Genomic DNA, 288,358 nt, shown 5'->3' with positions numbered 1-288,358 from the left:
GCAACAATATGGAAAAGGATTCTTGATCATGCAATAGATGGGATACAATGCAAAGGACCTATAGGCAAACGTCAAGAAGGCATTACAGAACCATTGGACCCTCCTTCACAGTTTTATAGGGACAAAACATGATTGGGATATGGACACAACCTACCCCCAAGGCAAAAGAAGAACAAATATCAAAAACCTCAGTGGAAAGCAAAGAAGAAATGCAATGAGGACTCATGGCAGGAGGCACTACACGAAGCAGCAGAAACAATAAGGAAAGAGCGAGAACACCAGGAAAAAGAGAAACAACAAGAGGAGTTGGTCATTCAGAGAGAAGCAACAGCTTATGAGGAAGTACACCATGTTCAAGAACCCATTCAAAGCAAGGTAGAATAACCTTCTGAAGAAATTACTACTCCCCAAGGAGAAACAGTATATGAACAAATGCAAAGAGTACAAGCAGGTTTTGATACAGAATCAGAGAAAACTATCAGACTGGTATCAATTATCAGGGATCTCTTTTCACCTTACAACATACTTGTCAGCAGCACTGAAAGACTCTGGGACAACACTTCGAAGACTGATTCTAATGACTACGAATGGGGCAGTTGTTCAAATGTTACTGAAGATATACCTGAAGGTGATATTTATACACCCCTTTCTCATGAAGGACATGACACAAAGTCTAGACTACTTGAATTTAGTCCTCAACATATCTACGAAGCTACGAAAAATGAACAACGACATTACAAGGAAATTTACACGGAAGATGTTACCATCGAAGACCTCGACAATATCATTAACATATCTACTATCCCAACCAACCTTAACAATACCTCTATCATGACACTTACTGCGACTGACCTTGATGCACCCAATGACTCTTTACCATTCATATTTCTTGATCTCATAGACTGGGATGAACCTGAAAACCATGACATACCTATTTTCCTAGATGACGAATCCATTATCCATTACCTATGTACTGTCAACCTGAAAACAGACTCTACCAGCAAACAAAGTAACGATATCTGCAATCAGGAGGGTGCCAAGTCTTTCATTCGCAAAAATGAAAGAAATAAAGGGTCTAATACTGAAAACCAGTCAATGGCAGCACTAGATCACAAAAAAGTCAAAATAAAGGACGCATTTGAGGGTGAAAACCTTTTTAAGGAACCTAAGGATGGGAGACTTGACACTCTTCCTAAACACTATCAGGAGTGATCAACCATATTGATTGAGCCCACTCAATCAATCAACATTGGTATAGAAGTAGCTAAAAACCAGAGTTTATCAAATTCTTCAAAGAAAAGCAAATCAATTTTTCTTGGTCTTATGTAGATATGCTTGGGATTGATCCAAACTTAACATGCATCATTTATCTATTGCTCCAGGAGCTAAGCCAGTCAAGCAAAAAATGAGAAAGATGAATCTGCATGTAGCATTAATGGTCAAAGCTGAACTAAAGAAGTTATTAGACGTCAAATTTATTCGACCTATAGACTATGTTGAATGGATTTCAAACATTGTGCCAGTTTCAAAACCAGATGGAAACATTAGGATATGCATAGATTTTAGGGATGTTAACAAAGCTTGTCCAAAAGATGACTTTCCTTTGCCCAACATCGACATAATTGTAGACCTCACAATAGGCCATGCAATGCTATCATTAATGGACAATTTTTCTGGCTATAATCAAATTAAGATAGCTCCAGAGGATCAAGATAAAACAACGTTCACCTATCCTTGGGGAACATATTGTTGGAATGTCATGCCTTTTGGCTTAAAGAATGTTGGGGCAACTTATCAAAGACAAATGATGACAATCTTTCATGATATGATGCATACCTTTATGGAGGACTATGTAGATGATTTCCTGGCTAAGTAATTTTCTCGGGCAGAACATCTACGCATATTAAAGAAAATATTTCAAAGATTGGAGAAATTCCAAGTCAGGCTCAACCCTAAGAAGTGTGTCTTTGGGGTAACATCAGACAAATTATTAGGCTACATTGTGTCAACAAAGGGCATTGAAGTCCAACAAAGGTACATGCATCATGGAGATGCCACCTCCCAAGAAGATTGGCCAAATAAGATCTATACAAGGATGGCTACAGTCTATCAGGCGATTCATAGCCCAATTAGCACCTAACACAAAGGCATAAAAAGAGTCTATAAGAGGATAAAAATCAATTCATAAGTATTCAATTACATTTTCATTTGTAATGTCATTTTGAGTCAATATGAATCAATATGCAAGGCTAAAAGAGCCCATTGTAATGAGTTGTCCAAGTTGTCCTAATAAGGTCTTTAATTAGTCATTTGGTAAAATTTGTATAAAATATCATTGGAGGGATAAAATGGTGACAAAAATACATTATTATTCCATCCTAATATGTTTTGAAGGTTATTTTGAAGGTTTAAAGTCATTTGAGTCAAAAGTTGTAAAAGTTGTAAAATGCAACTTTTCAAAAGTTGTAAAAAGATCAAAATAGGAAGTTGTATGGTCATAAGAGGAAGTTGGGTAGTTGTAACTTCCATGTGAAGATTAAAAGGCTATAAAACCTCTATAATGGTCGTTCATAAGTGAATGTAAAAATTGGGGAAGGAATTGGAAAGCATTGGAAACATTTTGGTATCATATTTCATTGTTTTCAATCTCTTGTTTTGTGATCTTGGAATTTTTCTCTTGTTTCCAGGCCTGGTATAGCCATGTACAGCCTGGAAACAAGTGTATTTCCATAATGATAGTGTATTATATTGAATAATGTTTCCATTACTTTTGGTTTGAGTTTATTTCATTCAGCTTTGAGAAAGTTATGAATGTTTTGGTGAAAACCGTTTGGAACTACCCAAAACCCTGATTCATGGCGACCATGTTTGGAACAATCATCATAACTTTGGATTTAACCATTGGATATTTCTATAATTTGGAGGAAATTTTTATAACTACCATTTATAGAATCTGACTGGAGAGATTGTCTGGGTGATTTATATTTTAAGAGTTATTAATGACTGTTCATGACTGTAATTTCATGACCAGAATAGAGTAAATTTCACAGTTTGGACAAATTCTTGGTTTTCATTTGCAAGAAATGAATAGCTGAAGGGTTTAAATCATTCAAGTTTAATGCATGATATATGGAGAAGATTTGATAATGGTTATTTGGTTGATGTTTTCATGATGCTCTGCATCAAAAGGGCATTGAAGTCCAACAAAGGTACATGCATCATGGAGATGCCACCTCCCAAGAAGATTGGCCAAATAAGATCTATACAAGGATGGCTACAGTCTATCAGGAATTTCATAGCCCAATTAGCAGATGGAAATCTACCATTCAATCATTTTCTATATAAAAACATACCATTCAGATGGGAAGCTAAGTGTGCAGAATCATTCTGTCAAATCAAGCAATATCTAATGAACCCATTAGTTCTAGTACCACCCATAGAAGGAAAGCTGCTCATCCTCTACATATCAACAACGAACATATCATCAAGGGCACTATTAGAACAAGAAGATCAAGAAGGCAAGGAACGAGCTATCTATTACATCAGTAGAACATTAAATGGATATGAGCTGAATTACACATTTATTGAGAAGGCTTGTTTAGTTGTGGTATTCACCTCTCAAAAGTTCCAACATTACATGCTAGCTCACACAATCAAGCTAGTAGCAAAAATTGATCCTCTCAAGTATTTACTCAGCAAAGAATCTCTTACATGAAGATTGGCTAAATGGGTCATGATTCTTAGTGAATTTGATATCCACTACATAGAGCGTCGGGCTATCAAGGGACAAGTAATTTCTGATCAATTAGCTGAAGCACCACTACCCGATAAGCAACCAATGGAGGTCGAATTTCTAGAAGAGGATGTTGTTACTATTACCACCAAGAAATGGACCCTGTATTTTGATGGTTCCTACACTCAACATGGCTCAGGTGCCGACATCTTGTTCGTCACTCTTGAAGAACACACCATACCCCGATCATATTGACTCATGTTTCCATGCACAAATAAAATTGTTGAGTATGAGGCATTGGTCATAGGAATCAAAATGGCCATGGAATGGAGAATCATAGAATTGAAGGTCTATGGAGATTCCCAACTGGTCATAAAGCAAATCAACAATGAATATCAGACAAAGGATGACAAGCTGCTGCCATACAAAAGAATGGTGGATGACTTCAAACCGTATTTTGTACACATCACCTTTGAGAAAATACCAAGGTTAGACAACAAAGAATCCAATTCAATGGCTACTATTGCTTCACTGCTACAAATTCCAGAGCAACAAAGTCGTTATGAGTTTCTGGTAGAGCAATTGTTTTCCCTAGCCTATGAAAATTTCGCATCCCATGTTATCTATGCCTTAACCGGTTCAGACTCTCCTCTATACAGAACAATATATGAGTATCTTAAAACCAATACCCTACCCATTGAACTATCTTGGAATAAAAAACACAACTTTATTCGGCAAGCTGCCCGTTATACCCTAACAGCTGATACTCTTTACCGTCGAGGTCTAGATGGTACTCTTCTTCATTGTCTTGATCATAATGAATCTGACTCTACTTTACATGAACTTCACGAAGGTATATGTGACACACATTCAAGTGGTCTTACTCTCGCCAAAAAACTTCTGAGAATGGGATATTACTGGCTGACAATGGAGAAAGACTCTTATCAATATGCAAAGAAATGTCCTAAGTGCTAAATCCATGGCAATCTTATCCATGCACCAACACAAGAATTGCAACCATTTACAACATCTTGGCCTTTCTGTCAGTGGGGACTTGATTATTAGGGAAAATCCATCCTTCATCTTTAAATGGACACAAGTTCATAATCACTGCGACAGAGTATTTCACAAAATGGATTGAAGCAGTCCCAATGATCACAGTAACTGGAAATTTTTTTTCCTCTTTTATTCTCAATTATCTGATCTACAAATACGACATTCCTAGTTCCATCATAACAGATAATGGGCGTCCCTTCAAAAACCAGGATGTACGAGAACTATGTGAACAATTCAAAATCCAACATCGTTTCTCTACACCTTACTACCCACAGGGGAATGGTCAAGTAGAGGCATCGAATAAAACGATATTGAAAATCCTAAAGAAAACAGTAAATGATGCAGGAAAGGATTGGCATGTGCAACTCAATCTGACACTTTGGGCCTACAGGACCAGCATCAGGACACCTACAAGAGCTACAACATATTCTTTGATGTATGGATTAGAAGCAATTTTACCTCTTGAGGTAGAAATTCCATCACTCAGAGTCTCTTTGAAAGGCCTCATTCCAGATGAGGAGTATCGGGTCAACAGATTGCAAGAATTAGAGCTTTTGGATGAAAAACACCAACAGGCATATAATCACCTCAAATCATATCAGCAGCGCATGTGCAGAAGCTACAACCACAAATTCATCCCTAGGATTTTTAAAGTCGGTGATCTCGTACTCAAAGAAAATCTTAGAAATCAACAAGATTGAGAAAAGAAGGGGAAGTTTGAACCTAACTGGTTGGGTCCCTATGTCATAATATCAGCCTATGGATGAGGTGCCTATTAGCTAACAACTTCAGAAGGCAATGTGCTTGATGAACCAAACAACAACATCCATCTAAAGAAATTCTATACTTGAGTGGTTTAATGCACGAAAAAAGTGAAAAATACCAAAAAAATCAAAGAATCAGAAAAATAACAAAAAATAAAATAAAATAAATCAAAAACAACAAAAAGGTGCAATAAAAACAAATGGTGAAAACCTGGCAACAGGTGCTACTTGTGAGGGAACAACTCCTCTATCTATCATTACTCATATCTTTTGTATCCAAAGTCAAAACCACTGGCCATCGCCCAACACTTTATCAACAACAATATCTTGGACATACTTAGTGTAGTCATTGTCCTTGCTTATCTGCATATCAGTTCATTATATCCTTCCATGGCTTGGTAATTACTGTACATATCCACATCGATCGGTATCTATAACTAGGGGCAACATTCGTCTCACTTCAAACAAACAAAAATCACAGCACGCTGAGAAAATCTTGTCAACAACAACTCATCAGCCAAGAAAACAAAACACTAATCCGATTAACAACTCCAACACACATGATGGATAATTTTTTGAATTATAATTTGTTTACATCTTGCATGAAGTTTTGACTATTTTGTGCTTAAAATTTTTAAATTATTGGATCTCTTAAATTTTCTCAACGATGTGTCGAGCTAGAGAAAGTGATTGGAGACTATGATATTTTTTAGTTTTTTGTCTGTGAGGCGATCACTTGTACTGTTCAAATTTTGTCTTGAGACGTGATTTGAAACATATCATTGAAGACATTGTTCAACTTTGCACATACAAAAGGGTTTACTCTTGTTTTTTTATATGCAAGCATCACTCAGGGTGTGTTGGTTCAATTATACCTCGATGCTTGTGCCATCTTGCAATATCAAATCCATGTAAATTTTTCTCAGGTCATTATGGTTCAATTATACCATTATGCTTGTATAAATTTTCAACACATCCAACAACTCAATGATGATAAACATTAAGAAAGTAAAAAACAAAACAAAACATGTGACTATACAGGAATGACAAATGACAGAATGGGGATGATCAATTAGTTGCATATCATTTTTTACAATTAGTTGCATATCATTTTTACAATTAGTTGCATATCATTATCATACATCTCATTTTCAAGATACATCTCACAACATATCATTATCATACATCTCATTTTCAAGATACATCTCACAAATCATATCACGACATCGTCATCATCAATCATATCAAGAAAATAGCAAATCAAGAGCATTTATCTAAGCATTGCATCATCATCCATAAAACACATCACATGTGGATCGGAAAATCGGTGTCGTATATATCTCAAAAATGGTCAAAATGTACATGGGATGTCATTTCTATCAAAATACAACACAAATGATCAAAATACAATAGAGACAAGTCTCTCAGGTATGACTATCTCCTGAGGCTGATGGTCTCGCAGCAGATGTTCCAACACCTGGATCTCTGGGTGGATCATGTCGAGAAGGCTCGGTAACACCTCTGCTCTCTATCCTCGAATGAGTCTGCATGGATCGACTGGATGCCATTGTAGCATAGCTAGGAGCTTTGTGATCTCTAGGGACCACCTCATATAAATGCCTGTAGTACTCAGCCTCCTTAACTGCGTACTACATCTCTCTCAGTGTGTCTCTTATAGAACCAGTAGTCGCCGCTCTCTCCAAGCTATCCACCCGAGCCTCTGCTCGACCTAGACACTCTTTCACCGTATCTCACTCTGCGGTAATCTACGTAATCTAGCGCTGCTGAGCCAGTACCTATGCCTGAAGCTACTGTACTGTCATCTGTAGGGACCTAATCTGTACGTCCTCTTGATGGGTGGGTACCTAAACCTGAATGGGTACCTGTGTCATGGTACCACCCATCCTTGTCCCTGTCCTCGACGTTGGTGGAGGTAATACATCTGATCTCCTCCTCTGAGTCGGTCGCCTAAACTCATCCATCCCACCCACAACTACTATCACCTCGCCTTCTTGACCAACTCCACTAGCTCCAACCACCAAACCTCCCCTCCCTCCCTCCCCAACTGCTCGCCTGACTAATCCACCTCCTCTCCTCCCTCTATCTCCTCCATCCCCTCCTCTATCTCCTCGTCTCCCTCTACCACCTCCCCTCCCATCTCCCTTGTCATCTCCTCCACCATCCTCATATCCCTCCTCCAGCTCCTCTCCCTCATCTCTCCGTCTCCCTAGCCTCTTGAATTGCTCATCCTCATGATCATCAAAAGCGGGAATCATCTCCATTGGATCTAATATCCGTGCTATGACATGGGCCATGAAGAGCGCTCCAAACTCCTCTGTCATCCCAACATCTACTACTCCAAACCCATAGTCCCATATCTATCTGGCCGAATGCATATACTCCTCCACAACCGTTGCACTATCAATAGTCAGACCCCACTCTGGCACATCCTGCCTCCGACGAGCGTATAAACATGCTCCCTGCGGTACACCTTGCTATTGACCATACTGCCGCAGTACTCGGCTATGCAAGAACCTCTCAATGATAAAAGGCGTTCGCCCTATCAAGTATCGTGACATGTACACATAGGGCATCTCTAGCCTGTCCTCCGCTCACACCTCACAATCCATATACGATCCCCATATGATCGTATCAATGTCATCCAACACCCTCCTCCAATGCTCTAGCTTGCCCAGCTTACGTTGGACAACTATCCCTGTATACCCGTATACATAAGCCCGACCAACTGGCCTATCCTTGTCTGCAAGTGGCCTCATTGCGGGTATGTGCTCCCAAGCCCACACCTATAATAATGTGACCCCGACTGATAAACTGTTGTATCCTAAATACACCACTTGATGTAGATCTTTGTACAAATGGGCCAACATATAGGACCCCCATGCAAACCTGCGACCCTATGTCACTATATCCTCTAGCACCAATCCTCATCCCACTGCCAGTCCCTTCGACCTATGGTTGGGACACAAGAAGCCACCTACGAAACCTGCCAGTACAGAAGGTAGTGGAGCATAATCAAAATCTATAAACTCCTACCAAGGGATCTCATATCCACAAATATGCTCATCATGGAATATCCGATGAACAACATCTGTCCCATCCTCTTTTGTCTCCTCATATGGAAATAGTGCTCCAATCACGGGATTTTGTGGAATCTGATAACAGTCCTCTGGAGTGATTGTAATCTCACCAGTAGCCAAGTGAAAGGTGTTCATGTCACTGTGCCACCTCTCTGCCAAAGCTGTCAACAAACCTTGGTTAACGATATACCAAGACATGTCCAACAAAGAAGATAACCCACACCTCTCAATGATATCCTGATCTACCTGTGTCAACCGAGGAATCAGAGACCATGGTGTAGGAAATCGCTCTCGCGACTGAAGTACGCCAAGCCACTCCTGTAACAACAAAACATGTCCACATATTAGTTCCCACATCTATCCGATATATCCAATCATTAAAATCAACTTGAAACAATGACATATCAAATCAAGTTTCATATCGAACATCACATCCCATATCGAAATTAGATCATCAAAATCAACTTGAAACAATGACATATCAAATCAAGTTTCATATCGAACATCAAATCCCATATCAAAATGAGAACATCAAAATCAACTTGAAACAATGACATATCAAATCAAGTTTCATATCGAACATCAAATCCCATATTGAAATCAGAACATCAAAATCAACTTGAAACAACAAAATATCAAATCAAGTTCCATATCACACATCAAGACCCATAACACAAGCACCATATCAAGAATTCATATCAAAAGATCCATACCAAAAATCAAGACCCAAATCATGAAAGCACATAAAAGACCCATAACGCCAACAACTCAAAAATCCATATCAGGAACCATATCGGAAATCATAAATTGGAACTCATATCGGACATCACATTTAATGGCAAGGCAAAAAAATCAAAGATCCAAATCGAAAGAAAATCAAGATCATCATTCAATCAATCAGCTTGATACTTCAACAACAAGCACAATTTCACAATCTATCAAGAATCGCACATCATCACAGCAGGCACAAAATTGGCTAAACACCCATCCCAAAGCACCTGGCAAACACCTACCCACCCCCAAATCATTTTCCTTCATCTATTTTTCCCCCGCACCACCATCTTCCCACTCCTTTCTAGCTATTTTTCTGCTCATGCACTAAGAAAACCCTCGCATGCGCTACACTACCACCTATGCGCTAGCTAAACTCGGCTACGTGCTTAAACCTTTACGCTATGCGCTAGGTTAACCCTACACACTACTAAAATCACCCTCCGCGCTACACTGCGACCCCTATGCGCTATTCTATCCTATGCACTACCCTGTTATCCCTATGCGCTATTCTATCCTATGCACTACTCTAAACCTAATATGCTCTACCCAACAACTCCTAGACACTACCCTAGTTGACAAACCCTATGCGCTAATTGTTTTATCGTATGCACTAAGCGATGGACCTGACGCGTGAAACCGTGAAAATTTGACACAAAAATTTAAAAACGTGACCAAACTCGACAAAACAAAAAGCAAAAAGGACAAAATAAGGATGACTTATAGGTGGACCATACCTGGCGAGCCTCCGGTATCGACGAACACACTTGAATCGGTGCGATACATAGGGAACTGACATCTTGTCACTCTCCAAATGTCACTCTCACCAAAAGTCAAACGGTGCAAATGATCCAAATAAAATCACTTTTTACCTTTTTATAGGGTAAAAGTAAATTAGGGTTAGTAGGTGGGGCATGTCTTTTGCTCGTTCTCTCGCTTTTAACCCTAGCAAACATCATTATCGGGAGATGAATCAATTAGCATGCATTAAACACAGACAAAATTTAAAAATGCGATCAAATCTAAAACGATTATCAACTCAACAAAATTTTTGAACTTTTTTTGATTCATCTCCCGAGGGGCATTATCAATATCATTTATCAAATCTGGGGCACGACATCAACATCTCGACACACGACATCACACCGATCAAATTTTGGCAACACATCAGATTTTTTTTTGAATTAACATGTGCACACACATCACTTCAAATAGGGGCAAAATGTAGACGTATAAAAACGACCACTTTCCTAAGTGAATATTTAATATTCATTTTAATCTCATTCCTCTATTTAATTAAATTTAAGCATTCACATTCATCTATTTGATTAAATAAGTTATTCAATTTATTTAATTAAATTCACTTAGGCCTTTCATATCATTTAATTAAATAAATCACTTTATTTAATTAAATCCCCTTTCTACTTTTTTTAATTAAATTGTTCACTTCAAATAAATAAATCTAATTTATTTAAAACCCTCACTTGCATCTATTTTTGTTAAAATAAAACAATTTATTTTAATTAAAATTCCCCCCCATCCACTTGCATTCTCCTACATATCCCACTTGTCTCTCTAACCCCCCTCCTAGATTCTTCTAATCACTTCTAAATTAGCCTAACCCATCTCCTAAATATTGTCACATCCCTAAACAAAGGGAAGTCACTTCTCAAACCCTCAAAGTCCTCAATAACCATTAAAGGCTTTATGTCTTCAACAAGTTAACCTTGAAATTGTTCAAAACCATTAATGGTTAACTCAACCCTCTTGCATGATTAGAGACTTTTTCTCTAACTCAACCCTCATCTAACCCAAGGGTCTCATCAAGCATTGATGGCTTTAACCTTGGTTATTTCTTTAACCCTTACACAAGAGTTTACCTCTTGGGTAAAAGCTTTATCCATTGGATAACCCTAACTTGACCTTAACCCTTACCTCCTAAGGTAACCATGATGTCTTCTCAAGCATTTAATGCTTCTTACATCTCCTCTCAAGCAGTCTTATGTTGACAATTGTCACCATTTCATTGGTGAGAATTGTAAACATGGATTGATAACTTTCAATCCTAACCCTAGATAGGATTATCCAATCTCTACCCTTCATTGTCATATTTTCCCTATAAATAAAGCCCTCATTTCTTCATTTTCAGATCCAAGTCTTTAGTATCAAAATTATAGACATTTTACTCATCATCCAAGTTTCATGCATCTAATCTATAGTCATTTTTATAAAGCATTTAGTCCCTCTTTGAATAGAAATAATCTAATTGTTAATTCAAAGAAAATGATGTGTCGCTAAAATTTGATTATGATCAGTGTTGTTTTTAGATTTTCACGCGTGCCCCCAGATTTGATGTGTGATGCCCCAGATTTGATAAACGATGTTTGATAATGCCCCCTTGAGAGATGAATCAAAATTTGGAAAATTTGATTTGATTTGATAATTGGGTTTGCATTGTAAAATTTTGGCTATGTGAAATGCTAAAATTGATTCATCTCTCCATATTGATGTGTGCAAGGGTACGAGGAAGACCACGAGCGAATTACATGCTCAATCCCCTAACCCTTATTTCATTTTACCCTATAAAAGGGGAAAAGTGCATTGTTTTGTCTCATTTGTGCTTGTTGACCTTGGAGAGAGACTTTTGGAGAGAAGACAAAATGTCTATTCCATTTTCTACCCATCGATTCGAGCGCGTTTGAAGGTATCAGAGGCTTGCTGCGTATTGATCATCGGTAAGTCAACCTTTTTGACCCCTTTTTGATTTTTGATTTTCTCGTTTTTGGTCATCTTTTGAATTTTGGCATGCGGTTTTTTCGTTTTAGCGCATAGGGGTCGTCGGTTAGTGCATACGAAAATTTTTGTAGCGCATAGGGTTTTAGATTTTGGGTAGTGTCTGAAAAACTTAGGGCAACACATAGATTTGCTAGGTTAGCGCATAGCTATAGATTAGCACATTAGGGACACAAGGTAACGTAGAGGGTTAAACGGGTAGCGCATCGGGTAAACCTAGCACATTAGGTGCACAGGGGGTCGCATGGGTAGGGGTAAGTAGCGCGTAGGTCTGACCTAGTGCATAGGGTTAGATAGGTAGCATAGACATGGGATAGGTTAGCGCATGGGATAGGTTTAGCGCTTAGGATAGATTAGATGGCCCATTGGAAGAAACAGTTAACACATAGAGTCAATCTAGCATGTGGGGTAGATAGGATAGCACGTGGAGAAAATAGGTTAGCGCATGAGTAGGATTTCAGCGCGTAGCCAAATTTAGTTAGCACATGTGGTAGGTTTTGCGAGATAGGATGATTTGTGAATGAGGAAAATTTATAGGATAAAGTCAGTTTTGCTAGGATAGGTGTAAATTGTTCGTTTTTGTGTGTGCTGTCATGGTTTTGATAGTTTGTCCAATATGAGTGCTGATATAACTTGGTTTGATTTGCAATTTTTCAAGTTATTTATAGATATGAATGTGAAATGGATATGAACTTGATTTGATTTGCATTGTTTCAAGTTGATATATGTGGAGCTTGAATTGTGTTACAAGTTGATATGATTATGGAACTTGAGTTGTTTGACAAGTTGATATGGGTTGGAAACTTGAGTTGTGTTACAATTTGATGTGATGTGGAAACTTGAGTTGTGTTACAAGTTTGATATAATTTTTGAAAACTTGAGTTGTGTTACAAGTTGATATGGATGGATATGATGTAGAACTTGATTAGATTTTCAAAGTTTTCAAGTTTTTGATGTGATTTTGATTTTGATATCTATGTTTTGATGAGGAAACTGATATTGTACTTGTTTTGCTTTTCGACAGGAGTGATTGGGAGTGGTTCAGTCACGTGAGCGGTTCCCTAGACCATGGGCATTGATACCACGGTTGTCACAGGCTGATCTAGAGATTATTGATAGATGCGACCTGTCTTCCCTACTAGATATGCCTCGGTTTACTGTGAACCGGGGTTTACTTACAGCGCTGGCAGAGAGATGGCATAGTGACATGAATACCTTCCACTTTGCCATAGGTGAGATTACGGTGACCCCAAAGGATTGTTACCAGATCCTGCGTATACCTGTAGTAGGTGCACTATTACCTTATGAGCACTCGGAGGAGGGCGAGATAGAGGCACTTCGTCGGATAGTTCATGATGACACAGTTTGCGTATATGAGATCCCTTGGTAGGAGTTTTTGGATTTGGACTATGCACCTCTTCCATTGGTACTAGCAGGCTTTATAAGTGGTTTCCTATGTCCCGACCGTAGGTCGAAGGGAATATCTATAGGATGGGGATTGGTGCTGGAGGAGATGGTGACATAGGGTCGCAGGTTTGCATGGGGATCGACTATGCTAGCCCACTTGTATAGGGACTTGCATGAGGTAGTATACCTGGGTTACGACAGTTTGTCAGCTGGCGTGACACTTCTACAGATATGGTGTTGGGAGCACATTCTTGCAGCTAGGCCACTGGCGGATAGAGATAGGTCTGTTGGGTGTGCATACGCATATGGATACAAGGGGTTAGTTGTCTAGCAGAAGCTAGGCAAACTTGAGCATTGGAGGAGGGTATTGGATGACATTGATATGGTCGTCTGGTGACTTTATATAGATTGTGAGGTATGGGCTGAGGATGGACTGGAGATGCCATATGTCTTCATGACCCGATTTTTGATAGGGCGGACCCAGCTTGTGATCGAGAGATTTTTGGTTACTAGAGTTTTGCGACAGTATGGTCATCAGCAGGGGATACCACAAGGGACCTGCTTGTATGCGCACCAGAGGTAGGAAATACCAGATTGGGGTCCGACTATTGACAGTGTGGCAGCCATAGAGGAGTTTCTGCAGTTAGCGGGCCAGATATAGGACTACAGCCCTGAGATACTAGATGCTGGTATGACGGATGAGTTTGCCTGATTGTTTGCAGCTCGTGCCGTGGTGAGGATATCAGATCCAGCGGAGATGCGACCCGCTTTCGATGATGATGAGGATGAGGGAGGTGGAGATGGGGATGAGGGAGATGATGGAGGAGGTGGAGGAGGACGACAAGGGAGGAGAGGAGATAGAGGTAGAGATGGTGGTGATAGAGGGGTGCAAGTGGAGAGAGAAGTTCGATGAGCTGTGATGGATAGAGGGAGAGGAGGTTTGGCGATTGGAGCAGGGGGTGAGGGGAGAGTAGGAGAGGTGATAGTAGCCGTGGGAGGGACTGATGAGTTTAGACGACCAACTCAGAGGAGGAGGACTGATATGTTACCTCCACCAGCACTGAGGACAGGGGGAAGGACATGGAGTGCGTCTTCCTATTTACCCCTTCAGATCCAGGTTCTGACGCATCGAGAGGATGCTCAGATTAGGACCCTATAGTTGACAGTGTAGTAGCTGTAGGCACAATTATTGGTGCAACAACATCGGATTACACAGCTGACCACAGAGTAGGATACTGTTTTAGAGCAGTTAGGTCGAGCTGAGGAGCTGGCAGGGAGTTTGTAGAGAGTGGCTGCAGGTGGCCCGATGAGAGACACCTTGAGAGAGCTGGCCTTGAGAGCCAAGAAGGCGGAGTATTATAGGAGACATTATGAGGATGCGGTGCCCAGGGAGCACCGAGTGCAGAGTTTCACAACGTCTAGATCTAGTCGATCCAGAGAGACTGGGTCGAGGACAGAGAGCAGAGGCGTGACAGGGCCTATTCGTTAGGATCCACTTGGGGATCCTGGTGCTGGTACATCTACGGTGAGACCATCACCCTTGGGAGATAGTCATACTTGAGAGACGTTGTCTCTATTGTATTTTTAGCATTTGTGGTGGGCACAGACATGAAATATTTTGTACATTTTGATCATTATATATATATATATATATATATATATATATATATATATATATATATATATATATATATATATACGACACCATTTGCTTTGATCCTCATGTGATGTGTTATGGATAATGCTTTCTATTGTTGGCATTATGTGAACCAGTATGAGGACATAATGATATTGTATGTTGTCATTGATGTCAATATGTGATATGAAGTGAACCAACATATGTGAGAAGAGAGAACCGACATATGTGTGAACCGGTATATGCCAAAGTGAAGTGGTATATTTGTTCATGGTGAACTGGCATGTTGTTATGAGAATTGATACATGGAACCCTTGTGTGACTACCGGTTGGTAGTGTCAGGGTTTCCGGTTGAAGCGCCTCAAGCTTGTGTGACTCTATCGGTGATCTTTGTGTGATGAGTTAGCATGGTAACGAAGAACAGATCATGTTGCCACATAAGCCCTGTGTGCGTGAAGGATCTTGCATGAAGAAGACTATCCCTATCTACCTCGGAAATGTGCAAAGTTTGTAAACGATGATAATGCGTGATGGGTTATCAGCTGCCATGAAATCGGTGGAAAATGGACGATGGAGGAAGTCTTGAGATTGGATCAAGAAATGTTGCATTTAATGCAATATGCTCAATGGTCAGGATTGAACCGTTTGAATTTCTTAACCTAACAGGTTTAGGGTTTAGGGTTTATGCTTCCGACCTGTCTGTTTCCTATAAGGTCGATGTTGTGTTTCTTTCTAAAGTTGTTGGCAAAAGTTATGTCTGTGTATCCAAGAGAAAGGATATGTGATTCTTGCCAGACTTAAGGAGAGAAGTGATACCTACAGAGTGTAAGTGCAGAAGGTGAAGAGGAGCTTAAGCGGATCTGCATTGGCATTAAGTGCTATCATCAGATCATTGTTATACCTGTTGATCTTTAACCACTTCAACAGTTGTGAAATCCCTTAACAGGGTAGCTTTAACCGGCTTACTGTAAATCCTTTAACAGGGTAACTCGAAGCTATTGAGTCAGTGAAATCCTTTAGCTATTGAGTTCTTGAAATCCTCTAACAAGGTAACTTTTAACAAGGTTTAACCCTTAACTGGGTATTCTAGCCATCCCTTAACCGAGTGATCCCTAACAGGATCGGTTCCTAGCAGAACCTTTTGTAATGTCTTTAATAGGACAAGGCTCCTAACAAAGTGGACTTCTAAAGAGTTAAAAAACCAGCTTGTGGGTATTCATCCCCACCATGGTTTTTCCTAGTTGGGTTTCCATGTGAAAAATATGTGTGTCATGTGTGATGCTTTTATCTTGTGATGCCTTGTTATTGTTTGTCAAGCATGTGACGGTTCTATGTTTTATGCTTGTCAATAAAACATGTTGAACTAGTTGTTATTATGTTTTGATGATAGATTACCCGTTCATGCATAAGGGTGAAATGGTAGTGCTGTTTTGAGTTGAGTGGAAAGCTAAGTGATCAACTGGTTAATGCTTGTCTTAGTCACTCTTAGCTTTACTGGTTTCTCTCTGTTTCAAACCGATATCACTGTTTACCAGCTATTTGAGTATCTGTTGTCAAATCGGTTTAAGACTGTGTTTTTGTCTATACTGATTCACCCCCCCTCTTAGTACTAGTTTGGTACTATTCATTCATCATTGAGTTATCAATTGGTATCAGAGCATCCTCCAGGTCCTCTGTGTTGTAAGCTTAACCGCTTGAGGGAAAGATTCTATTGTAATGATGAAGAGGGAAGGTCCAAAGTTTAACAAGGAAAATTTTAGTATATGGAAAGACAGAATGAAGATATACATCAGAAGTATGGGTGCTTAACACTAGAGCTATGTTGAGAATCCCTATGTTGCCCCTACTGGTACTCTCACCAATGACCAAAAGAGAGAGATACAGGAGAATGGGCAAGTCATGGAAGCCCTAATCAATAGTTTATCTGACATTGAGTTCATTGATGTCCAAGATAAGGTAAATACCAAAGAGGTATGGGATGCTCTCGAAAATATCTATGGAGGTGACGAGCATGTAAAACAAGCTAAGGAAGAAAGCCTTAGAGGGAAGTTTGAAGACATGCGAATGGTTGAAGGTGAAACCATTCAACAGTATGGTATTAGAATCAAAACTATTGTCGGAGATATCAAGAGTGTAGGTGGTAAAATGGAAGATTCCACTGTGGTAAGCAAAGTCTTGAGATCCCTATTGCTGGTCTATGCAATAAGGGTTGCTACTATTCAGGAGCTGAGATAAATAGACAAGACTAAGGTATCCCTGGACTCCATTATTGCAAAGTTGACAGCCTATGAGCTAAATAGTTTTGATGGTAGTGTTCAAAAGACTAAATCAGCTTTTAGAGCTTCTGCAGTACCATCCAGGAAAGGAAAAGAAGCAAGCACTAGTGGTGAACCAAGACAGTGCAGAGTGATGGATGATGAGGAGTTTCTGATGGAATTTGAAGCTCTTCTTTCCAGGAAACTTCCAAAAGGAACTGGTAAATACAGAGGTAAGCTCCCTCAAAAATGTTTTTCTTGTAACCAGATATGACATATTGCTATGAACTGTCCTAATAGTGACAACAAGGATAAACCGGAAAGGTTCAAGAAATTCAAAGGAGGAAACCAGAGAAACTGTTTTGTTGTAGTTGATGAAGGTGTCACAAATGAGGAATCAGAAGATGAAGAGAATGAAGACATTGTGTTTGTTGCTGTAAAGGAAGATGTGTCAGACAAGAAGGTTCTTGTCTCCCGCTTTGATAATTCCAATGAGTGGATCATTGATAGCGGTCGTTCTCACCATATAACTGGTGATCGGAGCAAGTTTCTATCCTTGGAAGAGTATGATGGTGGTGTGGTTCATTTTGGTAATGATGCACCATGTATGGTTAAAGGAAAAGGGTCCATCTCTCTGAACGGAAAGAGTAGTGCTGACAATGTGTATTGGGTTGATGGTCTTAGACACAACCTTTTGAGTGTTACCCAGCTGAATGACAATGGTCTCACTCTGGAATTCAAGAATGGAGTGTGCAGAATCAAAGGAAAGAATGGTGAATTAGTGGCCACCGACATGCAGACCAAAGGTAACCTATTTCAGTTGAATGCAAATATAAGTACATGTCTTATGGCTAAATTTGATGATAGCTGGATATGGCATAGGAGACTCTGCCAGGTAAACTTTGATAACATTCTGAAGGCTAGTAAGATCAAGGCAGTTAGAGGGTTGCCGGTGCTAAGCAAACCGGATAATACCTTGTGCAGAGAGTGTCAATTGGGGAAAATGTCTTCCTCAACCTTTAAAGGTAAATCTTTCACTGCTGACAACTTGCTTGATCTTGTGCATACTGATTTGTGTGGTCCTATGAAAACTAGAAGTGTGCAGGGTGATAGGTACTTCATGATTCTCATTGATGACTGCTCAAGAATGATGTGGGTCACATTCTTGAAAGACAAGTCTGAAGCTTTTGTAATGTTCAAAGCTTTTAGAGCATTAGTGGAGAAGGAAAGCGGTAAAAGGATCAAGTGCTTGAGAACTGATCAAGGAGGGGAATTCACCTCTGATGAATTCAACAAATATTGTGAAGAATTTGGCATCAAGAGGCAACTATCTGCCCCCCGGACTCCACAACAGAATGGCCTAGTAGAGAGGAATAACTAGACCATGGTTGAAGTAGCTAGAACCATGTTGATTCAAGGAAAGGTAGCTCACACCTTTTGGAGAGAAGCAGTGAGCACTATAGTCTACACAATGAACCGGGTACTCATCAAGAAAGGTAAGGATAAAACTCCTTATGAGTATTGGACCAGTAAGACACCTGTGTTAGCTACTTTAGGGTATTTGGTAGCAAATGTTACATCAAGAGGAGTGAACATCAGGGCAAGTTTGAAGCTAAATGTGATGAGGGAATATTCCTAGGATATTCCACCAAGAGCAAAGCTCTCAAGTGTTTCAACAATAGGACTCAGAGAATCATGGAAAGCATCAATGTGAGAGTTGATGAAACCTCTGAGAAACCGGAGGAAACTGGTAGTGAGCAAGCTGTAAATGAACTGGTTGCAACCTTTTGGGAACCGCTTGCCAGTCAACCGAGTACCAGTAACAGTGTTCCTGAACCGGTGAATGCTGATGCTGATGAAGATGAGGATGAAGAGGAAAAGCAAGAAGAACTAGTTAAGACCATTCCTTGGTATGTCAAACTGAATCATGATCCTAAGCAGATCATAGGAGGTAAGGATGCAGGAATCCTTACAAGAAGGAAGATCAGAGAGAACTCATGTATGATCTCAGAACTCGAGCCTAAATCATTCAAAGAGGCTCATAAAGATGAGAACTGGATCAAGGCAATGGAAGAGGAACTTGACCAGATAGAGAAAAATGGTACATGGTCCTTGGTACCCAGACCGGAGCATAAAAATGTCATTGGCACCAAATGGGTTTTCAGAAACAAGCTGAATGAGGATGGCACAGTGATTAGAAACAAAGTTGGATTGGTGTGCAAAGGATATGCCCAAGAAGAAGGAGAAGACTATGGAGAAACCTTTGCTCCTATAGCTAGATTGGAAGGAGTTCGTATGCTTCTTGCATATGCAACTTTTAAAGGATTCAAAGTATATCAAATAGATGTAAAATCTACATTCCTAAATGGTGTACTTGAAGAGGAGGTGTACATAGAACAACCAGATGGGTTTGCCCTATCTGAAGACAACGACATGGTATGTAGGCTACATAAAGCCTTATATGGTCTAAAGCAGGCACCTAGAGCATGGTATGAACGTTTGCATTCCCATCTTGTGAAGATTGGATTTGATAGAACAATTGAAGATAGCAATATCTACTTGAAGTCTGAAGGAGATCAGATCCTGATCTGTGAGGTTTTTGTTGATGACATTATCTTTGGTGGAGATGACAAGATGAGTCATGAGTTTGCTGATGAGATGAAGAAAGAATTTGAGATGTCACTCATAGGGGAGATTAAGTTCTTCATTGGACTACAGATCCTGCAGATGAAAGATGAAATCTTTATCACTCAGTCCAAATATGTCAAAGAGGTGTTGAAGACATTTGGCATGGAAGATAGCAAACTGGTTAGTACACCGATGGTGACCAGTTGCAAATTATCAAAAGAGGATGATTCTGCACTGGTTGATGAGAAGGAATACCGATCAATGATTGGTAAGTTGCATTAGGTAGTGTATAGTAGACCGGATATTGTACATGCAGTTGGAATTATTGCAAGGTTCCATAAAAGTCCAAGAGAATCTCACTTGGTTGCAGTCAAGCAGATTCTTAGGTATTTGAAAGGAACATTTGACTGAGGATTGTGGTACCCATACATCAATGATTTCAACCTAGAAGTATTTAGAGATGCTGATTGGGCAGGTAATGTGGATGACCGAAAAAGCACAACCAGTGGTGCATTCTTTCTCGGTGGTAGACTGGTCTCATGGATGAGTAAGAAGCAGAGTTGTATCTCTCAGTCTACAGCGGAAGCAGAGTACGTTGCAGCTTTCATGAACTGCACTCAGACAATCTGGATGAAGCATGTATTAGATGGCTTCAAAATTCCTGTATCTGAACCGGTAAGTATATTCTGTGATAACACAAGTGCTATCAATATTTCAAAGAATCCGGTATTACATTCTAGAACTAAGCATTTTGAGCTTAAGTATCATTTCTTGAGGGAAAAGGTTCAGAATAAAGAGCTTGCACTGGAACATGTTTCCAGTAAGGAGCAGTTAGCAGACATATTCACCAAGCCTCTCCCAAAGGCTACATTTGTGTATTTAAGAGGTGAATTGGGGGTACTGCCCCTTCAAGAGGTGAACTAAAAGTATTTGTTCCACATCAGTCAGGTATTGCATAGTCAAATTTTTTGTTGATTGATGTGTTGAAGGATGCTACTCCTTAGGGGGAGCAACATAATGGAATAGGGATGCTTGTGCCTCCACTTTGGCATTGTTGTCAAAGGGGGAGAAGAAGTGAAACAAAGAAGATATCTGCAGAAATTGGGGGAGAAGATGTGAAGCAGAGAGATATCTTTGTATATTGCCATCAATGCCAAAGGGGGAGATTGTTGGCATTATGTGAACCAGTATGAGGACATAATGATATTGTATGTTGTCATTGATGTCAATATGTGATATGAAGTGAACCAACATATGTGAGAAGAGAGAACCAACATCTATGTGAACCGATATATATGCCAAAGTGAAGTGGTATATTTGTTCATGGTGAACCGACATGTTGTTATGAGAACTGGTACATTGAATCCTTGTGTGACTACCGGTTGGTAGTGTCAGGGTTTCCGGTTGAAGCGCCTCAAGCCCGTGTGACTCTATCGGTGATCTTTGTGTGATGAGTTAGCATTGTAACAGAGAAAAGATCATGTTGCCACGTAAGCCCTGTGTGCGTGAAGGATCTTGCATGAAGAAGACTATCCCTATCTACCTCGAGAATGTGCAAAGTTTGTAAACGATGATAACGCGTGATGGGTTATCAACCACCATGAAATCGGTGGAAAATGGACGATGGAGGAAGTCTAGAGATTGGATCAAGAACTATTGCATTTAATGCAATATGCTCAATGATCAGGATTGAACCGTTTGAATTGCTTAACCTAACAGGTTTAGGGTTTAGGGTTTATGCTTCCGACCTGTCTATTTCCTATAAGGTCGATGTTGTGTTTCTTTCTAAAGTTGTTGGAAAAAGTTGTGTGTGTGTATCCAAGAGAAAGGATACGTGATTCTTGCCAGACCAGAGGAGAGAAGTGATACCTGCAGAGTGTAAGTGCAAAAGGTGAAGAGGAGCTTAAGCGGATCTGCATTGGAATTGAGTGCTATCATCAGATCATTGTTATACCTGTTGATCTTTAACCACTTCAACAGTTGTGAAATCCCTTAACAGGGTAGCTTTAACCGACTTGCTCTAATCTTTTAACAGGGTAACTCGAAGCTATTGAGTCAGTGAAATCCTTTAGCTATTTAGTTCTTGAAATCCTCTAACAAGGTAACCTTTAACAAGGTTTAACCCTTAACTGGGTATTCTAGCCATCCCTTAACCGGGTGATCCCTAACAAGATCGGTTCCCAGTAGAACCTTTTGTAATGTCTTTAACAGGACAAGGCTCCTAACAGAGCGGACTTCTAAAGAGTTCAAAAACAAGCTTGTGGGTATTCATCCCCACTGTGGTTTTTCCCAGTTGGGTTTCCATGTGAAAAATATATGTGTCATGTGTGATGCTTTTATCTTGTGATGCCTTGTTATTGTCTATCAAGCATGTGATGGTTATGTGTTTTATGCCTGTCAATAAAACATGTTGAACTAGTTGTTATTATGTTTTGATGATAGATTACCTGTTCATGCATAAGGGTGAAATGGTAGTGTTGTTTTGAGTTGAGTGGAAAGCTAAGTGATCAACCGATTAATTCTTGTCTCGGTCACTCTTAGCTTTATCGGTTTCTCTCTGTTTCAAACCAGTATCACTGTTTACCAGCTATTTGAGTATTTGTTGTCAAACCGGTTTAAGACTGTGTTTTTGTCTGTACTGATTCACCCCCCCTCTCAGTACCGGTTTGGTACTATTCATTCATCATTGAGTATCTGTTGTCAAACCAGTTTAAGACTGTGTTTTTGTCTATACTGATTCACCCCCCCTCTCAGTACATGACATATTTTGTACATTTTGATCATTTTTGATATATATATATATATATATATATATATATATATATATATATATACGACACCATTTGCTTTGATCCTCATGTGATGTGTTATGGATAATGCTTTGTATATGATGTTAATGCTTCTATTGATGATGATGTAATGCTTAGATATATTGATTCAGATGTGATGAACATGATTTATGATGTTTGATTTATGAGATGAATCTTGAAAATGAGATGTATGATATGATAATGATGTGCAACTAATTGGAAAATGATATGAAACTAATTGTAAATGATATGCAACTAATTGTAAAATGATATGCAGCTAATTTTGAGCATCCTTATTCTGCATTGGTCATCACGATATAGTCACATGTTTTTGCTTTCTTTTGTAGGTATCATCATTGAGAATTGGTTTGTTGGGATATGTTGAAAATTTATACAAGCATAATGGTATAATTGAACCATAATGACCTAAAAAAAATTTACATGATTTTTGATTTTGCAAGATAGCATAAGTGTCAAGGTATAATTGAACTAGGACGACCTGAATGGTACTTGTGGATTAACAGACAAGAGTAAACCATTTGTATGTGCAAAGTGGAATCATGTCTTCAGTGATATTCATTGAATCACGTCTCGAGTCAAGTCTTCGTACAGTACAAGTGATCACCTCATAGACAAAAGACTAAAAAGATATTGGAGTTCCTGCTACTTTCTCTAGCTTGATGCATCATTGAGAAAATGTAGAGGATCCAATAGTTCAAAAAGATTTCAAGTGCAAAAATAGTCAAGACCTTATGCAATATGCAAACATTTGTTACTTCAGAAAATCATCCATCATGTGTTTTGAATCCGTTAAATATATCCGTGTTTGGTTCGCTTTGTGTGTTGTTGAATGTTGGTGTTGACATGATTTTCTTGGTGTATTGCAATGCTTGACATGTTGATAGGATAGGTTGTAGATGAATGTTGCCTCTAGCTAAATATACTGTCCGACATGGATATGTATAGTAATTACCAAGCCATGGTGCGATATGATGAAATGGAGTTGTGGTAAGAACAGTGACTACACTAAGTATGTCCTAGATAAAGTGTTGGTCGATGGCCATTAGTACTTGGATTTCTAAATATATTAGAGGTTTGAGGATAAAGATAGATAGAGGAGCCGTCCTTTCACAAGTAGCATCTGTTTACCAAGTTTTCACCAGTTTTTTTTTTATTGTATTTTTTTCTGATTTTGATTTTTTTGTATTTTTCACTTTTCCGTGCATTAGACTGCTCAAGTGTAGTATTTCTTCAAATGGATGCTATTGGTAGGTTCATCGAGCATGTCTCCTTCTGAGGTTGTTAGCTGATAAGTGCCTGATCCATAGGCTGATATGATGACATAGGGACCCAACCAGTTAGGTTCAAATTTCCCTTTCTTTTCTCGATCCTGCTAATTTCTTGGATTTTCTTTGAGGACTAGATCACCTATTTTGAAGATTCTAGGTATGACCTTGTGATTGTAGCTTTGGCACATGCATTGCTGATATGCTTTGAGATGAGTGTATGCACGTTGGTGTCTTTCATCCAAAAGTTTGAGTTCTTGCAGTCGGTTAACTCGATACTCTTCATCTGGGATTAAGCCTTTCAAAGAGACTCTGAGAGATGGAATTTCTACCTCTAGGGGTAAAATTGCTTTTGATCCATATACCAATGAATATGGTGTAGCTCCTGTAGGTGTGCGGATGCTAGTTCTATATGCCCAAAGTGCTGGATTGAGTTGTACATGCCAATCTTTACCTGCATCATTCACTGTTTTCTTCAAGATTTTCAGTATTGTTTTGTTGGATGCTTCTGTCTGACCATTCCCCCGTGGGTAGTAAGGTGTAGAGAAACGATGTTGGATTTTGAATTTTTCACATAGTTCTCATACATCTTGGTTTTTGAAAGGTCATCCATTATCTATGATGATGGAACTTAGGATGCCATATCTGTAGATCAGATAGTTAAGGATAAAAGAGGCAATTTGTTTCCCAGTTACTGTGGTCATGGGGACTGCTTCGATCCATTTGGTAAAGTATTCTATTGCAGTGATAATGAACTTGTGTCCATTTGATGAGGAAGGATGAATTTTGCCAACTAAGTCCAAACCCCACTGACAAAAGGGCCAGGATGTTGTAAATGGCTGCAGTTCCTGTGCTGGTGCATGTATCAGATTGCCATGGATTTGGCATTTAGGACACTTCTTGGTGAAGTGGTAAGAATCTTTTTCCACTGTCGGCTAGTAATATCCCATTCTCAAAAGATTTTTAGCAAGAGTAGTACCACTTGAATGTGTGCCACAGATACCTTCGTGAAGCTCGTGTAAAGTAGAGTCAGATTCCTTACGATCAAGGCAACGAAGAAGAGTACCATCTAGACCTCGACGGTACAAAGTATCAGCAGTAAGGGTATAACGGGCAACTTGTCAGATAAAGTTATGTTTTTGGTTTCGAGATTGGTCAATGGGTAGGATATTATTCTTTAGATAGTCATATATCGGTCCATACAATGGAGAGTCAGAACCAGTCAAGGTATAGATAACATGGGATTTAGAATGATCATAAGTGGGGGAGAACAATTGCTCTACCAGAAACTCGTAATGACTTTGTTGGTCTAGAATTTGCAGTAGTGAAGCAATAGTAGCCATTGCATCGGTTGCTTTGTTGTCCAACCTTGGTATTTGCTCGAAGGTGATGTGTACAAAATATTGCTTGAAGTCATCCACCATTTGCTTGTAGGGTAGCAGTTTATCATCTTTCATCTGATAGTCATCATTGATCTGGTTGATGACTAATTGTGAATCTCCATAGACTTTGAGTTTTGTGATTTTCCATTCTACCACCATCTTGATACCTATAACCAATGCCTCATATTCAACAACATTATTGGTGCATGGAAACATAATCCTATATGATCTTGGTATGGTGTTCCCTTCAGGAGTGATGAACAAAATGCCCGCACCTGAACCATGTAGAGTGAATGATCCGTCAAAGTATAAGGTCCATTGTGTTGTAGAGATAGCAAGAATGTCTCTGTCTAGAAATTTGATCTCCATGGGTTGCTTACCAGGTAGTGGTGCTTCTGCCAGTTGATCTACTATTACCCGTCCCTTGATAGCTCGTCATTTCGTGTAGTGGATATCAAATTCACTGAGAATCATGACCCATTTAGCCAATCGACCTATAAGAGCTGCTTTGCTGAGTAAATATTTGAGAGGATCAATTTTTGTGACTAGCTTGATTGTGTGAGCTAGCATGTAATGTCGAAACTTTTGGGAGGCGAAGACTACAACCAAGCAGGCTTTCTCAATAAATGTGTAATTGAGCTCATAGCCATTTAATGTCTTGCTAATGTAATAGATAGCTCGTTCCTTGCTTTGTTGATCTTCTTGTGCCAATAGTGCCCCTAGTGATATATCTGTTGTGGAAATGTAGAGAACGAGTGGCTTCCCGATTATTGGTGGTACTAGAACTGGTGGGTTCATCAGATACTGTTTGATTTGATAGAAAGATTCTGCACATTTGGCTTCCCATCTGAATGGTACATTTTTATGTAACAAATGATTGAGTGGAAGACTTTTATCTGCTAGTTGAGCGATGAATCGCCTGATTGGTTAGAGCCGTCCTTGTAGAGATCTGAGTTGGCTGATATTTTTAGGTGGTGGCATTTCCATGATGGCCTGTACCTTTGCTGGATCTACTTCAATTCCCTTAGCTGAAACTATGTAGCCTAGTAACTTGCCTAATGTTACCCTGAAGACACACTTCTTAGGGTTGAGCCTGACTTGGAATTTCTCCAATCTATCAAAGATCTTTTCTAAGATGCTTAGATGTTCTGCTCTGGTGAAGGATTTAGCTAGTAAATCATCCACATAGTCTTCCATGAAGGTATGCATCATGTCATGGAATATTGTTGTCATGGCTCTTTGATAAGTTGCCCCAGCATTCTTTAAGCCAAAAGGCATGACGTTCCAACAATACGTTCCCCAAGGACAGGTGAACACTGTTTTATCTTGATCCTCTGGAGCAATCTTGATTTGGTTATAGCCTGAGAAACCATCCATTAGTGATAGCATTGCATGGCCTGCTGTGATGTCTACAATTATGTCAATACTTGGCAAAGGAAAGTCATCCTTTGGACAGGCGTTGTTGACGTCTCTAAAATCCGTGCATATCCTGATACTGCCATCTAGTTTTGAAACTGGCACAATGTTTGAAATCCACTCAGCATAGTCTATAGGTCGAATGAATCCGACATCCAATAGTTTCTTCAGCTCAATCTTAACCATGAGTGCTACATGGGGATTCATTTTTCTCAGTTTTTGCTTAACTGGCTTAGCTCCTCGAGCCATAGATAAGTGATGCATGATCAATTATGGATCGATCCCGGGCATATCTGTGTATGACCAAGCAAAGTTGATTTGCTTTTCTTTAAAAAACTTGATAAATTTTGATCTTTCTTCCTCTGTGAGAGATTTTGCTAAGTGTATGTTTTGGACTGCTTCTGTAGTACCAATGTTGATTGATTGAGTGGGCTCAATCAATATAGGTGATCGCTCATGGTAATGCTCCGGAAGAGTGTCAAGTCTCCCATCTTTAGGTGCCTTAAAAAGGTTTTCACCCTCAGATGCATCCTTTATTTTTATTGTTTTGGGATTTATTGCTGCCATTGATTGGTTTTCAATAATAGATCCGTTTTTGATTTATTTTTGCGACTGAGAGACTTGGCACTCCCTGGGGTGCAGACGTCGTTATTCTGTTCACTGGTAGAGTCTATTTTTGGGTTAATGGTACACAAATAATGGATAATGGATTCGTCATTTGGGAAAATGGGTATATCATATATTTCAGGCTTGTTCCAGTCTATAAGGTCAGAAAAATGAGTGGTAAGGAATCGTCTGGTGGATCAAGTTCTGCTGCTGTAAGTGTTAGGATGGAGGTTTCATCATGATTGGACTAAGTTTTAAATAGTTCAAGAATTTCGTCGAGGTCTTCGATGGTATCATTTTTCGTATAGACTTGTTCATAATGACGCAACTCGTTTTCCCTGGCGTTATAGATATTTTGTGGACCAAATTCAAGCGGTCTGTACTCTGTGCTGCATGCTTCTTTAGAAATGGGTGTATGACTGCTATTTTCCGCAATATCATCAGGAATATTAGAATAGCTACCCCATTCATAGTCATTTGAATCAGTCTCAGAGGTATCATCCCAGATTTTATTAGTGCTGTGAACTGGTATGTTGTATGGTGAGAATAGGTCCTTAATGATTGATACCGGTTTGATAGTTTTCTCTGATTCTGTGTCGGATCCTGCTTCTACCTTTTGTATTTGCTCATATACTGTTCCTCCTTGGGGTGGAATAATGGTATCAGGAGATGATTCTATTTTTTTAGATAGTGGTGCTTGAATATGAACTACTGCTGTAGATGTTGCCTTCTTGTGAATGATGAGCTTCCCCTGATGTTGCTTCTTTTCTTGATGCTCACATTCCTTACGGATTGTCTCGGTTGATTCAAATAGTGCTTCTTGTCAGGATTCTTCTTTGTATTTCTTCTTTGCTTTCCACTGAGGTTTTGGATTCTTGCATGGTGTCTTTCTTGGTAGGAGAGTGAGTTCATAGCCCAATCTTGTTTTGTCCCTACTGAGCTGTGAAGGAAGATCTAATGGTTTTGTGACGCTCTCTTGACATTTACCAATAGGTCCTTTGCCATTGTATCCCATTTGCTGCATGATTAAGTAGCCTTTTCCATACAAGTGTGTTGGTATAGCTACTTCTATAGTAGCTGCTCTGTCTTCTTCTTCATCTTTGTATAACCAACTAAGGATGTCCTTTTCCTCTAATTCATGTGCTAGAGTGCCAAGTTGGATGAATGTACCATCAAACTTTGTGATGGGCTGATTTTCTTGATGTGTTGATGCTGTAGGCAATCCATGAGATTTAGGTGATGTTGGTAAGTTAGCCAAACACATGGGTTCCAAAGAGTATTCCCCCATGCCTTGCTCTTTGATTGTCAGTGTTTTCTTGAAATCTCTAGAATGTTCCTGTTGATGATCTGATGCTAAGGAATTTTGTTTCTCTCTATTATGCGGAACCAGGCTGTCTTGGGCTGCCCTCATTGCATTGCAATGTTGAAATGGATTGTGATCAGTTGATATAGAAATTTCTTGCCTGTTGTAGGGAAACTTTACACACTGGTGATAGGTAGAAGGCACTGCTTGTACTTCATGTATCCAGGGTCGACCCAATAAAATATTGTATGTGAGGTCTATGTCTAATACTTGGCACATAGTATCCTTTTTTATTGGTCCAACTTGAATTGGTAACATCACGGTTCCTTTAGATGACCTTTCTTCATCATCATATGCCTTTATGGTAATCTTTTTGTGTGGATCAATAGACTCCTCAGAGAAGCCTAATGCACGGATAAGTTTTAAGGTACATATATTAAGTCCAACTCCTCCATCTATCAAGACTCGTTTTACTCGGTGTTTATAGACTATGACTTCAATATGGAGAGGAGTGTTATGTGGATGGCTTAATGAGATATTATCATGCTCCAAAAAAGTGAGATTATGATGCCCTATCATATGAGCGACCATGGCTTGGATTTTGTCAGTATTCAAATCTTGAGGCACATTGGTTTCTAATAAGGCTTGTTCCAATATGTCTTTGTGTTTTGGCGAAAGTTTTAGCAACTCCAGAATAGATATTTGAGCAGGAGTTTTGTGCAGTTGGCTGACTAGATCATATTGACCCTTGGGTACTTTATTTGCCATTGACATATGTCCCTTCAAGACATATTTTTGAGCTCTGGTTGTTACGTTGACGGATTTGTGTTCTTGCTGGTCCCGGATACTGATAATGTTTACTTGATTGTCTGCAGCTGATATGTGATTGATATTGTTATTGTAGATGTGATTGATACGAGCTCCACGTGTATCATTTGAGGTCGAAGCTCCATCCTTGTTGTAGTTTGGAAGAGGATTTTTAAAAGCTCCATGGTCACCATTTGTCTTGAGACCATCCACTGTTAGATCACCTCTATCAATCATGTCTTGAACAATGTTTTTCAGTCATGCAATCATTTGTTTGATGACCTTTGTTATGATGAAAATCACAAAAGTGTGAGTCATTCCACCAGGGTGGTTTGATTTGGGGTTCGTAGTTGCTGATTGCTGGTAATGAGATAACTTTTTTTGCCAGGAGTTCTCTGAATGCCGACTCTAGTGATTGCCCCAATGGTGTGTAGACATGCTTTTGAAAATTGTTGGTGTTACCTTGTGAATTGTTATTAGGTCCTCGATTTGTGTTATTATTTTGAGCATTGTTGGTGTGGGGTTGACCTTGATTGGCATTTCGTCGGAAAAGCGGGTCGATGGAACTTAAAATGTGAAAAAGATGAGCTCAAAGAGGCTTGCTCACACACCCACATGACTTCTTGGTGCAAGTTATGGAGTCATGAAGGATGACTCAACTTTCCAAGGTTGGTTCCATGGTTCTCTATCTCACAAGGTCCCTCAAACCAATGTCTTTTCTCTCATATCCCTGAGCAAAGTGGCTTAGGGATGACTAATGCAAGAACGAGAGATGTTTTGATTGATTTTATTATGAAATGCATCCTAAGCTATGCATGATCTTACAAATGCAATAAACTAGATTATAAGATGACAAGATTAGTAGCAAGACTATCCTAGCATGATATACTAGTCTATGATTAAGCTAAATGATAACATGCATATTTAGATTAATTCCTATTTAAAAGAGAGGCTAAACGATGAGCATAAATGAGATATTAAAGCTTGCATGGATTTGAGTATAAGTATGATGCTAAAGACTTGGATCCTTAAAATGGAGGATGGAGAGCTCTATTTATAGTAAAAATAGGGCAATGGATGGCCAAGATTGAAAGATTTAATCAAGGGTCAAGTTTGAAAGTTGGGAATCCATGTTTGCAATTCTCACCAATGAATGGGTGACAATTGTTAACATAAGATTGGTTGAGAGAAGGGGTTGGAGACATTAAATGCCTGAGAAGACCTCATGGTTACCTTAGAGGGTAAGGGTTAAGTTTAGGTTAAGATTATCCATTGGATAAAGCTTTTACCAAAAGGATAAACTCTTTAGCAAGGTTTAAGGGATAACCATGGTCAAAGCAATGAATGCTTGATGAGACCCTTGGGTTAGATTAAGGGTTGAGTTTAGAAAAAGTCTCTAATCATGCAAGAGGGTTGAGTTAACCATTAATGGTTTGGAAGAGAAAGTTGTTGGAGACTTGAAGCCTTTAATGGTTATCAAAGACTTCGAGGGTTTGAGAAGTGACTTCCTCTTTCTTAGGGATGTGACAATATTTAGGAGATGGGTTAGGACCTTTGGGATTTTTGGTAGTTTGGGGATTCCCTGATAATGTGAGCACTAGCTGTTTAGATTTTGGATCATGTGATTCATTGCCTCCTTTGTTTCCATTGTTTTTGTTTCGAGTCCAGAATCTAGATTTATCTAAGTTGTTGTTGTTTTGATTATTGTAATTTGATGAACTCGTTCCTTCTTTGAAGAATTTTATTGTTCCTTTCTTGACACGTGCTTCTTCTACTTGAATGCCATTTTCAATCAATTTAGTGAAAGATGGTATGCATTGGAGTTTGATCCTGTAACTCATCTCACCATTCAAGTTGTCAATGAAAATTTCCATTTTCTCCTTTTCAGTAATATCACGGGGATATCTTGAAACCATACGTCGCCAACGTTGAAGGAATATCATGAATGTTTCATTGTTTTTCTGTTTGGTGTTATAGACATCTGTCATGGTGATAGCATGTTGAATGTTATAGGAATATTGTGTTATGAATTTGTTGATGAGTTCATCAAATGATATGATAGGAGGTGTGATTTTGGATAACCATTCCATTGTTTGTCCCCCCAAGCTTCTTGGGAATAACCTCATCAAATAGGTGTCATCATGAGCAAATTCAAGACTCATGGTACATAATTCTCTAACATGATCATGGGGATCGCTCTTTCCATCGTATTTATCAAATTTAGGAACGTCTAAGTTTGGAGGAAAAGGGACCATGTGCAATCTTCTGTCAAATGGATAAGGACAAATTTCATTGAGTGAATACCGTACTGTTGTCCCTTGTTGCATGTCTTGCATTTGTCTTTGTAGCATTTGCATTTGTTGAGTAAGAGCAATCAAAGGTGCATTATTTTGCCGAGGAAAGAGTTCTTCCCTGGCATTAAGCCTGGGTTGAAATGGTGTGTGGAATGGTATGTTTTGCTCGGGAATGGTATGTTTTGCTCTGGGATGTTTTGTTCTGGGATATTTTTCTCTGGAATATTTTTCTCTGGGATATTTTGTTCATGGTCACGTGCTTCTTCTTCTCTTTGTCGTTCTTGATATTCATAATGTTGAGAGCTAGTTCTAAAAATGTCAGTGTCTAAGTCCTCTGAAAGTTTAACTCCTTTGCTTGTGAGCATGAGCAAATATTTTTCTTTGTCATTTTCCATGAGTCTTTCCACAAGTGTTTGAAACAAAGCACTTTCTTGGCACTCCTGAAGAAGTTCTTTAGAAATTTCAGCATCCTCTAGGTGTGGACCTTCAAAGGGATTAGATAATCTTTGATTCATGCTTGATTCTGGTGGTGCTTCGCTTTGTTTGTTTTGTTGAGAGCGAGTGACAATAGACATTTAATAGAAACTTTCTGTGACAAAGGGGACAAAATCCTCTTCGATATGTTGCTCAGGGGTTGGTGGTGGTAACCTTGGGAAGTTATAAGTGATGCACTCATCAGGAAAGAATGCAGGATTGATCTTTCCTCCTTGATTGATTTGTTGACTGAATGCGGACTTTTGGCAGAATGCTCTAGTCTTCAAAGGTTCCTTGTCAAACTCGTTTGATTTGTTCTGAATATAGAGTCATACATGACGAAGGAATGTTCGATGAGATTTGAAGAGTTGACGATTGATGTATAAAAATTTATTTCTTTTGACAAATTTGGAAAAACTTGGTTGTTGTTTCTTCAACTTAGTGTTACGATAAATATTCTTTCTTCTCAGAATATGAGGATTAGTCATGCATAAATGATTAATGGTTTCCTTTTGAATTGTTTTGGATTTATTTTATCTTGTTTTGGAAACTCAAGTTTTACTTTATCAAAGTGAAGGTTTAGATGCCCCCTCACGACAAAGTGTGTCAAATGATATGGAATACAAGCTTTCCTGATATGGAAACTCAATTTGACAACTCAGAGTTTTAAAACAAGGGTGTTTTGAGATAGAAATATGTGAGATAATAAAGGACCTATTCGTCACTTGCGATGATGTTTCCTGATTTTGATAGGATAGATATGTTTATCATGCAACCAGCTTTGGATTTTGGACAACCTTGTTTGATACGAAATTTTCTCTAGAAATAGTTTTTAATGTTATGTTTTTTATACTCTGTTTTGACGAAAATGAAGCTGATGAAAGGAGGTTACTAAAAATGTTCTCAAATTTTTCTAATTTGACCTTTGTTTTGCCCCTTGTTTTTCTGGTTTCTGTCACGCGCTAAAACAGAGACGAGATGCGCTAGAGAAAGTTTTTCAATGCGTTAAGGAAAAGACCACACACGCTAGGCTGCCCCCAGCTATGCGCAAACTGGTTTAGACTGTTTATTTTTGCTTTCTGCTTTACTCAAAAAGTCATGCGCTAGTATGGGCCTGCTAAGCGCTAACTGATCAACTCTATGTGCTAGTGTTTGACTCCTACGTGCTAAGCTGATGCTTCCACGCGCTAGACTGTTCTTAAAATTGCGCTAAGTTACGACTGTGGGTTTTGGATTCTTGGTAAAGTGTTACTGTTAAGCCTTGACGCGCTAAAGTTCAGTTTTAATGCGCTAAAAGATAGTTCATATGCACTAAGAGGTTGTTCTTACGCGCTAGACTGCCCTGATGTATTGATTTGGTTGTTTTCTGTGATTTTTGGATCTTTGTTTTGAATTTTTCAGTGTTGACAGATGATTTTCTGAAGTAACAAATGAAAGCACGACAACAAAGAGACAACCATTTTGCTTAATCTAACAATAAGTGTATGTTCTGCGAGGATGAGTTCAAATCCCCAACGTTTTAATATGTTTGGATACAAATAATACACTTCAAGAAGACTCTTTATTTAAAGGTCATAAGTAATATCATAGCCCACTAGTCTCGATACTCTGTCAGCTCAAATAGCCCTGTCACCTCCTAGGGGGCGCCCTTTTTTTTGCCTTTTTCCAGAAATTAACTCAAAGTGAATTGCTTCACAATTGAGTAGTTATCTTGGGAGATATATGGTGAGTGATCTTGGGGGTGGATTCTTCCCCACCCTTGCACTATTATATTACAAATGTCTGGTTACTGACTCGGATCAAAGTTTCTATGCTAAGGTTTGTAATCAAGCTTCCCGTTCTATCTTCAGTGATAAACTCCCTCGGGAGGCTTCCCAACTTTTAGAACAAAGGTTTTATGTATCTCAAGGATATTGGGGGAAGGCTAATCGTTGAGAAAAACCGTTGAAGGGACTTTTGTCAACCTCCACTTTTGATTATAGTGGGTTGGAACTCTTGGCAAAAAAGTCGTTCCTTTCACACCGGCCATAAATGGCTTTAAGAGTTGTTTTCAACCCCCCAGGAAGGCAGGCCTGCTAAAGGTTTTAAAATGCTTGAAATGACTGAAAGCGTAAGAGTGGTTTGGCTTTTTGGTCACCCAGTTAAGGGGAGAGCATATACCTTCCACTTTTGAGACAAGGCAATCAAGTTGTTCTTTTTAGCCTTCAAGTCAATGATTTTGTAAGATCTATATGGAGATGTTGCTCCACAAAAAACATGGTGTTATTTTTATTTCTTCAAAGCAGTGATTATCTAATCTAGAAAAGAACTTGGTCAACAAAGCAAAAATTCGATTGGGTCAACAAAAGAAAATCGGAAAAAGGGGAAGAACTTCCTTCTTTGATTGTAAACAAAACTTTTTAAGTGTGGTTCTTTTTCCTTGCAAAAATTTAAAATGGATCCTTTTATGCACCAAAGGATGGTGAGGTTCTTTTTAAAGCTATTTTTGCGAAAAAAAAGAAAGGTTGTTTTGTTCTTTTTAGAGTCCAAAAAAGAAAGTTTTTCTCCTATGAAAGCAAGAAAGATTTTTGATTGTGGTTTTTTTTATAGCCCAAAATAAGGTGAGTTCAATTTTATCCAACCAGAAGTAAAAGAATTCCAAATTTTAACTAACTTAACTAAGTTAGTAAAAAAAATAAAATTCTTTGTAATTCTGTAAATAGAACTAAGCTCCCTCTGCAAGAAAATGTCAAAACCCTGCAAAATGTCAATCAAACCATTAGAAAATTTTTGGATCTTGTGGACTTCTACAAGTCTAAATTTAAGTTTGGTTACAATTTTTGGTTTTTGTATCTATTTGTGATGCGCTACAGAACAAACTGCACGCACTACAATATGATAGTGATGCGCTACAAGATGACAATGATGCGCTAGGCTGTCTTCCAGATGCACTAAGCTGGTTTCCGAATGCGCTGCTCTATTTTTCTCCCACGCTGAGACCTACAGGAAAATGTTAGTGGGGTAATGTGCTATAGTAAAGACTGTACGCGCCACGAGATGGACCCAATGCGCTGAATAGTAAGCGGGATGCGCTAGACTGTTAACCAGATGCGCTAGGGAATGTTTCCCACGCGCTGTTTCCTGTTTCTCGTGTAGCTGCAAAAGGGGTTAAATTCAAAAACCGATTTGATATATGGGTTTGAGCCCCACGATGGGTGCCAGAAATGTGTGCAGGAAAAGCGGGTCGATGGAACTTAAAATGTGAAAAAAATGAGCTCAAAGAGGCTTGCTCACACACCCACATGACTTCTTGGTGCAAGTTATGGAGTCATGAAGGATGACTCAACTTTCCAAGGTTGGTTCCATGGTTCTCTATCTCACAAGGTCCCTCAAACCAATGTCTTTTCTCTCATATCCCTGAGCAAAGTGGCTTAGGGATGACTAATGCAAGAACGAGAGATGTTTTGATTGATTTTATTATGAAATGCATCCTAAGCTATGCATGATTATCCATTGGATAAAGCTTTTACCAAAAGGATAAACTCTTGTGCAAGGTTTAAGGGATAACCATAGTCAAAGAAATGAATGCTTGATGAGACCCTTGGGTTAGATTGAGGGTTGAGTTTAGAAAAAGTCTCTAATCATGCAAGAGGGTTGAGTTAACCATTAATGGTTTGGAAGAGAAAGTTGTTGGAGACTTGAAGCCTTTAATGGTTATCAAAGACTTTGAGGGTTTGAGAAGTAACTTCCTCTTGCTTAGGGATGTGACAATATTTAGGAGATGGGTTAGGCTAATTTAGAAGTGATTAGAAGAATCTAGAAGAGGGTTTAGGATGCAAGTGGGAGATGTAGGAAAATGCAAGTGGGTGAGGGATAATAGGTTTAATTAAATTAAATTGTTTTATTTTAATTTGGTTGCAAGTGGAGGATTTTAAATAAATTAGATTTATTTAATTGGGATTCCCTATTTAATTAAATGTAAATTTAATTAAAAGGTTTAGAAGAATAGATTTAATTAAATAAAATGATTTATTCAATTAAATGATCTAAAAGGGGTTAATTGAATTTAATTAAATAAATTGAGTAATTTACTTAATTAAATAGAGGAATGTGGATAATTTAATTAAATTAGATTTAATTAAATAGAGAAATGAACATAAAATATTCATTTAGGAAAATATTCATTTAGGAATATAATCATTTTTATACGTCTACACTAATAAATAGTTTAGAAGTATTTCTATTATCATAATAATCATATTTAGCTAGTGTATCATGTTAGGATAGTTCTTTTACTAATCCTTTCATCTTATCATCATATGCATGCTAGTTTAATTTATGTTTGCTAATATCATGTACATTTAGGATTGCATTTATGGTAGATTGATCAAACATCCCTCATTCTCATGATTGTCATCCCTAAGTCACTTTTCTTAGTGATCTGAGAGAAAAGGCATTGTCTTGAGGGGTCTTGTGAGATAGAGAACAATGGAACATCCTTTGGGAAGTTGAGCTATTCCATATAGCTCCATAACTTGCACCAAGAGTCCCATTGGTGTGTGGACTAGTCCCGAATTCGTATTTTTTGTTTCATCACACCACTTTTCCCGCACACACATATAAATTGAGGGAACAAAATAAAATTGGACACAAACTAGCAAATAAGCAAAATACTAACAATAAAAAAAAGAAATAAAAAGAATAATGTAAAAATGCTAAAATATTTTTTAGTAAAAACTATAAATGTATAAAAATAACCCAACCCACACACACACACACACACACACACACACACACAACTAAAATACAATACAAATAATAAGAGAGAAAGAAGAGTAAATTGAAATGGCTCATATCCAAGCAAAGCAAAATATTCATTTCGCAAAGTAGAATGAATTTGTAAACCCTAGCAGGATAGAATCAGATGGGCAAAACACCAAAGATATGGTTCTAGAGATCAAAGAGTATCAAACAATCAATGTAGAAGAGGAAACCACAAAGGATGTCTAATTCCTAAAAGACTTAACTATTATATGCAGACTCATTGGGCCGCAAATAAGAAGAGAACAAATTAGATCATGGATTGACAACACTTGGAATACAGATAAAATAGTTAAATTCCTCCCGAAACGGTTTTTTGTTGTAATATTCAGAAGCGAAGAGGAGAAAAACAAGATCTTGCAAGGAGGGCTTTGGACACTTAATGATTCCCCCCTTTTCATTCAAAAATGACATCCTCTCTTTAATATGTTAAAGGTTAACCCCTATGATAGGTCGGTATGGGTAAGATTGTACAACTTACCAATATGATTTTGGTAGGAGGAATGTTTAGAAAATATCGAGAGATTATTGAGAACTTTAATGGAAATTGATGGTGGAATTGTAGAGAGTGACTCATATATATATATATGCTCGACTTAGGCTTGTCGCGATCAGAACAATTCCATAAAAGATTAGATTGGAGGTTAGAGACCTAAACGGGATTCAAAATGTCAAAATTGAAGAAGACAAATTCTTGTCTAAGATGCAAACAAAAAGACCATAATGAAATAAATTGTAAAAAAACCCCCAAAACAATTGAAAAATGGTTACCAAAGGAGAGACAAGGCATACATTGTCCTTCCTCCATTGAAACACAAAAGCGGAGGAAAGATCTCCCTTGGAGGAAAATGAGGATTCTTACTTGGTCGGCCCTGACAAACAACACTTAATTAAGCATCAACTGGAAAAGATCAAAGGGGATGCTACTATCTTGCAAGAACTAAAATTAAGGCAGAAGAAGGTCAAAAAATTTCAAAATATCTGCACAGATGGGATGGTTGTTTCATTGATGCGGATGGTTCCTTTGAGGATCTAGGGCTCCTTTGGAATCCAGTAACAGTCAAGGCATAAATGTTAGGATATGGTAAAGGTTGGGCCAAATACATAATAGAAGGCATAAAAACAATTTATCCTTCTACTTGATAAATGTTTATGGGCCTATCAGAATTGAAGAGAAGGCTCTTCTATGGAATGAACTATGAATATAGACGAGAGATTTAAGGGGAGAGAAATATATAATCGGTGGGGATTGTAATGCAATATTGGATTTGAGAGAAAAAAGAGGAGGATTAAATAAGGTAAACAAGGGGATGATGGACTTCAGAAATTTCATTAGCGATATCAGAGTAATTGACTGCATTCCAAAGAACAAGAAGTTCACATGGAGGAGGATGTAACCTTTACTTCTTCAATTCTTTTGATATCTATTTCTGATCACTTCTTGATACAATTGGAATTTGGTCATCCTTCTAAACAAAACAATGAATACTTCAAGTTCAAAAACATGTGGTAGAGAGACAAAAAATTAATATCCCTCTTGGAAGATTGGTGGTCTGTAGATATGAATATTAGAGGAACCAATAGTTATTGTTTGGTGAAGTAAATGGAGTATATAAAAAATAAAACTGAAAGTCTGGAACAATAAGGAATTTAAAAACATTTTTAAAGAAAAACTAGAAGTTGAAACAGAAATGGAGAAATTGAATGATAAGGTTAAACTAAACAAAATGTTTAAGGAGGATTATGATAAAGAGAATGAATTAAAAGAGCATCTATCTGAATTACTAGCCAGGGAAGAGATATTTTGGAGGGATAAAGCAAGAGAGAGATGTATAAAGGAAGGGGATGCCAATACCAAATTCTTTCACGTATCTATAAAGGCAAGAAGGGCTATAAATAGAATTGAACAAATCTGGAACTGTGAAGGAATAATCTGCAATGATAACATGAAGATTGGTGATATTGCAGTCAAACATTTCCAAGAAATATTGGGGAAACAAGATCACAATGACAATAATGAGGAAGAAATACTGTGTGATATCCCCAAGATTGTAACGATTGAAGACAATAACATGTTGTTAGAACCTTTCTCTGAAGAAGAAGAAGTAAAGAAACTTATATTCCAATTAAGTCTTGATAAATCCCCCAGGCCAGATGGAATTACTGCTAGGTTTTACCAAGAGTGTTGGAAGTTCATAGGCAAAGATATTCATAGAATTGTTGAGGATGTCAGAAAGAATCAAAGGCTTGTAATGGAAATTAATAACACTATGCTGACACTAATCCTGAAGAAGAATGAATGCAAGGTGATGAATGATTACCATCCAATCACATTATGTAACACCATTTACAAAATTATTTCCAAAGCAATGGGAAATTGGTTGAAGAAAATTAATGGGAAACTTATTTCCAATGAATAGAATGGTTTCATACTAGGAAGAGAAATCTCTTACAACATAATCTTTGTGGCTGAAACATTACATTCAATCTACTCTCAGAATATCCAAAGTATGGCAATCAAACTTGACATCTGCAAGGTGTATGACAAGGTATGTTGGAACTTCTTACTCTCAGTTTTAGATAAGTTTTGCTTTGATAAGAAATGGATCAAAATCATGTATTGTTGCATTTCCTCTGTAAGCTTTTCAATGCTTTTGAATGGTTCATTATTTGGCTTTTTGAAAGCAACAAATGGACTTAGACAAGGGGATCCCATCTCCCCATTCTTGTTTGTCCTCATGGCTGAGGCTTTAGGGAGATATTCAAAAATTGAGATCAGAAAAAATATGAAGAGGAATACAGATTGATGACAGAATAGAGCCAATCACCCATTCACAATATGCAAATGATACAATATTATTTGGTGTCGGGGATACAAAAGAGGAGGATGAATTATTAAAGATTCTTTAGAGACATACTCTAAGGCATCTGGACAAAAAGTGACCAGGGAAAAATCTAAGATGTATTTCTTCAAAACCAAAAGGGTGCAATAGAAGAAAATTGCAAATACTCTTGGTTTTAAGATTTTACTTGCCTCCCAGGGAAATATCTGGGGGTGCCTTTATTTGCAGGACAATTGAAATCAAATTATTTGGAGGAGACCATCAACAAATGTAATAGAAAATCAGCAACATGGATAAACAAGTGGCTATCAAAAGCAGACAAAATCACCATGATAAAATTGGTACTAGCTGCCTTACCAATATATGCAATATCTTGTTTAAAGTTGCCTAAAAGAGTTATAATCTCCCTCAAGAGTTTTATGAAAAAAAAATTGTTGGAAGGAGCTAATGAAGCCAAACAGATTCCACTAATCAGCTAGGAGATGACATGTCTAGCTAAAAGTGAGGGTGGTGCTGGGCTCAGATGCATGGAAACACAAAATATGGCCCTTGGAGCAAAACTTGTGTGGAAGATATATAAGGAGCCAGACAAATTATGGTGTAGATTAATGAAATGCAAATATCTAGACAATAATGATCTAGAAAGGATTTTGGCAATAGAAAATTCAAAAGGAGATTCAGCCATATGGAAATTTAATTGGGAATCAAGACAATTAATCACTAATCATATATCCTAGAAAATAGGGAAGGGGAACAAGGTCAAATTCTGAAGGGATTCATGGAATGGAGATGAAGTGATTGAGGATGCTTTTGAAAACAAGGAATGGATTGAGGAGTCAGAGAGGTGTAAAGGAATATTCATGCAAGACTACATTAGCAAGGAAGGAAAGTGAATATCATTAGAAGGGATAAATATTCCAAGTTAAGCAAAGAGTATAGTGGACGACATACTAAAAAGTAAACAAATTATTATTTCAAAAGATGATAAAGTGGTCTGGTGTGTAGCAAAATTTGGAAACTATTCGATCAAATTAGGATATGAGGTACAAAGGAAAAGGAAAGATGAGACAAAGTGGCTTGCAAGGCTATGTTGGAACAAAGCAATATTACCTAGGGTGGGTGCATTCCTCCTATGGGCGGAAATGCATGGACGAGCTCTTATGGGTGAGAGATTAAGGACGTACAAGGTGATTGGGCCTTCAATCCGTACGCTATGTGTAGACATATAAAAATGACCATATTCCAAAATGAATATTTTATGTTCATTTCTCTATTTAATTAAATCCAATTTAATTGAATCACTCACATTCCTCTATTTAAGTTAAGTAAATTACTCAATTCATTTAAATTAAATTCACTAGGCCTCTTTTTCCATTTAATGAATAAATCATTTTATTCAATTAAATCCCTTCTATCTACTTTTAATTAAATTCAAATTTAATTAAATAGTTATCCTAAATTGAATAAATCTAATTTATTTAATTTCCCCAAATTGCAACCAAATTGAATTAAATTAACTTTATTTTAATTAAATCCTATTATCTCTCCATCCACTTGCAAAATCCTACATCTCCCACTTGCTTCCTAAACCATATTCCTAACCCCTTCTAGACTCTTCTAATCACTTCTAAATTAAATTAACCCATCTCCTAAAAATTGTCACATCCCTAAGCAAGGGGAAGTCACTTCTCAAACCCTCAAAGTCTTTGAAAACCCTTAAAGGCTTCAACCACTTAAGTTTGAAAGTCTCCCAAACCATTAATGGTTAACTCAACCCTCTAGCATGATTAAAGAATTTCCCTAAACTCAACCTCCATGTAACCCAAGGGTCTCCTCAAGCAATCATTGCTTTGACCATGGTTATCCCTTAATCCTTTGCACAAGAGTTTATCCTTTGGATAAAAGCTTTATCCAATGGGTAATCTTAACTTAACCTTAACCCTTACCCCCTAAGGTAACCATGAGGTCTTCTCAGACATTTAATGTCTCCAACCCCTTCTCTCAACCAACATTATGTTGACAATTGTCACCATTTCATTGGTGCAAATTGCAAACATGGATTCCCAACTTTCAAACTTAACCCTTGATTAAATCTTTCAATCCTGGCCATCCATTGCCCTATTTTTGCTATAAATAGAGCTCTCATTCCTCCATTTAGGGAGAGCCAAGTCTTTAGCATCATACTTATACTCAAATCCATGCAAGCTTAAAAATCTCATTTATGCTCATCATTTAGCCTCTCTTTTGAATAGAAATTAATCTAAATATGCATGTTTAAAGTATTTTCCTTATCATTTAGCTTAATCATAGACTAGTATACCATGCTAGGATAGTCTTGCTACTAATCTTGTCATCTTATAATCTTGTTTATTGCATTTGTAAGATCATGCATAGCTTAGGATTCATTTCATATTAAAATCTATCAAAGCATCCCTCGTTCTTACATTTGTCATCCCTAAACCACTTTGCTCAGTGATCTGAGAGCAGAGAAATTGGTTTAAGGGACTTTGTGAGATAGAGAACCATGGAACCAACCTTGGGAAGCTGAGTCATCCTTCATGACTCCATAGCTTGCACCAAGAAGTCCCGTGGGTGTGTGGACAAGTCTCCCTAGAGCTTCATTTTTCACATTTTCAGTTCTATTGACCCGCTTTTCCCGCATACATTTTTGGCACCCACCGTGGGGCCCGACCCCATATATCAAATCATTTTTTGAATTTAACTACTTTTGCAGGTCCATGGGAAACAAGAATCAACGTGTGAGAAACATTCCCTGGCGCATCCAGTTAACAGTCTAGCACATCCCATTTACTGTTTAGCGCGTGGGGTCTATTCTATAGCGCGTGAAGTCTTTACCTTAGCGCATCATCCCACTAATATTTTCCTGTAGGTCTCAGCGTGGGAGAAAAATAGAGCAGCGCATCCGAAAACCATTCTAGCGCATCCTGAAAACAGTATAGCGCATCTCTACCATCTTTTAGCGCATCACTGTTATATTGTAGTGCGTATAGTTTGTTTTGTAGTGCATCATAGACAGACAAAGACAAGAAAAATAAAATCTGCAACCAAGGATAAAATTTAGACTTGTAGAAGTCCACAAGATCCAAAAAAATTTCTAACAGTTTGATTGACATTTTGCAGGATTTCTGACAATTTCTTGCAGGTTTGGGAGCTCATCTTTTTTGTTTAGGAGATAAGGATTTAAAAATAGTTTGAATTTTTTTTACTAACTTAGCTAAGTTAGTTAAAAGGTTTAAATTTTTTTTAATATTCTTGTTTAAAAGGCTAAAATTGAACTCACATCTTGTTTTGGGCAACTAAAAAGAACCACAATAAAAAAATTTCTTTCTTTTCTAGGAGAAAATTTCTCAATTTGGGCTCTAAAAAGAACAACACAAATTTTCACTTTTGCAAAATCAAAGGGCTTAAAAAGAATTTCACCATCCTTTGGTGCCTAAAAGGATCCATTTTTAAAAATTTGGGCAAATTAAAGAATCACACTAAGTCACAAAAGTCAGTTACAACCAAAAGAGGGAAGATCTTCCCCTTTTGATCGCTTTATTTTGTTGACCAAATCAAAATTTTGCTTTGTTGACCAGGTTATTTTCCTAAATTAGATAATCACTGATTTGAGGAAATAAAATAAACACCATGTTTTTGTGGAGCAACATCTCCATATAGATCTTAGAAAATCACTGAATTCAAAGGATAAAAAGAACTTGATTGCCTTATCTCGAAAGTAGAAGGTATATGCTCTCCCCTTGACTGGGTGATCAAAAAGATAGACTACTCTTACGCTTTCAGTCATTTCAAGCATTTTAAAACCTTTAGCAGGCCTGCCTTCCTGAGGGGTTGAAAACAACTCTTAAAGCCATTTATGGCCAGTGTGAGGGGAACGACCTAAGTGGGAAATGACTTTGACGCCAAGTATTCCAACCCACTATAATCAAAAGTGGAAAGTGACGAAAGTCTTTTTCAACAGTTGCGCGCAACGATTAGCCTTCCCCTAGTATCCTCGAGATATGTAAAGCCTTTGTTCTAAAGGTTGGGAAGCCTCTTGAGGGATTTTATCATTGACAGCCAAACAGGAAGCCTGATTACGAACCTTAGAAATAGAAACCTTGAGCCGAGTCAGTAACCAGACATTTGTAATATCATAGTGCAAGGGTGGGGAAGAATCCGCCCCCAAGATTACTCACCATATATCTCCCAAGATAACTACTCAATTGTGAAGCAATTCACTTTGAGTTAATTTCTAGCAAAAGGCAAAAAAATGGGCGCCCTCTAGGGGGTGACACGATTGTTTGAGCTGACGGAGTATCGAGACTAGTGGGCTATGGTATTACTTATGACCCTTGAATAAAGAGTCTTTCTGAAGTGTATTATTTGTATCCAAACCTGTTAAAACATTGAGGATTTGAACACATCCTCGCATAACATACACTTATTGTTAGATTAGGCAAAATGGTTGTCTCTTTGATGCTGTGTTTGCATTTGTTACTTCAAAAAATCATCTATCAGTACTGAAAAACTCAAAAAAAAAATTCCAAAAAAAAAATTGTAAAAACCAACCAAAGGCAAATTTCAGGACAGTCTAGCGCGTGAGAACAATTTCTTAGTGCGTGCGGTTCATCTTTTAGCGCATCAAAACTTCACTTTAGCACGTCCAGTTTTAATAGTAGCGCTTTGTCAAAATTTAGAAACAACATTAAATAGTTAGCGCGTCCGAAAAATATCTTAGCGCGTTGAAGCATCAACTTAGCGCGTAGAAATCATCAACTAATGCATAGGGTTTATAAGTTAGCGTGTAGAAGGCCCATACTAGCGCATGGCCTTTTGAGCAAAGCGGAAAACAAAAATAAATAGTCCAAACCAGTTAGCGCGTAACCGGGGGTAGCTTAGCATGTGGAGTCTTTTCCTTAGGGCATTGAAAACTTTTTGTAGCGCATCACGTCTTTGTTTTAGCGCGTGACAAAAACCAGAAAAACAGGGGGCAAAATAGAGGCCAAATTAGAAAATTTTGAGAACATTTTTAGAAACCTCCTTTCATCAGCCTGAACTTTGTCAAAGCAGAATACCAAAAATAGAGTATAAAAAGTTATTTCCAAAGCATAGTTTCCGTCAAACAAAGTTGTCCAGAATCTGAAACTAGTCACAGGTTAAATATATCTCTCCTATCAAAATCGGGAAACATCATCACAAATATCAAACAAGTCCTTAAATCAAACAGATTTCTATCTCAAAACATCCTTGTTTTAAAACTCTGAGTTGTCAAATTGAGTTTCCATATCGGGACAGCTCATATTCCATATCATTTGACGCACTTTGTCATGAGGAGGCATATAAACCTTCACTTTGATAAAGTAAAACTTAAGTTTCCAAAACAAGATAAGCAAAAATCCAAAACAAAATCAAAGGAAACCATTGATCATTTGTGCATGACTAATCCTCATATTCTGAGAAGAAAGAATATTTATCGTAACACCACGTTGAAGAAACAACAACCAAGTTTTTCCAAATTTGTCAAAAGAAATAAATTTTTATACATCAATCATTAACTCTTCAAATCTCATAGAACATTCCTCCGTCACGTACGATTCTATATCCAGAACAAATCCAACGAATTTGACAAGGAGTCTTTGAAGACTAGAGCATTCTGCCAAAAGTCCGCATTCAGTCAACAAATCAATCGAGGAGGAAAGATCAATCCTGCATTCTTTCCCGACGAGTGCATCACTTATAACATACTGTGATTTGAACCACCAACCCCTGAGCAACGTATCGAAGAGGATTTTATCCCCTTTGTCATAGAAAGTTTCTATTAAAATGCCTGTTACTCGCTCTCAACAAGGTAAACAAAGCGAGACGCAAGCAGAAACCAATATGAATAAGAGGTTATCAAATCCTTTTGAAGGTCCACAACTAGAAGATACTGAAATTTCTGAAGAACTTCTTCAGGAATGCTAAGAAAGTGCTTCATTCCAAAAACTTATAGAAAGACTCATGGAAAATGACAAAGAGAAATACCCACTCATGCTCACAAGTAAAGGAGTTAAAATTCTTGAGGACCTTGACCCAGATATTTTTTGAACAAGATCTCAAAATTATGAGTATCAAGAAAGACAAAGAGAAGAGAACACACGTGACCCTGAAAAGGATATTCCTGAACAAAACATTCCCGAGCAAACCATACCATTCCATACACCATTTCAACCTAGGATTAATGCAAGGGAATAACTCTTCCCTTGGCAAAACAATGTGTCTTTGGTTGCCCTTACTCAACAAATGCAAATGTTACAAAGACAAATGCAAGACATGCAACAGGGGACAACAGTACGGTACTCATTAAACGAAATTTGTCCTTATCCCTTTGACAGAAGATTGCACATGGTCCCTTTTCCTCCAAACTCAAATGTTCCTAAATTTGACAAGTACGATGGAAAAAGCGATCCGCGTGACCATGTTAGAGAATTCTGTACCATGAGTCTTGAATTTGCTCATGATGACACCTATCTGATGAGGTTATTCCCACGAAGTTTGGGAGGACAAACAATGGAATGGTTATCCAAAATCACACCTCCTGTCAGATCATTTGATGAACTTGTCAACAAATTCATAACACAATATTCCTATAACATTCAACATGCTATCACCATGCTAGACGTCTGTAACACAAAACATAAAAACAATGAAACATTCATGGTATTCCTTCAACATTGGCGACGTATGGTTTCACGATATCCTCGAGATATTCCTGAAAAGGAGAAAATGGAAATTTTCATTGATAACTTAAATGGTGAGATGAGTTACAGGCTCAAACTCCAATGCATACCATCTTTCGCTAAACTAATTGAAAATGACATTCAAGTAGAGGAAGCATGTGTCAAGAAAGGAACACTCAAATTCTTCAAAGAAGGAACAGGTTCATCAAACTACAATAACCAAAATAACAACAGCTTAGACAAATCTAGATTCTGGACAAGAAATAAGAACAATGGAAACGAAGGAGGCAATGAATCACATGATCCAAAATCTAAACAACCAGTGCTCGCTTTATGAGGAAATCCTCAAGCTACCAAAAATCCCAAAGGTACTGACATAGACACTAATACTTGCACACCGAATACCAATCAAGGTCAACCCCACACGAACAATGCTCAAAACACTAACACAAATCGAGAACCTAATAACAATTCGTGAGGTAACACCACAAATTTTCAAAAGCGTGTCTACACACCATTGGGACAATCACTAGAGTCGGCATTCAGAGAACTCCTGGTGAACAAAGTTATCTCATTACCAACAATCAGCAATTATGAACCACAAATCAAACCACCTTGGTGGAATGACTCACACTTTTGTGATTTCCATCGCAACAAAGGTCATCAAACAAATGATTGCATGAGATTGAAAAACATTGTTCAAGACATGATTGATAGAGGTGATCTAACAGTGGATGGTCTCAAGACAAACGGTGACCATGGAACTTTTAAAAATCCTCTTCCCAACTACAACAAGGATGGAGCTTCGACCTCAAACGATACCCGTGGAGCTTGTATTAACCACATCTACAATAACACTATCAATCACATATTAGGTGCAGACAATCAAGTAAATGTTATCACTATCCGGGACCATCATGAACACAAATCCGTCAACGTGAGAACCAGAGCTCAAAAATATGTCTTGAAAGGACATATGTCAATAGCAAACACAGTACCCAAGGTTCAATATGATCTAGTTAGCCAACTACACAAAACTCCTGCTCAAATTTCTATTCTGGAGTTGCTAAAACTTTCACCTAAACACAAAGACATATTGGAACAAGCCCTATTAGAAACAAATGTGCCTCAAGATTTGGATGCTGACAAATTCCAAGCCATGATCGCTCATATGACAGGGCCTACTAATCTCACTTTTTTGGAGCATGATAATATCTCATTAAGCCATCCACATAACACTCCTCTCCATATTGAAGTCATAGTCTATAAACACCGAGTAAAACGAGTCTTGATAGATGGAGGAGCTGGACTTAATATATGTACCTTAAAACCTATCCGTGCATTAGGCTTCTCTGAGGAGTCTATTGATCCACATAAAAAGATTACCATAAAAGCATATGATGATGAAGAAAGGTCATCTAAAGGAACTGTGATGTTACCCATTCAAGTTGGACCAATACAAAAGGATACTATGTGCCAGGTATTAGACATAGACCTCACCTACAATATTTTATTGGGTCGACCCTGGATACATGAAATACAAGCAGTGCCTTCTACATATCACCAGTGTGTAAAATTTCCTTACAACGGACAAGAAATTTCTATATCAGCTGATCACAATCCATTCCAAAATTGCAACGCAATGGGGGCAGCCCAGGACAATTTGGCTCCCCATAATAGAGAGAAACATAAATCCTCAACATCAGATCTTAAACAAACAAAGTGTGGATCATTACCTGGAGATTTCAAGCAAAAACTGGCAATCAAAGAGCAAGGCATGAGAGAATACTCTTTGGAACCCATGTGTTTGGCTAACTTACCAACATCACCCAGATCTCATGGATTGCCTACAACATCAACACATCAAGCAAATCAGCCCATCACAAAGTTTGATGGCACATTCATCCAACTTGGCACTCTAGCACATGAGTCAGAGGAAAAAGACATCCTTAGCTGGTTGTACAAAGATGAAGAAGAAGATAGTAGAGCAGCTGCTCTGGAAATAGTTCTACCAACACACCTATATGGAAAAGGCTACTTGATCATGCAACAAATGGGATACAATGGCAAAGGACCTATTGGTAAACGTAAAGAAGGAGTCACTGAACCAATAGATCTTCCTTCACAGCTCAGTAGGGACAAAACATGATTAGGCTGTGAACTCACTCTCCTACCAAGAAATATACCACACAAGAATCCAAAACCTCAGTGGAAAGCAAAGAAGAAGTACAAAGAAGAATCCTGGCAAGAAGCATTATTTGAATCCGCAGAGGCAATCCGTCAGGAACGTGAGAATCAAGAAAAGAAGCAACATTAGGGGAAGCTCATCATTCATGAGAAGGCAACATCTACAGTAGTAGCTCATATTCAAGCACCAATATCTAAACAAATAGAATCATCTCCTGATACCATTATTCCACCCTAAGGAGGAACAATATATGAGCAAATACATAAGGTAGAAGCAGGATCTGACACAGAATCAAAGAAAACTATCAAACTGGTATCAATCATTAAGGACCTATTCTCACCATACAACATACTAGTTCACAACACTGATAGAATCTGGGATGATACCTCAGAGACCGATTCAAATGAATATGAATAGGGCAGCTATTCTAATATTCCTGATGATATTGCAGAAAATAGCAGTCATACACCCATTTCTAAAGAAGCATGCAGCACAGAGTATCAGCCACTTGAATTTGGTCCACAAAATATCTATGATGCCATGCCAAACAAGCAGCGACATTATGAGCAATTCTATACGGAAAATGATACCATTTAAGACCTCGACAAAATCCTTGACTTGTTTGAAACCAAAACCAATCACGATGAAATCTCCATCTTAACACTTACAATAGTAGAACTTGATCCACCAAATGATTCCTTACCACTTGTCTTTCCTGACCTCATCGACTGGGACGAACCCGAAATACATGATATACCAATTTTCCCAAATGATGAATCTATTATCCACTACCTATGTACTGTTAACCCAGAAACATGCTCTACTAGTGAATAAAGTAATGATGTCTGCAACCCAGGGAGTGCCAAGTCTCTCGGTCACAAAAATGAATCAAAAAAAGGATTTATGGCTGAAAACCAGTCAATGGCAGCTATAGATCACAAAAAAGTAAAAATAAAGGATGCATCTGAGGGTGAAAACCTTTTTAAGGCACCTAAAGATGGGAGACTTGACACTCTTCTTGAACATTTTCATGAGCGATCACCCATATTGATTGAGCCCACTCAATCAATCAACATCAGTACCACAGATGCAGCCAAAAACATACACTTGGCAGAATCTCTGACAGAGGAAGAAAGATCAGCATTTATCACCTTTTTTAAAGAAAAGCAAATCAAATTTGCTTGGTCATACACAGATATGCCTAGAATTGATCCACACTTAATCATGCATCACTGGTCCATTTCTCTAGGAGTTAAGCCAATCAAGCAAAAACTAAGAAAGATGAATCCACAGGTGGCACTCATGGTCAAAGCTGAACTAAAGAAACTATTAGATGTCGGATTCATTCGACCCATTGACTATGCAGAATGGATTTCCAACATAGTACCAGTATCAAAACCAGATGGCAGTATCAGGATATGCAGGGATTTTAGAGACGTCAACAAAGCCTGTCCAAAGGATGACTTTCCTTTGCCTAGTATCGACATAATTGTAGACCTCACAACGGGCCATGCAATGCTATCACTAATGGATAGTTTCTCAGGCTATAATCAAATAAAAATAGCCCCCAAAGATTAAGATAGAACAACGTTTACATGTCCTTGGGGAACGTACTGTTGGAATGTTATGCCTTTTGGCTTAAAGAATGCAGGAGCTACTTATCAACGAGCGATGACAACAATATTCCATGACATGATGCATACATTCATGGAAGACTATGTGGATGATTTACTAGGTAAATCCTTCACCAGAGCAGAACACCTAAGCATCTTAGCAAAGATCTTTGATCGATTGGAGAAATTCCAAGTCAGGCTCAACCCTAAGAGGTGTGTCTTTGAGGTTACATTAGGCAAGTTACTAGGCTACATAGTCTCAACTAAAGGTATTGAAGTGGATCCAACAAAAGTACAAGTCATTATGGAGATGCCACCACCCAAGAACATCAGCCAACTCAGATCTCTACAAGGAGGACTCCAATCAATCAGGCGATTCATTGCTCAACTAGCCGATAAAAGTTTACCATTCAATCACTTGCTACATAAAAATGTACCGTTCAAATGGAAAGCCAAATGTGCGAAATCTTTTTATTAAATCAAACAGTATCTGATAAACCCACCAGTTTTGGTAGCACCAATAGCAGGAAAGCCACTCATTCTATACATTTCAACAACATATATATCACTAGGGGCACTATTGGCACAAGAAGATCAACAAGGAAAGGAGCGAGCTATATACTACATCAGTAGGACATTGAATGGATATGAACTCAACTATAGATTCATTGAGAAGGCTTGTCTAACAGTAGTCTTCGCTTCTCAAAACTTCTAACATTATATGCTAGCACACACAATTAAGTTAGTGGCAAAAATTGATCCTCTTAAATATCTACTAGCAAAGCAGCTCTTACAGGCAGATTGGCTAAATGGGTCATGATTTTCAGTGAATTTGATATCCATTACACAGAACGAAGAGCTATCAAAGGACAAGCAATTGCAGATCAACTAGCCAAAGCACCACTACTAGGAAAACAAACTATGGAGATTGAATTTCCGGACAGGGACGTTTTTGCTATTTCTACCAAACAATGGACCCTATATTTTGACGGATCCTACACACAACATGGTTCAGGTGCTGGCATTCTATTCATCACTCCTGAAGGACACACTATACCAAGATCATATAGGCTTATGTTTCCATGCACAAATAATGTGGCTGAATATGAGGCATTGGTTATAGGCATCAAAATGGCCGTAGAATGGAAAATCACAGAATTAAAGGTCTACAGAGATTCACAACTAGTCGTTAATCAAGTCAACAATGACTATCAGACAAAAGATAATAAACTGCTACCCTACAAGCGAATGGTGGATGACTTCAAATAGTATTTTGTGCACATCACCTTTGAGAAAATACCAAGGTTGAACAACAAAACAGCCGATGCAATGGCTACTATCACTTCATTACTACAAATTCTAGAACAATAGAGTCGTTACGAGTTTCTGGTAGAGCAACTGTTCTCGCCAGCCTATGACCACTCTGAATCCCATGTTATCTATGCCTTGACTGGTTCAGACTCCCCCTTGTATGGACCGATATATGATTATCTAAAGAACAATATCCTACCCATTGACCAAACCCGCAACCAAAAATGTAATTTTATCTGACAAGCCGCCCGTTATACCCTTACTGTCGATACTCTGTACCATCGAGGTCTAGATGGTACTCTTCTTCGTTGCCTTGATCGTAATGAATCTGACCTCACTTTACACGAGCTTCACGAAGGTATCTGTGGCACACATTCAAGTGGTACAACTCTTGCTAAAAAGCTTTTATGAATGGGATATTACTGGCCAACAATGGAAAAAGATTCTTACCACTTTGCCAAGAAGTGTCCTAAATGTCAGATCCATGGAAATCTGATACATGCACCAGCACAAGAATTGCAGCCATTTACAACATCTTGGCCCTTTTGTCAGTGGGGACTGGAATTAGTCGGCAAAATTCATCCTTCATCATCAAATGGACACAAGTTCATTATCATTGCAACATAATACTTTACCAAGTGGATAGAAGCAGTCACCATGACCACAGTAATTGGAAAAAAAATTGCTTCTTTTATCCTTAACTATCTGATCTGCAGATATGGTATTCCAAGTTCCATCATCACAGATAATGGACGACCTTTCAAAAACCAAGACGTACGAGAACTATGTGAAAAATTCAAAATCCAACATCGTTTCTCTACACCTTACTACCCACAGGGGAATGGTCAGGCAGAAGCATCTAACAAAACAATCTTTAAAATCCTAAAGAAAACAGTAAATGATGCAGGCAAAGATTGGCATGTGCAACTCAATCCAGCACTTTGGGCATACAGAACTAGCATCCGCACACCTACAGGAGCAACACCATACTCATTGGTATATGGATCAGAAGCTATTTTACCCCTGGAGGTAGAAATTCCATCTTTTAGAGTCTCTCTAAAAGGCTTAATCCCAGATGAAGAGTATCGAGTCAACCGACTACAAGAACTCAAACTATTAGATGAAAGACGTCAACGTGCCTACACTCATCTCAAAGCATATCAACAATGCATGTGCAGAAGCTACAACCACAAAGTAATTCCCAGGAATTTTAAAGTTGGTGACTTAATACTCAAGGAAAATCCTAGAAATCAGCAAGATCAAGAAAAGAAAGGGAAATTTGAACCTAACTGGTTAGGTCCCTATATTATCATATTAGTCTATGGATCAGGTGCTTATCAGATAACAACTTTAGAAGGAGACGTACTCGAGGAACCAACTAACAACATTCATTTGAAGAAATACTACACTTGAGTAGTCTAATGCACAGAAAAAGTAAAAAACAATAAAAAAAATAAAAAAAAATCAAGAAAAAGCAAATAAAAAGGTACAATAAAAGCAATTGGTGAAAACCTGGTAATAGGCACTATTGTGAGAGGACAACTCCTCTATCCATATCCATATCCTTATCTCCGCAGTAAATCACTATTGGCCATCGCCCGACACTTAGCAAAAATACATTCAGGACATACTTAGCATAGTCAATATCCTGATTTATCCATCTAGCCTTTCGCCACATCTCACCATGGCTTGGTAATTACTATACATACCCAAAATAGAGAGGTACACTTAGCTAGGGGCAACATTCCTCTGCAACCTGTCCTATCAACATGTCAAGCATTGCAAAACACCAAGAAAATCATTTCAAAACACCAACATTCAACAACACACAAAGCAAGCCAAACACGGATACATTTAACGGATTCAAAACACATGATGGATGATTTTCTGAAGTAACAAATGTTTGCATACTACATAAAGTCTTGACTATTTTTGCACTTGAAATCTTTTGGGATTATTGGATTCTCTATATTTTCTCAACGATGCATCAAGCTAGAGAAAGTAACAGGAACTCCAATATTTTTCTTAGTCTTCTGTCTGTGAGGTGATCATTTGTACTGTGTAGATACTTGTCTCGAGACGTGATTCAACGGATATCACTAAAGACATGATTCCACTTTACGCATACAACTGGTTTACTCTTGTTTGTTTATACGCAATATGCACTCAGGTCGTCCTAGTTCAATCATACCTTGCCGCTTGTGCTATCTTGCAAAATCAAACATCATGTAAATTTTTCTCAGGTCATCATGGTTCAATTATACCATTATGCTTGTATAAATTTTCAACATATACGAAGATCAATAAATGCTCAATGATGATACATATATCGAAAGCAAATCACATGTGGCTATATCGGGATGACAAATGAAGAATGAGGATGCTCAATTACAATTAGTTGCATATCATTTTACAATTAGTTGCATATCATTTTACAATTTGTTGCATGTCATTTTACAATTAGTTGCAAATAATATCATACATCTCATTTTCAAGATACATCTCACAACATATCATATCATACATCTCATTTTCAAAATACATCTCACAGCATAACATATCATACATCTCATAAATCAAACATCCTAAATCATGTTTATACATCTATCTAAGCATTGCATCATCATAAAATAAACACAAGCATATAGAAAGAATTATCCATAACACATCACATGATCAAAGAAAATGGTGTCATATATATATCAAAAATGATCACACTATACAAATATCTGTCATGTCTGTACCCAGTACAACAAAAACAATGATAAAAAATACAATGGAGACAACGTCTCTCAAGTATGACTATCTCTTGAAGGAGACGGTCTCACCGCAGATGTCCCAGCCCCTGGATCTCCAGGAGGATCATGTCTCAATGGCCCTATCATGCCTCTGCTCTCTGATCGTGACCTTGTCTCTCGAGATCGACTGGATCTCGACTGCGTGAAGCTCTGCACTCGGTGCTCCCTGGGCACAGCGTCCTCGTAGTGTCTCTAGTAGTACTCTACCTCCTTGGCCCTTAGGGCCAACTCCCTCAAGGTGTCCCTCATTGGACCACCTGTAGCCGCTCTCTCCACCACTGCTACTCGAACCTCGGCTCGACCCAACCTCTCCAAGGTAGTATCCCGCTCTGTGGTTAGCTATGTAATTTGACACTGATGCGCCAACAACTGTGCCTGCAACTGCTGCACTGATAACTACAATGATCTTATCTGTGCATCCTCCACATGTGTAGGGATCCGCATTTGTAGAGGTACCTATGAAGGGGTACCCCCTGTCCCTCTCCCTATCCTCGGTGCTGGCGGAGGTAGTACATTTGACCTCCTCCTCTACGTCGGTCTCCACACATCCTTATATCCTCCCACTGCTGCTATCACCTCCTCCACCCGCTTCTCCTCTCCAACTCTGATAGCTAAACTCCCTTTCCCTCTATCCAAGGCCACCCACAGGACAACTCTCTCTGCCCGTATCCCCCTAACACCGCTATCTCCAATCCTATCTCTATCTCCTCTCCTCCTCTCCTCCGTAACTCCAATCTCCCTCTACTGGCACGCCGACCTCTCCCACCTCCTCTATCATCACCTCCATCTCCTCCTCCTACATCCCCTCCATCATCTATCTCCTCCTCATCATCAAAAGCTAGAACCATCTCCGTAGGATCAGATATCCTAGCTACTGCCCATGCTACGAAGAGTCCTGCATCCACGATCTTAGGGGCATAATCCCAAACTTGGCCAGCTAACTGAAAGAACTCATCAACGGCCACCGTGCTATATCTTGTAGGACCCTAATCTGGGATATCCTATCTCCGTCGAGCATATAGGCATGCTCCCTGTGGAATGCCCTGCTGCCGCCCATACTGTCACAGCACCCGACCATGCAAAAACCTCTCTATGACAAAGGGCGCCCTCCCTATCAGATACCTCGAGCTGAAGACATGTGGCATCTCCATCCCATCCTCCACCCAAACCTCACAACCTATATATGGTCGCCAGACGACCGTATCAATATCATCTAACACCCTCCTCCAATGCTCTAGTTTGCCCAACTTATGCTAGACAACTAAACCTATGTACCCATATGCGTATGGACAACCAATAGGCCTATCTCTGTCTACCAATGGCCTAGCTGCAACAATGTGCTCCCATGCCCATACCTAGAGGAGTGTCACACTAGCTGACAGACTACCATATCCAAGGTACACCACCTCATGTAGATCTTTGTATAAATGGGCCAACATCGGTGATCCCCATGCAAAACAATGACCCTGTGTCACCATGTCCTCTAACACTAACCCCCATCCAACAGACAGTCCCTTCAACCTACGGTCGGGACATAGAAAACCACCAATGAAACCTGCTAGAACTAACGGCGGAGGAGCATAATCCAGATCCAAAAACTCCTGCCATGGGATCTCATACCCGTAGATGGTATCATCCTGAAATATCCGGTGCAGTGCCTCAGTCCCACCTTCCTCTATTTGCTCATATGGTAGTAGTGCACCTACTATAGGAATCCGCAATATCCTGTAGCAGTCCTCAAGTGTCACTGTCATCTCACCTGTGGCTAAGTGAAAGGTGTTCATGTCGCTATGCCACCTCTCTACCAACGCTATCAACAAACCCCGGTTTACAATGAACCGATGCATCTCTAGTAAGGAGGTCACACCACACCTATCAATGATATCCCTGTCACCCTGTGTCAATCGTGGTATCAATGACCATGGTCTCGGAAATCACTCACGCGACTGCACCACACCAAGACACTCCTGTCCAAAACAATGCAAGTCCAATATCAGTTCCCTCATCAACACATGGATATCAAAATCAAAATCATTTCAAAAACTTGTAACACAACTCAAGTTTCATCATTTCAAAAACTTGTAACACAACTCAAGTTTCACAAATCATATCAACTTGTAACACAACTCAAGTTTCATAAATCACATCAAACTTGTAAAATAACTCAAGTTCCATATCAACTTGTAACACAACTCAAGTTCCATATTAGCTTGTAACACAACTCAGGCTCCACAAACTCATATCAATCATTCATATCCAAAACTAGAAAAACTTTGAACACATTTAAATCAAGTTCCACAGAATATCCAAAATCAAATCAAAATCACTATCAACTTGCAACATTGCAAAACAAATCAAGTTGTATCAGAACTCATATTGGACACATCAAAGACATCAGACACAGCAAATAGCAAAATTTCACTTATCCCAACAACACTGATGTCAGCCTAGAAAAAAAATTTTATTCACAAAAATCAAAATTTTCTCCATGCGCTAACCTACCCCATCCACGCGCTAAACTGCATCTCATGCGCTACACTGTTTTGTTGACGCGCTACCTGACCTACCCTATGCGCTATCCTTTTAGCCACATGTGCCATCTAATCTACCTTAAGCGCTAAACCTATCCCATGCGCTAACCTATCTTCCGACTACGCTACCTATCTAACCCTATGCGCTAGGTCAGATCGACGTGCTACCTTCCCCTACCCATGCGAACTTCTACAAACCCTATGCGCTAGGTTTTTCCTACGCGCTACCCGTTTTACCCTTTGCACTATCCTACACCCCCGGTGCGCTAACTTAAGTCAATGCGCTAACCTAGTCTACCCTATGTGCTACCCTAATTCTTTCGGACGCTACCTAAATTCCAACACTCGATGCGCTACGAAATTTTTCGTATGTGCTAAACTTTCCACCCGACGCGCTAAAACGTGAAATCTGCGTGACAAATTGCAAAAACTAACTAAAAATGACAAAATAAAAAATAAAAAAGGGTCAAAAATGTTCACTTACCGGTGGTCCATACACAACAGGCCTCTGATACCTCCGAATGTGCTCGAATCGATGCGTAGAATACGAGATAGGCATTTTGTATTCTCTCCAAAAGTCTCTCTCTCCAAGGTCAAGAAGCACAAATGCGACAAAACAATGCACTTTTCCCATTTTATAGGGTAAAATAAAATTAGGGTTAGGGGATTGAGCATATAATTTGCTCGTGGTCTTCCTTGTACCCTCGCACACATCAATTATCAGGAGATGAATCAATTTAAGCATTCCACATAGCCAAAATTTTACAATGCAAACACAATTATCAAATCAAATCAAATTTTCCAAAATTTTGATTCATCTCCCGAGGGGGCATTATCAACATCGATTATCAAAACTGGGGCAGGACATATCTCAAAACAACATAAAAAATTTATTTGATCATAAATCACGGCGACACATCATTTCCTTTGAATTAACATGTGCACACATGTCACTTCAAAGAGGGGCAAAATGTAGACGTATAAAAATGACCATATTCCAAAATGAATATTTTATGTTCATTTCTCTATTTAATTAAATCCAATTTAATTGAATCACTCACATTCCTCTATTTAAGTTAAGTAAATTACTCAATTTATTTAAATTAAATTCACTAGGCCTCTTTTTCCATTTAATGAATAAATCATTTTATTCAATTAAATCCCTTCTATCCACTTTTAATTAAATTCGAATTTAATTAAATAGTTATCCTAAATTGAATAAATCTAATTTATTTAATTTCCCCAAATTGCAACCAAATTGAATTAAATTAACTTTATTTCAATTAAATCCTATTATCTCTCCATCCACTTGCAAAATCCTACATCTCCCACTTGCTTCCTAAACCATATTCCTAACCCCTTCTAGACTCTTCTAATCACTTCTAAATTAACCTAACCCATCTCCTAAATATTGTCACATCCCTAAGCAAGGGGAAGTCACTTCTCAAACCCCCAAAGTCTTTGAAAACCCTTAAAGGCTTCAACCACTTAAGTTTGAAAGTCTCCCAAACCATTAATGGTTAACTCAACCCTCTAGCATGATTAAAGAATTTCCCTAAACTCAACCTCCATGTAACCCAAGGGTCTCCTCAAGCAATCATTGCTTTGACCATGGTTATCCCTTAATCCTTTGCACAAGAGTTTATCCTTTGGATAAAAGCTTTATACAATGGGTAATCTTAACTTAACCTTAACCCTTACCCCTAAGGTAACCATGAGGTCTTCTCAAACATTTAATGTCTCCAACCCCTTCTCTGAACTAACCTTATGTTGACAATTGTCACCATTTTGTTGTCCTCATTTTTGTTTCCAAAAATGAAGGACCACTACAGTGAAATTTTTATGAAAAAATTGAAATTTTTACTCTTTGGCACGCTTCCTGAGGCATAATTTCGACTAATCCTTGGACTGGCTTGATCCTCAGTCCATTCTCGAACTACGTTTCGAATTTCGTCCAATTCTGGGTTTGTTTGCTATGCCTTTCCTTCAATTTCGGGTTTTAAAACCCAGACTGTAGGTGGAGAATTTTCTTCAAACTACAAGTTTTAATGATATTCATTGTTATGGTCTTTGTAGGGGAATTTTTGATCAATTACATGTGCACTTTTGTTCTAAATATGTCACTTGTAATTTATTTTAAGTTTCCCCTTTAATGTTTTCATCTTTTTATTGTTTTTTGGTCATTTTTAGTTAAAATAGGAGTTTTTTTGGCTCAACTGCAAGTAAACTTGCAGTTTGTTCAAAAAACCCCTACTTTAATGGTTTTCACATGTAATAGGGATTTTAAATCCCCATTACATGTGTGCAAGTGTTTAATACTTGTTGTAGGGATTTTATTTCCCCCTTACAAGTATTTTTAAACTTGCAGTTTGTCTTTTAAAACCCGATTTTAACATAAAAGTTCATTTTTGACAATTTTAAACTTGTCATTTGTCCAAAAAAACCCGATTTTGGCTTAATGAGTGAAAAAGTGAGATTTTAAACTTGTCATTTGTCTTTTAAAACCCGATTTTAAGCATGAAAGAGGGAAAAAGTGAAAATCGAACTTGTTGTTTTATATCCAAAACCCGATTTGCTTCCTTTTGAAGAAAACGAACTTGCCTTTGGCTCTTCAAAACCCGAAATGCAAGAGAAAAACGATTTTAGACCTTTTCAAGGCGAAATTTGTGGAGGAATCGTTGGATGAAGGAGGTGTTTTGGGTTTGCATCCTATCTTCATGCATTGTTGGACATCTCTCATGCCATTTGAAGGATACATTCGCTGGTTTTTACCCTAAATCAGCAACCACGCTATTTATTAATGCCACGTTTTTAGGAGTTAAATCTATAACAATTTGCACACTCCTAAATCGTTTTGCTCTTTTCTACTAAGCGTGGATTATGGGATTGGTTTCAAGACATTTAATAATCCATTGAATGTGTATTGAATACCATGTTTTTTGCAAAAACGTGATTCTCTTTGGCTGCGTTTTAAACCTTTGGCATTGTTACCTCTTCAAATACCTTTGGTGTTATTGCTTCAGCAAATACCTTGATCATTTTGCTTCAACAAACTTGAAATGAACACTTTCATTGGCATTTTGCTCCTCCAAGTTTAAGATTGCTGCCATTTTTGGGGGCATTTTCACAAAAACGTGATAAGGGTTTAATAGTCCAGTTTTGCTTCTTCATCTCAAGAAGTATTGCATTGTTGGAGAAGCATTTTGATTTTCTAATCAAGGTATGTTCTTCCTTTCTTCTCTTCTTTTTATTATTTTCATGTTTTCTTCATTTTTCGTTATTTGTTACATTCTTCGCATGTGTTGTTCTTCCCTTAAAATTGGTTTTCATGAAAGAAATCTTCCCTTTGAAATGCAATTGTTAAATTGCATTATTCTTCTCAAAATTCCATCTTAGCTTGTATTCGGGATTTTTAATCTCGATTACAAGTTCGCTGAAAATTCTTGTTCTTCCCCTACGGTTAAGGAATTTAATCATTTTTGGTTAAATTTCCAAGCTTGAAAAGTGTGAAATACCCCTCTCTTGCAAATTCGGGTTTTGAAAACCGGATTACATGTTGAAAAGATCTTCCCATTTTCATGAAAATGACTATCCCGGATATTCCCATTTCTATCCATTCACGTTCCCCATATCCGTACTTTCCATTTCCATCATTTCCCGCAAGTCAAAATCCCGTTTTTCATCCGTTTCTCCATTTTCGAATTTACAAGTATACTTGTATTCGGGTTTTAAAATCTCGATTGCATGTATGTACTTTCCAACTTGTATACTTGCAAAAATTCCCCCAAGATCCGAAATTGGTCAAAGTCAAGATTTTCCCATTTCTACATGTCTTCCCTCTTCTTCTCACAAAACCGTGAAATTCAGAGATCAAAGTTTTACCCATTTGAAAAAGAAAGAATGATATTTGCAGCTGATTATGATGTGGCCTTAACCCTTTTAAGTCTTCATCACAGCATTCCAAGTTCGCAATCAATGTCAGATTTGCCGGCATCGCCAACTCCAAAGAAAATGAAATACAAATATGACAAATACCAGAATGAGGTTGCACCTTCCCAGGTATCTTCTCCATTGGATCGCATCAGGGACACAGAAATAGGGCACGTTGATATGGCAGAATTCATTCATAGGGTAGAAGATCCATAGGATAACAACTTGCAGCGGCTGTTGGACAGCCATATCCATCATGCGTCTTCTTTCCCAGTGGCTGTCCTAGAACCTGAATTTGTTCTTGCATGCGCCCATCATTTTGACAAAGAGTCAAGAGTCATAAAAAATGATGATGGTGAAGCCATAATTCGTTTTGATGCAGATACAATCGAGAAGGTCTTCAAAATACCTCCTGCACCTGTTTATATGGAAATCACCAAAGAAAGTGCAGCAGAGTATTATGTGAAAAGAGAAAAAGATTGCAAGCACCACATCAATAGGTGGATTCATGAGCCACGTCCTTCCTTCTCAAGATGGGCAAAGTTGTACCGTTGTGATTTCAAGTGGGAGATAGGAGACACCATCACTCTTCTCAGCAGAATGTTAGGCCTTGAGCACTCTAATGTCTTTGAGCCATGGATGTATCAATTCATCATGTTCATACGGCAGTCGCATCACATTTCATGGGGTGAAATCATCAGCGATGCTTTGTGCGAACAACTTGCAGCGGTTCCTACCACTATGACCTTCTTTATGAATTCTTATTTGGTATATTTAGCAGCATCACTTAGACACTTTCCAGGTCTTTCTACCAAGGGTGATCGCTCGCTCATACCAGTTTGGGAATATTATGACCAGCTGCCTTTGAAACCTAGCAGACTACATTTCAGAAGAATCCAAGACGCATTCTTTGGATATTTTATGTGTCAGTTTGACATGGATCTCAGAAATAAACGAGTATCAGATGAGGCATGGGTCAAGGTATCTGAGTATGGGTGTTTATTCCTGCAATTTCCCACCTTCACCTACATGAGGATTGGGTGCTATGATGGACAACCATACATGCTTCCAAGATACCCGACCGATAGGATAATTCTTATGGAGTTGGGAAGACAGATTATGGCTGTTCATACTCTTCAGTCTGCTAGACACAAGGTTGGAATGGGGATCTCCAGCACAAATCCATTGAAAATTGGTCGATACTCCCGTGTCACATCTGTGAAGGCTAAGGCCATGGAGGTTGAATTGCAGGAAATCAAGCTTAAGAGGTTCAAACCTAGAGCTGATTTTGATTATAGAGGTATGAAGGAAAAGATCAAGAAATCCTTTGTGCATGTTCATCACATTGAAGACATCTGGGCAGATCTCCGCACAGAAGCCGAAGTTCTGAAGATGGATTACTGCAGGCTCACTGTTGAGCAAATTGTTGACTTGAACTTGGCAGATATCCCACAAGGAATGATCGATGACGGGCATATACTTGATCCTGAATACACTTCATGGAGGGTTGAGGAAGCTCCACTTCCTTTGATCCAATGGTCACACAAAGAGTGCGTCTCCATTCTTGACAGATTTCAGCCTATCTTGGCCAACACTAATGCATGGCTGAAAAGTAATGCTGTTAGACTTATCAAAATCAAGGTTGGTAAAGAAGATGATTCTACAGGGCCTCTTGGACGGAAGTCTGAGATTCAGATTGATAATAAGGAGGGTGCTTCATCTTCAGGCACAAGGATCAAGTTACGAGTTAGTCGTGCAGTAGTGCTTCCTCCTGAGGAGACAACTACTCGTGGGAAGGAGAAATCACGGTTCCATGTTCGGGTGATCGATCTGGATAATCCAGAAGAGGGGCAGCAATCTGATGATGCGCCTAAGTCTCCAGTTTTAGACATGCCTCACGAGGTCATTCCTCCAGTTTCCATTGAGACGCCTCTTTCTCCTCCTGATTTGCTTATTGATGAGTCTCCTCAGAATGCAGTTCCCATTTCGGCATACGAGCCTTCTCCTGATCAACAGCGAGAAAGTGTGTTGAAAGTTCCTGAAGATATTCCCATTTGCATTCAGTTATCAGAAATTGACACTTCCACTTCTGGTTTTGAAGAATTCATGAGGCAATCTTCATGTCCGTTGGTAACTGAGCAAAACATAGTCGCTATTCAAACAGATATTCCTCCCAGGGTGACCACGGTGATTCAAACAGAAACTGCTTCTCCTTTGCCTACAGCTACTACAAGAAGTGAGTTGATGACTTTGCCTCCATGGCTTAGTTCTTTCACCCTGAAAAGAAAGAAGAAAGAGATCTCACCTGATGCCTTTGACTACCAGCAACTCAAACAGTCTAGATCCAAAGTTGCTAAGAAGGTGAAGACTATTTCCAGGGTAACTGTTGATAGCAACAAGATGAAAGTAGCTGAAATTGTGGAACCTATTGCAGATAAACCACTTGATGAAATGTCAGCTGCTGATTATAAGGTTACAAAGGTAGAATTGGGCAAGCAAACACATGAGGTTATTAAACATGATGCTCAGTTTTCTGTTGCTTCACTAGTGCAAAGATGTGACGATCTTCTTGCAAAGAAAAACAAGCTAGAAGAAGAAAATCGACAGCTCATGGCAGCCATCCATAAAATCACAAAACCTGCTACCGAAGGGAGTAACTCTATAGGTTCTTCTGGTTCCCAAGAATTGATTCGTGGAGTGGAAAGAGCTGCTCAAAAAGTACAAGCACTGGATTCCTGGGTTGATCAGCTTCATGATCAATGCGTGCAAGTGATAAAAGACATTTTTCAAATAATGTCTAAGCTGGAAACCATTGAGGAGAAATTGGATCAGACTTCTAACACTTTCAAAAAGAATCTAGAAAGTGTTGAGAAAAGTCTGGCAATCTGGCGTACCATGCCCCAACAACAGCTCAATATCCTGCAGGATCACGCCATCATTTCTTCCAGGGTCATGTACTTGGAATTCGAGGAACTCATGGAAAACAAAACTCTTGTTCTTAAATCCCTCATCGAAGAGATCAGTGATGCAAGGAGATTCCGGGATGAAGTTTATCAAGGTATTGTCTCACATTGTGAAAGGGCCTCTTGCAATATAGTAAGTCAGGATGGAGAGCTAATTCCAGAAGAAGAGGTTCTTGTGGATTTACAGATGAGGATTCACGGTGAATGGAGGAGTGAACAATTCTCAGTAGTTTCAATTCAAACATTGATGAAACACCAAGCCTTTGTGCATGAGATTCAGTCCATCTTGGATAAAGACAATTCCGCGCTTCTCCGTTGCCACGACACTATTGTGAAGACTATGGTAGTTGCTAAGAACACTCATGAACCGAATCCCGAGGAACTACAAGCGAGCATCCGGAAGTTTCAAGGATTCATGTCTTCACAAAATTCAACTTAAGTGTTTCTCAGCACTTAGTTGAATTTTCTCTCTTTTTGTAATTTCTTAGTTGTAATTTTGTTTTAACAAGATACATGTAAAAGTAGTTTATGTAAAATGCAAGTTACACATTACTTGTACTTTTGTAATTACATGTAAGGTAACTACAAGTTGTGTCCGATTAGGACTGTAGTCTGAATAAGTCTTAGTTAGTTAGAATAACTCTTAGTTAATTAATGAAGTATCAATTATTTATTAAAAGAGTCTTGGTGGTTGAGAGAATCTCTCAAATTAGTTGGGATCCTTCCACCTTTTTCTCAAGCCTCCTATTCTATAAATACTTGAGAGGTCCATTGTAATTGATATCTTTTTGAAAGCAAGCAAAAACTTTGCCAAATTTACAGCAAGAAGTCTTTGAGCTTATGAATGTGAATTGAAGGTTTTGGAAGAATAATAAAGAAGGATTTCTCAAGTTTTGAGTCTTTGAGCTACATGTTTGAGTTTGAATCTTTTTACTTCTTCTATGCAAAGTATTTCTAAAAGAGCTTAGTCCAATCTGATTTGAAGTCTTTGAGCTGCAAGTAGAGAAGATTAATTAAAATAGGAAACTCTCTTGAAGGAGCAGCAAGTCTTTGAGCTTGCGTCCATTCTTGAGAAAAATTATTGTTTGATAAGAAATAGCAGCAAGTCTTTGAGCTTGCATTAGTTCTTGTCTTTGTGTTAAAAGAATAGATTATTTCAGTCTTTGAGCTGTTATCTTTTATTCGTTGTAAAATTTAGTATAACAAAGGGTAGATAGGACTTCCAATAGTCAAGTCTTTGAGCTTGATATTGCTATCCCGTCCCGAAGGAAGTGACAGAAGTCTTTGCGCTTTCAGGAAACTTCATTTCCTTTCTCTCATTTCACTTGAAAGTAGTTACTGCTGTTCGTTTTCAATCGCTATCCTTTTCTGTGAAGAGAAAAGGATATTGTCTTTCTTGAAGAAAGAAGAAAGATTGCTGTTCCATCCCATTTTATTTCAGTTTTAGTTAGATAGGGGGAGCCTTCCCTTAATTAGGAGAGTTTTTACTCGTGTGCTGTGGTTGAAACCACAATTTTGTATATTTCCCCCAAGTGTACAAAATTTTCAACCAACACATTTCATTGGTGCAAATTGCAAACATGGATTCCCAACTTTCAAACTTAACCCTTGATTAAATCTTTTAATCTTGGCCATCCATTGCCCTATTTTTGCTATAAATAGAGCATTCCTCCATTTAGGGAGAGCCAAGTCTTTAGCATCATACTTATACTCAAATCCATGCAAGCTTAAAAATCTCATTTATGCTCATCATTTAGCCTCTCTTTTAAATATGAATTAATCTAAATATGCATGTTTAGAGTATTTTCCTTGTCATTTAGCTTAATCATAGACTAGTATATCATGCTAGGATAGTCTTGCTACTAATCTTGTCATCATATAATCTAGTTTATTGCATTTGTAAGATCATGCATAGCTTAGGATTCATTTCATATTAAAATCTATCAAAGCATCCCTCGTTCTTACATTTGTCATCCCTAAACCACTTTGCTCAGTGATCTGAGAGCAGAGAAATTGGTTTGAGGGACCTTGTGAGATAGAGAACCATGGAACCAACCTTGGGAAGCTGAGTCGTCTTTCATGACTCCATAGCTTGCACCAAGAAGTCCCGTGGGTGTGTGGACAAGTCTCCCTAGAGCTTCATTTTTCATATTTCCAGTTCTATTGACCCGCTTTTCCCGCATACACTATGCCTAAATGATGAAGAGACTCGTGATCATTTATTTCTTTGGTGTCCCTATGCCTCTAAGTGTTGGGAATGGATATTTTCCAAATGGGGTTGGTGTAATGTCAGAAACTGGAAATTGATAAATTTTATAAAGGAATGGCCAGTAATAAACAAAACTTCCCTATGGGGAGATCTCTGGTTGGTCACTCCATCAATGATTTTGGAAAGAAAGAAATAGGCGCATATTCGCAGACAAAGCACTAGATATAGATCAGTTCACCAAGGTGGAAGAAAGTATTCGTGAAGTAATTAATGAGAGGGTAAAGACAAAAAGATCAGTTTTATAACCAAATGGGATGAGGAGATACATAAACAATGGAAAGCATTAAGACTCCCTAGTGGAAATCCCATCAAATCACAAATAGACAAGAGAAATGTGAGATGGGTCAAACTGGAAAAAGGAAGGTTCGAGATGAATTTTGATGGTGCCGCAAAAGGTAACCTGGGAAAGGCAGGATCAGGATACATTATAAGGGATAGTAGTGGAAATTGTAAGGCGATTGCTCTACGTACTATCAAATCAGCTACCAATAATGAGGTAGAATTGGAGGCACTCGAGAGTGGATTAGATCTAAGCGACAGGTTTGGCTTACACCCTTTAGATTTAGAGGGAGACTCCCAATCTGTCATAAATGAGGTAAATAAAGGTAAGGCTACAAGCTGGAAATTCAATAAATGAATTAAAATAATTCGAGAGAAACTAGACAGGATGGGAGACTACAAGATGAGACACATATAAAAAGAAACAAATGCAGTAGCTGATTTTATTGCAAATATTGGTACCTTGTCCAAACATGAAGAAAACATGAAGAAATCACAAGTAATATTGATAAATGGACAAAATTAATAAAGGTAATAGATAAGGACAAAGATGTGTCCTAGGTCTCAGAGCCAATAGGAATTGGCTAAGTGTCCAACCCTTCAATTTCATGGAGCGGGAATCTGACAACCGAATCCCGAGGGTCTTGAGTGAACAAAAAGATGTGATTGTTGGACTCCCAAAACAACAAGGTGACAATCATTATCTAAACAAACTGAAACAAAGAGATTCAAAATCTGGTGTTAATCTTCAATATAAGGAGATAAATGGTGGGTACGTCTCGTAGACCAAGAAATGGAAATGTTCAAGCTACTCCGACACAGATAAAATTAAACAACATGGATAGAGGAAGATCCCAAGAGAGATTTAAAATTTACAGAAATAGGAAAAACAAGATTTTGTCCAGTTATCAGATCTAAATAGGTTACATGTGATTGTAAAGGCAATATCTGTAAGGAATGTATACCTTCACAAACTATAAATCCTAGTTTGTGTCCTCCGGAAACCACATAGATCGGTATGACTGAGGAAAATTCAAATAGCGGAGGTTTTTGGAGTGAAGTGCATCTGCACAGAAGCAGAGGGGATCTCTAAATCTCCAGAAGAGCAGATTGATAGGATGTTTAATAAGGGAGAAGAGGAGGAAAAGCTAACAGTCATATAGCTTTTGGATCCAGATTTTTGGAATGATGGTCATGTACATGACGCCATTGTATTTGAATCCATGTTCGGTCCCATTATTCAGATTATGGGTGACGCCCTTAAGACATACAAGATAGTCAATAGGATGGGTGTTGAAGAAACTATGATTGGGGTTAAGGCAACCCTGAAGAGATTAGAAGTGATTCCTGAATCCAACATCATGATGGGGCATTTTGATCTAAACTTGAAAGGTAAAAAAACAAAGATGAACAAAGCCTGGAGGGTGTACAAAAAAGGGGTGGAAAAAGACTACAATCTGGATGAATTTGTTGCCTACATGGAGGAAAATCAAGACCTACTGCCCAAAGAGATTGTGGAGAGTCTGATTGAGATAGGAAATGGGTTAGGGTATCTCTATCACTGATCCCTGATACTTCTATGTAACCACTACTATGTAAGCTCTTTTTATGATATGAATGGAGGGTACTGCCTCCATAAGGCAGAACTTAATTAAAATAAAGATAAAACAAAAATAAGAGAGAACGAAATCAAAAGAAGACAAGCAAAGAAAAAGAATAAAATATAAGATGAAGAAAAACAAAGCATAAAAATATGTAAATAAGAACAAATGCATAAATCAAACAATAGAAAAATAAAGAAAAACTAAATAATAAGTAATACATCGAAAATAAGAGAATTAAAATAAAAAGTCATGAACAAGATAAAAAGTTGTTATACCGATTCACCCCCTTAGTAAAACCATGTGCTCATCACTTAGATTGCCCATTGCAAAATTGTGCCTTGTCAAGCTCTTCATCGTATCATAGACTGTATTTACTCATTCTACTATCTATTTTGTTAACTCAAAGGAAGGATAATCTTTCTATCCATTGGATGGATAGATAATTGAATTGGGGTTGGTATACTTATGAATCATGAGATTCCTGTAAGAAGGATACCATTGCAAGTACTGATGCTAGAATTCATTCTAATGCGCCAATTGATAGTTTTGTCAATAACAAGAACATTGTATGCGTCTCTAAACCCACTGTGGATTCTTATTTATGGCTGTTGCTATAGTTGGAAAAGATTTATATGCAAAAAATGATTTATATTTTTCTATAATAATTGGGTGGGTTATTACAACATCACTATCACATAGCACACAATCACACATTTAGGATGAACTTCACTTGCTCTCCCTTATATCATCGTTGTACTGCAGTCCTGTTGATGTGTTTTTTATGCACATAACATTTCAAAATAAAATACCAAGGTAATTTACCCTCTCTTGAACAAAATCACCTCAGATGCTAAGAATGATATCAACTAAAATGATTCCAAGGTTTCTACATGTCAGGTCTTGACGAGTGGGTAACTCAATGGTCGATGTGAATTGTTGTGTTCACTTGGGGACTTATGCAAATGTTTGGATTATCATGAATGATGCGGAATAGGTGTGTTGGCAACTTAAGATTTATCAATATGGCTCTAGATTTTAATTCTTACTAAAAAAGGGGCAAAAGGAATAGGGTTCAAAAAATCTATTCTAAGCCTAGGAATGTAGGAAATGATGAATGGATCTAGTGGAATCAAACTAGGCAAGGTCTCACAAATAGGTATTGACACAAGCTTAGTGCAATTGTCTAAGGTATACTTAAATAATTTCAAGCTATCACCATCAAGCGTTGACACCATCCAAGTTGATTTTTGTCAAGGGTCGCGTAATAGTTGAATTTAAGCTTACTCAAATTTTCAGTTGACCACACAAGGCGCACTTACCAGCGGCAAGAGGCTAGTGGTATGGATTAAGGATTCCACATAAATATACTCAACAAATATTCCACTCAATCTAACATACAAGAAAATAAATTATAATCTAACTTGGAGGAATTGAGAACCATGAATGCAAATACAACACTTGAAGAGCAAAATCACCAACAATTGAACAATGATTATGATTCAAATAGTTGCAGCATATACCAACAATTTTACAAAAACTCTCTTACAAATGAGAGACAAGGAGGAAAATATAGAGTCTCTTACAAAATGGGTGGCCAAGATTGATCCAAGATCAACGATCGAGATCATGCCAACAAAACACTAGAATTGCCCTATATAGGGTTTACATAAAAAATGGCGCCACCAACATATGGCCCAATGAAAAGATACCTAGTCATCAAACAGGGAATCTTCTCTCTCTCTCTCTCTCCTCTCTCTCTCTCTCTCCTAGCATACTCCAAGAATCTAGCCAATACTGAATCTAACTCCTCCATCGAAATGCTAGGCAAGGTATCCTATTATAAATCAATCACATCCAGTGAATCCGAGAAAGCATCCAAAGTGTTCTCTCATTCTAGCATGAGCTTCTGCGAACTATGAACATGAATCAACAAAGAGACCAAATCGTCTATCTGAATCTTCTTCAAAGAGTCCAACTAGCAAAAATACATAAATTTCATCTTGTCTCTTAATTTGGCTAAGTGTAAACCACTTGCAACACTAACATCAACACCCAATAGTTCCTCAATCAAGGCAAGGATCTTCATCTGAATGTCCTGAATCAATCCCTCCATCTCCATACAACTTGACTGGGCATTCTCATAAGTTGATTTCTTCACGGCCAATGAACAATACCAGCCATGGAAATTGTATTTGTCTCCATTGTGCACAATGCTCTCGCTGACCAAGGTGGAATTAGGAATCTTCTTCAAAGCTTGGAGGCATAGAATAGTCTTCTCTTGAATAGGCCAGAATTCTTCCCAAACTCCCTCCAAATACTGGATTCTGAATGTGAGCCCTGTTGTCCTATCATATGCATGGACAAACTGAGTAAGAAAATCATCTGCATGCTTTCTTGTATTGTCAATCCACTTTTCCACATCCAGGAGTGTGGAAAAGTAAGGAAATCCATTTGTCCTATCATATGCATGGACAAACAGAGTAAGGAAATCATCTACCTACTTTCTTGTATTCTCAATCCACTTTTCCACCTTCGAGAGTGTACCTCTCGCTGCCTCATAGTGTGAATGCATTCCATGGTCAACTGCAATAGGAGAAATAAGGGTGGGATCTTCACGCCTTATCCCTGCAATATACTCTCTAAGTCTAATATTCTCTTCTCTGTACCTTTCTTTGTCTACAATCTCTCTCTCTAACCTTGCATCAATTGCCTTGAGGTTTTCACCAACCTCCTGAAATTCTTGCTTTTTGGATGTACAACTAAGGGAAACTGAAGTGATCTGGAAATCCACAGGAGTAGCAATGTCCACTGTCACGGCTGCAATAGGAACAACAAGCTGCGCAATCCACATTCTTGTCTCATCTCTAGCTATGTGCGACAAATTCTCCACTCTCATGGGCTCTTTCTCCTTAGCACTCCTAGCTAGGTAGTCATCAATGTTGTCGATAGGCTGTACCTCATAGTGTGAATGCATTCCATGGTCAACTGCAATAGGAGAAATAAGGGTGGGATCTTCACGCCTTATCCCTGCAATATACTCTCTAAGTCTAATATTCTCTTCTCTGTACCTTTCTTTGTCTACAATCTCTCTCTCTAACCTTGCATCAATTGCCTTGAGGTTTTCACCAACCTCCTGAAATTCTTGCTTTTTGGATGTACAACTAAGGGAAACTGAAGTGATCTGGAAATCCACAGGAGTAGCAATGTCCACTGTCATGGCTGCAATAGGAACAACAAGCTGCGCAATCCACATTCTTGTCTCATCTCTAGCTATGTGCGACAAAATCTCCACTCTCATGGGCTCTTTCTCCTTAGCACTCCTAGCTAGGTAGTCATCAATGTTGTCGATAGGCTGTACCTCTATCATTTGTTTACTTTTCTCTATACTTCTCATCAACCATTCAGAAATAGCGACCATCTCCATACCATCATCGAGACATATTTCTCGATCAAGTCCTCTCAATATTGAGATAACATCATCATCATCATCATCATCAGGATTATTCCTGGTCCAGTCATATATCTCATTTCCCAAACTAACTTCTAAAAGGACAGTAGGGGACCCTGATTGATCATCATTCTCATTCGAAGGTGCAGATGTTGTTGTGGCATGTAACTCCTGAATATTCTCTGGTAGTATCATTGTGTTGGAACATTATTGAGTCTCCTTGTTCTTCTCTGTTACTTCAATCACTGCGATTGATGAGACACTGAGAGGGGGTGAAAGAATGATAGGTGGAGGAATGATAGTCTTTTATTTCTTCTTCACCTCCTCAATCTTCTTCCCTCTAGCCTTGACTTCTCCTGGCGTGTTCTTCCTTCTCTTGGGAGCTTGACTCTCTTCATTTGCATGAATCCTGACATCACTGATAGTCCTCTGATCATCCTCAGAAGTAGAGTCTTTCGGCTTCATCCTTTCATAAGTGAAGGGAACACCCATATCAACTAACTTATTCATCTCTATATCTATCCATAGTTTGTCAAATTTGTCATGATCTCCCCTTCTCTAATGGGCTTTGTCCCAATATAGCACTAGGTTAAAAATCCTAAAGGCTTTTACCCGTGCTTGCCTATCAAACCATCTCTTAACTACGCCTCGATGTTTGGCAAAATTCTCTAATGCTTTATCTATTTTTTCTTCTAAGTTCATCAACCGTGTCAGTTTCATTTGCACTCTGTCTTCGCCCTCCATATAATCTTGTATTAATCTCAATGTAGGAATTATTAGTTGTACAGGGAAGACAGGCTCTTGGCCATATACGAGAAAATATGGGGATGTCCCCAATGAATTATTCACTCTAGTTCTATCTGCCCAAAGGGTGAATCTCAATTGTGTGTGCCAATCTTTCAGATTTTTCTCTAACAATTTCTTAATCACACTCAACAAATTGTTATTTGTTGATTCAGCTAACCCGTTACCCTAAGGATAATAATTCGCTGAAAACTTAAGGGTTATATCATATTCAAAGCCCAATTTGAAAATTTTAATTATGTAAAGGCAAAACCATTATCACAAACAATAGCATGTGGACAACCAAACCTGGTAATGATGTTCTCCTCTAAAAATTTAATCACAGTGTCAGTTGTACATAACTTCAAAGCTTGAGCTTCTGACCACCGAGTATAGTAATCAGTTGTGGTTAGAATGTACCTATGTTGCGCAAAAGAAGGTGGATTGATCATACTAATGAAGTTGATACCCCACATAGCGAAAGGTCTGGACTCGATCACAGGCTGCAGTGACATGGCTGGATTCTTCTCTCGAATGGAAACAACCTGAAATGTGTGACAGGTCTTCACATGTTCATGAGTATCTCAGAACAAGGTAGGCTAGTAATATCTTGCTCTCAAAATTTGGTGCGCAATAACCAAGCTTGCACCATGACCTGTCCCAAATTTGTTGTGAAAATGTTCCAGAATCTGTTTAGCTTCATTCTTTCCAACACATCTCAAATATATTCTTTCTAGCTCTATCATTCCCTTAGGAAAGAAGTTTGTCTTCAAATCTAGGATACCATTCGAATCATATTCTGCTTCTTCGGCTTCCTCTTCATCAATAACTTGACTCAAGAAAAAATCTGTATTTGTCAGAAAATCCAATATATGCTTATCATCTTCAAAAACTTGGAAATTGGTGACATTATCTGGTATGGATGGAACTGATGCGAGTTCCATTATAAACTTCTTTAATCCTTCCATGGCGATGGGTTCCAAGGAGCTAGCAGCCTGTGCAAGCACATTCGCCACTTGGTTTTGTGATCTGTATATTGACTTGATATTGAAAGCATCAAAGCTCTCGATGAGATCCCATATCCTGTTGTGGTATTTTGTCAATCTTTTTGCGTGGCAGACATACTACTTCCACACTTGTCTTACTACAATATCTGAATCTACAAACACATGTAAAATCTTCACTTTCTTCTAAATGGCTAACAACAATCCATGAACTAAGGATTCATACTCAGCAAAATTGTTCGTACATGGAAACTGTAATCTATGGGAGGCCAAATAAGTTTCCCCTGAGGGACTAATTAATTCAAATCCAGCTCCTGATCCTTTCTTTGACTTTGAACCATCAAATATCAATGTCCAAACTTGATCTTCGTCATGCATTTCTTCTTTGGCTTTATCTATAATTTCTTCATCTGGCCTAGGAGAGGCCTCTTTAATTTATTTAAGTGTCAGAATTTTAGGAATTCTCTTGTGTATTTGATTCAAAGCTACCTTGCACATTGCGCAAGAGAATTCAGAATGAGCAGTATCATGGATTCGACACCAATTAGGCAACAATAAATTTTGAATGCGAGCACGGTTGCCTAAATCCACTCCCTGCTGGATATTCTTGAATACAAATCCTCTGAAACTTTCAAACATATTAACTTCCTCATCTGTATCATGATCACTTTCTACTACAACTTCCGTGGAATTCACAATCTCATAATTTTCTTCTATCTTTTCAACTAGGTTTTGAAGCATCAAAACCTCTGCAACTTTTGGTTTGTAATTTCCTAGATCCATTTCTAGAAAAATAATTTCATTGTTTTCCCCATATTCTATTATCATCAATTTTAATCTTGGGGTACTATCTATCTTGATCTGGTTTGGTACACCTCTCCATGACAGCCACATGTGAGAGAAATTGGTCAAAAATTAACCATTCAGTCTCCTTGACCAATCTCGACTCAGGAACATGCCATATCCATTCAGAATGTCTACAACTAATATATTTATGAATTGCTGGACTCTTGGATCCGCAACCAACTACATATGAATATTGTTTAACTCTCCAATCATAGGTACCTCTGTCTTATCTAATTGTGTAACTCTTTTACTAGTTTGTATGGGAATGAGACCCAATTTATCGCATATAGCCTTTGGCATTACATTACTTGAAGCTCCAGAATCCACCAGACAATTATGCAAGAGCTTGCCGAATATCCTTACTGAAAGCAAGAACGAGGTTGGCTCATCTTGATAATTCACTAGTGGTTTATCCCTATGGACTTGCAAGCTTTCTTCTTTTTTCACACTTTCTTTGGAAACTTCATCTTTTTTAATCGTGCTTTCGACGGAAGCAATCTCACTCTTAGGAAGGATTTCGCCCTTAGTAGGATTTTCAGTCATAACTGGTGAATCCTTAACTCTCTTTACATTATCTCTTGTGAGAAAATCTTTGCCTTCCAGCATATCTTCTTTCTTTGGCACATTTGTCGTCTTTACTAACTTTTCTTTGTTGGACATATTAGATGAATCTTGAACCACACATGCCTCTTCTGATGATTGTTGAATATTTGATTCATCTTGAACCACATTTATGCTTTCTTGAGGAACATTTGCACCTCTTTGAATGTTGGAACTGGTTTGAGTTGTTGCTCTCCCGACAATATTCTCATTTAGTCCATTCATTAATGTATCTCTTATATCAGGTACCTTCATTAGTTCGAACAATGGTAGGCTTACCTTGACTTTCTTGAATTATTCTAACACACACAGACTCAGCCACTTCAACTCCTCTCTTGGAGGGGGAATGTTCTTCTGTCTATATTCAGGTGAATCTTGTGGATAGCTTGGTATATTGCTAGTGCATGGATTTGGTGGCGTACCAAAATTGTTCAGAGGAGTGGAAGTAGTTAAAGGTTCTTGATTCCTCTGATTCCTCCAACAAACTCTTGGTCCAGTGTTTCTTGATGACTAATGAAACACTCCTTTAATTCCTTCAACTAAAACATTGTTATTCAATGGTGGGAAATAGTAGTCTGGATCTTCAATAGGTCCATTGGTTGAAGCAGGTGGGAACTGAGAATTAGGCGGAACCATAGGTCCATTCGCCGACTTTGGAGGAAATCTCCCACCTTGTTCGCATATTAAAATTTCTTCATAAACTGGAGGAAACTTGAAATCCTCAATGATTAATGCTTGGTCATATCTTGTAGTTGGAACAATTTCATATCCCATTGTTGGAGTGCTTTCTGATGCTTCATTATTTTGCACTTCCTATTGGAAAATATCAGCAACAACCTTGAATTCGAGACAATGCAATTCTGAATGCTAACTAGTGTTGTGTAATTTGCACCAATTTGATAAGGCAGCCTCCACGAGGAAGACTCTGTCAGCCAGTCGACTTTCCGAAGCAAGCGGATTGTCCAGGGGTGACAACACATTTCCATTGTTGGGCACAGTATTCCACGTTCTCTTCTGATAGTTCTGATTATTGCCACGATGGTTATTCTAACTGTTGTTTTGTTAATTCTGATTGTTACTTTGGTAACCTTGATTGTTGTTTTGATTACCACCTTGATAATTTCTATGCATACTGTAGAGCTGATTGTTTTGGTTCCTCGGATGAGTAACCTCTGTAGATAATTTATTTACTTGATCTATTAACTCTTTCATTTCTTCTTTCTCCTCTTGTGTCCTCGTGGATATCACGACATTCTGCAGGTATATTGGATGCGTCTGTGCTGAATGCGAGCCCTGTTGTCCTATCATATGCATGGACAAACTGAGTAAGGAAATCATCTGTCTGCTTTCTTGTATTCTCAATCCACTTTTCCACTTCCGAGAGTGTACCTCTTGCTGCCTAATAGTGTGAATGCATTCCATGGTCAACTACAATAGGAGAAATAACGGTGGGATCTTCACGCCTTATCCCTACAATATACTCTCTAAGTCTAATATTCTCTTCTTTGTACCTTTCTTTCTCTGCAATCTCTCTGTCTAACCTTGCATTGATTGCCTTGAGGTTTTCACCAACCTCCTAAAATTCTTTCTTTTTGGATGTACGACCAAGGGCAATTGAAGCGATTTGGAAATCCACAGGAGTAGCAATGTTCATTGTCATGATTGCAATAGGAACAACAATCTGCGCAATTCGCATTCCTGTCTCATCTCTAGCTATGTGCGACAAAATCTCCACTCTCTTGGGCTCTTTCTCCTTAGCACTCCTAGCTAGGTAGTCATCAATGTCATCAATAGGTTGTACCTCTATCATATGTTTACTTTTCTCCATACTTTTCATCAGCTATTCAAGAATAGTGGTCATCTCCATACCATCATCGAGACATATTTCTCTATCAAGTCCTCTCAATGCCGAGATAACATCATCATCATCATCATCATCATCATTATTCTTGGTCCAATCATATATCTCATTTCTCAAACTAACTTCCAAAAGGACAATAGAGGATCCCGACTGATCATCATTCTCATTCGGAGGTGCAGATATCGATGTGGCATGTAACTCCTGAATATTCTCTGGTATTATCACTATGTTGGAACATTGTTGAGTCTCCTTGTTCTGATATGTTACTTCAATCACTTTGATTGATGAGACACTAAGAGGGGGTGAAGGAATGATAGGTGGAGGAATGATAGTCTTTTGTTCCTTCTTCACCTCCTCAATCTTCTTCCCTATGGCCTTGACTTCTCCTAGCGTGTTCTTCCTTCTCTTGGGAGCTTGACTCTCTTCGTCTACAGGAATCTTGACATCACTAATAGTCCTCTGATCATCCTCGAAAGTAGACTCTTTCGGCTTCATCCTTTCATAAGTGAAGGGAACATCCATATCAAATAACTTATTCATCTATGTATATACCCATGCATGAAAGAAACTCAACACCTCTTTCATCAGTACATTTAGGTCAATCTCTTCTGACTCTGATCAAATAGGCAATAAGATTGCCTTCTTCATTTCACTCTCATATTGTGGATGCATATGATCTTTGTTATCTAACACTTGATCAGGAATGAGGAAAATTCCACACTTCCTTATGAAATCTATTGACATTGTGGACCACATTCTTCTCTTCACTGCTTGCTCGTCCATCAGGTTAGCCCAATAATCTTCTATGTCAACTTTGTGAATGAACTTCTCTCCCTCGATCCTTCCAACTTTCTTGTCTAGATCAAATCTTTCTCTTTTCTTGTATGTAGAAAATCGATAGAATGCAAGCTCCTCACTTGCAATGCTGGTGGTTATGGCAGATTGGCAAACCTCTGACATCTTCCCAACTGAAATAGGGAATGTCATGCCTATCCTATGCTTCTCTCTTTGAATGACATCGAACTCTAGAAGCTGTCTCACCACTTCCAATAAGATCATTCTATCAGTTGGATACCTAGGAAGTTTGTAGGGTTCAGATTGAAACCCATGAATCCTAAGGTATGTGAAAGTGGGAGACTAGATATACCACAATCCATATTTCTCTATTAACTTTGTTGCCTCCTTGGATAATCTTTTGTGGATTCTGCCTTGCAGCATCCCTGTGATGTACATAGTGAATGCATCATTCACTCTCTTATAGTCTTCAATTCTATACATGCTCAGCTGAGGGTAGCATTCATGACTGCTGAATTGTCCTTGCCCATTCCCGACTTCACCTTTGCATATCAATCCTCTGTATAAAACAAATCATGCAAGCATGTATACCAGGTAAGAAGTCATGGCGAATGACTTGGACCGCTCTACATTCCTCAACTGAAAGTCCAGATTGTCACTTATAATCTTAGACCAATTTACTAACGTTCCTCTAAGACAATCCTGGATGAAGTAGAACATCCATCCATCGAATATTGCTCCCTGCGGCATCCCCATCACTCTGTTGAGTAGGAATATTAAGTCGATATACTCCTCCTTGAAGTCTATGCACATGAGTGTCTTGGGAGCCTTGGAATGATGAGACCTGGGCTCAATCATCCACTCTTTGTTTATCAAATTCTTGCATACACCCATCTTCTTCGTGTACCTTTCTTCATATTCATCCTTGGTCACATCCTTCATGTCTATTCTGCATGGAATTCCGAACACCTCAGCAATAGCATCCTCAGCAAGGTAGGCAATGACAACACCCTTAGGAGTCTTGATCATTCGCGTAAGCAGATCATAACACCGTGCACACTCCAGGATAAGCTCACTGCATTGTATGGACTGTGGAAATCCAGCAGCATGAAAAATACCACTCTTCATAATGTTTGCATATGCTGGGGAAGGAACTTGATCTCCAACTCTGAACATTCGTTGTTGTATCTGGTCGAAGTCTAGGAAATGCATGTTTGTATCTGTGATCTCCTTCCATCTAGATGAAATTCTAAGCTCTAGATATAATCCAATCTCCAACATCTTCAGTAGTTCTTTCCTTTCCTTATATCCGAACTTTGACATCATACTTGTACGAAGATTGAAGTTAGACTTAGGAAAATAAATAATGCTCTTAATAAAATTCCTGACTTTCTAAAGATTTTAGCTAATTAGAGCATGAAGTCAGGAAAATAATCCATACTCTTTGTAGATTTTAACAATTAGATTCAAAGTATGACAATGCTAGGGCATGAAAACCCTCTATAAAATTCATTAATACCTCCTTATGCTTAGAAAATATGCAAGCTAAAATGCAAAGGAGTATACCAGATCAACAATGACTAAGGAAAGGTGTGAAAGGTTGCGTTTTCACACAAAGTATGTTTGAAGACACCTTCTGCAGTCAACAATGAAGGTCAACAAATCTTAAGACAACCTAAAAAATCAAACTTTTAAAACATGTTGTAAATCTTCAAAAATGTGCATAACTTCATAATAATCAGTTTTGATGATGGAATCAATCATATTCAGGAATGTAAGTGTGGCTGGTAAAAAATAAATTTCTGAGGACAAGTCTAACAATTAATTACTTCAGACTTACCAACACCTTGCAAAGTAGTTAAAAATCCCTGAAAATGATAAAAAATAGCTAAGGAATCAGCTCCAAGCAAAGTCGCCAAAGTGGGAAGGTGACTGGAAACAAAAAATTCTGAATACAATTGCCTATAATGGATTTTTCAGAGCTGCAACAATGCTAAAATGGTTTGAAAATGCACTAAAAACTCCATAAAACACCTCCAAATGCAAATCGCCTAAGTTGGAATTGGCTGGACAATGAAAATTGAAGTCTGAAAATTAATGTGTAGCTAACAATGGAGGTCAAATCTGAAGCAAACCTCAGATCTAAAACAAATCAGCGAGTTGGGAATGATGGCAGCCACCAAGCATGAAGAAAATCACCCCAAACAATGGCACAAAGCACTCTCAAATAAAAATCAAAATTTTCCCAGCTACGGCGCCATTCTTAAAATTCTGAAAATGTCTTCAATGGCAGCTCGGATCTGCAACAATGGAGGTTGGAACATCAAGCAAAAAATGAAGCAAAATATCGCCAAATTCTCCAACAACAAAAATCGCCACCTTCACCAAAAATCGCCAAATTTGGAAAAATCACCAAACTTGGAAAAATTGCTAAATCTGGAAATGGTCTTCAATGGAAGCAAGGGAATGGATAGCTAAGTTGGAAAAAATGGAGGAGGAAAGAATTCTCAACCCAACACTTCACTTCAACACTTTGCCAAAATTCGCCAATAAGGGAGAAAAATCGCCTTTCGTAGAGACACCTAGCAGATTTAATAATAAAATATTGTTGGAAACTTCTCTCTTATACTTGCTTTTACCTCTCACTTTCACCATACAAGCAATGTGGGATAAAACACTTGCATATATACTTGTTTGGTAAAAACTAACTTGCTTCTAGAAGGTTTAAAATATTAAATGTTTATTGCAAGTTATTTAATTTTGCTTTTAAAATTTTAAATAATCATTAATCATCATTTAAAAACAATTAAAAATGAGGCTCACTTATTAAATATTTTGATTTAAGTCCAAATTGAGTCTCCAAGGGAAAATTGACTTAAGTTGGGATTAAAAAATCCCTTTAAAAATCATTAAAATGTCAAAAATTTCCCCACAAGGGAAAATTGACCTTAGCTTGGATAAAAATCCATGCTCAAATTTCATCAAAATGCACATAAAATACTCCAGGGGAAAATCAATGGTAGTCTTGACACAAAATCCACACTCCAAATTCACTTTTCTTGCAAAAAATACTCCCTAGTGGAAAATCGACCTCAGTCTGGATGAAAATTTGGACTTAAAACTCATGAAAATGCTCTCAGTGGAAAATCGACTTGGGTCTAGACTGAGAATCTGCACAAAAATCCACACTAACTTGTCACAAAATAGCTTGGTAGAAAATTGACCCAGGTATGGAATCATCCTTAATGTCGTCCGCACTATAGTCCGCACTTCTAGTGGACAATCGATGGCAGTCTAGATAAATCCTGACACTTAGCCAAATTTTAGCAATTCCAGGGGAAAATCATAGCCAGTATGGACTTAAGGGGAAACGTATGTGTAGTGTGGATTTTGAGTGGGGGAAAATGGTGGGTGGTCTGGAATATGAGGGGAAAAACACCTCTAGCATGGAATTTGACCTTCTAACCTTTGGGATATGGACTTCCCTTAGGAATTTGGCATTTTAACCACTCAAAATCGCTTAGAAACTTCAGAATTAGACTAGACTTAGGCAAATTTTCCAAAAAAATGAGCGAAATGCTAGGAAATTATTGGGATAAAGTGAGAAATCAATTTCAATAATACCTTAGGAGTGAGGAAACAACTCCAAAAGGTCTGGGAATACCTTGGCACTTCAAAATCACTGATGCGCTTGTTTAAAAACACGTTAACACTCGAAAAGTCAATACTTAGACAAAATTTTGGATCATTAAAATATCAACGTTTGCAACTTGATCCTATAACCTCAAAAGCCCTAGACTACACTAGGCATGATCAAAACTCTGAGACTCGGGCATGAGAAACACAAAATTGCCCACTAAGCAGCCAAAACCCTAACTTAACAACGCAGAAAGCCGAAAAAGAGGGGGTCCCCGTTAGCAATGGGGCGATGTGTGAAAAGGTCACAACAAGTCTCTTGTAAGATCAACAGATGATGCTCCATCCCCAAACCTGATTTATTTGTTATAAAAAGTAAAGATCTCAACATTATTGACAATATTTTGGTTGCGTTTATGACCTTTTCTCTTTATGGAACACCTTTATTGATAATGAGCACCTTCAAATGACATTCTTTTTTGAAGTCTGTTCAAATTTTTGAGATAATTTGATTATTGTATCAAGGTCTAAATCTACACCTCACATGATTATGCACAGATCTTTTGTGGTTACAAGGGGGAGTATGAAGAGGTGTAGAGAAAGCCTATTAACCATTACAAATGGGGGAAATTCTTTTACAAATATAACATTAATTTGTAATAATGCATACACAATTTATTAATTACCAAATCCCATCATGGCACATCATTATGATAACTGCCACCTTTGAGTGATGTGCTTTATTTAGTGTCCGTTCAAAATTTTGAGATAGTTTAATTCTTCTACGCCTATGAGGCTCTTGTTGTTAACCTCACAAACTTATACATATATATTCCATAGTTGCAAGGGAGAGTGCGAAGAGGGTTAAAAATAGCCTATGCACTATAACAAATGAACAAGAAAGTTCTATAACAAATTTAAGGTTGACTTTTCATAATACAAAAATGATTTATTTAGAACTAATCCCATTGCACAACTACCTCAATTTGATTAATGAATCCCATTGCACAACTACAATGCTTACTTAGCTAACCCCATCACTTGTAATGATCAATAATTTCAAATTATGACATTCTTGAATAGATCATATTCTCACACATTACAATCTATTTTCATGCAGATTAAAAGTTGATTTGTACTACTAATAATACATACACAATTTATTAATTACCTAATTTATCATTCCATCATGGCACATCATTACAAAAAATTGTCACCTTTGGGTAATATGCCTTGTTTAATGTGCGTTAAAGTTTATGAGACAATTTGATTGTTCTACTCCCATGAGGCTCTAAGTCTTCACCTCACAGAATTATACATATATCTTCCATGATTGTAGGGGAGAGCCCTGTTGTGACCTAATTCACACAGCGCCCCATAACAGATGGGGACCCCCTTGTTTTCGCTTTTTTCAGTTTTTGTCCTAGTTTTGCATTTTCATAAATCTTCATTTTGAGAGAGTTTAGAGTTAAAGTTTTGAGGTCATCCGGGCCAGATTGAGAATTTATGCTCAGAATTGAATTTGAACGCTGCCAAAGTGTTCAAAAGGTCTGAAGGACGAAAATCACAATTGCTTTGAGTCATTTCTGACAACCTGTTATTTTTAAAAAAAATTGTTTTTTCTGCTTTTTTCTGCTTTTTTGAAACTAGCATCTGGGTTTTGTTCTTTGAGCTATTTTATTACTGCCCATTTTGTCGGAATTTGAAAATCTCGCCTCTAGATATAAAAAGTAGGGCTTCAAAAATTTTGTTTTTTTTCTGAGATTAGGGTTTTGTTCTTTAGGTCATTCTGATCCTACCCATGTCTTCAGATTCAAATTTTTTTGCTTCTAAGTGTAAAAAGCAAGGGTTTGAAAATTTTGTTTTTTTTCTGAGATTAGGGTTTTGTTCTTTATGTCATTCTGATCCTACCCATGTCTTCAGATTCAAAATTTTTTGCTTCTAAGTGTAAAAAGCAAGGGTTTGAATTTTTTTTTCTTTTCTGAGATTAGGGTTTTGATCCCTATGCCGAATTATTCCTACCCATGTTCTCATATTTCAAAAATGAGGTCTCCAAGTGCAAAAAACAAAATGGAAAATCCAGATTAGGGTTTTTGTCCAAATGAACCAGCAAGGTATAAACATGGCATGAACATTGCTGACCAAGTCAAAAGAAGGCAAGTGGAATGGCACATCGAAAATTTCGTCCAGGCTGAAGAAATAAAAATGATAGACGATCAATTGAAGTGTGGAAGAAGTTTGAGCAGGATCAATTTAAAAATTGTCCAAGAAAAATTGTCCAACAAGTGTTAAACTCCTACCAAGAGTTAACTAACTCATGGCAAAGGTTACTTAACCCCTGCCTAGGGTTAAGCTTATTCATGCACCAAAAATGTCTGACAATTTTCAAAGTAGACCTATTGTACAAGGAAGAAATTATTTCCAAGTCAACTTTAAAAACATGAAACAAGCAAGAAATTCTTTCCAAGTCCAGTTTCAAAACATGGCATAAGGAAGATGTGCAAAATTCACCAAAGCTTGAGAAAGAATGTAGGGCCCACTTAGGCAAAATTGAAGATGGCATAGAATAAAAATGATATAAATTTCGTAGTTGGCAATAAAAGATGACTTGGCGATAAAAGATGACATGGCATTCCAAGAGAATTAAAGAAGGCAAGTATGATGACTTGGCATTTAAGCAATTAAAAAATTAAAAAATAAGGAAAATAAAGAAATAAAATTTTAAAAAAGAAATTATTTATTTGGGCATGCCTTCCTCAAATTCGAATTTCTAGAAGAAGATTTAAAACAAATAAAACTTTCTAAAATCACAAATCCCTTCTAGAAGGAAGAATAAAGCATTAAAACTTTATAAATTTACTTCCTTGTGTGACAAGCAAAAAGTTTAGATAAAGCTTCTAGAAGTCTCCAAGACAACTATAAGACAAGGTTTTATTTCATTAAAGACTTCATTATTTGCCTAGCAAAAGAAAAATTCAAGCTTCTAGAAGCCATCAAAGAAGCTATAAAAGGAAGTTTCATCTCATTAATTCTTCTTTCTTCAAAACAAAGATTGAATTCTTCCTAAAATTTGCCAAAGGGAGCAACTCCAAAGATTGATTAAGTTATCAAATTTGCAGCAGGGTTAGCAAGATTCAACTTTGGATAACAGTTTGAAGGTATAGATTCAAGGGTTTGAAGGAAATAAGTTTGATATCCTCTTCAAATTTGCCATTTACAACAGACTGAGGGTTTGCTGATTAAATTATGAGTTCATCATTAATCATCCTTGAATCTACCTTGGGAAAAGAATTCAAATCTGCACATAGACTCCTTAGAAATCTTTCAAATCTGCCCAAAGAAAAAAAAAAATTCATTCAAGATAGTCCAAGACAGCAAATTGAAAGTGGACTTCCGCAAGGAAGAATAAAATCTTGCCATGTCAAAAAGAATGTAATTTAAATTCACATCGTCCAGGTACTGCTATCATGATCAACCAAGAAGTTTTAATCATCTCCAAACCCTCCTTGGAAGAGAAAGATTGTTCGAATCTGATATACATGTGATAATCTTCCAAGTTTGAAATAAAGCATGAATTGAAATCTGTCCAAAGATGTGAAAAGTCTACCTTTCCATATCCAAGGAAGAAGCCCTTCCAAAATTTGCTAAGGAATGAAACATATCCAAAGATTTTGTCCAAAGAAACCAAGCACAAAATTTATCCAATAAATTGAAGAGGAAGACATACAAGCGTGAAAGCTTTTCCATAAAAAATTGACACCATCCAAGTTTGCCAAGGATTGGACAAATAAAGCATCACATAAAGAAGGAATAAACTTTGTCAAAAGGATGTGACAAAAAGACAAATTGTTTGCTTCATCCTGAAATTTACCATGGACACTAAACACAACAACTCCCAAAATTCACTAAGTATAAGGAAAATAGTCCAAGACAAAAGACATGTGACTATCCAAACTTTCCACCAACATGAAACATTGTCCATGATCAAAGGAATGCTTAAAATTCTTCCAAGAGAACAAGATCAAAAGACAAGAAGACATGTAATTATCCGAACTTTTCAAACCCTAAGACATAAAGAAATTGTCAAACACAAGTTCAAATCCATTCCAATTATCCAGGCATTAATAGAATATGTGAAGATACCTAGCCAGAGACCTGAAATTTGAGGAAAAACTTGCCATGCCAAGAGGATAAGATTCTGATCACAATTCACATGAAATCAGACCAGCAAGTTGGAAGATAATTTTATCTTTGAAAAATTTTAAAATTATTATTTTTAACACTTAGAAAAAATTTAAAATTTTGAAATTTCTAGAAATATCTAGAAGATTTGAGAGAGGAAATAAAACTTTCCATTTTGGAAAGATTAAAGAGAAAAAAAAAAAAACAATAGAAAAAAAAAATTAAAATAAAACTTCTAAGTTTAGGAATCCAAAATTCTATAAATTATCAACCTATTCACTCCATAATTCATTATTTAGGTTGAGAATTTTGGAGAGCTCTTCTCTCAAATTTCATGAATTCTGAAGAAGTGGAAATTTCTAAGTATTAGAGGTCAAGAAATCAAGAACTTTCTCTCAAATTTTAAGACAAATTTTCAGAATCAAAGGTAAATTTCAGTCATAAAGAGGATTTAAAACCTCAATTTGACTGAATTTTCACACCCTCTTGTCTTAATTTTATCGGTTTCTTGGCCAAACACTTCACTTTCAATCAACTTTTCAAAATTTTAATCCTTTTTTTCAGGCTGAAAGTGAAATTTTACGAAAGAAAATTAAAAATCAGAATTAAGTTATGGAAATAATGTTAAGTTTCATGTGTTTTGCAGATAGCAATGAAGTTCGCCAGCAAGGGAGTGCAGCAAGAATCTAAAATCAAGTCAAAATGGAAGAATATCACCGACATAGATCTCGGGCATGTTGATATGGAAGAGTTCAAAAAAAAGGATGTACGGATATGATGGACACATTCCTACACCGATTGCTTGCAAGATAATGCAGAATGGAATTGTCCAAGCAGCCGGATTTCCACCAACCAAGGAATGTACTGAATTGATTGTCGAATGTGCTTTGCATTATAAATCACAGTCAAGAGAAATTATTACACCAGATGGAAGAGTTTTGGCTACTCTTTCAGAACTGTTCATCCAAGAGACCTTTGGCATACCAAAGCATAGTAAAACCAACTACAAGACTAAGGAGAAAGCCCAACAGGTTTATGATAGTCAATCCGAACTCTGTGCTACGAATGTGAATAAGTTTTGGCTGGAAAAGAAGAGACCTCAAGGAAAAGTACCAAAATATTTGTTGCGTTCATTCTTCAAAGAAGAATATGGAGATCTCATCCTACTGCTGAATCGAATAATGGGTAGCTCTAAAGGTCAATTGTTCCAAACATGGATGTATTATTTCATGGACAAGATCACTGTAGGAAACAAGTTGTTCAACTAGTCACGTATAATCAGTGACAATCTTCATGAGCAATTGATCAGCTTGGAAAGAACAAAGACATTCCACATGAATTCCTACATAATTTATTTGTTGGCAGCCACCTACGGATATTCAGGATTGATTTGTAAGGGCATAGTAGGGAGTGGGGAGAATGAGTTCAAGTCATATGATTGTTATCCTCAACTGCAACTTAAGGATAAAAGTTTTCGAACCCATGATGCATTCTTGATGTACATCACCAGAACACTGCAAGGAGGTACTCACAACAGACTTTCTCATAAATCAAAAAGTTTAATCAACAAGTACGGATCCTGGTTTATCCATTTTCCAAAGTTCACCTATATCAGAATCCAAGGTTTCACTGGTCGTCCTTACGGATTGCCAATTTACCCAACCAACAGGATGGTCTTGCTAGAAGTTGTCAGACAATTGGAGACATATCAGAGCTTCAGAAAAACAAGACAGAAGGCAGTTGTATCATTTCCATTCTTTATTGGAAATATGGAAGAATCTTGTTCGGCACAGGCAGCTGAAAGTGCCAGGCTAGAGATGCAGTGGTGCCCTTTTACCTTCTACCAATCCAAAGCTAATTTTGACCCTCATCATAACATCAGATCAACGAAGGAAGAAAAATTCAGACATGTAGTGGATATAAAAGACTATTGGGAAAATGCGAAAGATGAATTTGATATTAGAAAAAGAATGTGTTCTAGATTGTCAGTGAATTTCATCAGGGTGACCGGACCTCTTCTTGTGCTCGATTAGCTGGAAGATGACGGAAAACATACTCAGCCCGACTTTAATAAGCATGAACCCCTTCCTCATATCAAATGGTCAGAGCCAGATCATGCAGACTTAACCATCCTAATGAAACCAGTCATGAAATATACCAAGTGGTGGGTTGGTTAGCAGTGTCAAAGGTTGAATAAGAAAAATGTAACTTTGACTTATAATCTGATGGGAGTAACAGAAGGATATTCTTCAAATGAAGAAGCAGCACGGAGTGCTAGGCCAAGGAAGAATGCTAAAAGGAAAGGGAAGGCAATTGAAATTGAAGAACCTATTCAGAAAAGGCAGAGAATAAAACCATCTCATTCCGCCACATCAAGGAATGAGAAATACATATTAAATATTGATGAATCATTGGTTGAAATAGAAATTCCTTCTCCAGTCCATAAAGAAAATGCACAACTAGTTCATCAAGAAGATGAACAACCACCATCACCTACTGGCACATAAATCCTAGAATCTGAGCATGATATAGATATTGAAGCAGAAGGAGAGTTTCAAGAAGGAATGATTTCCGCTCTCCGAGTAATTTCATATGACCCAGAAACAAAAGAGGACCAAGAAGTGGAAGGCGTTGAACAACCTACTATTCCTGCATGGTTGAGGGAAAGATTAAAAATAAACACACAAGTAGTGGAAAAGCTAGAAGAGGATGACATGGCTGATTTCTTAGCAAGGTTAGAGCAAACTGCTGTGAAGAAGCCGGCTAAGAGATATTCTACCATCCAGAGAGATGAAGCAGGCAATCTCACAGTGCAAATACCAATGCCTAAAGTAGATAAGGCAAGAGGGGACATTGGTCCACATGAGTTTGAGATCACCACTTTTGACTTGGGACCAACTACAAAGGCCCAAGCAAAGGAAGATCTAGACAATTCAGTCGCATCCATGAAGGCGCACCTGGATGTAGAAACAAAAAAGAAGCAACAATACAAGAAAGAAGTGGAACATCTAAGAGATTATATTCGACACTTGACTACCAAGCCACTTGATCAAGCAAATCCAGAGACACTCCTACTTCTAGATTCACAACAAGTGATAAAAGGTTCCGAGGAAGATGCAGTAATAGTCAGAGAAACTAAAGATTGGATAGAAAGCGTAAAAGAAGAGACAGCCAAATTCATAGAAGGGATCACATCAGCATATGATCAAACTTCTTCTTTGCTTTCCAAGATTGAGACTTTGGCAAAAATATGGGCTGATTTTCAAGATGTCTAAGATAGAATCATTCCATCCCTTAGAGAGATGAGAGGAATCTCATCTCAAGAGTTGGTCAATCAAAGGATAATTGAAGCAGGGGCTGCTTATGATTTCCACAGTTGGCTATGGACACTGATTGCACAAAATGAGGTCTTGGAAAAAGTGAAAGTTGATACTTAAAATAGAGAAGCAAATAAGAGCCATTCGGGATAAGACTTGTCTTATAGTTGCAGAAGTACTTGAGAAAGAAACAATGCGAGAGAGGAATATGCAGTTAGAGAATTTGAAGATCAAAATACAGGACATCTACTTTGCCATCTCAGGACCGGTCTTGAAAAACCACCTGGCTAAAATATCAAATCTTCTTTCCATCAAAGATTCCTTTCAGAAGCAACAAGTAGATTGAGAAATCACCTTTGCTTGGTGCACCGATGACTTGGAAGGCTTAGAATTCAAAGTCAACCTATTGTCACAAGTCTCCATGGATGAGATTGACCAGATTGTGTCCAGATTCATCGAATATCAAAAGAAAGGGGTGCAATCCTAAAAAATAGCATCTCGTGCCACTTGTCTCCTTTGTAATTGATCTTTGATATTATTTTGGGAAACTCTAATTAGGGTTGTGTTGTTTAAATCTTGACCATTGATCTTAAATCGATCTCGGCCATTTATTTCTCTTTCAAAACTCTATGTAAAGCCCTCTCATTCTCTCATTTTGGGTGTGGAGAGTTTTATGATATTGTTGCACAAAGCTATTTGAGTAATAAAATATTCATTATTAGTATTGTTTTGAAATCTCTTTTATTGCTAAATGGTTGCATGGTTACATACTCTCTTCAACAAATAAATTAGATTTGCTTAAGTAATTTGTTTCAAGTTGTTAGATGAATGATAGATTTGATAGTTTAGATAGGTGAAATCTCGCTCATACTTTTGTTGAATGAATGATTTTTTAACATGCAAAGTTAGTCTAAGCTTTTAAGTGGATGTTTAACTTCTGCTTAGAATAATATTGTTCAATTGTTGGTATTATTCGAAAGTGTGAAAATTATAAGCACAACCTTAGAAGATTGCACCCGCTTTGCGTAGTTGTCCAAGCGTGGCGAAACAGAGTGTCGTTACTAGGTTTCACCTAATCTATACCGTCTCTTGAGTTCATAGGAATTACTTAGAAGTAGTATACAATCCCTTAACCTTCATCTCCTTTTTTATTTTATTTTTTGAAGTCTTAAATCAAAAATCAAAAAAAAAAAACATAGAGCATAAATTGTTAAATTTGCCTAAGTTCAGCTTGTGAAAAAAATATTGGTCAACAAACATAAGTCCCCCTTGAGATTTTCAGCACACACTACCCAAGCAGCTATCCCACTAAAGTTGCTCGTTCGCACATATAGACCTTGGAGTCACCTTGTGGTCTTCTTGCAATCTTGGCACAAGTAGTGATTTTTTTCAGGAGAGGATAGAGTATCCTTGTGGTATTTTATTCTTAGTGTTTGGTATATGATAAAACGTACACCACCAAGTCCAAAGAGTAGAAAAAACCTATTAGCTGTTACAAATGAATGAGAAAGCTCTCTTACTGATTTAAGGTTGATTTGTAATAATAAATACCTTTTAATTAATTAATCCTATTACACTACATCAACATTTTGATTAATGAATCCTATTATACAACCACAATGCTTGGTTAGCTAATCCCATCACTTTCAACAATAACTAATTTCAAATTTCAAATTGTTATATAAATCATATTCTCATGCATAGCAATTTTATTTATAATTGAGCATAACTAAGGAACTTAAACTCCAATTTATTTAGACTAAAACAAATTAGAATTATAATGTACCATCCCTGATGTGGTGAGTGAAACTTATGCACAAAACATTTGAAAATTCTGTTAATCAATTACTTGCTCTCTTATTGTTGGGATTAGAATCTCCAAGGCTAAAAAGAAGAGAATGTCCGTCCATTCAATTACTTGAGATAGCCATGTCTTTGATGATTGCACTCTTTCTTTACCTACAAATCTTGCTTATATGGATTTAGCAGCGATTAATTTCTTAAGTATAGATACACCACCCAAGACAATGAGCAAGCCTAAAACTACGATTATGCTGTAGACGAATATATCTTCCTTGTGTTTCTTAGTCCTGATTTTGCTGTAGGGAGTGTCTGTCCACAAAAGTTGGTGTGCGGTCCTGTAAACAACACAATCAATATTAGATCATGTGAACAATGACTTGCTGTATAAATATAAAAAGACAAATTGTAGCTTTTTATATGAATTCCCAATACAAATGTGCCATAGTTGAGCAATGCCACTGATGCAAGGGTTCAATGGCCATTAATGATCATAAAATAGTTCTAATATCTCTTGAAGAGCTCTTCTTGCTTCTGATATCCAAAGTTCATAAGCATTTAACATCTTTTGATTTCCACTCACAGCTCCCTTTGTTGGGGTGTTAGAAATCTAGCATTTCTGTGGTTGAACCCCAGTCAAAATTTTAATACTATTTATTAAATGGGAATATGGATATTGCATTGCTGTTACATTTATTGATTTCATTATAAGTTAATTTTCTCTGGGGCATTCTATTGCCCATAACCTGCAATGAAATGAAAATTTACATATGGCATCAATGTACATAACAAGAACATATAAGCGAATAAGCATTAAGACAAGATGGTTACTAAGAATTGCAAGTTGTTACTTTCCATTGTCTCTGACATTTACCTTCTCCCACGAAGCATGTCAATCAATCAGAAACTGTTTACATAGAGGGTTCACAACATCATGAAATAAGACTGAAACAGTACCCACAGATTCTAATTCCAAAATATCATGAGATTCTGAACCAGGATTTGTTAAATGATGAAAAAGGCTAGTTGAAGCTATGGATTATTCCTCTCTTTCTCATTATCTGAATTGTTACTTGCATAGATTATAAAATCATAAAAGTACAGGTTCATGAGAAATGAATTCCACAAAACTGTATTAACAAAAGAAAAAATTAACTTACGGTCCAAATATTTTAGGAAACCACTTATGAAGCGCACGCAACAAAACAGATTGAATGATTCCCAGTTTATTCCGTGGAAAAAGCAAGAAATTTGAATTCATCTCCACAATGGCATGAGCATCTAGAATTCGTCTCTTTGTAAATTCTGCAGTTGCTAAATGATAAGGGATTTTTTGTCTTCCATCTGCAAAGGGATATTTATCGGCTCATTACCAATATCAGGTCAAATTAGCAAAGCTTCAAGTACTGGGCTCCACTCCCCTGGAATTCACTAACTATTACTGTACTATGTTTAAATAGATACAAATTGAAGTGAAACAGGCAATCAATGAGAAATAACAGTTTATAGAACAAAGCAATCATACAATATCTATAATCTTTTGGCTACAAGATAGATCAAAGGAAACATGATAATAAAAGAAGTAAAATAAGCCTTGAAGTTAGATTTTCTATTGAATAACCATCAATAAATAAATTATAAATATCTTTACAAAATCTATATACACTCAAGTCTCATGCACCCTTATCTTTAATTCACAATACTGATGTATTAATCAATCATCCATAAGAATGATTCGTTATCCTCACAAACCCCATAAATAAACATCCTGGAGAAGACTGGTTGCTATATTGTAGACACCATCTCTAGTTAGGTCCCAATATCACCCAATCAATATCAGAACCTTGTACTCAAGAAAACCTGCCATATTTCCTAACAGTCCATATAAGCCTGACACATATATCGATAGTCCATCTGGATGCATCCTTATGCAGCCATGTTCTGCTACACAGGAAAAATGTCACTACCCTTAAGCTGAATCCTTTTGACTTAGATTGGTGAAGTAGCACCTAGTAATTTCTTTAATGCTTTCTTCTTAACATCTTCAGTAGAAAAATTGATCAGAAATGTCACCAAATTATTCAACACATAGGACTTTCTATTTTCTTAGTTTCAATTGGCATGTGTGGTTTTGCACACTATGTAATGTCCCCATTTTAAGGAAAAATGATTTATGAGCAATTAGTCTCATTTCTGAGTTTTCCCATAAGCTCCTTGGTGAGAACTCCAAACTTTTTGGAATGCTCAGGATGTGTCTTGTAGAGATGTTGTTGGTAGTGAGTTCAATTGGCTTTGGTGACCTAATGATGCTTTCAGAATTAGTTTCCGACCTTTTGGGAGCTCTCCAAACTTCTTAGAGGAGCAAGCTATTTTAATAAGTCACCCAATTGCTTCGGTTCATCATCCTATGACTCCAGCATCGTTGTGGTATGATCAAAATTGCATAATTATGTCATTTGGATACTTTCCGCAACATGGATAAGCTATTGAGTTATTATTTAATTAATTCACTAAGTTGTCTAATGTTGGAAATATTAAAATGACAGCATAGTGTAATACCTCCTTGGAAGGGTATTAAGATGCGTTTTAAATTGGATGCCTAGGCTTGGAGGACTTTGCATATGAAAAATAATAGTAATTCTCCTGAAAGGACTTTGAGAAGGAAAAAATAAATTATTATATTTTAAAATTAGCTATTTTGCCTTAGAAAAATTATAAAAGGAGGTTGAGGGCTTGTTTGCGAGATTAGACTTGTGAATTCTATTATTATATTACTCGAATGAACCTGCATTCTTCCAAAGCTTCTTGAGGATGAAAAACCCCCCTAGCGAGCTAAGTGATTTCATACAAAGATCACCACTGTGCTTCAAATTGGAGTTTCAGTTTGAGTTGCTAATATGAAGATCTTTGTAGTGTTTTGAGTGCATATTTTGGTGTAATTTCTTTCAGTTTTTAGTGTTGCTAGAGTTTGATGAGATAGGTGGGCGATTGGAGTTCTATTGCTGCTGGGGTCGTACTATCTCCATTCCAGGCCGTACCCCTTTGCTGGTTACATGTGGTAAATTCTCCCAAGTTTTGTTCTTTTATCTAATATTAGAAATTACTTTTCCTCATCCAAGCCCTTCAATGTTGAATAGAATTGCTGTTCAATAAGCTGGTGGTACCATTGACTTTTTTAGGCCATACATCTTGTGGAGGGCATGGTAAATTCTGATTAAAGTGCCTAGTTTCTTAGGTGTTTTTTACTTGGTGTGGAGTCGGGCCATCCTGATTACCAATTTCTATTTATTAAGTGGAGAAAGGGCTATATGAGAAGTTTGAAGCATTTAATTGCTACTATAACTTCCGTACCAGCAATATGAATATTTTTTTGCAGACTCGTGTATGTCCAATTTCTATAAAAGACTGATGTATCTATCCTTTATTCATGTTTGGGAATGTTTTTGGGGTGAGTTTGAAGTGTTTCAAGTCAAGTTGCAGCTTGGGTGTGTGTTTTATGTGTGTTGGTAAGAATTCTGGGAACCTTTGGCATTTATTATTATAGCCACCAAAGAACTTAGTAGGGAAACTTGCTATTTTTTTCAATATAGGAATTAATATATACAAGGTGAATTGTCATTATTAAGGGTTGAAATATTAGCTGGAAGCCCTTTCTGTTCTATTACTTTAGTGTCTATTTTCCGATCTGAGTTATATTGATTGAGAAACATTATTATTGTAGCTTATATGAGTATTTTCTTTGTAAGCAAGTGAAGTTTGGGCTTTCAATGTACATCCCTGTAGTAGCATTTTTAGCAGCAATCTATGCATGCTATATGGTGGTTGCTTCAACTTGCTCCTCTAATATAGATTTGTATATTTTCATTTTCTTAGATGATTGCATTGATTTTGCATTCAAGTAGTGATTGGATTGACTGTTGCATGAATACTTTTAAATGTTTGCAGAGAATTTTTGGCAGACAATTATTTGCATTTGAGATGCAAAAGTCATTTTTTTCTCATCTCTTTTCTCTCTTTCCCTTAATCTTTTGATCTTTTTTTAACATCTTAGTTAGTAGGCTAGAATATTTTTTAGATTATATCATATTATATTTCATTTTATGTTTTCTTGTCCTTCAAACATTGGCTAGCAAGAAATTATTGAAAGTCATTTTAATTTGTTTAACTGATTTATATTATTTTCAGGGTGAGCTTATCAACAGGCCTCTTTGTAAAACAACTTTACCACTTTTGTGTGAAATGCAGGTGGCCTAGACCAAGTAATTGAAGCCTCGGCAAGATTTATCTCCTTTCAAGAGGGGTGTCATCCACAACTCTTTAAGTTGATGGTTTGCATCAAAACATCCATCAATAGGTTGGCAGGATGGAAGAGACTCCTGAAAATGATGAGCGACTTGGTCCTGGGTATGAGGAATCTGTTATTAGAAATGACCATTTTCCTAACCTTGTTGTTGAGACTTTCTCTTTGGATGCTAGTGACTCATTCTTGATTATTGTGGAGAAGAGTCTGACATTGTTAACTTGTCTATTTGATATGTCTTTATGTAATGATATGGTTTGATACTTCAAATTTTGATTCTTATATCGTTTTCTGTTGGTGCTATTTGTTAGTTGCTGTTTGAGCTACGATGTGAACTTTGTTTCGGTAATTTGTAAGGGTCGAAATATTAGTTGAAAGCCCTCTGTATAGTTTTCTGTTCTATTACTTTAGTGTCTATTTTCTGATCTGAGTTATATTGATTGAGAAACATTGTTATTGTAGCTAATATGAGTATTTTCTTTGTAAGCAAGTGAAGTTTGGGCTTCCAATGTACATCCCTGTATTAGCTTTTTTAGCTGCAATCTATGCATGTTATATGGTGGTTTCTTCAACTTGCTCCTCCTCTGATATAAATTTGTATATATTCATTTTCTTAGATAATTGCATTGATTTTCCATTCAAGTTGTACTTGGATTGACTGTTGCATGAATAATTTTAAATGTTTGCAAAGAATGTTTGGCAAACAATTATTTGCATTTCAGATGTAAAAGTCATTTTTCTCATCCCTTTTCTCTCTTTCCCTTAATTTTTTGATCTTATTTTTACATCTTAGTTAGCAGGCTAGAATATATTTTAGATTATATCATATTATATTTTATTTTCTGTTTTCTTATCCTTCAAACCTTGGCTAGCAAGAAATTGTTGAAGCTCATTTTAATTTGTATAACTGATTTATATTATTTTCCAGGTGAGCTTATCAACAGGCCTATTCTTAAAAGTTAAAACAACTTTACCACTTTTGTGTGAAATGCGAGTAGCCTACACCAAGTAATTGAAGCTTCAGCAAGATTTATCTCCTTTCAAGAGGGGTGTCATCCACAACTTTTTAAGTTGGTAGTGTGCATCAAAACATCCATCAATAGGTTGGCAGGAAGGAAGAGACTCCTGAAAATGATGTGGGACTTGGTCCTGGGTATGAGGGATCTGTTATTAGAAATGACCATTGTCCTAACCTTGTTGTTGAGACTCTCTTTGGATGCTAGTGACTCATTTTTTATTACTGTGGAGAAAGAGTCTGACATTGTTAACTTGTCTATTTGATATGTCTTTATGTAATGATATGATTTGATACTTCAAATTTTGATTCTTATATCGTTTTTTGTTGGTGCTATTTGTTAGTTGCTGTTTGAGCTATGATGTAAACTTTGTTTTGGTAATTTGTAAGCTCGCTAGAGCCATTTGTTTGTTTTCTAAACTATTTTTTTCAATCTCAAAGAAAAATAAAACTTCATATTGTTAGTTGCACTGCACTCCAGAAGATTGGTTATCTGTTAGGAATATATATAAGTATGAATATATTCTCAATGCCTGCAATAGATAATATTTTATGCATCCTGTTGTGTACCAGAAAGTCTTATATTTTAGATTCTATCTTATAGACTACATATTACTTCATTGAAAATATTGTATACTAATGGTAACATTACATCCTATAAAATGGAAACACATTACCCAACCATCCACTCCAAGTGTAATAAAGGGACTCCACTGACAAAATTAAGTTAAACCAAATGAAATCAATACCTATAAATATTGTCATACAAATACCATCTATGGATACATCAAAAGATATATGATAGATTATTAGTACCAGATGGTGTCAATTCCTCCAAAATGTTATCCATTATCAAACAATCTTCCAAGGCTGCATTACAACCAGTACCATAGGTTGGAAACTGCAACAAATTAAAAAAAAATTGTGAGAAAAGTAATATCATGGACTAATGGAACGAGCTTAAGTGCCAGAAAATTACAAGCACATTGTTGGCTTTAACGAACACAAATGTGTAAAGCTTTGATAACTCATAGCATGAATTTATTATATAATTGCCAATAACATATCTTTTGGATGACAGAGATAGCCCTTAAATAATGTGCACCCTGTTCAACAATCTAAGTCATTTTTTTTCTAATTTAATTATGGCAACTATCTACCGCTTTTTCCCATGGATGAGGTGATAGGTGGACTGGCCAGTAGTCTCTTTTGTAAGTTGCAGATATTGGGTTGTAATAACCTCTTTAGGCCATTAGCTCTAATTTGCATAATTTTTTGTTCTTGCAATCACTCAAATTCTAACTTTTTATCACCAAGATCTCAAGGTGGGCAAGATGTTACTATACGGAGATCACAATGAAGAGACAAAAATTACAAGAAAAATATTGGTGGCTAGCTGACCAATTTACGATCACTTTGTAGATGCAAGAGCCATTGACAGACTACAATCAGTATCCACCATATATAAGAATAGTGTTGGCATGGTTTGTAGGGATTAATGCCTCAAAATTTCTAATATTTATACATTAAAAAATATTGAATCAACTCAAACCAAATCTGGGACTAATAACTAGAAGCAAACACTGAAAATCCCACACCACACCAACAACCAGATAATCTGGGAATCATCAAACTCACATCCAAACTTGTTACCGAGAACTTGCCAAATGCAGCACACTGTCAATCCCTAGGGGACTATATTGATAATTAGGAGGGTTTTCATCCTTAAGAAAGAAGAACATTGTAATGTCCCCATTTTGAAATAGGATTTAACAATAAATGCTAATAATAAAATTAAAATATAACAGAATAAAAATAACATTAAAATTAAAATATAAAAGAATAAAATTAAAATAATTAAATTTAGTTTAATGAATGGTCAAAATGCATGAAATGAAAAGTTGTGACTCCCTCGAACATGAGATATAAAAGGGAGAAAAAAAATTCATTTGAAGGGGGAGATATGGAAAAAGGAAGAAAGAATGGAGCATGTAAATCAAGGAAGGATTAAGGGAAGAAGGAAGGAATGGGAAGTAAATAGGGATGTGACTCTTTCAAAAGGGTAGAAATTATGAAGGGTGTTACTCTTTCAAAGGGTGCTAATTGTGAAAGGTTGTGACTCTTGCCAAAAGGCAGATATGGTGAAGAGGTGTGACCTCTCCCTCACAATGGAAGATACAATGGGAAAGAAGGGTCAAATGAAATGGAGGGGAATAAAGTGGAATTAGAGGAGATCTAGAGCAGAAGTATATAGAGGGAGCTGAAATAAAAAAGAGAAGGGAAGAAGAAAACAGGATATGCAGATCTAGAAGAAGAAGAAGAAGAAGAAGAAGATATGCAGATCTTAAATGGGATATATATGGAGATTTGAAAGCAGTAAAGACAGATTTGAGAAGTGAGAGATAGGTGAAGATCAAATAAGAAGTGAAAGGGCAGCAGTTGTTCCCATACAGATGTATCTTTCCATAACCAAAGGATGTGACCCTTTTTCTCCATTAAGGGTAAAAAGTGAAGGAGACATCATTTGAAGGAGGCAACCAAGAAGAATATCAATCGATCCATTCAAGGGAGCATCAAATTTCATAATTGATTTGAGAATAATAAGGAGAGGAAGCCAGCAGACTTGATAATAGTAAGGGCAAGATTTAGGGCAATCCCAAAAGGGGACATTACAAATATATGTTCGTTTTTAAGAAAATGAAATTGTTTCAAAAGCATGTAGGGTCTTTTCTGAAAACACCCCTCATATTTAAAACTTTATTTTGAGGAAATAAAATAATTTTTATTTCTTTTTGGGTTAATTTTCCTTGTAGTTATAAAATAATAATTTAAGTGTCATTTTCATCCAGTGATATCCTAGGCATAAGTATAGTATATATATGAGGTATACGTTAGTTATTATCATGATGTTGAGTATTTAGTTCTTATTAAAGATTATTGGAGGTATCCCCCTTCAAGTAGCATATTATTATTAAGTATTTGCAGCATATTTCCTATCATATATTCTATTGAGCAAATGGTTTCATAACAAGCGGTATCAGAGCATGATCTTGGCCAAGTTTTTTTTTAAATTTTGGAGGTTATTTTGTGAAGCAGATATTTCTCAAATTTTGGAGAATTTTTCCTGATTTTTGGAGAGTTTTTCATGAACATATTGAGGCATCTACAGTAAAGTTTGCAAAGAAAATGGAGCCGATTTGAGATTTATTACAAAATTAAGGTTTCTACAAAATTTACTTGGAAAGCCCATATCTTTCATCTATAGTCCAAATTTCAAAGAAATTGAAGCAATATTAAGTGACTTATTGCTGAATTAGGGTTTATGCCCCTATGTTTTTTTTGAAAATATTATCAACTGAACATGAGACACAATAAGCTTCCTTTCCACTTTCTGATCACCGAAATCCCAAAAAGGGCAAGATGAGAGCATAGGTGTCAAGATTAAAATTTAACTGAAATGCAAAAACTGAAAAGAGATGACCACCCATCCAATGCCACTTATTCAGTAGAGTGCAAATGCAATACTGATAGAAGTAAAAATCCACTTATTCATTGGGAATGCTTATACAATACTGAAATAATATCAAGCTTCTTCCACTTATCTAGTGTTAAGCAAGCTTAATACAATTAAACCACTTGTTTAGTGGGGTAAGTACATCAGCAATAACAAATTTAAACCCACTGGCAATACTACCATTCAGTGCTTACAAAATAAAGTGCATAGAAATGATAGCTTTTGGTGGTATAACCATCCAAAACATAAAAAAGTTAGCACATATGCATTGTCTACATCAAAATAAGAAGATCAGTTGCTAATGACAAGTGCTGATGTAAATAAAAATTGTTGTAACACCCCAAATAGTGAATAAACCCACCTAGCTTGAAACAACAGCATACCTTGATACTTTGCTGTTACAGGTTTGTATAATACTGGAAAAGGTACTGTGACTAATCTGAGCGATAAAATATTCACTTAGAAATCACAAACAACTCACACCCAATGTAATGTCCCCTCAAAAGTAATACTTCTTTTGGGGTATTCGAATAAAAAATAAACTTTCATTATTTTATATTAGTCTTTACTTTACTAATATATTATAATTAAAGTTTAGTTCTTTTTATTTTTCAATAAAGGCTAATATTTAAATATTAGTGTAAACTATTATTTAAATCATTAATTCCGGTGTGTTAGTGGCATTTGGTTGAAATTGGTTTTCCTACGGGAATTCTTCCCGATGGCTTGGCTTTAAATAAGTCATTGCTCGCAGAGACAGGGGTGGAAGATATCATTTTGATTTGATAGTTGGAAGTAAAGTTTTATTCAACTCTGTAGTTTTCGATAAGGAAATCAGAGTATTCCTTTCGTCAATTATAAATTGGCCTATTGGAATTTTATTGCAATGTTATTCATGGTGGGATCGAACTGAGGAAGTGTTGGCACAGATATGTTCCGATTGATATAAACTTTCATTCTTCAGATGTGGTGTTATGAGTATCGGCGTATTCGATGAATCTGAAGCTTTTCGTATTATGCCTGACTATCGGAAGACAGTTTGAACACTAAGGATTGTGAATGCGAACCTATTCTATCATCACCGGGTGGCTAAGGTATGGCGGAATATAATATTCAATTGCCGTGAATGAACAAAGACCGCTTGGAGCGGAGTTGGAATTTGCTCGCCAATCCATTACAAACCCGATATCAGGTCCTATTTCATAAATTGTGGTGGTCTTGCTCTGTGTTGTGAAATCGCAGTGGTCTTGCTCTGTATTCGTGGATACGAGAATAAGCATGGATCCCGCCAATAAGTCTGTTCCGGCTTGTCACATTCTTAAGATATATGCGTGGATTCCTCCAGAAGTCTGATTCGGCTTGTTTTTGAGGTATTTACGAAATAATACTGCAAGTATTAATATTTTAGAACAACAACGATTCTGTTTAATGGTGTCTGAAACACAGTATTTGAATCATGCAATCAACTGTGAAAATTACAATATGAACAGAAGCCAGGATTGATTTGAAGAATTAATGCATTTGTTCAGAATAAATATAATCTATTTAATACCAGAACAGTAAACTTTCTGTTGTTTATAGAATTGTAATGAATTTGAAAGGTTAATTGAAATTCAAAAACCAGTTGAATGGCAATTTAACAGTGCTCAAGAACACAGTAGTGAATTAGTTCTGGAATTAATTCCTTTACTGTTCCCTTTTTCTGAAAACACGTTGGAAGATATTATATATTTGAAACAGAAACTTTGCAGTTAGTCACATATCTACATAGAATTTTTACACCCAACTTGCCTATAATGGACATAGGCTGTAAACATCAATTCCAAACATAATAAAATTCACTCAAACACCCAGAAGGAAATCATTCTGGGAACTACATTCAGTCATATGCAGGTTTGTTTTGGCATTGAATCCGCAGTTGCAGTAGGTACAATAGGCTATATGACCTCCAATATGTGCATAGAAATGTCAAAGTACAACCGCAAACCTTGGTTAATGTCCTCCAAGCATCGAAGCACTTTATATCAGCAACGGTAAATCGCAAAAGGGACAATGCTTAGGCAAAGAAACCTTACACCAATCTCATAGTATTGGTATGTCCCACTCCAAACAATAAATCTACATTCATTAACTTGTACAAACCTGCAAATGAAGAGACAAGCGACCCCAAAACAACATAAAAAGTATGAAAGATCAAAGATATATCACATGAATGGCCAACAACAGATAGTAAGACCTATACTAGAAATATGTAATGCCCATTTTTTGGCCTTTCTAGAATTTCCAAGGAACTCCAACTTTCTTGGAGAGTGCATCCTTATTGGCTTGGAGCTAAGTTATCGACATTGATTTCTGGGGATCATGTTGAGTTTGCTTATGCTTTCTGGGAGCAATTTTGTCGTTTCTGGTACACTCCAAACTTCTTGGAGGAAAATTCTATTCTTGGAAAGTATCTATTTTTAGAAAGTTGGGATTTTGGTGCCTTGAGATTTCACTTCTGGACATTTCTTCAGATCTTTAGCTAGGTGTGCAGAATATAATTCAATGATTAAATAATTAATTGGTATATCGTCAAAAAATCATAAATTAAAGCACAACTTAAATTAAGTATTTATAAGGTGAATTTAAAGGTGACTATAGTGCCAAAAAAGAAAATGATTAAATAAAGTCACTTTTTTAGAGCAAAAAGGTTTATTTATTTAAAAGTGATTTTACAATTGATTTTTCAAAAAGTTCCTTAGAAAAGTTATAAAAGAGTGTGAAGAGGATTATTTTGATTTATTCTAGATTATTCATCTTTTATGAAACCCTTTGTGGGAATTTGAGTTGTTTCTCAGCTTTACTAGCCCTGGGATGAAAAACCCTACAACGAAGATTGGTTTTGGGAGTGAAAGATTTTCCCTAGCCAGTATAATGTGATTCATTAGAGTCACCATGTGAACGGAAATGGAGAAATAGAAGATTCAAATCAAAATGTTATATCTTCAGATACATAGATTTGTAGTTGTCGCCCTCTATTTCATAGGGAAAAATTTATTGACATTTGTAGGAAATAATAAATTTGAAAGTTAGTGCAGTATGTGCAAGCGAAGGCAAAATCAGTAATTGTGTTGTGTGTGAAATGGTGGATAAAAAATATTCATTTTTTTATTGCTGAGTATTTCTACCCAGTCATATTGCTCTTTCTCTTGGTCTGTCGTACCATTTTTATATTCTAAGGTACCATACCAACTTGGGAGAAAATTTAAGGGGGTCAATTCATATTAAGAAGTCTTGGTGACTTCCCACGTCCAATGTGGCACTTAAAAAACCTCTAGTGCAGCTTTCAAGGTGGTCAAAGAGCAACACAAGGCAGTTGAAGCTTGTTGAAGGCTTGAAAAACTAGGGAGAAACTTCGACACAGCTTTTGGTGGGTCCAAATCACTAGCCACAACAATCAAAAGGAGGGTCATGCAAGGGCTGAAGAAGGACATGGATGTAATTATTTAGTGCCCAGTGTAAAGGAGTCAAGCCTATATTTTAATAAAATCCATCACCTTTCCTTTGTATAAGCATGCTAGTAGGAAATCATAACTAACCAAGGAAGAGGGGAGTGCATGATACAAGGATCTACAGGTCGAATGATGTTGGCAAGGTAATCACGTGGGGAAACACAATTTAATGACAGTTGCTAGCATTGGTGGGAGTCATTGCAAAGACCCCCGATTAATAAATATATCCCGGTACTTAAATTTGTCAAAGACACATTGATCATTGCCAATTAAAATAGTAAATCATAAATTGTTATTTGTAAATAATAATAAATCATAAATAAATATTATTATTATAGATCAAGTAAATAATAAATAATAAATCATTATTTGCAATGAACAATAAATCATGATTTTCTTAAATAAAGAGTAACTAATAATAACAAGAAATAATAAAATAGTAAAAATTAAATATTAAAATATAAATTAAGTTAAATAGTTAAATAATAAAAGTAGTGAATAATAAATAAAAGACATTAATAAATAAACAATCATAATAAATTGAATTATTAAAAAATGAATAGAGGAGTATAAACAAATAGCAAAGGATATGCATAAAAGATTAATTAAACTGAACATATCAATTAAAACCAAAATCGTGACATCCAAAGGTCACGACCACGAGTCAGGGCTGCAGAGGAAGCATCCCACGGTGCATATGAATAACGCATCTAGAAAACACGGAGAAGGGAGAGAGGAGCGGAAGGGTGTGGGAGGTGCATATACTGCAAGAGGTCGTCCACACTTCCAGCAAGCAGTCACGTAACAAGAGCTCAGGTTTGTATGCCCCGTGTAGCCCTAGCATACAGGCGGATACGTACGAAGAGAGCTGCCACTTCTACGCCTTGCCACTGCCAGTAAACCAAAGAGAAAGAACCCCCAGTGCGGACGCCCCAGAGCATAGTGACAAGGGAAGGAACAGAGGGTATACGCAATCTCCAGAATCCGCAAAGAAGTCAACAAGACCAACAGGTAATTTACGTATTAATGTGAAGAGCATGGTTACAGTAGCTATGTTGAAAACTTCATAGGTATGCAGAGCTAGAATTAATAATACAATCAGGATACTATTATTTATGTAATAATTAGCGCTTGCCCAGAATCATTGTTACTCACAAGTTTATAATTATAGTTTACATATAGTATGAAGCAAATATAATCATTCTAAGAGTAATAGAGGGTGATTTCAGGGGCAGTATAGAGTAGCTAGAGGAATTATTACAGAGATAGTATACCATAGAATACCGAGAGACCAAGGAGGATCTCGACAGAGGAATACAACGGGAATATCGAGTTTCTCTTAAGAGAACTCAAAGAGACTAGAGGGCATTCCTGGAATGTTAGGGTTCCAATTCAGGGATCCAGAGGGAGATTCGTAATGAATCTCTTAGAGGCAATATATATATTGTAGAGGTTAACCATATGCATATGTCAGAGATAGGGAAGCTTGGACAGGGGTGGGATCTCTGCCAAGTTTTGAGAGCATTAATGAGTTCACTCATTAATAGAGATCCCATAGAGACCTTAGGCGGATATTACCTAGGTTGTCCTAACTGAGAAAGAGTTCTCAATAGAGGGTTGGGTCAATCAAGGTAAAATCAACCTAAGGAATGTTTCCATTTTGTATAGTTAGCAATCAATCAATGAGCATTTAATTGTTGAATATGTAGAATAACATGTCTTTACTACTTGTATAAATAGCATACTTAAATACACATGTTTACTTATCTTTCATATTTTTGGAGTACTAACATTTGTTTGCAGGTATTTAGCTTCAAATAGACAACTCCCCACTAGGGACATTACAGTCATCCAACACAGAGTTGAAAGAAATATTAATGTTGATAAGCTAGTGTTGACGTGTATTTTGTACACAATCAAACACAGAATAAAATACCCAAGGGTACCTTATCCTCTCTTGAATAAAGCCTCTGATTGCTGAAGATGTCACGAAAAAGGATCAATCAAGATGACTCCAAGGTTCTTCGATGTAGGGTCTCTACGTGTGGATAAGCTCTTTGTGGTATGATGTGATTTGCTGGAATCACAAGGGGACTTACACTTGATGATTGAACGTCTGATCTGCTTTGAATATTGCTAGAACATAGGATTTCACTAGCTTTGACTTGAAAAAAGGAAAAAAGATGAGGGCGAGGAAAGGATCTAATCCTAACACTAAGAGTGTAAGAGCAATGAATGATCTTTGATGGAATTCTAACTAAGTCTTGTTTTGACATCCCAGGACCATCTCCACAAGGCTAGTGCGATCTTCGAAGGAAAGCTTTATGATGTTCAAATCATCACTATAGGCATAGACACCATCACGCCGATGCATATCAATGAAGAAGTGATAATTGAAGTTAGGCTTAAGCTGAACGATTCCAGTTGACTACGCAAGGCAAGTCTGCAATCAACAAACTGCTAGTAGTATGGATATACGAATTTCACCATCAATCAAGCACATCTCTTCCACTCATCTAATAACATGAAATCAAATATGAGAAGTATAAAGACCATGCAAATTGTTGAATCGACCCATAAATTTCACCATTTCTTCAATGAAGTTACAAGATTTTTACAACAACATCTTGGCAACAATCTTTGCCTTCTCTCTCTACTCTACTCTACTAACTGCTTCCAACTATTTCTATTCTATTTCTAACTATCCCCCCTTTACAAAATGAAATGCCAGGGCTTATATAGTGCCCTCAATACAATTCGATGGCTTACATCAATTCGAGATCAATGGCCAAGATTCAACAATGAAAACCCTAATTAGGGTTTGTTACAACCATTACATAACATTTAATGCTTGACCAATGATAAAATTGTATTGCTTGGACACATGTCCTCTCTAGAAAATTCCACCAATGGATAGCTGGGGTAGGTACATCGAAGTTTGTGCCACCTTCTAGGAGTTAGGTACATTGAATCTGGAAATGCTGAGGTGGACCACACTGATTGGAGAAGTGATGACTAGGATGCCACCTCATCTGACACTTGTAACTTGGTAGATATTCAACTTGATGTTGTTGAGAAGCTATCTTTAATTAACTCTTCTGAAATTATCTGCTTCTTCAATGAACCCTTGTTCTAACTCCTTTTGTCCTTGATTTGCAGGATGATTGATGTACCTCGCCTTGGAATGCTGGATTGGAAGAGGTCGCCTTTATCCTAATAATGCTGGATCGAAGAAGGTCGTCCTTGTCGATGTTAGGCTGGAGGAGGTCGCCCTTCTCCTTGCTAGGTTGGATCGAAGAAGGTCATCCTTGTCCTTGCTTGATCGTCCTTGATGAGAACCTGCCGACTTGTAGATCCTCCGGGCTTTGGAGTCGCCATCTTGATACCTACACAACATTTCAAAATTAGTAATATATTTTGCAACGTGGAAATATAGACTAGAAAGAGGATTTAAGTTTTAAATTAGGAAACCTCATGATAAATCTTTGAATTATCATTTCCTAAATTTAACCAAGCCACTTGAAATTGAAAATTGAAAATTCAAAATTGAGACTAGGAGAATCTCGCCATACCTCCACTTGAGAACTAAATCTAAGAAAAGATGCAAAATTAAGCAAGTTTGCTAGGCAAAATGTGGATCGAAGTCTTCAAAATGTGCTTCTTCTATCAACTTCACCACCTCTAGCCTTCAACGCCTTGAGGAAAATTCGCTCCACCTCTGGCCTTCAAAAAAAATCGCTCCTTCCTAGACCAAATTTCGCACCTTGTTGCTCTTCTCCAAATCGCACTTGAGTGAATGATGGATTAACATCGCTCAAGATACCCCCACTATATAGGCGCTTACCATTGCAATTTCACATAGGCCGACTTGGAAAATAGGCCAAAAATAAATAAAAATGTAATAAAAGAAGAGGCCGACTTTATAAAAACATTAAATAATACCCCAAGCGCCCCAATTTTATTTTTAAATTAATAATAATTAATTTTAAATGCCTTTATAATTAAAATTTTGATTTTTTAAAGGCATAAATTAATTATTAAATGTTTTGCGCACTTATTAAATGTCAATTTAATTTCAAAAATATTTCAAGGTTTTATCAAAATTGGCATTTAATGTGTCATAGATGATATTGGCGCCTAGGCATGGCAAGATAATGGACATCAACAAGATCGCTCTGGTCCCTGGGAGAGGGACAGGAGCGCCCTTACACTTTAGCCTTGCCATTCTTGTTTTTCACGTTCAACACTTCATCCTGGACGTCCAAAATGGCATTTTACTTGAAATCTTGAGTTTGATCTATTCAATTTTTGGAACGAATGCTCCTTAGAACCATTTTCGCCCTGGTCTCTTGGTGAGGGACAGGAGCGCCCTAGCCATTTTTCATCAACTTGATGGCCTTTGTTACTTCATTCCTCTGTGAAAACCTTTTAAACATCATTTTGACCTTGCGTCTTGACTTGGATTCGTCCGAATTTGGAGAGGAAGGTTAGCTAATGTGTTTTTCGCCCTGGTCCCTGGGAGAGGGACAGGAGCGATTTTGCATTTATAAGCTCACTTGTGTTTTGCTAGCTTCGAAAATTATCTTCACCGGATCGATTGCGTCTTCCTTCACCCACCTCAAACGCGAAACTTGCCTTCCTTTTGCCAAAAACTTGTCTTGAGGGAAAATCGCTCTGGTCCCTTGGAGAGGGACAGGAGCGCCCTGGCCTTTATGAGCTCATTTATGCCTTGTTAACTTTCAAAACTATCTTCAATGGGTTGATTACGTCCTCCTTCATGCCTTTGATGTCTCAATTTGTCCAAACAAGGTCAGGAATGACTCCACTAAGCTTTTTTGCTCTGGACCCTTGGTGAGGGACATGAGCGATTCGCCTTGGACCCTTGGAGAGGGACAGGAGCGCTTTTCGCTCTGGATCCTCAGTGAAGGACAGGAGCGAGATTTGACTTTTTGAACTCTCTATCAGGATAATTTTTATGGAATATAACATTTAAGTATAGTTCTTATACTTTAAGTTATATTCCATATATACTTTCAGGATGTTTGAGAGTGGTTTCAGACCTCCAGGAGTTATATTGCAAAATCTAGTTTTTGGAGGTTTTTCAGTTTCCAGACTTAGTCAAATTTCAGGATCAGGACATTCCAGACTTAGCCAAATTTCAGGATCAGGACTTTCAGACTTAGCCAAATTTCAGGATCAGGACTTTCAGACTTAGCCAAATTTTCAGGATCAAGACTTCACTCCAGCAGGACCTGCTATCCTATTGATCTCCCCGACAGCACTCAAAAATGCAAAAGCTAACTAACAAAACCCTAAAAGACCTAAAAAAAACAAACCCTAAAAAGCAAAAAACATGGGTCCCCATTTGCAATGGGGCGATGTGTGAAAACGTCACAACAGCTAGTCAATAGACATGAAAAGTATATGGAGGCTATATTCTTTGGCAGGTCCCTTTGACAGGAAGAACTTCACTGTCACTGCAGGCTTAACAAATAAGGTAAGGACTATTTATACAATTTGTAGTAACTTTGAATTGCAATTTTAAGTTAATTATTGTTTCCCCCTTTATTAAAATGTTGATGAAAGTAGAAATCTATTAATAAGAAGGGTGTTCAATATACACAAGGTGAATGTAAAAAACACAGAAGAAATAACACTGATTGTCTCAAGCATTTTATTAAATAGTTAACCACAAGAAAATAAAAAAAAATTCTTAGCTAGCCCATTATAGTAGTATCAGAGAAAAGTATCCTAAGATCCTATTTGGATTGTGTATCATGGTATCATTGAGTAAAGATGAGATGTGCAAAAGATTTTTTAGTGAAATAGGTAAACTTGAACACTCATCTCAGTCAAAAGATGTTCTTCTCAGCATTTTGGAGGAAGTAGAGGATTTCTTTCACATGGTGGATCAATCAGATTCTCAGGAAATGCAAACAGTTATGATTCCTGCAGTGACTTCCTTAGGTAAGAAAAAGTTGTTCAGACACAAAGATAATGACGTAAGACTTATCATTACTTCTTGTTTAAGCAAATTTATGAGAATTGCAGCTCCTAAAACTCCATACAATGATGGCATAATGAAAGAGATATTTAATCTATTGGTGGGTAGTTTCCAAGGTTTGGGTGATGTCGCAAGTCCTTAGTTTACTAAGAGGGTAACCATACTTGAAACATTTACAAAAATCAAGTTTGGTAATATCATGTTAGAAATAGGTTTGGATGATCTAATTTTCAAAATATTTCACCATTCCTTTGCTACCATCAAAAAATATCATTTAAATAATGTTAAAACAGCCATGCCACCCATTATGATGTTGATTGTTAATGAAAGTGATGATATGCCTGTCACTTTTATCTATCTTATCAGCTAACATGTGGAAGGATGATAAAAAATACTTACCAATTGAATAGGTCTTAGCTGAAATGGTGATTGCATAGTGTGAAGAGAAATTGAGACCTTATCTGACAAATGAGGAGCATGAAGAAGAAGAGGAGTTCATAGCAGAAATTTGTGATGGAGAAAATGCCTTATCTCAACAGGAATGTATGAAATAGCTCCAGAATGACTTCATAGAAGTGCATTCATCTATCGATGTTGGGAATGTGTTTGATGGAGATGTCAAAACAGAAACCTTGGTTGCAAATACATACCAAAACAATGAAGCTTTTGAGACTGTTAACTTCCTTGAAAACACCAGTGGAATGAATCGCAAATGATAAAAATTTTGGAATCAACTAATGCATTTTTAGAAAAAGAGCATGATGAAGTAAGTATGATAAATTTTTCAAATCAGCTTATAGTGATGAATTCTTGCATCACTTCAGTGATGATAGTTCAGATGTAGAGAGAAAGTCTCCAATGCCAAATGAGTATCAGTCCTGATTTCCAAGCAAAACTTATGAAGAAGAGTGTTCATGATAGCTTCAGCCTTTTTAAATTAGAAAGTGATTTGTTTAGAGAAACAACCATTCATGGGGAACACAATGAGCATACATTTTTAGATCAAATCCATTAGTTCATAAGTCCATGGGATCTAAGTGTTTTGACACAAAAATACGATGAAGAGCAAGCTTATAATAATTTTCTTTTTAAGCATAGTGCTGTCTGAAACTCAGAACATAAAACATGCAAAGAGGATGACATAGAGGTAGCTGATTTTAAGAGTTGTGTTCTTAAAGACAACTTGGAAAATTTATCGTGTGAAGTTGGTTTTGATCAAAGGCCTGGTCAAGAAATGGATGACACACTCCAGAGTCACCTCCAATGGTGAAGAAATGGATGTCTTTGTATACAACAGCCCTAGATGTCTCCCAAACAGCAGCAAAAACTTCAAAAACCCCATTCAACCTCCTTCCTAGAACCCCACGTCACTCCCAGGCATGTATGGCCAGTTTGGGATGATGTATGGCCAACAAGGGAAGCATAAAATTGTTGAGACATGGACCAGCTAGAACTCGAACCTAGGACCTTCCATACGCTGCTGGAGTGCTCTACCACTGAGCTACTGGCCCCTCTTGGACCAGTCCATTGTCGGTCCGGGTGTGGCTTATTTCCAACACCAACAAAATCTCCTCAAATCTGTTGTTAACTCACTCAAATCTGCTCAAATAATCTTTCCTTCAATCTGAAATGAGTCCCTTTGTAAATAAAACTGAGAATAACAAATTAAAATGAAGTCCAACTATGATTTCTATATGAAACCACCAAGAAATCCTCTAGATTGGGTCCCTCACCAACGTGGAAGATGTTACCTATAAGGGGTTTCGTCCTCATAAACCTTTAGGAAGAACAAGCTCCTCCAACAAAAAAGAACATCAAAATATCAAATCCAGAATATGATATGAACTCCTTAAGTTTACTTTTATATCCCTTCAAAGGCTACGCCCCTCTCACTTTGCGTTTTTAATTTAATTTAAAATCACTTTATCTCCCCAATGTGGCATCCAAGACCCAAAAAGACCCATACAATTAAATAAAACATTTTCACTTTAATACTGGATGCGATATAGTCTTTTGATTAAATAAATTAAAATAACGATAAAGTTAATTCTTTAATTTAACTTTATTGATTAATAACTTATCGTTATTTAATTTAAAACCACCAAACTATACCAAATATCAAGAAAGCACTAAAAACTGTATTTGAGAACTCAACCAAAATCACTTCAGAAAAGGGCAATACACACATCATAACCACCCAAGTTCAAATAAACACCTCACATTGCCAACCCACTAGATAAAGTGTCACCAAGAGTTTCCTAAACCTAACTCATTACCTATAGGAATCCACAAAATAGGCTAACGGTCCACCATACTAAACTAATTAGGAAATGGACATTATAGTCCACCCTTCCCAAAATTGTTTGTCCTCAAGCAATCTCAACTTTGGATGCTGCAAAATTTGCTCATTCTCCCACGTTGCATCCTCTACTAGCAAGTTCTTCCATTTTTCCAAAAATTCCTTAATAAGTCTCTTCTGAAGAGTCCACTCTCTAGAGTCTATAATGACCTCTAGAATCAGTATATGTTGGCATTATGGATGAATTGATTATGTGTTGCATTGATGTTTTGTCATTGATGTCAACACTAGCTGTTATGGTTGGTTACCGACAGACAGGTTTTGGTTACCGGTAGAAGATCTAGTGTTACTGGTAGAAAGGACTATCTGTTGGACACTTCCGGCATATTTGGATCAATGGAGTATGTTTGATTTTATGTGTTACATGCTTCTGGAGCATGTTTTGGTCAGTTGGTATTGACTTGGTAATCGGATGCTATCATACACTATTGTAAACCCATACCGGCATTGGTTTAAGGTTTAACCGGCAGAGCTTTCACTAAGGAATCTTGACAAGATGCATAAGTGGTGTTGGTGCGGCTTCTAGATGGATTTCAGGATGTTGAAGATGTTCTTTGATCATGCTTCAACTGCTTGAAGACATTGCTTTGGCGTGGTGGACCCAGAATAGGTCCGGTACCTATCTAGGTTATGGACCGGTATCATGTTAATGTGTACTCTACACGTTACCGCGATGTTTCAGGATGTTCTATGGATTGGTTATTGTTGTTTTGGTCTTAAGCCGACATGGCATATCATTGTAATATGGATTTATGTAATGATCTTATTGTAATATCTTTTATGTGGCCGACCTAATTGGTTTAGGCCTTAGGGTTGTGTTGACGTGTATTTTGTACACCATCATACACAGAATAAAATACCAATAGGCATCTTATCCTCTCTTGAGAAAATAGTCTCTAACTGCTGAAGATCTGCACAAAGGATCAGTTAGGTAGACTCCAAGGTTCTTTTAGTAGGGTCTCTACGTGTGGATAAGCTCTTCGTGGTACGATGTGATTTGCTGGAATCACAAGGGGACTTACATTGAATGTCTGATCTGCTTTGATTATTGCTGGAACACGGATTCTTACTAACTTAGATTTGAAAAAATGGAAAAAGGATGAGGGCGAAGAGAAGATCTAATCCTAATACTAAGAATGTAGGAGCAATGATTGGATTTTTGATGAAACTCTAACTAGGTCTTGTTTTGACATCAATGGAACATCTATACAAGGCTAGTGCGATCTTCTAGGGAAGCTTTATGATGTTCAAATCATCACCACAAGCATAGATACCATCCAAGTTGATGCATATCAATGAAGAGGGGACAAATTGAAATTGAGCTTAGGCTGAATGATTCCAGTTGACTACACAAGGCAAGTCTGCAATCAACAAACTGCTAGTAGTATGGATGTACGAATCCCATCATCAATCAATCACATTTCCTCCATTCATCTAATCATCTACCATCTAAGATTGAAGACTCAACAAGAAACCATGCAAGTTGCAAGAAAACGACATATTTCACCATTACTTCAATGAAAATGGAGTTTGTTTACAATCAATGGCAACAATTTCTTGCCTTGTCCTCCTATTCTACTCTTTATCTACTAACTACTTTCAACTATTTCTATATTATCTCTCTAATTATTGCTAAATTATCCTTTACAAATGAAATGCCTGGGCTTATATAGTGCCCACAATACAATTTGATGGCTTAGATCAATTCAAGATCAATGGCCAAGATTTTACAATGAAAACCCTAATTAGGGTTTGTTACAACCATTACATAACATTTAATGCTCGACCAATGAAATAATTGTATTGCCTGGACACATGTCCTCTCTAGAAAAATCGACCAATGGATAGCCGGGGTAGGTACATCGGAGTTTGTGCCACCTTCCATGAATTAAGTACATTGAATCTGGACATGCTGAGGTGGACCACACTGACTGGAGGAGTGATGACTGGGATGCCACCTCATCTGACACTTGTAGCTTGCTAGATATTCAATTTGATGTCGTTGAGAGGCTATCTTTAATTAACTCTTGTTCTAACTCCTTTTGTCCTTGATGTGCAAGACAATGATGTACCTCGCCCTGGAACGTTGGATTGAAAGAGGTCGCCCTTGATGACGTTAGTCCAAAGAAGGTCGTCCTTGTCCTTGCTTGATCGTCCCGACGAAGACCGTCCTTGATTCGGTTTGATTTTCCTTGATGAGATCTCCATTTGATGCCTACACAACATTTCAAAATTAGTACCATGATTTTGCAATACATAACATAAATTAGAGAGCAAATTTTAGGAAACTTAATGATAAGTCCTTTATTAATCATTTCCTAAAAAAGATTGAGCTAAGGCAAAACAAAATTTCAAAATTAAGGCAATGACGATCAAAATTCGAAATTAAAACAATAAATCCATATCGCCATACCTCTTTGAGAGCTTAACTCTAAAAAAAAAAGGAATTCGCCTAGGCAAAATTTGAAATAAGATGGTCTTCAACGTGATCTCCCTTCAAAAGATCGACTTCGCCACCTTTGGATTGAACGTGATCTTCAATTGCACCTTTGACGTGGTCTTAAAAGGATCTTCAAATTCGCCCTTGACAAATCGCTCAAATGGATCTTCAAGTTCGCACCACTCTAGATGATATTAGCGCCACCTTTGGAGGATATTCGCACTTCTTCGAATACACTTCGCACCACCTTTATTAATAAACTCCAAATCGCACTTCCCCTTGTCTTCCTTAATTCGCATGTAGAAGGATAAAATGATGATGTGAAAATGATAATTTCACTCCCCTTATATAGCGCTCACATCTCCATTCACCCCCTTTGGCCGACTTGGTAAAATATAACAATTTCAAACGATTTTTAAATGATTTTTTAATTAAAATAACAAGGCCGACTTGGATTTATAGCGCTTGCAATCGATTTTTATATTAATTAATTAATTAATTATTAATGCCTTTGTTTTTAATTTATAAATTTCGATTTTTAATAAAGGCAAAATAATTAATAAATGATCAACGCCATATTAAATGCTAATTTAAATAGGATTTTCAATTTTATCGAACTCAGCATTTAAGGAAAATTTGAAATGTTTATTTGGCGCCAAAATTATGAAAATGAAAGGGACGTACCTCATCGCCCTGGTCCCTTGGAGAGGGACAGGAGCGATCCATGATTTTTTTCTTTAATCTTAGCAACTTTAAACTTCGATCTTCGTTGTGATGTCTTCCAAACGCCGCCCTTCACCTTGCCCATCCTCGCCTTGCCTCAACTTTGAAGGAATATGAGTGTTTTTGATGGGATCGCTTTGGTCCTTGTCCAAAGGACAGGAGCGATATGAGCTCTTTAGCATGATTAGCAACGTTTGGACGTTCAAAATTCTTGCATGTCCTCTTCAAACGATGTCTCGAACCTTGTATGACCTTATGAAGTCTTGACTTAGCACGCATTTGAAACAAAATGGAGAGTCCAAGGCAAATCGCCCTGGTCCCTTGGAGAGGGACAGGAGCGATATAGTCTCTATGTTCAACTTGGTGATTATTTTACGTTTGAAATCTTCATGCATCACCTTCCTATCATACCATGGACCTTCTAAGACCTTGCAAAACCTTGACCTTAAGTAAATCTTGCATGAAGTGGCCAATATACCTAATATCGCTCTGGTCCCTTCCTGAGGGACGGGAGCGAAGTTCATCATTATGTGCTTGTTCTTGTTTTTACCAACTTGCAATCATCTTCATTACGTGAAATGATGTCCTTTCGACCCTCTTGGTTGCTCGAAACTTGTTTGCCTTTGAAATTTATGCCATTCTGTAGATATCGCTCTGGTCCCTTCCTGAGGGACAGGAGCGAACTTGGCATTTTGGGGCTCTTGTGGAGGTTTCAAAATCTTCAATTTATCTTCAATGAGTTCATTTCATCGTCTTCCTGGCCTTCAAACATAAAACTCGCTTGATCTTTGCCTAGTACATGCCCTATGAAGGATTTCGCTCTGGTCCCTTGGTGAGGGACAGGAGCGCATCGCCTTGGTCCTCCTGGGAGGGACAGGAGCGAAATTTGACTTTTCGCACTCTCTATCAGGATAATTTTTATGGAATATAACATTTAAGTATAAGTAAGGAAATGTCACTTATACTTTAAGTTATATTCCATATATACTTTCAGGATGTTTGAGAGTGGTTTCAGACCTCCAGGAGTTATATTGCAAAATCTAGTTTTTGGAGGTTTTTTCAGTTTCCAGACTTAGTCAAATTTCAGGGTCAGGACATTCCAGACTTAGCCAAATTTCAGGATCAGAACCTCACTCAAGCCAGACTTGCCACCCTGTTGATCTCCCCGACAGTGCTTCAAGTTATATTCATTTGATAAAATGCACCTCTTTGGACCTTTTCACATCGTCAAGACGTTAAAATCTTGCAAGGACAAAGCAAAATTGGATTTGTAGCTCCAGTCCTTCACTGAGTGACAGGAGCGATTTTTCCCCTGGAGGCATTTCTGTGCTCATGAAAATCTTCAATTTATATTCAATGGAAAGATCTCGCCTTTCTCCATCACTTCCAATTCGTAATTCATCTTGACCCTGCAGGAATAGTAAAATATTTGAAAACGAGCTCCCGTCCTTCACTGAGGGACAGGAGCAATTTTGCTCCTACAGGCCAAAATAACATGATTTTACACATTTTAACACTTCACAAGGCGAAAACAAATCATTTGAGATGCCTAGGATCAAAAATCAAAAAAGTCAAAATTTGGTCAAAAATATTCAATTGGACAAAAATTCACATTTCATCTTCAACACTTAGTCAAATTTAAGCTTTGCATCAACATTCCAATTGAAAATTAGACCATTCTGGCGAATTCATTGCATTCAAAATTTGCATCCTACGAAAGGAAGCTCAAAAAGCTCTCAAAACTGACTGGATTCTGGCCTGAAAAGACGGTAATTAAAACCCTAAGGCTTGACCCTAAATCCAGACAACTAACAAACTAACAAAACCCTAAAAAAGCAAAGCGAAAACGAACAAAACGAGCAAAAAACATGGGTCCCCATTTGCAATGGGGCGATGTGTGAAAACGTCACAACAGGTTGGTATAAAATGATGTAAGATCTCATTGTAGATAATGGGGAATGTGTCGTGGTCTTGAAATGCAAAATCATATGCGAAGGAGATTTGGTCGATCATAGGTGATCAAATTGGGATTAAGAAAGAGGTCAAAGGCCTCCGGTATTGAGCTTAACCGGGACTGTAATCAGGCATGGTAGATGCTATCTCTAGCAGTTCACTCTATTGGATTGTTGTCCATTTATCTTGAGATGATTATTACCTCTCTGTAGTAAGTGAGACTCTTTTGTAATGAGCAGTATGCTCTAGGCAGTGTGCCTTCCTACATGTGCAGGCCCCTCATTGTATCACATACTTTATGTAGAAGTATCATCTGACTGTGGGTAGGCTTCCCACCGTGGTTTTTCCCTTTCCGGGTTTTCCACGTACAAATCATGGTGTTATGTGGTATGGTTGCATTGTGTTGATTATCTGTTTTATTGTTAAGTTTCATTGCTTACCGGTATTTGTTTCTGCTATTCCGGTACTTAATGTTTATATGCTCTGGTTAAAGGTTATTAAGTGGATTAATTGATATAATCTATTAACAACTGATTCACGCCCCCCCCCCTCTCAGTTGTTCACCGGTTATCCTAACAGTATCAATTTCCACTCCTCATCCAATGGTGGCAACTCTGACAAGGGAACAATGTTGTTCCCTGATTGCCTTCTTGAGCCTGCATACATGAAACACATTGTGTACTTTACTAATAGCTAGTAACTCAAGCTCATAGGCAACCTCTCCAACCCTCCTGGAAACTTTGAATGGACCATAGGACTTGGGCTTGAGCTTCTCTACTCCACTCTTCTTGAGAGTAGACTATTTGTATGGTTGAAGCCTCAAATATAACATATCCCCAACCTCAAGACTCTTCTCTACTCGATGCTTATCAACATATAAATTATGTTGATGTTGTGCTTGCTACAAGTCCCCCTTCAAAGATTTCATGATGTCCTAACTCTCCTGCAATAAATCCCTGCCTTAGGCACTCTACTATCCCCAAAAAGAAAATCCAAGAAGTTGGGTGCCTCATACCCATACAAAGCCATGAACGATGACATCTTGATGGAAATGTGATAAGTAGTATTGTAGCAATGCTCACAAAAGTGCAGCCATTTAATCCAAGCTCTTTGTTGTCTTGACACAGTTTCTAAGCTATCCTTCTACCCATTTGTTTACTATCTATGTCTGTCTATCAATCTAAAGATCTCCTGCCAAAAGAGGCTTAGGAACTTGCTATCCTTGTCACTCACTATGCTCCTAGGCATCCCATGCAATCTGAAAATTTCCCTAAAGAATGAATCAGCTACCTATGCTGCAGTATACGTCGCTGAAATAGCAAAGAAATGTGCAAATTTGGTCAATATGTCAACCACAAAATATATGCAATCCTTTCCCTATACATTAGGTAGCTCGGGATGAAGTTCATGGAGATATATTCCCATTGATTAGGAATGGGTAAGGTCTAGAGTAGACCAGCTAGATAAGTGTGCTCCTCCTTATTTTTCTTGCAAGTGGCACACTCTCTAACATCTTAAGGACTTCATTTTTATTTAGTCCCTTCTAAGTGAATCTTTCTTGGATCTACCTATAGGTCTTGAAGAAACCTGGGTGACCAGCCATAGGTGTATCATGAAAAGTCCTCAATATCTTCACCTTAAATTGTGAAGTAAGCACTAGATAAATCTTCTCCTTATATATGATCAACTCATTGACCACAATGTACCTGTCATCAAGGATAGTGCCTTCCATGATTCCATGAACCTACTAGTATCATTAGGTGGCTAATGTGATTCCCTATAAAATTGTTTTTTATCCTTATCCTTCTTTTGAGGGAATTCTGTAAGGTCCCAAGTTGAAGATGACCGAATTTTTGTTTGAGCACAATACCCTTTAGTTTGCTAGTAGATAAATCTCCGTTTTGAACAGAAGACGCTGTTTTACTGTTTTGAATTGCTTACATATTTGCATAAATTTGCATGGACAATGACAAAATTATTTGAACCTTCATGAAACTATATAATTTCAAAACAAACAATTTCAAAAGAGCAATAATAAAAACAGAGATATCACTTCTCTAACATTCAAATGAACTCTGGCCAGGAATGTATATGCAATGAAAATATTCCTTCATAATGATTGTTCTTGCACTTTGAAAGAGGATCTTGATGCCAAGCACGGTTTGTGATGATGCCAAGAACTGAAGCTAAGCATATAGACCCAACATATGATCACCAACCAAGGAAGATTCATTGCACCCAAATGAATCGATCTTTAAGATAAGGTTTGTTTATGATCTAAAATGATATCTGGGATATTTAGAAGGAGCTTATCTATGCAATATTAACCAAATTGTCCACAGAACCTTCAGAAACCTCCAAGCATAAGACTAGAATGCAACAACCATACAAAATATCAAATTTGTTCTCATAACTCAAACGCCTAAGATAGCAATTTGTTGAAAGGCAAACTGACTGCAGCTAACAAGAATTGGGTTTAATGGCAGGAATGTGCTTCATGGCTGGGTAGCTCTATATCCATGACTTCAAGTTTATTTTGTTTCAAAAACCTGCAATCTTCACCAAACTTTATTTTACTTTGAATCTCCAATAATAAACTTCCTTGTGTCAAAAAGAATGTTCACCACAGGAATAACTAAACATGTTTATTAATCTTATGACCAGCTATCTTCAGAGAAAATATATCTCCTGCAGCAACTATCACTTTGCAACAGCTACGGCTAGAAAGGATGAATTCGCAATAGGAAGAGAGGCTCATATCAGGGAATAGTCTCACACCCAATGAATTAAGATTCATGCCTAACCCTTTGTTTGAAATTGACCCCTTTATTATCATGTCTAGGGCTTGAAGCTACTCCACAAAATGCCAGAATTCAGAAACTGTTGTCTTTAAATCTCCTTCACGTATGACTATGGAGTTGTGCCGGTGTTTGAGGCCACACGGGAAAAAGAAAGTTTGGGTTGGTTAGCTAAATCACCATAAAAATCTAAAGCCAGGGAGAGTGTATGAAAGACAAAGAACATGCAATCCGTTACTTAAGATTTTCTTTATTTGAATCAACTCATATAGTGGAAATGATGCTCTTTATTTTTCTTGACACCAAGTTTAGCTGAAGTAACAAACATTATGAAGATTTTGAAGAGCACACGGTTAGACTGAGAGGGGGGGGGGGGGGAGGGGGGATGGGGTGGAGGATGGGTGAATCAATATAACAACAAATTTTACCAATTTGAACTTTTTCAACTTCAATCAAGTATATAACTTATCTCATTAACATATTCATTGCATGCCAACATTCATGTGTGATCTAACTAATATGAAAACAAGTAGAACACGAGATATATACGTGGAAACCCTTATGGGAGAAAACCACGGAAATAAATGTTTATATAAATATCTTCTTTTACAATATTTGTAGGCACCAACCCCTAAGTCTATTTGTGAGAACCAACCCACTGGAAGCACCAACTCCCTGTAATGTCCCCTTCTCAGGCATGATGTTTCAGTTGACCGATGGCCTATTTCGGAGATCCGTAGGCTACTCAATGGGTGAAATTAGGGTTTCCAGTTTTGGAGGTTGTTGTTGCTCGTGAATTAGAGTTTGGATCACGGATTCTTTCTGGGTTTTCAGAGGGCTTCGCAGTGGTATGTCTGGCTTTGCGTTCCAAGGACTTTTTGGAATTTACTATTTTTAGTAAATTCTATTTCTGGCAGTGGTCCTGATTATTTCGGCACAATTGGTTCTCTTCTTCAGTTGGTTCAGTTGGCTTCGTCACTTTTGGCCTTGGGATGTTTTTGGAGAGATAAGTTCATTTCATTTAAATAATGTTATGTTTTAATGTTATATTTTAAAGTTGACCCCTTGGCCTAGCTTCATCACTTCAAGTTGTTTTAAAAGGTGGTCTTCAAGGGTGGACGCATCATGGAAGGGATTTAATATTTCCTAAGGTCTAAAATCTTGCTTATGAAAGGGGTGCCAACTTTATGAAGAGAAGTGAATTAAAATAAAGGTTAATTAAAGCTTTTAAAAGTGGCGCCATCTCTTGGAGGAAAATTCAAATGTGAAATTAGGGCGCACTTTCTAGAAGCCTCTTGAGATTCCTTATTAAGCTTATAAATGGAGGCCTCTTCCCTTCATTTGGGCATCTTATGTCTATTATAATGTTACTCTGCCGGAATGGTATTGGGGTTGCTTCGAGGAATGAATGCCTCCTAGCCTTGGCATTGCTTCTTGCTTGAAAGATAGCAACTAGTGGTGATTTAGTGTAGTTGTGAGATTTTGTAGTGAGGATTGCATTGTAGCTTGAGTTGTGCTGGAAGTTCAGTTATTTGCATTTCATTTCATTTTTGGGAGTCGCGGTTAGCCGGGCAGATTTGTAGTTTCACTCATATATTTCAAAATAAAAACATATTCATTCTGGGTATTGCATATTTCCTCTTGTTTTGGCTGGGCGCTCCTTTGTGCAAATTTGCAGATTCTAATATGAAGTGTTTTATTTTATAGAGAAGAATCGCCATTCTTGCCTGGCGTCATTGCTGGGAATTGCCTTGGGGTTCGTGTTAAATAATCTGTTGGGTTAATGTCTGATTTCTTGGTATTGGTTTGGTCGCCTCCTTCATAGGAAGCCATTGTTTTTGGTTTTGGGTCATTCAGACTAGTATTGAGAGAGTAATGAGCATTTTAGTGATTCCATGGTGTTGTTAATTAAGCATTTCAAGTGCAGGTCTGTCATAAATCAGAATATTAAGATTGATCCTTGAGAAGAATTTCTTGGACTTATCATTTTTGTTAAGCCCGGGAGAGTCTTCTATATTGTTGCAGCATTGTATAGTCTTAATCTTATGATCTTGGCAAGCATTCACTATCAAATTGTACGCTGAACAGTAGTACTGGCAGCATTTCTTCTCATTTTCATTTCACGCTTGTTATTTACATTTAATTCCATTTCTAAGTTCTTAGCATCTCCGCCATATGGTAGCTCCATTCCCACCCTAGGTTTGAAAGCACATGCTTGGTGTCGAGTTTTCCTTTTAGCAGTTGTAATTGTAAAGATCCTCTGACCATATGTTAGTCCATCTTGGGCACATTCTTGGTTAGAGTTGCTTTCAGCATGCACTAAGATCCTCTAACCATATGTTAGTCCATTTTGGGCACATTCTTGGTTAGAGTCACTTTTAGAATGCTTTAAGACCCTCTGACCATATGCTCACGCCTTGCCCAACCCGGGATCCTGGTGTACATTCTTGGTTAGAGTTGTATTCCGCATCGTTTGGTTTAAGTGCTAACCCTAACAGATGTGTGTTGAATTACTTTTTGTAATTGAAAAATTGAAAAAATTGGTCTGGGATATTTCACTCCCACTTCTAAATTTGTAGGCACCAACCCACTAGAAGCACCAACTCCCACTACTTTGTAAGCACCAACTCCACAATATGAAGCACCAATTTCACCCAAGATGAGGCACCAACCTCGAAACAAAACTTTGCTATAAATACTCCTCCAATCTGCTGTGATGAATATTACCATTCAGTCATATAAATCTGATCATAATCTGCCCATAAACTTGGATCTTATCTCTTCACAGTCTTCTTATAAATCTGCACTTGACTCTCTTAAAAACTTTACTTATACTTTCAGAATAAAACACCTCTCACCTTCAGATTGTATATCTTTATTATATTTGCAGCACATAAACATCCACATGTTTTTGTATTTTCAGCATCATACACACACACCAAGTATCTCCCTTTGTCCCAAGATTATTTCTTCAGCATTATTCTCCACACTTCACAATTTTCGCTGTCTTAAATATATTCTTTTATTTCAATACTCCTCACACATTAGAGACCACACACACCATACACACTCTCTTTATACTCTCAACATTATGCACCTTTCATCTACAGGCATATAATTAATTTCACAGCACATATAAGCAACAGTATTCTTCTTTTTCCTTAGATTATTTTCTCAGCATCATACATTTCACACACCTCACACTTTTTTTTCACATCTGATCAATCTTCTTCTTATATCTTCTTATCTTCAAGAGACATTTTTCTTTACCAAATAGTCACAACTTTTCAGCCAATTCACAACACTTCATTCTAGTTAATAATTTACTTTTTATCTTAACATATCCGCACCTTTCTCATTTGTAGTCGGCCTTCAATAAAGAGTGCTTTATCATTAGTTTTAATGCTAACTAATGAAGTCAGCCTCATACAAATCGCAGCATGTCAGTTTCCCATTTTAATGTTTCCTTAATAAATTAATTAATCATTATAGTCAAACAACATGGTATCTTTAACACATCACACCTCTATCATCACGTGTCTTCTTACATGGTCAAGTGGCATATATTCACACTACTTCATTACATCAATGTTTGTATTGCTTCATGCATCATTAATAATAGTTAACATTAATTTATTTTATTCAAATGAATTCACCGACAAAGTGTAATTGCTGTAAGCATTAACAATTCCTAAAGGTTATTATTTCTCATTTTAATAGTTGCACATAATCACTGTTACTGCATTCTTTGCACCTTAAGTTTTTTATTGACACTATATACTTTGTGTGAATGAATCCATGCCGGAAGTTTTATGTCGACCAAAAAAAAATATGGCTATTGTCATATCATTTTCAACTGAAGGCATCATGTTATGATTGTTGTCTGAAGACTTTCAAACGTAGAGAACACATTCATGATACTGGCTTCTTATTCTTGCTGGATTGTTCTCATATGACAGAATGAACCCATAGATACGGTTTGAACATTTGCTCTCTAAGCTTCTTCAACAAGATCATATAATACCTTGGTTTGCAAATGTATTTTTGACCTATGGCAGTGAGCTCATCTTTTCTCTAATATTTATCGCTGTTTTAGATAAATGGAATTGCCTCTTTAAAGAAGCGTTGTTCTCCAATCACTTTGATCGACTTTGGTAAAGTCGCTAGTATATACACATGCTTATCAATAAACACGAACGCTACTATATTATGAAGCCATTCTTGAATCGATGTGTTAGGACAATATCTTAGTCACATTTCACAAATCGATAGGATCTCTGCCATGTTATGTGTGGGTTATAAACTTATATCCATTATGTTTCACATACTGCGAGAATGCTTTATTAGTTTCATCAACACATTCTTATTATTTATATCTGCTTGCCTCCTTGTTTTATTGATTATTTGAACCGCTGCTCTTTGAATCAATAACTTTGTTTTATGCTGTCTTATCATCTCTTCTGTTGACTTCAATCAGTCTAACTTATTATCTTCTAATCACCTCATTTGTCTAATAAATTGCAGCCATCACGTAATTAATGATGCTGTTTTAGTTTGCTGAGATCCATTGTGTTTAAGTCACTACTCTCAATGATAACGAAAGTCTCCTTTTAATGAAATAATCTTTCCTTTTGTAGTCTTCAACATATCTTTCGTATCGCTGCTTTAACAGAATCACTTCTCATGTTTAATGAATCGATCAGTATGCCACATATTAATTGATAGCAATCATTGCATATATATGATATACCTTTCTTTGATGCTAAGAGTGGTCGACCAGAATAAATCGTTTAAATCTTTAATTTAAACTTTTTATATGATTGCACCAATATAGTCTTTTAGTCGGCCATGTTAATGTTTAGATCTTTAAGTTAAACATCATCTTCTCTATCAACCTCTATTCAATGATCAATCCAATTTGCACTAGATATTCCACAAAATGATGATGACAATATTTCACCACCATATGATGATATTGCTTTCAGGACATCAATGACAACAATTCCAACTATCTTATCCATGCACCTTTGACACCAATGACAACATTTCCAACAGATTTCCAAGCCAAGATTGTAATTAAAGAAATATTCACCTTTGCTAATGCCCATGCTTCCAATCATTTTGTCTTTCATTAGTCAAATATAAATATCTTTGACTAACATGTGAATTAATTATATAATAATTTTTTTTTTTACTTAAGAAAAAACTTATTTCTCCAGCAAGAACAAAATATTTATTTAGTAAATAATCCAGTAATTCCTGATATCAAAAAGGATACAAAGATATCAATAAAATCCATACTCTATAGATTTTGTCTCTGAAAAATACTCCATAAAATATCCGAAGTTTGAACGTTGAATCCAAGTGCAAAGTCTGAGTGACTCCACCAAACACCAGCTAGGATGGATAGTTTCACCACAGAAATTGATCTTCCCAAGAGGGTTTTGTGTTGTAATAAGCCTCTTAATTTTTATTTTATTTTTAACACAACAAGATTCACCCGTTAAAGTTAGAATAATCAAACTTGCGCATAAAGGAAATGCTGAAAGTAACCCTTTCATTTTCTGATCACCGAGAGCCCAATATGGGAGGGTGAGAGCATACAGTGTCAAGGGGATCATTAGTTCAAATAAAAGCTGGAAATGAAATCTCAAATACAGTACTGGGCGAAAAGTTAGCCCCTTCCGCTTCTCTAGTGGGTGTAAGAACTACTACAGCAGTATGGTGGTGCAACCAGCCAATTAGAAGATTACAAATTGAAGAACAACAATCACTCGACCGCTTATGCAGCGGGAGGACTAGAAATGAATAGTAATCAACCCAACCATTTATTCAACGGGAGGACTGAAATGAGAATTACAATCAACCCAACCGCTTATTCAGCAGGAGGACAGTGTTACGATAGATAAGAAGGCGGCAAGCCAACCTCTTCCACTTATGCAGTGGGACAAAGAGCAACAATCCAAGTATATAGTTGTTAGTACTACTAATCAGCTTTACAATGCAAACAAGGATTACAAAATTACTAGAATCATTGTCCAAACTAGGCAGCGAGGCCAACGTCTTCCACTTATGCAGTGGTACTAAGAGAGTTCAAATAAATTGTTGTTAGTACTACTAACCAGCATTACAATTTGATTCATCATGAATATTCATATGCCAAAACCCAAACTAACAGTTGCAACTTATTACCAAGACTCTTCACACCACACCAATAGACTCACACACCTGAAAACTAGCTTCAACCCCCCAAAACTAAATCTGATATGAATGAACAGCAGGCTGGAAATACAGACTAGCAACATGAAAATCCTCACAAACACACTAAATCACTCCCAACACACCCAAATTATCTCTAAACACACTCCAAAGACCCTAGGCATTAAGCAATTAAGGCAACACTAAAGAAATGACACCAACAAATCACAATCAGCATAACACACAACCCCAAGCACCTCCAACAAAAATTTCTACAGCTGAGAAGTTCGACTTGCTATATAAAATCTAATACTCCAAGATATTCAATAAAAACTTACAGGATGAATCGCCCAAGACATTTGGCATTGCATTTCATTTCATTTCCTTGCACAAGTTCGGCCACTTCATTTTCACCATAAATCGCCATTTTTTATAAGTATAAGACACATAAAATAATGTACTAAGTGGGCGCTCAAATATGACTTCAAAGTAAAAATACAACTAAGGCAATATACTTAGGAAATTGCCCATTTGCCTTGAGTTATAATTTAATTTCTAACACCAAGTCGACCCCTAGAATTCATAAACAAATTTTGCCTAGGCCATGGATAAAAAAATTAAGTATTAAAAAATACTTCCTCTTCCAAATGTAGAATACTGCCAAAATGAATTGAGGCCAAGGTACTGAACTGCATTGCCAGAAATAGACACTGTGTTGAACTATTGACCCCTGCTAAAAATAGCACTGCCAAAAATAGTACTTACTATAAATAGCATACTGCTAAAAATACTAAGTGTTTCCAAAGTGATTTTCTCCACATTCTGAGCAGTTGCCGAACTTACTAAAATAGTAAGTCCCAGAAAGGTCTTCAGATTGGTTTGCATGTTATACCATCGCAGAGCTCTCAGAAAACCTAAAAAACCTAGAGAACTTAGTTGCTTCTACCTCCACTCACCAAAAATAGTAAGTCAGTCAACCTCCATTACTCGCTATGCATGTACCCTCATTGCGAAGCTCTCTGAAAACCCAGAAGGAATCTAGAACCCAAACTGACAAACTCCAACAAGAAAGCGTTCGAAAATGCAAAAATATCCTCCCAAAGGTAGGAAACCCTAATTTCTATTTCCGACTAGCCTACGGGTCTCTAGAATAGGCCAACGGTCAACTGCACTGATTATTGCCAAGAAGGGGACATTACATGCATCCTCAAGAGGCTGAGATGGAACAAGTTCCAATCACTAGAACTACGAAGGTTTCAATCCAAGAGAAAGAGTAAACTCAACATGCCCAAATGAGCCTTCACATGCACTTTTATAACCTTCCAGGAAACTCTAAAAATTCACTCTTTCAGCTACCACTCTTCATATTTCCCTTTTCTTTTTTTGATTTTTCACTTTAGCTTAGGAAATAATAGTGGATTAATTATAATTTCTCATTGACAGTGGTCACTTAACTTAGGAATTAATGACCTTATTAAATAATAAAATGACCTTATTATATAATCAAATCTTAATATTAATTTTTTAATTACATTTCTAGGCCACATAAAAAGGGGACATTACAAATCCTTTTGATTGAAATTTTCTTCTACAAGTAGAAGCCTCCATCTCCCTAGCCTTCTTGAAGGCTTCTTACAAGGTAAGTAGATTTGAGAGCTTTAATCCATCCTCGCAAGTGATTTGTCAAGACATCCATAAATAGTAAGATGAGTCTCCTTTCTGAAATGTCTATGACAAACACTCCAAGTCTCTGAAAAATCAGCCACATATGTGTCTACAAAACCCCACTGATTCGGCTGCACCAATTCCTTAAAATGCAATTGTGGATCTTCTTGTCAAACCTCTCAATCAATCTCTTTATGAACTTTGTAATCTGACCATGACCCATGGTGATTATCTCGTGGTGATGTCATCCAGATGTATTGTTGCATACTTAATGGCTTCCTCCTTTGGCATAGGATTGAGCTAAAATAAGTATATACATTTTGAACCCAAGCTTGAGAAGAAGATTTCCTTAAACCATCATAATAAGGAAGCATTAACATCCCAACATTTTTCTGCAAATCATAATTTTGTATTCTAGCTAAACAAGATCTATGCTTCATCCTAACATCAATATAGTCCCTAAATGAAATAGCAGCCTGGAACTCTGGACGTCCACTCTCCCAATCATGCCTAAACTGATCCTGTAAATTTTTTATTTGGGGCTCATTACCAACTCGTGGTTGAGCCCTAGGTGGGAAGGTAGGCATATGAGGGCTATAAGTTATGGTTCTAGTTTGTTGATTTGCATTCCGACCATAAACTCAATGTTAGGCCGTAATTAGGGAATACAACTTTTAAGTTATTGTTATGTCTTTTTGTTATGTTTGGAGTCGGCCGTGTGGGTTCCCATGTTAGTTGTAATGGTTGGTACATCCGCCAACCGCCAGTTAGTATATATTGCCATGTAAGGGAACCCCGGCAATAAGTTTTTTATGTACTAAATATTTTGGGGAATGCAATAAAGAACATCTTTTTGCCATATGAATGTTACTTGCATAGTTGTATTGTTGGTATATGTTTTGTGCTTATTCGTGATTCATTCTAGAACGTAAACCATTCACAGTAGGGGACAAACATTTTGGCGTCGTTGCCTATACGAACCTGGAGATAACTATGGCTGTAGGCGAAAGGAATTAATGGGCCGGCCACTCAACCAGCAATTAACTGTCGTAGACAATGACACACACGAAGAAAGTACTGAGGAAAGATAACTATGGCTGTAGGCGGAAGGAATTAATGGGCCGGCCATTCAACCAGCAATTAACTGTCGTAGACAATGACACACACGAAGAAAGTACTAAGGAAGATGCATGAGAGGATCAATTGACGACAGACTTGGTAGAGTTGTGGGACGTGTCGGTCACGTAGTACGTGTAGAGGGAGGCTTAGGAGAGAGCCGTCTCTGAAGGTACAGTACGTGGTGAACTCACCATCAACACTCCCGTCTTTGATTTGCTCGGAAGTATTCCAAGGTTGCTCGCCAGAAATCTGATTGCACTACAAGACCGAAGAGAGGAAGCTGCACGGGAACTCCCTAGGCAACAAGTACTCCAAAGGTACGAAGAGCGGAACTATAGGGAGGAAGAGGAAAGGGATACAAGCCGACGTCATACCCCCGACACTTAATGCCCCTACAGCCAAACAAAGACAGATGTACCACTACCACTGAGGGAGTAAACGAGGGAACCGTATGGAGATCCCTCTGCATAAAAGAACAGGCTGAGCAGAGACCACAGCTAAGGGAAGTTGCTGACTCAAGGAACCTTGAGGAACGTAGCAGAAGTCGGAGTGTGAGTCGGAGTCGTAGTCGGGAGAGACAGAGACCGTGTACGTGGAAGGAATTGGAGGTCGCCGAGAACCTGCCACTTCCAGACGTAGCGGAGGAGGATCTCGCCGACTAGGCCCCGCACTTGACGACAACTGAAGAAGACTCTGGAGCCAAGTCGCAGAGCAGTCCATCGAAGTATTCTGAACAAGGAGAGGAGGCGGTACGGGATCTACACGAGATCGCCAATATTTTTGAAACGACATTATCCCACATTGGGAATTTGTCCTGGACGGAGAAAACCAAAATAGGAGGGTCAAACCCAAAAACCCCAAGAAGGAGGGACTATAGGAGCGAGGGTGACCAAAGCCCTGCGGACAGGGGTCCAACCAGGTCAAACACATATGGTACCTTCCAGATACATAATACCTTCCAGGCATATAATAACTTCCAGGCGCTACATAAAACCCTCCAGACAAAGACAATGGCACACACTCCAGAGAAACAAAAGCTTCCAAAATTCATGGGCGACGGGTCGGAGGACCCTGTACAACATTGTAAGACATGCATGACCATTTGGGAGGCAAATGGCCAAGACGACCAGGAAAACTGGTTGAAGGCATTTTCGGCCACCCTGCGAGGAATAGCAATTGACTAGTATACGGACCGAGTTGCCCAGTATAAAACATCATGGAACAAGTTGAAGAAGGCTTTCCAAGAGGAGTTTAAACTCCTACGGGATGACAATGAAATCGTGGCGGAGATTTACAATACCAAGAAGGGAAAAAGTGAAAGTGTGCGGGCCTACAACAAAAGGCTGAGAGAATTGCTCAACAAAATGGAGAACCAGTCGACTGATGGCCTGAAGAAGAGATGGTTTGTCGAAGGACTGATACCGTTCCTCAGACGGAAGATGAAGGTGGTCCCTCCGCCCTTGTATGACGAACCACACAATCGCGCGATGGATATTGAGAGTGAAAATAAGACATCTCGAGGGAAGCGTTGAGTGAGTGATGGTGATAGTATGGATGAAGACAGCAACGAGGAATCTAAGACCATACAAGTACTCCGAAGGGATATGATGAGGATGATGAAAGAACAGAAGGCTGACAAAGAAAATGGCAAGGAAAGGAACTATGGTGCACTGACTGTAAGACTGAGGGGCACACTAACGGGAGTTGCCCTCGAAAAGCCTTCTGTGATATCTACCAGGTAATGGGACATTCCATCAAGGAATGCCCGTACAACTTGAAAGCACGGAGTACTCAAGTGCTCTACGCCCAACCCAACCAAGTTACACCGCCAGCGACACCTCTAAAGCTAGTAGCAAACTCGGACGCCTCTCCTAGAGGGTACCGAAACAATCGGCGAGGTAACAATAGGTCCAACAATAACACGTCGAGGAGTAGAATTCAGTACGACGCAAAAGGACGACCCATGATCCAATGCCGAAAATGCAATGAATGGGGTCACTTTGCACGAGAATGTCAAAATGGAGATAGTGCGGGGAGTTTGCTGTGCAAATGGTGCGGTCCGAGAAATCACGAGGACACAAAGTGTCCAAGGCAAAAAGGGGTGAATATGCTAGAGGTAAAGGAACCGGAGGAGGGTGTACTGGCAATCACAAGATTGCAAAGTAAGAAAGCCACGTACCCTGACCCTCGCACGGAGAAGGAAAGACTCCAGAGGCCAGGGCAGACATTGAACGCGCGATGGCAAAAGAACGGAGGGCCTCACACCCGGCTGCCAGTACTCCACTTTAGTCGAGACCGGAAAAAACTATCATTAAGAAGATGTTACAGACCACTATACCCGTACAGGTATCTAACCTCCTACAGACCATGTCGCAGTTGAGGATGGCCTTGACAAATGCAACCGGTGACGCCACTGTTGACCAGGAACACAGAACGGCAATAGAACCACCTAGTACGGTTCCAATGACGAAACCTGGTATAGATGCCACAGACCCTATGTTGCTCACAGTAAGCATTGGACGAAAACCTGTCGTGGTGGAGATGGAGATAATGGGGCAAAAGCTTACAAACACCATTGTGGATGGTGGGTCTGGTATCAACGTACTACAAGAAGAAACTTGGAAGGGTCTTGGAGGGCCTACCCTCCGGCCACCAACATTCCACCTCGTCGGCATGGATCAACACGACATCAAACCCCTCGGGACTCTCATGGCACAAAAGGTGGTGATTGGGACACAGCAATTCCTTCTAGACTTCGTATTCATTCCACTGGAGAGGAAAGCGTACGACGCCCTTCTCGAAAGGGGATGGTTGATCATGGCCAGAGCCAATCATACCTGGAAGAAGAATACACTCTCAATTGAGAGTGAAGGCCATAAGTATGTGATTGACCTGAGGAACCAGGTCGTCAGTGAAGAGCTTGCATCATCTGATTCCGACTCAGAAGACTCAAACAGATGGGAGTGGGGTTCCGAAGGAGACAGAGGAGGGATGGAACCCAACGGGGAAGGAGTGTTGGAACTAGACGGATGGTCTGAAGAAGAAACTAGTTCATTGGTCGAACTCTTCCATTGGCAGATGGAGGAGTACGAGGTCTTCCACCCGGAGTGCCACATGCTGCAAATATGCGAGATTGGGGAATCAAGTGGTGGTACGGAAGAGAAGTCATTTCCCCCGGAGTACGATAGGTACCAAGAAGGGGTGGCACGAGTGGATGACACACCAGCCCACCGGTTTGAACGGGATAAACCTATCAAGTACGAGGAAACTGATGTGAAAAAAATCAATCTAGGCAAGGACGAAGAGCCGCAGGTGATACTCGTAGGGGATGATTGGAACCCCGTACTGAAGGCGGCGGCCTTCATGATATTCCTGGAGTACAAAGACGTCTTTGCTTGGACTTACACGGACTTGAAGGGGGTACCTCCAGAACTGTGTGTACACAGCATATCCCTCGTACCAAGAGCCCAACCCATACGGAGGAGACCGTACAGAATGAACAAGAACTACGCGGCCAAGGTGAATGAGGAAATCAACAAAATGTTGGAGGCTGGGATCACATTTAAGGTGGAGACAAGTGACTGGGTCTACCTGATAGTCATTTCTCTCAAGAAAGAGGCTAACCAGTTAAGGATATGCGTAGACTTCAGGTACCTAAATGCAGTAACAATCAAAGATCCATTCCCAATCCCATTTATGGACAACATCTTGGAGGAAGTAGCTGGGCACGAGATATACACGTTTCTGGATGGGTTCTCGGGATACAATCAGATAAGTATTGCGAAAGAAGATAAGCTAAAGACTACATTCGTGGTGGAAGAGGGGGTGTATGCCTACAATCGCATGCCCTTCAGGCTATGTAATGCACTGGCAACCTTCCAAAGAATAATTTTGCACATCTTCGACAAAATGTCCGTGGGGAACTTTAGGGCGTTCTTGGATGACTAGTCTATTTTCAGTGATTAGGACACTCATCTGAAGGCACTTAGAGAATGTATAAAGAGGTGTCGGAAAGCTAGGCTAGCTCTTAACCCGAAGAAGTGTAGGTTTATGGTACCGCAAGGAAAGCTCCTTGGCCACATTGTATGTAAAGAAGGACTAAAGACAGACCCAGACAAGATAGGGGTGATCATCAATATGGAGAGTCTGATGAATGTAACAGGGGTGAAGTCATTTTTAGGCCACATTGGCTACTACCGAAGATTCATCAAAGGCTTTGCGCAAGTCTCCTGACCCCTAGACAAGCTGACAAGGGGGAGTTGTTCGTGTGGGGTAGGGAGCAGGAAGGAGCCTTCAAGGAACTAAAGGATTGGCTGGTGAGTGCACCAATCCTGGTGTACCCGGATTGGAATAAAGAGTTTCACGTACACGTAGATGCTTCCAACTTTGCCATTGGGGCCACCCTCGCACAAGTGGGGACGCAGGGACTAGATCACCCCATCTTCTTCACCAGTCGACTCCAATACAACGGAGAGGGAGGCGCTTGGGATGGTGTACGTCATTCAAAAGTTTCGTCACTACTTGCTAGCTACCCCGTTCACGTTTTACGTGGACCATCAAGCACTAATGTACTTGGTAAATAAACCGATCATCCAAGGTCGGGTAAGTAGATGGTTGTTGCTCTTGCAAGAATTCACCTTCACCATTATTTGCGGCCAAGGAAGTCCCATGTGATAGCCAATCAACTGTCACGGATCAGGTCGGGAGAGCCGGCCGAAGGGGTAAACGAGGACTTTCCGGATGCACACTTATTCCAAATTGCGGTACTACCGTCATGGTACGAGAAGATCGGCCAGTACCTCTCTACTTCCACATTTCCACAAGAGATGCCACCCGGGGAACGACGGAGAGTGGCACTGAAGAGTAAGACCTTCCAACTGATCAATGGTCTTTTGTATAAAATAGGACCTGACCAAATCTTGAGGAGATGTGTCATGGAGGAGGAAATCCCAAGGGTGCTAAAGGAAGCTCATGATGGATTGGCAGTGGGCCACATGGGGCCCAACACTACTGCACTAAAGGTTTTGTTGGTAGGACTGTGGTGGCTGACTTTTCACACTGATGCACGCAAATGGGTGGTTGGGTGTGACACATGCCAGCGTACGGGGAAGCCTCTTAAACAGGACTTCATGCCCCTGTTTCCCTCCTAGCCGCAAGAACTGTTTGAAAGATGGGGACTAGATTTCGTAGGACCTCTCAAAGTAAGCAACATGCATAGATGTCGGTACATTGTGGTAGCCACGGAGTACCTGACAAAGTGGGCCAAAGCTCGAGCCTTGTCGGACAACACTGCCATAAGTACGGCAAGTTTTCTATACGAACAAATTGTAACCAGGTTTGGGATTCCAATTCAGATCACAAGTGATAGGGGGGAGCACTTTGTTAACCAGGTCATCCGGACAATGATGGTCGAGTTTAAAATATTTCACAATTTGTCCAGCTCCTACTACCCTCGAGCGAATGGCTAGGCCAAAGCCACAAATAAGGTACTCGTGTCTATCATTTATAATTCTTGTGGAGTGGAGCAAGCACACTGGGAGGAACGCCTACCAACGGTACTGTGGGCATACCGTACCTCGTACAAGGTGACCACGAGCCATACACCATTCCAGCTCATGTACAGCCAAGAGGCAGTGGTACCAGTGGAATATACCATACCAAGCCTTTGGATTGTTGTTGATAACCGGTTGGGAGATGAGGAGAGTTTGCATGCTCGACTGACGAACCTCACCTAGCTAGATGAACGTCAGACGATGGCACAATGGGCAATGGAAGTGGCCGAACGCCAACGGAAGTATTGGCATGACAAACACCTCCGGCGGACAAATTTCCATCACGGACAGTTGGTTCTCAAATATAACGACCGCAACGAACTTCGTCCTGGAAAGTTCAAAGTTCGTTGGCTGGGGCCCTATAAGATCAGGGAAGTGGGCAAGAATGGAACAGTGTAACTGTCTACCCTGGATGATAACCCAATTCGCAATCTTGTCAATGGCTCGAAGTTGAAATTGTATCGAGAGCAGGATAAACTAGTCCTATCAGTCAACATGTTGGGATATGCCACAAGAGGAGACGGGACTATCGGAAGGAGCAAGGAAATTGAGGACGACCTAGTGGTCGCTGCAAAACCTTATAGGCACGACGAAGATTGGGCTAAGACGCTTAGGTCCATTGAGGAGCGATTGGTCCCGAAGCAAGTTGAAGGTATCGCGGTGCCCAGAATTCACAAGCACTTGACCAATGCCTATTTTGGTGATCCGGCAACATGGATAAGGATCACAGGACACTGGAGGAAGAGGGCTCCTTTTGAACGACCCCGTGAAGGCTACATTGCATACAACATTGATGAAGAGGTTGAGGCAAAACGGAAGGTGGAACTGGCACGGAAGGAAGAGGAGTCGGTCGATCTAGAGGAGGTAGACTTGGAAGAGTACGGTGCCACCTTGGGACCATGTTTGAAGATGGTCCTGAAAGCCGAAGATTTGTTCGTGATAGCTCTACAACCGGGCGAGCAAGAAGTTGGCCCTAATGCACTTTACCGGGTAATCCCCAACCCCATGAGCCCACCACAGGTGGATGGCGAAAAAGTAACATGGTACCAGCAGTACGGAGGGCGGTACATAGATGGAAGATATCAAGGGGTGGGATCGGCATCACTGGTAGATAAAATATGGGACTTGGAATATGTAGGCACATGTTGTCTCGAGGAATGTTACATGAGTCTACCACATGTGTGTGCGTGGCTTCACGATTCAGAGATCAAAGTTCGACCCCAGGAAGATCCAACCGAAGTAAAGAGGAAAATGGAGAATTTTGATGACGACAGTGATGCTAATGAACCAAGGAAAAAAATGAAGAAAGAACTTAGTAATAAAGAAAAGCCAGGAAAGAGACTGAGATTGGTGGCACAGAAAGCTAAGAAGGCGGTTGTACAGAGAACGACGGTGGGACCCGCTAAGGTACAGCCAAGCAATAAACAAGCAAGTAGTCCAGTACTGTTAATGCATTAGTAGCTTCTGCAAGGTAAGACTCTCCTAACTCTCTACTCTATTATTAGTTTACTCATTCATGCTTTATGTTTATCAGACTATAACATTGATCATAATTATGATATTGATATTGGATAATGATGGATTAGATTGACGATCTACTTAACTATGTTAAGCGTCAATCTAAAAGGCTATCGGGCTACTAACCCGATAGCATATTAATGTCAATTGTAATTGTTATTGTTTACTTTATATTGATCCATTATTATATGCTTGATACCGACTCATTATCTGGTATGTTTTATCTGAAACAATTAACAAATACCGATTCATGATCGGATGTGTTTATAAGCGCTGTTATCATTAACAGTGATACCGATTCACCATCGGGTATGTTCATAAGCATTAAACGATTCATTATCGGGTATAAGCACTGTTATCATTATACCAATACATTAATGTTTGTAGCACCGATTAGTTATGAATTGGTTAATGTTAGTAAGGGTCACGACCAAGTGACACCTTGGTCGGACATGTCTAAAAGACATGTCCGATCAAGGTGCCACTTGATCGTGGCCATCCTACTACTTATACGTTATTCAAACCAAAGGAGATGACATTGAAATCGATACATGTTCATCCTCCATACCTGTAGCAAAAGAAAGACAACAACATTATTGTCATAGTTATAATATCAAAAAATTTTAATACACCATCCTGCATATAACTTGTTCATTAAATTGGAAATTGCAATAACATTTACAAGTACCATAGCCACTTAAAGGTACGGAGGATAAGTTTTAAATATTCTTGCCAAGTTAGGAAATTAAAAAGGTATTTTAAAGAGCGGATGCTAAAAATAGAAAAAGTAAGGCATGACTTGGAAATTAAAAAGAATGGGTTAGGAAAAATTAAAAAATTAAAACAAAGGACTTGATTCCAGACTTCTTCGAGGGTGAAAACTGTTGACGGGAATAATCATTATGTTATGTTGTTATATTATGTTTATGTTGTCGTCGGTAATAATGAGTTACGGCGGTCAGTTAGTTGGCCGACGGGTAGGTAGTTGGAGTCGCGACGGTTGTGTCGCGCCCCTTCGGATATTATATATTGTGTACCTTTTCTTCGAAGTATGATCATGTTAGTCGTGTCAAATGTAATGTTATAAGCACATGATGTACATGGACTGTTGAATTAATATAGAGACTGGTTATTTAATGTATTTCCATTATGTTCTGTGCATTTACTTTCTGCATTTAACCGTTTACTCGAGAGGGCAAACATTTGGCGCCGCTGCCTAGACGAACTCGGGAACGGAAGAAACGGATGGCGCACAGACACAATGGGCCTACCCGTTGGTGAAGTAAACCCGGAGGCCGACGACGCGCAGACAGAACTTTATACAGGAGAAGACACGGCAACGCGAGAATTTTCAATTTTGCTCCAGGTAGGGTAGAAATCCCACCAAGTGCCGTGTGGACAGCGCTGGGGGTTAGCCCGACAGTAAACCGGTTGATGAACCACCTCCCCCGGTTGCTTGCAGAGGCATCGCTGGCACAGCAGGCCCACCTGGAGGAGATTGCCAGGAGGAGCGACGACAACAAATCCTGCAACGCTACGAGGAGAACAGCCGACGGGACACGGAGAGAGATGGGGCCAGGCCAGGAGGGAATTGAACTGTGAACTTATTTTCAAATAAAAGTGTCATTGACACGAGTTGTACTTGAGCAGATGAATTAATAAAGACATGTTTTGATTTAAGAATTGAAAGTTATGGAGATGTGTGACTATTAATGCCAAACCTATTGAATAAAGATAGAAATAGAAAACCGGAAACGAACGAGTGGGAGGCCGCGCAGAGGGCTTTGATTCTGGAGCAGCAAGTAGAACGTAGACGGAGGCTGAGGCAACTTGCCGAAGGACGACCTGCCGAAGGGGGACCCGAGGGGAACCAAGGAGGTGTCACGGAAGGTGCAAAGGCCGACGAAAATTTCTACGCGTCGCCAGATCATCGTAGGACGCGGAGCCACGAGGAATTTTTAGAAGAAACAAGGTTACGGCGAAATCTAGTCGAGGAGACTCGGGATCAGTTTAGGAACTTATCCCTCACGCCACGGAGTGAAGATCACCAACGGGAAGCAGGAGTAGGAGTGTGTCAAAACGAAGGGGAGGGCAACAGTACGGGTGTAGGTGCCACAGGCGACAGGCAAAACACCGTACCTCCAGGACACACCACCAACACTACCGGAGGTAGCAGCGCAGGGACACAGACACAACCGCCTCCAGGAAGACGACAAGGGATGGCGAGCAAACAAAAGTTACCAAAGTTCACAGGGGACGGCAAGGAAGACCCCTTACGGCACTGCCGTACATGTGAGACCATTTGGTCCGCCAACGGAGTAACAGACCACGACGACTGGGTACAGCAGTTTCCAGCCACGTTACGAGGAGTCGCCATAGATTGGTACTCCAATGTAGATAAGCAAAAAGTGGCCACATGGGCTACCCTACAGAAGGAATTCACGGAGGAGTTCCGATTGCTTCGTGATGACAACGAAATTGTGACAGAGATATACAGTACCAAGCAAGGTACTAAGGAGACAGTACGGGCATACAGTCAGAGGCTGAAAGAACTCTTGGGTAAAATGGAGAGCCAGCCGGCTGACGGCTTAAAAAAACGATGGTTTGTGGAAGGATTGAAATCCTCCCTACGAAAAAAAATGAAGATTGTACCCCCGACGTCATATGATGACGCCTATAACAGGGCGATGGATCTAGAAAGCGAATATAAAACATCAAGGAAGAAGAAAAGTAATAGATATTCATCTGACGATGATGAAGATTCTGACGGGGAGAGCAGTAGCGGTGGCGAATCGGGTAAAAAGGTACACGCGCTCCAGAAGGACATGGAACGAATGTTGAAAGAATTCAAAGCCATGAAAGGGAGTACAAGTAAGACGGAAGAAAATGAAGTGTGGTGTACAGACTGTAGGAGTGACGGACACACAAGGGGTACTTGCCCAAAGAAGGCATTCTGTGAGATTTGCCAAGTGATGGGACACTCCACCAAGGAGTGCCCATACAATATGAAAACCCGAAGCACGAACCAGGTCTTGTTCATGGAGCAGGCCACAACATCCGCACCAGCGGGTACGGGCCAGCAGACTAACACAACGGCATCATCTGGAGGATACCGGGACAACAGACGCGGCGGCGGAAGGAATAGCAACAATAACAATAACGGAAGCCGTATCCAGTATGACGCCAAGGGCCGGCCAATTATCCAATGTAGGGCCTGTAATCAGTGGGGGCACTTCGCCCGTGATTGCACAAAGGAAGCCACCCCTCAGCACCTCTGTCGTTGGTGTGGGCCAGGCGACCATGAGGACGCAAATTGCCCGCAGGCAGGGGTTAATCTCCTCAACATTGAGAAGGCTGAGAAGACTCACGAGAAAGAAGTATTGGCGATCACCCGCGCCCAGACGAAAAAAGCCACTTATCCCGACCCCCGTACGGAGAAGGAGAGATTACGGGAGGCAAAGGCCAATATTGAACATGAGATGACGACCGAACGATGGGACAACGAGGTGGCGAGTACATCATCCCGTACGGAAGCAGAAAATAACATCATTGGGCAAATCTTGCAGATGGAGGTGCCGATAAAGGTGAAAGACCTTCTAGACTCTATGCCACAATTGAGGACTGCCATCCTCACCAATGTGCAAAGCACCGCATCGTCAAGTGCACCACAGGTACGGGTTCCCGCCACCGCATCGTCGAGTGCACCACAGGTAGGGGTTCCCGCCACCGCTTCGAAGAGTACAACACAGGTGGAGGTTTCCGTTAGCCCTTCGACTGACCCGATGTTACTAGCCTTGAGCAGTGGTAGACACCCAGCTGTGGTAGAAATGGGTATCCGTGGGACCATTCTAAAGGACACCATTGTGGACGGTGGATCTGGGGTGAATGTACTACCAGAAGAAACATGGAAGCGGCTGGGGAAGCCCACCCTGTGGCCACCCACATTCAACCTGGTGGGAGCGGACCAACACGGCATTAAGCCACTCGGCCTGTTGATGGCCCAGCAAGTGACAATTGGTACGCAACCATTCTTGTTAGATTTCGTGGTTATTCCCTCAAAGAAGAAAGGCTATGATGCCATCCTGGGGAGAGCGTGGTTGATCAACGCGAGGGTAAACCACAACTGGAAGAAAAATACACTTTCCATGGAGAAGGGAGGGCGGAAATATACCATTGACCTACACACCCAAGATGTCGGCGAAGAGCTCGCCTCTTCAGACTCTGACTCAGAGGACTCTAATAAAAGGGAAGGGGGTCCCGATGAAAGCAAGGGCAAGAACGCGATGGAGCCGAATAGTGAAGGGGTGCTAGAATTGGAGGGATGTTCTGAAGATGAGGTATGCTCGATTAACGGGCTCTTCCACTGGCAAATGGAGGATTACGAAATGTTCCAAAGCTACAAGCTCGAAGCAGAGCAACCAGAGCAACCAACAGAGGTGTACCTGCCGGAATACAAAGAATATTGGAAGGGAGAAGCCCCAAACCCTGGCGACATAGATAATCCGAAGAGTGTTGGCAATGATTGGAACCCTGTGTGGAAGACGACAGTCTTCAAAATCTTTATTCTTCTTCTTCTTATGTATGGGAAGGAGACCGTGGTCCCTATAGAATTTGTGGTTCCAAGTCTTCGGATGGACATTGAAAATAGACTTGCCACCAACGGGCCCAAATTGAAACCCTACCACGCGAAGCGCGCAGGGGACCCGAGAGGCCGAACGGACACCCGAGAGCCCAAAGGGGGACCCGAGAGGATGGAAGGGGACCTAAGAGGCCGGGCAAGCGACTCGAGAGGCACGGGACAAAAGCAGGAGACTTTTGGGCGAGGACAACCGAGAAGGATGAAGAGCGATCCCAGAGACAGGGGACCCGAGCCAAAGACTCTTTAGACAACTTAAAAAAAAAAAAAAGAGAGAAAAAAATCGCACGGTCGTACGACAGCGACCGTACGGTCAAAAAAAAGAGAAAAATAAAAAAAAGATGGAAAATAGTCACCGTACGACGGGACCACCGTGCGGTGGCACCACCGTGCGGTGGAACCACCGATGGTGGCACCACCATGCGGTGGTCACACCATGCGGTGGGAGCCACCGAAGGCGGTCACCAAGCAGCCCGCGGAAGAATAAAATGGCCGCACAACACCACCGCGACGAAGAACAAAACAACCCCGCACACCGCCATCACCGCACAGCAAGGGGTAAAGGGAAGAAGACGCCGAACACCGCACCACCACGCCACCACGTGATGCGAAGGGTAAAGCACGGGCCGACCGCCACAGGTAGACCAAGCAGCCGCACGATCGGAGGTGCCAATGCTGTTGTTGACCGTACAGGGAGGTTGTATGGCCGGGGTGCCATCAGGGACATTAAAATGCCAAAAAGAAAAAAAAACGACGACTACCAGATTTAAAATCCCGCTGCCCCTCGACCCTGCTGGGGCGCTGCCCCAGACCCCGCGAGGGGCGCTGCCCCTCAACCCCGCTGGGGGCATTGCCCCCAGACCCCCAGTTTATTTTGAGCTACAGAAGACCACGAGAAGTGTTGTGGTTGTCCGTATTGTGAGAAAGAAGCCCGCAGCTAAGCATTGGCAGGGAAGCCATAAGCCCTAGAGGGAGGCGGATTTGGAGGTTGGGAACAAACAGAGTTCGAGGGAAGGCATTGCAGGTCCGCGCAGTTGTATGCCCCCAGGAAGTTATTCAATTCAGTTTTAGCCTTTGGGGAGTGTGATGGAGGATTTCAGGTGTCTCCTAGCATTTGTGCCAGCAGGTTGTGGCCACCTCCAGGCAGGATAGGTACGCTTTGAGGAACTCGGAGTATGTCTCGGTTGGACGTGAGGTTGCCTTGGTGGATGCACAGAGGGCTCGGGAGGAGTTGACCACCAGGTTGGAGGCAATAGTCTCGTGAGACTTAGTTCAGCGTACCCAGGAGTTGGATGCCGGGAGAGCAGCACGGGTGGCTATCGAGGACAAATTGGCTAGGGAGATAGTATCAATTGAGTAGCAATTGGTGGAAGCTGAGACTGAAAAACATGTTTTGCAGACAAGTTTGGGTTAGGCACAGGAGGACTGTGATGGCAAAGGAAGCAATATTGGTGAAATCCGCACTTGAGCATCGGATGGTAGCAGAAAAGGGTTTTCAGGCGAGGACGCAGCAAGTGTATAAGATCCGGGCCCGACTGGTGTCAGTAGTTCCTGTCGTTCATCTCTATTTTGTATTAAGTCGTCGGAGTCGCCTTCTTTTCTTGGGGGGATGATGTTGACGGGAATAATCATTATGTTATGTTGTTATATTATGTTTATGTTGTCGTCGGTAATAATGAGTTACGGCGGTCAGTTAGTTGGCCGACGGGTAGGTAGTTGGAGTCGCGACGGTTGTGTCGCGCCCCTTCGGGTATTATATATTGTGTACCTTTTCTTCGAAGTATGATCATGTTAGTCGTGTCAAATGTAATGTTATAAGCACATGATGTACATGGACTGTTGAATTAATATAGAGACTGGTTATTTAATGTATTTCCATTATGTTCTGTGCATTTACTTTCTGCATTTAACCATTTACCCGAGAGGGCAAACAAAAACCTCCTAGACTTTTCAATTGTAGTTTTGAGTATGAGACATCACTCCTAGCTGAGGCTCTATTGTGTGGATTTCATGGTGTTCTTGTGGACTGCGTGTGAGGATTTGAGAAAGTTGGGTTGCTGCTGTAATTTTCAGTGTTGCTGGTTTCTGTGTGGCTGAAGCGAAGTTCCAATCCTACCTCACTGCCTGTGCGACCTATCATTCTGGGTTTCGGCTCCTTACTTTCCTATGTTGTTGACGAAGAGATTTGTAAGTTTTTAGCCCTTGGTTTTGAGTATTCAGTTTTTAATTGCAAATTGTACCTTTCTGCCTGGGCGTACTTTCTGGGGTGTGCATTGGGAAGCGTGATGTTAGTTGAAGCTCATGTTGATGTTATCTCTTTGTTTGTACTTGGTTGCCTAATGCATAGTGTTGGTTTGGGTGTGATTCGGGGTGATTTGAGTGAGTTTTGAGTGAGATATGAGCATTTTAGTGTGATTTAGTGTTGTTGGTTATGCATTTCCAGCTTGCTGTTATTTATATCAGATTTTAGGAAGTTGGTATTGAGCTGGTTTGGTGATAATATCTTCTGTGATCAGCATTCTCTTCTATTCTATCTTTCTTATATTTTGTAAGGTTGAATAGTAGTACTATCAACCAATTCTGGACTGTAAGCATACCCGCTGAACAAGTGGAAAAGGCAGGCTTGCTGCCTATTTTCTGGTATTTGTAACTCAGTCCTCCCACTGAATAAGTGGTCGAGTGATAAGTTTTATGTATTGTCCTCCCACTGAAATATGCAGTAGAGTGATAGCTTTATGTAATGTCCTCCCGCTGAAATACGTGGTAGAGTGATTGAGTTTTAGTTTCTTGTTGTTTCCCTTGGCTGGTTTACGGCTAAGAAGTTTAGTTTCTATCCAGCCGGATAAGCAGAAGGGGTTGGCTTGTCGCCCGTGCATTGTAATTTCAGTTTGGTTTTTGGTGCTAACAATTCCCGGAACACCGTATGCTCTCACCCTCCCAGATTGGGCTCTCGGTGAACAGAAGGTGGAAGGGTTCCCTTTCAGTTGTTTGGATTATTTCTCTACCTTAATGGGTTATGGTGTTTTCTTGTAATTCTCATTGAAAATCAAAAACTTTAAGGGGAATATTACAATACTCACCTAAAGAAGTAGTGATTTTGGTATAGCATCTGGATTCAGTTAGACTCTACTAGGTAGTTCGGAAAAGTCACTCCTCTTACCCATGTCGAGGAGACAGCTAATGTGTCTTGTCAACATGAAGCCATATATCGATATAACTTGTAGTTTCTGTATGTCTCCCACAGCAGTCAACCGAAGTTATGTCGCTACACCGACAAGCCCAAGTTCGATATAGCTTTGGCGAAGACAGATTTCAGTGTAGCTTGGGGTTTCGGTAAACTGTCTGAAGGAGGAAATCGAAGTCTCGTTTTGTGGCAATAGATTATATCGGTATGACGGTGTTGGAGTCTTGTCGATGCACTGTTGTTTTCGGTGTGACTCAAGTGTTCGCTAAGACATTTCAACAAGGAAGTCGAAGCCGCATTTTAAGTCGAAGCCGCATTCTATACTGAATAGCCAATTTCCAATGTTGATAAGACATGAGATTTTTCTGAGCGACAAAGATGATTTCTGTGAGACTATGGAATTCGCTAAGAAAGTTTTAAGGCATTGTCAAGGTGAGGAACATTTGTCGATAACCTTTGAGACTTGGTGGGGACCACGATGGACTTGTTTTGACTTGTCGAGTTGTCTGCTGACGATTGGTGGAAACTAGAACGACTCAAAGGAAGCGATGACGACAACATGCGTGTTATTAACAATCTGATAAGTTCGACAGTTTTTCAACAGAGACATTGAAACGTCTGGAAAACAGTTGCAGGTGGTTGGATCGTGTGAGAATGATTTCTATTGTTGTGCAAAGAGGATTGAAGTAATTGATTGGTAATTCTATAAAAAAGCTGAATTAAAAAGCCAATTAAGATTCTAATCTTTTGTACTGGTGCCTAAAACAGAGATGAGATCAAAGGTTTGAAGCTTGTATGTAATTGTTTTACTGTAATACAAGGGATTACTTTGGTGTGTGAATTTTTCACACGTAAGGGTCTTCCCACGTGAAATTTGGTGTACACCTCTGTGTTTGTGTTTTTCATGTTGCTCTGTTTATCTTGTGTTGTGTATCTTAGTTGCTATAATTTGAATTGAAACACTCATTTGCTCTACTTCTCTAAGAAATTGACATTAGGAAGGCGTTTTCCACACTCTGCTTTCCTTACAAGACCTTTGTCAATAACCTTTGCAAAGGTAGGTGGACATTGAAAATGCAATTGGTACCTCAATTCAGCATTCAAGTTATGGATATATATTTCAATCTTTTGCTGCTCTGGTATGTCATATGGACACTTGTTGACGAGTTGTCTCCACCTTTGTAAGAAACTAGTGAAAGATTCTCCATTTTTCTGTTTACTATTGCAAAGGTCTAACTTTGAAAACTCATGCTCAATATTGTAGGAGAAATGAGTGATAAATTTGTCCACTAGTTCATCAAATGATTTAATTCCTGGTAGTAGATGATAGAACCATTCTAGAGCTTGGCCACCCAAAATTTTAGGAAAAAGTTGCATTAGGTATGTCTCATTGTGTGCGATTTCCATACATGTGGCACAAAACTCTCTAATGTGATCACGTGGATCACCTTTCCCCTTGTATTTGTCAAATGATGGAACTTCAAAATGAGGAGGAAAGGGTAACATTACCAAGCTTTTATCAAATTTGTAAGGAGATATATACTCAAGTGAGTATTGTTTTGGTGAGTATCCTAATTGTAATTTGGTGAGTTGTAGTTGCAAGTCTTGGATTTGTTATACAAGTGTATTCAAAGGATTCACCAAAGGATTCTTCTTGCTCTTAGTTCTTGTATTTGCATCAGCTTGGTTTGTTCCATCATTTGTATTCTCATTTATGGTTTCATTAGTATTTGTGTTGGCATTTGTTTCACTTTTAGTTGTTGCCTTCAATTTTGACAAATCAAAATTAGATGGGAGTTTTACACCTTGTTGTGCAAGTTGAAGGAAATATTTCTCCATCACTTTTTCCATAAGTTTATGAAATTAGGATCTTGTGTTGCCTCAAGAACATGTGTGTCATCTATGTCACTAGAAGTCTCATAATCACTATCGTTGTCATACAATGGATTTGAACTCTCACCAAAGAAATTTGTTGAATCAAATTTAGGACCTTTTCCTTTCCCTTTTGTAAAGTAATCCATAGTTTCCCTGATTGCTCTTTGTCTTCTTGTTTCAACCATACGAGATTTTTAAAATGTCAATGAAGTGATTCGAAGGTATAAAATTTATATGGGTGTTGAGTAAATACTTGTATAGAGGTTGGATGAATGCTTGATGTTTTGATTTAGAGGAAAGAGACTTAACCAAGGTATCTTAAGTGCAATTTTGATCTTTTGTTTGAAAGATTAAATCTTGGACTATTTAGAAATAGTGATACAAGGCAAATCAAATTGGAGATGATAGATCTCTATGATGATGACTAACCTTGCCAAGATTTAATACTAGTTTAGCTCCAAAGATGAAGGATGATAAAATCTTGATAAGGGAACTAAGAAAGTTGAAATGAGGATCTTAAAAGCGCTAAAGGAATCCTGATTTTGTCTAAAATTGAAATTTTATGCATGGAATGTGTATGGAAAGTATCAAATGTTGAAAAATTTGTCTGATTTGACACTTGACTGAATATCTGTTTTCTAGAATAGGATCTTCATGAAAAAGGGTATCTAAATCTGTTTTTTGTTTTTCTTTTAGACCTGCGGAAGTGCTCTTTGTTGTAGATGCACTAGAGTACAGGTGTTAAAACAGTCAATGAATGCGCTAAACTAATTGTCAAATGCGCTACAAAATACTTTAAAAGCGTACTCTAGTGAACGAAAGCACTACTCTGTTGATTAAATGTGCTACTCTGATGATCAAATTCACTACTCTGGTGATCAAATGCGCAATAAAATGTTTCAAAAGAGCCAGGCTGTGTTACGGATGTGCTAAAATGTATGTGATATGCGCTAACAAAAGTTGTGAATGCGCTACTCTGGGTTTCAAATGTGCTAAACAATGAAATTTTGTCTTTCTGAGAATCTCTCTATTCAAGTTTTCAAAATTATGCTTGTCTCAGGGATGATTTTCTCTATTTTGATAAGGTAGCATAATAGACACAGCAGACACAATGTTTGTTTGAAAAATGAAAGAAAAAAGTATGTACAATCCTAAACAAATGGTTTGATCAAGACTATACTTGTCGAATCCTCATGCAATAGAATACTTCACTTAACAGGATAGATAGAAACTTGATAACACTGGCTCCCCTCCATGGCACACACTTCTTGGGTATACCAAGCTTCAAATTTCTAAAAATCCTAAGATTTCCAAAAAAATTCTATCTCAAATTAAGGAGTACATGAGAGATATCTTCAAAATGCGCGTATCACAACTACTAAGTCAACAAGTAGAAAAGGTAGGCTTCTAATAACAATAGTTTTTAGTAAGGTCATCCGTTTAGGTGGCCATACATGCGGCGTTTCACACTTATAAAAAGAGGCCTCCTAGCTCTTGCGGGTTTTACGCACCACTATGGGTACTTGAGACGACAGACGTTGGTATGACACATTGGCACCTATTACTTATGAGTTTCCTCACAAACACATTTATTTATAGTGGCTTGGAAGGGCTTGTCCTTAGCCTCGTTACCACTTGGGTCATTGCCTCTCACTTGGCCTTATGGGCTACTTGGGAGGCAGACCCGCTAAATAGGTAATTACAAATGAAAATCTAATAAACATAAAAGTGAGTCTATCTTTTTGATCACCCAATTAAGGGGAGAGCATAATACCTATCACTTTTGTCATACACAATAAACACTAACCACCTAGATTAAGTTATGTGTAGCTATTTTAAAAAGACAAAAATACAGATTTTGTATGTTGTTAATTAACTGCCTAATTAAACTATGTGAAACAAGAATGATCAAATTACTGAACCCCTAATTAAACTATGTGCCTAAATGCAACTAAATACCCTGCAAAACCACAATTGGTATTTTTCAGATTTCAATCTTCGACATGCATTTACCTACACATGGTTCAACAGAATGTGTATGCGCTACAGAAAATGACAAAAGCGCTAATCAATGCAATGGATGCACTGCTCTGTGTTGGATATGCGCTAATCTACAGTATGAATGCGCTGAAAGGAACAACCAATGCATTGTGAAACATTCTAAATGCACCATCTAATGATATGGATGCGCTAGAAAAAAAACCATATGCACTGATTAAAAATCTAAATGTGCTACTTGGAATTCTAAATGCGCTAATCTGAGTGCTAAATGCGTTGCGGGATATTGTAAATGCGCTATAATATAGATTAAATGCACCAAACTGGGTAGTGAATGCGCTACTCTGCGTCCTTTCCATACTTTTTACCACCTTGATTAATCTTCTCCGAGAGGATTTTTGTCCTCAAGAAGGCTAAGATGAACCAAGTTCAATCCCACAAGAGCCACAAGAGTTTCACTAGAAGAGAATAGCATAAACTACATAATCCAAGTGAGCTCACAAAACCTCATTTTATACATTTTCCCATCAAAATTTCTAGAAGACAATTTAAAATTCACTTTTAATTAAATAACTCCATTTTTCTTCAAAAGACCCGGTAAATGAAATAATAACAATATTTGATATACAAAGTCCCCTTTTCATGCATCCATGATTTGAAATTTTTTGTCCCCTTTCCAACGAGCTATTACGCTAAGGTTCTTTTTGAATTATTTTAACCAAATTAAGTAACCTTACTAAAATAATTAAATGAAAACCAATAATACTCCTCCTAAGTTGCAGAAATTGTCGAAAAGCATCAGAATTGAAATCTACACATACTCAAATGATACCAATGATGAATAATGAAAATCAGGGTCAATCAAATGACTTACTATAAATAGACACTCTCCAAGAATCTTGGAGAACACACCAGAAGTCAGAAATCACTTTGGAGAGTGTCATAAGAGTCATCAAGACCATCTAAGCTAACTGCCAGCAACAAACATCCCCTCCGACAAGGCTAGCAGTCACCAAGAAAACTAGAGCTAACTACCATCCTAGGGAGACTAAAAATAGGGACATTACATATTTGCTCCAAGAGGAAGTCTAGATGTGTTGGAGGATGGTGCTAGTGCATTGCTACACAACAAAGGTGCTAAGTGAGGTGGAGAGACTAGGTTTGAAGTCAAGCTAAATTATCCAATCTTTGATAATTGATGTTTTGTTGTTTTTGCTATCTGGACTGTTTACAGTGCAACTGTGTTTAGGTTTTGTCATATGTACAAATTAACCTAGTTCCTCTATGCCTTGTTGGCTGAAAAGGGCTTTTTGTCTAGCCTTGTTCTTGGCCATTTTTGTACCTTTTTCAGTTCTAATATGGGTGAGGGCCCTAACAATTCTAAACTATCAAAAAAGTAAGATATGAAAGAACAAAATTATTTATAATTATAATTACCAATTCATATTATATAAATATTAAGATAATCTAGCATAAATATATCAAATACTACTACATGAAAGATGCCAAGAAATATCAATCTGATCATATGTATAGACTAGAACTTCAAAAATAATACTCTTTAGACTTAAAAGGCTAGTACAGATAAAAACTTTACCATTCCATGTGCTGCATCCCCAATCACGACTATGTTTCTGTGATGGAATTGGGAGAGAAGTACTGCCCCACCACCTCTCATTGGTGCCTGCTTCCACAAATCTTCTGCAAAATTCTGGTTCTCACGTAGAAGTAGATCAAGCACATCTGGAGCTTTCTCTCTGAACAATTTTAAGAGATACGCTTTAGGAATTAAGATCTTGAAAATCCAGTGCTTCTGTTTAAGGGTCTGAAAAATACCTAAAGATCCTAGTGATATCTGTTGGAGAAGGTGCACTCACGAGTTCTTCATTCAATGTACCACCCCAAAAGCTTCCATCGGCAACATTAACTAGCAGCAAATTTAAGTTTCGCCAAGCCTATATGAATGGAAAACTCTTACTTACTAAGCAGATAAGAACATTATAGACAAGAATTCAATCACCTTAGCTAATGTCCTTAATTTACTAAAGTAGTGCCACAAGTTTCCAATCAATGCTAGTTCAGTTACATGTTCACATATAGATCATGATCGTTGCAAATAAGAAAATTAATAAAAAAAATGTAAATCTTGGGTACTTATTTAGTCAATACAACCAACAGTTTGCGATGCATACCTGCACCCTATCATGATCAACAATAAAGGCAGACTCCCTTGCCAAAGAAGGACAAACATAGAATGACTTGTAACTGCGTGGGTTCTCCATGAAGTCTAGAGTGATATGTGACCTGGATGGAACAGTTCAAAGTTCATCAAAATCACGTAATGTAATCGTGAAAAAAGACAATAAAAAACTAGTTAATAAAAAACAGAACCATAACCAAAATATTTCATGTTATTTTGTTAAAAACTTAAAATACATAAACCATTCTTTCTTTATTCACCTTGGTAGATTGGCCTAAAAAAATATGGAAAATATACCAAATATGATTGAGTAAAAATAAACATTAGCATCACTCCCAAACAATTGGATTTGCTTATTACTTCCTCCAAATCAATGTCTGTTTTTCCCTCTTTTCAACAGGAGTTCATGATTGCAATGATGAAGATGCTAGAGTTTCTAAGTCTAGGAATGAGTCTGAGTCCTGGGACAAGATGAAGAAACACAAAGACTTTCCATAACTTATTTCTGAGTTGTGGAATATTTTTTTGGTGCCACATGAATAAGTTATTTTGATCCCCTTAATTTATGATCAATAGTTTAAACCATGCTCTTTTTCAATAATTTGTAATGTCCCCTTGTATTTGTTCCTAGGATTTTTGCCTAAATTCTTAAATTTCAAAAGAGACTTCTTTCTGTTTCAGTGATTAGTGATGGCAATTCTATAAGGATTATATTACCAAACAATACTTCAGATATAAAATGGATATTATCTTGGATCCACAATATCATCTATAGGGAATAATATATCTACACCGTAATGTATTGGATATCAGTAAGCAAGTATAGATAGATATTGATCCTACAGATTTATGGAGGCAGTGCTATGATATCCGACTTGGTCAAAATGCTGATGTAAATAAGTAATTGATGTGATATTGACTTGATATTTAATTACTGTAATAACTTCAAGTGGTGATAATTATGGACGAGTAGTGAATATTATCGCTATATGCTATTATTTAAATATAAACTCCTATATTGATCTGAAAGTAAGATGATGATGTGCTGTTCCTGATATCCCTTCTTTATGTATACATGCAGATTATCTGCTATTGATCGATATGATCCTCATCTGATGAGTGTCTTGTTAAGGGGTAATTATCCAATCATTGCTGTTTCTGATAAATTACCAAAAATCGATGATCCTTGCTGAAATGTTGGAGACTTCCTTTATACTTCCACCTCTCAAAAGTCACACTTCTTTGATAAGTTCTCTCTTCTTATTATACATGCACCTCTTCATAACCACCCGATAACTCTTCTATTAGGATCGCTATCTAATTAGTCATATGTCTAGTCGCTAATATAAATAGTTCTTAATAATGAATAATAGTATTAATGTTAATGTTTCTGAACTTGTTATTGCGGCTACTGATCACCACAACTCATGCCTCTTTAGGAAGATATCAATCGATCATTTGACATGCTTGTGATATTGTAATCGATATTATCAAGCCGATGCTGTTATTATTACCGATGGCTATTGCTTGTAGATAGAATAACAGTGATAGTTATCATCTTTCAATAAGACGATGCTCTTAATATTGCTGTTGGATGATAAATCGCTGTCAAGCATAATCTTTTCCTCTTTTCCTGTTATTTCCTTTCTTCATATCACCGTACTAAGCCCATCACCCAATAGCCTTTGTGTTAATTCATAATAAACAGTGTGGAGTATTTGATGGCACCAGAGTTTCGTCTCCTTTTAGTTACAACATCTCTTGGATGATAACTTTATGCTTATATTTGAAGATATTGATTGCTGGATATCAATAACAACTTTAACATGGTAATGTTAATGTCTCTAATTAAGTTGTCGTTTTCTTTTATACATACAGTCACTACTCTTTATCCATATTTGTTGCCCATAATTCTTATTCAGTCATTGCTCATTAAAGAAGTCAACGCCATTATTACACAAGTTGCTGTTAATAATGTAAGGCTTTTATCATCCAAACTAATCATTTGCACCACCTTTCATTCTTTGCTGTACATTTTATATCGCTTCTCTTTCAGTGCCTATCTTCAATGCTGAAATAACATATTTATTGATCTTGGGATAAGTGCTCCTTAATACTCTTCTTCTTAATAAAGTTGATGTCTTATGATGACCCCTGTCAGCTAGATATTAACAATTATGAATCACTGTCTTAATAAAAGTCGACCCCCTTACATTGCAATGTTAATATGTCTTCAAGTATGGTCGGCTATATATGTAATTGATGTTCTTTTCTTTCCGCCACTTAATACTTTATTAATCCAAGCAAATGTATAACAATCTTGATAACTAATTTTCTCACTCCTTGTGTGTTATGTCCCTTTAATAATTGTTGCTCATTCAGTCACAACTGAATTGTATCTTTCATCTCTCCACTTCCTCTATCAAACTACTTTGTATTCATTATTTAATAATCTTGATCATTCTTAATACATTATCAAACCATTTGGTTCCAATTGCATCAACTTCATATAGAGATAATACAAGGAGCTTTCTCAAGTTAGCAACACAATATTGAACAAAGTCTTGTTTGTTTTAGAATTTGGATGGGGACATCACATAATTACATTGCAGAATTAATATAAAGCTTCTGGTGTTTGCTAACTGTGACCTTTCTAAAGCATTTCTTATAGATCGTTTCTTCCAGTTACTTGCATTATCATGTCAGCGACACATTTCTAGAAATCTATGGTATCTTGTTTTTGAACTATGGCTCTTTGCTTGCTTCTTCAGCTAAGTTGCCAGTAAAAGTATGGGAACAGGTACAGATACAGGATACGAGTATGCTGGTACAATAAAAAATTTGTTGGCATTGCACACTCCAATGAGAATTGTAGATGATTGAAGGTATTGTCATTGATGGCAACCTTGCAATCTTATGGCACCGGCACCGGCACCGGCAGACTCTACACTGGTAGATAGTTCACCGACAACAGCAAAGATGATTACCGGCAACCCTGCCGACAGGATTTTGATTATTGCATTTTGTATTTAATTGTAATATCTTTTGTAAGCCGACAAGGCATATTGTAATAAGACTCATATATAAGTATGAGATCTTGTAGATCATTTATGTAGCGAACATGGGAAGATTATTGCAGAAGTAATGTGCAAATATTAAGGGTGATTTTGGAGTAAGGTTTATGGTTATTGTATGAGCTTAAACCGGTACTAAACCTGGCATAGCAGATGCTGAACTAAAGCAGTACATTATATTGGATTTCCATAATCCATTTTGTAAGTCAGTGAGACTTCCCTTTTGTAATTAAGCAGTGAGCTTTAGGCAATTGCCCTTCCTGCATGTGCAGGCCTCTATTGTAAGTAATATCCATTTATTGGCCAGTGAGTGAATATTGTGGATCACAAATCCCATCGAGGTTTTTCCCACACCAGGTTTCCTCGTTAAAAATCTTGTGTTATGGTGTGCTTTCTATGTTGTGTTTATTGTTCATATTTACTGCATTAATTCTTGTTTACTGGTACACTGTTTTGGAATGCAATTTATTTAATAAGGTCAGAAAATCTGTAAACCGGAAAGATACTGATTCACCCCCCCCTCTCAGTATCTTTGGGAATCCTTACAAGTGGTATCAAAGCTTGGTCACAGGTTCGAATCACGCAGGCCACGACGAGTGACGCTGGGAGGGGGATTGTTGGCAGTGGGCCAGCGTCCCTCGCGTGGATTTGAGACATGGTTTAACAACCTTCTGTGGATTCTATAAGTCTAGTGGTTGTATTGAACATTGACAAGTTAATCTTTTGGTGCAACGGCAACCCTAGCTTGTAGCATTTTTTCCCTTGTGTACAGTACGTATGGGTACATGTATCTATATATATACAAAAAATTTAAAGAAATATACAGAATTGTAATATTAATTACATCTGAACTTCATCATTGCCAAATGCCAAAAAGATAGTGATAAAGATAAATATTAAATGCCAATTGATATTTAAATATTTAATATTTATCTTTATCAATTGGCATTTAATAGTGATAATTTTAGTTGTCTAAGTTCTTGATTCTAGCCTCCACTCCCAGATCCCCTCATTGTAATCAAAATTCCTATATGACAAAAGATCCCAATAACTAGTGGGGTTTTTGGAGTGGAGACCCTAATGGATTTGAGGGGCAGCAATGATAAGCTGCACAAGGTGTTAGATGTAGAAAAACCCAATGTTAGAGGTGGTGCAAGAGGCCTTAAGGGCATATCTGGTAGCTTAGTTCTTCAGTATTAAAACTACATAAAATGGATTTATATGAACCATTCCATGGACCAAATTGACAATTAACTTGATAGATGATGAAAAGCATCAAATCTTATTCTAAGACTACTCCGATTGGTTTATTCTATCAAAGTCTATAGGCATGCTAGGATTTCTAATATCTAATGATGCCAACATATTCTAGTGGGTTATGCCAAAGCCTTACTTTTGGAAATCCTTGTAGAAGCTGATTGATTCCTCACAAACATTCTCACATGAATTTTTGTGTAATTCATCTAGTGGGCTATGCCAAAGCCTTTCTTCTAGAAATCCTTGTAGAAACAATCTCCTAGGATGTGTGGTGCAGGAGCACCTAATAGGCATTCATGCCTTAATGAAGCAATGATGCAGTATTCTAAAGGTTTTGATTTCGTGTTATGTAATAAGGTCAATCATGACCATTCTTGATGTAATAAGTGTCTTTGAGATCATTAGATAGGGTTTGGAGTCACAATGAAGTGATATTAACAAGATTGTCAAAAATTGTCAAAAGTTGTCATTATGTTGAAAATGAGTGTCAATGAGTCAAATATGTTGTTTTATGATATGTAAGGGTCTTTGTGGTCTATTTGGACCTATTTGAATCATTATTGGGTCATGGAAGTCATAGATTAAGTCTAGATTCAATTTGGAGCAAAATTGGCAAAATTGTCAACAAGTTGTCAAAGCAACTTTTGTGTTTGAAAAGGGTAAATAAGTGATTGTTAGTGAAGTTGGTTTCCAAGGTGGTTACAACCGATGGGAGGCCTGAAAAATGTTTAAAAGGCCCTTCCCATGTTGAGTTTGAGGTTGGATGGAAATTAGTGCATGAAGAAAACAAAAATCAATAAGAATTATCACTAAGTTTCTGCATTTTCTGAGTTTTTCCATACGTAGCAGTCTTTTTCATATTTCATTGTGAAAACTTAATCATCAACCTTGGAAGCCCATTGTTTATGATTGGGGGATGAATATACTTACTTTCCATCTTTATTTCACTTGATTTCATTGTATTTTGAAGGAGATATAGTGATTTTTGTAAAAACAGTCCATACCCTAACCTAGGGTAACCAGTCACTGTGCAATAATGATTTTGTTTTGTTTTCACGTTAAATAAACCACTTCAAAGGGTGGAAAAGCTTTGTATATGTGTACTTTTATTTCCTTATGCTTTTTTGCAGGGTTCCATGACTTGCTTTTGCACGTGCAATATGATGTCAAAATGCTGATTTGGCAGTGCCATAGTCTAGTAAAACTCTGATTCCCGTGTGTTGTAGAGCTTTGTACTCTTTTGTATGGAAGGATTATGGTGCAAATGTCATATGGTTGGAAAGAATATTTAGTCTACTTTCATTTTATTCAAGTTTGATTGAATTTCATGGAAAAATGAGTAAGTTATGATCATTTTTGTAAGGATAGCCTGTTCAGAAAATGGTTTTCCAAATCTGCAGTCAGGAAATGTGTTGGTACAATTATGTATGGTCGAGTAAGGACCTGACACTTGGTGTGTGGATAGATTACGATGTTGTGAACAAACTTCCTTCTTATCAGAAAAATTCATCTTATGATTGGAGGGGTCAAATGAGCCAATTTCTAAAAACTGTCATGTCATTTCCTATGTGAGTTCCTGTCACTGCTGCTACAGGAAGGTTGCAGAAAATTATTATATGATTTGTTTATGTTCTTGGTGACCATGTTTGGTCTTGTCATGTCACATTTATCATTCCAAAAGTGTCTCAAGTTGTTGACTTGTAGGGTTTGGAGTTTGTGAAGGTATGGTGAGAGTTGTTGAGCACTAATCTTTGATGAGTCTTTATGCTTTAGAGAAGTTGGAATATCAAGAGGTCTATGTTAGAAGCCTTGTGTTAAGTTTAGTGAAGGGAATTAAGCCCATTGTTGTGAAATATGTCTGATTGGCATTGAAATGTTTTCATGTTGTTGAGAGTTGAACCCGAGCCTCTGCATCAATGTGGTACCAAAAGTTTGATCACTATGTGTTGCGTTTGGGATTTTAGAGGTCTACATCCAATCATTGTGTTTACTTTAAAATTGATAATGGTTGCATTCACATTATTGTATTTTATGTGGATGATATGTTATTGTTTGGGAAAGGATGTTTGATTTTTGACTTGAAGTCTTAGTTGTCAGCACAGTTTGAGATGAAAGATTTAGGTGCAACTAGGTACATTCTAGAAATGGAGAAAAGAAGAGACAAAGCTTACAAAAAGATTTGGTTAGGCTAGAGTTAGTATGTGAATTCAGCATTGAAGAGACTCAACATGACAACTTGTGGATCTATGATAGTTCCTATTGCATTGGGAAGGAAGTTATTTGTGAACGATTCTCCAACATCTCCTACTACGGTGGAGGACATTGTGATGAACCCTTGCTGGTTCAACTCTTCAACCTGCTGTAATTTGTAGATCTTCTTTGTAATTTTGATTATTAAGATGGTCTTTTAGAAATAGACAAAAGTTGCAAAAGGGGGTTTCTTCAATTTGCAACACATTGAAATAATACATGAAATTAATCAACTGAAACAATAAACTGGAGAATTTAGAAGCATACCCATAGGTCTTTAGCCAATTTATTGAATTAAAAGAATTCAATCAGCAACTTACAAAGTTCTGATTTTTTATTCTAAAACAATTCAGATTTGCTCTTATTTAATACTAAGACACCCAAACAGTGGAAGATGGCGCCAATAAATGAGCAAGTTGTGTGTCTGGGAAAAGAAGCCTCCAAACCACAGAGGAATTAACAACAAAACAGTAAATAGGAAACCTACAACAAATCTGCCTTGTAAGAAGCCAAATCTGCCCCAATTTAATTCAATTTGACTTCTGAATGAAGCCAACCAAGCTGCAACAATTCAATTGATCTTTCACAATCTCAAAGCTACAGAATTTTGAAGAATGCATGCTCTCCAAAATAGGTCCAAACCCTAGCCGCCATAGCCAAGTGCTCAGAAGAAATGTCAAATGCTAAATATCAATGAATGAGGTTTAATTTCCATCTTGGTTGCCTAAATACCCAAAAAATACGATTTTTGGCAATTAGAGTTTTAAAAATCATGACTTGCTTTTAGGGTTCCCAACTTAACCCTAAAAGCAACGCCTAGCTTAGGAGATATTAATTTTTCACTTAAATAAATTTAAGTGATGCACTTTGTGATTTTATATTAATATTTCATTAAAATATTAATTGCTTGTGGGAACCACTTAAAAATTCATATCTCCCTCATTATTGCTCGGAAATCGAATCTATCAGAAGTTGGGGCCACAGTTCGCCACACCAATGAAAATAGGACCATGTCTATTTTTAGCAGTTTTTCCCTAAAAATTAGGAAATCCTTATATAATGTCAGAAAATGATGAAATGAAGACCAGAACTGAACTCAACACTGAACTAGAACAAATAGACAGACCACTCCTCAAGATACTGCATTACTGACCCCCTTATCCATCCCCTGTTAGCCTACAAGGGTCCAAAAATAGGCTAACTCCTCAAACCAATGTCCCTGACTAGGATGGGGACATTACAGACATGGCCAATGTACCATATGCAAGTGTTATTGGCAATCTTATGTATGCCATGGTCTATACTAGACCAGACATTACCCAAGCAGTGGGAAACTGTTGTGACGTATTCACACATCGCCCCATTGCAAATGGGGACCCCTACCTTTTTGCTTTCTAGGGTTAGTTTAGTTTGCTTGGTTGCCTGGTCTTGGCTATTAGTCTTTGCATTGAAGGGTCGCCAGGGGGCTCATTAGGATAGCAGGCTCTGCTTGAGTCAAGTGGATCTCCTCAAGAGGTCAGGTCAATTGAGTGATTAGGGGTAATTTAGATCATTCCTAGGGTGTTTTTTGTACTATCTGGTCACACTTCAAGTTGCTCAATCTAACCTTGGTTGAATGCATAATGTCCTCCTAGGTCCCATCCCTTACATCAAGGTCAGAGCGAATTCGCCTTGAGAAGTCTGGAATGTCATCCTGATCCTCAAACGTCCTGAAATTTGACTGTCTGGAATGTCATCCTGATCCAGAAATTTGACTAAGTCTAGAAAATTGAAGAATCCTCCAAAAACTAGATTTTGCAATATAACTCCTGGAGGTCCGAAACCACTCTCAAACATCCTGACAATATATATGGAATATAACTTAAAGTTCTTATACTTAAATGTTATATTCCATATATGAATCCTGACGGAGAGACTAAAATGTCAAATTTCGCTCCTGACCCTTCCAAAGGGTCCAAAGCGAATTTCAATTTCGCTCCTGACCCTTCCAAAGAGTCCAAAGCGAAATTTCACAAAGGACCTAAGATTTCACCTAAGTCAGTGAGTGGTTGAGCGAATTTGCAAAGTTATGATAGGAAATGCATCAAAGGGTTGAGTCTAAGGCAAAGTCAAGTCGAATCCAAGGTGAATTGAGTCTAGAATAGGAATTTTGCTCCTAACCCTTCCAAAGGGTCCAGAGTGAATTCCTCTATAGGACACTCTACATTGATCAAAACTATGAACTAATCCATGTCCCAGGTATTATTTAAGGCAATTCACTTGTTTGGATGAAGAAATGTGAAAATGAAGTCAGAATTTGAGCCAAAGGGTGAATTTCGCTCCTGACCCTTCCAAAGGGTCCAAAGCAAAATTCTTGTATGACCCTATTTCTTCACAAAACCTTGAACTAAATGCCAACTCGAGGAGCAAATTCACTTGATCATGAAGGAAGGAGGCTTGAGACGTTATGTCCAAGGCATGGGAAGGAGAAAGGAAGTGAGAAATTAGCTCAAAATATGAATTTCGCTCTTGACCCTTCCAAAGGGTCCAGAGCGAAATTCTCAATTTGACCCCTTTTTTTTGCCTAAGACATTGATAAGACCTTGTTTTGAGCTAAGTGGATGGCAAATGGACTTGATTGTGGTGAGGAGAGGTGAGTTTGATCAAATTTGAAGGTAAATTGAATGGAAGAAGTGAGAAATTAACCTAGAATGGAAATTTCGCTCCTGACCCTTCCAAAGGTCCAGAGCGAAATTCTCCATAAACCTCATTTTCTTCCTTGTTTAGATTAAAAGCCTTGTTCCTTGGACATGGAAAGGGTAAATGGGCATGTTCTTGCCTTAGGAAGAGAATGAAAGCATTGAAAAGTGAGGATTTTGTCCAAGATTGGGAATTTCGCTCCTGACCCTTCCAAAGGGTCCAGAGTGAAATTCTCCATAAACCTCATTTCCTTCCTTGTTTTGGCCAACATCTTAGTTCCTTGGGCATATTTGGAAGTGGATTGACATGTTTTTTTCCTTAGGAAGTGATTAGAAGTGGAGGAGTGAAGGATTTTGTCCTAAATCATGAATTTCGCTCCTGACCCTTCCAAAGGGTCCAGAGCGAAATTCTTGAAAACACCTATTTCCCCCTTAGATGAGGTCAAGACCTTGGTTCTTATGGCATGGATGGAAGTGAAGTGATGTGTCCTTGCCTTTTGAGGTGGATTGGAGTTGAAAAAATGAAGAAATGAGCTCAAGACATGAATTTCGCTCCTGACCCTTCCAAAGGGTCCAGAGTGAAATTCCCAAAATCTCCTTTTTCTCTCAATTTTATGTCAAGCCAAGTGTGGATCAGGGTGAATTAAGATTGAAGATGTCCTTAAGCATACCTTTGAATAGCTTGTGACCATCAAATATGAAGGAATTGAGATAAAACTTGAATTTCGCTCCTGACCCTTCCAAAGGGTCCAAAGCAAAATTCTCTAAAGGTCATGTCCTTGGCCATGGTTTTTAGCGAAATTCTCCTTTCAGGCCTTTTTGAGGTCAGACAAGTCTTGTCTTCGTGAAAGGGGGATCCAAAGGGAGAGTCAAAGGAAATTAAGTTATGAAGAATGAAACTAGGTGAAGGAAAACAAGCAAATCAAGAATTTCGCTCCTGACCCTTCCAAAGGGTCCAGAGCGAAATTCTCAAAATCACCTAGTTTGCTCATGATTGAGATCAAGACATGGATTCCTAGGCTTTGGTGGAGAGAAGACTAGTTTATGCTTGCCTTGGGAGGCATTTTGGAGTAGAGAAATGATAGAATTTGAGCCTAAGGAAGAATTTCGCTCCTGACCCTTCCAAAGGGTCCAGAGCGAAATTCTTAAAACCTCTATTTTGCTCCCAATTTTGCATCAAGCCTAGTATTGATTGAGATTAAAGGCATCCTTAGACATGCATTTGAGTAGGTTGTGGTCACAAAATGTGAAGATTTTGTCCTAAAATGTGAATTTCACTCCAGACCCTTCCAAAGGGTCCAGAGCAAAATTCCTTATAGGTCATGTCCCTGGCCAAGGTCCAAAGCGAAATCCTCTTTTTTGGTCTTTCTGAAGGGGAAATAAATGATGTCTTCAAGAGAAAGTGATTCAAAGGTCAAGAGAAGTTCAAGGCAAGGAGATGACGTCTAAATTGGGCAAAATAGCAAATTTCGCTCCTGACCCTTCCAAAGGGTCCAGAGCAAAATTCTTATAGAGCCTGTCCCTAGGGAGGATCTTGAGCGAATTTCATTCTAATGCCTTTTATTGATGATTTAAGGTAGAAAATGCTGTGTGAGATAAATATATTATGTGTACTTAATCATCTTTTGGTTTGTTTTGCAAGTGGAAGAAAATCAGGCCAGGACAAGGATGACCTATTCTAAGCCCATCACCATCAAGGACGTCCCAGATGCATAAAGGAGGACTCAAGGTGTTTTGAAGCGTTGGAAGACTTCAAGTGTTTGAGGAGTTGCAAGATAGCCTCAAGACCTCATTCTACCACATGATGACAGAGAAGAATGACACTTCAAGGCGAGGTATGCTACCAGAGAAAGAACACTTGACAATGAGGAAGCCTCATCAAGCACATGGGAGTAAAGGAGGTACATCATGCATCACATCAAGGACAAAGGAGGAGCAACCAAGACACAGACGTCAGACAAGGTGGCATCCCAGTCATAGCTCCTCCGATCGGATTGGTCCACCTCAGCATGTCTAGATTCAATGTACCTAACTCATCGGGGGCGACACAAACTTCGGTGTACCTACCCTTGCTTCCTATTGGTCCTCACTCCTAGAATGTAATTTTCTCATTGGTTAAGGAAGTTTGTTATAACAAACCCTAATTAAGGTTTCTATCTTGTAATCCTAGCCATTGATTCTAAGTCAATCAGAGCCATCAATTTGTAAAGGGCTCTCTATATAAAGCCTTGGCTCTTCATTTGTAAAGGTTAATAGTCAGAGAATAGTTAGGAGTTAGCGAAAGAGAGATAGTCAATAATTAGTAGCTCAATAGTAGATAGCATTTTAGAGTAGAGTAGAAAGAGAAGGCAAAGATTGTTGCCAAGACATTGTTGCAAAAGACATGTAAACTTCATTGAAGGAATGGTGAATTCTATGTGTCGATTCTACAATTTGCATGCTCTCTATACTTCTCAAATTTAATTTCATGTTATTAGATGAATGGAAGAAATTTGTATGATCAATGGTGAAATTTGTATATCCATACTACTAGCGGTTTGTTGATTGCAAACTTGCCTTGCGTAGTCAACTGGAATCATTCAGCTTAAGCTTAACTTCAATTATTGCTTCTTCATTGATATGCATCAACCTGACGGTGTCTATTCTGAACATCATAAAGCTTTCCTTAGAAGATCGCACTAACCTTGTGGAGATGATCCTAGCATGTTAAAGCAAGACTTAGTTAAAGTTTCATCAAAGGTCATTCATTGCTCCTACATTCTTAGTGTTAGAATTAGATCCTTCTCCAACCCTTATCCTTTTCCCGTTTTTTAAAATCAAGGATCAGTAAAGACCCACGTTCCAGTGATATCCAAAGCGAATCAGATGCTCAAGTCATCGAATGTAAGTCCCCTTGTGATTCCAGCAAAATCACATCATACCGCAAGAGCTTATCCACACGTAGAGAACCTACAATCAAAACCTTGGAGCTACTCCGATTGATCCTTCTGCGAGATCTTCAGCATTCGGGGAAGCTTTATTCAAGAGAGGATAAGGTACCTTTAGGTATTTTATTCTGTGTTTGGTCGTGTACAAAAGACACATAAACAAAACCTGAGTCAATACATGACTAATCCTGAACATGTGCATTGGGATGCAGTTAAGAGAGAGTTCAAATATTTGAGGGGTACTTTCGAGTATTCCTTGCATTATCATGGTTATCCTACTAAACCTCAACATTCTATGAGTATCCATGAATATGTGGATTCCAGTGTTATCCGAAAACGTGTTTCTGGCCTTAAGGCACCCTTTTCAGAAACGGAAACCATTTCGGGGACTTGGGGACGGCCAGAAACGTTTCCAAGCCGTCCCCGATCCCCGAAAACTTTTTGGAAACCGTCCCAAAAACTCGGAAACGATCAACTATTTTTCTAGGGACCGTTGACCGTCCCCGGGACAGTAGGAGACACCCAAGCCGTCTCGGAGACAGCTAGCCGTTTCCGATGCTAAGGGCAATTAAAAAAAAAAATTTATTAAAAAAAATTAAAAATATTATTTGTTAGTTTTGAAAGCAATTAATTTTTTTTAGAAAATCCGGAACCCTTATCGCATCGAGTAAAGTTTTTCTGATTTTTAAAAATTAATCGCTTGTAAATTATTATAATATTTATTAATTATTAATAAATAATAAATAAATTATTAATAAATAATAACTATCATAATAATTTACAAGCGATTAATATTTATTTTTTTGCAAAGTTTCGTTTTGTTTAATATTTTCGATAATATCAATTTACTCTAATATCATATGTGATATCGATATCATATTGCTTCCCAAAGTTCAAATGAAAAAAAGAACACATTGTTGGGCATCGGACGAGAAGAGTTCATGGCACGTAGGGAGGAGTTCACAGCAGGCAGCGCCCAAGAAAAATTGGAAAATAAAAAAAATACTAGAGAAAACTAAAAACGTGAAGTCAGAGACTCATAAGTGAAAGGGTTTTTTGATTTTGGTCTAAGAAGGAAAAAAGATTATGAAATTAGAATTAGAATCAAGACTCTAATTTATAAATGTTATTATGTTGCTATGATTAAATTTCAAATATATATATATAGCCGTCCCCTGATCCAAGAAAAAAGAAAAACGTCCCGAAAACCTATTTCCCCATCCCCCCATCCCGGAAACTTGGGGTAACATAGGTGGATTCAAATTGGGCAGGTGACATTGACAACAGAAGATCCACTAGTTGTTATGCCTTTGCTATGTATGGTGGTGCTATTAGTTGGATGAGTAGGCGACAAGTTTTAGTCGCTTGTCCACAACAAAAGCAGAGTATATGGCAGCTACTCATGCTTGTAAGGAAACTATTTGGCTTAGACAGTTGTGTTCAAATATTTTTTCTATTAAATATAAGTCAAACACGATACAAAAATTTTGATCAAAAGATGAACAAAGAAATGTCGATACCATGTAATACACCATTACTGCCGGACTATAAACCCCTATCAGAATCTAACTGATCAATACTAGTAGTAATAGCAATATACATCTCCAAATGATATACAAGAATCACCAACATATACAAAATTATGTAAAAGTCTGTGCAAAATATACAAAAAGATTGTCTCAAATCAGTCATGCTTCCCCATTAATCTGAAACAATGCTATCCAACCAAGGGGTCCCTCCATCCACTTTTGCACTTTATCCCAATTACATGGGAGTATCACCTCTTCTGCCACGGGAATTGTAGGCACTACTACTGCTGATGGGATCACTGCCTCTACCACAGGAACTGCAGGCACTGCTACTGCTAATGGGATCACTGCCTCTGTCACAGCACCTGGGACCTCTCCACCTTGAGCCCTTCCCTCTCTCCTCTTCTCTTCCAAATCTGCCATGAAGTTGCTCATCCCATTCCAAAAGAAGTTTTGTCCTTTGAACTCCTTGTCCATGTGTACCCATGCAAGATTTCCCAAGTGAAGACCCTCACAATTCCATCCTGCAATAATTTTTCAAACTTGTTCCTTGCCAATTTCATTGTAACAGTTACCTGCCATATCACATTATAGGTTATGAGTCTCCTGAGAGACCTAGTAAGCACTCTAGATCTGCCACTAAAAAAATATCATTCCTAAATTTCCAGATTAACCATAGCACTTTGATAGTCAGGACAAACCAGAAGATATTAGATTTTTTCCTAAGGTTAGAGATGTACCCAACTACAATCTCCCAGCTATTGATATTACCATCCACATCTATACCAAACATACTCCAAACTTCCTTAGCAAACATACAATCAATGAAAATATGTTTCACTGTTTTTGGCACTCTGCATAAAGTACAAATATTAACATCTCCATTTGATTTTCGAACAGGCAATTTACAAAGCAGAAGTCTCCAAAGAAGGCATTTTTGTTTTGGGTTCCACCGATCTACACCACAGGCTAGCAAGGGTCTTTTGCCAAGAGGTAGAGTCAAAATGCATGTTCCAACAGTGATTAAGGTGTAAGAGAATGCCATCATTGTCAGAAAGCTAGCTATATATGGTTTTGGCTTTGATACAATGCAGGGGGTTCCATCTATCCATTTGTATAGGGTGAAACTGTCTACATCTGCAACATAGGTCTTGGGGAGGGAGAGAGAGGCGCGTGCCTCCCTAAGCACAGTATACGTCGTCCATTGAGTTTGGGGGACTGCAAATCTAGAGAAAATTTCATTCCAGGACACTCAGTGTCCATCTTTTATGATATCAAAGAATCTATCAATTCCCTTAGCAACCCAACTCCTGGCCGAGCAGCCTTGAATTAAAGCTAGAGGTTTACCATTGTGAAACAGGTTCCACCATATAGATCTATCTCCCCAAATCTCACTTCCATTCTTAACAATAGCATTATGAGTAATAATTTGTCTAACACTATCCCAGGCTTTCTAGATTGACTTGAAGACAATAGAGCCTACAGTTTCACAGGAAATTGTCCAGCAACCAAATCCCCCAACGGAAGCCTCTTCTAGGATGGGCTTTGTTTAGGGACACAATGGGAGATGTTATGTCTCACAAGAATCTTCCATGGCTCCTCTCCTTCTAAAGCTTTGAAGATCCACTTAGCTGCTAAGGAGAGACCTTGCAACATTAAGCCCTTCAGTCCTAGCCCCCTTTTGTGTTTGCTCTGAATGCACCAATCCCACCTCACCACATGTTTCTTTTTGTTGCCTCTTCCATCAAACCAAAGGAAATCCCTAATCTACTTCTGGATATGATTGAATTGATAGTTGTGGAACAACCAGGCAAAAGTATAATAAATGTTATAAGAGGAGAGAATCTTTTGAGACCCCTGTACCCTGCCAACCAAAGAAAGGTATTGTTTATTCCATTTACCAATCTTCCTATCTATCTTTTCCTTAATCCAATACCACATTTCTTTCAGATTTGGGGAGATGGCAAAAGGGATTCCCAAGTATCTTACTTGGTGCTCCAGGCCACCCCACATCAAGGGATATTTACTGAACCAATGAGGGGGGGTCTCATCCCAGCCTAGCAAAATTGATTTAGGCAAGGATATCTTACTTCCAAATGCATCACAAAACATGTCCATCTTCCTCATAAGCGCATCCAGATTACCTTCCTCCATTCTGAGAAGAATTTCAGTGTCATCAGCGAATTGTATGTTTGACAAATTTTGTTGATTGGGCAGGGTAATTCCTTTAACGCCAAGTGAGAGGAGGATGTCCATCATAAGATAGAACATTGCATCCGCAGTGATGACAAATATAGTAGGGGCTAGGGGACAACCTTGACAAATGGATCTGGTATGGTCAAAACTTTGAGATCAACTTCCATTAACTTCCACATAGGCTTTGGCATCCTTCATCAAGGTCTTAACCATCTGGCAAAATGGGATATTTGTGTTCAGATATTGGTTTGATGTAGGCTTGATTATTATTTGTTGTGACAATAGAGTGACATTTTCTTAGCAAAGAATCAAACTTTCTATGCCAAAAACAAAGCACATTGATGTTTAGTTTCATCTTGTTCAAGTAATGTTAGAGGAAGGGAAAGTAAAATTGGAGAAGGTTGACACTTTGACGAATGTTGAAAATGCATTGACCAAACCAGTGAACAAAGATAAGTTCAGATGGTGTTCCAGTTCTATGGTTCTCTCGACCCCCTGTAGTTGATTGTGTGGTTCTTGAAAGATCATCGACAAGTGGGAGAATGTTGGGATTAAGTTGTCAATCTTTGTAAGTCCTAACATTGGTAATTGGAATTATTTATTTAATATTTGATTTAATTTGTGAGCCTACAAGGACAATTTTGTTTACACATGCTATTTTGGCATTTAGTGGGAGTTGGCATGTTGACTTGTCATCCTATTGGGAAGGTGACATGGCTTATTTTGTCATCACATGGAGATAGGCATCCCATTTAGAGGACCTTGGATTTTTGTGGTGATGGGTCAAGTGTCATGTAATGACAAATCTTTGACACACCTACATATGACAACTTTATGACACACCAACCTATGACAAGTTATGACAAAATGGACAAATGTCAGAGGTGCCTTTGTTGGAGGTGGACACCAAAATTGGGTTATGACAAGTTGTAAGAGAATCTGCTGTTGTTAGATCATTATAATTGATTCTCTTACAGCTGTAAGTGTTGTCAATCTTGATTATTGTTATGACAATTGTAGAGGTGTAAGAGCATCTGTCATACCTCAAAATAGTAAATATTGGGCACCCAACTTAGGAGGTTTGAATGGGGAGTCATTTAGAGATGTACTGCTATTGTATTGTAACTTTTGCTTCAATAAATCAAAGCATTGTGCTTCTGGAGTGTGGGGTTTTTTTCTCTCAAAAGGGTTTTCCCCACGATATATCTTGTGTTATTTGTTATAATATTTATGCATGTTTACCTCTATATGAATAAGATTTGTAAAGAAAATTTGTGCTATCTCCCCCACAAGATTAGTGTTAGGAAGCGTTTTCGGCACCTTAGCTTTCTTTCATTTTCATAATCCAAATCAGAAATCTAGTCTTCTCTGGCAGCCACATCCAAAGAACAATCTAATCCAAGGATTATGGAGATCAAACAAATGACTGAAGGAATTGATGAACTCCAAAAGGATGAGATATTGCATGAAGATTCTAGCATTTCCCATACCAAGATGATTCAGTATGTTGATAATGATTGGGAAGTACATCAAGAGTATGAACTCTTGAGATTGGAAGAGATATATTCATAGGAAGGTGCAATTCGCAGCCATGGGAAAGAACCAAAAGGGGTTATGTCAAGTAATGGATGTAGTTTTCGGCATGATACAGTTGTGCAAACCTTAGCTCATTTTGATAGCACAAACAAATTCATTGAATACCTCTTCTGGATAGTTTGTTTTGAAGAGGGACAAAAGGGTCCAAGGGTTGGTGTTTTGGCATTAAGCTTGTAAACAATCAAATATGCCCTAGCAAAAATAAAATCAGATTACTTGAATTTGCTTTCAGTTAGAGACCATGCCATTAGGTTTGCGGCGAAGTTAAATAGAGAATTTGTAGAAAAAGAGAAAAAAGTTGATGAACTTAACCTTCAGCTAAGTTTAGCTCACTCTCCACACTATAAAGTAGGAAAATAGTCACTTGTAGCCACATCGAAGAAACAAGAAACTCCTACAAGGACTATAGAGGTTGAACAAATCATTGAAAGAATTAACAAGATTAAGAGTGGTGAAGTATCACCCAGTGACAACAACAGCTCTACTATTATAGAGATTGAACATGAAGATGACACTTGGATAGAGCATAACGAGTGCAACTCAGTTGGGCTTTATAGGAAGATATTGCATGATGATGCAAACTTATCTCTCCATTATCTGAATTGTGAGACTCCTGATTCATGGGGTTAGAACGGTGAGATATGGAATCCTAGTGTTCAGGATTTCCAATGTCTTGTTGATGCAATCCACCGTGATTACAATTGTGAGGTATGCATATTGTTTTTATTTCAGCCCATTTACAGAGGGCTCCACCAAGTTGTGAATGACACACAAGAATCTGATGGATGGTTGGTATTAGGTGCTTCCTTCTATGGAAGGAGCCAAATATTGGAGGTCTCCTAGGTTGCTTCTACAGGATGGTTATTATGTTGGGATCCACGATAAAGGCACATAGTTTTGGCAAAATGACATTCTAGCTATAATCAGAGTAGCACATCAAGAGCCATTAGATATCAGGATTAGTAGACTGCCAATTTGGCCTTGGGATCTAGAGAATTTTATGTTGGGTGGTTTGCTTCACACTATGGTAGGATTTGACAAAGTTGGTGGGTCCATTTGTATCGAAATGGTACAACACATATTTGGAGTATTCATAAGATTAATATGGGATCCTAGTGGTTGGCAGACAGATGCAATTGGTAATTGGTTTTGGCATGCAGGTGCAGATTGCTTGAGGTAACCAAGTCTCTAGGAAGCAAGGACTGTACTGCCCCCTTCTGTTTGACCTTCCAGAATAATTAAATGATTAAATTAAGTTGTCGAAAAGTAAATAAATTATAAGATGACTAATCTTAATTATTTAAAAGGATCATTAAAATAAATAAATACTTCCTCAACTATTTTTATAATTGACTTAATATTATGGGAACTTTTAACAAGTCACTTTATTATTAAAATAGATTAAAATTATATTCTTTCCAAAAAGTTCCAGGAAAGATTATAAAAGGAGGAATGAAGGAGTCATTTGGATATGCTTGATTTTATTAATTTCTTTGGAAGATCTCATAAAGCTTCTATCTTTTTAGCAAGCCCTAGGATGGAAACCCTTGGGTTTTGGTGGTTTGGACAAAAACCTAACTCCATCTTTAGAGTGGATTCATCTCAATATTCACCATTGCCAAGCATTGATCAGTTTGTTGGAAGTTTTATCCAAAGATCTCACAAAAGGGTTTAACAAACGAGTATAAAATTTTTGGTCTTGTCCCAAGACAAATTTCAGAGGTATTTGTTGGTTTTTGAATAAAGTAAATATTCAGGGATATTCACCAAATCATCATAAAAGTGATATTTCATTGTTGCTGAATAAAATAATATTCTAGGCTAAACAATTAGATTTATATTGACTCAAAATTGATTTACATATATCATGGACTATGTCTTTGAGCAATTTGATATTTGATTTAGAGTTCTTAAGCTGCACAAATAGATTTAAAGGAGCGCTAATATTAAGCTAGGCATTATGTACAAAGGCATTGACTACAGATACTAATCTTGAAGCTTAAGAGATTATATGGGAATATCATTGTTGTCCTCATTTTTGTTTTCAAAAATGGACCATTACATAAAAAATTTGTCAAAAAATAAAAAATTTACTCTATGGCACGCTTCCCAGGGCATAATTTCGCCTTACCCTTGGATTGACTAATCCTCAGTCCATCCACAAACTATGTTTCAAATTTCATCGCATTCTGGTTTCATTTGCTATGTTTTTCCTTCAATTTCGGGTTTTTTCTTCCTGACTGTAGGTGGGAAATTTTCCTTAAGTTGCAAGTTTTAATGTTTTCCTTTGTTTTAGTCTTTTGTAGGGAAATTTTAAGTTAATTACAAGTGCACTTTATGAAATTAGAACTTGTAACTTACTTTTTATTTCCCCCTTGATGCTTTCTGGCTTTTTAAGACATAATAGAAACTTTTTGGATAAGTTACAAGTTAATTTTAAATTATAAATTTAAAAGTCACTTGTAATTCCTTTATAAAGTTCCTATTTAAGTGATTTTACTTGTAATAGGGATTTTATTCCCCTATTACATATTTTATTTTCAAGTCACTTGTAAAGGGAATTTTATTTCCCCATTACAAGATCTTTTTAAAAGTTAAGTTATTGTGACTTGTAAATCTCTTCCAAAAACCCGATTTTGCCTTGTGCATGAAAAAGTGAACATTTTTAACTTGTAAATGAGTTTCTAAAACCCGATTTGCTCTAGAATGGAGATAAAGTCATTTTTAAACTTGTAATATGAAGAAAGAAACCCGATTTTTGTAAATGTTATTGCAATTTCCAATTTAATGAACAAGTTGTATGCAAGATGGTGTATTTAAGATTTTGGTATTATGACTATGACAATAATATTGTTGTCTTCAATATTGTAACAAGAATAGTAATAATATTGAAGATCTTTCTTTTGCTGCAGGTATGGAGGATGAGCATGTATTGATTTCAATGTCATCCCCTTTCTTTTGAATGATGCATATATAGTAAGGTAGTCACGATCAAGTGGCACCTTGATCGGACATGTCTTTTAGACATGTCCGACCAAGATGTCACTTGGTCGTGACTCTTCCAAATGTCAACCGATCCATTCGGTGTCTATGATAACTAATCGGTGTCATTGTAAATGATAACAGATCGATATAAACACACCCGATAATGAATCAGTATCAAAGCAAACAAGCCCGATAACTAATTCGGGTCAATTCTAATATAACCCGATTACATATCGGTAATGTTTTGGACATGTATTTAATTGCAATTCGATAATGAAGAGGTTCGATATATAAATCATTCATATGAAATATATATCTGAATTACCATCTTTCTTCATTTGATGTAAATAGATAGGTATACGATTTTATCTAATCGATGCTACTTGAATCAACACTCCCTCTTAGCTAGGGAAGATAAAGTTACCATATTTATCATCTCAATTCTTATGATGGTCAAGATTCCTTATGAGGTTTCATAATCTTACTCTACATAGGATTATACCATTCAAATATGAAGTATCACCTAAACACGTGATACAAGGGGTTAGTCATATTGTAATGACATGATATCACCTAAGCACGTGATATCAGTATTGCCTACACATGCAATACTTAAGGATAATCATATGAAAATAATTAAATTTTCAACATATCCAAGTTGTGATAAGTGCACTAGCATTCTATTTCAAATGTAATATCACAACACAATCATGGCACATCCATGACATACCAGAGATCCTATCACGATAACTGGTTTGAACATCATAAGATCGTCACCTTATGATGTTCCCATACAAGTGTACAATATTTGAGAAGTCGTCACTTCTTGAATGTGAACACAGGGGGTTACACCCATAGAAGTCCTAACACGACAAAGAAGTTTACATATTAAACATCTTATTGATATGCAAGTATAGGTTACAAAACAGATTACCTTTCTATCATACCCAAACCTTTTCTGAAGTGATCAACCTTCACTCTAGAAAGGGGCTTGGTCAGAATATCTGCAATCTAGTCTCCTGTATTCACATACTCCAATTGGATCACATTTTTGTCTACCATATCTCGCACGTAATGGTATGGAATCTCAATATGCTTGGATCTATCATGGAACACTGGATTCACTGAAAGTTTTATGCACCTTTGATTGTCGCAATGGATAATAGTAAGTTTCATAGGATCACCAAACAATCCCACAAGTAACTTTCGAAGCCACACTACTTCTCGGGCAGCCATGGAGGCCGCAATGTATTCGGCCTTGGTGGAACTTTGCGCTACAGAAGACTGCTTTCTGCTGATCCAGGATATCATGGCTGATCCCAAACTGAAGCAGCACCCAAAGGTGCTTTTCCTGTCAGTCACACTTCCAGCCCAATCTGAATCTGTGAATCCGTGTAGATTAAGATCAACTTTCTCATACTTGAGACCAAGATTTAAGGTGCCTTGTAAATATCTCATAATGTGTTTTACTGCAACCAGGTGTATCTCCTTTGGCTCACACATAAACTGACTCAAAGTATTCACTGCATAGCAAATATCTGGCCTTGTATTTACCAGGTACATAAGAGACCCAATCATCTGCCTGTATAGAGTGGGGTCAGTAGAAGGTGATTCTGCTGCTGCTTCTTTAAGTTTATGAAGATTGGTTTCCATTGGAGCGGTCATGGGTCTGCAGTTTAGCATTCCAAATCTCTTCAGGATGTCCAAGGTATACTTGCCTTGGTTTAGAACAATGTTATCAAAATTCTGCCATACTTCCAACCCTAGGAAATAATGAAGATATCCCAAGTCCTTCATATCAAATTCTTTGGATAGATCTTTCTTGCATTGATCTATAAGGTGATCTTCTCCTGTGATTAATAAGTCATCAACATATAAAATCAATATTAGCATATCACCTTTGTTCTATTTGTAGTAGAGATTAGGATCTGCATCATTTTTAGAGAAGCCTAGTTTTGATAGATATGTGTCAATTCTTTCATACCAGGCCCTGGGAGCTTGTTTAAGCCCATATAGAACTTTCTTGAGTCTACACACATGAGACTCCGCATGATGAATCTCAAACCCTTCAGGTTGCTCTAGGTATACTTTTTCAGAAATCTCTCCATTAAGAAAAGTTGTCTTTACATCCATTTGGTGTACCTTCCATCCCTTTGCTGCTGCAATGGCTAGCACAGTCCTTACTGAGGTATATCTGGCTACGGGAGCAAATATTTCTTCATAGTCTATTCCTTCCTTTTGAGAGAACCCTCTGGGTACAAATCTTGCCTTATGTTTTTCAATACTGCCATTTGCTGCATGTTTGATCTTAAAAAGCCATTTAGAAGAAACAACAGATTTCTTACTTGGCCTAAGAACAATCTCCCATACATCATTTTTTATTATGGATTGATACTCTTCAGGCATAGCATCCTTCCATACTTGATGTTTAAGGGCATCAGTTACATTGTCAGGTTCATTTTTAGATAGATCATTCATAAGAGCAACATAGCTAGTAAATTTATTAGGCTTTTTGCTTTCTCTGAAGGTTCCTGAAGGAGCAGCAAACCTCTGAGCTTCTTCTACTGTTTTGGTGGCCCATAGTGGTCTTTTCTTGAGATTTCTAGGTGAGTGTTCATTTTCATTTTCAGTTTTATCTAGATTCTCCCTCTGAAACTCAGGAGCAGGATCTTCATCTAAGTTAGAAGTAGGGACATAGATTTCAGGTTCTATGGAGCTCTGAGCTCTTTTGAAGGGTAAGTCCTCCTCAAAGATTACATCCCTACTTAGTTCAATATTTCTTTGACCAGGTACATAGATTCTGTAGGCTTTGGAGGTTTCACTATATCCTACAAGCATTCCTCTTTTTCCAGAAGGGTCTAGTTTTAGTCTTTTTTCTTTAGGTACATGGATATAGACAGGACACCCAAATATCCTAAGGTGGCTGATATCTGGCTTAATTTTAGTGAATACTTCCTCAGGAGTTTTATCTTCAAGATGGGAGTGTGGGTATTTGTTCTGTATATACAGTGGTGCTGGATGCTTCTGCCCAGAGATTTGTGTTAAGGTTTTGATCTAGAATCATGGCCTTGGCAGCTTCAACTATAGTCCTACTTTTCCTTTCAGCTACCCCATTTTGTTGGGGGTTATAAGGTATAGTAAGCTCCCTCTTAATCCCATTATCTCTACAAAATTCTTTAAATGAATCTGATGTGTATTCTCCCCCATTGTCAGTTCTTAGGGTTTTAACTTTTTTTCCTGTGCAGTTTTTAGTTAGTGATTTAAATTCTTTAAACCTAGAGAGGATCTCTTCTGATTCTTTACATTTCAGAAAGTAGATCCAAGTCTTCCTAGAGTAGTCATCAACAAATATTACATAATATGTAATGTCCCCGTTCAGGATTAGCCTTTATTTAGTCCTGAGACAACAATTTAAATTTAATATGGGAGTTGAAATACATTTATGAATATAATTTTATCAATTATGAGGACATTTCATTAATATTGGATTTAAAATTCTAAGAATTAGTTCGAGAGATGAGACTTATCTTGCTATCTTAAAAATGGAAAATTGATGAATACGCACAGTAGATCTTTATCGTCTGTCTGAATGCACTTGATGTAAATCTTTGTCTATTTATTTGCAAGGGTGTATGTTCATATCACTCACAGTGATATGTTGTTGTCTTTGACATGAGTGTATCTGCTTGCAACAATGATTATTATGGTGCAATACTGATGGGACCAACTCAGATATGATTCTGCTTGGTGAATGCTGATGGGACCAACTCAGATATGATTATGGGCCCACGGCCTTGCTCAACCTGAGCTCTCCTAAACTGGAATGAGAACTTCCCCCATCTTAGTGCTTAGTATGTTCAATATCATTCTCATTCATATCATCAAGAACAACGATGTTATTGCCTGGAACTTAAGAACAGTTCTGATCTGCTTTTTCCATGGATCTTCCTCCCCCTCCCCCTCGATTGGATGAATTCGATCTCCATCTTATACCTTGCACGATGGGAACGGTGCATTTTGAGGGACAAGTCTCTTCTCCCAATGATTAATTTACATATCCTCATAACATAAATACATTGATTTAATACACAATTTGTGTCTCTTCCAAATTAAGGACTTTATATTAAGTCTTAACTAATAACTTCCATTAATGACTCCAATCGCATATGCTATCTGGGCTTAGTTGATATGCTTTGATAGTTATCACTTAATTGTTGTTGTCATTCAAGTTGTTCGTCAAGACTAATCACACATCGTATCATACTCGATGGTTTATTAAATATCTTCTTAGACTAATCGTTATCCATTAGTCTCTGGCCATCCTAATCATGCATCAATAATATATCTTGTTTTGACGTAGTGTCTTACTGATTACTTGTGTCTCCGTGTATGATTGATCTGTAGGATGATTGATGCCATTTTTATTGAAAGTCTGATCAATTCTGTTTTGCATATGCCGTGTCTGGAGAAGAATCGCTAATAATAACAGAGAAGGCATCACCGCGAACCATATTGAGTTGTCTTCATTCCCCATGCAAGGTTCACTCTCTAATCAAAGGGCCTATATTTGCCAAGTTACAATATTGTCGAATTAATGTTGTGAGGCGTGACTACAGAGAAAGGCTCTGTGACGGGAGAAGATATGCGGACTGTGCTGATAAAGAGACAATGTTGCATTGTTACTTTACCATTAGTAACGTATCCACGATGATTATATTATCACTGTACACTAATTTTCTTTGTCGTTATAGATTGGTGCTTTGATAGTCATCTCCGTCTATTTGTATAAGTCATCATACATTGGGAACATGTGTCGAGTTCCATCATATCTGATATCTTCTATTGTTTGCGTTCCTATTCATTTATCAACCTTGTTGATATAGTCAACAATGGTATATAATATCCTTAATTTGTTTATCATTAAACTCTGAGTGCCACGCACATGTTCACGAACTAATGGTGGGTCTTCCATATTGGCTTCAACTCTATAATCGACTCTTTTATGTTTGCTCCCTTTAATAATATTATTGCTTTCATTTATTGGTCATTGTTTAAGATCAACATAACCATATTTATGATACTCACTGTTTATCATAACCTCGCCATTCTTTGTCATTATCGTTGAAATATTCTTTTTGAGATCATTGCTTACTTCCAATCAATGAACTTTCAATACATTATGTGTCAAATATTAATCTAGATCTGCTAAGGTCGTCAGTGGAAAATATTGGTCTTTACGTATTTGGTTATCAATGAAATTTAGACTCTTTTTCCTTATTTGTTTGCCCCCTTTATTATCACTACTATATTAATATTCTGATGTAGTTGACCATCAATATTATAAGTCAACCATATAATATTAATTTAGTGTTGCTTTATTCGAATTACTAATTTATTAATCTTAATTAATATCATTAATGATTATTTCCTCCTTAACATATCTTTGATGACCGCTGCCTTATTGCATTATAATTGTTTGGTAGTTATTATATAGATAATAATAAATAATAATCCTAACAAATAATAATAAACATTAATAATTATATATTAGAGAAAATTCGTGAAGTCTCATAAATGAGACAATTTTCCAATATTATTATTTTCCAACATTAATAATAATCCAATGTCCAAGGAGGGGTTATGACATAATACAAGAATCCCCCTAGAGAGGATACGGACATAGGTCTGCATACATCAGAATGAACTAACTCTAGAACTTTACTAGTTTTCCTAGTACTATTTTGGAATGTACCCTTGGTATTTTTACCTAGGGCACATCCTTTGCATGCCCCTGAATGATCTTGCTTTAACTTGGGTAGACTTGTGACAAGGTTTCCCATTGAAGATAAAGCCCTAAAATTCAGATGGCCTAATCTTCTATGCCAAACTTCATTTGCATTAGTTGCTTCATGGATTAGGGCTAGGTTGGGTTCTGTGCACAGCTCATACAAATAGCCCTGTCTCTGTCCAATGGTCTTTGCCTTCTTGATGGAAGAGTTCTTTGGCCAAGCCAATACTCTGTTGTCCATGAATGTCACTCTGTATCCGTTATCTTCCAGTGCCGATATAGAGACTAGATTCCTTTTGATGTCAGGGATATATAGTACTCCTTCGAGCCGCAAGGATATGCCTGTCTTCAATTTGATGGTGCAAGTTCCCATTCCTCTGACTGGATGTGTGGAGTCATCTCCGATGGTTACTTCCTCATCACTCTCCTCTTTCATGGAGTCAAGTACTTCTCTAAACCCTGTGATGTGCCTGGATGAACCATTGTCAATCAGCCATGAGTTGATCTTGTTAGAAGCTTGGCTTGTGAGTGCTGGGTAGAGTACATATTTTCCAGAGTCATCTTCCCCTTTAGTCTTTCCTGCTTTGGCAAATGTAGCATGTTGCTTGGTTCTTTCCGGGCACTTTGCAACATAGTGTCCGAACTGATCACATCTATAACATTGGATGTGAGATAAGTCCTTCTTTGAAGTGTTTTTGCCTTGACGACCTTTTCTCTTCCTAAACTGCCTTTTCTTGTTTTGCTTGGTGGAGTTGGTGTTTAGGACTTGTAGGTCTTCATCTATATTCTTATGTTTCATTCCTTTCTTATTCAGTCTAGATTCCTCTTGGAGACAGTCATCTCTTAGTCTTTCAAACTCAGGATATTTGTCCCTTGCACTGATGCCTTGGACAAATGTTTCCCATGCACTAGGTAACCCATCTAGAGCAATGAGTGTTAACTCTTTGCTCTGGATCTCATATCCTAGAGTTTCTAGTTCATCTCTTAGAGTTGAGATTCTCATGAAGTAGGCATTTACTGTCTCTCCTTTGTTCATGGTTATATGATTGATTTCTCGCTTCAAGGCCAGAGTTCGACTTGCATTTGATATCTCAAATGTGTTCACAAGTGCTTTGAACATTTCAAAAGTCGTTTCATGTTTCTTTATAATGGGCATTATGTTATTTCTCACCCCATCAACAATAATCTTGATTGCTTTTTCATTTCCTTCTATCCATGATGCTTTGTCAGGTTTGGTCTCTGGTTACATAGATTCAGTCTTGATAAAAGTTTCGACTTTGCTCTCCCTTAGAATCATCTTGATTCTGAACTTCCATGCGGAGAAATCATCACCCACACCAAGTCTATCTTCGAATCTCATAGCATTGGCCATTAGAGAAATAGGATGCTTGATATAAACTAGTTCTTAAATTTTCCACAAAATTGAATAGTCTCAGGTTCGATAACTTGGCTCTGATACCATGTAAATGTTATTGCAATTTCCAATTTAATGAACAAGTTGTATGCAAGATGGTGTATTTAAGATTTTGGTATTATGACTATAACAATAATATTGTTGTCTTCAATATTGTAACAAGAATAGTAATAATATTGAAGATCTTTCTTTTGCTACAAGTATGGAGGATGAACATGTATCGATTTCAATGTCATCCCCTTTCTTTTGAATGATGCATATATAGTAAGGTAGTCACGATCAAGTGGCACCTTGATCGGACATGTCTTTTAGACATGTCCGACCAAGATGTCACTTGGTCGTGACTCTTCCAAATGTCAACCGATCCATTCGGTGTCTATGATAACTAATCAGTGTCATTGTAAATGATAACAGATCGATATAAACACACCCGGTAATGAATCGGTATCAAAGCAAACAAGCCCGATAACTAATTCGGGTCAATTCTAATATAAACCGATTATATATCGGTAATGTTTTGGACATGTATTTAATTGCAATTCGATAATGAAGAGGTTCGATATATAAATCATTCATATGAAATATATATCTGCATTACCGTCTTTCTTCATTTGATGTAAATAGATAGGTATACGGTTTTATCTGATCGATGCTACTTGAATCAACAATTTTCATTATTACATGCAATTTAAAACTTGTATTCCTCTTCCAAGAACCCGATCAGCTATAAAGGTGGAATTCGTTGAAGATTTCAAACAATTTTTGTGGAGAAATCTTAGGAGGTGAAAAGCGTTTTGGATTCCTCCCTATTTTCATGCATTTTCAAACATGTCCCACACCATTTGGAGGTCATAATCGCTGGTTTTATGGTGTTTAACAGCAAAAAACGTGTTTGTAAATGCCACGATTTGACTTTGGAATTTGCCACAAATCCATTCTTTCCTAAGTCGTTTTTGCCTCCTTCACCTAGGCGTGGGGTTTGGATGGAGATTTGACCATTTATTGTGCCATTTTGTTAGCCGTTTTTGCTGCACATGGTATTTTGGAAAAACGTGGCTAGGGTTTGAATCTCCTCCTTGTTTCTATTTAAGAGTTTCAATCTTCCATTTCAAGGATTGCTTCTTGCATTTTGGAGGACGTTTTGATTGATCAAGGTATGTTTCTTTCCTTTCTCTTTTGTTTTTATTTCTTTTTTGTTTGGTTTTCCTTGGTCAATTTGTAAATTTGTATATATGTTTATTTTGATAATTCTTCCCTAAATCGGATTTATGAGAGAGATTTTCGGTTTTCCCCTTTGCAAAGCAATTTGTAAATTGCATTGATCTTCCCCATTTTCCCTCTTTACTTGCATTCGGGATTTTAAATCCCGATTGCAAGTAAGATGAAAATAATTGATCTACCCCTTTGGTTGGAAAATTTTAGCCATCTTTTGGTAAAATTCCAAATTTCTAAGTTGGAAAATACCCATTCTTTCAAAATCGGGTTTTTAAAATCTGATTACAAGTTAAAAGTTCTTCCCATTTTCTTGCAAGTGATCTTCCCAAAATCCTTCCATTTTTGTTCATACTCATTGCCTTTATCCGTACATACCATTCACGCCATTTCCCACATGTCAAAATCTCATTTTTCACCCATTTCTCCATTTTCCTTTTTACAAGTATACTTGCATTCGGGTTTCAAAAATCCGATTGCATGTTTGTCCTTCTCCACTTGTATACTTGTAGAACATTCCCCAAGATCCGAAATTGGTCAAAGTCAAGTTTCAAACATTCTCATTTATTTCCCATCTTTCTCTCACAAAGTTGTGAAGTGCAAGGGTTGGAGTTCTTCCCATTTGAAGAAGAAAAAATGTTAGTTGCAGCTGATCTTGATGTTGCTTTAACACTTTGAAGTCTTCATCGCAGCATACCAAGTTGTTCTTCAATGTCAGATTTACCATCATCTTCCATTCAAAAGAAGATGAAGTATAAATATGACAAGTTTCCTCTCCTTTGGATCATATCAAGGATACAGAAATAGGGAATGTTGACATGTCAGAATTCATTAAAAGGGTAGAGGATCCGCAGGATATTGATATGCAGCGGTTGTTGGACAGCCACATTCATCATGCATCTTCTTTTCCAGTGGCTGCCCTAGACCCTGAATTTGTTCTCGCTTGCGCTCACCATTTCGACAAGGAGACGAAAACCATTAGAAATGATCATGGTGAGGCAATAATCCACCTTGATGCGGATACTATTGAGAAAGTCTTTAGAATACCATCAGCACCCGTGTATATAGAGATTTCAAAGGATGGTGCAGTTGAGTACTATGTCAAGAGGGAAAAGGACTGCAAACGCCACATTAACAGATGGATTCATGAGCCATGAGCCGCTTTTACAAGGTGGGCTAAGTTGTACCGTTGTGACTTCAAGTGGGAAATTGGAGACATCATTACTCTCCTCAGCAAGATGTTGGGTCTTGACCACTCTAATGTTTTTGAGCCCTGGATGTATCAATTTATCATGTTCACAAGGCAGTCCCATCATATATCATGGGGAGAGATTATCAGTGACGCTTTGTGTGAACAACTTGCAGCAATCCCTACTACCATGACATTCTACATGAACTCATACTTAGTGTATTTGGCAGCATCACTTAGACATTTCCCTGGCCTTTCTACCAAGGGTGATCACTCACTTATACCTGTGTGGGAATACTATGATCAGCTGCCCTTGAGACACAGCAGATTACTTTTCAGGAAGGTTCAAGATGCATTCTTTGGTTACTTCATGTGCCAGTTTGACAAGACTCTAAAGAACAGAAGGGTGTTAGATGAAGCATGGGAAAGAGTGAATGAGTATGGTTGCTTGTTCCTTCAATTCCCGACTTTCACTTATATAAGAGTCGGATGCTATAGTGGGCAGCCATACATGCTTCCTAGATACTCAACTGATAAGATTATTCTTATGGAGTTAGGAAGACAGATCATGGTTGTCCATGCACATCAATTTGTCAAACATAAGGTTGGGATGGGGATTTCTACAACCAACCCATTGAAGATTGGCCAGTACTCCCTTATCACATCCACCAAAGCCAAAGCTATAGAGATCGAGATGCAGGAGATTAAACTCAAAAAGTTTAATGAAAATGCAATTGGATTCACGTCGGGTTCACCAAAGATGTGTAGGGGAAAAAGTGAGACTAAGTACGGAAACCCTAATCCCACTCTCATACACACTAACAGGATACGAAAGAGCCTAGGGAGGTGACACACTTGTTTGCCCTCTCGGGTGAATACTTAAAGCATAAAGCAAGTAATGCAGAATAATGCCATAGATATCAAACAAATATAAGAGATGTCATTCCATTCATAATTTTTGTGTCTATTACAAGTTACATTCTGAAGTACATAAAGATACCGAGGGGGTGCGAGTGCCAACCGTCGCACCGCAACTACCACCCCTCGGCTGCCAACTAACCAACACAATTACGACTTAATTAACTAGTCTTATCCCTGTGTACAATAATGCGGCTAACATCATCCCCCCCAAAAAGAAAAGTCATCTCCAGGCGACTTACAACAAAATGGAGAATACATGGAGCTTACAAAACCTAGAATAGAAAAAACTAAGGGTGTGCAGAAGGCGTCCCTAATGAAGAAGGTGCCGGTGGTGGTGTAGCGGTGGACGCCAAGCGCCCACGGAGCTCATATACCTACTTCGTCCTCCTCTTTAGATCCTGTTCCGCGACCATCTGTCGCTCCATAGCGGTCTTTACCATATAGGCTGCCTCCAGCACCTCCTTATCCTTCTTGTCGACACTCTCCAGGGCACTGACTAATCGAGCCTCCAACAGCTCTCTGGATGCCCTCTCCTCTTCCAACTGTATCAACAAGGCAGACTTCTCTGCTACTAAAGTGTCCATAGCTGTCTGGGTTTGTGCCATAGTAGCCTCGAGCTCTCGAAACCTGGTAGTCAACTCCTCCCAAGCGGTTACTGCTGCCACCCGTAAAGCCTCAACTGTGGTTGTCGTCTGTTGTGTCCTCCGAAGCTCCAGATAACCTTCACGGAAGGCCTACTCTACCTCTCTCACCAACGACTGCATCCGGGTCTCGCCAACCCCCTCAGTGAGGCGCCAAGCCTCTAGCATCGCCAGGCTCTCCGTGTCAGGCCAACCGGCACACTCAAAACACCTCTCAAACTCAGCTCGGCATCCGGTGCGGGCAAAGGTCAACAACCCCTCCATCCGCTCAACCATGGTCGCATCGGCCTGGAGCGTGGTAGATGACACAAGCCGTTGTGCTCCCGAAGTCATCTCGATAATAAACTGTTGCAACTCTACACCCTGTTGACTTCCTACAGCCACCCCCTCTGCTCTGTACGGACTGGTGACTACCACCGCAGGGGGTGAGGCAACCCTCTGAACCGCCCTACTACTCGGAGAACTCTCTTCCTCGAGATCAATGACATCCAAGGAATACATGGTCTGCCCTGGGGATAGAGTGGCCTCTCCCACAAGTGCCACAGGTGCCATCTGGTAACGGCTCAACCAAGCAGTGAGGTCATCATGAAGAGTGCCTCCTTCCGTTATTGCCTCCTGCATATATCCAGGCAACCCTGGCACATCCTGTCCTGTCACATCCGGCACATCGTGCACCATGGAAGCCTCTGGCACATCGTGGGCCATGGAAGTCTCTGCACTCACCAAGGTCTCCACCCGTGGTGGTGTCATGGCTATCGTCACCCGAGGCTGTCCGAAGCTAGGAACTGGTACTGTGGTGACTACACTCACTGTCCCGAAGGACCGCAACACCACCAACTGACAAGTCTCCGGTAAGCGGGCTGGTGTAAAGTGGACCTGCACCTGTGATGCTAAAGTAGACCCTACTGTACCTGCCGACTCCACTACCCCCTCTTCAGGCAAATGGTCGCCTCTTCTCCCTGTCAGTCGGAAGCTTCCTCCACTTACCTGGGAGGTGTCTGCAGATTCCTCCCTGCCACTTTTTGCATCCTCAGCCTCGGACTCTTCTGTATCGGACTCCGTATCGGACATGACGGCCTTCTTTCTTTTTGTGCCTAAACATGCCTTCGTGCCATGTGCCAAGACATCCAAGTGTGACCAATAGAATATGGGCGGCTAGTCTGGTGCAACATGCCCTTGCGGCTCCAATGGTTGGGAGCCCGAGGTGATCTGCGTGCGGACTGCGTCAAGGAATAATCTGATGGCGTGATGCGGCATATAGAACTTTTTGTATTGCAGCGTCATGAACTCGTCCATCCTATCCGCCAATAGTGACGCCCAATCATATACCACTCCATTGTGCAGCCCATTCATCAACACTATCTGTGCAATGGCTATGTCCGACGCACGGGTGGCACCTGTGAGGCGACTCTTCACCACCGACAACAGGCATCACCATACTCCCTTGGCGAAAAATTGTTTCTTCACCCCTCGACTCCTGCCTGCACTCTTGAGGCTATCTTTTTCTCCTTGGGTAAGGTTATCGTGCAACATCAACTGCAGCAGTGTGGCACGATTTTCTGGGGATATTTTATGTGAAGTGTCTATTTTTTTTCCTTTTACCCCCGGTATGCCAAATACCCTAGTGAACTCGCCTGCCGTGAATGACACTGTTATCCTCTGATGTTGATAATCAAATACCAACTGGTGGCAATGTCTGTCATAGCTGCCAATCATGGCACCCAAAACCACCTCAAAGTCCTTTATCGAAAAAATTGGCATCTGGACGGCCCAGAGTACCTGTGCCTGGCGAAGGCTTTTCTTTATCAGATCATCCTGAGGTGTCTTTGCCCACCAGTTCCGACAATCGATTCCATTCAAACCCTCGAACATAACATTATCTGCCGTTATTTCATCTTTGTCCTTTGTGGCCAAGGGTTTGGGACGATGCTTCTTGCTTTTTTGACTGGTGCTCATACCGAGGCTACCTACAATACGCACCCCAGATGGCAAAATCTGTTTGCCTGTGTCTGCACTGGTTTCTTTTTGCCCTCCTTGCAACTTGTCTTCTAACGACTGCAACCATTTCCGCCTATCTGCCTTGTTCCTGTTTATGTCCATTAGTCCCAGATTACTTCTTCAATTCTATTTTTATAACCTTTTTTAAAAACAAAAACCCGTCTGCCACTTTTCAAATAACCTACGGTGCCCCCTTGTGCGGCTGTTGCGGACTTGTGCGGCTTTGTGCGGCTGTGCAGGTTGTGCGTCGTGTGCGAGCTGTGCGGCGTTGTGCGGCGTGTGCAGGCTTGTGCAGGCTGCGGGCTTGTGTGGGTTGCGGGCATGTGTGGGCTGCGTTTTTGTTTTAGGCTGCACGGCAGGGATTTTATTTGTGCGGTGTGTGGTGTGCGGCATCCACAGCCGGTGGCCCCACCGTTGGTGGAACCACCGTGCGGTGGTCCCACTTTCGTTTTTTTTTTTTCAAATTCCGTACGGTACTATCAGCGTACGGGTTTTTAAAAAAAAATCATGCGGTACGGTCAACGTACAGGTTTTTAAAAAAAAAAAAAATTTAAAAATCCGTACAATACGGTCAGCGTATGGTTTTTTTTGTTTTTGTTTTTTTTTATTAAATTTAGTCTATCAAGCATCCTAACTGGATGGTCCAGGCTCCCTCCGTTCATGGTAAACTTTTAATTTCGACCCGTTGATGGCGTCTGGTATCTCTTCCCCGTCTAGCGTCCACAACTTAATTGCCCCGTTGGTATTGACCTCGCGTACCTTGAAGGGCCCTAGCCATCGCACTTTGAATTTCCCAGGTTTGATTTTGTTCCTTCCATTGAACTTCAACACCAACTACCCAAGAGTAAACTTCATTCGCCGAAGATGCTTGTCGTGCCAACCCTTCTGTCTTTGCTGGGTTGTTTCTGTCGCCCACTGAGCCATCATCCTTCGTTCATCCAATTTGTTCAAAGCGTACAGTCTCTCTTTCAGGCTTTCCATGCCACCAAGTCGATTATCGATGGCGATCCGGAGACTCGGCACCATGAATTCAACTGGCACCACGGCTTCTTGTCCATACATTAGCTGGAAGGGAGTCTGTCCAGTAGTTACCTTGTAAGTTGTTCGGTATGCCCAAAGTACTGACGGTAGGCGCTCTTCCCACTCATCCTTCTCCACTCCGCAAGACTTATAAATCACCGACATGATTATTTTATTGGTCGCCTCAGCCTGCCCGTTCGCCCGCGGATAGTAGGGGCTTGATAAGGAGTGGAAAATTTTGAACTCCGTTGTTAGCAATCTGATTATGTGATTTACAAAATGTCCTCCTCTGTCACTCGTCAGTTGGATTGGAATCCCATACCGCGTAATGATGTGTTCATAGATGAATTTTGCTGTATTGACTGCCGAATTGTCCGGTAAGGCCCGTGCCTCCACCCACTTGGTCAAGTATTCTGTTGCCACTACAATGTATCTGCATCATCGGGCTCTACTTGGTTTTAATGGTCTGATGAAATCCAATCCCCATCTCTCAAACAGTTCCTGTGCATTCAATGGGTTGAGGGGCATAAAATCCCTTTTTAATGGTCGTCCGACCCATTGGCATGTATCACAACTCGTCACCCACTCTCTGGCGTCATTATGTAGTGTCGGCCACCACAGTCCTACCAACAGAACTTTCCTCGCCGTGGTGTCGGGCCCCATGTGTCCACCTGCGGACCCTTCATGTGCTTCCCTTAGGACGCCCTAAATTTCTTCTTCTAGGACGCATCGCCGTAGGATCTGGTCGGGTCCCATTTTATACAAGAGGCCATTAATGAGTTGGAATGTCCTACTCCTCAGTACCAGTTTCCTTCTTTCTCCTGGTGGCATCTCCCTCGGAAACCGTGATGTCGACAAGTATTCCGCCACGCTTGCGTACCAGGCGGGGAGAACCGCGATGCGAAATAAATGAGCGTCTGGAAAATCTTCATTCACTCCTTCGGCTGGTTCTCCTGACTGGATTCTCGACAGCTGGTCAACTATCACATGGCTTTTCCCAGGTCTTACGATAATGTTAAATGTAAATTCCTGTAGCAATGGCAGCCATCGGCTGATTCGTCCTTGGATAATTGGCTTGTTTACTAGGTACATTAACGCCTAGTGGTCCACATAAAATGTGAACGGGGTGGCCAACAAGTAATGTCTAAATTTCTAGACGGAGTACACCATCCCAAGGGCTTCCCTTTCTGTGGTGCTATAATTTTTCTCTGCCTTCGACAGGAGTCTGCTTGCAAAGTAGACCGGGTGATCTAGCCTGTGGTTGCCAACCTGCACCAGTGTGACCCCTATGGCAAAATTGGATGCATCAACATGTACGTGGAACTCTTTGTCCCAGTCAAAATATGTTAGGATTGGCGAACCCACCAACCGTGACTTCAGTTCTTGGAAGGCCTCTTCCTGAGCCGTCCCCCATGTATACCGTTCACCTTTCCTTGTCAGCTTGTCTAGAGGGCAGGATACTTGAGCAAAATTTTTGATAAATCGCCTGTAATACCCTATGTGCCCTAGGAAGGATTTGACTCCCGTGACATCTGTCGATGCCTCCATTTCCACTATCACCCGAATCTTGTCTGGGTCAGTCTTGAGTCCAGCCTTACACACTATGTGTCCTAACAGCTTCCCTTGAGGCACCATGAATCTGCATTTTGGGGGGTTGAGTGCTAGGCGAGCTCACCTGCATCTCTCCATGCATTCGCCAAGTGCGGCCAAATGTGTATCTTGGTTACTGTAGATGGACCAGTCGTCAAGGAACGCCCTGAAGTTCCCTACTGACATCTTTTCAAATATGTGAAGGATTATACATTGAAATGTCGCTGGTGCATTGCATAATCCGAACGGCATTCGATTATACGCGTACACGCCATCCTCTACTATGAAGGTGGTTTTTAATTTGTCTTCTTCGGCGATGGATATCTGGTTATAACCAGAAAATCCATCCATGAATGAATAAATTTCATGACCGGCCACTTCTTCCAAGATGCTATCCGTAAATGGTATTGGAAACGGGTCTTTTATGGTGACCGCATTAAGGCATATGAAATCCACGCAGATTCGGATCTGGTTTGCCTCCTTTTTAAGGGATATCACTATGGGCGACACCCACTCGCTGGTCTGCACTTTAAAAATAATCCCGGCTTCGAGCATACGTTCAATTTCATCATTCACTCTCGCCGCATAGTTTTTATTCATTCTGTACGGCCTCTTCCGTACAGGTACGGCCCCAGGTACGAGTGAAATTTGGTGTACACACAGTTCTGGCAGCACCCCTTTGAGGTCCTTCTACGTCCAAGCGAATACATCCTTGTATTCCATGAATATTTTAAACGCGGCGGCTTTCAAGACTGGATTCCAGTCGTCGCCAACCAGGATGTTCCTTGGCTCTGCTTCCGTGCCGAGGTTTGTAGGTTTTACGGACTCTTCGTACCGGATTGGTTTCGTCATGTCAAACCTGTGCGCTGGTACTTCGTTGACCAGGGCATCCCCTTCGATGTATTCCCCGTATGCTGGCGGAAATTCATTCTCGTCCGGTTCCTCGTCAACCTACAACATGTTGCACCCATACAACAGCTCGTAGTCCTCCATTTGCCAGTGGAAGAGCCCATTAAGGGAATCGGTCTCATCCTCGGAACATCCTTGGATTCCCAGGACGCCTTCCTCGTTCGGTTCCCTTCCGTACTTTCCTCCGTCAACTCCGCCCTCGCCGTCTGATTCTGATTCTGAAGCGAGTTCTTCACTCACAAGTTGTGTTTTCAGGTCGATAATAAATTTTCGCCCTGCTTTCTCCATTGACAACGTGTTACGCTTCCAGTTGTGATTCACTCTGGTTGCCACCAACCACCCTCTGCCCAAAATGGCATCGTATCCTTTCTTGGCGAGTAGAATTACCACGAAGTCGAGGACAAATGGTTGTGTCCCGATGGTCACGTGTTGCGCCATGAGCGTTCCAAGGGGTTTGATACCATGTTGATCCGCTCCCAGTAAGTTGAAGGTTGACGGCCATAGTGTCGGTTTGCCAAGCTGCTTCCAGGTTTCTTCCAGAAGCACATTCACTCCCGACCCGCCGTCGACAATAGTGTCAATCAAAATGGTGCCAAGTATTCCCATTTCTACCACCACCGGGTGCCGGCCACTATATAGTGTCAGGACCAATGGGTCTATAGGTGTTCCACCGGAAACATCCATATTCCAGGTCGCCTGACTGTGCGGAGTTACTTGCACCGTACGTAGGAGTGTCGTACGTAATTGCGGCATCGTTTCCAGGAGGTCCTTCATCTTCATGGGTACTTCAATCTGCAGCATTTGCTTCAGGATATTTTCCTCGGCTTCAGAGCAAAAAGTACTTGCCGCTTCCTGGGTGTTCCCTTGTGCCAACATTTCCTTCGCCACTTCAGCCTTCGCCTCCAGCGCCCGCTGCTTCTCCGTACGGGGGTCCGGGTATGTGGCCTTCTTTGCCTGTGACCGTGTGATTGCCAATACCCATTCCTCCGTCCTGTCAATATTGAGCAGGTTCACTCCAGACTTTGGGCAAGTTCCATCATCGTGGTCTCCAGGTCCACACCATTTGCATAGTTTTTGTGGTTTTTCTTCTGAGGTGCATTCCCTGGCAAAGTGGCCCCATTGATTGCAAGCTCGGCACTGGATCATTGGCCGTCCCTTTGCATCATATTGGATCCGGCTCCTATTATTATTATTGGACTTCCCCCCTCGCCGGTTGTTCCGGTATCCACCAGATGATGCACTATTGTTGGCGGTTTGCGAAGTTCCGATGGCCGGCTACTCTTGCGTGAAGAGAACTTGTTGGCTCCTGGTTTTCATATTGTAGGGACATTCCTTTGTCAAATGTCCTGCAATCTAACAAATGTCGCAGAAAGCCTTCTTGGGGCAGGACCCCTTGGTGTGTCCGTCACTCCTACAGTCGGTACACCACACGTCGTTTTCTTCAGTCTTACTTGAAGTCCCCTTCATGGCTTTGAATTCTTTCAGCATTCGTTCCATGTCCTTTTGGAGAGCGTGCACCTTTTTACTCGATTCGCCACCGTTGTTGCTTTCCCCGTCAGAGTCTTCATCATCATCAGATGAGTATTTATTACTTTTCTTCTTCTTTGATGTTTTGTATTCGCTCTCTAGGTCCATCGCCCTATTATAGGCGTCGTCATATGACGTCGGGGGTACAATTTTCATCTTTTTTCGTAGGGAGGATTTCAATCCTTCAACGAACCATCGTTTCTTCAATCCATCTGCTGGTTGGCTTTCCATTTTACCCAGCAATTCCTTCAGCCTCCTGCTGTATGCCCGTACTGTCTCCTTGGTACCTTGTTTGGTACTGTATATCTCCGTTACAATTTCATTGTCATCACGGAGCAACCGAAACTCCTCTGTGAATTCCTTCTGTAGATTGGCCCACGTGGCCACTTTTTGCTTGTCCACATCGGAGTACCAATCTATGGCAACTCCACGTAACGTGGCTGGGAACTGCTATACCCAGTCATCTTGGTTTGTCACTCTGTTGGTGGACCAAATGGTTTCACATGTATGGCAATGCCGTAAGGGGTCTTCCTTGCCGTCCCTTGTGAACTTTGGCAATTTTTGTTTACTCGCCATCCTGGGTCGTTTTCCTGGGGTTGGTTGTGCCTGTGTCTGTGGCCCTGCACTGCTTCCTCCAGCGCCAGTGGTGTGTCCTGCGTGGGCGACTGGAGGTATGGTGTTTTGCCTGTCGTGTGTGGCACCTACACCCGTACGGTTGCCCTCCCCTTCGCTCTCACCCACGCCCACTCCTGGTTCCCGTTGGTGGTCCTCACTTTGTGGTGTAAGGGATAAGTTTCTGAACCGATCCCGGGTCTCTTCGACTAGATTTCGCCGCAACCTTGTTTCTTCCAGAAACTCTTTGTGGCTCCACGCCCTACGGTGTTCTGGCGACGCGTGGAAACTTCCCTCAGCTTCTGCACCCTCCCTAACACCTCTGTGGTTCCCTTCGGGCCACCCTTCGGCAGGTCGTCCTTCGGCAAGTTGCCTCAGCCTCCGTCTCCGTTCTACTCGCTGCTCCAGAATCAAGGCCCTCTGCGCAGCCTCCCACTCGTCCGTTTCCACTTTTTTTATTTCTATCTTTATTCAGTAGGTTGGGCATAAATTGACGCACATTTCCATAACTCACAATGCATAAACCAAAACACGTCTTTATTAATTCATTTCGTGAGATACAACTCGTGTCAATGACACTTTTATTTGAATATAAAAAGTTTCAAGGTTCAATTCCCTCCTAGCCTGGCGCCATCCCGTTCCGTTTCCCGTCGGCTGTTTTCTTCGTACTGCTGAAGAATTTGTTGGCGTCGCTCTTCCTGGGCAATCTCCTCCAGGCGAGCCTATTGTGCCAGCGATGCCTGTGCAAGCAACCAAGGGAGGTGGTTCATCAACCGGTTTACTGCTGGGCTAACCTCCAGCGCTGTCCACACGGCACTTGGTGGGATTTCCGCCTCCGCCGCCTCTCGTCGGACGTAGGTCTGGATGGCTACCTGGAGCAGAATTGAAAATTCTCTCGTTGCCATGTCTTCTCTTGTGTAAAGTTTTGTTCGCGCGTCATCGGCCTCTGGGTTTATTTCACCAACGGGTAGGCCCATCGTGTCTGTGCGCCATCCGCGTCTCTCATTCCCGAGTATGTCTAGGCAATGGCGCAAAATGTTTTCCCTCTCGGGTGAATACTTAAATCATAAAGCAAGTAATGCAGAATAATGCCATAGATATCAGACAAGTATAAGAGATGTTATTCCATTCATAATTTTTGTGTTTGTTACAAGTTACATTCCGAAGTACATAAAGATACTGAGGGGGTGCGAGTGCCAACCGTCGCACCGCAACTACCACCCCTCGGCTACCAACTAACCAACACAATTACGACTTAATTAACTAGTCTTATTCCCGTGTACAATGATGCGGCTAACAACACTTCAGGCTACTTCTTGTGTGGAAGAGAGAGTCGAGGATCACCTCTTAGGTTTTCTATTCCCTTGCTATAAATGAGAGAGAGGAATGATTCAAAATGCAATCTAACCAAGGATGCAAGTAAGCAAGCAAACCCTAATCTGGAAATGTAGATCAAAGGACAACTGTTACACTACTGAAAAGTACAGATTAGGACGCAAAATCAGAGGTGCACCTGTGTTTGAAATCTGAGCAGAAATGTCCGGGACCAAGGTGCCACACCACTATCCTGATTCTGCAAGTCTGGAGCTGCAACTGACAGGGTGAGTTATGAGGCCTGCAAGACACTGTTCTGCCAAATCCTGCTGACAAAGGGCAAGACCAAGGCGCCACACCCCTGTCCTAGGCAAGACCAAGGCGCCACGCCCCTGTCCTTGGGGTTTCTAGTGAAATCTGCACTCAAGAACTGTCTTTGTGTGCTCCTCCAGTCCTAAAACTTCCAGCAACGCTCGGATCCAAACATGTATCTGAATCTGCAAAATAGGGTTTTGGGTGGCTATATGGGTTTTTGCCTCAGTCAAACCCCTATGTTGGTGATTTCCACCTCAACAAATAGCTGATAATGTACTGAAAATGTGTGTGCAAGAACCTTGTGTGTGTGCAAGATCCTAAACTGAAAGCAAACAATCTAGAGCAACCCTAAAGAGTAAACCCTAATTACTTATAATTGACAAAGTAAATGCTCCAAATCCATGATGCAAAGTGATCTAAAACATGAATATGAATCAGAATGAAGCTTATGCAAAGACATGAAAACAACATGAAACCATACCCAACCCCAAGGGAGAGGTACAAGCCAATCTTCAGTCGGTGATCTCCTATTGTTCTCCTACATCTTCAAAAAGCCTCCAATTGATGAAATGATGGTTGATGAATGAATGTTGAATGTTGTTGATGACTTCAAAGATCTACTCTTTCACTGCAAAGAAGGCTCTTTTTGCTCCAAAAACCTGCTCTTAGATTCCTAAAAGAAGACCCCTTCAAATGAAGAAAGAGAGATCTTAAGTATGAAACCCTAGATCTTAATTTCGTCTTTAGGCCAACCTAGGATTTGAATTTCCCGCCAATCTTTTGGGGTTAAGCATTATTATATCATAGGATTATGCTCCCGAAATTTCGAGGAAAAAGTCGACCATGTGCATTCCCACCACAGTCCAACCAACTTTTCACCAAATTTTCGGGGCCATTAGATATGATGATATTAGAGCGCATCCCAAGGTTACAGCTGATTTCGAAATGTTTTGATATGTGAAATCAGGCCTTAAAGGTTGAAATAAGACATAATTAGGGTTTATGATTAAATGATTCATTGGAGGAATAAAATGAAAAGGGGCACGCTTAAGGTAAAGGGCCCAACTATATAATATGTATAGTGATGAAACATGACTTTAGATTTAATTAAATTAATTAATTAAATGCTTAAAGGGAAATTAGAGATGCAAGATGCAAGACACACTAAGGCGGGTGCTAACCTAAGTGTGAAATTGTACCATCCTAGCAAGGGTGTACAATTTACGACACTATACTACTAAACAAGTGGATGATTTGGTTATTACTTTCCCCATTGTACAAATGGTTATTTTGAATTATGCTTTCCCATTGAATAAGTTGAAGTTCCCTATTTCTTTCTCACTGAATAAGTGGAAGTGCCCTTTATTTACCCACTAAATAAGTAGATGTTTGTAATGGTTGTGCATTTTTGTTTCAGTATTGTATAAGCACTCCATTGTGATAAGTGGTATCGGCATGTTTGATGCCTAATGCATTTCCCTTGCAGTTACTACATTCAAACTAATTGTAAAATTCTAACACCGTACACTCTCACCTTGCCCATTTCGGGATCAGGATGATCATAAAGGAAAAGAACATTGTATTGTAATCTCACTTTCAGTTGATGTGATTTAAAAAAAATCTAGGGTGGTTATCCATTATTACAATCTACTACAAATAATAATCTATCACAACTGAAGGACACTTATGATTTTCAACTAAACACAAATTAAAAATCAAAAGTGAAACAAACTCAGATTGAAAATACACAAACAATAAGCATGAACAGATTATCATCACACAGTTGGAAGACTTCTTCTAATGATGATTGAAATACAAAACTTACAAGAATTATCAAAGTTTTTAATAACACAAAACAATTGATCAAAACTTACAAAAAAATTTATGGCAAATGGAGACAGAATTGCAACTTTCTAGATATGATCCATCACCTTAGGTGAATGCTACTCTTGATCACCAATTGATTGGGAGACTCAATTATTCAACCTACACTAGACCAAATATCAGTTATGTTGTCAATTAGCTTTCAAATTTTATGTGAACCTACCATTTCAGACTACAAAGCAGCAGAGTGACTTTTGTGATATATTTGGAGTGTGGTGGAGTAAGGTTTAGATTATAAACAATATGAGCATTTTTCTTTGAAAGGATACATAGAGATGCAAGATATTAGGATAATAGAAAGTCTACTTTTGGATTTCTTTTCTATTTGGGATCCACTCTGATATCATGGGGGAGTAAAAAGAAAATCATTGTTGCTGTCTCTTCCAAAAAGGTAGAATATTGCACCCAAGTGGAGCTATCTATGAGGCAATATGGTTATGTCACATCTTGAAAGGAATGGGTGTACCCAAGCCACAACCTATAGTTCTATTCTGCAACAATCAAAAAGTGTTGAAGACTGTTCATAATCCATTCTTTCATGAGTGTTATTGTAAATCGATGTTCTATTAAACAATAGAGACGGAAGCTCTATATAAAGAATTTACAAGAGATGATGTTTCTAAAAGAAACAATCGTTAACAGGATGCAGAAAATGAAACTTTCCTAAATTGACTAAGACAACTAGATGACCATTAAAAAAACAAAACATTATTCTAATACCCTCCCTTACTGGTCATCGTCCTAACAACCCTACAAAAGACAATCTACAGGTCTTTTGTTCACAAACACAAAGAAGGCTGCCCCTTCTCTTCCGAACACTCTGCCGCTGCTAAGATCCTCCCTGGATCTGCAAAATGTTAATGATCAAGATAACCAGAAACCTTCCAACTTGATGTTGGGAAAACAAAAAACCGTCCCTCTTGTAGCCAGAGACACCAAGAACAGCTTCTCAAACTGAAACCACAATTTTAAGGAAAAATTGGCAAACCCTTGTGCAGACCGTTGCCCTAGCAACTCCAGGTGCGATCCAAAATAGTTGTAAGAAACCATGAGTTTTTAGGAGAAAAATCAATCAAAACCCATAAACAATTTTTAAGGAGAAAATCACACAAAACCCATACACTGAAACATCAGTGAGTAGCTGGCATAAAATCTGAGACAGAGATCAACATACAAAACTTCGTTTTTGAGGAAAAAAGGGTAAAACCCTTCCAAAATTTTTAAGGAGGAAAATTATAAACCCAAAATCACACGTGAACTTCACGAATTATAGGCAAATTTTTTTGGACAAAATCAAAAAAACCAAACAAACAATTTTTTCGGAAAAAATCGTGAAAACCCACAAACAATTTTTAGGAAAATTTGTGAAAACCCATACAAATAATTTTTGAGGAAAAATTGTAAAAAGCCAACAAATAATTTTTGAGGAAAAAATTATTAAAACCCACCAATAAGTTTTGAGGACAAAAATTATAAAAAACCATTAGATAATAAAAAAAAATTAAGGGTAAAAATTTAGAAAAAACCCACATAATTTTTTCCACCCACCAAAATAAAACCCTTCAATTCGTAAAAACCAAGAATCTGGAAACCCTAGCAATAAGTCTATTGTCCTCATTTTTTTTCAAAAATGAAGGACCATTACATGAAATGTTTGTGAAAAAATGAAAATTTTACTCTGTGGCATGCTTCTCGAGGCAGAATTTCAACTAATCCTTGGACTGGCTTAATCCTCAGTCCATCCTCGAACCACGTTCGAATTTCGTCACATTCTGGATTCGTTTGCTATGTCTTTCCTTCAATTTCGGGTTTTTTCTCCCTGACTGTAGGTGGAAAATTTTCCTTGAATTGCAAGTTTTAATGATTTCCTTTGTTTTGGTCTTTGTAGGGAAATTTTTGGCTAATTACAAGTGCACTTTATTGAAAAAAGAACTTGTAACTTACTTTTTATTTCCCCCTTGATGCTTTTTGGCTTTTTAAGTTAAAATAGGGATTTTTGGATAAGTTACAAGTAAACTTGTAATTCTTTTCTAAAACCCCTACTTTAATGTCTTTTGCTTGTAATAAGGATTTTAAACCTCTATTACATATGTGCAAGTTATTAAAACTTGTTGTAGGGATTTTATTTTCCCTTTACAAGTAATTTGTAACTTGCACATCTCTCTCCAAAACTCGATTTTGCCTAGAATTGAAATAAAGTGACATTTTAAACTTGCTATTTTGCCTGAAAAACCCGATTTTCTCCATAAAGGGCAAATTGGGGAATTTTAAACTTGTAATTGCATTTTTAAAACCCGATTTTGCCTTGTTGATGGAAAAAGTGAAATTTTAAACTTGCAATTGGATTTTTAAAACCCGTTTTTACCTTGTTGAGAGAAAAGTAACATTTTAAACTTCTTGTTTGCTCTCAAAAACCCGATTTTCCTTATTGCATGCAATTTTAAACTTGTTCTTTTCTAAAAACCCGACCAGCAATATTAGAGGATTTTGTTGAAGATTTCCAATGACTTTTGTGGAGAAATTCAAGGAGGAAGGCGTTTTGGATTCTTTGCTATTTTCATGCATTTTCCAACTCTCTTCATGCCATTTGGAAGACATTATCACTGGTTTTATGGGGTTCTAACAGCAAAAACGTTTTTTGCCAAAACCACGATTTTCTTTCCCAAGTTGCCACGTTTTCATCTCTCCTTTAGGCGTTTTTGCTTATTATGCTAAGGCGTTGGGGTTTGATGGAGGATTGATCACTTCTCGTGACATTAAATTTGCATTTGGTGCCATGTTTTGCTACCCAAGGCATTTTCTTAAACGTGGCTTGGGTTTTGGAATGCGGTTAATTTCTTTTTAAGAGTTCTCCTTCCTTCTTTCAAAGATTGATCATCTTTTTGAAGAGGCATTTTCAGTTTGAAGCAAGGTTTGATTTCTTTTCTTTCTTTGTTTCATTTTCTTGTTTTCTTGTCGTCTTGTTTTTCCTTTCTAGTTGTAAATTTGTATATGATTATTTTGCCCCAAAAATCGGTTTTGTGAGAGAGATTTTCCCCTTGCAAGGCAATTTGTGGATTGCATTGTTCTTCCCCATTTTCCCTCTTTACTTGTATTCGGGATTTTAAATCCCGATTGCAAGTTGGATGAAAATAATTGTTCTTCCCTTACGGTTAAAAGAATTTAACCATCTTTGGTTGAAATTCCAAGTTGCAAAGATGAAAAATACCCATTATTTCAAAAGCGGGTTTTTAAAACCGGATTACATGTTGAAAGTTCTTCCCATTTTCTTGAAGACGATCTTCCCAAAATCTTTTCATTTTCACTCATATTCATTTCCATCATCCGCACATACCATTTCATCCACTCATTTCACACCTTCATTCATTTTTCCCATTTAAAGTCTACCTACGGTCAGCCATCCAGAACCCGAAATTGGTCCAAAATGCACTCAAAAAACACTTGAAAATGAGTTCTAAAGGTCCAATTACAAGTAAAAAATTGTAGTTACCCATTACACATATGAAGTTGCATGTTTGTTCTCCACAATTGCAAGTTAATGCTCTTGTTTTTCCCACACATGTAATGCAGCTTCCAAAACCCGAAATTCACTTGTGAGTCCATTTTTGCATCAATTTATCCCTTCCCTTGTCAGTTCGGTTTGCACACACGATCTACCAAATCAATGGATTAAGGCATGGGCCTTATTTTGCAAGAAGATTTCAAGAATGAAGGATGATACAAAGAAGAGATACAACAACAATTCATGGTTGAGAGCATAGAATGCTTTCAAGACAAAGATGGTCATGACATGAAAAGAGGAAGGCAACCCTTTCCCTCCTAAAAAGATAGTACTACCCCAAGCAAGAAGACAAGGATGCAAGTTCTCGTTCCGGTTCAAGATGTCTTTACCAATCCAGAATACTTCAAGTTCTAGCATCTTGAAGCGACATGAAAATCATCACAGACAAAGGATGATGCAGTTAGAGTCGCGTCTTTGGACACATGGAATAGTTTTAGTTATGCATTTGTAATTTTGTTTTGACAAGTTACATGTAAAAGATAACTTTGTAAATGCAAGTTAAGTCATTACTTGCACTTTTGTAATTACATGTAAGGCAACTACAAGTTGTGTTCAGTTAGGACTGTAGTTGGAATAAGTCTTAGTTAGTTATTGAATAAGTCTTGGTGGTTGAAAGCATCTCTCGAGTTAGTTAGGATCCTCCCACCTTTTTCTCAAGGCTCCTCTTCTATAAATATTTGAGGGGTCTATTGTAATTTTTATCTTTTGGAAAGCAAGCAAAAACTCTGCCAAATTTACAGCAAAGAAGTCTTTGAGCTTTCATGTGTAAATTCAAGAATTGAAAGGAATAGAAGGAAATTGCTCAAGCTTTGAGTCTTTGTGCTACATACTTGAGTTTGTGTTCTATATTATCTTTCTTGCAAGTGTTTCTTAAAGAGCTCAATCACATTTGATTTCCAGTCTTTGTGCTGCAAGTATTTGAGGTTAATATAGATTAAAATAAATATTCTGTTGAGAGAAGTTGTAAGTCTTTGTGCTTTCACTTGTTCTTAAGAGAATTTAGGCAAATTAGCTGTGAGTCTTTGAGCTTATACTGCTTCCCATTGTTTTAAGTAGAAAAGAATAAGATATTCCAGTCTTTGAGCTATTATAATTTGTTCTTGATAGAATTAGTATAGAAAAAGGTAGATAGGACTTCACATAATCAAGTCTTTGAGCTTGATATTGCTGTCCCGTCCCGAAGGAAGTGACTGAAGTCTTTGAGCTTTCAGGAAACTTCATTTCCTTTCTCTCATTTCATCTCGAAAGTTGTTACTGTTGTTTTATATCAAATCGCTATCACTTTTTTGTGAAGAGAAAAGGATATTGTCTTTCTTGAAAGAAGAAGAAAGATTGTTGTCCCATCCTATTTTATTTTTAAAGTTGTAGTTAGATAGGGGGAGCCTTCCCTTAATTAGGAGAGTTTTACTCACACACTGTGGTTGAAACCACAATTTTGTATATTTCCCCAAGTGTACAAAATTTTCAACCAACAAGGTCGCAGAACCCAGAGACGTCTTCAAAACAAAATGCAAACTAAGAAGAGAACAAAAATTGCGCCATAAAAAAGAACAAAAAATGCAGACAAATTCGAACAAACCCTAACGGCCATGGTGCTGAAAAGGGTCGCAGAAAAATCACCGCATAGAGAAAACAGGACGCGCCACCGGAAAAGTTACGACACAAAAAAAATGACGCGGACAGGATAAAAACAAAAATCGCACCCCAAAAACTAACGTAGGAAATCCTGCAGAAAGTGAAAATTGCCGCTGCATACCAAAAAAAAAACCGAATCCCTTCCGTCATGGAATCAAGTCGCAGAGAATAAGGGAAAAAAAAAATGAGGCGCACACAGAAGAAAATGTGGGTCAAACAAAAAAACGCTGCCAAAAAACCTAGACGTGCAACATAGGAAAATCTAAAGCCCTTCACGAAGATGAAGTGCGGACGAAGAAACCCTAATAGACGGACCCACAAAAAATCAAAAGAAAACTTCAACAATTTTTTTCATAAAAAAAATGATTAAAAAATTTTTAGAAATAAATTCCAAGTAGTTCCTCCACTAATTAAAAAATTCGCCAAATCCTATAAAATCCCATTGACCCACTCTGATACCATGTTATGGTAAATCGATGTTCTATTAAACAATAGAGATGAAATCTCTATATAAAGAATTTACAAGAGACGATGTTTCTAAAAGAAACAATCGTTAACAAAATGTAGAAAAGGAAACTTTCCTAAACTAAGACAACTGGATGACCATTAAAGAAACAAAACATTATTCTAATAATGAGCACACTAAACACATTGAGTTTCAATGTCACTACATCCACAAGCATGTGCAACAAGAATATTTAACTCCAATTTTGTTCCACTAAAGAGTAGCATGCAGATATTTTCACCATATCTCTTGTTGGTGTAAAATTTGAAGCTTTCCAAAACTTCTTGACTTGTATACTTAAGAAAATATGTAAAAAGGGGGGATTATTAGAATAAATAAATAATGTTATATAAAATCATAGTATTGATATTAACAATAATAATATAGTTTTTGGGTAGTTAATCAGTTATGCCTTAACCAACAATATTCTCATTGTATTTAGTCAACCTTTGATGAATAATGCAAACCTCATTGGTTCCTAATTTCATTATAAATCCTATGGGAATATGTAATGTCTCCTTCCTAATTTGCCCTAGAATTTTCCCTAAAATCACAATTGCAACAAGTGAGGGTTAGGGTTACATTTTATCAAATAAATATTTCTTCAATAATGCAATCCTGAATTTGAATCTTACAATCACAACATGAACAACATATGCAAATATACACACACATATATATATGTTTAATCGTTAAGATTAGGCAATTACATCATATTCATAGATTATCTATAATGCAAACATATTAGGGTTTGGGAGAAGGGACATGATGGGTCCACCTGAAACCATTTCTACACCAAGCCCAGGAGTGGATGTCTACCACAGCCCTCTTGATTGGCGGCTTGTATCTGCTTTCCCCATCAATGTCTCATCTCCCTAAAGACACTTGCCATCTTGTGGAATTTGGGCAGCGGTCATAAGTGGGTTACTTGGCTCTCTACGTAAGTGCCCTTTGGTCCTAGGAGCCATTATAGTCAACTCTAGAATGGCCTACCTACTTAGTAGTGTTTACCCTTTTTGCTTACACCCCAAGCCCTTCCTATAAGATGGATTTCAAACAATCAGGCATATCTTATATTCTATCGTATAATCATACACTTGAGTATTATCTATAATGCATAAGCAACATGTATATATATACCACCAACAGTTGTGAGAGTGCAGAATCCTGAGAAAGGCAGATCTGAAAATAATATCAAACTGCTGTTTTAAGCCTGATCTGAAGATTAATTCCCTTGATGTATTTTCTGTTGGATGACTAGAGGTTTGATCTGAAATTCCTTTATTTCCTTTATCAGAATTATTTCTTCTTCAATCTGCAGAATCTCTTCTTATGTGTGTTTCTGCTTGTGTGTTTTCTTCCTCCCTTCATTCCATATCCTTTTATACTATCCTATGATCCTATCTTATTGAGGAGACACATCTCTTAGAAAAGAGACATCCATTTAAAGGGTCATGCCTCCTCATTGTTGTCTTATAAGATATGCACTTCTGATTCCCTTCAGTATTCCCCACTCAAATGAGATTCTCTTCTCCCTTTTATATCTCATGTTTGAGGGAGTCACAACTTTTCATTTCATGTCTTTTGACCATTCATTAAGTTAATTAAATTTTAATTATATTTAATTATATTCTTTTATATTTTTATTTTTTTTTCTTCTGTGTTTTAATTTTATTATTATTATTTATTATTAAATTCTATTTCAAAGTGGGCACATTACATTATATGAATACTAGCATTGAGCAATGTAGAAGTTTCACTGTATAAGATCTATCCTGTACATATGGATACCTTGGATTGCTCTAAACAATATGTAAATGGGTATATTGTCGTCAATACAATAAATGTTAATGACATCAGGTTCAAATAAACCCATGAAATTGTAAAAGCCACCTGACATTTGCTTCTGTTTCACGTGCATCCTCATATAGTACTTCTTCACTCAATATATAATAGATACTATTCTACCCTTTTCAAAATAAATTGAAACAAACATATAACAAAACATATGCATAGTAAGGGTAGCTTATCAAATTCAAAAATTATCTAAGAGATGCATTGCAAGAAATTGTATTGAAAAACAGAATGCAAACAAGATAGTTCAAAAGAAAACAATATTTTATTTGACAAATTTATATTGAACTGTATTTTGGTATTCAGCCAGCTTAACATAAAACAAAATTAAAATTAAATCAAGTGTAGCAAAAATTTAAATATTAAACACTGACTTATCACTTGCTCCATAGGCCTGATCAAGTCGCAAAATTTCTGATCGTACTTTACTTGAAACACCATCAGCTCCAACTAGAAAATCAAATTCAACTTCAATCTCATCCAAATGAACTTTACCTGAGAAACAAAACAAATATTATACCATCATACCCTTAACACCTCTTTAAAGTGCAGAATCGGAACAGACTACAGATAATATATGGTGAAGCAAAGACACAAAATTAAATAGAACCCAGATCAAACAAGAACGAATACATGTTTGCATTTTGTGCTCACCTCGATCATTAGTTCCACTATCACTGCTATACTTCTGATTGCAGAAAAATTTGGCTGTGCTCTTTTTGTCATCTATTGATGAAAGCTCCCATCCGAAATAAAGAGTGAGATTCTCAGAAACTCTGTCAAAAACCATGTCTAGCTTCAGTGTGGAGAACAGCTACATATCATTACAACATCAAAAAGGATTTAATGTGCTGCAGTAATTTAGTTATTCAAGCATCAACTATTGTGATTACAAAAGCTATTGTACTCAGAAATTGCTCAAGCTTGCCACACAAACAGAGATTATATAATACACCCCATTTTAATTCCAACCAATGCTTCTAGTTTTTAACTGGAATTGACATTATTTCACATTCTATATATAATTTCAAGGGGTGTACCTTTGAAGAAGACTTTGTTGCAGAAAAGCCACTAATCCATTGCGGCTTGCTACATAGCTTTGTGTTCCAGGTCCACTGTAATAATCCATTTTCATCTGTAACCAGAAGAAACATCCAGAGTAATAGCTATTTAATTAGGGGTTTTACACTTACATTCTTTTGGACAAGCAAAATTAGTTTACCTCCAGTAGCTAGACACAAGATTAAAATATTAATAAATATAGCTGGATGAACAGAAAACATCAATGTTAAGTTCTGCCTCCTATTTCTAATTGCTTTCTGCACTTTTCAAAACACAAGTTTGTTCAAATTAATGACATTATATGTAAATTCCACAAATATTTATAGAGAAAGGGCATACATTTGTATCTGTTGCATTTTTCCCAATTCTCTTTGACCCTTTGTCCCTAGGACAGCAGGTTAGTGTTCAAATGGTGTATTTATTTGAAAAAAATTGGTATTTAGTCTGAACCTTATCCAAACTTGAATCCCATTCCCCAGTAAATTCAGACCCCATCCTTAATTCAGTTGTTTTCAGTCCTGAGTCAAGACTGTAGGTGTGGCTTGGACCTGGTTAAGGAGTGTGTTGTATCCATTCAAGATTTCCATATCATAATTAAACTCAAACCAAAAAATGTGTTTCCTCAATCAGCAGTCATATTCTAAAATTGATTTTGTTTGTTTCTGTCATTTTGCTCTTCTTTTGTGTCTTTGAAGGGAGAATAAATAGAATTTTCAAACCAAAGGCAGAAAACAGATTTCATTTTATTCAGCACTTACAAACATTTCAAGAAAGTTGCAGAAAAATATGATACATATCTTTGAGAATAAAGGCATATTACTGAGGTACACGAACAGAAAAGCCAAAAGACCATTTGAAGTTGACAAAGGAAACATGAATATATACTATCATCATAGAGATTCATACTCAAAAAAGTAAAAATTACAAGACAAAGTCATGGTCAAGAGGAAAACTAAGTGCCATACAAAGAAGCAATCATGAAGTCTTCCAAGCAATTCTTTTGATGTGAGGTGTGAGGATTTCTAATCCCCATCTTAAATGTTCTGCTTGTATGCCATCTATGTCTCGAGCTTTACCCACCACAAGCTTTCTAATTCCTTCTTTGATATTGTCTGAGGAGAAGAGTTTAATTCTTGATCTGATCATCAGAGGGCTATCTTTGTCTTGATCTATCTCATATAGCTGCTTTGCATATTCTAGCCATTAAAGATCTGTGATATTATTTTCTTTGCCTGTGTCTCTTTGTTGCAACTCTTTCCAAAAGCCCCTTGGATTTTGTCTCCCAAGTTTAATCAGCTATTTCTTCTTGTTTGCATGCACTCCTTTTTTTTCATTCTCACTAGTTTTGTATATTCTTTGTTGTTACCTTGTATTTTGACCATTTTCTTTGCTGCCTTACATTCTTCATCATACCACGGGTTTGTGGGGAAGCTATCCTTATTGCCCTTTTTAGGTCTAGACCTTTTGCATGAGTTAAGAGCCCTAAGGATTATAGATGTCAACTTTACGCTACCTATCATTTCCTTGTTTGAATTGACCAGCCCATTGACTCCCTCTTCTTGTAGCTGTTTTTTGAGCAGTGTTCGAAAGATTTCTTGATTTTCATGTGTCAATGTTGCCAGGAATAATCATTATGTTATGTTGTCATATTATGTTTATGTTGTCGTCGGTAATAATGAGTTACGGCCGTTAGTTAGTTAGTCGTCCCGAAGGGCAGTTGGACGCGACGGTTGGTCGCACCCCTTCGGGTATTATATATTGCATACCTTTCCTTCTTAGTATCATCATGATAGTCGTACCTAGGTTTAATGTTATAAGCACTTGATGTACATGGATTGTTGAATTAATACAGAAACTGGTTCTTCGATATATTTCCATTATGATCTTGTAGTGTCCTAAAATTGCGACACTTGCAATTTCGACTGCATTTGGGTCTTCACAATGGCGGCGCAACATTGAACCTGAATGGAGACCCCGAAACCTGTTTATGACACCAAAAACTGCATTTTTCTGCACCCTGTCCTGATCCCTCCTTGCACCCTGCTGTCCCGTGAGGTGGGACCATGGCGCCCAGCGCCCTGGTCCCCCAGGACCATGGCGCCCAGTGCCCTGGTCCCTGGCCCTATTTTGGGCCCGGTCTCTTTTTGGCATCGGGTCTTTAAGTTTGCAATTCGGGAAATAATGTTTCCTGGTCGGCCTAAGGTCGGAAAAATCAGTCTATCAACCCTAATTGACAAGTATATAAACTACTTTTCCTCTCCTAGAAAGGGAGGAAGGAAAGAGGAGGACATATGTGAGCAAGGCGCGAAAGCGATATTCAAACATTCAAGCATTCAAGCATTCCTTCAAGCAATTGAGCATTCTAAGTCTCCATTCAAGGCTACGTGTTGCATTCAAGACAAGGATTCAACCATTGAAGAGGAGATCACATACAACATACAACATATTACATACATTACACCTTCGCATGTAAGAATACAAACATTCTTACAGCAAGGTATCAATACTTGTTTACATTACAAACATTTACATTTACAGCATTCTCATTTCTTGGTTAATTCCAAAACCGGGGTTTGACCTAAAGGCAAACCCCTCATCCCTAACCCCACAATCGTCCTCTCTTTTCTGTGTGTAGGTTGCAGGTACGCGGCTGTAATTGAAGATCTAGAATCCTTGTGCAGAGACGAACAGATCCACCTTCGTTTCGCGGATTTTTCGGAGGACCGTGTGCACGCCGGGCGCCATCGTCCCGTCAACTTTCGCTCAAATTTGCAGAACAGCACCGTCTCGACATTTTACTGCTAATTCCAGGTCCGCAGCTTCATCCTGTATCCTTATCTCTGTTTATAAGCGAATCTTTCCTATTTTACATGCATTCTTAGTTCAATCATCCTATCTACATTTCTTTACAAAAGAGGGTATCCTTGATGTCTTAACCCTTGAAACTCATTTAGAATCCAATCCTGCATTGTGTGGGATTGGATCTTGTGGGTTTCAACCCCTCTTTTGAATGTAAAGTCTCTCCTAAGTGAAAACCATCAACCCTAGTGACCTCCCTTCTCTCTCCTTGGAGTTGGGGAGGGGAGAACAACTAGGGTTCGATTTTTTCGCTTTACAGATCTGTGCATTTGCTTTCTGTGTTTAATCGTTTACCGTATGAGGCAAACATTTGGCGCCGTTGCCTATACATACTCGGGAAAGGAAGGAGCGGATGGCGTACGGACACGATGGGCCTAACCGTCGGTGAGATTAACCGAGAGGCCGACGATGCACAAATGGAACTTTACGACGGAGAGGACACTGCAACAAGGGAATTCTCAATCCTGCTTCAAGTGGCCATCGAGACCTACGTCCGAAGAGAGACCACGGAGGCTGAAGTCCCAACAAGTGCCGTGTGGACCGCACTGGAAATTAGCCCCGTAGTGAATCGGTTGATGAACCACCTCCCCCGGTTGCTTGCACAGGCATCACTGGCACAGCGAACCCACCTAGAGGAGATTGCCCATGAGGAGCGACGCCAACAGGTCCTCCGACAATACGAAGAAAACAATCGTCGTTGGGACGCAGAACGTGATGGCAAGAGGCGAAGGGGAAATTGAACCCTGTAATAATCCCGGCACAATGTTGACATAAATTGTGGCCAAAAGGGAAAATAATAAAAGTTTTTTTTTTTGTTTTTTTTTTGTGTGTACATGGCGTGTGCTTGCTATGTACAGAAGTGATTTATGCCCAATATAGTAAATAAGGACAAAAGTAAAAAGATATGAAGTGACGAATGGGAAGTGGCACAAAGAGCGTTGAATCTCAGAGAGCAAATAGAACGAAGGCGTAGGCTAGGGCAGCTTGCCGAGGGACGACTGGCCGAGGGGTTGATCGAAGGGAACCCAAGATGTGTCACGGAGGTTGCGGAGGCAGAGATAGACGGAGAGAATTACACTCCCTACACTGTCGTAGGGTTGCCCAAAGGGAACCTAGGAGTCACGAAGGGTGCCAAAGGAGAACTCTACAGTTCGCCAGAATACCACCATAGGGTAAGAAGTCGCGAAGAGTTGGTGGAACAAACAAGGCAAAGTCTAAACCTGATCGACGCTACCAGAGACCTACTAAAGAACTTGTCCATTTTGGAGGACAACCGGAGGGAGACGACCGAAGGTGACGGTACGGCCGACGATGCCGAGGGAGCACAAGGGTACCGTACGGGAGGCAATTTGTTCGGTTCGGGGTCAACAACCTTCTCCAGAGGACCCACGAGTGGAGGGTCAGGTGTAGGAGGCGGAGGCGGAGGATCACCAGGTACAAGCACACAAGGCACCAGAGGAGCGAGACCCAACGGTGGGATGGCAAGTAAGCAGAAGTTGTCGAAGTTCAACGGCAACGGGAAGGAAGATCCCATCCGCCATTGCCGCACTTGCGAAACCATATGGTCATCGAACGGTGTTACCGACCAAGACGAATGGGTAACACAATTTCCAGCAACCTTAAGGGGAGTGGCCATCGACTGGTACTCTGATACGGATAAGACCAAAGTCGGCACATGGCCCAACCTGAAGAAGGGGTTCGCGATAGAGTTTCACCTCCTTAGAGACGACAATGAAATAGTAGCTGAAATCTATGGCACAAAGTAGAACAAGAACGAGACTGTCCAAGCCTATAGTCGGCGGCTCAAGGAACTGTTGGGGAAAATGGAGAGTCAACCATCGGATGGGTTGAAAAAGAGATGGTTCGTGGAGGCACTGAAACACTCCATCCGGAAGAAGATGAAAATTGTTCCACCAACCTCGTACGAAGATGCATATAATAGAGCGATGGATCTAGAGAGTGAGACCAAGACGTCCAAGAAGAAAAAGAAGAAGGATAGCTCGTCCGAGGATGATGACTCTTCCGAGGGAAGCAGCAGCGACGGCAAGTCCCGCAAAAAGGTGCAAGCCCTACAGAAGGACATGCTGAGGAAGGTTATGAAGGGAGGTCCAAGAAAGACCGACGAAGGGGAGCTTTGGTGCACGGAATGTAAGACGGACGGCCACACGAAAGGCTCCTGCCCAAAGAAAGCCTATAGTGATATATGTCGGTTGATGGGGCATCCCACCAGGGAATGCCCCTACAACATGAAAATGCGAAACCAACAAGTATTGCTTACGCAGGAACAACCAACTACATCGGGCGGTACCGGCAACTCCCAGGCGAACGACAATGCAACATCGGGAGGCTACCGAGATAACCGGTGGGCAGGACGAAACAACAATAACAATACAAGGAGCCGGATCCAATTTGACTCCAAAGGCCGACCGATGATACAATGCAGAGCGTCCAGCCAGTGGGGGCACTTCGCCTGAGACTGCTCGAAGGGAGAGGCCACACAATATTTGTGCAAATGGTGCGGACCGAGAGACCACGAAGACGCCACTTGCTCGAAGTCCAGCGTCAACTTGCTCAATATCGAGGAAACCAAAGAAGAGGAAGTGTTGGCCATAACCCGCGCCCAAGTCAGACAAGCAACGTGCCCGGACCCGGCAACGAAGAAGCGAAGGGTACGGGAGGCACGGGAAGAAATTGAGAAAGAGATACGAGAAAGGGCGAAGGCGAAGGGTACGGCGGGAACTTCCAGCCGACCGGAGGCAGAGGAGGCTATACTAAATCAAATTTTAAAACTGGAGGTGCCTGTGAAGGTACACGACCTTCTCTAGACAATGCCTCAATTACAAGCGACATTGTTGAATAATCTCTCCCAACCACGCACCAATACCAACTACCGCACAGATGTTCCTGGGGGGTCTGCAATAGACCCCATGCTGCTAGCAGTTAACACTGGAAGGAACCCGGCCATTGTGGAGATGGGTATCCTTGGCACCATTCTAACCGATACCATCGTCGATGGTGGATCAGGAGTGAATGTTCTTCCAGAAGAAACCTGGCGGAAGCTGGGGAAGCCGACGCTGTGGCCATCTACATTCAATTTGCTGGGAGCAAATCAGCATGGAATCAAACCCATCGGGACACTGATGAGCCAGCAAGTTACCATCGGGACGCAACCCTTCATACTGGACTTCGTGGTAATCCCACTAAAGAAAAAAGGGTATGATGCGATCTTAGGGAGAGGGTGGCTGGTGGCAGCCAAGGCCACCCACAACTGGAAGAAGAACACTCTGTCTATGGAGAATGGAGGAAGGAAGTTTATCATAGACCTTGGGACCCAATTGGTTAGTGAGGAACTGGCATCATCTTTGAAATCGAAGGGTGAAGGAGAAGGCAACCTGAGGGACGAAGGACGGGGCTGCAGGGAGCCCAACGACGAAGGGATTCTCAAACTAGCAGAGTGCTCCGAGGATGAGACAGGGTCATTGAACGGGCTCTTCCACTGGCAGATGGAGGATTACGAAATGTTCCAGAGCTACAGGCTCAAAGTAGAGGAACCAGAGCAAGTAATAGAGGAGGTGTACCTGCCGGAATACAGAGAATATTGGAAGGGAGACGCCCCAAACCTCGGTGACGTAGATAATCCCAAGATCATTCGTGTCGACAACGATTGGAACCCTATGTGGAAAGCCGCAGCCTTCAAAATCTTTATTATTCTTCTTCTTCTTATGTACGGGAAGGAGACCGTGGTTCCTATAGAATTTATGTTTCCAAGTCTTCGGATGGCCATTGGAAATAGACTTGCCATCAACGGGTCCAAATGGAAACCCTACCATGAGAAGCGCACAGGGACCCGAGCGACCGAAAGGACACCCAAGAGTTTGAAGGGGGACCCGAGAGGATGGAAGGGGACTCGAGAGGCCGAGCAGGCGACTCGAGAGGCACGAGACCAAAGCGGGACTCTCGGGCGAGGCAAACTGAGAAGGATGAAGGGCGATCCCAGAGGCATGGGACCCAAGCCAAAGACTCTCGACAATTAGATTAGGAAAAAAAAAAAAGTTGGTGGGACCACCATGCGCCGGGACACCATACGGCAGGACACCGTGCGGTGGAACCACCATGCGGCGGGACACCGTACGGTAGACCACCGTCGACGGAGGTCACCGGCCTTGGAGGGTGTTCATCTACCGTATGGCCAAACAGCATCCACCTTACGACCTTCCCAGACACCGTACAAAGAGACCACTCACCATACGACACCAAGCTTCGGATGACCCCAGTCGTCGTACGGCTCCGCCACCGTACGACAGATAACCTCTGTACGGGCTCAAGACATTACAGTCCGCGGCAATTTAAAAGAGGGTGAAAGGAAAAATACTAGGGCACGGCAGGGATAAAGGTGGTGGTGGCACGTGAAAAAAAAAAACGACCAGATTTAAAATCATTCAATGGAGTCTGGAGCCAGGACACTGAAAAATTAGAGTGGAGAAGCAGGTTTTTGGCATCTTAAAATATCTCAAAAATGATGTGCGCCATGGACTTCCATGTGGTTCCTGGGGCGCTACCCCTTGACCCCGCTGGGGGCACTGCCCCCAGACCCCCAATTTATTTTTGAGCTACAATACACTTTTGAGTTGGGTGAAGGCATCAGAGAAGTCATGGTAAGTGTTGGGGTTGTTCCATACTGTGAGAAAGAAGCCTGAAGCTAAGCATTGGAAGGGAAGCCATAAGCTGTAGAGGGAGAGGGAGACAGATTTGGAGGTTGCGAACAAACAGAGTTTGAGGGAAGGCATTGCAAGAACGCGAAGTCGTACAGCACCAGAGAGTTATTCAGTTCAGTTATCAACCTTTGGGGAGTGTGATGGAGGATTTGAGGTGTCTCCTAGCCTTTGTGCCAGAAGGTTGTGGCCACTTCCAGGCATGAATGGTACGCTTTGAGGAACTCGGAGTATGTCTCGATTGGACGTGAGGTTGCCTTGGTGGATGCACAAGGGCTCGGGAGGAGCTGACCACCAAGTTGGAGGCAGTAGTAGCGGGAGACTCAGCTCAGCGTACATAGGTCTTGAATGCCGAGAGGGCACCATGGGTGGCTATCAAGGACAAATTGGCTAGGGAGACAGTATCATTTGAGTAGCAATTGGTGGAGGCTGAGACTACAAAGCATGTTTTGCAGACAAGTTTGGTTTAGGCACAGGAGGACTGTGATGTCAAGAAAAAAAAAAAAGAACTCCTTGCGAAAGCAATAATGGTGACATCCGGACTTGAGCATCAGATGGTAGCAGAAAAGGGTTTTCAAGCGAGGACGCAACAGGTGTATGAGTTCCACGCTCGGCTAGCGTTAGCAGTTCCTGCAGTTCTCTACCTTGGTTCTGTTTAATGTCATCTCTATTTTGTATTAAGTCGTCCGGAGACGACTTCTTTTCTTGTGGGGGATGATGTTGCCGGGAACAATCATTATGTTATGTTGTCATATTATGTTTATGTTGTCGTCGGTAATAATGAGTTACGGCAGTCAATTAGTTAGTCGTCTCGAAGGACAGTTGGACGCGACGGTTGGTCGCACCCCTTCGGGTATTATATATTGCATACCTTTCCTTCTTAGTATCATCATGATAGTCGTACCTAGGTTTAATCATTAATGTTATAAGCACTTGATGTACATGGACTGTTGAATTAATACAGAAACTGGTTCTTCGATATATTTCCATTATGATCTGTGCATTTGCTTTCTGCGTTTAATCGTTTACCGTATGAGGCAAACAGTCAAGAGGTAAACTCCTTGAGTGACCTCTTTATTTTCTAATTGTTGCATCTTCTTTTGGTGTTAATTGTCTTTTTGCATGCCAATCTTAACATATATTGGGCTGTGATCTGATTTCATTTCTATGGGACAGTCCTTCACCACAATATCTATTACATTTGTCACAAGCTTCTTTGAGCATATAACATAGTCCACTACACTTTGGCCATTATACATGTGGCACATAATGTTCCCTAAGCTTGGCTAAGCCTTTAAACCATTGCATATTATCAAATTATACAAGCTGCAAACTCCTAGCAATTCTGCCCCATAATGTGTGATAGCTCCCTTTTCATCTCGAGACGTTCTTTCCCATTTTTGACTCCCTTCTTCCTCTAACCATAAAGGATTGTCCCCTATCCCCTCCTCATCATTAAGGCAAAGGGATTGGTTATTGGCTATTCTAGCATTAAAGTCTCCAATTAAGATGATCTCACCTTTGTGATTATATGTCGATATATCTTTTTTCAAGGCTGCATAAGGGTCCTCTTTGTCTAATTTCCTCTTCTTATAAAATTTGAGCCATAAGGAGCAAAGTAGCATGCTGCAAGGTAGATTGTGAACTCTTTATCCTCTATTTTTATCCATATGTATTGTTTATTGGGATATTCTTTTTCCACATGTAAAATTCTTTTCCAAGAATCTCTTACTAAGATTGTTACTCCTCCATGGTCTTTTCCACTTTCAGTTAGCTCATTCCATACTAATACCTTCATATATCCCTCAAAATTTGGAACCTTACATCCTTCATGCTCGTGTGTTTCAAGGAGGACAATCACAACCATCCCCTCTGCAATGGGCCCTAAACCAGGCCCTCTCCTCCAAGGGTAACCTCTACGATTCCAGCTTACCATTGAGAGGTGTGCCCAGGGGGGCCCGCCTTCCTATTTACTATATGTTGCGGTGCAGTCATGGTTAGGAGGGACCTCAAGGAGATCAATCCGAACCGTGCAGAAAATTAGAAATAACTCAAGCAGCATAAAATGGAGGCAATGCAGAATCAAATGTATTAAATCATAGAAAATGGTTACAATCTGTAGGCAACATGCAGGCTACAATAATCGGCTCACAGGCCTGATTACAGTATAAGCATGTTATGCAACATCCGGCTACAGCAAGAATGCGGGTCAACTCCAGAACACCTAATCCTTAAATTTATCTTCTATATCCTAACTACTACCTATTACATGCTAGATTACATTGATTTATATGCTCCAGGATGATCCGCGTCAACCCAAGATGAACAATCACCGATGAATCAAAATGAAACGTGTGAAAACACAAGGTCGGCCTCCGCCAAAGAGATTCCTCCGACCAAAGGATGAAGCGTGGATCCAAGGGAAGGTCAGCCACACACCAAGGAACGTTGGAAATGATGAATTGAAGCTCAGCAAGCAACGGAAGAGATCCGCAAGGTTTGCCAATACCAAAATAGGTCTAAGCGGTTCTGGTAATCTTAGCCAGAAAACTATCTCGAAATCCGGAATCGATAACTTGATGGAAAAGTGTCCAAACGTTCCGCAGATTTGGGAAGGAAAATAATCACGTTCACAAGCAAAATCCAACTCCGCAAGATCCGGTGAGCAAATGCAAGAAAATGCAGAAAGAAATGTTGAAACTGCAAAACAGAAAACAAACTAAAAAAGAAATGTTTTTTTTTGGTTGATGCAAGATTGCCAAGAACAAGGGATGCTCTAATCATGTTGCTTTGTTGTTGAACTGGGCTTTCTCTCTATAAATCCATGCTTCATTACCTCCACTTTTTACTACTACGACTTTTTTCCCATTCTTTCCTTCTCTCTTCTATCTGTAAAGGGGTTAAATCTTCATCTATGAAGAATCTTGTGCCTTTGAGAAACCTTTTGGTCCTCAAAATTTTGTTCTCGTCCTCAATACTTTTCAATATTACTCTTACATTTCTATTTCTGCCATCTCATGACACACTCCCAATTCTGCTTGCTTGATGAATATGCCCTGTCCACTCCCACTTGTTTGCCAGAAAGTCTTTTATTAACCTCTCGGTATGCTCGCCTTCCCCATAATCATTCAAGCCTTTTATCATTATATTTGCTGCCCTATCTTTTCGTTGTCTTTCTTTCCCTATTTGCACTCCGATTTGCTTCTCTATGAGTTCCTTTTGACTCTCTATTGAACCCTTCATTACTTGTACCCACGATTTTGCCTCTTCAAGTTGCTCCTTTAGCTTAGCTTCTTTTATTTCTATGTTTGCTATTTCTGATTGCAGCTCTTGTAGGTGTGGAGTGTCTCTTTCCTCCCTTCTTGTAGGAAAATTTCCATTTTTTATCTGCCTTAGTTCCTCCTTCACGAACATGATTTCTTGCTGCCCTGTTTTCAGATTGGCTTGTAATTTGGTGATTTCCTCTTTAAGGGACTTGTTTTCTTGGGTTATTTTTGAAGAGCACACGATTATACTGAGAGGGGGGGGTGAATCAGTATAATAATCTTTTTCAATTTAATACTTTGTAATCAATTAAAATAAGCATGCATATGAACACAATAACACAAGATTTAAGTGGAAACCCAATGCGGGAGAAAACCACTGAAAATGTTTGCTATATATATTTTTTACAATGTTTGTGAGCACCAACCCACTGGAAGCACCAACTCCCCAATCTGATTAGTGAGCACCCACCCACAAGGACAAAGCACCAACCTTATCCAATTGAAGCACCTACTTCACAAACCTCAAAATTCTGTTATGAATCTTCTTTTATTCTGCTACAATACTGACTATAAGTCTGTCGTAAATACTGTTTTAATTCTGTTGAGAATTACTCATAGTCTTCTTGGTTTTGATGCATTTTTTACACAAACACATATATAGGCTTTATCAATATAATCTCCACATTGCTTGTTTTCTTCAATCTGATTGTATGTATATCATTTCTACACAGCAGACTTCTGTTATAATTTATCTCTTCAGCATTACGCGTCTCCACTCACACCGAAATATACTCTATTTTCTCCTTCATATATACCTTTATGAAGCGGTTTATTTGAAAAGATATGTCTTTCAATTATTAAATCGTATTTCCTTTTTAATTAGCACCTTTACTAAACAAACTAATATGTTTTATCATCCGATGGCTATTTGTCTTTTTGTATTTCATGATTTTAATCTTCTACCTCCAACCAAATAGCAAGGATTATAGATTTAATATGCAATGATAAATAAAGCTCCGCATGTATATACATCCGCCGTTTTTTTTTTTAATCTGTGACCATATTAACATATCGTTAATTCTTTAATCTCCGCACTTGTTTGATAGTCTTCTTTTGCCGCCACACTTACGTATCGGGAAGAATTATTTTTATCACGATACCCGTTCCATTTAAATGTATAATACTATGTAATATGCCGCCGAAAATGATATCGGGAAGAATTTGTTTGATTTGTTTTATTTTTATTGACTTCATAATATAAGCCGCCGAAAATGATAATATATGTGTTTCATTTTTTATTTTTTTTGCTCCCCTTCCATATATTCACAATATGTATATAGTTTGGAATAGGCTCGGCTAAAATACGAATTACCATACTTGCCGCTGGAATGTAATTATTCTTTACATACCGTCATTAACCCATAAAGAATAAAAGTCCGATCAAACGTTATTAATTTTTAAGCCCGATAATGTTTTTGATCAATGAATAGATTAGGCCCGATAATGTTTTTGATCAATGAATAGATTAGGCCCGATAAATATGAAATATGCCACCGCTGAATATAATCTACTCCGCTCCAATATAAGGCCGCTTCATTTTTATATCAGTTGAAAATTTAATGTATATCGTGGATATATATCCTGTCGGTAATGTGTAATGCTTCAGTGGTCTTTTCTTTCAATTTTACCTTCATTTTATATTTATGCCTGTAGTGCATTCTGGATCTGTCTTCCATCAATGACAATACTTCCATCAATTTTATGGTTGGTTTCCATAACCTCTTGCCATTTGTTATACTTCAATTGTTCCAACACTTCCAAACCTTCAAGCCTTCTCTTTCATCCCATCAATTCATGAACGTATAGGTTTGAGGACCAAGTTAGAGGTGTTGAATTAGGGTTGTATTGGTCTATCTTAATGTCATCTTCCATCTCCTATCCAATTTTTGTCTTTTGTTGTTTTGTTCCATCAATGCACTTGAATTGATGCTCTTGTTGGTGTGCTCTTCCATCCTGAACTTCATGATCCCGTTGCATTTCCATCTCTGTATTTACTTGTTCGTGCTGCACCTTATGGATTACTGTTGTTTGGTTAAAGTTTACTATCCTTGGCAAGATAGTGATAAACTTGGTATGCCCTAGCCACCTTAAACTCCTAGCTATTTTATCTTGCCTTCGTTGTAAAATCCTCTTATATTGCTTGGCATTAACAAATGTAAGTCCTTTTACATTTGGGACTTTGTCTTGACCTCATGCCTGAGATTCTAGACTCCTTGCTGAGATATCTGTAGTGTATGGCATCATACTACCTATCTGAGGCACAGTCTTATGATCATTCCCAATCCTCTTCACATAACTTTTCTTGAGCTCTTCCAATGAGACAATGTGTTCATCTCCTTTGTATTCTGAGAAATTTATTAGCAAATCCACCTCCTGCTCTATGATGTTTTCCACCATATTGTCTGATTTTGATTTTTATGGTTTTATCATACGGTTGTCCGAGTTTGTTTGTTTTTGTTTTCAATTTTGTTTGTGTTGTTGTTGCCTAGAATTTGAAATTATTTGATATGAAAAAAAGTCCATATAAACAAACTCAAATATTGACAAAATCCACCACTAGAGAGGAAATATGTCAAAAACTTACCTGCAATGCTCTTCTCTGGACCCCACTTTAAATCTTTGTCTATTTTGGTCCCACAAATTTTATCCTACTTCGTCCCTGTGCTTGGTTGAGCCCCCCACATTTTTAAGCAGACAAAATAAAAAAACCTTTGATAGCTTTATTGGGTTTGGAAGCCTATGGTTTGGCCCCACAACCCACTCCTCCTTTTGCTCTGGAAAGCAAATGCCATTAAAATGAACCTGTGATCTTTACCCTGTGACACTTCATAAATCTGAAGACAGACTAGCAGTAACTCTGATTGCTGTTATTATGAACTCAGTGCACAACTGAGAAAGTTCTTCTAATTTGAAAGCAACCTTAAATCTTTTCACAACTTAGAAAACAATATCGTACTATCATAATTGGAACAGAAAATAATAATAAACTACATTTTGAAATACACATACCACAGGCTGACTTTCTTCCAATATCATTTACTAAACCTTCTTTTGTTGCTTCTGATCAAATGATATATTTCTTTCTCATGAAACACCAAGAAAACTCACTCCTCAAAATTGATGAACGTATCAATCATTGCTCCCAGATATTTCTTTAGTCTTCACGTGTTTTAATGCCATCTATCATCATCTTGTTTTAACAAACTTCGTGTTTTTCACACAATATACGTGGAACCAGGCTTCTTTTCTTTATGCTTTCACGATAATAACAATCATCAAACTTTTCATTAGACTATGCACAATACAACAGCAAAATACTCGTGTCATTCTCTTATTTTTCATTGGCCCATTCATCATCTTCACATCCCAATCTGATCTTCTATTAATAAATTTCTTCATCAAATGAGTAGTTAAAAAATAGTTACACAAATAATCCAATCGGTTGTAACTATGAAATGTCCCCCTTAGTTTTTTTCAATTTTTAAACACAATCATCTGATGGAAATATTGTCATTGATGTCAAAGAAGGTAAGAAGACAATGTCATAGACAAAGTGTCATTCATGTCAAAGGTATACATGATATATAGACCATTGGATTTTGTTCTTGTGAGTAATGTCAAACAAGCATGGACGAGAGTGTTAGATTAAATATCATCAATGTCAAAGGCAAAGTGATATATATCTTGTTAAGACACAATCAATAAGACTGCATATTCATGCTAAAACCAACTTCATGTCTTAGCAATATATTTGGCAGCGACTATAAGGAGTGATTACATGCTGACCGACTCCTTCAGTAACACACAGGAGATATATCTATATAACAAGTTTGTCGATTCTCTGAGATGAGGAACAATTGGTATTAAATATAGTATCTATTTTGATTATATTGAAGAAATATTGAAGGCAGTATTGACTAAAGATTACGTTCAGTGACTAAAATGATTCGCTTGTTAATATCAAGGCAATGTATGGTGGCAGCCGACTTCCTCACAGGTCCACGTCATGAACAGCATGCAAACATTACTTGGCAAAGGCATATACTTAATGCTACATATGCACAACATTTTGAAAAGGTTATCGAATCTGTGAAGATATTACAAACAATCACAAAAAACATTGAAGAAGTATAATTTAAAGTCAGCGATGCATTTTCTTGCAACGAGTATATTCAATAAGACATAGTTGTAAATTTCGTATGACTCCATTCATGATTGAGAAGCGATTGAATGAGAAGTATATCTATAGGCAACAATTGAAATCATACAGCAAAGAGAGTTTATCGATAAGAGAATTCAGAATGGTCAACTTCAAGACAAACGACGACTGATATAAAGCGATAATATTCTACAGAATCTGAAAGTGAGAAACAAGCAGTGATAATCATTGTGTTAGAAGCGAACTCAAGGTAAAGCGACAAATCAAATGTACAGCAACTACAAAGAATATGGTAGTGTCGACATAAGTAGTGACTACATATTTGTACGGAAATTCATGTATATAAAGCAATAGAAATTTAAACATATAAGCAGTGTGATCCATCAAATGGGAAGATTGAGATTGATGAGTTTGAAGAGAAAGGATGATCGAAAGAGACTACGCGAGAAGAAATGGGCAAGAAGCGTTGACACAGAAACAATTGATCTGTGAAAGGCGTGATCAGCAAGGCCTCTTTATATATGTCAATTATTATATTTATGTCATCGACTTGATGAAAGGAAGCTTATTCTCAAATGATGAGATGAAGATTAATTTAAGAGTGCATTCAATTTAAGAAGCGGTGAATTATTAAAATTTTAGATACTTATATATTTCAGGCATATGACAGTCATCAGCAGTGAATTATTATGATTCATATACTTATTATTCTAGTGTAGATCGGGAAACCTGAACGTGGCATTGAACAGCAAAGAGCTGAAAACAACTACCATAGTGAACTAAAGGCTAAAAGTACTGAAAACTGTACTGCCAGAAATAGCCTCTGAACTGGACGAATGAAACCTGCCAAAAATAGCAATAACAAAAATAGTACTTACTAAAAATAGCATATTGCTAAAAATAGTATGTCCAAAAACATTTTAACCACATTCTAAGTAGTCGTCGCAACTTACTAAAAATAGTAAGTCTGGAAAAGTCTTCCGATTCGTTTACATGTCACACCATCGCGAAGATCTCTGAAAACCCAGAAACATAAGTTGTCCTCACCCCCACTTATTAAAAATAGTAAGTTTACCAAACTCCACTGATTGCTATGCATGTGCCATCATTGCAAAGCTTTTTGAAGACCCAAAAGGAATCTGGAATCAAAACTGTAAAACTCCAACATGCAAGCCACCAAAATTGCCAAAGCATCCTCCTAGAAAATAGGAAACCCTAGTTCTGCCTCTGACTGACCAACGGGTCTCAGGATTGGCCAACAATCCCCAAAACAAACTAGAGCGGAAAAGGGGACATTACAAACTACCAACCAACTTAACTGTCTTTCTTACATTGGATATAGTATTGCTTCATTTCCTCTTTGGTTGTCATTAAGTAGTCTTTAGATTGCAATATAAAACTCTTTTAGATATATACATGGCTATCAAATTGTTATATTCAGTTATATCAAACTTCTAAATATATAGTCATTTATACATAGTTGGAAAGATATGGACTTTCAAATTTGAACCTAATAATAATAATACATAGCTTGAACCATATGCAATCAATCTGAATCAAATGTTATGCAGAGTCAAAAGTATTCAACAATTGCATTGGCTTTGAAGATAACCTCATCCAAATCAAAGGTAAAGATAATGTCATTTCGTTGTATTTTTAGTATTAAAACTATTGTTAACATTATAGATATTGATCTGAAATCACAGGTACTTTACCAAAACGGTGTTCACAACAGCAACCAATTTCGATACAAGTAAAAACTCTAATCATTATCAAACCAATCAGGGTTGTACTATTTGACATTAGTGACAAGTATGCCAACAATAGTATAATCATTTCAGTGGATTTTGTGATCAATTCAACTGAAGATAACATATTGCTGAAAATAACACTTTTTATCCAATAAAATGACTGTCAAAGAACAAAAATTAAAATTCTGATTTTAATTGCAGATTACAGAAATTAGATAAGGTTACAAAGATTGTCATACAGTTTGCATCAGCATATCAAGTCTTCAAATAGTCTCAAAAACCACTCAGCTCCACAGAATACTTGTCAAATCTCTATGGCAGGGATAGTTAACTTCAAATCACTGCTCACAAGGAGGACATCTCTATTATAGCATTCACACCATCTATGAATGAAGAATTTTCTGTTAAGAGTCGATGTCCTCTGCACATTAGAATGGTCATGCCCAGACCAAGAAAACTCACTTCAAGAGTCACACTCACACTTTCTTATTACCTTCTAGCATTCACATGTCCCAACACAAAAGAAATCATTCCCAGCAAGTGATAAATAATGGCAATCAATTTCTATTCATGCCAAGGACTCACACTTTCAACAAGAAGATTATTGCCCAGCACAAGAGCATGAATTCACCCAGTTATAATCTCAGTAATCTTATTTATCTCCCAGCAAGACCTTCATAAGTTTTCTTAAGAGATGGAAGAACCAATCAATCACAGGAGACTTGTGGAATGTGAAATGACCCCCTTACTTTTTTTCAATTTTAAACACCACAATGCACCCGTTAAGGTTAGGAAAGAGAAATACAATACTACAAAAAGTAACCCTTCCACTTTCTGCTCACCAAGAGCCTAGTGTGGGTGAGGTGAGAGCATATGGTGAATAGAGGATCGTTAGCTCCAAAACAAACTTAAGTACAATGTTGGGCGGCAAGCCAGCCCCTTCCGCTTGTCCAGTGGACAAGAACAACTTAATGTGAAATCACTCTACCACTTTTCAGCAGGAGGACAATTATTACAACACTAAAAATAAGATCACTCAACCACTTATTCAACAGGAGGACAATTATTACAATACTGAAAATAAAATCACTCAACCACTTATTCAACAGGAGGACTGTGAAACTAACTGAAAATAATAGATAGGCGGCTAAGCCAGCCTCTTCCACTTTTTCAGTGGGAATACAAAATGTAAAATGCAATAAGATGAAGGCTGATCAGTACTACTGATTTCAGCGTTACAATGAGAGCATTAGCTTGCATATTACAATAGGAAATTGATACCCAAACACACCAAAATGGGAGGAATTGATCCTCTAACAAATATGAGACATCCAGCATATGAAAAGTATCCAAACGGGTAAATAACTTGGGTCTGATATAAAGAACAAGAAACTGAAATAACAGACCAGCAAGAAGATAAATCACCTAGATGCTCATAGCTTTGCCCACACAACTCCGAATGACTTGAAGTCAAATGCAAATGATCCCTGAAGAGGAGACGCCCAAGCCAAGACCAACCACTAGCTGCAAATCTGATCAACACACCTAATGCACGCTTCCCAAGGCATTCAAATACATGGTACGGCCAAGTAAGGAGGGCGATTTTGTTAATTAAATCCAAACACCATGAAACTTAGCAAAAGGAATCGCCTAACCAAGAGGAAAATGTAGGGAAAATACCCAAAAGCAGCAACTGTACTCTCAAAGACTTGTGAATGAATTTCACGATCAGCTCCATTCTAGCACTAAAAACAACACTCCAAAATCAAAAAGCATCAAATAAATCCATCTTCATTAAGCTCAATCTACTCCTCTGAGTGAGAAACAGTCACAATATTCAGCTAGGGGCTATCTTTCAAGCACGAAACTGAAGGAGGCTAGGAGGTATGCATTCCTCGAAGCAAGAGTCTGGAATGATTTCGACAACACTTCGTTACAATATTCATCGATACCCAAAATGAAGAGTTGAGCCTTGTATTTATAGAGAAATATCCCCCTCAAATTCAAATTCAACTCCTTCCAAATGAAATGAAATCCAATGCCATCTTGGACGCCCAAGCAAAAAAAATATTTGACTCTAGCTAAAGTCAAATAATTTCTTCAAAGGGGACGCCAACTTAACTTAAGTGAAAAATAATACTTTATTCACCAAATCGACCCCATCAAGGTAGCAAATGTACTTTATAAAATATTCATGAAGTGTGTTATGGCATCCAAGGTAATAAAGTGAATTATTTCATAAAATTAACATATTTCTTTCTAAGGCATCCATCATGCCTTATAAATAATTCACTTGTAAAATATTTTTCCATGAAAGATCCCAAATGGATCCTTTTGCTGTTGCTGCTGTAAATTCTTAATTAAACATACTATATTTTTGTAATTTTCCGGTGATCTTATAGAATAGACAGAAGTTGCAGAAAGGGATTGTTTCTTTTTGGGTTTTGATGTTATAAGTAAAGTAATTGATAAATAGCAACAAATGTGAAATAAAACAGTAAACGATGTTCATATGTAAGAACACTTAAGCAATCTGAAAATACTACAAATCATACCAGGCAAATAACTTAGTTTTGTATTCAGCAAGAATCCATACATTTATTTGGAGTTGTTCTCAATCTGGATTGATGCCAGATGGAGGAATATTACTAGCAACAAACAAGGAAGACCAAATAAGCTGAATACAACCCTTCAAACCAACATACAAACAAGGCGTGGTTGCAAAGGAGGCGTGGGAGCTGCTGCAAATCACGTGCCAGCTGAAATAGACTAGCCGCCCTGTTGAAACCCCCAACATGCACGCTGAATCTTCAGGACAAGAAGATGTGTCTTCTACCTCTGACAATCTCTGTGCAATCCTCGATAAATCCACTGTCAACTCCTACTGAGGGCTACGTCCCAGCAAGCTCAGACCAGGGGTTTGCGTCCCAGACCAAAATCACTCTTCCAAAGCAATTCCCAAATTCGCAAGTTTCAAAATGATCAAAGATGCTATCAATTAGGTTTTCATCTCCTTATAACTCCTTTCCCTTTGCAAGTCAAACCCTAAAGAATAATAATGCTTGCGCTTTATAATTAAAGTGACACTTTCCCAATTATGGCATCAAACTATAGAAAAATATCACTTTATTGCGAATAAATAGCTTCAAGAATCCAAAAAGACTTCGGGAGGTGAGAATCATGTAGCAAAGTTCAAGACCTTTCCAACGAGCTATAACACAAGCATATCAAACCAGATGAAGCCAAAAACCCCTTATTACTCCGAAATGGCTATATACATAGCCTTATTTTAATTTATTTAATTGCTAACTTAGGAAATATTTAAATATATTAAAATATTTCCATAGATCCAATAATAGCCCAAAATAACCAACCAAACATGAATCTGAGTTCGTCACCTGTCTGTGACTGATGCTAGACAAGATGGGCCAATTGGCAGTCCCATCCCTAAAATCTAGGGATACTCCTAGAAACTAGGAAACACACCCAATCTTCCTGAAACTGAAACCATGGTATGGTCCCGTGGAACCTCAAATATGGAAACTACCACAACCTCCTAAAAAGTAGGGAATCGCCCTAAAAAGTAGGAACCTCTCTCCAAACACCAGTAACTACTCAAAAGGATCCTGCTCTACTCCTTGGTCCCCCAGGTGGTCATTCAGTCAACTGTCAGTTCTCCCTAAAAAATAGGAACTGTCGTCTGAAGATCCAAAATGGCTCACAGAGCCCCTGCAAAGCTCCATGACCCTCAAAATGAGTCCCCTAACCATGTCATTGACCTACGGGAACTCAAATGGTAGGTCAACCCTTGCTCATCTCATGTCACCTAGAAAAGGGGACATTACATTCCTCAACCATGAATTCGCCCACCATAAGCTCAAACTTGCCAAAATTAGCTCCAAAAATGTTGGAAGACCAACTACTCAAACTGGCCTAACGAAAATAGCCATCTGAACTAACCTGCTGAAACCCTGCTAAAAATAGAAATTACTAAAAATAGCATATTGCTAAAAATAGTAAGTTTGTCCACATGCATTTTTACCACATTCTAAGCAGCCGTCACAACTTACTAAAAATAGTAGTCCAAAAAAGTCTTCGGATCCAATTGCATGTTACACCATCGTGAAGCTCTCTAAAAACCCAGAGAAATAAGTTGTCCTCGCCTCCACTTACTAAAAATAATAAGTTTACCATACTCCACTACTTGCTATGCATGTACCATCATTGCGAAGCTTTCTAAAAACCCAGAAGGAACCCAAAACCAAAATTGTCAAACTCCAACATGCAAGCCACCAAAAACGCCGAAACATCCCCCTAGAGGTAGGAAACCCTAATTTTTGCTCCCGACTAGCCTACGGGTCTCCGAGATAGGCTAACGGCCAACTAAACTAGTTACTACTAAGAAGCGGGCATTAGCCTCTTGAAGGGTACTAGTCTTAAGAGCCTTGACTAGTCCCCGTAGCCTGTCATGTAATCCCTCCACAAATAACATCACTACATGTCTAACTGGCATCTCAGGAACCATCACTGCAATGCATTGAACTTGAAACTCATTGATGTAGGTTTCAACATAGCCTATTGTCTCAATAGTGCTAGATCCCTATAATATAACTCCACATCCTTGCAGTCAAATCTAGAAATCAGCCACTCGGTAAACTCAATATAGGAGTGTATAAGTCCATGGTTTTGGGTGACCAAACCATGGTGCCACCAATCGTAGACCACGCCCTCTAGATGCAACACTGCGAACTTTATGGCCTCGTCCTCGGGCATAGGCTTGAGCGACAAGTAGATATCCAACTTGTGCACCCAATCTCGTGCACTCATCGTCCTACTGCCATCAAAAGTAGACAAAGAGAGCTTGTTGGTAGCCCTCTGTAGATCACTATTACCCTGCTGACGGGGGCGTCTATCATCCCTCCTCATGTTGTCTTTGCGCTGTGAACAATACTGGGGAAGAGGGAATGCCTCTCTCACATGAGCAGGTAGGCGGGTTCACTCATCACTGGCCACCATCACCACATCCTGAAATGCAATGCCCTCCTGTGGGTCAACTAGAAGTGGCTCATCTCTAGAAGGGAAATGAGGCTGCAGGGATCTATCTATTGTTCGAGTGAGAGCCCTCTCGTGTCTATGTGACCCACGTGCATTGTCGAATGATGATGGGGCTCTACTACTGCCACGGCTACCAGCTGCAGATATCGATTTGTCATGCCCGTCACACCTATCCCTATGACACCCCAAGTCCAATCTGTCCAATGTATCCTGTAACCTATCAAGTGCCTACACAATCCTAGGCTAAGACTCTGCAAGAGTTCTAAGTAGCTCATCAGGATCTGGACGATTTTGTCTATGATTAGGGCTCCTACTACCCTCCTGATGATCACCCATGTCTGCACCTACTAGGACACCGAAACTAATGGTCAAATGATGGGGTCCCCTTCTGCAAGTGTAGCATTTGTAAGACCCAAACTGTCTGTGATGCATGTAAGAAGCCACAAGACCTATCAGGCTGGTAAGGTCATGGCTCTAATACCATTGAAAGATCCCCAACCCAATTCTAACCAAATCTAACGCAAACCAATTTTTGTTTTGCTGATAAAGTCTTTGGCCAGTGTATGTTAAGTAGGGGTTTGACTGATTTCTTTGTTTTGTTTGGGTTTTTGAGAGTTTTTGAACAATGTTTTGAATGCTAAGTGAAAGAAATAGATGATACCATATAGAATAATGCATAACACATAAAGAAGGCAATTAAGATAACTTTCTCACTTAAAAAGACCGATGTACATACCTTTAATTGAGCATAAAAGTCTGATACAAATTTGAAGCAGATATAATATCAGAAATCAGCTCTAATATTAGTTGCTACTCCAAATACACCCTAAGGTTTCATAACCTTGTTTACAAAATGGAGCGGCTGGCTAAGAATAAGCTAGAAATGAGTGGTGATGACCTCTAGAAGGTCTTCCCTGCAATTAATTGATGGAAACATGCCCTCGAATTGATAAATCTGTACTAAAATCCCCAATGAAGGCTGCCAAATGCACACTAAAACTAAATACTAATGTAACCTGTCACCAGGAGAGATGGGTTTTCGTCTAAATCTCCAAATTCTTCCAAAAGTTTGCGTTCCTGGAAGCTCCAATCTGCTGAAACCCCCAAGCTTGCTACTGATCTAAAAATTGGAAGCATAAGAATGAGGGCAATTGTTATGAAAGTTGTTTTTTTATAAGCTCTCCAAGAAGTTCGATGCATATGGGAGTCACTATTTAGCCTTTAAAAGCTTAAAATGAGCTTGAGGGTCTATTTTCTCATTGACAAATTGGCCCTCTTTTAAAAACAACTTGAGTTACTAAGATGGGGGTCACTTTTCACTATTCATCTTTATGTTTTTCAGTTACTATTCACTTTTCACTATTCACATAAGGCCACCATTAGAATTTCAATTTTATTCATAGATATAGCTCCCAAAAACCAACTGGAAGACCTTCGAAGCTCCCAAACTAAATCCCACAACCTCGGGTTGGGTCCCAAACCACCCTGCTGACCTACAAAACCCTAATAGTAGGTCAACCTCCACAAAAAACTGAGAGGTCTAAGGAAGGGACATTACAGCCTTTAACTCTCCTCAACATGTTGATGAACTTATGTTTTACCTTCATGACAACATATCCTTGGCCTTGAAGGTAAGAAATGTTCTAAAATTTTGGACCTGCAGTTTTGGGACCCAACATGATCTGCCCACATGAGGTCTTCAACTGCAAGAAATTTCTTAGCTGCTTTTAAAAGGGCATGACCTTCAGACCTTTGTAGTTTGCAACCTCCTTCCTATCACAATTTGAAAGTAATTTCTTCATGCCCTCAACTACGGCCTACAACCTTTACAAAAGCAAGAAATTATGCCACAGTTCTTCTCCACAATTTTCCCATAAACTTAGTTTGCACCTTGGAACCTCCCCTCTTCCCAAACTTCTTCTAACTCCACACAATCAATGTTTTACTCAATTGGATGATCTTCCTCAACATGATCCAGCCTTGATACCAATGTTAATTAAAATCAAAGAAATGAAATTGAATGGAATTGGCAAGATTTTTCAGGTAGAAAGAATAGCCTTATATTGTAGTCCCCCTCTCTCTTTTGGCTTGTCAGCCCTTGTGGTTGGAGTTCTGTGTGGTTCGACCCTTTTTGGTGTTGGTCGATTCTGGTATTGGTTGTGATGTTTGACTATGACCTTTGGATTCTTATGCGGTATTCATACTTTGTGCTTATGATTCGTTGCAATTTATGATGTTGTTATATGATTGTGAATGATGATTTATTTGTCGATGTCTATGATGGATTGATATGATGTTGTTAATGATATCCTTATTAGATGTTATTCATGTTTAGTAGTTAGGTAATTGTGATGGATTACTTATGAGTTCTTGTGTTTATCAATGCATATTGATTGATGTACACTGCTACTATGCTTGATGTGCTTGGGTGAAAGGGAAAAACACCGCATTGCTCTTCACGGGCAAGCTACGTCGCTTCCATTCCCTATTCACAGTATGATACTATGTGATTTATATGTACATGTTCAACGGTTTGTTTACGCAGCTGCAAGTATCGAGCATTGACTCTGCCTGAATCTTTAGGTCTGAGTGTGCTCTACAACCCAATGGTAAAGTGGAAAAGGGAGATATCAGTCAAACCCCATCGTACCAGCGTTCCTATGGAACGAGACCCCTGTCAGGTATACTTGTATAGTGTATGTCTGGTCATGTCTATCGTCTGCTCAATTGGTCCTCCGCGTTTTGATTTGTTGTATTTTGCTGCTCCTGTGTGTAGTATAATAATTATCTAATATTTTGTGGATAAGATTAGTATTATATTTTAATGATATTGGGAATGTCGTTATTTGATTAATTAATAAGTTGGAACTGTGGAGCTCAAAGATTTAAATTATTTAATTAATTAGAAAAGAGTATTTATTAAGGGAATTAATAATAACATCTATTTGTGTAATTAAAGATTAATTAATTAATAATTTATTATAGTTGCCTCATATGACTTATTAATTGAGAAGCTTAAAGGCTTAAATTATTTATCTGAATTGGAAGGATTAATTAAATAGAAAATTATAAATTTTTAATCAAGTATTTTCATTACTCATGTAATAATCTATTAAAATACAATTATTACTTAATTGTTTTAAAAATTAATTTTAAAGGAAATAATTGATATTAAATTGTTCTATTTTCAGATTGCATGTGTGGGGGTTACTAAAATAAAGTAATTAATGGAATGTAATTAATTGGGAATCTTGCATGCGTATGGGAGTTACATTTTGAAAAAAAAAAGCATATCTATTGATTTTGAAAAAGAAAATGGGAGGAGTTTTTCTGGGGATTTCCCCGTGAAGTCTTTCTCTGCATACGTGCTATCCTAGTTATGGGGTTTTGGTAGAAAATTTTTGGGGAAAAATTTCTAGCTTTGGGGAAAACGAAGTTGGGAAAATTGTTTGATTCATCTGAAGTGGAGCTCTCTAAATTGGTACCCTGTAATTTTTGTTCTATCTCTGCTTTCTCTTTCAGATAGCGTAATAAGGTAGGTTCCTGATCCATTTCTTCCTATGCATGTTAATTTCTTCTTAGTTTCAATAAGAATCAATGTGATGTTTTACTAAAATGAGGAAATAAGAAAGATTAATTTGATTTGAGGGATTGTTCTTGTTAGTTCCTCGAATTTGCATCCCTTGACTAAAAAATCAATATCTGGAAAAAATTGTACCCTGTGGCTCTGATTTTTGTAAAGTTTTAAATTGTGCTTTACTTTAATCTTATTTGAGAATCTGGAATTTGTTGGATTTAATTAAAAATCTGTGTATTGGGCATTATGGATTTGTTGGATTTATACTTGGGAAATTATGTGATTCATGGTCGGTTTGTTTTAGTATTGACATATATATATATACAAATGCTATTGTTTTTGCCGTAGTCATTTATCACATTTCTTTGTATGTGTTTTGTTTTGTTGTTATTGTCTGTATTTTTTTTAGCTTCGGCCCTGTGCATTTTGGGCTCCATGGGAGAGCCCACCACGGCGTGGGTGGCTCTGCCCACAACTGTGGGGACTCACCCACAGCCATGGGTGAAACCCACGGTGCCCCTCCTTTCATTGCCTTGTAATAAAAAAAATATAATAATAAACTTCGATCAATTTTATATTTTCGATTCTCTTTTGTATAATGCAATATATATATATATATATATATATATATATATAATGTTGATTTCAGTTCTATGTTGTTATCAGAGAAATGTGCTCACATATTGATCTGCTAACTTTTATTTTATGTTATGTATTTAATTATACATATATATATATATATATATATATATATGAATATTTTATCTTCTATCTCTAAGCTCTTTTCTTAATTGATAATGATCAAATCATGATAGTTAAATGGTAATTATGTATTTCGTTTTTGACTGAATATTGAATGTTAACTTTATTGTGCAAAAACATAGGAAGGGAGTGTATTATGATGATTTGAATTTGGGACACTAGAAATTAATGCTAAATCTGAATTAATGAAGGTGTTAAGGTTAGATTGGTTTCCTTGGTGTTATATTGTATTCTTTTATGTCTAACCTTATGAGGTAATGCTATCGCTGTGATTCTTGTTTATCATTGTGGGTTGCACGGCCATGTGGTTGTAATGCTTTTAGATTCCAGAGGCTAGACCTATGATTGAGTTTCTTACTGTGTATGTCATCCCTTCGTCATCGAATGTTGTGAGATTGGTGTCCTGCTTGGCTTCTATTGTTTCCTTGTTGCTTTGAGCCATCTGGAATAGTTATCTTTTTCTAGCAAGTGGGCTAAGCCTTGCTATGGTCGGAACCATGTCACCTTGTGTTTTGGGTGTCATGGCCTTGTGTTTTATTTTGATTCCTAGGAGCAAGTCAAGGGGGAGTGGCTTTCATTGGGGGCCGGGACCCAAAGTGGTCACCAAGGTAACTCAATGAGAGTTTGTAATCAAGTGGAAACCTAAATTAATGAACTTGGGTGGGTAGTTCGTTCACATTAATAAAGATAATTCTCTGTTGCCTCTTTTGCCCGCAAATGCTCATATTAGATTTGGGGTGAGTAGAGAAGGGCTTGGAATGGCTTCCACCAATCTTGTCTTCACGAGAGGTTGGTGTGGTCCACTAGTGTATGTATGGGGGCCGGGGGTCGAGAGAGGTCACCAAGGTAACCCAAGATGGGGGCCGGGACCTAGTGAAGACCTACTAGGGTAACTCATGACAACCTAGTGATGACACTCTTCCCTATTGCCGCCTAGTGGTAATTTATGTTATGTTATTCTCCTATGGATTGTTTTGAGCCTCTAGAAGTTGGTGGTTAACGTTTGTGACTCCTATGATGTTACTGTTGTGAGCCTCATGTGTATTTTGTCTTGTTGATTCTTTTGTGAGTCTCATGTGTATTCTGTCATGTTAACTCTTTTGTGAGTCTCATGTGTATTTTGTCTTGTGGATTCTCTGGTGAGTATAGCTTTGCTGATTCGTTTTTGAGTCGTGTTTGGTATCCTAGTATGTTTTGCTTCCGCCATATGAGTCTGGCTGATACCTCCTGGCACGGGGGGTGGACCTTATGGTACCACATGGTTGGGTGGAGTGCTATTCGGACCCATTGGGTTTTGGCTCGTCTTGCTTCATGTTCGAGGAGGCTCATGAGAAGATTGAATACTGATATTATTGTTCCAAATTCATGTATTCATCCCATCATGGAACTCTTGGAGATTATATCTTGTGGATCCATTGTAATGTATTTGATGTTCATATGTAAATTCTCAAGCAATGTAATATGTATCATGTACTTATGTTATCGATCGATATTGCAATATGTATAGAAGTTCTCTGATGAGGTATTTGGATGGTGATCAACCTTGAGTTACATTGTTATGGGACCTTGAGGACATTTGCTAGTTGTTAATTGTGTATCACTATTTATCTTGATGAATGTATCTCTCTTGCATTTGTAATGTTATCTTTATTAAAAAAAAAATTATTCATATTTTCATTGTTTTTGTTGTTCAAGTCCTCTTGGCTTCATAGTGGGGCGTGACATATATTATTAAAATAAGTTTAAAACTTTAAATAGACAGCAGTTCCAAAAGTTTGTAGTTACATCACCCTCATTATACCACTAACTAATCACCTATACATACATAATACAACTCCAATGTGGTAAAATGTTGGTGGCTACTTGTTTGGTAATAAATCTTAATATAAAGTTTAAACCAGATTAGAAATTGAGCAATAAAAACACATCTAAGCCACTTCCACAACCCATGTCCTGAGTTTTGAATCAACATTTGAAGAAAGGCATTAAGACTATTTGTCCATTATTGCACATCTCTATGAGAAGCAAACAATGAAGTAACAAATATGTTTCTCTCCAAAATAATGTCCTCCATGCAAAAAGTGCAAGAAAAATTATAGTAATGGTTATAAAATGTCTCAAAAAAAGAGGCATGCACCAAATTACAATGGGAAACAATACAAGCACAAAATAATTTGTGGGGTATTATCACATACACATTTTCGATATGTTTTGAGTTCAGGTGGCCAGTGTTCATAATCATATCAAAATAGAAACAATTGAAACCCACTGATCCACATTTATAAAACATTAAAATTATCTAACAAATATAAAAAATATTCTGCCATGTAGCAGTAATAGGTACAGTTTATATATTTGACATCACAAAAAAAAGCTAGATGCCAAGCAATTGATCTATTGATTCTAGGACACTAGGTAACAACTATACCATAATTTTATGGCAAAAGGACTATTACAGACTAAAGTTGTGGAAAAAGAATAGGTTGCTAACTTTGTTTAAGTGCAATACAGATCCTCAAGTGAATGTATCAAGATTTTTCCCTTTTCCCTGTATATTATTAAAGAATAGGGAAAGGTTGAAGAACATTAGTGAGCTAGCTTATAAGTATCTTTATATTGTCTTACCTTTTTCCCTTTCGGTAGGTGGGAACAATTGCCTACTTGTGGTTTCAAAATGGAAGAAGGCAACTCCAAACCAGCTGCTTCAATGACCTTAATGCCTCTTCTTGTCAACAGAATAGGAAAAGAGCGCGGATCACCTCTGAGTCTGGCTTCATCTATCTTCATTGCATTGTAGTCAATATATGAGATTAAAAATTTGTGATTATATGAAACTGTCAGTCTCCAAATTTAGCAACATTTTCTATTCTTCATAATATTACAAAAAATGAAACTTCTGATAGGGACTGGTATATGTACCATTGATCGACGTTCAAAAACATGAACATGAAATCCCCTACGAAGTAAATAAAGTGCCATGACACAACCTGCTGGCCCACCTCCAACCACCACAGCTTTGCCAAAGCTTCCCTGCTAAATGAAATGAGGCCTAGTTAGAAATAAGTTGAGATACACCATACACGGTTACATAAAATGTTATAAGATCATCATTACTCAAATTTCTATCTAAAGAGAGTTATTAGAACAATGTTTCTTTTTGGATAGGCACAAACCTATTAAAGAAGGGCACAGAATTTATAAGATGCTTTGAGGAATCATAGGTTTTGAAACAAGAAAACTCTAATAACACTGAAGATTGGAGTGCAAACTATCAAACTATAGTCTTTGATACATCAAAAAAACTATTTAATTTGGGAAAAGAATAAGATTGGCTAATTCTGGAAATTTTTAGAGTTCGACTTTACAAGTGCCTCCCAAGATGATCTCTTCTCTTTTTGTTTGATCTTTCTTTTCTGCCATTGCCTATTCGAGTTCTTGTTCACTCTATGTTTTGAGTTCCTCAAATCCCAATTCATCGCCAAACCTTACCTCAATGTAATGCACTTGTCCTTTCCTAGGACACCTATGTCCAGGTTACCGTGACTCCTTGCAACCGAAATACACCTTCCTTCTCAATTCATTTTTCACCTCAATGTTGAGTCTTGATGGAAACTCTTGGTTTGCAATACATTTTTGTGAAAGGGTTTCTTTGGAATGAAGGTTTTGGTCTAGAGCTAATTCTTCGCAATCGAAGTCTCCAATGACAAAGCCCACTTGATGGCCTCTCGTAGGGTAGGTGGTTCAAAAGCCTTGACCAGCACCTTAAGAGATTCAATTAACCCTTTGTTGAAGTGCATAGTCAATCTTCTTGCTGTGATGTTTGGCATTATCATCAACAACTTTTGAAAATTTGTTACATAATTATCCACTGAATAATACTACTTGAGCTTACTCAAATCTTTGAAAACAACTTCAAGATCCTTTTGATCAAATATCTAAATCAAAAGTTTCTAGAATTCATCATGAGGTGATGGATTCGTGACTCTAAATGATCAAACAGTGGTAACACCACTCATATGCAATACCCTCCCAATGCAAGGCGGCAAACTTGATTGCTTCATCTTTGGTCATTAGTTTGAGGGATAGGTATGCGTTTAGCTTCTATACCCACACATGAGCTAAGCATTTGTTAGATCCATTAGAGGGAGAGAATGTCAACCTCCCCAAATCTTGCTACATATCTCTCTGAAAGACTTGCAATCTAGGCTCAAGTCTATAACCGTTCCAAGACTTCTTCTTCATCATATAATTGGTGAGTGACATTTCACTTTGGATCTCCTCATGAAGAGCTCTATATTCTACATGACAAGCCCTACTATCATCAAACAGTGAATTTTGGGCTTCAAGTTCTAAAGCCTCTACATCCTTATTCAAAAACGTGAGTTGGGTTAGTCTTGTAGCTAAAACAAGAACAGTCTTTTGTGTGTGGCTCTAAGTCGCATCTAGATTATTATCCTCAAAAGCACATGCTTCAACCATGGGTTGTCCAAGGGGATTCATATTATAGTCCATCTTTCAGCCCAACCATCTGAATTGTCATCTACATTCATTCTCCTCTCTTTCTACCATACTATTATCTTCGACAACATGTTTTGTAGGAGATGATTGAGCCTCTACACTCTCTATGGATCGGCCTTGTTTCCTAATCTCCCTCAAGTGAAAATCTGCTTGTTCTGTCATTGTACTACATATAACTAAAACATGCAAAGTTGAACTTTGAATACACAAGCTGGTAAGATCACTAGCTCTAATACCTCTACAATGTCCCATGTCAAGATACTAATGTAAATTCGATTCTTAACCTTCCACAAACACTTATTAGTCTTCAATCTTCTTGTGGTGAGTGAAATACAGTGTATTTGCTTAAATTGTAGTATTTGTGATAAGTCGAAACTCTAGAATAATCTATGTACATTGAATTGGTGCACCAATCAAAAAATATAGTTGTCCAAACGTAAAGCCTTGCAAATTTTTCAGTTCTATGAACACAGATTGCCTCCAAAAGAACTGCCAACGAAAGATACTTCTAAGATTATAATGTGGACTAGAAAGAGGTATAAGATGTCCGTTGAAATGAAAAATCTTCTAAAGTCTTTTTTAAGGATGCCAAGGGTGATATGAAGGATCCCTTGACTCAAATGCTTGGAGGTAAATTATTCAATATCTCCTATGACAAAGATAGTAGAATGGACCTGTCTATGCTACAATGAGAAGACCCATACTATGCATGATGCATAGAGGAATCTTATCTTATAGACAGACAATTCAAAAGGTATTTCGATTAACACCAAAGGGCATAATTAGATTTAAAAAGTTGGCCTTAAATTGCAAGAAGGATAAAAAAAATTATACAAGAATAAAGTTGCCTCATTATAGGGTGAAGAAACCAAAGACAATTAAAACAATCATTCTAGATGACGAAAATAAGACTATGAAAATAAGTAAGTTTGTACCTTCTCTTAAGGAAACTTTCCAAGGTTTCTGTTAAGTTATAGATCAAGATGTTGTAAATCAAGTATGCCCTGCATATCTAGGTTTTGTTGTAGACAATCAGAATCCACATCAGAACTATGTTACCAGAAACGAGAAACGAGAAACGCAACCGCAACGGCAACGTGATGAGAAACCCAATTTTAAAAGGTTGCGTATAAGAAACGGATTGTATAGATATATATATGTATATATATATATATATATATGTAAAATAAAACAAAATTAATTTTAAAAATAAAAACTATAATACACATCTCTAATTAAAAATTTAAACATTGTTAAAAAAATATTTAATTTCATTCTTTCATTTTAAAATAATTTATATAAAACACTTTTCACAATGAATATAATAAAACCAAACCACCAGGACAAAAATAAATGTGTCATAGTTAACTGGTCATACAAAAATTATAAATTAATGTAAACTCCAATATTGGTAGTTATAAACTCCAGCTTGCAATGTATAACTTAATGTTAACTCCACCCCCAAGTTACGGAAAAAAAAGGCCTAAACTTTTGTTTAAATTTTAACTGCAATCTGGAAAAACGAAAATCATCGCTTGGAAACGGCCGTCAGCAACGGGAAACCCGTTTCGGCCGTCGAAACGCGAAACGGATGTCTCCCGTCGCGTTTCTGGTAACTAGGCATCAGAATACATTGTTTGATTGTGGGGAATATTTGGCCAAGCAGATTCATATTGACATAGTTGAATTTTAAAAAGCCTCCTCAAAAAGGTTTAGAAATCATTTTGTCCTGTCACATTTCTTGCATACTGGAATAATAAGCTAGAAATAAGTTACACATCTCCAATTCTCCACAAAGGCCAAGTTAATCCTGTGAAATTATGGACCGTTCATACGGATAGGCACCACAAGCATGTCTCTTGTGTCATATTTAAGAATTTCTTTGAGACAAAGTTAAGAGCTAATAGGCAAAGGCTAACAGAGGATATAAGGGAGTTAATTAGACCCCGTCATGTGAAGCCTAAGGGAGAATTGATGCAGAATTGGGAAGAGTGATTCTTCTTCAAGGAATTTGAAAAGAGGTTTATCCTTACATAATCTTCCATTTTGTGTTGTACTGAAAGGTACAAATTAAAACATTAACAATACATAAATAGAATTAGGAGGGGATGTATTCCAATAAAAGCAAATATTAGTTAATGAGATTTCCACAGTCCATATCAATGTTGCTAAGTAATATCTGAATTTGACTCTGTGAATTTTTAATATTACAAAATTTGACTGCGTGTAATTTCTGGTATACAAAATTATTTAAACACATTAAAAAGCCCTGGTGCTTATTGTGCTTCACTATTTGAATCCATCAAACTTGCATAATGACCACGTGTATTGAACATATGCATAATAAAATAGTATAACTGCGAACATGAATGCAAATTCAATTTCATGGATTTTGGAAAAGAATACATACAGCTTTTGTGACGGGTTGGCTTTGTGCTGCTTCTGTCGCAGCCATGTGAACCGGCCAAAAGCTAAGAAATTTGTTTTTCCGAAATGGCGTCCCACGACCAAACTTTGCCTTCTCCGGTGATGGTGAAAATTGAAAATTAATGTGTGTTCGAGGGAAGAGATTAATTCTGCTGGCATGAGGTAGGCGATGGGGTTGGGAATGGAAATGAAAGTGAGCTGCAACTTGAGCTTCCATCACTCAAGGGAATAAGCAAGCTAACAATGTGCCACACACAGCAGTAATTAGTGCGGAGATTATCCATTATAGGTTTTATCGACCATCTGTCAACGTGGATTTTTCAGGTCCTGAATCCTGATGAAGTGATAATTCTTTATACTTTTCAGGGGTGACGACGATGAAATGCTCTACATTACCGGGAAATTCGGATCACAAATTGTCGAGTAGTACCTTGATTGTGATCTTTTACCAGACATGTCTGTCTCGTTTGTGCGAATTTAATGTTTCCTTTTACACGGATTTAGGATTCCATTCGCATTCTGCCGTTAAATGAGACATTGTATTTTTACTTTTATTTTATTGTTTTTTAGGCTTAGATATCATTATTCTATTTTCCTCTTCTCTTATCCTAAAATTTAGGTGATCTAAAATTTCTTATCAAATAATATTATTTTATTTTAATATTTTACTAAATAAACTTAATCCTGTCAACCAGTTATAATAAGAATTCTTAAATTAAATATTTAAAATTTTCATTATATTATTCTATATATATAAATAGAAATCAATAAAATATATACTATATTTTATTTAAATTAATACAAATTAAATTAAATTAAATGATAAATTAAATTAAACAATTTAAAATAATTAAAATTAAACTAAAATAACTTAAATTAAATTAAATTAAATTGTATGTGTAGTATTGTAACAAGTTAGATATTCAATATGTAATGCATAATTGTCAGATAAAAAAAGCCATCTCCATACATTCAAATAGATAAATTTATTTTATATTTAGAACATTTTGTTTATACTTTATTTAAAGCGACAAAGTTTGTTTATTTACCTTCAATTACAAAAGAATAAAAAGTCATTGTGGATTTTGAAGAAGTCAAGGAAAGGAAAGGACAACGTTAGTGTGTAACTTTGAAGGTACACAACAATTCACATATTCTAACATTGGTTTATCATTCATACTTTCTTCGCATATCCTTTCTCATTATCTTATCAATGTATTCCAATTTCAATTGTGTATTAAGATTATCTCTCTATTTTCTAGTTGAATTCATTCGTTGTGTATACATTAAAGATCTTTGGATACAAGGACTTGTAAATGGAGCTCTAAGATATATTCAAAAAATTATCAATAAACCAGGAAGTTCTCCACCTAAACTAACAATATATGTAATAATTGAATTTGACCATTATTCAAGAACAACATTTGATAATAATAGAAATATAAAAATACAAAAGTATAGTAATTGTGAGATTTTGCCAAGATCAAGAGCTCAATGAAATGTACAAAATAGAGACACAATATAGGACAAGAATAAACTGTATTCTCATCAATAGAAAATGATCAATAATCAATTACAATAGTTCAATAGTTGCATACAATGTAGATGAGCCTGCTTATATAGGCAAGGCTAGGGATATGTGAGCACACAAACATGACATGTGGCTCAATAAGAAACAAGGGTAGGTAGGAAATAGGTGTGGGTAGGTAGGAGAAATAATATAATAGTCCACATGAGGTGGATCACCCACTGAATGTGGAGTGTAACAATAAGAGTGGAGTGTAACAACAAGATCAACACCATAAAAGGTGGAATTTCTCCTACACACACAATCCCAGTGTGGCACAAACACCCAAGTGTCTCATACCCAAACTACTATGAAAATGCATTATCCTAAAGTAAACTTAAGTGAGTGTAATAATATCCAAGATGAATAATTATTTACACCAACACCCCCCCTTAAGTGCAACTTAGGGGAATGCACTTAAGTCTACAATGCAACTAAGCAATGCAAGATGGGTCCCGGCTACGAGGCCATGTTAGGTACCCATGTACAAATGCAAATGCATGCAAACCAATGCAATAAAATCTCTCACAAAGTGGGGAAAGAGAGAAAAACCCAATGGGAAAAAACCCTCCCCCAAAAGAGAGATGAAAAACATACAAGAGAACTCTCATAGAAGAATGTGAAGGACAAAACCCCATGTGAGGAAAAAGTCCCCCCATATGAGAGAAGAAGAGAAGCTAGGAAGCCCCTCCTCAATGTGGAATCTGCACCAATGATAGAAGCTCGATGTATGAAGAAACTGCTCCACGAACATCGAACAACATTCCTCCCCTTAGGAAGAAACAAAACCAAAGGTGTATCCATGAAGTCTCCCCAATCATGAAGGGAAGATGTATGAAGAAAACTCATGATGAAAGCAATCTCTGAAAACTACTCAAGTGTCCCCATGTCGATGCTAAAAGATACCCCCTCCAAAGGTGGTAAACTGTGCCACACTGCTGAAAAAGGCACTCCAAGATCTAGTGGAGATGGATGTAGAACATGTCCCAGAGACTCACATGTCTCCTCAAAACATAAAGAGACCTCCTCCAACTGTTGTACATAAGTATCCACAATCATGTCAACCTCGAAAAGAATGATCATGTAGAGAATGAACAAGAGGGTCAGAGTGTTCCCTCGCAACAATCGAAGAAGGATCACCTTCATCAAAGAGAAGATGAATGTCATCAATGATGTCTCCCAAATCTGCAATGTAGGATTCCACAAACAAACCTGTAATATCTGTCAAGTAATCATCCCATGAATCTGAAGCTTGAAGACAATGAATATCCTGCTGCACTGAATCACATGAAGGCAAAACTGTCGCACTATCTAGATTATCAGGTGCAATAGGTGATGTGATATCAATATGAGGAGATGAAATACAAGGCTCAAGAATGGGTTCACATGTGAGAATCCCCATGTTCAAGTGTCCAAAGTTCTCCTCAAAATCTGAACCATCACAAGAAGTGTGATCATCATGTATAGAATCATCAAATGTGAAATCATCATCATCAACAAAATCTGAAAAGGAGTATAACCAAGATGCATGATCAACCACCCCAGTCGCAATGATAGCTCTAGTCTCCATGTCTCTAATGAAAACTGAGTCAGGTGTGAACTCCACAACTCTCTTAGTTGCGCCATGTGTGATTTGATAGATAGAAAGGAGATTGTTTGTCAAGTGGGGTACACACAACACATCATTGAAGGAGTTATCCCCAATGTCAATAGATCCTTTCCCAATCACATCCATGTATGTATGATTGCCCATCAAAATCTGTGGCATGGTGCAAGGCACAAACGTAGAGAACATAGATTGTGAAGATGCCATATGATGAGAAGCCCCTGAATCTAGAAGCCATCTCTCTGAATCAGGACTAATAGTAGCACATAGAGCTTTTCCTTTTCTTGTTCCAAAAGAGTGAGTCTTCCCACTTGTAGAAGCCATGAATACTTGCCCTTTTCCTTTTGAATGTGAGGAAGTGGAAGTTGATGAATCATCCTTCTTGTAGTTTTTAGGCAAATCAATGTTATGCTTTTTGATGATATGTGTGAGCTCATCAATCTTCTTAGAATGGCAACGATGCTCCTCATGACCAATCTTTTTACAATAAGCACAAGTAGGTCTCTCCCTCTTTGGTGAATTATCTCTCTTGGAAGAGGATGAATCTCCTTGTTGTGGAGAAGATGGTGTTTTGTCCTTAGGCTTTGATTGCCATTTCTTCTTGTTTGAGTTGTCCTTTCCTTGATCTCCTTTGTTCCCTTGATTTGCCACTAATGCTTGAGACTTAGAAGCCTTAAGAATGCCCATGCTTATCAACTTAGTTTGTTCCATCATCAACATTTCATTGAAAGCATCAAATGTAGGCATTTTGTAGCTTGAACCCATTGTCATCCTATGGGTTTGGAAACTAGAAACAAATGCTGCATATTCTTGCGGAAGCTTGCCTATCAAGTTGAATATCAATTGAGTATCATTTTTATCAATGCCACAATATTTGAGTTGTGCCCTCAACTCATTTGCCTTAGTGACATAATCTTGTATAGTATCAAAGTTTTTGGGATCTAACATGGTGAGATCACTATCAATTTGTTATCCCCTAATCTCATCAACTTGACCATACAAGTCTTGAAACTTTTGCCAAGCATCCTTGATTAGAGTACATTTCTCAATATGAAAAATGAGATCCTTTGATACATACTTTCTTAAGGTACCAATTGCCATGATATTTTTAGTGAGCCAATCTAAGTGACCAACTGGATCAACCTTAGGATCAGCTGGAGCAACAATAGTTCCATCAATGTAATGAGTGAGTCCTTTTTCCATAAGTTTACTCCATGCATCAATTTTCCAAGTAGCATAATTATGAGGAGTTAAGAGAGGAAACTTAGAAGAACCCATAGCAGCAAAAAGGAAGGAACACAAGAGCACAAGAGACACCCCCCCAAATTCACTCAATCAAAGTACCCCCCCCAAAGTGATGATTTTGACACTTTATACTTAGTGCGATTACAATGAGCCACTTGCAAAACAAGGCAAAGTGGACTTATGATGCAAATTTTACAACTTCTCAAATGAGATTCAAGAGACTTCAATCAATAGTGCAATGAACCTAATTGAGATTCAAGCAAATATACAAGTACCAAGAGAGCCAAGAATGGCCAAAATCTAAAAGTACAATTTCTACTTACAATGGCATCAATCTGATAGCATCATGTGAAAGTAGACAAAAAAATATGCACTTTCAAAAAAAACGACACCTGAAAAGGAGGTCGTATGACCCCAAACGAAGCCTCTGAAGTTGCAAAAACTAGGATTACTCAAGTACAGTCACCAGAAACTGTATTTTATGAAAAATCCATGAATCAAAATCAAAAAAAATCTTCACCACTGTGGAGAGCACGAAATTATAGCCCATTTCAAAAAAAATTGCACCCAAAAAGGAGCAAAAATGAGCAAGTTATGGCCATTTGAAGTTGAACTGCAAAAATCAAAAATGCAAATGAGAGGGGCCTACCAAATTTTTGAAAAATGTTGACGTGGTGCTGATGTCAGCAAGTCACTGGGTTAAATTTGACGATCGTATGACCGTCGCAAAACTTCGCAATGCTGACTGGGCGTCCGTACTATACGGACTGCTAACGTGGCAGATGACTGTGCAGGTGACTGTGTGGTCCGTACCGTACGGATTTGCTAACTGGGTGAGCCGTGTGGCGTCTGCGTGACATCCATACGGATGACTACATAGCTCTATGATGTGTCATATGAAAGTCAACTGGGCAGCTCTGCGTAAGGTTTGTACCCGCGGGCCAGTGGCCGCCTGCCACGTGGCGGGCGCGAGTCTGTTGGTCTGTGGTCGTCGACGGGAGAAGGCTGCCGGAGGCAAGCCGGAATCGAGAGGACGGGAGCGGTCGTCAAAGCCGAGGCGACTGACAGGAGGACAAGGCCGTGGACCGGTGCTGCAGAGTCCGGCAGGAGACGGGACCAATCAGCGGAGTGAAGGCAACCTGCGGAGCTGAGAGGACGGGACGAGGCACGTTGGCGGCGGGTGACAGGACCAGCAGGTACCGGCGTGGGCGGCGGTGGTGAAGATCGGCGGCGGCACGGGAAACTTTGCGTCGATAGGTACGGTGGCGCCTGCAGACCTGCAGGGTACGACAGGTCACGGGGTGGGGGTCTGCGGACCCCCAAAAACAAGTTTTTTTTTATTTTTTATTTTTTATTTTTTTTCGATTTTTTCAAATTTTTTTTTGATTTTTGATTTTTGAAAAATATTTTTAGAAAAATAAAAAAAAAATTCTGAACAATAATAGAAAATTTTCGAAATCCATACAATACTAGCAAAATTGGTGAAAAAAAAATTCTCACCAAAATAGGCTGACTTTATAACCAAAATTCATGGAAACGGCCTTCTGGATGCAATGACGGGGTCGGATCTGGTCTAGGACGCCTCCAAAAGATGCTTCTCCTCAGATCTGCCTCTTGACGTCGCAATAATGCCTCTTCAAGACGAATCAATGAAGCCCCAATGGCTCTGATACCATGTGAGATTTTGCCAAGATCAAGAGCTCAATGAAATGTACAAAATAGAGACACAATATAGGACAAGAATAAACTGTATTCTCATCAATAGAAAATGATCAATAATCAATTACAATAGTTCAATAGTTGCATACAATGTAGATGAGCTTGCTTATATAGGCAAGGCTAGGGATATGTGAGCACACAAACATGACATGTGGCTCAATAACAAACAAGGGTAGGTAGGAAATAGGTGTGGGTAGGTAGGAGAAATAATATAATAGTCCACATGAGGTGGATCACCCACTGAATGTGGAGTGTAACAACAAGAGTGGAGTGTAACAACAAGATCAACACCATAAAAGGTGGAATTTCTCCTACACACACTATCCCAATGTGGCACAAACACCCAAGTGTCTCATACCCAAACTACTATGAAAATGCATTATCCTAAAGTAAACTTAAGTAAGTGTAATAATATCCAAGATGAATAATTATTTACACCAACAGTAATATCTCAATAATAATTTGATATTGATTAATATATACAATTTAATTAATATCTTAATAATAATTTAATATTAAAGTGTCATTTTTTTAGTTATGTTACATATATGTTGTTCTATTCTATTTACTATTTAACTACATACATTTACTTCAAATGAAAAAAAAAATGAAATATGTAGCATTTTCTAAATATACATCATGTAACTGTTACCAGATGTTCACCTACAGGCTCAATCGGGTAGAGCCACTAAGTTTTTGAGCAAATAGTATATTTCATAGCCTCTCTATGTTGCATTCAAGTACAAACGAAGTAACCTCAAGTTGTGAGAAAGCATCTTTTCTCCTACTGAGATTCTTATATTTCAGCCTTCTTATGAAGTATTAATGCAGAGGTTATGAGTTTTTGAGTTGTGCAAGAGTTCCTTTTTGTTACTAGTTATTTTGTGTGTTAATCAGCTTATGCAAATTTTTAGATATTCAGTTTGGTGCATCACCTGTTAGATAGTATTTTCAGTTTATGTTTTCCTTCTTCTCTTTTCTCAGCAAAGTTATTGAGATAGTTAAAATTAGGTGATAACCAGCTAAGAACCAGCTTTCTTTGGAGGTTCATTCCAAGTTTTAGGCAACCCACAGGCCTAGGAGTGTTCCCATGTGTCATAAGCCCATTGAGTTGATAGCTTAGCAAATAGGGGTGTAGGTTCCAGTGATAACAGTAACCTTGCAACATTTTTTTTGTTAGGATAAGAGAAATGCTAGATATATGTTGCTCTACTTTATTTCCTATTTAACAACATACATTTACTTCAAATGAAGAAAATTTCTATAAATTTATCTAATTACCTCACCTTAAAATATATTGCCTTTAAGTTTAAAATATTTATCTTCTACTATTCAATATTGATTTAAAAGCTAAAAAATAATTTCCTTGCAGGTGAGCAAAATGTCATGTAATGTACGTGCATGGGTGTCCAATTGGTTGAAAAAGTACCACTATAGTATTCCACTCAATATCATTCATCGTATAGAAAAATTAAGTGTTTGCTACTGGTTGAGAGAAAAAATGATCAATAGAATTGACAAAAATGGACCAAAGAATAATAATAATAATAAAATCGATAATTATGCTTTATAATTTAACTTCCTCTATGGTTCTGAGGTGAAAATGAACTAGATGTAAAAAAATATAATCTACAAATTGAGATTATAAATTTATGTGACTGATCAATTTCTCAATACCATGAGCTTCAAGACCCTTACCTTGCTAGATGTATATGAAAGGTCATTATTAGGCCAATAGTGACAATAAAAAAACACAACCTATCTGAACAACTCAGTATGAAATTCATGAGATTTTTTAAGGGACAATCATGAATTAGTTTTCACACAAGACCACTTGAAGAATGGTTGGTTGCTACTTTTAAGTTTAATTATTCAATCAGATTCACAGTGCATAAAGTCATGCCATCATTCATGTTGTTACATGCTCACTATGGGATACCTACATTATAAGTTGTGAAGTCCAACATAACAATCAAAGTTCGAGCTCTTCTTCATGATATTTAAAATGAAGAGATATTACCAGTGCGTAAATGGTTAACAAAGTAAAACTTGACACAAATTTTGAAAACCTCTTTACACATTGTATCTATGACTAAATTCAATGATTATAATATAGTATAGGTGTTGTTTAACAATTCTACTACATGAATGATTAGTCAAGTGAACTTTTTTCTATTTTTTAAATGTCATTTTGATAAATGATTCCAAATGTTTAATTTGCATAATATTTTACAAATGTTGTTATTATACCAAGTGAAAAAGTATGATATTGCCTTTATCTCATTTTAATTATCATTAATTCAAATTTAATCAAAATTAAATTAAAAACATCATCGATCATTGAATTTAATTGCACTTCATACTTTATCATTGAACATATAAATATTCCATATTTTCAAACTTGATATCACTTGGCGTACTTTACTTAGATTTCTAAGAATATAGGTATGCTAGTTTAATATGTTCTATTTTAAAAAATAATATGTAATATTATTTGGTAGGTCATATTTAATTAATTTAATTTTAAAATTATATTTTAAAAATTAGTGATATGAAATTAATAATTTATGTAAATGAAAAATAGGTGACATTCAAATATGTTTTGATTGATAAGTTATTGTTATATAAAAATATAATTCTTAAAAATTGTTGATAAAAATAATAATTTATAAATTGTTGATAAAAAATAATATTTTATGTCAATAAAAAAAATACATAATTAAAATCATGAAACTTCCACAGTTCATAATGATTTGTTTCTAATTCTTCGGGATTGGACTGTATAGCTTTTTGATGTTGCCAATGTTTTAGATCAAACACCATGATCCATCATCATGGCAAGAGAGCAAGTGAGAGAGCAGGTAATCAGAAAGTAAGTTAAAAAGGTAACTAGTATCGATATCAATCAAGCAAAACTAGTAAGTAAAAAAGTAAGTAAAATACATAATATCAATATCACTTAAACAAAAATCGTAAGTAAAAAGGGTAACTAGTATGGTGAACGAGCAAGGGTAGAAAATGGTGTAGACAAGCGTAAGAAAATTTATATAAAAATTATTAAAAAAACATTAGAGCAACTGAGGATTAAATTGGTGGATCAATCAAGAATAGAGGAATGGTGAAAGATTCAAAAGAGAACAATGGGACTCGAGCAGATTATCCTCAAATGCATGAAGAGATGACAATTTTTTATTAGCAGGGCAAGAGTAGGAACAAATAGTAAACTTTAGACCCCAACGACAATTCTCTTCTTCATGAGGAGGAAGTCATGTGTGAAAGAGCTTGTAGTGTCCTAAATTGTATCCTTATACAATTTTGTCCTCGCCTAGCCCTCACCTTAGTGTTCCAGCCTCCATTTCTCAATGTTTGCTTTCAAGCTGCTCATACCATCTTGGAATCTCCATTTTCAACTCCTTACCTAGCCTCAGTCCCAAATGATAGGACCAAGATGACCCAGTCCTCCCAAACAGGACCCAAAATAGAACCTCATAACGATCACTTGATGTGGGAGAAAAAATTGGCTCTATGCTGGTCTGCTCCAAAAATTCAAACATTTAATACATGGTTAGGTATAAAAAGAAGCATATGCCCCCTCCACATTTGTTAAATAGGAATGGGAAAGAACATCATAATTAAACTCTCAATTGCACTCTAGCAAAATCAATTCATGTCTATATGAGCAAGCATTCAAGTATTCATCAAGCATTGAAGGAGAAGGTGAAACCAAGCTCAAGCATTCAATTTCAAGCATCCATGATCAACCTTCTATGAAGACATTCTAAATTGCATCTTAAACCTTTGCATGAGGATTCAAACAAACTTCAACAAGGTATCAAGTTTAAGCATTTTCAAATTAGATCTAGCCTTTTCGTCAAAAGGAAAGCATTCTATTTCAGTTCAATTATCAATTCAATTCAAGGTTAATTCCTAAATTGGGGTTTAACCTAAGGAAAACCCCCATCAACCAAACCTATTTCCTTATTTCTATGTGCAGGTAATTGTCTCAAGAGCTACGAGGGAGGAACTCGACAGTGTAGATGATCACAATTAGACTCAACTTCTGAAGGCACAAAAAGAGAAGGACCAAGATGACTGGCTCCCCTTGGTCTCATGAATTTCTAACGACCTTCCAACAGTCGATTTTATGCATCATCCTTAATCAAAAAAAATCCAATCCTATCTGACTCTGACATTCAGAGGACCAGGGTGACCTACTCCCCTCAATCATGACAATTCAGCCTGAATCTTCCATTGCAAATTTTGATCAATTTTCCCTCCTTAGATCCAGGTTTATAGCTCTGTGTGACATCTACAACATTTTGTTGTTATTATTTTATATCAAATTCTCATTGTTCATCCTAGATCTAGCATTTCAATTCAACTCTAATTCAAATTTAATTTCAACTCAAACAAGGGAAAAATTAATCTAATCTGAATTCAATCCTTTTAGGATTGGATCAATCAAGCTCAATTCCCTTCTATTAACATGAGGTGATCCCATGTAAATTAGTGGCTTTATAAATTAAGGTGGTGAAACCCTAATTTTCAACGCATCATAGAGTCATATAAATATGGTTAAGGATTCTCCAATAAATAATTCAAGATTTAAATTTAAAATTTTTGTAACAACCCAACTTTCAAAATAATGACCACTTCATTTGTAATTCACATCCACTATCTAAAGATCGGATATGGCAAGAATAATGCACTCAATAATTACCTCTAGACATCAATATCTATCCTCCATGATAATATTGACGATTACAAAAAATCTTGTCTAAATAATGCCCTAAAAGGAAAATTAAGTAGCATGTGGTGCGTGTAGGAAATTTTGGAAAGTTGGATGAAGGAGAATTGGGGAGTGGAAGTTCAAATAGAATTATTTTCCAAAGGCTTCTTTCTTACAATTTAATACCCTTCTAACAATTTCAAGAAAAATATCATGCAGAAAACATTATACTTGATGGAAGGTGTGGGCCTCTTTCTAAAAAGATGGACCCCCAACTTTGATCCTATCAATTTTTATACCCTAGAGTCCCTAATATAGATATGACTATATAGCCTATTTAAGACTACTAGTGCTTGGAAATCCTGGAGATAATTAAGTATTTTATGGGAAGATTAAAAATGGTAGATGAGAAAATTACAAGGGGTGAATCACAAATTTATGTTGAGCTCTAAATGAAGGATTCTTTCAAACCCCTCTCTTAGCTAATTCTTCTTAACTTAGTATTGGGTTCTTAGAAACAATAAATGAATATCAAATTAAATATGGTCTTTACTAAGGAATCAAGAGGTGAGTCCTGAGAAAAGAAAAGAAAAATAGCGGAGAAGAAAAAAGAAAGTAATTATCATCACTGTAATGTCCCTTTTTTGGTGCTTAGCCAATTTGTGCACATTTAGCCAATTTTCAAGTCTTTTGGAGGTTAGTTGGTTAATTATGGAGAGCTCTAATGTTCTCAAAGGATCATTTGATAAGTCTTGCATAGTACTTATTCTTTGATTTGAGTTATATTGGTTAGATAGATCCCTTTGATGCTTCTGAAATTGATTTTTGATCTTTTTGGTGCTCTCCAAACTTCTTGGAAGAGCGAAATACTTTTAGAAAGTCATTTGTTTGTCTTCTATCTATTGGTTGTTTTCCAACTACTTCCTTGAGCTTCTCTAGAGGTACAAGCTACTTCATATAGTCAAGAAGAATAGGACAATAGCCAACTTAATACAAAATTTTCTTAGCACTTTAGGCTCTACAAAACCAAGGTGGGTTTCCCTCTACATGACATCATTATAAGATACTTCAAATTACAAATAATACAAAATAATATATCAATTTTCACACAATAAGATGATGATTTATAAGATATAGCTTAATTTCCTCAAAACCCTCTCAAATCCTTTTAATTTTGATGTGAAATGAAAAAAGAGCTAAACAATTAACCATATAACAGGCTTTGTATTTTCAATTTTGTTGATTATTTCCCGATTTTGAACATAAAACTCAATTATACTACTGCCCTATCCATTATAGAGTCATGAATTATGCAATCATACTAATAACAACCTAAACGCTAATTCAATGGTTACTCAATCATTATTGTTTTCCAATAAGATAACATGTTATTGGCCAAGAATGTTATTCTTCTTACAACTCCTTGATATGAAAATAATATCCTCAACATTTAACTGAAAGCAAAATTATCCGATTCCTTTCATAAAAGCTATCAATCAAACATCTATTACAACAAATGTGCAATAAATCCCTCAATAATTCTTGATTATATTGATCAAAAGTACATTGTGTAACATTACATTAGACAACAACACTGTGATATGCTATTATTATATAACACAATTGAAATCTATGTTATTATTTTAAAGAAAAATATTATAGCATTCTCTTATTGAACTTCTAAGGACTACCAAATGAGCACACATGCTCTAGAATAAAGTCACATGATGCATGTGACTTGTTTACATTTACATTTCACTTTTTGCATTTAGTTAAAAGCAAGTGGGGTTTAGCCCATTGCAATATATGATTCTTCTTTTGAAACTAACTCAAAGATGTTAAAACTATTGGAGATGGCTGAAGTTGATGCCAACAATGACACATAACCCAAAACTAGACCAAAAATGTCACACAATTGGAAAACCGCTAGAGATTTCAAAATTATGCCAGCTTCACTAACATTTATTGAATAGGACGCCAAGTGTTGAAACCTAATGACATATTGAAATGAAAAAAAGGCCTTATTCATCTTATCTCTTTACTCTTGCTATATATAATTTCTTAGTTGGCCACTAAGGTGAGAATCATATGATCACCCTATCCATAATGCAGATTTTATCAAAAAAAAAATCCTTTGACTTAGTCACTATGACTAGCCTCAACCAAAGTTGGTATGATCAGCAATAAATTTGTTCACAATGGACATATGAGCATTATAATCATTCTTTTCTATTTCCTCAACCAATGTAAAAAATCATACCATTTTATTCTCTAGCTTCATAATTTATCCTATGTTGAGATTAAGGATATCCAAATTCACCACATCATTTTCATCTACGGATTTGAATATAGGAGGCAATATCTTACTAATATATGCTCACCACTCAATACAAGACTTCATCTTACCTTCATTAAAAAAAAAATTTGGCATTAGGACCTCCTCTATCTCGTTAAAAGAATTAAATTTAATATTTAGGTTGACTTTATAATCCCCATGTGTCATAAATATATTATATATTGTATTACACCTTTCAATAATACCAACACAAATGTCATCACTATTTCCAACATCAATGTGTCTCAACACCACCTTCATCATTGTAATCCCTGGCATCCATAAGATCTAAATATATTTTAGGTATTTCTTGTCCTCACATATTCTATAAGTATGCTTATTATGGAGTTGTATGCAATTCACACCTCTTCAACAAAGGTCGAGATACATAACAACCCATGTCCTAAGATATTGTTAGTGGTGTCAAACACCTTTTTGTTGCCTTCCTCTATTGTTGCTTTCTTTGCTTGTTTTCATTTGTTTAATACATTTTCCAACTCCTTGATTCTTTGATTTAGTGCATCCTTCTCATGAGTTGATGTATTCTCTATAATGGCTTGAGAAGGTGGAAGGAGCCATGTGACCGTGTTATACTCTTTTATCAAATTCAATTTTGATCATCGACCCTCTTCAAATCAACCTTTAATTCCCTAACAACTACTTTAAAAAACATAGTAGTGTTTAGTGTCAGATATTCTTCTTGCAAAGCACTTATATCCATGATTCCTCTTACAATCAAAGTACCAATTAGCTCATTGTTATCCCTCGTTACCTGTACCTCATTGGTCTCAGGGTATATAGACCATATTGCTAAGGTTTCATGCTTGAGATTAAATTATGAACCAAAGTACAACTCCTTTGTTTGTTATTCAAAAGTGAGGATTGGTTCATCCTCTTCTTGCCTTCTTATGGTTCCAAAGCCTATTTGTATAGGAAATTTCCCACCCCTCTAATAGAAAAAACCACTCTACCTTACTATTTATCTTCCATTTTTTGGGAACATATCAAAATTTACTTCAACAAGGATTTCAAATGCTACCTTTTCTTTGTCCTATTTCCTATTTGGTCATTGTCTCCCTTTTTTCCCCATTCCCCTCTGGGATTCTACACCCTTATTCTTAAGAATGAAATATTTGAATTCATGGGTGGTGATGAAATTTTTATATGCTATAAATTTTATGCAATCTAATTCTCCCATGTCATCCACTACCACCTCTCCAATTTTAAAATTTATCAACATTTTATCTGTTGGTGCCCAAAACCAAAAGACTTGCCAAATCCTTAAGTAGTCCAATTGGCCTTGGCCAACGAACAGGGATGGTCAAAGACTAAATCTCTCTGCACTTTAGGCTCCACTGAACCTAGGTGGGTGTGCCTTTTCCTCTCAAGCACAAGAAGAGGTTATTTATAGTGGATTTAAACCTTTTAGCAAGTTTACACAACTGGCAAATTATTGTTCTGCAACTATGCTTTATTATATGCTTCAACTGAATGCTTTGAAAAGAAATGATTATGAATGTATATTGAAAATGAGATTGCTTTCAGGACTTAAATAAAATCTACATAGATCAATTCATATAGGATTTGGGAAGAACGTTTCTCTATCAAGGACCTTGAATGCATACATATCAAAACCTTAAAAGATCAATAACAGACCAGTGCCTCTATCTGGGGGTATATATGACACTCTGTGGACAAAATATCTTATCAACTCAAGAGACAATTTCTCATCAACTATGAAGGTTCAATATGCGTTACACAAACAATAAGAACTCAATCTTTTACTTAATGCAACGGCATGTGATTCACATCATAGCAAATCTATAAACAGATTTATCAGGAGGACAAAGATAACTCATCAACACCAAAGTATACACAATATTTAGAAAAAGAGACAATGAATCTTGTATATTAATCTTCAAGAAATAATTGCATACATAAGCTACACTTGTATATACTTCATTACAGATTGTTTGCATAAAATGATACTTAGATTCTTCCTATAGACTTCTCTGATACAAAATGATATTCAATCCCTACAACATTATGTCATTCTTCTGACTCTCTCCCCTTTTACATAAAAAATGACTCCCTATAAGTATGTAAATCAAAAGGCATATATGAAAGGACACACCTTTCATACACAAAAGGGAGTTACAGACAGTTTCCCTCCAAAGGACACACCATTTGGTTTAATAAAAAATTACAAATGAGAACCCTTAAAAAATACTGAATGATGCTTTAATAATGTGCCTTCTAATCTTCGTCTCGATAAAATTCTTCAACAAATATTCATCATCCTCTCGTTATTTTCTGCACACAAAGATATGCCAATCAAATTCCTTGATTAAAATATCTCACCTTCAATTAGGTCTTAATTGGAATAATCAATAATCTTTATTTCCTTATACAAATACTTGTTAAAATAATTCATTTAAATCAAAGTATTAAACACTTATAAATATTTATTTTAAAAAGATAATTTCGCCGATAGGCGATCTACAATGGGATCAATGTTGTCCATAAACAAAAAACCATTTTAAAATAAAATTGACAGTCGCATACCTGTTTAAGGAATCTGCACATAAAATCAACACAAATTGAAACGTCTCCCTAAATATTTCCATTGTAGTAGGAATATGAATCAACCATTACATATTGGACGCATGCATGATAATAAAAAGCAGAATTGGCTTAAATGTAGATTTAACAGACTATAAAAATAGCCAATGCATATGCATGTATTTAAAACTTTTTTTTGTAACTGATGTGAGTGGACTCATTAATAGATTTTAAATCTACATTAAGGTTGGGGGTAATATATAGTTGCCATTTTGTGTTCTTTTTGGTAGTTTCTATCTAACTATTTTCTCAACCTTGCCATTTTGAGTAGCTCCGCATGAGAGTTTTCAGTGTTCAAGGTTCTGAACTGAAGAATACCACAGAGGTTCGAACACCATTCTGGTGCATTTTCCTTTCTATTTTTTTAAAGTTTATGTATAATATGGCACAATAACATCTATATTAGATGAGATTCAAACAAGTTTATGTTAGTTTTTTGTGTATTGAATGGGAGCCAAGTATAGTCTAATAGACCACATCTGTAGATTAAGATATTTATAGAATATTATCTCTGTAAATATATGTCTTCGCAATCTTTTGGTTAAATCCATGCAATCTTGCCATAATTTGCTTTTCTATCTATCCAATCTGATGGGCTGCAAAAAATTAATGTATGATCGAATTGATTTGCAGCAAAAGGAAAGGAAAAAGGATGCAAGGCAGAAGCAACATCATGGTTATTGCAATTGTAACGCCTCCATTCTTGCACCCCCGCAACCATAATATGCAACCATAATCTACAATTTGTACATGGTTATTTCAATAGCAGTCATCAGTATACACTGCAAATTCAGCAAGCTGGCGAAACCATAGAAGAGGGGAATAAAATCTGTCTAAAACCGTTACAGAAAAGTGAACACCAAGAAAATTAATTGTGGATCGTGGCATTATATCTTTAAAAGCAAATAGAATGGATGAAAGGGTCTTCTTATAGCATTTTTGTAAAAAAATTCTCGCATTTCTGTAAATTTTTTCTCTTTGGCATTGTTGAGAGCAGGCAGGGCACCACTATACCATGTATACTGATTCTTGGCACAGTCTTTTCCCTCACAGCAAATTTTGAAGTGTCCAAAGCAGTTCAACATATTCGCTTTGTGTATATCCCTACGACTGTGTGAAACTGAGAGAGTTATTTTTAGGCGCTTGATCAAACACAATATGCACACTGATTATCACTCTATCTTTGGTAATAGTTGTTGCTTTTTAATATGGTTTTTTGTTTTGCATGCATGTTTGTGCCAAGTGCGTTTGCTTGGAATTTCATGAAGTCTTTTGAATGATTTGATCTTGTGCATTCTCTACAGATATTTTAACCATTGTGTTCCATTCAATGACATCTCTTTGGTGATATTCTGTGGAACAGTTCACAGTATTCACCTTTGTGTGCTATTGGTCTCTACATAAACTATTTGCTTCACATGCCTTGCCAGAGCATATAAGCATCTCAACAACTGAACACAATTGCCGCTATTGTTTGAAAACTGTTGGATGAAAATCGTAACTAAAAGTGTCTCAGAAAATATTTTAGAATTTTTTGATGTAGGATTTAAGGATACAAATGCAGCGTGTTGCAGGTCACAATTTTCTGAAATAATGCTTTGGTTACTAATAATGGACAAATCCTGTTCCCTGACAACATTATTGCATTCTACATATGATTTAGTAAACACAATTCAGTTGATTCAACAATTTTATTGAATATAGAGCCCTATTTCAATTTTCCTTTATCAAAAGTAGATATCTTTAATAAACATTTTATTATTTTTAAAAATAATGGAAGTTATAATTGAAAGATTGAAAAAATAAGTTTATAAATCATCATATTAAATAATAATAATGCTATTTTAATAAATATTTAAGAAATAAAAAATCAGTCTACAAAATTATTATATTGCATTGATACAATAAAAAAATAAATCAAGTATATTTTAGTAATATGGTCGTTTTGTTCATTGTAGGATTTAATTCATAGAAATCATCTTAAAAATATATTATTAATCAACCTTGCTAAAATAAAGACAATAAAAATAGGTTTCATTGTTTCGATTAAATCTATATATAATTTTGATTTTAGATATCAAAGTAAACCTCCTAAAATAAACACAATAAAAAATAAGATGAAATTAGTACATTCCAGGGTGAATTCACAAAGCTGGTTCCCACTTTTGCCAACGAAAGAATTTGGCGAAAGTGGGAATTTCGGATTTGACAATGTTCGAGCGAAACACAAATGTTCGCTCGGACTACCCCTGGGAGTCCGAGCAAACCAAACTGTTCAATTGAGTTCGATCGAACAGCGAGCGGGTTTTGGGTTCGAGCGAACCCATTAAAATATCAATATTTAATGGGTTCGCTCGAACCCCCCCATTCACTCGAACCCTTTGCAGTTAGGGTTTTTTTAAAAAAATTATAAATATTGAAAATGACAGTTAAAAGGTCATTATTAAATTTGACTTTTTCTGTCTGGTGGGGGTTGGATCGAACCAATCGTCAGCATCACGTCATCGAGCCTTGTCTGCAGCAGTTAGCATCTTTCCTATTTCAGTTTTCGACCTTTGTTATATCAGGTGCACAAAATAACCCTTTGTTTGGTTTAATAATGTCTTTTTTTCTTAAATTTGTAAATAATTTATTTGTTAATTTAATTTTTTAATTAAATAATTATATATAGTTATTGGTTTTCAACATTTTAGAAAAATGTTTGATAATTTATTGTTTTTCATTATTTTAGAAAAATGTTTGATAATTTAATGTTTTGATTGAAATGTGTAAATTTGTTTTTAAAATTACATAATTGTATAGATGTATATTTCTTTCAACATTTTAAAAAATTGTTATGAAAAACATAGAAAACTACCCTGTAGTAAATCAGAACTTAGAAAAACATTAGCAAAAAAAGAAAAACGTTAAAAAAATTAATTTAAATAAACATTAGAAAATTTAGATACCAAATTTAAACAAATTAGACAAAATAAATTTCCTCTACAATGTGACCCATTTTCACATCCTATTACACGCACAACATGACCCCTTAAGACCACATATGACACTATACTTTCCCTTAGGAGGTCATAGAGGATCACATATAATATAATAGTGTACATGTATGACATTCCCTTTAGGATTACATCTAGTGTCCTAAGGGGTCATACGTGGTTCTAAGGGGTCACACGTGTTATAACACATGCGGGACCCCTTAGAATCGCATATGACCCCTTATAAAATTGTAGGGTGAATGACATACCCCTTAGTCCATCAAATAGTGTCTTAACACATGCGTGACCCATTAGAATCGCATATGACCCTTTATAAAATCAATCCTAGTGTGAACGACATATCCCAAAACCCATCACAGAGCGTCTTAAGGGGTCGTATGTGGTCCTAATGGGTCACGCATGCATTAACACATGCGTGACCCCTTAGTAGGTCACATAGGACCCCTTATAACATCCTACTATACATATGACATTCCCCTTAGGATCACATAGTGTCATAAGGGGTCATATGTGGTTCTGAGGGGTCATGCATTTGTTATAACATATGCATGACCCCTTAGAACTGCATATGACCCCTTATAAAATCCTAGTGTGAACAACATACCCCTTAGTCCATCACATAGTGTCTTAAGGGGTCGTATGTTGTCCTAAGGGGTCACGCATGCATTAACACATGTGTGACCCCTTAGTAGGTCACATATGACCCCTTATAACATCCTACTGTACATATGACATTCCCCTTAGGATCATATAGAGTCCTAAGGGGTCATATGTGGTTAGACCCACATATGACCCCTTATAAAATCCTATAACCACATATGACCCCTTATAAAATCCTAGTGTGAACGACATACCCCTTAGTTCATCACATAGCATCTTAAGGGGTCATATGTGGTCCTAAGGGGCCACACATGCATTGACACATACGTGACCCCTTAGTAGGTCACATATGACCCCTAATAACATCCTACTGTACCTATGAAATTTTCTATGTGTCCTAAAGGGTTGAATATGTGGTCCTAAGGGCTCACGCATGCATTAACACATGCGTGACCCCTTATAGAATCCTAGTGTGAACGACATACCCCTTAGTCCATCACATACTATCTTAAGGGGTCGTATGTGGTCCTAAGGGGTCAACATGCATTAACACATGCGTGACCCCTTATAACATCCTACTGTACATATGACATTCCCCTTAGGATCATATAGTGTCCTAAGGGGTCATATGTGGTTAGACCCACATATGACCCCTTATAAAATCCTAGTGTGAACGACATACCCCTTAGTTCATCACATAGCGTCTTAAGGGGTCATATGTGGTCCTAAGGGGCCACGCATGCATTGACACATACGTGACCCCTTAGTAGGTCACATATGACCCCTAATAACATCCTACTGTACATATGAAATTTCCTATGTGTCCTAAGGGGTTGAATATGTGGTCCTAAGGGCTCACGCATGCATTAACACATGCGTGACCCCTTATAGAATCCTAGTGTGAACGACATACCCCTTAGTCCATCACATACTATCTTAAGGGGTCGTATGTGGTCCTAAGGGGTCAACATGCATTAACACATGCGTGACCCCTTATAACATCCTATCGTACATATGACATTCCCCTTAGGATCATATAGTGTCCTAAGGGGTCATATGTGGTTAGACCCACATATGACCCCTTATAAAATCCTATAACCACATATGACCCCTTATAAAATCCTAGTGTGAACGACATACCCCTTAGTTCATCACATAGCGTCTTAAGGGGTCATATGTGGTCCTAAGGGGCCACGCATGCATTGACACATACGTGACCCCTTAGTAGGTCACATATGACCCCTAATAACATCCTACTATACATATGAAATTTCCTATGTGTCCTAAGGGGTTGAATATGTGGTCCTAAGGGCTCACGCATGCATTAACACATGCGTGACCCCTTATAGAATCCTAGTGTGAACGACATACCCCTTAGTCCATCACATACTATCTTAAGGGGTCGTATGTGGTCCTAAGGGGTCAACATGCATTAACACATGCGTGACCCCTTATAACATCCTACTGTACATATGACATTCCCCTTAGGATCATATAGTGTCCTAAGGGGTCATATGTGGTTAGACCCACATATGACCCCTTATAACATCCTACTATACATATGACATTCCCCTTAGGATCATATAGTGTCCTAAGGGGTCATATGTGGTTAGACCCACATATGACCCCTTATAACATCCTACTGTACATATGACATTCCCCGTAGGATAATATAGTGTCCTAACATACATATGACGTGTTAGATCTCTCTATTCTTGAATTTTTTATGTATGTCAAAGATTTAAATATGTACATGTACATTAGATCTCTCTATCTCTCTGAAATATATGTTATCTCTAGATCTGAAATATATGTTCTCTCTCTCTCTCACTGAAATATTTGAAATTTTTACATGTATTTTTTGAAAATGAAAATGATCTCTCTCTCTCTCTCTCTCTCTCTCTCTCTCTCTCTCTCTCTCTCTCTCTCTCTCTCTCTCTCTCTCTGCTTACGTATTTATTTTAACTTTATGACATGTACCTAGATAGATGGCATCCCAGGATATACCTTCGCAGGCTCCTGATCAGGATCCACCTTCGCAGGCTCCTGATCAGGATCCACCTATGCAGGCTCCACATCAGGAGCCACCACAGCAGGATCCTCCACAGCAGGATCCCCCCTTGCCCGACATTGCTACTATTTTTCATTATAGTGATTGAGAGTTGCATAGGTTGAGGGCCATACTAGATGACCCTCGTACTGATGGCGTGTACAAGAGTACGTGCACGTCCATTTTTGACAGTTTGCAGACATTGAGGGACCGCTTGGTATCTCATACCTCATTCTCACCTGAGGTTATAGAGGATATATATAGACAGTTGAGGAGTGAGGTGAGGGGTCCTCATTCTTTTGCTGATGTGGTGGGGGTGGTCTCGAAGGAGACCATCAAGGAGAGATGCTTCCCACAATATCAGGAGAAGAGTAAGGTGAGGGGATATCAGGTTACCAGATGTATCGACCCACAGGTTGCATCACTGATTTACCCACGATTCTTAGCAGCCCATGGTCGTTATCCTAATAACGACCAGATTCCATTATACTTTGCACAGCAGGTATTTGCTGAGGTTCATTGTCAGATGAAACCAAACTACCTTGATATTCCGGGATATTATGGACAGGGGAGGGGCAGGATTGCTGATAGAGATGCATATCGTAGGCGTGATAGAGCTCCGCCTAGACATAGGGACCTTGTTGGCCAGAGATTTCCTGCAGTAGTCCCAGCCATGGCACCCATAGCAGATCACGTTGTGATTGCTTCTCAGAGAGAAGCAATTGATAGGATTGGACATATTGCATCAGCAGCAGCCACCATATCTTCTGACAGGGTGGGCAGATATATGATGAGTCGACCACGTTCGTGATCATCCATAGATCATGCATCTTCTAGTCATGGGGGGGCTTCAGATTCAGATGATCGGTATATTTCTGCTGGCATCCCCTCCCCAGATGAGGTAGCAGCTATAGTCGGAGGTAGTAGACATGTACAGATGTCGCAGTATTTAGTCGAGGACCTACTACATGCTTATAGTTTTATTTCATCTCGACTTGGGATACCATTGGGCGATGTTAGAGAGGAGATTCTCAGAGATGTTCAGGCTACAGCGGCATCGACGCATACCCTGAGGCAGTCACAACATTCTCATCACTCTACGCATGCTCCAGACACTGACCCAGTTACAGATCACTCTGTTGCTGCAGAGGAGGAGCTACGAGCTGATGAGCTCCATATCACAGATGAGGGCCGGTTGGATTCATGTGAGGAGATACGAGCTGATTAGGTACATATCACAGATGAGGGTTTGGACTCATTTGAGGATCAGCTGAGAGATTTGAGCCATACTGGATTTATGGACATGCTACTACAGTCAGACACTTCATCCACGATGCCCACTCATCTAGTTAGCCCCTTGCACTCCTCAGTGATACGTACAACTAGAGAGAGATATGCTAGCACGAGTGATGTTGTTGATATGATCATGGGATAGGATCAGACTATACAGCCTACTCCAGGTGATACACAGGTATGTACATATACATGTGCGTTTAAAATTTTAGAAGATATGTATACATACATTGCAAATTTGTACCTGATAAATCTATATATATAGATCTCATGTTTAATAAATAATCTAGAGTTCTAAGTTTTAATTTGTAGATCATTTAAATTGATTGTGGACTAATCCTTAAATTGACAGTTAGCTCATGTCACTCCTTCCTTGAGCTCTGAGCATGTGCGTAGGAGAGATTCTTTAGATGCTGTTAGTGTACAGGTTAGTTATGGTTTTTGGTATATATATATTTGATGTACATGCACGTCTAGAGAGATATATATCTTATATTTAATATTTAAATAAATTCTACTTTTGCAGGACTCCCCCTCAGATGGTCGCTCAGTTCGTAGCCGACATGATGATCCTTGTTGATTTGCTCCAGACTTTATAGCTCATTTACATTTATCTTTTTATATACTTTCATATTATATATATTCATGCACGTACATGGAGTTTAGACTCTAGATTATACTTTATACCTGGTTTATGTTTGACTCTGGATTATACTTTATACTTTATACATGGAGTTTAGACTCTAGATTATACTTTATACCTGGTTTGTGTTTGACTCTAGATTATACTTTATACATGGAGTTTAGACAATAGATTATACATGTTATAAGTTTTATACATGTTTGATTATATTATATTTATACATGTTTGATTATATTCTAGATTTATGTACATGATGTTTGATTAAATTAGGTTTAAATACATGATTGATTAGATTGTATATTTCATGCATGTACAACGACTTGTTTAGACTCTAGATTGTACTTTATACCTGGTTTGTGTTTGATCATCTATTATACATGTTTGATTATATTAGATTTAACATGTTTGATTAGATTAGATTTAAATACATGTTTGATTAGATTGTATATTTCATGCATGTACAACAACTTGTTTAGACTCTAGATTATTCTGTATACCTGGTTTGTGTTTGATCATCTATTATACATGTTTGATTATATTAGATTTATACATGTTTGATTAGATTAGATTTAAATACATGTTTGATTTTCAAACAAAAGATTATGTATTCAACTATACATGTTTGATTTTCAAACAAAAGAGTATGTATGAAATGAACAAACTAAACTTAATAGGTCATGTATTGAATAGTTCACATCCAGTACATGTATATTACATAGGTATGTATATTTGTAGGTATGTGAGCTTCTAGGTATGTATATTGTAGTTAAATAGTTCACAACATGTACATGTCCTAATTCCATATTAAATATATCAATTTTACAAATGTACATATTACATTCTAATTTAAATATGCATTTTTTAATTAAATACAAATACAATTACATACAATTAAACGTGCACATTTAAATACATCCTAATTTGATATAATGTATAAATAAACTTAAAAAATATTTATCCTAAATAGTTTCAAAACAAGTTACTTGAGATCTAGAATTTATCTTGAACTTGTACATTAAAATTCAATTCATGTGGATTACTAAATGTATATATAGTTCATACCACATCAAGTGGTTCACAACACTCTTCAATAACACTTAATATTTTGTCATGATCTTCACTATCTTGTCTCCACTTTTGAGACCGCCCTTGACGTGGAACTGTTTGAAGAATTAGGCCAACAACAATGACCAAGTGACTATACTGATATACCTTGTTATCAATTTGGTATTCAGTGAAATGAATCCCATGTTGAACAATTTTAACTTGTTTGAAATATGTCCCTTGCACTACAACTGATCCTGCATGTACATGTATATAAGAAACGTGAGAAATTAAAAAATTTCACACAAGCGATTTGTATGTATGTACATATTCAAATCAGAACTCAAACCTGTGGGAAATGACATTCCATCACTCATCTCAGATTTTGATAACTTCTTTCTCTCTTCTGTGCAACGCAATAAATAATAACTAACACCTTCTATATTTCCATCTTCTGCTATGACTGCAAAAATATCTCCTGCAATTTGACACAAGTTAAATAAATTCTAAGTTATATGTCATTTTTAAGGAAATGTTTACATGTGTACGTCATGTACATACATACATTTTTTAATCAATCCTGAAATATGATCGTAATCACCAAAAATCAAAGGAATGTCTTCAAAGTTTTCATCCTCATTTGAATCCTCGTATGTGTCAGAAACATCTAGTGGCACCATTTTCCATTCACTAACATATCCAAGCTCTTGGTTCTTGCAATCAACATAGTTTTCGAAAATGCATTCAGAACAAAAACATGAATAATCTCTAGTGTATAATGTCCATGGGCGATTATCTGTACTCATGACACAATGCAAAGATCTTGTCCTCTCCACACTCTTGCATCCATGCATTGATTTTCTATCCACATCTGTAAAATGTACATGTGTACAAGAATGTACATGTAGATCAAGTTGTTAAATTAAAAAAAATTAAATAAAATACTAAAAGAGAACACGTACCGGTTATCTCCCAAAACACTCTATATGGAATGGGCTTATATGTTCTTGATGATGATTCCCCAGGATAATTAGGTTGCTCAAAGTGTTTCTTACACCATTCAACAACATCATGTGCATTTTCTATACGTTCTCCTGTATACTTTATTTGATGCTTTCTTAGAGCACGTTTGATACAAGCTCCTGCACCATCATGTTCACCCTTTCCATGACCACTCTCAAAAAAACTCCAAACATGTGGTATTTTGTCATTTCGATGATATCTGCATAGTGCATAAAATGGCCTCGAAGATTTGAATTGTGCCGCACATCCATTAGACCAAACAAAATGTTTAACTATTGTTATGCCTCTATCTTTCAAATATTCAAAAAACTTCTTAAAGCAATGTTGTACAAAAAGTGTGTCATGCTCCTTATCATCACTGATATAGAAGTGGTACTCTTTCTTAATGACACGATTTTCAAATGTACTATCAACACCATCTAAATTCATCTGTGCATGTTGATAACACACATGCACGAAAATAGTGATTTGCTTTGAAAAATAATACTCTGATTGAATCTCTTTTTGATGCACAAAAGAGTAATTCTCTGCGAAGTCAACTACAGATAAAATAGTTCCAGGTGGGAAAGTGTCTCTTAATCTTTTAAATTGTTCTGCTTGCCACTTGGCAAAAAAACCATGGCATATGTATGGTTTTATCAACTTACGAAAATTTTCCATAAATGTTCCAATAGGTATTTCCTCTTCTACATAATCTAGTCTTGTAGATTCCTTTCCAAATTTTGTTTCAATTTTTTTGTACTTATAACTCTTGCAATTTACCATCTTCCTCATGTCAGTATCTTCATCTCTCAAAGGCAATTTAGCCAAGTCCCCGCATGTTCCACAAATTCCTCTTATGCAATTTATTTGACCGGTTGCATTATCATCTGATTTATCACATAAGATGGATGCTATGAATTGACTTGTTCGTTTAGGAGGAGCATTTTCATAACCATCATTATCTTCTCTAATCTTTCGAAACACCTGATAGTACAAGTCAAATTCGATGTGATAACGACAACAACAAGTTTCAAAAACTTTGTTTAACTTCACATAATATGGCCTTAACCGTTCAAACATGGTTTGTCCAATCTTTATATGAGGGTTTGTTTTAGTAAACAATACATACAATTCATGTTTTGTTGTGTCTATCCAATGTTTTACATGGAGATCATAACGATCAGGACCAATCCTTTGCTTGATAACATCTCTACTATTTGATGAAGGGCGAGTATTATCATTCCAAAAACTTGTCACAAAGTTCCTAACAACATCTTCAATTCTATCAGAACGAGGAGCTCTACACATAATTGCCCAATTCCCTTCTGAGGTAGTATCATCCAAAATCTTTCTCCTTTTAACATATTTAGATATTGTCCTTCTACTAAAACCAAACTCAGATGACAGTGAAGAGATTTGTCTTTTTTGAGGCAATCTTTCATTTACTAAAGATGTCAACATCACTCTTCTTGAAATGGTCTTATCTAGTTTTCGAGATTTTTTACCAATGTTCACCAAACCTTTCTTAACATTATCAACAATAGATTTTTGTAGCTGAGAAGATTTCCTCTTTTGATTTGTTGTATCTATACCCAACAATTTCATTGGATCTATTAAGTCTTTATGAGTAAGTACAATTGATAACAATTGAGCTTTTTCTAGTGTAGTATCAAGATTGTTGAAATGCGACATTATTTCTTTTGCACTTTTATTCATTGACCTCCTTTTAGTATGTCTAGGTTCTTCACTGAGACGTTTCAACTCATCCACATCCATTTCAAGTAAATGATCTAAATTTTTATAAGAAATATTTCTCTTCACCTGTTTAGCTAGATCCACAATATGCTCATCCATATCAGTGGTAGGAGGTAAGGAGCCTGACCCCTCTCCTTCAAAGGTCTCCATTGGTTCAACTTGGACAATCTCCTCCCTATGTTCATCAACTATATTGTGTTCTTCAACAGGTTCATTTGCCCGTTCTGCACATAATTTAAGAGTTTGTGTAAGGTTCTTGAATTAATCAGAGATTATTCAATTAGGATTAAGAATAGGGGTGAATTTGGCTTAAAGCTTTACATGTTAAAATTAGCCCATTCAATTTGGTTTATTAAATTTAAATACTTTTAGGACCTTATTATTATAACTCTAATTAAATTACCTGTTTAGGTTTAAAGTTCAATTTGTTCTCAGGTTAGGATTAAAGTTCAATCTCTAATTTTGAGCACTAATTTAACACATAAAATAAAATTTTGATAAATTAGAAATTCCAATTTTGAAAATTAAAAGTACAAATATTTTGATGCATGCATACGATAACTTAGGTTACCTCATATTAATTTGTTATGGACCATAATGTAAGTGGACTATAATTTGTCACATGTGTGTATATTTAAGACCTATTATTGCATAATAGACCTCCTAATCTGAAATATTTTTGCATGTACGTGAAGTTGAATATAAATAGTTCACCTAAATTATTCAACATGTTTAATAGGTTATAAATTTATGTCACATTTAAGAACTATAATCAATGTAATAGTCCTAATAGGCCTTATTATTAAAATCAATATGACCACATTTGAAAAAACATTTCACAAAATTAATATACTTAACTACCCTTAAGACAAATATATTATGTGATATTAAAGGACCTATCACATGAAATTACTTGTACATGTAGATTAAATATTCAATATATATAATTTAGAACCTAAAAATTATGACATAATAGGTCTTATTAATTTTATGACTTAATAGGTCTTATCTATTATAAATGAACTTAATTATATAGGAGAAAAATGCAATTACACAACAAGCAAGTTGATGGAATTTGAAATTTGCAAATACACATGTATTATCTCAAATTAATTATGCTTTCCAATTAAAACAAAATTATTTTTAATCCTATTAAAAATATTAGATAAAAAATATTGAATTCTAATTAATTGATACGTAATACATATTAAATTAAATAGAAATAAAATTAAAAATACATACTTGCATCATGATATCTTTGTCTTCTTTGTTCTCGATATCTTTCTTCCGTTTTGGGAGAATAATTCCTTGAAGTCTTATTTTGCCTTCTCTTCTTGTTCCCCATGCTTTTACAAAAAACCTTCAAATTATTTGCCTTCAAAATAATTTTCAAATATCTTCTCTCATCCAAAAATGCGAATTATTTTAATCATTTGAGTGATAAAAAGCGAAAAAAAATTATAGACATTTATACGATTCCACAAATGAAAAAAAAAAAAAAAAATGCGTCAGCCCGAGTTCGAACGAAAGCCGACAGTTAAAAATTGTTGGGTTCGCTCGAACATGGCAGTTACAAAAATGTGCGTGCCAAAATCTAGCTCGCCGGTTCGAGCGAATGGGGGTTCGCTCGAACCCCTTTTGGTTCGAGCGAACCCAATCCGATCGAACACGTGTTCGATCGAAACCCCAAAATTAGAAGTTTCTCCCAAAAAATTTCAGAGTTCTGAAGAATTAATGACTTCGGAGCTCTGGTTCAATACACGAATGAAATAATCTTGATAACCTAAAAATATTAGATGGTAGTACTCGAAGCAATCTTTCCAACGAATATAATTTTGTTATATTTTGAATTTATTATGTTCTTGATTTTTTAATTTTATTAAAAATTGGTTTTTCACCGAACATGAACTTCTCTGTTCAACGCATTGGGAAAAATAAGAAACTAATTCAAAAAAATTCTGAAAAATATCTATGCCCTTGGTATTGATGTCTTCTTTCTAACAAAAAAAAAAAATTGAATTTCGATTTATATAGAACAAGTTATGTGTTCAAACGTAAACCTATGTTTGAATTATGACTAGTCGGACTTCAAAACTTTATAAAATGAAAAATATTGAACATATCACTATAAAACCAAATGCAAGCCCTGGATATTGATGTTACAAACCAAAATTCGAAAGAATTGAGTTTTTATCATTTATAGAAAAAAAGTTATGCGTTTCGGGAGGCACATCACTCTTAAAAAATGTAGTTTGTTGTAAAAAACTACTTTTCGAGGGAGATGGAAATTTTTTTTAAAAATCTTTCAAAAAAATTTGAAAAAAATGTATATAGAATCTACAAACAAAATGCTAGAAATCACTAATTTACATCATCTTCAAATTTTTAATAGTTTAAAAGTTATAGTTCTCGGAAGTTGAAGGTTATTTTAAAAATGTACATCTCAGTGTCAAAAGTGGCAAAAAAGTGGGAACCATTATTGTGAGTTCACCCTCCAAAATTAATTCTTATTTTGATTTTTTCATTGTTTCTATTAAACTCATATAGAATTCTTCTCAACAAACTTTCTAAAATGAACAAAATGTAAAACATAAAAAATTATTGCATTCCAAAAGTTATTCTTTATTATGATTTCTCAATATTTTAACTAAAGTTAGAGAGAATTCCTTTTGACAACAAACTTGCTAAAATGAACACAATGTAAAAAGTGAAGAAATTAGTACATTCTAAAATTAAAAATCATTCTATTTTTCTCTATTTTTCAATTAAACCTATATAGAATTCTTACGCTGGGGTTTTTAAGTTGGTGGTCCAAAATTTTGTAAATTAAATAATTCATTTCCCTTCAAAACTATTTTTTAATAGAAATTAAATATAGATTTTTGACAAGTGGCAGATTACATCTCTAAGCAGGTGGGGCAATTTCTAGCCCCACCCCTTTTGCACCCCCTCAAATTTGCATGCCCAAAAAGTAGGGGTTGATTCTTTTGGGAAAAGATTCCAAATAATATGGTAGCACAAAAAAAATTTCTTCATGGGACCGTCTCTTCCACATAAATAGAGCCCAAACCCCTCCCATTGGATCCCAGCGTTATAGACATCAAAACTAATAAAATAAATTGAAAAGGTGAAGAAATTAGTACATCCCAAAATTAATCCTCATTTTAATTATTTTATGTTTCTATTAAACCTATATAAAATAATTATGCACAATAAACTTTCTAATTGAACAAAATGTAAAATGTGAAGAAATTAATACATTCTGAGATTAATATGGATGTATTAAAAAAGGGGAAATATCAATTTTAGAGGTAATTGGATATTGATGAATTTAATCTCAAACTATAGAAGAAAGACAAATGAACAATATTCAATTGGGATTAGGATTAAGGTTTAATTAGGGTAAGACTTAAAGTTCAAATTTAATTAGGGTTAGTGTTAGTGTAAGAAACAAAATTATGAATAGTAGGCTTATAATTATCCATAGAGTTAAGTTTTAAAGTTAGAATTAGAAATAGAGATATGATTTAGAGTTAAATTATTGTTAAGGTTAGGGTTATAGTTCAATTAGTGTTAAAGTTAAGATTAGTGTTCAATTTTATTAGAATTAGTTTAGGGTGAAATTATGGTTAGGGCGCAAGTAGAGTTATAAGAGGAAATTTTGAGTTAGGGTCATATTATGATTATAGCTCACATATGGTTATGGTTAAGGTTAGGGTTCAATTGGAGTTAGATTTCAGGTTCAATTAGTGTGATGGTTAAAGTTAAGTTATGGTTCAATATGGGGAAATTATTGCACTAGGGTTAGAGTTGACTTTAATGTTAGTTTGCAATTTGGGTTAGGTTTTAGTAAAGGTTTAAATCATGGGGTTTAATTAAACTTAAGATTAGTGTTCAATTACTGTTATAAAATAAATATCCAATTCACTTGGTTAGGGTTAAATTATGCTTAGAATTCAAATAAGGTTAGGTTTAGGATTCAGTTAGGGTTAGGGTTAAAGTTATGGTTAGAGTTGGGGGTAAAGTAGGGTTAACACTTAATTATAATTATGATTAGGGTTTTAATTAGGGTTATCCTTAAGGCTAAAATTCAATCAAGGTTAGCATTATGAGTCCGCTTATAATTATGGTTTTAAAAAGTTAGAATCATAATTAGAGCTAGGATTAGAATTAGAATTAGAGATATGGTTAAAATTAGTATTGAATTATGGTTAATTTTTGGGTTAAGGTTTAATTAAGCTTAAATTTAAGGTTATAGAACAATTTGGGTTAGGGTCTATTAGAGTTATAAGAGAAATATTTGAGTTAGGTTTCAATTAGGATTAGAGTTTAAGTTTAATTAGGGTTATGGTCATGGTTAGATTAGGGATCAACTAGGGGAAATTATTAAGTTAGGGTTAAAATAATGGGTTTTAATTATATTTATGGTTATAGATGAGTTAGGGTTAGGGTTAGTGTTAGTTTAAAATGCGATTAGAGTGAAATTAGAGTTAGGGCTAGATTTTAACTAGAGATTAATTAGGGTTAAGCTTAAGGTGAGATTTATGCTTTAAAATAGGGTTGTAATTTTTATTATAGTTTATCTTAATGATAAAATTTTATTACAAATTATAGTTTACTTATCAATAAGGTTTAATTAGGGTTAGGGTTAAGTAGGGTTATTGCTTAAATAGGGTTGATATTGGTGTAAGTGTTAAATTAAGATTATGGTTAGGGTTCAATTATATAATGGTCTAATTAGGGTTAGAGTCAAATTATTAATCATAATCCTATTGTTAACCCTAATTCTATCTCTAATAGTAAACCTAACCCCATCCCTAATCTTAACCCTATTTCATAACCTAACCCTATCCCTAATCTTAACCCTAATCCTAATTCTATTTCTAATCTTGCTCCTAACCTATCACTAAGCTCAAACTTTAACCCTAAAATAAACTATAACCATATTGTTAACCCTATTTCTATCTTTATCTCTATCCCTAACCCTAACCCTAACCTTAACCCAATATATATATATACACACTCACATGTATACATGCATGTTAGCATATCCTAACCCAAACCCTAACCCTAATAACATATTTGTACTAAATCTTTTGAATGTTGCAAATATTTACTTGCATAGCTTTCATTTGTAGGTTGATTTATTCATATTAATGAATGTTTAAATATTTTAAAATTTGATATCTCTCAGCGAATTTTACATAGATTTTTTAAAATATATGTATACTAGTTTACCACAATGATAGTTTTTTCATAATATAAGGTAAAAGATTTTGTATGACAAGTAAAACAAAATAATTCCCTTTTATTATTTAAAGAAATTGGTATTTAGGCCGTATTTCCTCCTTGTAGTCTGAGCTATACTTTTAACTTTAATTTTTCCCTTTGTTGCGCATCCATTCGTGCCACGTATCTACTTTTGATTGGCTTCGGGGTCTTTTTCCTGCCACCTTGGTATGGCTTGGACTCGCCCCCAAAATGAGGCTTTTTGAATTGCTTCCTTAGCAGGCCCCACCACTCAGTCGCCATGTCACGATGAATATACATCAAGCACCTTCCGATCGTGGTATAGCGACCACCATTGGATCGATTCGTTTGATCGTCTGATCTTCCTTTTATGCTCAGCCTTTAACCTTGCCAAAGCGGTTTCTCTTCTCTTTGTCTATCCATGCCGCGTGTTACTCTTTGGTTCGCCCACAAATCCACCTTGACTGCCACTAGACACCATCTATCTTGCCATTTCATCTGCCACTGGACCTGGGTTCTTCTTCTGCACTCCACCACATGGCACATCCTGATTCACTTGCATATCCACCGAGATGACACCTCATTTGCCACCTTGGCAGTCACTGCGTCGCAGGGAATATGGGTCGTGCAAGTTTCTATCGTGTTATCATGCATCTCTATCTTGCAACATAGTGACGACCGTCAGATCCTCCATGATCACCGTCTAATCAATCAAACTTGCTCAAGCTTTAGCCTCCATTTTCGCCAGTCTATTGTAAAACTTTGGTTTCCTCAGGATACGCGTGCACGTGGGGTTCACCGGCTTCAACCTTCTTCACACAAAAAGCCTTTTGTCTTTTGATAGTTATCATACAGGCCGATTTGGACTTAAACGTTAAATGAGCTTATCCCACAAACAATGTGGGATAAAGGTTTTCCCTCTGCTAGCGCAACACACTTCAAAGTTTCCAAAGCCTTTTCCACCGTTCTATATGTGCAGGTTTGGGAGTCTTGGCGATGCCAATTAATCTTTGGACAACTCCATTTTCTTCAGTATGCTCCTGCATATAAAACACTCGCAATAAATGCTCGAATGATAAGAAAAAGGGCATCTATATATAGCACAAAGTATTTTGTAAAAATATGTGCTAACACTATCATCGAAGAGAGCCTCAACTATAACCCCTAGTGATGGACTAACAACTTTTCATATTTCTTGGATATTTAGCACATTGTCATAATGTTAGTCCCGCCCTTTTTTTTGAGTTTCAATTCAAAAGTCATCCTTTAATTATTATTTTCCTTTTTGGCTGTGTGTTTCCTTCCTTTGAACTTAAGTGATTGAACCTTGTCTTAGTTCAAAGTTCAAGTTCAATGTCCACTTTAAAGTTAGTTGTCTTCACGACTTTGTTTCATGGTAAAAGGCGAGCGCTATTGTTAAAAGTTCAAGTTGAACTTGAACCTTTGAACCTTTTGGTTCAGGGTTCAAGGTTCAAAGTTAGTTGTGCAGCAATTTTATCTTTGCTCGTTCGTTGTCTTTTGTTTTTTTATGCCATGAAGACTGTTTTGTGTTGTGTTCTATATTTCTTCTCAGAGTTGAACTTGAACCCTTGAACCTTTTGGTTCTTGGTTCAAAGTTCGATGTTCAAAATTCATAATCCGAGACCTCATTCAAAAGTGGTGCGTGTATCATGGAGGGAAAATGACAGCGAGAAAGGGAATATTTCGGGAAGTTCGGGATTCCAGTTTCTAATTATGGCAAGTAATTATTGTAATTTGTGTGACATGTAATGGAATGACCCAAAATTAAATGCATCTCATATATCCATCAAATCAAGTGACAATTCACATGAACTTACTTAATTAGTGCAGCTAGCAAGGATTTGAGTGAGATTTTATTCATTTTTGTTGTAAAAACTAGTAATCTCTCAAGTATTTTCTCAATAGCTGTGAAAGCGAAGGAGGCCAGAGGTATTGTATCTGCACTCAGAAGGTTTCGGGAATTTGCTGTCAGGATCAGGTAATGAAAAATAGAGGATTGAGAAAATTAAAACTGCAAACTTAGGAGAATATTCTCTAAGTTTCTCTCATGTTTGCGTCACACGCTCCCGTAGCAAGAAGAACAGTCAAAAACTTCCCACAAATTCACTTGTGGTAGATTTGGACTTTGAAGAAGAAATTCAAGGGACGATGGATACCCAGGTACTGGACAAGCTCACTGTTGATGCTACTGACAAGGAAAAGGAGATTCAAGAAGCAGGGGATTCTATAAATGCCATGGTTGTTGTTATCACTAGCCAACAAACACCTCCACCCAAGGAAATGTCTATTGTCCTCAAATGGTTAAGTACTTCACTTAGCAAGAAATGAAATGTAATTCCAATCTCTATTCCAATGGAAGATATGGTTAGTAAATGTTTGGGGAGAACATTAAAGTCCAAGAAACTCAAAACTAAAGCAATGATAGATGTAGATGATCAAATAGGGCATTGGGTTGCAAAGGTAGCTCAACCTCCAACGGTTCAAGATGCTGAGACCATCACTAAAAAAGATTTTTTTATTGAGAAAGTTGATTTAGGGTTGGCCTCTCGAGTTGCAAACGTCAAACACCTGGAGACCTCCACCAAGAGAATTCGGACTAGGTTTTGGAAGGACGAAAAAGTTAAGAATGAAATGAAACAGATTATAATGCAGATGGCTCAATACATCAATGCCATACAAGATCCCAGTCCACAGTCGCTTTCACAGGTACCTTTGTCATTTGATTCAAAGTCACCAATGAACAAGAAAATTTCTTGATCATGTTCAGAGAAGTTAGATGGTAGCAGACATTTTTAGTGAGTGGCTAGAATCAATTGATCAGCAAGGCACAAGCTACATCTTTGATCTGATTAAGGTATTTGGAAATGCAGAGTCTGTGGGCAAGGAATTAGAAACAAAAATAATCACCTAGGAGAAAGAGAAAAGAAAATGGGTAGTTGTACTAAAACAAATGAGAGATACCCAAAGGTATGGAGTCATGAAATTCCTAGTAGAAAAACCAATGCATGGTCTAGACGATAATGTGATTTTTATATGTAAAGAAAATATCGAACGGAGGAACTTGATTATTGAACAGGGGCATGAAGAATCAATCAAACTTTTGAAGGAGTTAAAAGAATTGGTTAACATTATGCAAAAAGATATGAAGTGCATAGATATTCAACTCTTGAAAGATGATAGGTATACACTTGAAGATTAAGCTAATATGATTCAATCCTTCAAGGATCGATTTCAACAAATCCAGGAACCAAAAATCCTTAACAATAGAAGACTTCTCAAAAATTATACGAATTGAATCCATGATGGTTGTTTGCTTTGATCATCTCGAGACACATAAGGGCAAAGTTGTACAAGTCAGGAAGCAACGGATACTTCATATTGGTCCTCTACATTACTAGCTCATCCTCAACTTCTCTATAGCTCATTTGGAATGGCACAATATCCGTAGCACTCCTTTGCCTCAAGAGAAATAGGTGGATTCCACGTCAACTGTCGGAGCTTGATCATATAGTCATTGCTCGCGAATTATGCCACTTTTCCTATTTTGGTAGTTGCTTTTTAGTTATAGGGATAGACTTCTTTGACTTTCGGGGAGAGTTAAACATTTTACTCTGGTTTTAATTGTAACAAACTATCATGGCTTGGTGGCTATATATACTCTGTTATAAGCCTCGTAAAAGGTTCAAAAAATTTTGGTTGAGATAGGACATAGGCTTTATATTTTTGTAGTGCTATGTATTCTGAAGGAAAGATAATTTGATCTGTGAATGAAATTGCAACATATTTTGTCTTTAAATCTATGTATTTATGAATTGAAGTGTGAATATCTATGAAGATTTGATTCAATTGTGGAATTTGTCATCTTTTTGATGCAGTGTATATGAATGTGCAAAGAGAAAAAACTTCTGAAATGTTTGTCTTGCCAATTAAAGGAATGAAAACCTGTGAGCTTTTTAAAAAAATATGTGCTTAAAAATATTTGCGGTATTCATTTTGTGTTGACAAATGAATGCTTAAATACCTTTAATGCTTTCTGGTAAAAAGTGTGCATAAAAATTGTTGTAACCTAAGCTTGTTGAAAATCATTCTTGGGGAGTTGTACCCATATATAGAGGTTAACTATTTAAGCAGCTATCCAGTTGTTGGTGTGTTTTGTCTTTCGTTTATGGGGCATAATTTAAAGAATTAAATTATGTGAAAGAATAATCTATTAACCAACAGATTTTTGGTGACTCTGCTGGGGAGTCGAATAGTAGATTAGATACAATCATGAGGTGCATAGGGTTGTCTTGTGATTATCTTAAGTATTCATCCTATGTGCATATTGAAGGGACATTTTGTATACAGGCTGGAGTCAAGAAGATATACAAGGTCCCAGAGGCATGAAGGAGTGTTTGATTTTGTATTTCAAGAATTACAAAATTTGAATTTTTCCGCTTCCTTTACATCTAGAAGAAGAGAAAGAAGTAGACCTCCAAGCTCATCTCTTGTTTTACCTATATCTTCTGTTTGTCATGCCCTAACTTTGCATGGTGTTTCCCTTCCTCCTGTAATCAATCCCACACCTTTGAATATTGTTTTGCCCATGGCTACTAATAACCCTTGGGGTCCAGCTGTAGGGCCACTTGCTCTTGGAGCAAATTTAAATCCCTTACCGAAAGGATCAAGAGATCATTTACCCAAGTTTAGTGGTGATGGGAAGGTCGCGACTGATGAACATTTGAATGCCTTTAATGTGGCTTGTGGTCTATTAGCAATCCAACATGAAGATGTGGCTGTAAAATTATTTGTTCAAACATTGACTGAAATTACCGCTGATTGGTTTTACCATTTACCTAATGGTGGTATTACAAGTTGGCAAGATCTCAAGAAAAAATTTGAAGCTAGATTTAAATTAGCTGAGGATGAACACTCGCTTTTGGCTCAATTAGCACAATTGAAAAAGGAGAACCCTGAAACAATGAGAGATTTTGTGGCTAAGTTTGATAAGATAGTCCATAAGATCCCGACCACTCAAAGGCCCTCTGATGATAAATTGAAGTGTTTCTTTATTAACTCAATGCCTTTAGAAATAATTTTTTTGATCCATAGGCAGAGAGTGCAAAATTTAGTAGCTGCCAAGACTTTAGCTGTAGAATTGGAGGATGATTTAATCACTACAGGAAAGTGGAAGATGGAAGTTCAAACTGCTGGCTTGCAGGCATCAACCTCGACAACTTCATCAGACCCTATGATTCAGAGGTTGATGAATTATGTGATAACACTCAAGAGATAATTGCCTAAATCCAATACTACTTATCCACAGACCTATCAAGATATCCCGAGGAGATTTCCAAATCAGTCAGTAGGAACTGGAGGTAAAGCACTACAATTACCTCCCACGTAGCAAAGACTAGCTATTGAGGTGCCTCCACCAAAAGCTAATATGTGTATTTTTCATCTTATCGATGACCATGATGGAAGTTCTTTCCCAGAGATGGTGTGGTATGCCCATTTAATTGGTTCTAAGGAGATGTTGAATGAACCGAGCGAAGAAGAATCTTCCAAGTAGCCTGGTGACTCTGAAATCCACTTCCTGGAGTATGAGTCTAATTCAGAAAGAGGAGGTGACATTTTGGTTACCTTGGAGGATCCTTCATGTGTTGTGCTGACAAGAAATCAACAAAATGTTAAGTCTAAAGATGCTCCTTCATCTTTTGCTAAAAAATTTAAAGGTAAAGAGATCTGTTCTTGTTCACATAATAATGATTTAATGGCTCAAGAGATTCAATTACTAAAACCTGTAGACACAGAGATTTCTTTTGATATTGTTTAATTTTGTAAATCCTCTCGAATTCAAATTACACCAGCAGAATATCTTAAATCAAACCCTAAAGAACTTGATAGGTTGGTTAAGTTTGTGAAAGGAAATAATGCATATGTACAACTTGATATGATACAACAATTAGCTAATGCTACATTGTCCTCCCAAGGAGATGTGTCAACTCATCCTGGTTCTCATGAAGTTTCCCCTGAAATAGTTTCCCATCAAGTTGATGATATGTTGTATGTCCTTGAATCAAAACTTGAGCCTTTTTATAAATCCTTGTTCATAAATAGTCATAAACTAAATAACTGTATTATAGACTCAGGTGCCTCAGATAACATCATGCCATCTACAGTAGCCAAGGCCTTGGGAAAATCCTTAACAAAAACCTTTGGTAGGTGTTACTCAATGGACTCCAAAAAAATACACTTGTTAGGACATATCAAAGATGCTCAAGTGGTCCTTGTTGCTCATCCAGATGAAAGAATTAAGTTAACCATTTTGATAGCTGGCATTCCTACAAGTTACGACATGTTGTTAAGTCATACATTTTGTAGAGACCTAGGGGGTGAGATTAAGATGGACTGGTCTCAGGCCACCATTCCCATGGGGAAACAACAAGTCATTTTGCAACCCGAGCCCAAATCTAAGTTCATTGTTTTTCCTTCTGACGATCTAAAAGCACATATATTGTATCATGAATGTCAATTTAGGAATTATATGATCTTATCTAATAATGAAGTTGCGGGAAATCTATCTCAACCTGAGGCACTGGAGGATTTATGGTTGATGGAATTTGATGGAAGTTGTTCGGCATCAGGTTCTGGAGCTGGGGTAGTTCTTATTCCTCTCTGGCAAACATATTCCTTTCTCTTTCAAATTGGAGTTTAAGAATACAAATAATATTGTTGAGTATGAAGCCCTGTTATTGGGATTAGCTGAGGCAAATAAGTTGGGAGTGTAGTTGTTGCAAGTCAAGGGAGATGCAGAGTTGATTGTGAAACAAGTCATAGGGTTGTTCAATGTAAATAATGAGAGGTTGAGGCACTACCAGAATAGAGTGTGGGATGAAATTGAGGGTTTTGATGCATTTTCTATCGAGGCAATTCCCATAGAGCAAAATTCTAAGGCCGATTCTTTGGCAGTATCAGCCTCCCTTTTGGTTCCTCATCCCAAGTTCACGGATGATACCTACTAAGTGGAATTGATATATTAACCAAGTGTACCTAATAATTCAAAATTTTGGCAAGTCTTTGAAAATGACAAGCAGATCAAGAACTTTTTGCATTGCACAAAAACGTTCACTGCTACTTTCTTTGAAGGATCAGAAGTTGAGTGCAACTAGTTTTCTCTGCAACCGGGTCAAGAGATAAATGATGAAGTAATACAACTAAAAGGAAATAAGAATCCCAAAGGGTTAGTCTCATTACAATGTCTTTTTGATCGTCATGATGCCTTTAGCAAGAAGAAGGATGATCAAATTCCTACAGTTCAGGATGCTGGTGGTTATGAAAGAGTTAATATTGGAACTAAGGAGGATCCTAAGTATGTTAACCTAGGAAAATGTTGCACACCTGCAGAGATGGAAAGGTTCATAAGTCTCCAGTTGGAATACAAAGACGTTTTTCCTGGTGCTATGATGACCTTAAAAACTTCAGGGAAGGAAGCTTTCAACACCATATTCCTTTGAAGCCTGGAACAAGTCCTTTCTAGTAGAAATTAATAAATTTTAGTCCCAAAGTTGTTGAAGCCATCTTTAACCAGGTAGACAAAACATTGAAGGCTAGAATCATATATGCTATTCATCATTCCACTTGGATAGCCAACATAGTCCCAGTTCGTAAGAAAAATGGAGAGATAAGAATTTGTGTGGACTTTAGGAATTTGAATAAAGCTAGCCTGAAAGATAATTATCAACTGCTTGCTATGATCATATTCTACAAATGGTTTCGGGTTCAAAAATGATGTCTATTCTTGATGGCTTCTCTAGTTATAACCAAATTAGCGTCTTCAAAAAGGACCAACACAAAACAACTTTCATCACTCACTGAGGTACCTTCGCATACAACAGGATGTCGTTTGGTCTGATAAATGTTGGAGCAACCTTTCAGAGGGCTATGGACTTGTCTTTTGTCCATCTGAAAGATAAAATAGTTGTTATATACCTTGATGATTTAACTGTCTTTTCGAAGAGGAGAAAGCATCACCTAAGGGACTTAAGGCAAGTATTGCAAAGATGTCAGGAGCATGGAGTGTCTTTTAATCCAAAGAAATCAGTGTTCGGGATTATTGAAGGAAAATTACTTGGTCATATTGTTTCCAAAGAGGGTGTCAAAGTGGATCCTGAAAGGGTAAAGGCAATTTAGCAGCTAAGTCTACCATCCAATAGAAATGCAGTCAGGTCCTTCTTTGGACAAGTGAATTTCTTGAGAAGATTTGTCCTAGATTTTGTGGAGACCACTAGATACATTGTGAACTTGATGAGTGAAAAGCGGGTATTCAAGTGGAATGATGAGGGGAAGAAGGCATTTGAAGCAATAAAAGAAGATATAGCGCAAGCACCTACCCTTGTTAATCCGGATTTTAAGAAAGATTTTATTATCTATTGTTATGCCTCAAAACATACCATGTCAGGAATTTTGTTGTAGAAGAATGAAGAAAACGAAGAAGTTCCAATATCCTTCATAAGTGTTCCTCTTAAGAAATATGAATTTAAATATTCACTGATGGAGAAACAAGCATTTGTTGTTGTGAAAGTTGTAAAACAGTTCAGGTATTATATTCTTCATTCTCATGCGATAGTGTATCTACCACACTATATTGTTAAGAGCATTCTAACACAACAGGATATCGAGATGAACAATAGAGCCTCGTGGGTGTCTAAGATACAATAGGTCAATCTAGACATCAAGCCAACTAAATTGGTGAGAGGGCAAGGCTTGTGTAAATTAATTGCAGAAAGAAAGAGTGAAGGGAATGAGGAACTGCCTTTAGTCTTATTTAATGGACTTCAAGATAATTGGTTTACAGACGTTGCATATTACCTGACTTATGGAGACTATCTAGCGCACCTCTCTCTGAGAGAAAAACTGAACCTAAGATTAAAGGTTGCTAAATATGTCATTTTTGATGATGTGTTGTATAAGAAGGGGTTGGATGGGACTTTCCTACGTTGCGTAGATAAGTCACTTCAAGAGTCACTGTTGGAAACTTTTCATGATAAAGCATGTGGTGGTCATTTTTCATCAACAATAACTTCTTATAAAATATTGAGAAATTGTTATTATTGGTCGGGTATGTTCAAGGATGCTTATTCTTGGGTAGCTAAGTGTGAAAAGTGCAAGTTATTCACTGGGAAGCCACAACTTGCAGCATTGTCTCTCAGACCCGTAGTTATTGATGAACCGTTTAAACAATGGGGTTTAGATTTTATAGGTCCATTGTCACCTACTTCAAGTTTCAGACATACGCACATATTGACTGCCACTGATTACTTCACCAAATGGGTTGAAGCCATTCCAGTGTGAAAGACAACTTCTGAGGTAGTCTGCAATTTTCTTAAAGAAAATATTCTGGTTTGTTTTGGGATCCCTCAAAGGATTGTGGTTGATAACGCAACCAATTCCTCTTCCACTAAGATCTCAATGTTTTGTTATGATATTGGGATTTCTCTTGCTCACTCTTCAGATTATTACCCATAGGGTAATGGCCAGGAGGAGTCAAGCAATAAAAATCTGATAAACATTATGAAAAATTTGGAGAGTGAAAACTTCAAAGACTAGCATAAGATATTGTATGAGGCTCTCTGGGTGGATCACACATCTCCAAAAAGAGCCATAGGGATGTCGCCTTTTGAACTAGTGTGTGGCATGGGAGCTCAATTATCATTTCCCTTGGAACTTGCAACTTCAAAGTTACAAACTGTTGTTGAGGATGCATATTTTCAAGATTCTCAGGAGAAGAGAATTATGCATTTAATGAGGATTGAAGAAGAAAGAGATAAATTGGTTGATTGGATTATAGAACATCAGATGTGGGTCAAGAAAATATCTGATAGGAGAGCTAGGCCACAAAAATTTATGCAGGGTGATCAATTTTTACTTTGGGACAGTAGAAGGGAACCAAAAGGGGCACATGGAAAGTTCAAGTCATTGTGGAAAGGACCATTCTTAATTCACAAGGTAAAAGGGCCTAATTCATTCAAACTCATATCAGGATGGTACTATTATTCCCCTTTCGTATAATGGGTAGGATTTGAAATTATATCAATTGTAAGAAGGAGTCCCCTGCAAGTCTTGTACATAAAATTTTGTTGTGATTAGTTAGTTGTTTTGGTTATGTTTTGTTTTGCTTTGGTCCTTTCTAATTAAAGGCTTGTTTTTGAAACAAGAGATCCTGGGGTTCATGTCTTGGTCCATTGTCATCCCAATCCCTAGTCATAGCCAATGTTAGTCCCTCCTTTTTTTTGAGTTTCAATTCAAAAGTCATCCTTTAATTATTATTTTCCTTTTCGGTTGTGTGTTTCCTTCCTTTGAACTTAAGTGATTGAACCTTGTCTTAGTTCAAAGTTCAAGTTCAATGTCCACTTTAAAGTTAGTTGTCTTCACAACTTTGTTTCATGGTAAAAGGCTAGCGCTATTGTTGAAAGTTCATGTTGAACTTGAACCTTTGAACCTTTTGGTTCGAGGTTCAAGGTTCAAAGTTAGTTGTGGGTTAGTCTTATCTTTGCTCATTCATTGTCTTTTATTTTTTATGTCATGAATATTGTTTTGTGTTGTGTTCTATGTTTCTTCTCATAGTTGAACTTGAACCCTTGAACTTTTTAGTTCTTGGTTCAAGGTTCAATATTCAAAATTTATAATCCAAGATCTCATTCAGAAGTGGTGCGTGTATCGTGGAGGGAAAATGACGGCAGGAAAGGGAATATTCTAGGAAGTTCGGGATTTTAGTTTCTAATTATGGCAAGTAATTACGGTAATTTGTGTGACATGTAATGGAGTGACCCAAAATTAAATGCATGTCGGATATCCATCAAATCAAGTGTCAATTCACACAAACTTACTTAAATAGTGTAGCTAGCGAGGATTTGAGTGAGATTTTATTCATTTTTTTTTGTAAAAACTAGCAATCTCTCAAGTATTTTCTCAGTAGTTGTGAAAGCAAAGGAGGTTGGAGGTATTCTATCTGCACTTAGAAGGTTTTTGAAATTTGTTGTCAGGATCAAGTAATGAAAAATAGAAGGCCGAGAAAATTAAAACTACAAACTTAGGAGAATCTTCTCTAAGTTCCTCTCCAGTTCGTGTCACACGCTCCCGTAGCAAGAAGAATAGTCAGAAATTTCGCACAAATCCACTTGTGGTAGATTTGGACTCTGAAGAAGAAATTCAAGGGACGATGGATGCCCAGGTACCAGACAAGATCACTGTTGATGCTATTGACAAGAGAAAGGAGATTCAAGAAGGAGGGGACTCTATAAATGTCATTGTTGCTGTTATCCCTAGCCAACAAACACCTCCACCCAAGGAAATGTCTATTGTCCTCAAATGGTTAAGCACTTCACTTAACAATAAACAAAATGTAATTCCAATCTCTATTCCAATGGAAGATATGGTTAGTAAATGTTTTGGGAGAATGTCAAAGTCCAAGAAACTCAAAACTGAAGCAATGATAGATATAGATGATTAAATAAGGCATTGGGTTGCAGAGGTAGCTCGACCTCCAACGGATAAAGATGTTGAGACCGTCACTGAAAAAGACTTTATTATTGAGAAAGTTGATTTAGGGTTGGCCTCTCGAGTTGCAGATGCCAAACACCTGGAGATCCCCACCAAGAGAATTATAACCAGCACTTGGAAGGATGAAAAAGATAAGAATGAAATGAAACAGATTATAATGCAGATGGCTCAATACATCAATACCATACAAGATCCCAATCCACGGCCACTTTTGCAGGTACCTTTGTCATTTGATTCAAAGTCACTAATGAACCAGAAATTGCTTGATGAGGTTCAGAGAAGTCAAATGGTAGCAGACATTTTTAGTGTGTGGCTAGAATCAATTGCTCAACAATACACAAGCTACATCTCTGGTCTAATTAAGGTATTTGGAAGTGCAGAGTTTGTGGGCAAGGAATTAGAAACAAAAATAATCGCGTGGGAGAAAGAGAAAGACAAATGGGTAGTGATGCTAAAACAAATGAGAGATACCCAAAGGTATGGAGTCATGAACTTCCTATTAGAAAAACTAGTGCATGGTCTAGACGACAATGTGCTTTTTGTACGTAAAGAAAATATCGAATGGAGGAACTCAATTATTGAATAGGGGCATGAAGAATCAATCAAAATTTTGAAGGAGTTCAAAGAACTGGTTAGTATTATGCAAAAAGATATGGAGTGCATAGATATTCAACTCCTAAATGATGATAGGTAGATAGTTGAATATTCAGCTAATATGATTCAAGCCTTCAAGGATCGAGTTCAACAAATCTAGAAAGCAAAATCCTTAACAATAGAAGAATTCTCAAAAATTGCACGAATTGAATCCATGTTGGTTGTTTGCTTTGATCATCTCGAGACACATAAGGGCAAATTTTTAGAGGTGAGAAAGGAGAAGGAGGTCTAGAAGCAATGGATACTTCATATTGGTCTTCCGCATTACCAGCTCATCCTCAACTTCTCTACAGCTCATTTGGAATGGCGCAATATCCGTAGCACTCCTTCGCCTCAGGAGATACAGGTGGATGCCACATCGACTGTCGGAGATTGATCATATTGTCATTGCTTGCGGCTTATGCCGCTTTTCCTATTTTGGTAGTTTCTTTTTAGTTACAGGGATAGACTTCTTTCACTCTCGGGGAAAGTTAGACATTTTACTCTGGTTTTAATTGTAATGATATATCATGGCCTGGTGGCAATATATACTCTGTTATAAGCCTTGTAAAAGGTCCAAATTTTTTTGGTTGAGATAGGACATAAGCTTTATATTTTTGCAGTGCTATGTATTTTGAAGGAAAGACAATTTTATTTGTGAATGAAGTTGCAACATATTTTATCTTTTAAATCTATGTATTTATGAATTGAAGTGTGAATCTCTGTGAAGATTTGATTCAATTGTGGAATTTATCATCTTTCTGATGATGTATGTGAATGTGCAAAAAGAAAAACTTCTGAAATGTCTGTCTTGCCGATTAAAGGAATGAAAGTCTGTGAGCTTTTTTTTTAAAATGTGCTTCAAAATATTTGTGGTATTCATTTTGTGTTGACAAATGAATGCTTAAATACCTTTAATGCTTTTTGGTAAAAAGAGTGCATAGAAATTGTTGTAACCTAAGATTAAATTAAAAATTATTCTTGGGGAGTTGTACCCGTATACAAAGGTTAACTGTTTAAGCAGTTATCCAACTGTTGGTATGTTTTGTCTTTAGTTTATGGGCATGTAGAAGTTAAAGAATTAAATTGTGTGAAAGACAAATCTATTAACCAACACATAATAACCTATAGGGTAATCAACCAAGGGTTGAGGTTTGATTTGTTGTAATTACTTACTTAGGAGGTTGCTATGCAACCATTTGCATTGATGGCCCAAGCCTATCAACTGACACTTTAGACATGTTAGCAATTATTCTTTGATTTGAGTTATGTTGATTAGATGGATCTCTTTGATGTTTTTGAAATTGATTTGTGATGTTTTTTATGCTCTCCAAACTCCTTGGAAGAGTGGGATACCTTTATAAAATCATGTGGTTGCCTTCTATCTATTGATTGTTTTCCAATTACATCCTTGAGCCTCTGTAAATGTACAAGCTACTTCTTTTAGTCAAGAAGATTACGATGGTGGTTGTTGAATTTTCTAATTGCAACACAAGCTCCTACAAGATCAAACGACAAACACAAACACCTTCGACATGATAGAGCTGCACAAAAGAATGCTATAGAACTCAAAAGCAAAGAATGCAGAATGATGTGCTCATAAAAAAACCACAAAGCTAAATTTAGGAGAGCTAAAGTGCAAGCATGAGGAGCTAAATAAAGCTCAACTCTAGTTAAACTATGTGCAGATAAGATAAAGTAGATGCACAACTATCACAACTAAAATAAGCACTCCTATGCCAACTTAAGCAAAAAAGTGTAACTAGTTGTTTAAAAATAAACTAATAGCTAAATATGCTCTAACACCCACCCTTAAGTGAAACTTAGGGTGAGTATAAAAACTGTGAATGCAAAAATGGGTCTCGACAACAAAAGACCTAATTAGGTACCCATGTACAAACGAATGAAGTCTCTCTAAGTGGAGATAAGGAGAAGAACCATGTGGGAAAAAAACCAATCATCTTGAACCTTCCTAACTAAAAATTCATTATTATCCAAGGTAATGAAAAAAGTGTAAAAATTTCTACTTCCGTTCTCTTCTTTGTACAATGCAATAAGCATATCCTCATTAGGAACTACTGCTAATGTATTCAACATGAAAGAGAAAAATTTACTTTATTTTCCTCCATTTTCTTCACCACCAACGAGGCTTCCATCTTCATGTATGTTGAAACTTGCCAAAGCTAGAACCCTCTCTTCCTTTGCTCTCGATATCAAATCTCAAAAAGATTTGCCCTCCAAATTACTATCTGTAAAGCGGAAAATCGCGATCGAACCCTAGTTGCTCTCCCCTCTTCCAACTCCAAGGAGAGAGAAGGGAGAGTCACTAGGGTTGATGGTTTTCACTTAGGGGAGAGACTTTACATTCAAAAGAGGGGTTGAAACCCACAAGATCCAATCCCACACAATGCAAGATTGGATGCTAAATGTGTTTCAAGGGTTAAGACAGCAAGGCTACCCTCTTTTGTAAAGAATGTTGATAGAAAGATTAAGCTAGGAATGCATAGAAAGTGACAAAGATTCGCTTATAAACTGAGATAGGGATATAGGATGAAGCTGCGGACCTGGAATTAGCAGTAAAATGTTGATACGGCGCTGCCCTGCAAATTTGAGCAAAAGTTGTTGGGACGATGGCGCTCGGCGCCACGGTCCTCCGAAAAATCCGCGAAACGAAGGTGGATCTGTTCGTCTCTGCACAAGGATTCCAGATCTTCAATTTCAGCCGCGTACCTGCAACCTACACACAGAAAAGCGAAGACGATTGGGGGGTTAGGGATTAGGGGTTTGCCTTTAGGTCAAACCCTGGTTTTGGAATTAACCAAGAAATGAGAAATGCTGTATGTAATGTAAAACAAGTACTAATACCTTGTTGTAAGGATGTTTGTATCCTTATATGCGAAGGTATAGATGTTGTTGTTTGTTGTATGTTGTATGTTGTAGCATGTAATGTGTTGTAAGTGATCTCCTCTTCAATGGTTGAATCCTTGTCTTGAATGCAACACTTAGCCTTGAATGGAGACTTAGAATGATCAATTGCTTGAAGGAATGCTTGAATGCTTGAATGCTTGAATATCGTTTCCACCTTTTTTTTCCCTTCTCCCCAAATGAGAGAGGAAAAGTAGTTTATATACTTTCCAATTAGGGTTAAAAGACTGATTTTCCCGACCTTAGGCCGACTAGGAAAGATAATTTTCCAATTTGCAAACATAAAGACCCGAAGTCCAAAAGAGACCGGGCCCAAAATAGGACCCAGGGACCAGGGCGCTGGGCGCCATGGTCCTGGGGGACCAGGGTGCTGGGCGCCCTGGTCTTGAAGGACTAGGGTGCTGGGCGCTCTGGTCCCACCTCCCGGGACAGCAGGGTGCAAAGGAGGTTCAGGCCAGGGTGCAAGAAAATGCAGTTTTCAGTGTCATAATCAGGTTTCGGGGTCTCCATTCAGGTTGCGTGTTGCGTCACCATCGTGAAGACCGAAATGCAGTCGAAATTGCAAGTGTCGCAATTTTAGGACGCTACATTTAGCCCCCACTTTAGCGGGAGTATAAGCATATGCTCATACTTCCGGTAAAGTACAAGGAAACAACATTGAAAGACTTTCACCACGTCAAGGAGGCAAGACACACCAAGCCCCTAGTGGACTAAGGATCTTACGACCTCGATTGACAAAGTAAAAGGGAAGATCATGAGGGAGAACCATGACTGTCAGTAGTAAGATTCCCTCACTATGAGTCATGCGAGAAAGATATCAAAAATTTTCAAGGCAAGGTTAAATTTGCCAAGAAATTTTCAAGTATCTTGAAAAGATATGAACGGGATGTATGCCCCCCTATGTTAAAGCGATCGCACACGCCTCACCGGGGGTGATTGCTTTAAGGTAGTGATACATATAAGAAATGAGAAAGGAGAGGAGCACGTTATCACAAGGATTTAGCCCCCAAGTGTGAGATAAGCCCAAGGATAATAGATACAAAACACAAAGCACAAGGTGACTTCGCTTTCCTTGGGGTCAGTATGCTGTATGATTATTCATGTATATCATATGTATGTATGCATAATTGTTCTTCATTCCCCAATCAAGGAAGGTCACCTAGAAGAAGGGAACACATGTGTCTTTTGAGTCAACATGAGAGAGATCGAGAGATCTCAATGCTTTGCATCATCCTCAAGTAGACAACACCAAGGACAACAAATAGAAGAATGAGAATAACACATAGAAGAAGTAACAAAAGAGAGGAGGAGAGAATCTGCTATGCTAATGAAACTAGTCTAGCATGTCATCTACCCCCCGATCTTGCTGATCAATGTTTCGGGAAGGTAGGGAACACGCTAGAGGAGGAACATCCAACACAGCAGATGGAGCTATCACAAGATCCAAACAAGGGCTATGTTCATATCCCAAGCCGCGGTGTTCTTGTCTAGGAGCTAGGATAAGTGCTTTAGAAAATTCATTAGATAAATGGTTATCAACATCAACATATTCATATTCACTATCAGAATGAACAGGAGTAACATTTTCATCATGAATAACATTTTCATCTATATCATCATCAAGATTTATAAAAATAGGATCTTTAACTCGCACAGGATCAAGACCATCATGCATCTTATGTTTAGGAGATTTTGGCTCAATTTTCAGCTGAGGAGAAAATGGAATAATACTGGCTGAAGGTGTTCTTGGGGATTGCAAAGTTTGAGAAGCAGCTGCCTGAGCTCTAAGACGACGCTTTCATCGGCATTCACGTGCAGAACGATTTCGTCTAGTCTTAGTAGGAAGTTGAGAAGATTGAGGAGGAGGAATGTTCTCATCCTTATCACTTGGGTGTTTAGGTTGTGGTCTCTTAGGCTGGATAATAGGAGAAGAGGAAGGTCTCTTCTCTCTATAAAAGGAAGGAGGAGGAACTGCTCCATATAAAGGAGGAATTTTTGGTTCAGGAAGAAGACCAAGTCCATCATGACGAGGAGGTATAGGTCTACTCTTAGAAGGTTTATTAGGCATAGACATAGTCACATCCATGGGGACGGGTTGGGAATCGTCTTGAGGAAAGACATTAGTTTTATCTTTCAAAGGAAGAACTTCCTTCTCAAGAATGATAGGAATGTCAAGTTTGGGTGTTCTAGGTTCACTTAGAGATAGGATCATGTCCTTTTTCCACTTTTGATAAGATTTGAACAGATGATCACTTCGCGGTGGAAGAGATTGGAATTGTTTAGGCCAAAAGTAATCAATAGGAACACTAGGAATTCTTTCAGCTGGTTTAAAGAGACTATGATTGACAGTAACAACTTCACCATTATGGGGAAATTTCAAACACTTGTGAATAGGAGAAGCAATAGCTTTCATGGAAGATAGCCAAGGATAGCCTAGCTTCACACGAAATTGTTCGGATGATGGAATAATAGCAAAGTCCACATCAAGGGATTTGTTATGGACCTCAATAGGTAATGTAGTACAACCAATTGCAGGAGAAGAAAATGCATCAAATAGTTTCACAACCACATTTGTTTCATCATAGATCACTTGATTCAATTGCAAAGTAAAAAGAAATTCTTCAGTAATGACATTAACCATACAAGAAGGATCAATAAGCAATCCACGACAAGGTGTATTCTTGACTTTTGCAACTATATATAGAGGACCATCAGGTGCCCTGATGGTTTCACTGGAATCAAATGTGATGGAAGGTTCTTTAGGGATTTTCTGTTGCTCTACAAAGTTAATCACATTCGGAGTCATAGACACGAGATCATCAGGTGAGACAGAGGAATCGGTAGTATCAATCACATTAGAGGTATGAGAAGGCAATGGATCAATAAAAATCTGAAGATTTTGGTTAGGAGGAGCTACAGATTTGTTGCCTTTATCATTCACACCAGAAATAGAGATAGTATTATTATCAATCAAATCTTGAATTTTACCCTTTAAAGAAAAACATTTTTCCCAGGCTGACGATGAAATTGACAAAAAGATTTGTTATCAAAATAAGGTGAATTAATCTTTGCAGGATCAATTTGCCTTATAGGAGGAAGCGTAAGCACATTTTGTTCCAATAACTTATTCATAATACTATGCAATGATTCATTCAAAGGAGTAAACTTTCTTTCTCTCTTGAAAAACTTAGAAATAGGAGACACACCTGATGCTGCATTCACATTGTTGTTGATGATGTTTTCATTGAATTTAATGGACTCTCTGTTCGGTTTAAACTTCCCAAATGGTTGTTGACTACTATCACCCTTATCACTCGGAGCCATAGGATGTGATTGTTCCATTTGACTCACAGTCAGTTGATAATTGTGAAGAGTTGCGCACAATTGTTGGAAAGAAGTAAACTCAGAAAACAGGAGTTTGTCTCGAATATCTTTTTGTAAATTAGAAATAAAAATTCTTTGAATATCATTGTCAGGCACTGGAAAAGAAATTTGAGCATACAAATGCTTATATCTACCAATGAAATCAGTCACTTTTTCTTTAACACCTTGTTTACAATGCATTAAATCAATCAAAGTAACTTTAGGACTTATATTGTTTTGAAATTGTTGAATGAAAGCATTTGCAAGTTGTTCGAAAGAAGTAATAGAATAGGAAGGCAAGGAGCAATACCATTGTAGGGCTTTGTCTCTTAATGTTCTAGTAAACAGTTTTGCAAGCAACCTTTGGTCATAAGAAAAATCAGTACATATTGTTTGAAAGGTCTTAACATGTGTTAGAGGATCACCTTTACCATTATAAAGCTCTAAATGCGGAATTTCAACATGTTTAGGGGGAATAGCTCGAACAATATCAAGAGAAAGTGGGCTCGCAACATGAAATGTGGGCACACTAAACTTAGATTGATTCATAGAGGCAATTTGTTGCTGTAAAGAAGAGACAGTTTGTGCAAGATTATTAATGGTCGCTTCAGTCGAAGAGTTCATATTAAACGTGTTAGATTGTGATGGAGGTGTTATGTTATTGAAAGAAGGTAGAGAGTAAGGTGGTGGGACACTATGATAGTTATTCATAGGAGATGATTGGAAAGGAGGAACACTACAAGGAGGAATGGAAGGGTTAAATGAATTGCCCCCTTGTGTCATGTTCATTTGTGGAGATATAATAGGAACACTCATTGAAGGAATGAATGAAGAAGTTGGATTGAATGAAGGAAGAGGGTTAATTGAAGAAGAAGGATTGCCCCCATGATTAGTGATCATAGGAGGAATGTCTTGTGTTGAAGTAGTGATTATGTTTGATGTAAAAGTAGGTATACTAGCAATAGAAGTTGCCAAAGGAATAGAATGATTGTCTTGAGTAGGAGGTTGTGTATAACCTAAGGTTTCGGCACAACTTTTCATAGGCATCACATTTGAATCCACAATGTGTGCAATACCACGCAAAATATCAATTCCATTCTTATCACTTTGAAGCATACGTTTTAGACCCTCAATTAAAGGAAGAGCTTGACTATCAGGGTATTCTTGAGACATCCATTGTCGAAAATCGTCAAATTGGTTATCCAATTTTGAAAGTTGTTCTACAGAAACCTCATGGAGAGCTTCTTCATCATTAAGAGGATTAGAGGAATTACCCATGTCCTCGTTAAAAAGACCATTCAAATTAGGTTCCATCTCCTTAGTAATTAAACCTTGGAAGGACTTAATTCTAAGGCTTTGTCTAACGGGAATAGTGTAAGTAGGGCTTATTGTTGTAAAACTCATGCACTAAAGAAAGAGAGAAGATTTTGAATTTTAGAGGTAGCAAATTTCAGTAAAATCAGCCAATCTTCTAGATTTAAGCTGTTAAATACAATCAGGACAATCTCCCGAAATTTCAGAAAAAATGTCCGGGACCGTGGCGCTCGGGGTGCACACGGTCCTCGCAACTTTTTTCGAAATTTGTAGGGATGAAAGTTATGATGATTTTACAGCTAACCTGAAAAAATTGAGTGATTTTACGATCTGTAGATAGGCCAAATTAAAGTTGCAATCTCGAAATTGAACCCTACCAAGATTGTTGAAAAATGTAAAATTTGAATTTTGAAAAAGAGAGGGAAACTGAAATTTTGAATTTTATGATTTTAGAGGGAATACCAAAAGCAATGCAAGTTTTGAAATTTGAAAGTTGACTCAATTTCACGCAAAATTCAATTTTGAAAGCGGAAATCAAAGTTGTTGTAATTAAGCACTTAATTTCAAAAGTCACAAATTGCAAAAATTTGGATAAATCACTGAAATTTTGAATGAATGATAACACACTTTTCAGATTTAGGACTGTAAGAAACACAATTTTGACACAAATTTCAATTTCAATAATTTTTGAATGATTAGAAGCCTCAATCCAAGCAATCATTAGACCAACTTTGACTGTAATTTTGAAGGTGTTAAAATTGATAAAATCAACCAAAATTCTGGATTTTAGCAGAAAAATACAGTAAGATCTAGCTCCCGAAATTTCGGAAAAAAAGTCGGGGACGATGGCGCACGGAGTGCACGCGGTCCTCGCAACTTTTTTCCAAATTTTCAGGGATGAAAGATATTGTGATTTTATTGCGGAATCCAAAGTTATAGCCGATTTGGAGATGTTTTGATCAGTGAAATTGTCGGACAAAGGTTGAATCAAGAGGGTTTCAAAAATTAGGGTTTTGACACTTAACCACTTAATTTTCAAAATTAATGCCCAAATATGAATTGACAATTTGTAATAGAAGGGAAGATCTGAAACAAGCATTAACAATTAAACATTTCACAAGTTTAATTACTTAAAAAGAAAATTTAGGGTTTTTATGCAATTAACCTCTAAAATTTTGCAAAAGATCAAACATGGAAATGTAATCAAGGAAGCAAATTTTCAGATCTAACCATGAATAATCAGAAAGGATGTTCACGTCGGGTTCACCAAAATGTAAAGCGGAAAATCGCGATCGAACCCTAGTTGCTCTCCCCTCTTCCAACTCCAAGGAGAGAGAAGGGAGAGTCACTAGGGTTGATGGTTTTCACTTAGGGGAGAGACTTTACATTCAAAAGAGGGGTTGAAACCCACAAGATCCAATCCCACACAATGCAAGATTGGATGCTAAATGTGTTTCAAGGGTTAAGACAGCAAGGCTACCCTCTTTTGTAAAGAATGTTGATAGAAAGATTAAGCTAGGAATGCATAGAAAGTGACAAAGATTCGCTTATAAACTGAGATAGGGATATAGGATGAAGATGCGGATCTGGAATTAGCAGTAAAATGTCGATACGGCGCTGTCCTGCAAATTTGAGCAAAAGTTGTCGGGACGATGGCACCCGGCGCCACGGTCCTCTGAAAAATCCGCGAAACGAAGGTGGATCTGTTCGTCTCTGCACAAGGATTCCAGATCTTCAATTTCAGCCGCGTACCTGCAACCTACACACAAAAAAGCGAAGATGATTGGGGGGTTAGGGATTAGGGGTTTGCCTTTAGGTCAAACCCCGATTTTGGAATTAACCAAGAAATGAGAAATGCTGTATGTAATGTAAAACAAGTACTAATACCTTGTTGTAAGGATGTTTGTATCCTTATATGCGAAGGTATAGATGTTGTTGTTTGTTGTATGTTGTATGTTGTAGCATGTAATGTGTCGTAAGTGATCTCCTCTTCAATGGTTGAATCCTTGTCTTGAATGCAACACTTAGCCTTGAATGGAGACTTAGAATGATCAATTGCTTGAAGGAATGCTTGAATGCTTGAATGCTTGAATATCGTTTCCACCTTTTTTTTCCCTTCTCCCCAAATGAGAGAGGAAAAGTAGTTTATATACTTGCCAATTAGGGTTAAAAGACTGATTTTCCCGACCTTAGGCCGACCAGGAAAGATAATTTTCCAATTTGCAAACATAAAGACCCGAAGTCCAAAAGAGACCGGGCCCAAAATAGGACCCAAGGACCAGGGCGCTGGGTGCCATGGTCCTGGGGGACCAGGGCGCTGGGCGCTCT

The 288,358-nt window shown here is 37.9% G+C and overlaps 1 protein-coding gene across 4 annotated transcripts; it reads right to left on the bottom strand.

Annotated features, from left to right (window-relative positions):
- Positions 1–90,572: 90,572 nt before the first annotated feature.
- On the bottom strand, positions 90,573–234,276 carry LOC131077759 (kynurenine 3-monooxygenase). 4 transcript variants are annotated; one of them, XM_058015306.2, is made up of 12 exons: positions 233,758–234,272; positions 229,749–229,862; positions 229,455–229,610; positions 200,607–200,701; positions 200,221–200,342; positions 199,941–200,061; positions 149,177–149,288; positions 148,821–148,939; positions 148,582–148,741; positions 96,774–96,858; positions 91,803–91,986; positions 90,573–90,980 (listed from the first exon to the last, which is right to left on the bottom strand). In XM_058015306.2, exons 1-12 carry the CDS (start codon positions 233,989–233,991, stop codon positions 90,815–90,817), a joined length of 1,668 nt encoding a protein of 555 aa, XP_057871289.2. In that variant the 5' UTR covers positions 233,992–234,272; the 3' UTR covers positions 90,573–90,814. The 4 variants fall into 4 exon arrangements, with proteins under 4 accessions (XP_057871289.2, XP_057871290.2, XP_057871291.1 ...); XM_058015307.2 differs by having other exon boundaries at positions 229,749–229,859; positions 233,758–234,270; XM_058015308.2 differs by lacking the exon at positions 91,803–91,986 and having other exon boundaries at positions 233,758–234,273.
- Between the last annotated feature and the right edge of the window lie 54,082 nt (positions 234,277–288,358).

The sequence above is a fragment of the Cryptomeria japonica genome, chromosome 3 (genome assembly GCF_030272615.1).
Source record: "Cryptomeria japonica chromosome 3, Sugi_1.0, whole genome shotgun sequence".
NCBI classification, from domain to species: domain Eukaryota; kingdom Viridiplantae; phylum Streptophyta; class Pinopsida; order Cupressales; family Cupressaceae; genus Cryptomeria; species Cryptomeria japonica.
This window is presented reverse-complemented; position numbering and strand designations above follow the sequence as displayed.

Bases quoted from the DNA above. Each gene is read 5' to 3' on its own strand.
- LOC131077759 (XM_058015306.2), bottom strand. From the start codon at position 233,991: ATGGAAGCTCAAGTTGCAGCTCACTTTCATTTCCATTCCCAACCCCAT. The intron at 200,702-229,454 runs GTAAGACAATAT...TTCTGGTTACAG, and splicing joins ACCTACCGAAAGGGAAAAAG to ATGAAAATGGATTATTACAG. The intron at 200,343-200,606 runs GTACACCCCTTG...GGTTTTTGACAG, and splicing joins CAACAAAGTCTTCTTCAAAG to AGTTTCTGAGAATCTCACTC.